This window comes from Perissodus microlepis, chromosome 20 (genome assembly GCF_051167445.1).
Source record: "Perissodus microlepis isolate ML-2025 ecotype Zambia chromosome 20, ASM5116744v1, whole genome shotgun sequence".
Classification (NCBI taxonomy): domain Eukaryota; kingdom Metazoa; phylum Chordata; class Actinopteri; order Cichliformes; family Cichlidae; genus Perissodus; species Perissodus microlepis.
Window position 1 is genome coordinate 5,054,053 of NC_140480.1, and position 213,976 is coordinate 5,268,028.

Consider the following 213,976-nt stretch of genomic DNA (forward strand, 5'->3'; position numbering starts at 1 on the left):
AATAATCAAAAACAAATAAAGATGTGTGTTTGGAGAAATATGGCTGATGGTGCTCATAAAAGCTCAGCCTGGCATGCAAAAGCGGGATGAATATTTAAAGATGGGAATGAAAGAAAATAGCTCAGGTAGAAAAAAAAAAGGCGGTTTCTAAAAAGGTCTGACCTTGGCCGGCAGAGTGGAGGAATCCTTTAGAGGGTACCTTGGCCATACTTAGCGAAAAGTAGATAATTTGTTAATGTCACGCACTTGTTGGAAATGGCAGATAAATGGATTTCAGCCATTATTTTCCGGCCTAAGTGAAGTGAAGGAGGAAACGTTGCGGAGAGGACAAACCCAGTTATGACTGATAAGTGTCTAAAAGCTAATGAAGGCTGGCTAGGCCAAGGTCAATGGCTGCTAGCGGGATGCTATGTGCTGCTCCGTTGTCCTGCTGCTTAAATATAGAGGAAATATACATTGAGCTTTTAACACCTTGAAACATAGGAGAGACTGGTATATGAAATATGGGCATGTAATGGCTTTTTAATGACGGCCTCCCAGCCCACCATTCTGGCCTGAGATTGGAAATCGGAGGTGAACCTTGATATCACTGCACTAAGTGCTTGTAATGCACCGTAACTTCTGGCCATCCTGTTGAGTGAGACAGTTCAGGCCAGGAGATAAATGCCCCTACACTGGACAGGGCCTTTTGCTGGCAGGAGGACACCGCACTCCCCGTGATCCCAGCCAGAGTTACTCATAAGTTCAAAACAGTGACAGCGCAGTAAGGGGGATTTTCAGACTGTAGCAGCTGAAGAATGAATTTATAAAAGTTTGTTCTTTTTTAGGATTATAGGTTCAATCAGAGATGTAGTTTGAGCCTTCTACATGCTTTTAATTATATACTAAATCTTGAATAATTACATGTAAAAAGACTAATTGTTGTGCCCGTTCAGCTTAGACCCACCTGGAAACCACAATGTGCACATCACTGGGTCTAGTAAAGGAGGGCAAATGTCATGTCAATACTAATAGAATATTTATCCAGTGAGGTCTGTTTATATAGTCTGCATAGGTAATGTGCTGAATACAAGCCATCTCTAACTTCACCACAGCTGGCCAGCAGTTTTTAAGGACGAGTGCTGCAACTGCACGGACACGTCTGGTGAAAGTTCAGGATTTAAGGAAGTAAGAGGAAAGATTAAAAAAAACATATTTAATGTAAAACACGACTTGTTCAAGTTTATAGTTTATAGAAGATACATTTTTTCTCTCATCCAGGTGCCCGAGCAGCACACCGTATTGCAGGGATCGAGTTGTTACAAAAGCTGCTACAGTTTGGGAATAAGCTGACCCTTGGCTGGACTCTCAGTTTTGACGCCTATAATCCAATCATCTGAGTGAATAATTACAAAATAATAACACTGGTGCAACATCATCTTGGCTCCATCCAGTATAGTGGCTTCCCTTCCGCCACTCGTGTTCTTAATGTCCTCTAAAGACCCATATTACACCCCAATTAGATGGCACTCTTGTTTCCTTACATCAAGGGCTTGACTCTACTGGCTTGTCACCCTCCCTTGGCCTAATCAATTTCATTACTCCAGTTACAGCCCCAGCCCCGGGAAAGCTGTGCCCTTAAACTTCAGCTCCTGCTTCAATCGATCAATAGCTCGAGTCCCTGCCAAGGTTCCATTTAAAGTTCATTTATTTCAAGCCATCATATAAAACAAGACAGAGCATCGATGCAGCCCCACTTTGTTTTATTTGACTGAGGATTTCCACCATGACACTCAAATCCACTCCAGTTTACTCCAAAGGCTGTTGTGGGAACGGGCACCTGGTGGGATCACGATATGACCGAGCTTATTTACTTCCTGTTTTCCGACCCCGGTGATCTGAGTCACATGTGCACTTCTGCTCCATGTGCTGTAATAAAGGGAAATAAAGACCAAAGAGCCTTTATTTCCCTTAAATGACGTGAGCCCAATTACAGTATTTTAAATTAGCAGCCCAAGCTTTGCCATTCGAATCTGCTGGAAGGAAAACAATTTAGCTGAGCACCACGAACAAACTCTGAAAGTGTAAGTGACTCTCTGTAAATAATCTGATGCATAAGCTCACAGAACTCGGTGCCTCTTCCACGCATTTTGTTTGCTGGAGTTCCCTATGGATCCTGCAAAGTTAAACATCCCATATATTCACCAGTTAATTAATCCGAGTGATTAGTGAAATATAGCTAGGTCTGTCTCCTCCATTACATACTCTATTTGTTAAGTCTATAGAGATGCCAAGCTTTGGTGTGCAATTATACAGTATACAGAATTAAGATCCTTAAATATTCATAAGGGTTATATAGCAGATGATCATGATTGTGAAACCCTGCATCTTCAGTCCTTCATTAACCAGACAACTTCATTATCATTCACAGCTTGACAAATCAGTGGCATGGTTTTGGAAATCTAATGAAGATAATTTGCTTTAGATATTGTGAATGAGGTCCCAATTTACATGAAAGTGGCCCCCAACATTGATTGAAGTGGTGTGTTTTACTTATTTTGCTTCTGGGATGCGTTGCAATGCCCCACTGTATCTCGCGGCTTACAGTCCCGCGTGCCTATTAGCTTGGCTCAGGAATTACCTCCAAATTTCAAATTAACAAAATTTCAAACAAGCAAAAATTAAGAGCTCAGGTTGCATGACAGGTGTCAGGACAAAGCTCAAGTGACTCTTGAGATTTTTGTTGATTCGGGCCAGCGGTGAGTCAAAGCTGATGGGTCAGCCGGAGCCAGACTCTCCAGACATCCAGTCACCGCCACACGAGAGTGACTTCATAAGATGTCAGAGAGCATTTCACCTGCCGTTGTCACATCTCTCCCACAACTGTGTATTCCTGTGCCACTTATGAATTATGGATGGCCGGCGGAAACAAACCTATGGTGCAGATTCAAGCCTTTTATAAACTATTTAAATGCAGTTAGTTGTCATCTTTTTTGTGAGGGGGTTTGGAGAAAGTCTTGTGCTACATGTGCTCAGTCACACACACACACATGCAAATGAAATCCTTTAAAATATTACTCTGCTGTACGGATTGATAGAAAGCCAAATTTGTCCTGGGAAAATGCAGACAAACATTCCTTTAAAATAATTACCTATACAGCTTGAAAAAAGGCCTTTGGCTCCCCTCACACCTCTGCATCCTTTAATTTAACAGATTAAGCAAGGCTAAAGGAAAGTAAAATATGCTGTTATAACTCTTAATCTGGAGCGAAGGTGGCTTCAAATTTTCTAGGCTTAAAGGTACTTATTTCATGCGCATTTGCCTTAATCTTAATATGAAAAGCTATTAAATGAGTGTAAAATTAAAGGGTTCTGTGTGAAAAATTATAGTGATGACCTCAAGCTGCATGGGGTTTTAATAACAACTCTCTGTTTCATGTTGACCAGAGTTCCACTGTGGGCTTTTTCAGAGCGCCACTTTGATGGAGGAGGCTTGATTCAGTAGCATGTTTGGGTTTAAACCAAGAAAGAAAAAAAAAAAAGCAAAGCTCTTTTGGTACAATGAGCATGTCAGCCTTGCCACACATGGCAAACCTTACAGCAGTAGGGGCTTGGCAGGGAGAGGCCCATCTCTGGGAGTGATTTCTTCCAAAGCTGGCCCAAATGAAAGCATCTTGTTTTAATCAGGGATTCTGGCTGCGATAGCTGCAGTGGGAGCAGCGAGGACTTGGCAGTTGGTTGCAGTACAGGCTGTGGCACTCGTACAAAATACACAAATATTTCCACAGTAATTATGTGTCAAGTTAAACAAGCAATTGAGGGCTCGGGCTGAATGTGTTTGGGGGGGGGGGGTGCGAGGTGCTGCTGGGAGTGGTTGAGGGTGGGGTGCTAAGCAAAAGCGCACGGTGTGTTACTTGGATGCAGAGGATCGAGTGAGACCCCCAACAGGACAAATTAGGCCAAAAGACTTTGATACGCTTCAGTTTTATTTGTTTTTTTCTGTTCCAGGAAATGCAACAGACCTCACTGTAATTGTGAATACTCAGTGGATTGAGCAATAATCATGTGGTATTGCCACTTCTCGTTCCAGTGTAGGAAGGCGCTTTCAGCTCGCAAGATACAGTTCAAAGACTGGGTGGATGGCCAAAGGGACTAAGTAATTGTGAGATCAGTGACTAGTGCTTTTTTGTGGTTCCTGGTTTATATAGGCGCATTTGTAAATCTACATTGGCACCGAAACTCTGAAATGAAATATGACCGCTGTATGACTCTGTGATCTTATTAAAGCTGCTGGAAAGGCTGGAAATTGAGTATGAGAAGCAGAATCCCTGCACACCAGCTCAAGCAAAGGCAGCAGAAAGTAGTCCTGTCTTCTCTCGTGCTTGTACAATCCTCTGGATTTGTTGTTAAATAAGGTACAGCTGAATCAAATGAGATTGAAAATGTGAGGCTTTATAGTCTTAAGATTTCAGAAAATTAGCTTAGAAAAAAAATCTAAAATCTGCCCAACAACTGCTAAAAGAGCCTGACAAACAAAGCTGCTGAACTTCATTCACCTCTGTGCGTAAGAAATAAAAATTCTCTTCTTATCTGGTTTACAGCTTTCTGAAACTAAAAGAACCTGATGCCAGCACACAGTCCTCTCTCCCTGCATACAACAGATTGGACTACATCTGCAAGCCACCTTAAGAGTCGCTCCACCTGGCTGGGGGAGTCAGTTGCAGCCATTGTGTCGCGCTGACTTCCCCGTGACCTTCCACCTTGAAGAATCTCTCTGCGCTGAGTATCACTGTACCTGATTTAAAGCTGGCTAATCCAAACAGGAAACCAAACACTTGCCATTCAGCAAAAACAGAATTCCTCTCTTTGCAGATCGACACATCCGAGCGCCATCGGAAACAGACGTTTAAAGTAAAAGGATCCCGGGAAAAATATTGGAGAGATTTCTCCTAACCGCTTCATTCTGTGACTGGAAATAAATATGCACAGACGTCACTGATTAATATGTAAAAATAGCCTTAGTGAAAATAATATATTTAAATTAGAAAAAAAGAACAAATATAAAAACTGATTGATTGACATTCAAATATTTAAATCCACATTCTTTCTTTAGGTATCCTCCAACTGTCTAACAGTTAAGTAGTCTTTGCAATTGTTGCTTTCATATGTTAAATTATTGGCCTGAATTAAAGTGGAACATATGTTACTCAGCAGCTAAACAAATAACTAGATCCTCATTAGGGAGATTTCTAAATGTAACCTCTGAAATGTTAGCAACACATTTTTTTAGCTTTGGTTTTTGTGGGCTGATCTGATGGTGAATGTGAAGTCAGGATGTTCAAAGAAAGTACGGGCCTAAATAAGGAAGAAGAAGAAGAAACTTTATTGTCCCTTATGGGAAATTTGACTTTAAAACTTAGAAGAATTTGCACAATAACACCAACACCAACAGTTCCATCATAAATCAATAAAATAAGTTAATCAATACACATTTGTTTCTTGATACAACTCCGGCAAGCATTCGAGCACACGTTGGTGTGGCTTCAGAGCTTTTACATTGCTACTGCACTATTTCCTGTTTAGGAAAGTAGAGAGTCGTGCACGCAGCTCTTTTTTTTTTAAACTTAATTTCGAGCAGACGTCTTACCTGCAGTTTAGCAATACTTATAAAGACTGTCTTCCAACAACATTATCTGCATTTCAGGCCTCATGTCTTGAGCTCCTCACAGCAGTATGGCTATGACACTCTCATTACACTCAATCCAATATAAGCCCCCTCATTTCGCTACTTACTGTATGGAAGCAGCACCCGCAAAGTGACACCACCTCTCTGAAAGAATACGCTCATTAGCAAAACCAGCTAACAGTAGATCTCCCCATGTCTATTAGTGTTACATTTACCTCTGGCGTGACAGTGATTCATCACAAATATTATCTTTGACTGGAATCCTGTCTCTGTACACTTCTATTGCTGCTGTGACAACCATTAAATCACCTGCCACGGTGCAGCCACTTTACTGATGCCACTGTTGATGCCTGGCTGACCCGTCTGGCCCCAGCAGCGCATACTTCTGCTTTATGTCACACATGGTAGCAGTTCACGACCAACAGGCGCGTATTCTGTGTGACTGAGCTTCTTATTTCAAATAAATTCTGTTTTATTTTTACTTCTTTCCCTGATTTCATGCATGCAAAAAAGGGAAGTGAAAATTGCATGCGAGTGCAGAGATGGATAAGGACACTGGAGATTCATCACAATTATCGCACATCCTATAGTGACGTTCTTTGCTCTTTGGTTTGGAACTTGTCATTTCCTGGCGTATGTTTTTCTTTACACCTAAAAAAGTGTTTTGCTTTTTTTTCTCCACTCTTCTTTTTTGTGCTGTTTTCTCAAACTGATGTGGGAATTGAGAAATAAAGCAAACAGTCGGGCTCGGATTCCATTTCTTATTTAAATGCTCACATTGTCTGCGCCAAAACTATGATTTCCCTCCTCACTCTGCCACGCACAAAGCCCATCTTCCCAGGTGCCCGCTACAGATGGCGATAAAAGGTATTTGCTTTTTGAAGGTGTTGTCTTGGGTTTTTGTTTAAATCCATTATTTAGGCTATCCTTGGTTGGATATTTATTGTTAGGAATTTGGATGAAACTTCTTGGTTCCTGGTGGCGCGAAGCATAAAAGAACGACATCCCCCTGGATTGTGCAGCTGCGCAACTGTACGAATTCAAAAAGTTTTAATGAAAAAGTGAGACAAGAATGCGAACAGTTTTTTCACGAGCAGCAGCAGCAGCAGCAGCAGACCTGTCATTCTCATTTGAGATCATTCAGTATTTCATCCTAACCTGACATGGCATCTGCTGGTTTAGCGGCCTGGCCCACTTTTAACCAAACAGAGGGAATATCTGGTAAAAGCGTTCAGGTTTTCACTGGAAAGCAGGCCTGCAGATGTGTGGCGCTCTGTGGTATAATGTCCAGATGGTTCATCTGAAAGTTGTAACATAAAATCAGAGAAGGACTTTTGACTCATCATGTTTCTTCCCTACTTCCTGTTAATGTTTACTGTAGTTACAAGAAGAAGAAGAAGAAAAAGCATTTAAATAAACTGGCATTCCTTGAAACAGACATTTGATAACCAACCAAAGCCCACGTGGACAGATTTGCCAAGTGTCTTTAATAAGGCCTTATTTAGTGGGCTAACCACCTAACCAAAATCTGAATTTAACACATATCAAGCGCTTCCAAGCTTAAAATGATTCTGTGGTTAACTCAACCGCTTGCAGATATTTTTTTTCCTCTACATAAAAAAAGAACGAAAACATTATAAAAGAAGTGCTACAAAATATTTACACAATGCATCCTTTAAGTGTCGCAGTTACAGGAACATCACAACTACTTAGTGGGGGGAAAGTCACCTGCGATGTCATCACTCCTTTTTCTGCACACGTCCATCCCCCTGCACTGCAGCATGCATGGTTTCAAACTTCAAATCCTCTTGGAAAACAAGCAAACAGGAGAAGATGGTGGTCAGGTGTCTGATGAAGCATGAGGAGTACCGAGATACGCCAGTGGGAGGCGCTTTAGCCGTGTTGTATTCAAGCCGCCTGCGTACAGGACGGAGAAGCTCTCTCCTCAACGTGAGAAAAGTTTTCTCTCTCTTTTCTTTTTTGACAGGCTCTTCTTTTAAAACTATGCAAAACTGTGACCACAGTTGCTTAAGTTGGAGACTCGTTATTTAACGCATGCGCATGGTAGAGGAAATCTGGGGCATTTCATGGAGATGTGTGTGAAGCAGAAGATGATCGGCATTTTTCCATAACTGTAAGCAACACCTCAGTGGTAAATAAATGCATCCTACAGGCACGCATATACCAATAGACGGATTTCACAAGGCCTCCACTCTTAAAAATAAATAAATAAAATATTTTATTGACAAATTGTCTTTTATGAATTTTGAATCTGTTTCCAAAGTGACACAGAAAAGCTGTTAATATTATTTAAAGAAGAACATAAGGCCGTTTTTACAAATTATTTAAGCACCAAACGGCCAAACATTGTTTATGCAATTAATAAAAGTCCGCGCAGCTGTTGACAGATGGGCTCAGGGTCAAAGTGCTGTTTCTCAGATTTCAGTTCATTTGCACGAAGACAGGCAGACGCCTCGACACACTGCGAGTCAATATCGCTGATAACAAAGGACACAATCCTTATGTGACAACGCCTTGAAGTTGGATCCCGGTGAACTCACGCAAGCAGCAGCAGCAGCAGCAATGCAAAGTGCAGCTCAGTACTGTAAGGAAAAGGGGAGCATTAGCGCTGGTACTCCTTGTCATTTAGCTGCTCAGCTTTATCACAGGGGACCTGCTGCAAATAGCGGCGAGGTGGGGGGAAAATAGCTGGATGCAAACGATCTGCTTTCCTCTTGTTGGGTATTAAACACTTTATAGAAAATTAAACCTTTCAGAGGTAGCAGTAAAAGACCCGGGTGCATCTGTCTTTTTCTCGGCTATAATAAGGCATTGGTATCCAAACAATTCTGGGATAATGCATTTAAATACAAGTCCTATTATTTTTTATTGTTATTTTGCATTTTCTCATTCCCTGCTTCGCATCTTTGGCTACCAGATGTGTCTCCACACTGAAGAATTATTTCTCCTCCCCAGAGTCAAATAAATGCAATCAATATGAGTATTGCTCTCAGGCCTTGAAATATTACATTAATGTTCCATGTGGTGACATTTTAGCTGGAATTTTCAAATACATCATGAAGGCTCAAATTAATATTTATCAGCAAGAGGCTTTTATGCTTTGCAAAACAGTATTAGCGTGAAGTCCAATAATCTTGTCCTCTAAGCAGGAAAATGGTGTCTGTATCTAGGCTTGGTCAGACGGGTTTTGGGATTTGATAAGTCAAAGGGAAGTGTCAACTAAACATTTAAGATGATTCCCCCCCCCCCGAAATTTTTTTTATTAAGCAAACATCTGGATTTCTGCTCTTGAATTAAAGCACCAATGCTGAGGCTTACTCCTGCTTTTATATTTCATATATTTATTGCCCTTCTTGTCATGTGTGAAGGTGGTGAAAGTCAGATTCATTTGACTCAAATAGGGGGGGGGGGGGTGGATTTGCCATTGATATTATTATTTATTCAGGCATGTTAAACAATTTGTCCTTCCAGTATTTGCTGATCAGAGCAGAAAAGCCTAAGAAAATTCAGAAAACATTGATTTCTCTATATGAACCTGATAAAAGGAGGAGACACAAAAATAAAACAAGCATGCCTTATATGATTTTTTTCTTAACTATATGTTTGCATCTTTTAGCTTTCTGCAGTCCATCCTGTCAATCTAACAAATTGTTATGCATCTGTGACCATAGGGAATACCGTTCTATCGTTTATAGATCTGTTTTAAATTATTCTTGTCATTGAGCCCCAAATTTATGCCACCATTGATCCGGCAAGCAAAATATGAAACGAATTGGTGTTGCTATTTGATGACCTGCAGGTCAAGGAGATTTTAACATTGGTATTATTGAGCGTGGCATCTGCCGTTTTTCACCTGGGCCGCTGCCCTCTTCACTATCCCTGCTCTCTACTGCCAAAATGAAAACAAACACCTTTTTTCACTACGAGGACTCCAGATCTGTCGCCCGCAAGGTGACAGTTGCAGGTGTAAATCTGCAAAGTGTGCGCAATAAGAATCTTTGTTTATTTTAAACCGGCCTGCACAATTTAATGTGTGTGTGTGTGTGTGTCTGTGTGGTGGGGCATTTTCATTCATTCAGTCTTTAAATCAGTTATTTTAAAGAGGACTTATTTTAATGTTTTTAAAGCTATCTCAAAGTTATAAATCTGCAGGGAAAAATAAATGTCGTTGTCTCATTTAGTCATTTTTTGGGCTGATGGAAGTCTGCTGGATCAAATCTGATCAAGCAGTCCAAGACTGAACGCTCACATGTCCGCTTCTAGACCTGCACAGTATTGTCACTGCACATCTTCTTTTCATTATATATACATAGGATTGTTGCCAGTTTATCCGTAGAGGCATTAACATGATAAAGTCCATGTTAACAGTGGATCCTGCTGTATCCTTCAGCAGCGCAAGTCTATTTTCAGTCAGATAGCCAGACTGTGGCAGAGCGTCACCACTCTGCCTCGGAGCTCCGAGCAGAATGAGCCAGGTGTTGTGGTAACAGACTTCCCCTGTGGCCCACTGATGAAGAACATCTGGAGTGCTTCTGTTCCGCCACTTCTTTCCTGTCCCCAATATGACCAGGCGATGTAGCTAACAGTGCGATGCATGTCGACACATGGCTCCAAGGTCCCTAGATAGGGTAGGAGATGCTCCGATATTCATACCTGACAGGGCTGCCCCATTGACACGCTGTGCACTCTTTCCATATGTGTGGCTGGTGTTGGGTGCAAGGGTGCTGAGCACAGTGAGGGAGTTTACAACTTTACTGGTAGCTGCTCTTTTTTAGGGTTTAAAGGGGAGCGACAGCAGTGAGAGGAGGGGAGGAGGAATAAAGGAGGTGTCCGATAGAGCAAACCGACATTTTCTCGAGTGGAAACTGACGCGAGCCGTCTTAAAGTAAAAAAATAAAGTAAAAAAGTGAAAATTGGCCCTATATTGCATTAGCTGCGAATGAGCAGTGGCCTCCGCTGATCTGACTAAAAACAAGTGGTGAGATGATGAAGAGAAAAAATAAAATTCTGTAGCAGTCACATTTTCTTTCTCCACCTATAATTAAATTGCAGCAAATACTAGTGTAGCATCACTTGCTGCACTTTTAAAACATTTCAGCCGTATCCATTATGACAGCCAACATTTACAACATGATTAACAGCGGAGAATAAAAGCCTAACTCAAACAAAGTAATCCAGTATTACAACTTTTCTTTTACAATACTGCCGGCCCCATCTGAGTACGTGGATCTTAAATCAGCGGGAGACGTCCACTGCAGTTTGCTGCCAGGTGAAATGTGGAAGCAAATTCAGCTGGACACCTGCAGTATGAGCGGTGGGAAACCTCAAATATGGAATTGGTTGCGTTTTGAACTGCTCCCCCAAACGGGGGCTTCAAAGAAATGACTCATGTTGTAACCAATTATTTATTCCCAGAAAAACCAGATGTTTTTTGAAAGTATTTATGAATTGTTTTTAACTGGGATTAGTCAGCTTTAGATGTCTCGTCTCACATTTATTTACCTGAACAATGAATGCCGGATTGTTTTTGTCCTTCTGCCCTCTAGACAGCCGAGAGCCATAAAAGAGTTAAATCTGCTGGAACCCTGCCCTGCTGGCCAATTGAATGGCAAGCACAGTGATCCAAAACACCCTCTACAGAAATAAAACAATATATAGAAATGTGCAATACTGGGATTTAATTTTCCTACCACCATCCATTTATATAATACATGAAATGAACCTCAAATTAATTTGCACCAAGCCTCTAAAGTAACAATGTAATCTCAGTGTTATAGCACAGTTGCAAATGGATTTCTGTCTCTTGTAATTTTATAAGAAGCACTCTAGGGGTCACCTTAAAAGATGTCGCTATTTTTTAAAAGCCAAAACTATCCCTCGGCCTGTCAGCAAAGGGAATCTCTGCAATGCAATCTGTTTTGAGCCATCGATTTGTCTGGTATTGCTCCTTGTCACATGGTTTGCCTGTTAGGTTTGCTGGTATTGGCAGAGATGACTAATATTATACCCAGATGTCTATAATAAAGTGTGGAGTATCTGCTTACTTGTGCGCAATCTGGTCCTTACAGCTTCCTGACCAGTGCAGAATGACTTGAACCCTGCTAAATGTTAAAGGGAACGACATTGCATTACATGGCATGGCAAGAGTGACGGAGAGAGGGCTCAGCAGAATATGATGACACTTCTATTAGTGTCTTTCTGCTGAAGAACCTGAAACCTGCTATACTGCGTTATATTTCATTTGTGGGTTTCGTTAGATGTATATATTTTAGTTAAAAAGATATTAAGCTTAAGGTCAAATCTAGGTTAAATCTGATTAATAAGCTGCATGGCTCGAGTTATTTCTAAATAAGAAAACAGGCACTGAGAGGTAATAAAATGCATATATTTCCCCATTTCTAAAAGCCACTTATCAGACACTTGTCTGGTAGCACCTGTCACATTATCAGTCACTTCAAAGCTCTCCCCTACAGCCACAATGTGTCCCCTCTTATGCTTAAAATCCGCTCAGCATTGCCAGAACTTTTCTTACGTCACTTGAGCCCACCCAGATATCTCCCCCCGGGCTGTAACTCAGTACCTAAATTTAGGCAATATATTAAGATGCTCCCCTCTGGACCCCGATTGTGACTTCTGCCTTTTTTAGGGAGCAAAGTATTTAACAGAGGCCGTCCCAGTGTGGTGCTTGGTTTTTAAATTACCACAAAGGCTGGGTGAAGGTCACTCAGAATAAACAGTGTGACATGATTTAAAGAGCGTGTTCACGACAGTCGCAGTCGAGAGCAGAGCGCTACCAGAAAACGCGGTCGAGCCACCCAGTTTTACGGTACACGCTGAAGTTCATTGAAAGAAATTACACGTCGCACACCCAAACTGTCCTGCTGATGACACATCTAAATGTGCCTCGTTGTGGAGATGAGAAGACTTGCTCCTTGAAAGCCCTGCTCGTTCTCTGATCACCTTTTTTTTAATGGCTTGTTTATTTCCTCATTTGGGAGTTTTGCAGGTTTTTCCAAGTTGCCGGCTCGTTCTTAAACAAGCATTTCCACTGACCCATGTCCTCACTCTTTGTGTGTCAGCGTTTTCTCTGAAGGAGGAATTTAGGGCTGTGAAAGTTTATAAATAAGCCTTCTATCAAGTTCCACAACAGGTGTGACCCCTGTGTCCTAAAACTGAACACTTTCAGTGGGTGCTGTTTCGTAAGGGACGAGGGGAGAGCATGCTCACTTATCATATAGAAACCACACACCACAGTGTGATAAGCTTCTTTTTTTTCTTTTAAGTTTCCCTTTCTCGACGCTCTCTCCGAATTCTGACAAAGTGTTAAGTGAGACCGGTTTTGTGTACACACAATAGCGCCTGTAGTGAAGACAGACGCGTCAAGTTGTGCTCCTGCCAGAGGAGTTTGAGGTATTCAGTGAAGCTTTCAAGGATAAACACCATATCAGGTGATATACTGTACCCAGCAGCAGTCAGCATGACACACTGAGAAGAACGCAGCTCGTCCCCGTGGTCTTTCAACAAATGCAGGAGGAGGAGGAGGACTGCAGAGCTTGTGAAGTAATTGTGAAGGACTTTTCAACACGTTAAGAAAGCACCTGTATGCTCCCTCCTCTCCCACAGCTTCTGCTCGAGGTGTAAAGACGCAAAGAAAGATAAACAAAGGCTACTGAAGAGGACCTACCAGTGTGGTGCTTGTAACATGACAATCCTAGTGCCACACTCTAGATCAGGGATGTCAAACTCATCTTACATCATGGGCCACATACGGTTCGCTTTCATCTTACGCGTGGCGGTACAGTGAAACTTCTGGTTTCTGGTACTTCTAGTAGTTCATCATAACATCTAAAGTTTTCATTCATTCACAGAAAATCAATGTTTTTTTTTGTTTTTTTTTTAAAGTGTGGCCTCTGTACGTGTTAACGCGGATTAATCCGTCATCACAATTAACGCGATTAAAATTTTTAACGCAATTAACCCATCTGGAGCTCAGAATGATTCAAGATCCCTGAAATGTCTCTGTCAACGCATTTCGGGCCGTTTGTCCAAAGTTTGTCCATTCTGTGCTCCAGATAGGTTAAATGCATTCAAAATTTTAATCGCATTAATCGTGGGGACGCATTAACGTTGACAGCCCTAACAAAAACATGTAATTTCTACTGTAGAGAGCAGACCTTTTCTGTCATTTGTTTATCTAATACTATCATTTTGGTGTAATATTAATCCCAATTGTGTGTGCGGTGGTGGTTCTGGTGGGGGGTTCAATATGAAAAGCTGTAAAACTTATGAAATACAGTTAAAAGTTCAAAATTTATGCACTCCGTCACATTTTCCAAAGCTGTCCGGTGGGCCGGATTGGAGTATTTGCCAGGCCACTTCTGGCCCCTGGGCCGTATCTTTCACACCCCTGATCTAGACCTAACCTGAATGCAAAAGGTTCATAGGAGGTGTAGGATCTTTCCACAAAATTGACATTTGTCAAGCAAGTGTTAATGCACACTTTCAAGGTGCAAGAGGAGCACAGGTGTGGCTGTTTGAAATATTCTGATTTGTTACTCAATTCATTGTTGTTCTTCTGTTGTGCTTTGAATCAAATATAAGCAGTGAAGTTGAAAAAGTGATTCTGGAAGGTGCTTTTAGATCCTGAGGGAATAATTACGGTCAATCATAAAACTTTATCACAGTGTGAGACAAACAATGTCACCGAGCCTGAGCTGATTGCTCAAATTCAGTCTAAACAAAGATGCTTGGCCATGCATGACTGATGTGCTTTAATGTCCTATTAAAACCCCTTAAGGTTTTGATTTAAATTTTCCTATCATGAGTTTACATTTCTCATTCCAGCTTAGTGTACAAAAAGGAAGGGCGGGTTGGGGGGACTTTTGTGCCTCGGAAAGACAACTGACCTGATCTTAACAGGTGAAAAATAGTGAAAAATATCTAAAACAAAGGCATGCCTCGGGATAATTTCCGACAGGGGTGATAGGGCTGTTAACACACCATTTTATTTACCACAACATCACTGGTAAGACCAGTCGAGAAATAGGAGCCGAAGGGTAATGGTGGGTAAAATGCCCTCCTCTATGTTACTCCCATGTCCTTAAATGTCCCTCCCTGTCCCCTGTCAGCTGAGAGCGGTCTCAGAATTAGGGGCAGGTGAGCCAAGAATGAGAGCCGGCCAGATTACTTTACATTATTTTAATCAATTATTCAAATGTCCCCGCTGCCTTCATGATGGCTTGACGAGGCATGCCAAATAATGATCCCTGCCCCCGACGCCCGCAAGTTAGGACGCATGATCCGCTAAATGGTAGCTCACTTACGGATACTCAGCTGAGCATGAAAAATTCACGCGCACAAGTTCACAACAACAACAAAACACTAATTTCAGCCCTGTTGATTGGACCCAACTGTGGAAAGATGACAGGTAAACCTGTGTGAGGTCAGCACCGGTGGGTCTCTGTCACCATAGTCACAGATAAGCAGCTGGAGCCAGCGGCACAGGAAGGAGGGAAGAAGACGTATAGCCAAACCAGTGCAAGAGGAACAGGTTACCCTTTGTCCCACACTGTGACTTTAAAGAGTGTCAAAAGCTAATAAATTTTTTAGAATTAGGTGCGTGTTGAGGGCAGGCCCTCTCTATCGGGCGTCTGCTCTGTTTACTCTCCCAGGGAAACAGGTGCAGCCACATGAAGGAGAATTTCATTTCAAAAATAGCATTTAGCATTTTCTTCCTCCTGGACGCCTTCTCTGAGACAAATTCTCATGTAATCATACACCGTGGTTGCTGAAAACTTCTGAAGTTGATCCGCTGAGACATATGGTGTCTTGGGAAGAGGAGGAGCAGTGGGGGCTCGAGGGATGAAAACAGGATTTAAATTTGGTTGGGTCTGTCATTATTTGCAAGGGGCACGTTTCGGTTTTAAAAGTAATAGTTTATACTAAAAGTCAGTACAAGTAAAGTCCTTTCAGGTATGAAAACACAGCGAGCCAATCAAACAATCCAAATATCCAAACATCGAGCAACCACTCATTATCTGTATTTCTAAATTACTGATTCGTAACATCTTTGATAGTTTCGTGGAACAGCTTTAGGGGGAGGGCTTGTTTATTTTCGAGGACTGCGCCGTCTCTTGAACACCCAAGTCCACCTCCCATTGCCTCTGAGCCTTTGCATCTTATTTTTTGAGGGTTGTTTTCTATTCACGTCATCGAATGCTGCCTGCAACATAATGAGAGATGTGGCAATTAATTTTCTTTTAATCAAGGTCGAAATGAAGTAAATTGGTGCAGCTTGGCAAGCCCTCATTTTCTATTTTTGCAGTGATGCAAAACAAATACGATAAAATTATGGCCCTCCTCACCTTCTGTAATTAGAAAGCATGAATGATCACAGGCAGATGATATGTACTATACAGTACCTCCGACTATGCCTCTCCCCCCAGAGATCAGATTTCAGCTCTTTTGAAACAGATGACCATGTTTTCCTCCCCTCGCCTGCCTCATTTGTCTGTTCTTTTTTCCCTCTGCCGGAGTTACAGACAGAGGGAGCAGCTCAACATGACATTGACTGCAATGTTGTTGTAATGCCTCTCAAATCTTATTAAAAACGCAGCTGTGAAAGACCTTGCTGACTCTACACATTTCCATTAACTGTGCTGTTTCAGTGTCCCTCCAAACTGATTAGGAATTTATTAGAATTAGATTTTACCTGGCCCATCCTATCATCACCATATGGTGCACTGACCAGCATTGTTTTTAGCGTAGACATGTGGACACAGCTTCTGTAATTATTTTTTAAGGAAACAGCTGTTTCCCTAGTCATCATTGCACTCTGTGAACTTTGAATACGGACCTAAATGTCGTCTCTTGCTGCAGAATTCTAGTTTGTTTTGAGAAAAGTTGAGATTGTTGTGATAGTGCAGTTCTATGGAGGACCCACACCTTAATTTCCTGTTGGAAGTGATTGAGGAAGTAGCCACCTACCCGTTATTGTTTGCTACCTAAACATGTAAATAGCGCAGATGAAGATATTATATTGCGTCCGCAAGAGAAAAAACACACGAGCGGCTCACAGAGGCATTTCAAAAAAATTCCCATAAAAACCACAAAGCTATAGGAAAGAATCGCACGTTTGCTTCAGTGCCGCTGTCTTTGAGGTCGTGCTTATCCCTAAAGTTTGACAGAAAGAGTAATTTACTGGCTCAGGCATTTCAGCTCTTGCCCTCTGCTGCTCATGTGCTGTGTACATCTGTCGCGCCAACTGTGTCTCTGCGTGGCCTCAAACACTAGGTGTACACAGTGTTGAAATGTACTGGAAAAATATATACAAAGGCTTGATCGAGCATTAGCTCTAAGTCAGCACAGTGAGGTGGGTATGGCGACAGCTGTCCAATCTTCCCCTCACCCCTCCTCCCTCACCAGCCACCATCACTTTTCAGAAAAGGCTCCCTGTTTACCATACATAGGCAGCTGCCACCACCGTTAACTTCCATAAGACAGCCACCTGCTACAGGACATTTGTACATGTCTTTATTTAATTAAGGCGAATGCCAGTTCATTGGGCCCCTCATGCAATGTGACTGAAAATAAGTCGACCTTGATCAGGCTTCTGCCGGTGGACAGTTTGGAAGCTTGTGGAGGGCACGCGTCTTCGTCATTGATCAAAGTTTTGCAGCAGAAAAAGGTGTCACCCAACTATTGCTGCAAAGTGCATTTGACTCATTAAGCATAAGCTAATCTGGCAACTGTTTGTGTAATGCTGTGCAACAGTTTTTATGCAATGCAGAGCTGTTGCACTAAAAAAAAAAAAAAAAGCTATTCACACCCATGGTTTAACTACGTTCTTGTGGTCCAATGTAATATCATTCACTGCCAGCGTGAAACTTGATGAATGTAAAACATATGACGAGCTCAAACAGAGCTCTTGACCAACTCCACTCTGCCCTTTTCTGTTTGTGGCAAAACAGCCAAACAGCTACAATGGAAATCTGCAGAAAATGCTACATTTGAACAGAAATGGAAAATTTCAAGGGTTCATCAGGTGAATAGGGAGAACATGAGCAAATCTGTGACTTTTACAAATGCTGTGTTATTGTACCAGATTTGCTTTATTCTCTCCTGCTGTGTATTTGTGTTTTCATAGTACAATTGGGAAACTCCGGGGGGTATACTGTCTGAAAATCACTGCCAGCCTTTCAAAAGAGGAGAAAATGTGCTATAGACAGTCAGATAATAACCCTCACGTACATTTTTATCAAGACAGGATATGTTTTACAGCAGTATTTATATCCTATTAATAAAAAACAAAAAAATAAACAAACTGCATGTTTGTTTTTTGCCCTTTTTGAAAGTGTAGAAATAGAAAAGTGAGATGTGGAAGGGCTTTTGGGTGGGACGATTTGTTTCTTTGCACTTACAGTCTCGTACTGAAATTGATGCAGGCCTTTGAAATGGACTGTAGTTATTTCCCAGAACAGAGTACTGAGCTCATGTTTTATGCACTTAAACTGTTTAGATCCATCACACATGACACGATACTATCAGGGAGGCATCTGATGGTCCTAAATTGATTCTGTAGCACGACAATGTCTCCAGACATACAGTGAGAATAATTAAGATCCCAAGCTCTTCAGAACAACAAGGAGTCCTACAACAGAATATGCCCCCCACAGAGCACTGATCTCAACATCATCAGTCTGGGATTACATGAAGAGACAGAGGCAATCAAGACGGACTAAACCCACGAAACTGTGAAAATTCTCCAAGGTGCCAAACACCGTGTGCAAGTCTACTTAGGAGACATTTTTTTTCTGTTTACTGCAGTTTTTATGAAGTAACTTGTATGTGTTTTCTAACCTTGGAGTGCCACATGATCAGCTTTTAATGCCGTATAATTAGTAGTACCAATGGCAAAGGAGTCAGCAGGGCAGAGGTGGGGTGGGTACGCCCTTGAGAGCGGGCCTTATGAATAAACGGCCGGCGATAAATGGACTGGATCATTACTGAATCAAGTGATCTGCAGAATAATCGATTGATTTTCTGGTCTTTCTTACTTCTTTATTATTCTGTATCACAGTATTGCAACATCAGGAGGAACCCACTGATGGATGGGGTGCCCGGGCCTCTGCAGTGACCGTGGGGGGAGTTGTTTAAGAGTGCTGTGTATATATAACCCATACCAGAGCACTGGGCATAAAACATAAAATAAACTGTGTTGCTGAGATTCTTTACTAAATTTAGAGCATATGTGTTTTTGAGTGAGTCTTCATTTCGAGGCTTTCAGTAATGAGGAACTTGGGGTAAGGCATAGAAGCCATTATTAGTCTAAAATCCTATATGCACATTATATAACAACTAAAGAGTGACATACCATAAAAGGTTAGTCTGCACGACACTGTCTATCAAATAAATTTAAAAAAAGAAGAAAGAACTCGTTCAAACTAAACACTCCCAGATGTTCGGGTTGTTGCTTTCTTTAAAGTATCTGATTAGTAAAATTATTCAGCCTAACCTCAATTTTTGGGGCGGCAGTTCACATGTTGCTCAAAATTTTAAGCATGACAGTTCTCTGAAATGAGAACGAGAGTAAATCAATTGAACAAGGCCCTTAATGTATTGGTGATACACACTGCAGTAGGTCGCGAGCTTTAAACCCTACAAAAGGTAGAGATTAAAGCGCTACCTTGTTAGTTGACTTTGCTATCGATCGTCTCAATTCTTTATTATGTACAAGAGGACACATCACAAAACTGCTAATTGGCAATAATCTGTTTGTCAATAGATCACAAGACTGCAGAATTTAGATAAGGAAAGTTTAAAATACATTATAACAGCCCCACTATTCCTATGGGCTTTGTTCCTGGAAAACCTTCAAGGAGTCTCATGCTCAGAATATTTTACAGTAAATTATTGATGTATGTGTGGTGGTAGAAAAGGTGAGAGCAGGAAAACAAACAGAGGAAGTGACTTTAGTGTCCTACCAGTAGTACGGTAAACTTTGACTCTCAAGCTGCTCCTATATAGAAGTACAAATCTGCTGAAATGATCGAGAACATGTGCGTCAACAAATCTTTGACTATATAATTCTTTAAAAAATTAACAAACCACATAAGAAGAAGAAAACACAAATATTTTAGAAATCAGTCAAAAGCTTGTTTAAAACTAACAATTATGTTTAATTGTGTAGTGTTAATAAAACTAAACGAAAACTATTAAGATTTGCAGTCTCTGTGCTCCTAAAGCTTCTGTCATGGTCCAACATGTCAAGTGTCAGTGTTCAGCATTCAACTAAATAAATAGTGTTAAGATGTTGCAGTATTGTGTTACTGCAACGTAAAACATTTAAGGCAGTCGGTTTCCTTAAACGAACAGAGTAGACACAACTGTGTTTGAATTTGTCACAAATGCTTAATCAAATCTGAATGGAAGCAAACTAAGTAAATAAAATTTAGCATCTGAGTAAAATAAATCCATTTAAGTTCATCCTACTCAGTCCTCATTCATAAATTCACTTACTTGAGTTTTTTTTTTAAATTATGAGTACTCAGTTAACAAAATTACATATGTAATAATTCAAACAGTTCCTCAAACAGTTTGAGTTTAACTAGCTCATTAGGCAAAGCAAACTGAAGAGAATTCCAAAAATTATTGGAAACCTCAGAAATTAATCAGTCATAACAGTGAACCACTAAGAAGAAATTTCCTTTTGTGCTTTACAAATTTTTCAGCCTTTTTGTAAAACAGTAAGCTGGAAAATTCATGGAGAATAACAATAATTATATTTTAATATTAAAAATATATATATTTGTAATGAATATATATGATAATAAATATGTAATGACTGTGTTCCTTGGGAAGGATTGCTTTTCTCTTTTTTTATTAAAGACACCAACAACGTACAAAGGTAATGTAAGTGGAGAAACCAACTCCAGAAGAGTTAAATAGTAACCTCAGGATTTGGTGGAGACCACCAAACCAACAGAGTTGAGATGAAGGTGAATAGTGAGACGAATATTGAAAGAGTCATATTGATGTTAACGTGGCTCTCTATCTGCACTCTGTCTGTAAATGGGCAGATGTTTGACGTTCTTCACATAAGGTAACAAAATGTATAAAATGTCAAAATGTGTTCACAGCTGATTTGCGCCAAAGTGTGAACATCCAGACCTTACAATTACAATGACCTTGCAATTTACAGTTCATTTAGCAACATGAAAGCTCCACACCTACCTTGCAGTAATCTATCAACACATTAATAAAAGGTCTAACGTAACAATGCAAGTCCTGTTTTTTCTCCGGTGCTCTGACGTTATCACGAGGTGGCGCCTCAGCTGAGATATGCAGTTAGTTTGCCTGTCAATAAGATCTTGCAAAAACTGTCAAACAATTAAGTTTTTTTAAAACTTAGTGAACTGTGAACAAAGAACAAACCCAATTTATTGAGGTGGAGATTTGAATGTCTTTCTTAAGAACTGGGCATTACCCTTGGCTGTCAACATTTAAGTATTGTCGATTGTGTTTGTTATCCATAGTAGCGAAACTAGTCACACCTTATTTCTGGTGTTACTGGATTTTCTTTCTGTTTTCTTAGCTCTGCATATGGGCTTGTAAACTTTGAGTACCACATTATTCACACAGTATTTAAGATATACTTTTAGTTGTTTGATACCACTGCAACATCTATAAACCACTGGCAATCATTTAGTCCCAGACAGGTGAGAGGGTGGTGCAGCCCTTACCTGAAGTCCATTATGGCCTTTTAGGGCTGACTGGTTAGACTGTCAGTCACAAAACAGATAAAAGATGGGGTTGTTTTTATAGCCTAAGTTGTCAAGCTAAACTAGGACAGACTTAGATAAAAATTTTAGTTTGCAGTAAATCATCTGGATTCTTTAGCTACGTAGCTAGACACTGAAAACTAGCTGTGGCTCTTAACTAAGCTAAAATATATTAGTTACAGTAAAAAAATGTGTGTTTATGTTATTATGGTGGATAAAAAAAATACACTCACTGGCCACTTTATTGGGTACACCAGGTTCAACTGCTTGTCATTGCAGATATCAAATCACCCAATGACACTGCATCATTTCAGTGCATTTAGCCATATAGGCATGACATGACATAATGAAGTTCATACTAAGCATCAAAATGTGGTAGAAAGGTCATTTTAATGACTTTGAACATGGCTTGGCTGTTGCTACAGGACAGACAAGTATTACAGAAACTGCTGATCTACTCTGCAGACCTTCCTGCACAACGTTTGGAGAGCAAAAAGAGGGGAAAAAAACTCAAACTGAAGTTCTCTGAGTGAAAATGCTGTGCTGAATCCACGGTTTAGAGAAGAATGGCCTTTAGGGGCGGCTGTAGCTCAGAAGGTAGAGCAACTGGGAGGTTGTTGGTTTGATTCCCTTGAACCCTGCAGTTGCTCCTGGTGTATTTGTGTGAAAATGTTAGATAGAAAATGCTTGAAAAAAGTGCTTGTATGAATGAATAGAGTGTATTGTATAAAGTGCTTTTAGTGCTCAAGTATGTATGAGCCTTCAAGGTGACAGGAAAGCAGCAAAACCCTAAATAACCACTTGTTACAACCAAGAGATGCAGAAGAGCATCTCTGAATGCACGGCATGTTGAATTTGCAGAAGTGACATTCTTTGCAGCTAAAAACAGGAAACATATATCTGTATTTATGTGTATATATATATATATATATATATATATATATATATATACATACATACATCCACCCATTCTCTTCCTAGCCTATCCCAGCTGTCTTGGGCGAAAGGCACCAGTCTGTTGGCTAACACAGACAGACAACCATTTGCACTCACATTCACACCTATGGGCAATATAGAATCACCACACCAATTAACCTAACCCCACTAATGGCATGTCTTTGGACTGTGGGAGGAAGCTGGAGTACCACCATCGTGCTGTCACATATATATATTAGAGATGGCACGATACCACTTTTTTGTAATAATGGATTGCATTTATATAGCGCTTTTCTAGGCACCCAAAGCACTTTACAATTCCACTATTCATTCACTCTCACATTCACACACTGGTGGAGGCAAGCTACAGTTGTAGCCACAGCTGCCCTGGGGTAGACTGACAGAGGCGAGGCTGCCATATCGCGCCATGGCCTCTGGCCATCACCAGTAGGCGGTAGGGTAAAGTGTCTTGCAACGCCCAGGACAGAGAGAGCAGGGGGATCGAACCGGCTCATCTGTAACCGGAAGGTTACAGATGAGCCGGTTCGATCCCCTGAGCCACAGTCGGACGGTTTATGTCCGATACTGATATCATAAATTTGGATATCTGCCGATACTGATATGAATCCGATGTAGTCTATTTTATAATTAATAAAACTGTTTTTTTTGTAAATATCTTGCTGCATTTTGTATACGTTCATACTCAAATTTAAAAAGACAAAACACTAAAGCTATTCTATTACACTTTTTGTATGCAAAAAATACACTGCGCCCAAAATATTTTGCAGTTCAGCAATACTAATCTTTTTATTTAAACTTTCAGCAGAATTTTTAATCTAAGTATTAAAAGTAATATTCAAAAAGCAATTTAAAATTCAATGGTTTCTTGAACATGACAATGAGTTCACTTTACTCATACAGCCTCCACAGTCAGAAGATCTCAATCCAACAGCACACCTTTGGGATCTGGTCGAACAGGCGATTCTCATCATGGGTGTACAGCTGACAAATCTGCAGCCACTTTACGTTGCTTTCATGCCAATATGGACCAAAGTCTCAGAAGAATGTTTCCAGCACCTTGTTGAATCTATGCCATGAACTAAAAAGGTGTACCAAATGAAGTGTCTGCTAAGTGTAAGTGAATGCATGTTATGTTGTAAGTTAATGCAAACAGGTTGCCAGATAAATGTTAATACCATAATATTCATGTACAAACACACACACACACACACACACTATAATTCGGATTCTTTCCCCCTCAGCTAGCTTCATATCATAAAACACTTTGGTAGCTATTTGGTATTTAAGGGCAATATTTAAATTCCAGTTCCTCTTCATTAAACGGAAAGCGCAGATTGTAGTTTTTAATTGATATATATATTTTTTTAATAACTACAATACACTGAAAGAGTTAACTGTTATCAAGTCGTCAAGGGAGACTATCCTAAACTCCAGTTCAGGTTTTCCAAGCAACACCTGCTAACCGAGAAATTCAATTAAGGGCTCCTCTTCCCACTTGGAGCCGGTCTCCAGGGCAGATCTTCCGGCCAACTCGCCCTGTAAGAAATTAGAAAATGCTACAATAAAACCTGAAAAAACTGAAAAAAAATGTGGGAACTTTAATAATGAAAGCTCTCACACCGGCCACCGTAAGCACACTCACACCTCCCCTGAGTTGGAAGTCACCGAGAGACAGCGAAGTAGCACAGGTAAGAGTTTTCCTTTTGCTCTCAACTATACAGCACACGCTCATTTCATCTCCAAAACATATCACCCCGCGCTGAAAAGGACATCAAAGTGTCCCCAGCTCCAGCGGGGACACCAACAAATAGCATTATCAAGCAGTATTTAACGTCGTAGAAGCGATACTGTAGGATAGAGAGTTGATGTGAGGACTGTAAACACGGTGCGAGCAGCAGCCTCGGTTACAGCGGCAGCGCCGACAGCAACAGCGGCAGGTCTGGAGCGACTCCACACAGTCCGACTGAACCTACTGTACCTTTGAAAAGACGGCGAGGGGTCCGGGCTTTCCTTAAAATCTGCTAGTTCACACAGCGGTCTCATTTTAAACCGTCTAAAGAAGATAAGGAAACTGCAAGCAAGCAAAAGCCAGCCCCCGTTTCAAAGTTGAGACAGAAAGGTGTAACTTTTTCCTCCCCATAAGTTTGTACTTTTTCTTTTTTTATTGCCCAGTCAAGGTGAGCTCGAGTCCTCCCTTCCTCAAAATATAAAAAGAGGACTGCGTGAAAACAGAACTGACACGCGCTATTTTCTTTATTATTTAATCAGCAGTTTTGGACGTACAAGCTATCATAGGCTGTTCCTGTTAGTTTGCACTTATCCAAAAGTGCAACAATGAGAAAAACCCCAACAAAACATAACAAAAAAGGCACAAAAGAGCGACTTCATCGCCGAAATTCCCGCTTTTAAAGTCGAGAAAAACTTAGTGAAACTCCTTGGCTGCCCCTAAACAGGTAGTAGCCTTCACACAGTATCATTTACTGTAAATAGAGGAACTGCTATAAATGCAATCAATATTCAAAGCCCGAATTGCGGAAGTTCTGCTTTTGAAGTTTGGCTGTGAATTACTTTTTTTTTTCTTTTCTGTATATTGCATGGGTATAAAGGTTAATTGGGGCCATAGTGTCTGATTTTAGTCACAACTGAAACCTGCAAAGTGCATCACCCCATCAGACCTTTTCTACTTATTAATAAGTATTGTTTAACGTTGTAAGGCTTCTTACCGATAATGTAGTTTCAGCTATTGGCAGGTCTGACACCACACACCACTAAACTATATTTGCTATGGTAAAAATAATGCAGTTCCTGCTCTCAGTGACTGCATGGGCTTTCTGACTTCCACTTACTGTCGAACAAACAATCTGTTTTAAAACACTGTGTGTGTTTGGTTAGTTGTGATCTCTACAAAACACCACTGTGATGTGAGATTTAATTTAACATGGTTTTGTAAAGGGTCACTGTTTGTTCTCTTGCGCATTTATAGATGTCTTTGCTGTGTGCTTGCCACTGTGTTTGTTATTGTTCTCAGGGATGATGAGGAGGACAGGAATAGATCACTGGCACTTTAAACCCGGAGTTCTCATATTCTCGCCGGATCTTTCTCCTTTGCTAATTATTGTGTTGTTTTCAGAGCAAATATGTCATATCCATGGCGACCAGGCAGGTTTATTGTCTCTCCCGTGCAATAGCACAAAAGTAATTAATTACCCCCCCCCCTCCCCCTTTTTTTCCTCTCTCCCTCCTGTCTTTGGTTAAACAGATCATTCAAGGAAAGCCATCTTCTATATTAAAAATGCCACTGATAGTACAACACAAGGTAAACATGAAAAGTTTTTTCTTCCCAGGTTTTTTTATCCTTTGATTGTGTGTGTGTGTGTGTGTGTGTCCCATAGATCACTAGTAGATGAAATAATTTCATCATGTGAAGAGATGCATTATGCACACAGTGTGTGCTTTTGAGGTATTTTCCATAATACCCTCATGATGCAGCAGCTGTGCAGCCTAACTGTTGCAGATGTATTCATGCATGCAGAGCAAGCACACACTTGGCACTTAAACAAGGCAAGCTTAAAAAACACATGCTTAGACATGAAATTACATAGCATTTTGCGTGTTTTGAGTACCAGTCATTAGCCGGTCTATATGCGAGTTCGCTTTACTGATGTCTCCTGTTTTATGAGCATACCAAAAATAAAAACCAACAGCAGGTGACACTACAGAGTACAGCAGTTCACCTCGGTCCATCGCAGGGCTAAGGTAAAATAGCTTTTGTACATTCTGTGCAAAGAAGAGCTGCAAAGTGATCAGCTGAAGCCGTTTCCAACTCTTCCGCCCCGTGTGCTCCCTCGGTGCCGCTCTCAAGTGTAACGGCATGTGCCTGCTGTCTGGAGGTCCATCTTTAGCTGGACACCAGCCAGCCTTCACTGTCAGGCCGGTGGCGCAGGTTCTCATCTCTCTTCGGCATTGAAGAGACACTGCAATATCCATATGTCAAACATACTGCCCTTCCTTCCCTGCTTCTCTTTCGCTCTCCTCTCTGCCAGAGAGCTAGACAGAGATGATAGTTGAGATGATAACTGTCCATTTGTGCGGTTTTAATTGCAAATTCGCTTTGTGTGCTTAGTTCAGTATTTATGGATGCGGTGGGCCTTTCGTTTCGGGTTCTCCGTCTCTAAAATGGACTTGAAATGTTGCCTGTAGTGCTGAACCCTTGGTTCACTAAAATGGTTGAGAATCTCATTAGTTAATCAGTGTGCGATGCCTCCAAGATTCTTATTGCTTGCAGCTCTATCAGTCAGTGAAATGCCTCATGTCTCATAAGTACCCATCTGCATCTGTCAAGGGGTGTGTAAAATTAAACCCATGTGTATTCCTCTTCTGTATGACCTTGGCTGTGGACCTCGGGTCTTTGATGTCAAATAAGCATCTGTAATCCCAGGCTGCATTCGACAGGCTTCAGGAGCTATTACTTTTGTTTCCCCGGCACCTAAGCTTTATCAATTGCCCACAGTGTAATGATTTTTGTATACATATTCACACTACCACAACCATAGTGTTTTCCTTGTAAAAATACACTGCCTTCAACACATACTCTTACACCGGCACAAATAGCACACATGTTTTTTTAATCATCATTATTGTTTTTATTTTAGTGCTGAGGAAATGTCCTTTTTGCATGCTTGATCAGCCAGTAGAGAAATCCAATATAATGGAGGTTCAAGGTGAATTGCATCCCGTGCATCTCCCCCCACCCCCCCCCTCCACTCGACTGAAGGAATATTCTAAAGCAAAATAAACAAATCACGCAGACAACAGTAATATAGGGTTGATTTTGAAGGCATGAAATAAGTATCGATTAAATCCTGCAGTTCATAGATGAAAATGGCCTTTTTGGTAATTTGTCCTGGCTCCTTTCAATATGATGGAGAAAGAGGGAGAGAGGCATGGACTGGGGAAAAGAGAGAGACTGCAGAAAGGGTGGAGAGCGGGAGCAGAAAGAAGAACAAGACGAGCGAACAGTGAGGAAGAGAAAGACAGAGAGAAGAAGAGCCTTCACAGAGTTGAGAAAGGGACAAGCTGCCCCTTTCCGAGCTCATTATCATTCTTAATAAGTCTTAAGGAAAGAAGGAGCATTGAGTGTAAATGCACGGTAATCCTTACACTGGCCAAGGTTAGTAGGGACGTCAGCACATGCGCACCGTTCCCAGCTGGCCACTTTGGGACAGGGAGGGGACCAGAGGAGCACAGTTAAGGATAGATGTTCAAGGAGAAAGTGAGGACGTTTAGACAGTGCATAAAGGTTAGGGCCTTTCCCCCAGCCTGTAGCTTTCCAGTACCTGCACCACCTGGCAATTAATGAGTAAACAGTTCTGCATCAGACTTAAAACAGCAGTGTTTGGGCGCTAAGACTTGGCGTAGGCTGGAATTTTCCCCAAAAAGAACAGTTAAAAGGTGACAACTAAGTTTTTATTAAAAATTCAAGTGGAATACCTTCTGCTTTGGGGTTCACGTCTATATTTGATCTCAGTGTAACTGTTGATTGCACTGCCTGCCTAATTCACTGTTCTTTGGGTATGGTCCAGAAACAGGCATTATGATGAATTAGATGAACTGGTGACCAATTAACTCATTTAACAAATTGCCAGCCACTTGTAGGGGTTGTTCAACCACACTGCTTTAATGGAAATCCAATGCAGTATTTATTTATATACTGTACCAAGTTTACAGTCCAGTGTTCTGTCACCCTATACATTATACAGTGTTAGTAATATTAAAGTATTCCTTTTCATTAATCAAATCAGTTGTGAGACATGTCTGGCACATTAATCTTAGTCCACATTAGGCCACACAAGAAGGTGATTTTTATACTCGGATTAATTAGCACAGAGAGTGTTTTCCTTACTGTTGCATTAGCAAAAAATGTGGCAAGAGCCATTACCAGAATGTAATGACATTGACAAATTGAATGAAGGACATTAAAACGTCTGAAAAGACTTTCTAAGTCACCACTGCATCTAATAAGATTAAAAAAAGCTCAACCAGTATGAACAAATGTCACTGATCTATGCAGTACATTCAGTAGTTTTTGCGCAAACATTATCATCCAGCTCAAATTGAGCACCAAACTGCAATAACTCAATCAGGCCAGCCAAGAACTGTAGACACACCTGTGAGTCATGGCGCAGGGCAAAGTAGTGCATCTAAATCGAGGCCCTAGCGTTAGCTCTGAGCGCTTGGAAAGCAGAATAAAGGGGAAAAGCAGCCGCAAGAGCAGACAACAAATTGGTAATTAAATTAAGTACTCAACGGCACTCGCCTTTCTTCATTGCTTCACTCAACAACGTAACAACAGCCTTACTGCACATGTGTAAGTGACTCAGTCTAACTTACTGGGTTTATTGTGGGAAGTGAGTCTCTCCTGCTTTGTGAGAGAAGGAGCTGCCGCTACAGAACAGTGAATCCCATGAGCCATGCAGTCTGTAGATAAGCTCATGCTGCACTATAGTAGTTACTGAAAGTCTTTCACTGAAGAGGAAGAGTTTTTGATGGGATATCATTTCTCATTTTTAAATATGGTTATTGTCAGTGCTGGTATATTGCGACAGCCCTGTCAGCTGCTTGTGATGTGACAGAATTGGTCTCTGACCATAAATGTGTAAAACTGTCATTAAAAAATGGGAACAGATTTTATTTCCTCAGCTAAAGTAACTAATCAAGAATAGTATTTGTAATGGTATTTAGGTGTCATAGGAATCTTCAGTAATTATTTTAAATTTGGATTCAGAATTGATCATCAATTCAAAAATATTTTTATGACATAATTTATAAAAACTGCATTTATAAAAAATTTAAAATTATGATCGCTCAAACTTGAAAGCATGCTGTCTGCTCCTAAACCTGGCTAAGCAGATTTTAGTCCTTAAATCTGCCAGTGATTGAAAGTGATAGTAAAAATTTAACAGAGAAAATGAAACAAATCACCAACTGAAAAGCAGAACAAAGTGCAAAACACTTGCAGTGGTGTCTTTCAGAACACGCCTTCTTTGAAGAATGACTGCAAACACAATATCCTTTCTGGCCCTGACATGTGGCCCTACCTCTTTGTTTTGTGCAGTATTTAGTATTTCATAATACTAAAACAAATTAAAAGTTACCAAACCGTCATTAACAGCACAGCGAGACAAGGTTTTGTTCCTAGCAATTTTAAGCATGCTGAGGTAATTGCATTCCTTAAAAGAACCCCCTAAATAATCTTGATTGGGGTTTGATTGATTTTGGCCTATTTTGAAATTGATTCAAATGTATTAGACAAAGATGTATAATGTCCATTCAAATCCTTATAATGCAAATTTAACTCAAATAAGCAAGAGAGACTCAAAAGAACTTAATTGAAACTGCTCTTTTAAAGATCTATAATGGTCTTTTAATAGCAGCTGTTGTAGGGCATTGCTCTGTGCTCAGAATGCTTTATCTCACTTCTGCCTTTGATAGTGTTGGTCATAATATTTTACTTAATATGCTTAAGGTTTTGGCTGGTTTTGGCTCTGTATTAGATCGGTTTTCCTCCTAATTATCTGGAACTTTGTTGGTTAAGGTGAGCAAGTGCTCCCCTACCACTGCTTCACTAATTTTTGGGGTTCCACAAGGATCAATCCTCGGTCCGTTATCATTTTCTTTCTACATTCTTCCGTTAGTTAGCATCATTCAGCCTTTTGATTACATTTCTTATCACCTTTATGCTGATGACATTAAGCTGTATATATCTTTTAAGCTTCACCAACTGGATAGGCTGTCCACTCCAGTTGATTGTTTATCCTGGATTAGTGACTGGCTTTCCAACAATTACCTTGTTTTAAATTCCAGTAAGGTTGAGACCATGATTATAGCTCCTCCTGAACTACATCCAAAAATCAGTCAAGTGCTTGCTTCCTTCTGCTCATCTGAGAAGTCCAGTGCTCCTAATCTCAGTGTGATATTTGAGTCTTCTCTGGGTCAAATGTAAAATCTGTCTCACGTTCTTGCTTCTTTCATTTATGGAAATTTCTAAATTGCGAGCCATAGTCTCCCCATCTGAAATGAAGAAAATTATTACTGCATTTTTATTGTTGCACCTAGATTACTGCCCTGTTTATGGGCTTAGATAAATTGTCTCTTTCAGGCCTCCAAGCTATACAAAATCCAGCAGCCAAACTATTAATGCATTCTAGTAAGTGAGCTCACATTACTTGTATTTATATTCTATACATTGGCTTCCAGTAGGTTTTTAGATTTGTTTTAAATGCTTTCACTTCAGCTATCGTCAGCTCACTCTGTGACTCTTTTAAAAAGCAGTTGAAAACCTTTCTGTTCAACTTTTTGTTGACATTCTTTTGTTATTACTGTTTTTGTTTGGCAATTTTTTCATCTGTTGCCTGTTAAACATCGATTTGTACTGGTGTTTGCTGTGTTTTAACTTTCTATTATAGTTTATGTTATTTCTGTTATAGTGTTTTGTGATTACTCCTAGTTTTTATTTATTGCATTTTACAATGACTATATGTCTGTGAAAAGACACCTTTACTTGCTAAAGGTCTGTATTTCTAAAATGATCATTGAGGCTCTCTAATAGGGCTGCATGACCACCACCACCTGAACAAGCAGCCTTATGTGGGTGGTAGTTTGGAGAATAACTCTTGTTTGTAAATGCTGGTTTTTATTGTTGGATTCAGCAGTTTTCTTTTTGTGAATGTGATGTTACAGGTTAAAAAACAAAACAAAAACATTTTTGGCATCTGTTAATTCTTTTTAAAAGCACAAGATTACAATTGCGATTTCCCCCCCCCCCCTTATCTTTTCATATATCCAACAGTTTACTAACAACAAATGGCGTACTTAATCAGATTTCTCGCTGAAGAAGTTCACAAAGTGTTCAGCAACTTGAGACAAGAGTGAACATCAGCTATTTATGGAAATAAACTTCTAGATTAACATGCAAAATAAAGCGTCCTTTGTCTTTGTTTATTTTCTATGTATTTTTAACTTGAAGATGCCAAACTGTTCTTTGAATGAATGTGGTTTAGTAAGAACGCAGCTGGATAGATAGTCCCTTGTAACACGTTAAGAAGTGAGTAAACTTTTAATGAAAACTACACCAGGTTTACAAGAAACCGTTGATCAGTCACAAACCCTACAGTGCTGTTTCCACAGGCTAAAGGCAGAAAAGTCACCAGCATCAGTAAGTGGGCAAATTTCACTGGCTGACTGGCCACATTGCATCCCTGTGCATGTGTGGCTGCACTGAGTGGGTATTTTTGCCCTCACAGCCAACATAGAGCACTGTTTATTTGCAGTTTATACATAAGAAACAGTTCAATAAACTGCACTTTTCCTGAATAATTGCAAGAGTTATTTGGGCACGGTCAAGTTAAGATAACAAATATTATTCACAATTGTATCATTGCATTGGCTGTTTTTATGTGGAACTGGGATTCTCGGTCTGTGTCTGTGGCCAACTTTTCGCGTTCTGCGTCACATTTAAGCAGGTCTGTTAAAACCTGGGCGCTATTTTCCCATTTCCAATTGCAAAGAAAGTGGTCAGATACTGAGTACGAATGGTTTTATCAGAAGTCGCGAAACTTTGTTATCCAGTCTCACGTGGCAGTTCCATCTGGGTCATACGATGGTTAGGCCTAGCTGACATTAGGCAAAGCATAGAGTGCCAGTCTATTACAGACACAACAATAAGCATTGGTGTCCACATTCACAACTATTTTCAATTTAAGGTCACCACTGAACCCTACATCCATGTCTTTGAAAACAGGGACCGGAAGAGCATAAAACTTAAAGAACGTCCTTAGCTAAGCAACAGGTCTGAACCCCGAATATCCTTGTCATGAGTCACTGGTGCTAACCACAAGTGTTTGTGCCAACATTGTGCAAAAGATCCCTATAGAAACTGGTATTATTTTACTTAAGGGGAAGTCCCACTGCAAAATGAGAGTTTGAGAGAGCCGTTTAGAAATCTGAGTATTACACAGTTGGAGTATGGAGCGTATAGATCACAGATATAGTTTTCTCTATAACTGTAGTACAAAGAAAACAAATCTTAACAGAGTGCAGAAGTTGTGGCTAGTTGTGTTACAAGAGCATGAAAACATGGCTGCCTGTACACAGCGTCTTGGTGACAATAATATTTCAGTTACCATTTTAGCCAGGACGTCTGCTGGCTGTGAAATCAAAGAAATCCGTTGCTTGATTTTCATGAGAAACTGCAGACAGAGAGATAACGTTGTTTCTGTGTAAAGTTATCTTCTTGACTTAGCATCAGTAAATGTAAAAGCATGGCGGGATAATGTCAAAAACAATCTTAGAATATCTATTTGACCCTGTCGGTGGAGAAAACAAGCACTTTTATCTTGTCACAGACTGCTGCAGTTGAGGATTACATCGGAGACATTGTGTTCTTGCATCACGTTGGACCAATTCTGATAATTTTTGTGCCATTAATTATTTGAAAAATGAAGCTCCTATTTAAAAATAATGACATTTTTCTTTAAGATTGTTACGTAAGGTACTCCTTATGTTCCCTGTGTATTTAAATCTTGATGATAATTCCGCAGATTTTTATGGGAATGTTTTGGCTTTAGTTGTTCAAGTAGGGGAAATAAGTGAAACAAGCACATGAAATCGGAGCTGATGGTGTAGAATGGGTGTAACCTTTTGTCCTCTTTTGTCTTGCACAGTGTAATGCCATCTCTGTGTCTTTCTGTCATGTAAAAATGATTTACAAAGAGACAGATGCTCTCAGACCTTTGCTCATGAACCTACACGTTTAGTTCTATTTTTTGCCCTTTTAAAGGTTAGGCAGTGAAACGCGCTCCCTGCAACATGTCGGCCTCTTTTGATTGCTTTGATGTTGTTTGCTCTGCTCCACAGTGTGCTGAGCTCCCCTTATAGTGGACTAAAGTCTTGAGTAAAACAACAAAACAAAAACACCATTACGTTACATAGAGAAGAAGCTTGGAGGAACATGTTTACTTTACCATTCTCCCAGTGCGTTTGCATTTTAGCTTGCAAGGTTGGCAAACTCCTCCTTTACTGCCCCCTTCCCAGGCGCCAACCCTTCGACACCCTCAAGGAAGCCTTGGGAGGCAGAGAGCCATCGCCATGGTGATGTGAACACAGATCCCCCACACACCGGTCCATTGTGACTGGCGTGCGTTAAGGTGAGAGAGAACAAAATGTCACAGCAACAGGTTTTTTTGTATGTTTTTGTTTTTGCCTCAATTCCCAGTGGAAATGCACTCAGATCCATGTAACCCGTCACACTGGATGGACTGCTGCAGGGACTGTGGGAGTTAGGCAAACAGGCTGATTGGGGAAATGAATGGATTGGTGTCAAAGTAGACCATAATAAGTGCGTTTGTTTGTTTTCCTTCCTTCTGTAATGTTTAGCATCAGGGTAAAAACGCAAAAGCAGAGCCAGGGAGGAAGTTTCATTGTTTTTTATCGGAATAAATGTGTTTGCAAATTCTCCAAATGGGCACAACCTGAAGGGAAAACTGCAGGGTTTTTAATTATATAACAATAATTTATAATAAAAACATGCAATTGAAAAGCAGAATTTTGTTTAATTAGCTTCAGTGCTGAAAAAGTTGTTTCATACCGAGGTATTTCAATTTGCCTCAAATTTTATTCAGTTTAGTAGTATTTTGAAAAATAAAACTGAATAAATTAACCTTGGGAAAAAAAAGGCTTCCCCCTCTCTCTGACTTCTATACAAACACTTTTCGCTGTGAACAAATTGAAGTCCTGCTGGGGCCTTCGCAATAAAATAAAATGGTTAAATTGCATGGGATCTGCTCCTTGGATTGAAGTGCACAGTTTTCCTGTCAGATTTGTGGTAAATATAAAAAGCAGTAAATATCAGTCTCTTGAAGACCCTTGGGATCCCGCGGTCTAACGTCCTCCACGCTTCACTGTACTTCTGCCATAATAGCAATTCTGATCACCTCATGATGCCCTTTGAGCCATCATTTTACTTTGACCTTTGACCTGTCTCGAGGATGGCTATTGGTTGCCGGCTTCAGGGAAGGAACGGTCATATAGATGATGTGTTACTGAAAATGTGGAGCAGATTTTGCCCTCAACCCTGAAGAAGATGTGGGCTGTGTACTATGACAGGTCCAGGGTTGCCCTCAGTCCCAGAGGTTGGGAGGGTGGGGTCAGGCTGAGCCAGAGGACACAAAGGTGACTTCAAACACACAACCCTAGCGTCTGGTGTAATGTCTAGGCCTGCTGCCCTCTGCTAAGGGTAATACCACCCCATGGCTCCTGTGGCATCAAATGCTAAAGTTATTGTCTTCTCTCAGAATATCCACATATGCATTACATACATACAGTAGAGCTGTTTTGTTTTGGAGTCAGGGCCAGTATGCAGTGCATACCGCAGCTCCCCCGATAACCTGTTTTATTATGCAAGAACCTGAAGTCTCATTAATATTTGTTGATATGTAGCTATAGCAGTCAGGTCTTTTCATGCCAAGTCTGTAAGATGCTGTCATCTCTGTTCCCCGAGCAGATGCAAAGGTGCAGGTCCTGAGAGATTCTTTTATGTTTGGAGACCTCTCCTTGCTCCTTTGACTGCGACCTCAACCACAGCGCAGCTCTGTCTCAATCAGCTCTCTGCTGTAATCCCACTTCAGAATTCCTCTTGGCTAAGCGAGTAAATAAATTTTTCAGCATTTATTAGAATACAGCTTGCCAGAAGGGACTCCTCTCTCCTCTCCTATTGCTGCTCCAGTAATTAGCAAATTGATTAGGAGAACTTCAACACACCTCCTTGGCTCTTATCTCCCCATTCTAGGACAATATTGCTGTGCCATGGGACAGCGTAAATATTTTAAGGGAAACCCTCAGTGATTCTCATTAAATGGCTGTGGGGCAGAGCAGCTGTCTCCTGCTGAAGGTCCCAGCCAATTTTCTAAACTATGATTAAAGAAAAGTTTTGGATTATTTAAACATGCTGTGTCCTGTGGGTTTTTGTTTTTTTTCCCAGTCCCACTGACGACCTCCGATTCCCCCACCCGTCTGTGCCAGGACTCCTCCTCTCCCTTTGGATCTATTAGTTTGAAATCGTTTGGGTGATGACTCTTTGAAAGCTGTGGTCATTCTGGGATGCCGCGTTCAAATGCAATGTAACAAAGACCTCTCTTTTATGCACAAATGCTAATTAAAATTTTTACCCCCCATCCCCGAGCTGCAGAGGGAAAGACTTGGTAGCAATTTGGCAGATAATCAAATTGCATTTTAAATGGAGCCGTTTAAAGATGACTAGGGTCTGCTCACAGGAAGACACAGTGGCGCAAATTAAGCTCGAATAAGCTGCCATGTGCACCGAGGAACAATACAAGGAAATTCATGCAACAATACCATAATGCATTTATGTTGTTAGACAACATGCAATGTTTCATTTATGTTTTCTTTAATTAGTTAGATTTGTTTTCTTAGGCAGGAATTCAGTCTTTCTTGTAATTATTGTTATTTCCCTCTTGTTCACTGACATTTTTACATAATGTGTACTTGCAATATGACCAATTGCTGCAAAAATGCTAATAGGACATGATTTGTTAATGGATGTTGTACCTAGGAAAAAAATGTTCTTAATTTTAGATTTTCAGCTTGACAGAAATGGCAAACTGGGTGGAAAATGCTGTCAACACCTATGTTTGTCTAGAAAATATGCGCTTAGAAGCTGTCCCCCCACATTTGGTATACATCATTAAGTTCTTCGTGGCCAATCAAACTGTCTGTTCTCACAGCATTCCAGTACATATTAGTGACATCTCGTTAGCAGAAAACAGAAAACTGACACAAAAAATTTGGGAAACAGGCCTGAATTGTTTATCTCTCAGAATAAGTTAAAAGTGTGATTCTCATGAAATGATAGAATCAGATCAAACGTGCGGCTCCCAAATCCTCGCTCATCCTCGCCTTTTGTGTGCCTGAAAAACTGAAGGCACCAAATGATCTGCTTAGTTTTCAACACTACTCATTTCAGAGGCCATCTTTCCTGTAAAGTTAGCCATTCATCACAAGGCCAATACAGCCATCACAGTGCTTCATATCCATAAAACCCCATTATGGACAGCACAACAAGTGATGCTTGACTTGTAAGTTTAAAGGGTTCTTAATTGGCTGTGATTTGCTGGCTGTACAGCAGTGACTGGAAGTGGCATAATGATCCTCTGTGGATGATACATTACTTTTCTGCCAAATTAATGCACCTTAATGCGGGATGTATTCATACTCCTCTCTTTTATTATTAGTCCTTTATTTATCCAGGTAAAAAATCTCATTGAGATTAAAAATCTCATTTTCAAGAGAGACCTGGCATCATGGCAACAAAAGTCAAAATACACATACCACATAAGTATATAACATTTAAAACAAATACAATATCCCATACCAACACGTGTAAAATATACAATAACAGAGTTATTGTAAAAGAGTTATTCTCTCGTTCCTTTAAGACAGACTTAAACTCCCCCAATATAACCAATTCTGATCATTTCAGTTCCTTCTGCAGATTATTCCAGGAAGCAGGGGCAGCGTATTTAAAAGCCTTTTCCCCCAATTCTGTTCTGATTTTTGGGACAATCAATTGTATGATATTGTGAGAATGAAGGCTGCATTGGTTGTGGTTTTTACACATATAAACACATAAATAAGATGGAACCAGCCTAAGGAGAGATTTATAGATAAACATCAACCAATGGGAGAGTCTGCGAATATGGAAAGATGGACATTTAGCAGCAGCATACAAAGAACAATGATGTACATGATTTCCATAGCCAGTAATAAAACGTAAAGCACAATGGTACACAGTATCCAACCTCTTTAGGTAGTGGGCAGGTGCATTCATAAAAAGCAGGTCACCATAATCCAATAAAGGTAAAAAAGTAGCATGAATCAAGTGTTTTCTCACTTGGAGGGAGAAACAGGATTGATTTCTAAAAAAGTAACTTAGTTTTAGTTTTAACTTCGACACAAGCCTTTGAATGTGAGTTTTAAATGACAAATTCTGATCTATAATGATCCCTAGATACTTATAAGATGTGACCATTTCAATTTCAGTTCCTTGAATTGTTTTAATCTTAGGAGACGTAGCTAACAACTCTTTGCCATTTGAGAATAACATGAACTTGGATTTCTCTGGATTTAACACCAACTTAAGTTAAATGGGACTGAACTACATCAAAGGCAGACTGCAGAAATTGCAGGGTTTGTGCTACTGAAGGGGATGAACAATAAATAATTGTATCATCTGCATAAAGATGAAATGCTGCATTTGACAAATTATCACAAAGGTTGTTTATGTAAAGAGAAAATAGCAATGGCCCTAATATGGAGCCCTGCGGAACTCCTTTGGATACTGGGAGAAAAGAGGAAGAAGACCCAGCAGCATGGACACACTGTTTTCTTGCTGACAAGTAATTTGAAAACCAACTAAGTATTTAAGCCTTCATCTGGGCATCATAACAAACGGACATAACAATGTCTTTGACCTGCACGCTGCAGGTTGCAAATGAGTAGATGAAATGTTGACCTCTGCCACTTTCACTAAAGTAAGTCCCTTGAGCTGTTTTACAGTGATTCGCCAATGAATTTCATGTTTTCGCTTTAGACTTGTGGTTGAAGGCCATGAAATACCAAAGCAGCTCATCTGTAAAGTTTTTTAATTCATTATTACAGCTTATTTTCAGCATTGTGGACCACTCCCAAAAAGCCCAGGGGAAACCAGAGTGCAACACAGAAAAATGACTCCCCCGCTCCCAATGAAGGACCAAAGCTAAATACCATAAGTACTTTAGGCTGTTCTCAAAAAGCAGTTCAAGATAGATAGATAGATAGATAGATAGATAGATAAGCATTTAGCAAACCACAAGTTAACCATTAACACCAGTCTGAATTTCATTTTAGGCCTAATTATAGCGATCATACATGGAGTTTTTTTCATTTTTTTAATTTATGCTTTGTTTTTTTCCTTTTGAAGATTTCCCAAAATCCACTTTGTTTTTGTAAACATGCCTGTTTTCGTGCTTAAAAAAATTAAAAGCACGCAAGAGTTGTATTGTTTTGTAAATGCCATAGAACTCCTATTGGAGCCACACAATCCCTCTCTTCTGATGTTGATTGACAAACATTGTTGCAAACTTAATGGCACAAGAGGGATTTAATTGATCAACTGAATGACTGATCATAAAACTGCAGTCAATATTTGGCTGCAGCCTTATTTCCCTCTGAGCAGCAGTGTACCAGGATGTCTGAGATGTATGGTTAGACACACAGTGATGGCAAAACACATATTTACACTTCTTCTCTCACTGAGCGTGATGATGTTGCTCCTGTTTGCCGTACAGTAAATAATATCCCACGCTGTTAAAATGAGCAGCCTTAGTGTATTTATTCAGTTGGAGCAAAGGGTATTGGTTAAAGCTGACCAACTTTTGAGTAGTTGGGATGGAAATCTCTCTAATTACTGTACTGTGTGGATTCTCTGGTCCCCGTCCCTCGGATGGTATTAAAAAGTCTCTTTTATTTATAGAAGTAAAATTTTAGCTTCAGAGACAATAGGTTCTGTTTTACGGTACAGCAGACTTTATCTTTTTAATAAAAATTCCTGACTTGGTGAAAGTTTAATTAATAAGGGACTTAAAGCTAAGGGAATGAGCAAGGGAGTTGGGTCTTTAAGGGGCTACTTATTTTTCCATCTGGGCTATCCTCCAAAAAAACTGTCAATTAGTGCGTTAAGCTGAAGAGACAAAAAACGTCATTAGTTCTTGCAAAAAGAATAATGGGTTTTAAATGTTTTGCTTCAGGGGCAGGCCAAAAGCACAGTGAGCCTTATGTATTTTCATTTACTTCCTGCAATTATCAAGGTTTGAAGGAGGGATTTATTGTTCTAAGGTACATTACTGAGAAAGCAGACACAGTTTGTTGCTTTCCTCACTAAGTGTGTGCCTTAATTGCCTGAAATAAGACAAAATTCATTTTTTTCCCCTTTATAATTTTCCCTGCTGAATTGCTGTGCTAAATAGTATTGTCACTGAGGAAAGCTGGATGTCACTGTAAAAATGTGAGAGATGGATTATTTGATAATCCACTGAGTTGGTTAAGAAAATAGGCACTTCCAAACCTTCGTGTGGCATTAAGCCAGCCGTGCTGTAGTACAGGGGCAGGCTGTTATTTGGCCTAAAATAGTCCAATCAGTTTTTGTTTTTTCAATTTGGCTCCTGTGAATAAATTCATAAACAAATGAATCAAACTCAACAACAGGTGAAGTTTAATACTTACACCTAAACAAAGTTGGGTTGATTATTTTGTTCATTGGCATCATTTATATCATCTTTTGATTTAGTTTAAAGTTAAAAGAGTGTTTCAAGACATTGTTTCAGAGTGTGTTCATTATTTTATTATTCCTTTTTTCATCTTCAAGTTCTACTTTCATCCACTAAGGTCACCTGGAATCCAGCCGGGTCCTTTTTGTAATGAACTTTCTGCCTTGCAGATGGCCATTAGAAACGTTTTTTGTTTTATATATGTAGGTAGGAAGTGTGACATTGGCGCTTAAATGAGGCTTACATAACTGGTCAAACAGCAGAGGGGTTGAGGCACTGAGCCCAAAATATGTCATTGACTTGTGCCACACACAACAGGAGATGGCTTTTGCATCACAGTGTGAGTGCTAGTAAATGATTGGTTACAGGAGATCCTCCAGTAAATTAATTGTTTCCACTTCATGGTTAAGTATGTGCTACTCTTCCAAATCGAGTGCTGGTACTTGGTTATTACACTTTAATAGCTCGCTTGCCAAACTAACGATATATTACTCCATGTGCTGGCTCAGATCAGAGAAGATGAATTGGCTATTAATTAGAGTTGCACTGAGAGGGCACAGGGGAGAGACTACTCATAGCCTTGCAATCAGTGTCAACGGGGGCCCTTTTCTGACTGGGACAGCCGGGGCAGGCCCAGGTCACCGAGTCTTATGGTGAAACCCGCTGAATCCAGTGGAAGAAGCGGCATCAAAGATGGCCATCGTGCTGTCTGCTTAAACAAAAACAAGAGAGCACGAGCAGCTGAGCAGCTGCAATTTCATCTGATCGCTTTTAGTTAGGAGTGCGGATGGAATCGCAGAGATACGTGGGAGGTGGTTTGGCTCTGTGAGGTTCCTTAACAAAAGGCTCACGTCCGAAGGACTTTGAATTAGAAAGTTATGGAGGAAATATTTGACGGGCTGAGATGATTTGTGGGGAATATTATTGTTTGGCTCACTTTTCTTGTGCAGCCTTTGAATTAGCCCTTTTATCACAATTAATTAAGCTTGCCTATAGGAGATGTTCCATCTTGAGCTCATCCACACAGGATAAATAAGTCAAAGCAGTAGGATATATGTCCTTTTATTGGCTGACTTGATCTCCGAGGCATCTGTAGTGGGGGGGAAGCTGTCTCTGTGGTGCGACTTTGTGGAAGAGTCTTTGCCATCATTCACTTTGAATGCTCCTTTTATGACTAGTTTTTTTAAAAACCTCTTTTTTTAATGCAAGGTATCAGGAGTTATGGCCTGTCCATGCAAATTAGGAAATTTTGACAGTTTGTTATTCATGACGTCGCCTTTTTAAACACTTAAAGCTAATAAATTTCACTGTGACAGGCTGCTCCAAAATTGCCACTAAATATTATTAAATATTTTAACAAGTTCCTTGTAAATATGCCTTAAATGTTTGAACGATGGGCAGGAAGAAAAATGGCTTTGCATCAACTTATTAGAGGCTATAAAAGTGGCAGTGATTTATCATGGATGTGGAACAACTCAGGCCATCTTTTTTTCTTTCTTTTTTTTTGTTTTGCTTGTTCTGTTGGCTTGCTTTGTTCTGGTGTGCACGTTAAAGAGAGTAACATCGTATTAAAAGCCTGCGCTTTTCATGAGTCGTGAAAATGTTAGAAGCAGAAACTGTTACGGCGTAGTCCTTGAAAGACAGAATGATGTATGGCAACAGCATTTTAAAGTTTTTAAAGCTTTTTATAGCCATTAGCAGTTCTACGTTTTGTGATGTGGCTGGCTCTAACAGTGTGTTTATGGAGAAATCTATCCAACGTGTTATTTCACCCACTCAGGCTTTCTAATTATTTTCTTTGATTATTCGTGTCACTGTTTAAAGAGACTAAATGTTGGCAACAGCGAAATGCTACGTCTCTGCCAGCCAAGATACCTGTCACACTTTTAAAAGAAAGAAACTAAATTCTGTCTGTTGTCTGTTTTCCAGCTTGTAGACGAACTGTATAGTAGTAATTTTCTCTGGTATTATGTGCCAGAATTGATTTGACTCTCTTTAATTATCTTTAATCTTTTAATTACAAATTCAAGCGACAAAGTTTGGTTGAATGGTTTAAAAACGGGTTGAGATGTGAGGCAGTCTCGTGGTTTGTGGTGCACCTTTCTGTTGGTTAGGGTTCAAGCTTTTGGGAGCAAATCAGGGTCATTTAGAGTAACAGGTTACAGAGGATTTGTTATTTACACTGAATATATGCAGCAGCCAGCTTTTTTCTTCATTGTTTCGCAACTTAAAGCAGATTCTTTATGTTTTAAATTTCAGCTATGATCGAGTTCAACGTTATGTTATTTATTAACTCTTCAGAAATGATTCCAGCCAGGGATCACAAAGGAAGAGAAGAACAATTTAAATCACTTGGCACTAAATTATAACACACATAAACATTTAGTGAAAACACTTCTATATTGAAAAGGGCTGACTGTGCAGTTACAGTGCTTCAGCATCATTGTTACTGGGATAAAAGAGCTACCAAAATAAAAAAAGCCTAGTTCACATTTCTATATGTGAACATCTGCTTCCGTAAGCCTTTCAGAGTTTGGCTGTTTGGTTGTGATTTGCCTTATTTTGGAACTGAAGCACCAAAGCTGTGCGCAAACTTTCGAGCTGTGTGTTATGGCTTATTGACACTGCAACAGTTTAATTGCAGATGTGAGGTAAAAAGCCGTCGCTGAGGTTTCATTGGTTGTGTGCGCTTATGTTCTCTTGCTGCCTTTGTTTTTTCTCGTGCTCCTTTTGGGATAATTAGACATAAAGAAGGCAATCACGGGTCATATAATCTACACACCACTTACTGTTCTGGTTAGGAGCCACCGCACTATTCTACAAATCTCGGTGCTGTCTGCGCACATCACTCTTGCCCGTTAGTACGACGTGACGGCTGCCATGTCAGCAACATGGCACATCTCTGTTCTCTCTCTCGCTTGAACCCTCTGTGAGTTTTCCCTTGGGTTGGCAGAAAACGAGTGCCCCCCTCCTCCATGTCTGAGTGGCTATAACCTTGCCACCAGCTTGTGTTTGCGTGTCTTTGTTTTTTCTTTCCAACTCTAAAGACTTGAACAATGATGACTCAAGCCATGCAGAGTACACCACAGGGAAAATTCAGTGGGAATAAAAATAACAAGTGGATTTTTGACTGCGGTAAGATGTGAGCATGCTGGCATTGGGCTAAAAGCCTGAGGAGATTTTGCCCCCCCCCTCGACCGTCGCACACACCACACACACACACCCAGTTCATTAGATTAGGCTGTCTCGTGTTCAGGAAGTGCTGAAAGGCACTGCAGATTGTATCTCCACAAAATGCTGTCCTTACGTCCAGAGACAGTTGCCAGTCCCAGTCTTTGAAATTCCAAAGTAGTTCTCAATCCAGTTAACGTCCGATATTGCGGTCGTGTCTTTGTGCTCCCCCTGCTGCTGAGGTTTCTTATTAGGAGGGTTAACTATGAGGATGCTGGTGTGTTGGTATTTCTGCGGTCGCTCATCTGCGCACCGCACATGAAGGTCTCTAAATTATTTACTTTCCTGACATCACCATATGGTGCTGTAACTTGTTTGTCTTGGAGCATAGAGGAGAAATGCAAGACATAGACAGATTTACTTCTTGCATGAATACATAGGAGACCCTCTTCAAACAATGCCTGTTTTTTGTTATTTCTTTTGCTGGGTGGGCTTTGTTGATGCAATTGTGTGCAACGCGCTACGAGAGTTCTCCTCTCATCTACTTGAGAGAAAAGCGATAATAAACATAATTGGGCCAAAATATGGAGATGTTTCAAAGAGAAGACCAGAGGCTGCTGACACTGGTCTGCAGCGGATGGGACAACTGAGCAAGAAGCTTGAAAGGCCTTGGAAAAATTGGGTCCTGATCTTCTTTGAAATGCCACAATTAATTGCTATGCGTTGTCCCCAATGCACGGATGATTAAATGTGCTCCTAAACTGCCCTGATTTGTGGGGGCACCTTGCCGATTTTATTTGCCACTGTTAACATTTTCATTCCTGCATTATGCATGGTGCTGTGGGGCAAGGAAGTGCTGCAAACAAATGGCCTGAGGGATCGGTGTAAACACATCGTGCCATAAGAGGGAGAAGACTAACAGTTCAGCACAGCCTCCCTCAGCCAGTCTTCACTGACAAACTAGACAGCCCCTCTGGCAGCTTTGCTGTACTCTAACAGATCAGTGTAAGTGCGACTGTGAATGTCGGTCAATTCAGATACTTAAACTTGCCGACTGAAAATTAGCTAAAGAATATGTGAAAACTGTTCAAGCAGGGCTGAGGTTTGATGCATGGGAACACGTTCTTCTGTATCTTTATTAATCGACAATGAATGCATGTCTGATAGAATATTTCTGTCTAACTAATTGAATATGATCCCTCCTCCTCCATAGGCTGAGGTCACTTTCACTAGTTAATTCTGACAGGCAAAGCAATGTGGTGCTGGTTGCTTTGTGTTAAGGGATTTTAATTCCTCATTGCAATAATCAGTGAGTGATGGAAGCCCTAGTGTTATATGAAGGCATGCCAAATGACATGTGCTCCCTTTTGAACATGAAACACTACAGAGCAGAAATATGAATTTTCACATTAGCTGCATATTAACTCACTGATTAGGATTTACTTGATGTGAGATCTTGGCTGTTAGAAGTGCAACGCTGCACACAAGGCCTGTCTGAGTTGTCAGCTGTCGTGGCATTGGACCAGAGCCTTACACTTGGCAGATCTCCACCCTCTCACCTCCGGCTGACAATGCAAATATAGGCAAACGATGTGTAGCTGCTGGACAGCACTGTATACCCTCATCCAATTCCTTATGGATAAAAAAACTTTGAGTCAGACGCTGATCACTAAAATGATCCTTTTCACTATGACAGCCTGTTGTTTTGACACTGGAGTCAGTTTTTTATATCACGTCATAAACGAGTTCATACTCTAAAGTTCCTACAAGTGTAGGGAGTTTTTTTTAACCTAGTCCCTTGTCATCAAAAAGTAACTAATGCACAAGTCAGTGGAAAGAGGGCAGATATTGTTTTTTATGGCGTGACCTTTGAGGCATTATTATTTTTTTGATGAATAACTGTTTACTCTGAAAGCGGGCATTAAACAAGTTTTTCTTAAGTTTTGCAGTCATTGTCCCTGACACAAATGGCAAAACAAAAACACCTCATCCTGTTCATGAAGCCTGTTGACAGTGGAAATAGAAAGTCTGTTTAAGTGGACTCGAGGGTAGTGTTAAATACACGGTAACCAGTTCATTAGGGTGCCTTTCGGAGCATGAAAAATGACCTTTTCCCTTGTAATCGTAGGCTGAGTTCATAGATAGTTGACTGGAACGAGAGCATACTGTATGTTGACAAGGATCACTGGAAACAATTAGCATTGCGTCTCACGAGCCAATCTGGAAGCGGCTCTGTTTTCACTTTATTCACACCTTTTGCTCCAACACCCGTCTGATTTCATTATGTGGAACAAAGGTTAGACAAATAACAAAATACATTACTATAATATTTTTTTTTAAATCACGTGCACTGAAGTTAATTTAGCTCTGTTTGCTTTGCCCTCATATTCTTTCTAGAGGGTCACAGCTGGGTTGGGTAATTTCTTGGACCAATTAAAGATTTCTTTTCAAGTTTCTCTTCTGCAAAATATTTATTTGTCAAGTACTTTGTGGCATATAATTAACTGAGCAATATAATCAGCTGTCTCTTCTCGTTCTGCTGACAGACTCCCGCTCCACCGTCTTGGACTGTAGCTGGCAGTGGTGAGCACAACAAAGACGACCATGTGATTCCTCATTCGTTGCTGGAGTGAATGAGCAATCTTGTGTTCAGTCTTGCCGCCTGCGACAGAACATTTGACACACTTGGCTGAGACATTTTGGATCTAGCAGAAGTTGCTCTTGCAAGTCAATGTAGAGCAAATGCTTATTCTTTGTTTTAGGGTATGCTAACCCACCTGCTGGGAGGTTACTATGCTAATATGGTTTATATCTTTGATGAGGCTTGACACACACACACAAGTTACACTGTAAAAACACTAATCTCTAATACACTAAAGCAAATGGCTAAAAAACTAAATGCACTTTATAGTCTCTTTAGATATTTTTGTTTCTTGCAGTTCTAGATTGCAATCATCATCAGAAATTCCCGTCTCTGTAGTGTTTTGATAAAGCAAATGTGGTTAAAAGACAGAAAATATTTAAGGTATCTGCAAATGTGATGCACATCTGTCAAACAGCCCAAGGGTGAAAACCAGCACATAAGAAGGCAACAAATGCTGATCCGGGACTTCTCTGCGGCAAAATAAAATATGGCTCAAGTTTTCATTAAGGTGCTATTGATTAGCTTTTCCTGGCAATGAATTATGGATGACATTAAATAAAAGGGAAAATATTTTTATGACTTTGCTTAGGCCATGCCAGATTCCCCCTTTGCCTCTTGTATGCTCGCCCTGACAGGCATTTTGTTTTCTCTCAAATTCTTGTGGCTTTTGTGAGACCTAGACCAAGTTAACAAAAAAAGAAAAAAAGAAGCTATTTCACTTTGATTACCTTTTCCATTTTAGATATGTGTAAAATGATTAGGATTGCAGACTTCACAAAAGGGTCAAAAATTTGTCAAATTAAAAATGTTTAAAATCTCAAACGCCTAAAGGTCTAATCAGCTCTCTCTTTGTAAAAAAAAAAACCTCATTTAAAATGTCAAAAAATAAGTAGAATTGCATAAAAACAATTCAAAGTTGCCACAGTTCCTTTACATGCTTAGTTGTTATTGAAAACAGTTATTTTTTATGAGAGTTTCTCTGCTGTTTCTGATTATTCTTGTTTTCTTGTGTTCCAAGGATGCTAACTGTACCTTCAGATAGTCATTGCTACTATGAAGTCTTTGCATAATAATTCCTGTAAAATTATTTTCTTGAAAGGATATCTTGAACTACTAAGTGAGAGGTGACAGAATGCTTTCTGATTATTGGGTCTGTAAAGAAAACAAAAGCAGAAATTATTAGAAAATCCTGTATGATTGAAAATCTTTATTTAGCTGTTACAGTGCACTCTCACAAATGTCGCTGCACTCTTAAGCTGCCTTAGGCCCGAATCCCACTAGGTATGGCTGCTTTGTGTCACACCGGCATAATCCTTCCAGTTCATCCCAGTGCACGTACAGTGAATTTCAGGAGCAGCACCGGCACTCCTTTGCACTACTAAAACTCTGTGCTGAACTTTTTTAGTTTTTTCTGTTGGAGCTGCACAAAAAGAGGTGAGGTGCTGGAAGTCAGATACAAAAAGAACATGCAGTGAATTTTCAAAATAAAACATCCTGTGCACATTCAATGCTACACTTCTAAATTAGTCTGAGCGTGCTTTAAAGCTGCACGAAGGCCAGAACAGAACTAGGGATTCATCAATTTGACATTTGTATTGGGTGATGGTCCAATCTTAATATAAAAAAAAAGAAGCTAGATTGGGTATCCTTGACAACGTGCTGATCGTTGAGCTGACCTTTTGAAATAAATTGATCTGTGTTTATTTTGTCATGTGGCAGCAGCAGCTAGCCTGAGAGCAAACATGGCATGGCGAAAGCTAGCAGGTATTTCACCTTCGCTATGCCAGCGGCTTGCTTTTTTTTTTTTTTTTAACTGTATTGAGACTAGTGGAAATGAATTAGATGATCAGCACCGGTATATTTTTGATTTTTTTTATTGTATTTATGGATCTTGGGCATGCTGTCAAATATTATATTGGTAGCAGATTGTTGGAGCCTTTCCCAACTGGATACATCCTGAGTAGATCACCAGTCTATCACAGGGCAAACACAGAGAGACAGACAACCACTCAGACTCACTCCCACAGCCAATTTAGAGTCACCGATTAACCTAGCATGCAGTGTTTGGACTGTGGGAGAAAGCTGGAGTACTCGGCTTCTCTCATGCAGACATCAGGAAGGCTTCTGGCTGACTGGTGGATTCAGACCCAGGAATTTCTGACTGTGAGGCAATGGTGCTAACTACAACACCACAGTAGATAGCAACTGAATGTTTCTCTTTCTAATAATTCTCTAAAATGATTTTTTAAAATGTCTAAATCAAACCTGATATTCCTTTAACTATAAAGAATGTTTCCTAGTTTTTTCCCAGTCTGCTGATAGCTGAAATCAAACTATGGAACTGGAAAAAAGTAGGCTTGATGGGCAAAATCAGAAAAAATGGAATTGCATCCCAAAAGTTGAACGTCACATCTAGTGTAATCCCGGGATTAACAGCAGAACTGCTCATTTACAAATACACAAACCTCTTTTACTCTTGTAAGTCATCAATTGATGAAGTCCTGCTGAGATTTATTCCACATTTCCTTTTCTCTGGACGTCTTGTCTGTGCCATAGGTATTGCAAAGTTGTTGTTTTTTTCAAGTAGCTGTCCACAAATTCTTCTGCTGAGGATATGAAGGTGTCATGGGAGTCATTTAAAATTGTAACTGCTCCCTTATTCACAAGGGGTCGCCACAAGGGGTAGCTCGACATGTTTGATTCGTCAGATTTATTATTTAAAAAAAAAAAGAAAGAAAAAAGTTTGTCTCCTTCCAGGAAAGGTTTAACTTGGTAGGTGAATGTGTAAACTACCACACTATGGAATATATTTATAAAAACAAAAGACACTTTCTCTCTGTTATAGCAATGGCAGCAGTCACATTCACAGAGCACGCACAATCTTGGTTTTAGTTTTGACCTGCTATGCATCACAGGAATGTACTAACTGTTGGTGGTGGAGACTTTTATTAGAAATAATTACATCTGCCTACAGTAAATAATAGTTGAACCTGTCTGCCCAGTTCTGTCTTCTTAAACTTCTTTCTGCTTATACATCGTCTGTTTTCTTAAATAGTAGTTAAGTTGCAGGGACAGTTTTCTTAACTGGAACTTTCTTTTCTCTTTTGTCTCCTGATTAAGCGCAGTGTGTTGAATTCTAGTATATGTGTTTAAGTATCTTGTACATTTAAGTCAAAATTTGTTCAGTTGATGTCTGCGTTATTTAAGTTATTTTGCATACAAAATCTGCAAATGAACGAAGTGATTCTTTCATAAGCAGTAGTGCTGCTCAGATATTTGTGCATCTGACCAACAGGTTTGCCCATGCAAGATTCGCAAGAGCTAGAGATCTCATGTTTTAAATGGCAAGAAAAATGGTCTGTTTAGAGGTATGTCTGAGAATGAGCATTCCATTCACATTGTATGCTTGGTTTCAGTAGACACAGCAGACAAACAAAAAAATATGTTCCCGGCATTTGCGTCACTGAAAAAAAAAGTAACTGCACCTACAGGTTTTTACAATACGGGCTGTATGAGTTCTTAGTATTTTCTCTTCCCTGAATTATTATTGAATTCACAGAAAGATATGATTTACAAAAAGAACACGAAAGGCATAACATTATGTTCCTTTTGTGAACAAATGAGTTTCTCAGGGCCAAAATCCTCATATAAACAGTGGACTGAGTGCAGTTTTAAGTCAGGTAAAAGGTAGTTCTTTATAGTTAGACTGATGAAATATATTTTGGGGGAGTTGTTTGATTCTCTACAGATCACACAGAGTAAATAAGTTGTTTTTAAATCATTCATTTACTTAATTTTGACAAATTTACATATTCATTTACTATCTGATGTTTCAGCAGTTAAGTCATTATATTATGGTTCTTCAGTTTGCTAAACAGTGTTAAAGTCAGTGATATGTAAAGCCTGTAGAAGCTGCCTTATCTATCCTCAGGGAGCTTTGCAGTCACTAGCCACTTTATTAGGTACACATAGTTATCCTTGGTCCAAGTGGGTACTAACAAGCCTTCTGAACTGCTTTAACTTCAGTGATGGAAACATTCCTCTGAGATTTTGGTCTATCTTTACGTGATATTGTCACACAATTGCTGCGGCTTTGTTGGCTTCAGCTCTATGATGCAAATCTCCTGTTTCACCACATCCCAAAGGATTGGGATCTGGTGAGTATAGAGTACAGTGAACTCAAGAGATGTATGTGCATTATCCTTTTGGAGCCAGACGATGGGCACATTGTGGTATATAAAGAGATGGACATGTTCAGCAACAATGCTCGGGTAGTATTTTTTCCAATATTCTGTTGTCTGATTTTGGTGAGCAAATTGTAGCTTCATTTTTGTGTTCTTAGCTGGCAGGAGTGTGGTCTTCTGCTGCTGTGTGCTCAGAGATGCTCTTCTGCATATCTTGGAAAGACCCTGTCTACATGCTTAAATGCTTTTGGTTATTGTCCAATTAGATATTTGCATAATGAACGCTTGAACAGATGAACTACTGTATCTACTGTGCAAGGCCCCTTTATTTTGAAACATTTAAAGCATGAGAAATCACCCAATCTCTATGTGTCTTCCGTATATACAGCGCTTAATAAATTTGTTTTAGACCACCACCCAATTTAAGGTTTATGTCACAGCTGCCCTAAATTAACAGTAATAACAGTTGACAAAATTAGAGTAAGCAAAAGCACATTATTATTTTTTGATTAAGATGCCAAGTTAGTTATTTACATGCATTCCTGAACAAAAAAAAATAATCTAAGATTTAATGGTTGAATGTCATTCTGGATTCATCTGTGATTTCATTGTGCCGCCTCAAATTAGGGTATAAAAATGTGACTTGAGCAATTCACATTCAAAAAAGTTTTTGAAAAACGTCTAAAGGATGTTTGTTTTCTTATTCTTACAGGTTGGTATAATAAATTTGTTAAGCACTGTATTCCTACTGTTGCCACAAAACATTTACCAAGAATAGGTTAAATAAAAATATATATTTTTAGCTTACCTACTTACACATCTTGCTGTAGTGATCATAGCGTTTATATATATCTGTATCTCTTCCCTAACAGGAACACCAATCTGAACATCGTCACACATACGGCAGTCATTAACTGCATTAAATGCAAAATATTTTAAAATACAATTCTAAATCCTAATTCTTTGGATTTTCCTATATGGTGTGGTGATTTCATCATCCCCCTGCGAGTGCGATGTTACGTTCTCTGCTTTTGTTTATTTCACGTGTCACATTCAGTGTGCATTGTGCACCGAATTTGTATTCTCTAAAGAATTTTGTTTGTGTGACTGCTAAATATGGAGTGAATTATTTGGAAAAGGGCTAATTGGTCTAATTTGTTAAGAAACCTGAAGCTAGTCATCAGTCACAAAACCCCCTTTTCATGCATCAAACATCCCAACAGAAAAGAGGAGAAGAGCAAAAGCCGACTGATTTAAGTGATATGTTTTTAAACAGATGGCTATTTTCCTATTAAATGCAATTTACAAGATACAATCCTTTGAAATCTGACTTTGGTAGTTCATTAACTTGCCACATAATGAGTGTCGAGAAAGGACAAGTGTGGTACGAAGCTGCAGTACGTAGTTAATAGAAAATCTTTTAGAAGTGACAGCGCTTTATAAAAGAGCTCCATGACTGCTAGCTGTTGTTCAGTGTTCAGACTGCAGGCACTTAGTGCACCAGGTGTTTTGCCCAAGATTTTTTCCACAAGACAAATGGAAAAGTGCCATATCCTTTAAACATCCCATTAATATGTCTTATAAGAGTCACCGCAACTGAGCACCAAAAGCTCAGTTTTATTACAGTTTCTTGTCTTTGTCAGGCATAGCTTCCAGTTTACGTTTTCAGGTAATTATAGCGTTGTGCACACTAGAGTGGCACAAATTAGCACTTTGGGCGAAGAATCAGTTGGCTGGATGCCCATCATTGCTTGCATGGCCTGGACATGATAAACACAGAAGCACAAATGCCTATAAAAGGCATCCAAAGTGTGACAACATTTTGAAGACGTTATTTATTTATTTTTTTTAAGTAAAACTAAAAGACTAACTGCGGGATTACCGCTTTTGATTTTAAAGACCAACATTGGGTAAAGTCCTGTTTGTATATTGAGTGAACCCTGCAGAGTCGTGTGTGAAAACAGGCCTTTATAGAGGGTCAACTTTTTTTCTCTCTGTTCTTTAAGCTCGTAAATAAATGTAGCATCGGAAAAAAAACTTTGTTGCAATAAATGAAGGGAGAGGACACCTTAAGAAGCTGAGTCTGGTCTGAGGCTTTGCCTGTGCCTAATGTGTGAGGAATAATGCACGATGTTTGATGTGGTCTGAATAGTTCTTCTATCACACATGCCATGAAAGAGAACTCATGGCTGTACTGTATACTGTATGCAATTCCTCTTTATTACACGTGGAATTTCCTCCCAGATGATTGAAGTATCAGCATATTGCTGCCATATTCCCTCCCACAAGAGCCTAGAGTTTTAATAATTTGCAGAATGAAGGGGGGTAGGGGGGTTGAGAGGCTATCAAAGTGGCTTATATTTGTTTAATCTCTGAAGGACTGCCATTCACAAAGTTTTCCAGAAAAAGACAGGAGTTCATAGTTCTCTCTAAAAAGCAGTCTCGAAAGCCGGCTAAGCTGCATCAAACCGTATAACGTAGGTAGGATGTGTACACAGTGATCGATATATGCCGAGAATTACTATATGTGCTGTGTTTACAGTATGATCATGTGGTGGAAAAATAACAATAAGTAATCTCATGTCATTCTGCTGTTCTATGCAAAGTTAATGTAATCCTCTAATGTTTAGTATAACGCATCAATCATGCAAAAATCTATTGTTGCATTAGCCTTGAAAGAACAATAATAATAAAAATGCTATAATGGTTTTAGCTTCCTTTCCATAAATCATACTTGGAGGCTGGGGAGGGGGGGCATCTTAACTTGCCATTTCAGCTCATCTGAGCAGTTGAAGTGATGCTGAATACTGATAGGATATTGAACAATAACCAGAGCTGCAGTTGGTCACTTTCAACCTGAAGTGGTATGAAATACTGCAAGACACAGTCAGTGGCTGCTTCTAACTGAAGTTGACCCAACACCTTCTGCAGTGACATAAAGCTGTTTTCTGTTCGATAGCCTCTCAACAAAGGACTGTAAATCAGGAGTAAATGCATAAAAACAGCGAGCAGCAGAAGATTTACTGTAACTCTGCGAATCCTTTTAAACAAATATTAAAATAAGGGCCAAATCAGGCGGATCATCTTTGAGCGGGTCGTGCTCTCTTCAGCTTCGAGGCGAGCCACAGTAGCTGACAGGATGGTGGAATTTACATCGTTAATAACATTTAATTAATGCCGCAGCCCTCACTCTGAAGATAGGTTATGTTGTCAGTGTAAGTCTGTGATGTATGGATAAAAATTCGAAACGAACGAGCACGTCACTGAAGCACGGCGTCCTTTACCATGATTAAACAAAACATTGAGACGCACAAGTGACTGAAAAGTGCTACAGTTGAGCAAATCTCCCGTGTCGTCATTCAAAAAGTCATGCGGCAAAGCACGTACGTATAGAGAGAATTGCTGAAGAGCACAGCTTTCAGATTTGATGAGTGGAAGTGCATTTTTACCATGTGGTTTCAACCTGGGACCTTTACAAGTGCTTGTCGGAGTAGTGCTTAGAGTGCTGCCTGAAGAGGCTTTTCGATTTCACAGAGAATACACTCTTCCCAGGAAGTGGGTGGAGAAGATAATTCTGCAAAAGAGGAAAGGGAAAGGAAAACAAAAAAAAAGAAAACTGGAGAATTAATAAACCTTTTTAGTTGGCATAATCACTCATTTTGAACTTAAACTGAGCAGAGCAACAAAACAAATCATTTTTGGGGAAAGAATACATGTATTTTAATGCCCTCAAGCAAAACTAATTAAAGACGACACCTCATTTACATAAATAAGCATTATAATTTGCATGCGTGCACAAGGGAATAGAGTCAGAAAAGAAAGCAATATTTTGCTGTCTGCTAATTTCATTTTATTCAGGATTTAAGCTTAATAAAGATTCATTTTGGAGGGGAAAGGAAAATAATCAAAGAGGGAATTTGAACTATCTCCAAAGATGCAGCAGCCTACTATTCAAAGGGCTCCTTCCGAGTCACCAGATGACTCCTAATCTGGAGTGGCACTTCCTGGCCGAGTTCCAACACCAACTCCTTGAAAGGTAAAGAAATTTTAGAGCCCAATTTATTAGTATGCAGTTCTGGCTTCGGGTGGAGAATTAATGGCGGTGACTGATAATGACTGTAATCGTGGCACAAATGGGGTGTTGAAATAGCAAACAACGGGCACAAGGCATGTAATGGGGATTTTATTAATTACCCAAGGTCCCTAGCATGAGCAGTCTCCAGGATTTACTGTGGCCGTGCCAGCCGGTCGAGAAGGGGTCGGCCAGTCTAATCTGACAATGAAAGGGTCACTACAGAGACTGCAACGTGGGCAAAAGGGAGCAACGTGGCCGGCCTCCTACACGTGCCTTAAAATGACTTTGTAATGTTATGAGAGGCACTAATATTGAAAAGATGAGAGCGGCTGTATTCATTTTGGTTTTAGAATCTTTTTGCGGATTCAGCAAATGTTTCAACAAATGCGAAAACGGATCAAAAAGGCAAGATCTAAGTCAGATAAATTGTCCCCTTTCATCAGAGTGTTTCAATTAAAGTGTATTGTAGAGGCATTCACCTGCACTGCAGTAAGCTCCCTCTGTCTCTTTGTTGACTGTAAGAACAAAAAAAATCAACATATGGTACCGCTGTCAGGTAGGATAGCCCATTTGCACATCAGCTCATCAACAAGAGAGGATTGATTAAAAGTCCTTTTTATTACTCACTGCATCCTTAATGGACGCTAGACTTTCAAAATGGAAGAAACAATTAGAGTTTTACTGCTTTGTGGGCACTACTGATTTATATAAATCACTGCACGGGTGTAAATTTTCCAATAAAACACTGTACCACTCCTAGCATACATAATCAACACGTCCATTCTTGGTACACACTCCAGACTTGAACAATCTCTTTAAATTGGTAGGACTCAAGCTCACTCAGTCAGTAGACTGTCTACTTGATGGAATTTAACTGTTTCTATATGGTTTACCATAACTACTAGTATACATTTGCAAGGCAAACAAACACAGGGAGACTGTTTACTTTGTATTTCAGTGCTGTATAAACATGAAATTAGAGTTTGCTCATTCATTTAATATGAAAACCAGCAGTTAAATCCAAGCCCGGTTAGGTGAGCGTCATTTTCTGGGGTGATGCGGTCACTGTGACACAAAACACTCACTCAGCTATTCAGGGAGTACGTTTTTGTTCTTCTGTTTTATAGCTTACTATTTTAGTGTCAACAAAGAGTATGAAAAACAAAATCAGGCAAAGAAAGTAAGGTGGGACAGCTGCATATTGCATTTATGGGAGATTACATTATTTGTAATGGTGATGTCGTTTTGCTAAAGCCACGTTGCGTGACAAAAGTGGGTAGTGCATATTTTACAATGTATTTATCTAGTACTCATGCCTAAGGGTAACATAACCACAGAAAATCTCACCTTGCAGGTTCAGATTTTTGCTTTTTTTCCTCTCTTGAAGGTACGTTTTTTTTTTGGCCTTTTTTCCAGATTAAGCTGTTAACTGTTGTCTTGTTAAATGTTAACGAGTCATCTCCACATTTTATCAAAAGGTTTCACAGTCACTTAATAGTTAACACATTTCAGCCCCTGGGATTGTTGTTTTATCACCAAAATCAAAATATGCACTTTTTCAGAACCGTCCCTCATTCACATGTTCTGACAAGGTTTTCTCAAGTTCCTTGGCTCTAGGTTGTATTTGTAGTATTATAGTGTTTTTCAGAACACCTTGATACTTAAAATCATAACAAAAACAGCTGTACAATTTGCAGGGAAATTCAATACTCTACAGAACTGGCCTGTAAATAAAGATAAGATAAGATAGATGGATAGATAGATAGATAGATGCTTTGTTGCTCCCACAAGATACATTTTTGTGTTAGTATTAACACTTCTTGTAAATGTTGATGTCATTTATTTCAAAAAATAGTTCTCTACACTTTCTTTCTTATTTTTTGGATTTGAATGTATTTGAATTTTTTGAACAATTCTGGTAAATGTTAAGTACTGTGCGTCAGTGCCTTCTCTTTTGTACTTTACTATTCATAGATGAGTCATGCCTGTAATGGAAAATACCGTACCACAAAGTACAAACCTAATTTACTTGTGAAATACCCATCTTTAAGTTCTGTTTTGTTTTTTTCTGTCAGTGTTTTTTTCTTTTTACCTCAAGTACCTGTTCCATGGGTGTGTACATTTTTTCACATCATGAGGTCATGTGTGAAAAATGTACTGAAAAACAGTCATGCCATAACAAATCAAAACCTGTTTCTACGTAATGATCCAGATATTAAAAAAAAAACCAAACAACAAAAAAAAGTGTCTCTATCTTAAACACGCACGTTGAATGTTTCTCTGAGCTTTTTGTTTGTTTTTGCTCCTCCTCTTGTCCTGCTTTTGAGTCCAGAGGGAGAGACTTTGAAACTAAAGTTGGCAGCATTCCTCGGCGGTGACACACGCTGAAGTATCACCTTATTGCTCACTTTTAGAAAACACGAAAAACACAAAGAGCTCAACCAGATGTTCGAGTTCTGCTCTTAAAAACAGAAGTGTAAACACTCGCTGAAAGAAAAAAAAAAGAACTTCCAACTGTTCATTTTTTTGACACGCTGTGCTGTTTTGTGTGCGTACAGCCTAAAAATTAAAGGCAGACCAGAAAACGAATAATTTCCCTGTTATTGCTACAACCCACTGTGATTGTGTTTCATGGTAGTCGGAAGTAGCAGACCCGTGGGTGTTGAGGAGGAGATCCCTCTGTGTTCCAGCGGTGTCTCAGACAGGCGTGTTGCCTCACCTGGTGCTGTGTTTACCTCAGATGGTAGGATTAGGAAGCAGCCATGTGGAAGATACGACTCTAATCCATCGTGCCTTTGCTTGGCACTTAGACATGGCCCTCTGCAACACTTCCGCTCTCCTAAAGTTAGAGCAACGCCCTCAAGGAATGTGAGAAATATCAGCACCGTTTCAAGACTCTTGAGCATGATGCAGCCACGTGGGGTTCAGTTTACCTCATGGAGGAGGTGGGCGTATGTATGGGTATGGGTGCTGATGATGGCAACCATCAGCCAGATAGATTCAGATTTATTGGATGGATCTGGGCATCGTTGTTTCTCTAGGCTTGTGCCTGGCCTCTACGCCAACGAGATACTTTCATTTTCCTTTTTTAATTTTTTTCCCTCATGTGCACAAAACCCTCTTTCAACGTAGAGTAGCAGATAAGCTGGTATCATGAAAGAAAATCTCTTAGTTAGATAAAATCCTGAATGTTGTCTTTTTAAACTTGCCGACATTGATTAGGCAGTGATAAAAAGCTCATAACCTGCAAGAGGGAAGGCTGACCTCTGCATGCTCACAGTCTGCTGCTGCACCCCAATCTTATATAATATAACTTACTGAGCTTCCACGTTTACAATACTGATATTTTTCTGTCTGGCTGAGTTTCTTTCTTTCTTTTTTTCTTTCTTTTTAAAGAAATTTCAGGCAAAATTTAGTTATTTTCTGCAGAGATGGTTTTAAGTATAAATTAATAAAAATAAAGTGAAGTGCAGCTGCCCATTTGTTTAAAAGCTATAATGACTTTGCACTGAATGATAAATGCAGTTGTTTAAGGCCTAAATACTGGCTTGCGATAACTTTGATATCTGATTTTCCTTTTTTTTTCACACAGTGCAAAGGACATAATCAAATCTATAAATGAATATGCATTTAATTTACATGTTAAATGTTTTATTACCATTGAAGAAAGGGCTACAGCGTTTTTCTTGTGCGTTTCAGAGGACTTGCCCTTCATATCGTGGCCAAATCACCACCCCAATCACAAATGGTGGAAAGCAAAACTCTTATTTATCCAATGTACTGATAATTAAGCTGTTCTCATTAGTTACATAATTGGAAATGTAATTAGCAATAGTAATAATTATTGCATTTAATACCTTTTCTCTTTTAGTTATCAGGCTCATTCAAGCTGGTAATTAGCAGTTGTGAGAATTCTATACTTTCGTCCTAATTCATTTTGGTCGCCAGTTATTTATAGTGTATTTTATATCAATAAATCATTACCATATCCATTTAGATTTTTCAGTAAACATACAAACACCGTGCTCACTCAAATGTTTGTTTCATGTTTTGTGTAATAACAAAGCAAAACTCTATCTGCATAGTTGCAGTTCTACTTTGCCTTAACTAAGCCTTACAGTGAGACGCCTGACAGAGCTCAGCAGCGAGGTTCCGAAAATGGAAAATCTCATTCATATTTTCCGTAAGGATTTTGATTATGAGCAGTAATGTTGTAACCATCCAAAGCAGACTTACTCTGAGCTACAGCATTGTGAAATGATGGCATGTGCTCCTGTAGAAACCACAAGTCTGTGCGATATCCACCTTGTTTTAACAAAGATGCAGTTTATTCTCTCCCCGAAGGGAGGAAGTATGCAGTTGGTTCTGTTCGTTAGCTGTCAAGCAGCCACAGTTTTCAAGATATCGTGCTCAAATTTTGTGTCGTGGTAAAACATGAGCTAATTTAATTTTGGTGAAAATCAGATCAAGGTCAAGTTCACATGAAATGTATAATTTATTTATGGATCGTCTTCAAATTTCACAACAATATACTAGGAAGTTGTAGCCTTGAGTACCGGGCTGTTTGCTCCCCATATCAAAGTTGCCCTTGAAAAAACATTTAAAGAAACCACAATGGGCATCATGTCATCTGAGTGAGCTGTACAACACACGACAACATCACAACGATTACATAAAATTTAGCAAAATCACACATGGCACGAATATGTCTTAAAATCTCAAATTTGATGCCGAAGAAGTCAGCTAATTCTGCTTCAATCACATGGCTAAAGATAATAAAATATATAATTTTACTATGTAATGCTTTAAGGTCATAGGTCAAAGTTCAGATCTCTGGGTGTTGTTATAAAAGCAAGTTGACGTCAGGATGTTGTAATAAAAACATCATAAAACATCAGTGTTTTAGAACAGCCCTTTGAGGCGAGTCATTCTCTCCGAGTGCGCTTGTTTGCAAAGTCATGGAAAGGACTAAACTAAAAACAGCGTCATCTCTGATTGGTGGACGCCGCTGTTACCATGGAAGTGTCCAAGCCCAACAAACCAATTTAAGAAACTGCCGAAGAGGTGTTTGCAGTCAGGGATGATATTTTGATTTATGCTTTACTACACAAAACACAAAATGCAAATTAGATTCGAAACTATTATTAATATTTAACACCATTATTAACCATATAAACATTATGAGAATGATAAGGTTTGATTTTCAATAAAGCTTAAAGATACTGTGGAATTTGGATACTGTGGAATTTGCAATGCATTATGGGATGAGTAATGCCTTTCAAGTAATCATGTAAACAGTCTTGCACCTTGGTCTTTTTTTCCCCTTTATTTTTTCTGCATATCAAATCTTTTTATGGTCATGATTCACTCATAGCTGGTTGTCTTGGTTCAAGCCTTTAAACTCTTTACATCAGGATTTTCGTCAATAAATGAAAATGAATGGGAAGTTCACTTCTGGAGCCAAAGCCTTTAGAAAACGGGGTACTGATGTGCTTGTTTTGTTTGACCATCATAAGAAGTTGGTTCCCCTTTATTTACCAAAACCAGCTGCATCACTGAATGCAAAACTGCTCCACAGAGAGGTTTCTACACAAAAGAGAAAAAGAAGTTGATTTTGATTTGAGAAGTTTGATTTTAAATACTGTATATTGGACATAAAAACTAAATTTTATATAAACTTTATTGTCCCATAGATTCACACATTTGAGTGACTTGGTGGTTTGAAGATATTAACCTCTACATTCAGTTTGTTATTTGCAACATTGGTAATGGCATCTTTGCTGCAATCTGCGCAAATGCTTTAAATCTCTTATTTCAAAGAAACTATATGTGATGTAAAAACGGACTATATGTGATGTAAACAGCTGTTTTATGTTTATCTACAGAAATCAGATGGCAGTAGAGTGAGCATCGGCCAGAGGCGATAACTCCTCAGCGGATTAGTCTTCAGCAGACATTATTCAACAGGAAGGTGAGTCTTTAACTTTTATTCATGCACCATTTTTATGTGGTATAGCAAATATAGGTAAAAAAAGACTGGCACTGGCTTTCCTCCCTGTCTTTGACAGATCGGCCCAGGTGATTTGTAATTCAATTGTATACCAAAAAAAAAAAGAAAAAAAAAGCAATTCGCACATTTGTCATTAGTTTTCTGTTTTCTTCAGTGGGAAACAAATTATTGGATAATTGACTTTCGCAAAACACAAAATGTGTCATGCAATGTGCGGTATTGCTGTCTTTGCTCCATGTCAAAGTTGCACCTCTGTTTCTTGGAGCAACTTAATTGTCTCAAACATGCACAGAAGCAGCACGTTCGAGTCATGATACCCCAAGGCATAGATTAATTAAGCTATGAAAACCCATGAGCAGAGAGCATTCAGCAGGTGCCTGTTTGCCTTGGTATGGGACTTGTTTTTGGCAGTGGTGCAGTGGCTCATTATAAATCTATAATTAAGTTACAATTTTATTTGCTTTTTTTTTTTAACATACTGTCATAGGGGATCAACATGGCTTAAACTCTGATTCTGTTAAGTGCACTCTTGGCTATATCACTTTTATGTCTTTATTCTTCCTCAGGAATTATGCTTTGACAAAAAAATGTGAATGAGAGGCTGAAAACGATACTGTGTGTGTCGCTTAGTGCTCGGTATCCCACGCCTCCTATAGGTGTTGATGTGATTCTTAAAATCTGCTGATTTGTTCTTAATCCAAAGCAAGCTGATTTGCCCACTCCTTTACCTCCTTGTATCTCGGCACATAAACAACCCCCCCACCCCCTCTCCCCTGCTGGCTGAAAGGATGGTCCTGAGAACCCCCCACAGTTCGACTCATCCCGTGTTGGGCATGTTGGCAGAGCTGGGTGATTGCGATGTAGCGGCTCTCCCAGGCCAACATCTGTTGTTCTGAGTCACCTGCCAACAAAGAGGGAGGGTGAGCTGCACAGTGAGGGGCCTGAAGGAGGGATGAGCAGGTCTGCGGGGGAGAATCCCTGTATCTGCAGGGTGGTCAGACTGAATGAGAGTCACCACCACGGCGGTAGTCTTTGCCAAGAGCTTCCTCAAGCTAACAATGTGGCCTGTGGAGGGACAGACTAGGCAGGAAATTGAGGTTAACGACATTGTTACGTATTAAGCAGGGGTTGGCTGCCTCCGTAGGCAAATCCTTGAATAGTCAAGCATGTTATTATTCACACGTGAAATCTATTAAAACTCACACAGTGTTTGTGGTTCAGTCAAGATATCCATTTTTAGTAATGTAAAAAAAACCCACATATTTTTGGTATTGCGTTGGAAAGCTTCTTCAGAGTTTTGAGTTTGAAAATCATAGATTCAAAATAAAAGTTTAAATTAGTTCTCATGTTTCAAGTACGATTATATCTGAGTGACCAGGAGATCACTGCGATACACTTGAATCTGAATTGAATAATACATCTACAAACTCTCTTCAAGTGAAGTGACTAGTCATCAGTTGTGACTGTTATGAGTGTTTTCACAGGTGGTAATTGTGCACTACAGCACAGGTCTGTGCTTTAGCTTTCATAGCTCAGTCCTTACAAGTGAATCTCCACACTTTCCTTCACTCTTTCCCCCACTGTGCTTTGCCCAGGGGAGAGACGCCTTCTACGTGTTGTAATAAGGGTAGCTGATATAATGAAGGTCATTGTAATCAGAGCTAATGTGCCAAGGAGTCAAGACACTGTAGCTTTATTTGCCAGCAAGGCCCGGCATTTGGTACCCATGGGGATCAGGCTGATAGTGTTATCTTTGCTAACCTGACTCTAATACAGGCCTTGCTCCGCTGTTTGTGTCAGCGTCGGAGCTGAACTTTTCCCAGTGATCCCCTCCATGTGTGGATGGGCATGGATTGGGCTCTACTCTGTTCCATCCTGGTTAAATCCCATCCCAAGGTGTTTGGCTTCTCTCAGTTCACGTTCTGCATTTAGCGAGCAGCGCTCCCTCTCTCTGACTGTTGGACTTGGGAAAACAGGCTGGGCTTCAATGGAATGTACTTGACATAGAAACATTACATTGGCATCTGTTGAGAACTGGCTCGTAAGACATGACCTCTAAATCTAATCCTGTCCCTCAGGATATGCAAATGTCCTCAGCTCAAATTTGATTTGTTTTTGACTGTTCAGGACACGGCCGTTTGTTTATAACCGTTATCTAACACAGCGGCAGGAAAAAGCCATGTTTGGTAGACAGTTTCGATATTATTTTCTTGTACAAATTTACCTTAAATGTTAGAATTGAAATTCTTCTTTCTTCACCAAGTATTCCGTAGAAAGAGCTGACCTGAAACGAGTTTTAGTTTCAACCAGGAAGTGAAAACTTTATGGTTAATACCGTGTTTAGTTGCAGTTAAGGTTATTTGTAAAACTGACTGAACCGTTAAACATGTTATGCTAAAAAGTTTTTACAACTACAGATTCACAACTGTCTTCTCCATTATTGAAAATTTTACCTCGAGGCTCTGATGTCTGATATGTGACCTGATATTTATCTAGGAAAAAATAAATACCCCATCCCTACTGGGCATCATCAGCAGAGCTTCAACATTAATTTCCATTTTTCTTATTTTTTTCATAGTCGCCTTTTAAACTTGGTGCTTTCAGTAGCAAACATCAAAGATCCTTTTTCCTATTCATCTGAGCACCTCCTGGAAAAAAAAAAAGGCTATCCATATCTAACCCCATGCAAGTCCCCTGATCCCATCATTCAAACTTCCAAGCCTCTCTTTGTGGCTTCCTAGAGGACCACGGTGAAATGATCTCTTTTGTTTCGCATCATTAGTTCCATCTGTTGTGCGAGCAGGCCTGTCTGTTCCGGAGCATGGCAACGTGATGGTCGCCAGGGGCGATTGGAGACGCTGCCGTCCCGGTGGCTTGTGGCTCAACCTCTGCCACCACCATTGCCTTGTCCCTGATCCCCATGACACCATCCCATTCGCTTCACAGTTTCTGCTTATTTATTCATACATTTGAGCAGATAATAAAAACGTAAGCTTCGTGTACATGCAGTACTAGTTTACCTTATACACGAGGCCCCTTAGGAGAAGAGTTTGGTTCAGTTGGGACGACATTCATACAATTGTTTGCAAACAACATACAGATTTGAATCTCTATACCTCAAACACTTGTCCGCTGTGTGTCAAAAACGAGCTTTAATAGGTCAGATTTGTGTGCTTATTTTCCTGCAGTCGGGAGTAAATGATGCGCCAAACAGATGTAGCATTTTCTCACAACAAGGAAATATTTTATTCATGATTTACATGAATGATAAATCTTCAGAAAGTCTTAGCGCTGATGGGCATACACAATTTAACATCTGTCTTCCTCAGAATAATTAATCGCTTACCAGAACACTCGGGACTCAGAGTTGGATTTTTCCTCTCACTTTACTTGGTCTAATTACTTCTTTAAAAGCAAAGCTTTCTCTAAAGAAGACTTGAATGATAAACACAGCAGCCGTACGCTCCGCGAAAGGAAAAGTTCAGGAAAGATGCAGGAAACGTCCTGCTGTCGCTTCTTAGTGCCGTGCCTGTAAAACCAAGCAAACCCCACCATACTTAAGACAGAGAAATGTGGCCATACATTCTAATTATAATTCGTAATTCCCAAATGAACATTTCCATAATGTCTCCCAAGTGAATTGCTCTTATCACCATAGTGTGAATGTACAGCACAAGGGCATCCGTGTGCATGTCAATGCGGAGATCGCCAGATAATTTTCAATGAAGATGGAGCCATCAAAGGTCATAGCCATCCGAATGACCTAACCTTGCAATGTAACACCTGGGTGTAAAAGTGGACTCATCCTATCTACTGGGATGGGTGTAATGTACCTCTAATGTATAAAGTGCGGAAATAAAATAAGAGTTATAGGTTGGTGGAGGAGGCTCAGTGTGGGCTAGAGAATACTGTAACTCTATAGGTTGAAATAGCTGTGTTGGTATCACCCGAGGTGACAGGCTATTGCCAAAGTGCTGTATTTGTTGGAACCATTATGAAATAAAGTGTGTGGAAAAGGGCAATATTCAGTTTGAATTGATTCTTGGAAAACTCAAGAAGTGAATATGCTTTCATTTTGATGGTATTACTATGGACAAAATGTGTTGTGTCAGTTTCACCTCGCCATTACTTAGCTCCATTAAGGCAAAACCGAGTGATTTTATTTTTGCCCAGTCTATTTTCTGTGATAAAATGAAAATCTGAAAGCTTTATTAAGTCTGAGTGACACCTAAAGCTGAGAGCCAACAGGAAAATAAGTCATGTGGGATCTAGTTTCAGTTCATTTTTGCTCAATTCCCATCTCCTGATCAAATACTGCACTTTCCAGTAGGGGCTTAATGGGAGTGTCAAGTTCACAAAGGCCCTCTCTCTCCCACTGACTCCATTACCTGATAACAGCGCTGGTTTTGGCACTTATTTGCACAGTGCAGCGCTAAGCTCGGCTTGTGCCGTGCGCATTCGAAGCAGGTTGTAATTGAAGCTGTATTGAGACCATTTTATTAATTTTTACAAATCTTCCCTGCCTGTATTTCCGAGCTACTACGGGCACTAACCCATCTCATTTTCCTTTGTGTACTCTGACTACTTGTGCTGCTCTTTTGAATGCTGCTTCTCTTTAAGCCAAACAAACATGACCACTGGTGTCTTGGGTTCAGGGCCTTTCAAACAACCTTTCAATAAAACAAGATCAGCTGTGAGACATACAGGATCTCACATGCTGGGCAGCCCCGCTGAAAATACCCTCCCTCCTGTTTCAAAGCCATCAGCTTTTGGTTCCCCCAGGAGAGCCAGCATTATCCTGCAGGGTTTATTTAAACTTGTTGGGAAGGTCTTGCCTTTTCTTTTTGATACACTAGGTTATTTGACATTTAGGCGAACCCTGTCACATTTAAAACCTGATTTTATTCGGCTTGTTGGTTCAGATTTCAAAACTTTAGTTGCCAATTTCCCGTTAAACGCAAACAGTGGCAGATTTAAGATAGGGGTCGAGTAATGCTGCGCCTGCCGCACTTGCAGCTCGTCCTATGTTTAGGCATAGGATGACTGATGATGCGACGCCTGCGACGCCTGCCATGTTGCTAGACTTAACATTTTGTGAGAGACAGTAACCTGAAAGAGAGGAGAAGCATGAGGGAAAAGGACGGAAAAAGAGCGACAAATAGGGACAGATGACACAGGCATTTACAGCTTGATAGTGCAGTCCCCGACTTGTTTTTATTGACCTTTTCTATCTACAGTAGAAGATGTGCCACTTAAATAAATGTCATTTGACCATCTTTGGTTTCAGTGTCATACGCTGACATGTGGTATTTTGATAGAATTCATCCGTTTGTGTGGATAGCGTATCCACTTCGGCTGCTGTGTTGCATCACCTTATATAGGGCTTTATTTCACTCAATGTGGGCACTTTCAGAGCATCCTTAACTGCCTCTTAAATCAACAAACTGGTCAGTCTCAGTGCGTTACTTTCTTTTGTACCACCCTAGGAGGACACTGAGACATTATTGGACCATTAAATCGCCACCCCTCCCACTCGCAACCACTTTCGGTTCTGTTTTAAGGCTTTGGAATTACGTCCAGGTGGTGGGGGGTTGCAAAAAAGACTGCTGGAAAGGCTACTTATTCTCTTAATGATGTCTTGTCCTTTTTAAAAGTCGTCATCTTCATTCACAAATGGATGACTATAGCAGAGGAGCACCCCGAGGGACTGAGGTCATCCCAACCTCCTTGTCCCAGCAAAGGAAGTTACTGTGTATGAAATGAGGCATGACAGTTTGCGTTAAAAATTAAATTTGTTGACATCGGGTGGAGGGTAGAATGTAATGGCACATAGTAATTATTATAGGGGTGGATTAGTTAGGCAGGTATTTATGATAAGTTTCCTGCCCATTAGTAGCTGCACCCAGGGAAATGGGGAATGTTTTGTTGCATGCCAAATCTAAATCTCCAACTTAATAGTGTATTTAAAATGTGACACTGTTAGTTTTCACTAAACTGCTGTAAATACAGTATCTTTTTATTCAAGTATACAAGGTTAAAGACGTTTCAAAGCTTTTGAAATTTAAGCCTTTTTTCAGTGTCTGATTTTATGACTAGAGGCTCCTTACTCTGGTGGTTTACACAACTGCTTAACACGGGAAAGATTCCCGGTTCACTCTTGGGAGGAGACACGAATGCCTTTGGGGGTGTGACAGGAAGGGCATCAGGTGTAAAAAAAATAAATAAATAAATCTGCCATATCAAACATACAGAGCTACCTGCTGCGGTGACCTCTTGTGAAGAAGAAAGTCCCTTTCATGAGTGATGCAGTGACTAAAAGTTTAGACCAAGTGTCATTATTTTTATCAAATACTTTTGAAATATTAGAAGGTTTTTACTAATGCACAGACTTTATACAAACTTGGATGAGTTTTGCTCCTTCAGGTAATTTTTCTGTCCTGTTTAGTAAATAAAAATTTAACTGGAGGAACTTGCTCTATATATTTTCTCATTTTTAGTGCTGTACCTTTTTAGAGCTATGCTTTTTTTTGTCCTTTTGTATGCACTGTAGATGTATTTAACTGTGATTTCATGGGAGTATAATAACATAAAAATAACAAATAACAAAACAAAAACAACTGGACATTCAAGATTTTCCCAAATTATCCTTGAAAGCTTCACACAAGTTTGAAAAGTAAATAAGGAGAGCACCTGAAACAATAGTACAGTTTACTGCATGTTGCCTTTTCCTTCGATCCCCGAACCTTTGGACTGCCTACAAGCTCACATCAAGCGAGCGAGGTGTAGTCGGTGATATACATGACACGCGTCTCTAAGGACCCTCTGATTTGTATAATATCCTTCAGACAAGGTCATAGCATTGCCTACATCTTTGAAGATAGAGGAAAGAGAACATGTTCCCCCCTCATTGTGCCTGTGGAATAGAACAAACGTGAGATCACGGTGTCGAGGGGCTTCCACTCTTCAAAGTTGATATGAATCAGACATGAAATGATTTAGATAAAGTGATAGTTATCTTGATTCCCGGCGCCGTCCGTTGAATAGACACGGCGACGCGCGGGGAAGCTGAATAGCTGTGTTTTAGTGTGAAATCCCGGGGAAACGTATCCATCTGGTATATGAATAATTTAGATGGCTGAAGTTGGTTCCTGTTGCTGTTTTGTTTGCGCTCAGCTTTCTCTCTCAGCTCAGCACCCCCACCATCACCCTCCCTCCTTGACATCACTCCTGAGGTTTGTTTGTGATGCTTAAAGGGAAGTTGGGCCACATGAGGAATCGAGGGGAGGAGAGACTCACTTTCCCTCTCTGCTGTGCTTTCTGTGTCTTCTTTCTTTCTTAGATCTACACAAACCTCAGATAAACAGTTAAACACCCGCTGACACACATAGCCTGTCAGTCAGCCAGGCATGTTGCATGTGGGAAACAGTCTTCAGATATCGAGACGCTTTGTTTTATATGGTAGACATTGCACACGTTTGAAACTTGTATACACTGGATTCTCTTAATTGAAATCTGATTTTTTTTTTAGTGTTCACTGAGCATCATGGTAATGAGGCTGGGTGTGACTGCAGATGGATATTTATTTGACACATATAAATGGATATTTGGTGGAAGGTCTTCCAATATGGAGCAGTGTAAAATGGATTCAAAGATCTGAATTGTCCCTGCAGCACCAAGCAAAGGCAAACACACGCGTGCCCGTACAACAATCACACGTATGCAGAATTTACGGTTTCAGCGCAGATGTACAAAATTGCAATTGTGCACATGCACTTGCATAACAAACAACAGCAACAACAAAACACGTGTTCTGGCAAAAATGTGCAAAAGTGTTTGTGGACAGATAACACACAAACATGCAAATCCACTAATATGCCAGGCCAGCTATACTAATCCAGTCCCTGTCTTTAAGGGAACCAGTCAGGCTGAGGAGGGGGGATGGGGGGGGCATTGAGGAATAGGAGGAGGGAAAGACAGAGAGAGGGAGAGAGAGAGGGAGAGGGAGGGAGGGGATGTGACAGGCCCTTGGAATCTCAACCTCTCTCTCCTGGCGCCCGCACTAATCAACCCCTGTAATTTATGCAGAAAATATGATTTATATTTAATTTCACTACACTTGCATTGTTAATTTGAGATGTAATTAACGCGTCGCCACGGCAACTAATTTCTCAATGCCGTAAATTATCACCGCCTTTTCATCAAAATTCAGTTACTTTGGCTCCTGTGTGCAGTGTTGTGATGCAATTAGGTTACCAGGGCAACCCCAAAGTGTTAATTTTCTTTTGTTATATTGCAGCGAGGCAGAAGTTTTTAAAACACAAATCATATTCACTTTTTTAGTGAACAAAGAACTTGGGACTTTTTTTTCTTTCTTTAGTTAAAAAAAAAAAGGAGGGAGGGTGGACGCGATGTTGAATGTTGGATACCGTTCTGCCATTCATGAGCACCGGTATATAACCCTGCACGCTGCTCTTCACAACACTTATATATGTACTGAGTGATTGCTGAGAATTCTTTGATATTGCGAGCAGGGGCGCTTCAAAGTTGTCCTTTGGGAAAGGGCATGTTTGTCAAAGGAAATCTATATAAATGAGAAATATGTACAAATTTAAGAGAGCTCTCTTTTCTCTCTCTTACTTTTTTTCTCATACCAATATTCTCTCTCTCACACACACACCACAGTACATTTTCAGTACTCACACTCTTTTTATTCCCCCAACAGTGACTGTGAAATGACTCAATATTTTAATCAACTGTATCTAATTTGCACTCCAACAGAAGATAGGGCCACATGTGTGCTGTTGTTGCCTTTGCTGGCAATGAGTATGCCCACCGGATGGCTCTGAGCCGCCCTGGATTGCCACGCATGGCAGTCTCTGTGGCCCACTCGGTGCGTCCGTCTCCAATCCATCCCCCCTTAGCTAGTCTTCAGTGGAAATATCAGGTCATTGGCTGCTAAGCTGTGGTTAACTGCAAAGGTAATTAAATTTGGGAGCAGGCTTTTTGAATCTTTTTAGCCTCTTCGGTAATACCAGCAGGAATTACAGCGTTTTTTCGAAGCGAGGTGCTATTTTGACACCCTGGCAGAAGGGGGCCAAGTACCAGTGACCGCACAGAGTTTACAAAAGCCAAAGTACCGATTTGCAGGAGACTCTTTAGGAAGACCAAAACCCCCCAAAAAGATGATTTAATTTTTCCAGTTTTTGAATATTACCCATTGTAAGAGAAAGACAAAGCCCTGCATGTCTGGTGTTTAAACTGTGCATAGCAAAAGTACACTTGCCTTGCTCATCACACTTGTGATAAATACTAGACGCTGTGCAGAAATCTGAAAATGCAAAATTGATTTCACTGTCTCCAAACCAGTGATTTGTAACATATTGTCATTAATGTACTGCTGTTTTTTTTTTTGTTGGGTTTGTGTACAAAAGTTAGAAGCTTGAGTATCCCTCTTCAGCCTCAAGCAGCTGACAAAGTTATTTGTCCAGTGATGTCAAACTTTGTCTAAATAACAATTAGAAGTCACAATGAGGCTGAACCGCCTAATCAAAAGCAGCATAATTAGACATCTAACCTGTCTGGCATGTCTTGCTTGATTAGAACAACATAGTCAAAATATACTTGCTATTGTCCTGGTGGGTGCAAAGTACGGCTACGAGGAAAGGTCATCAAGGAAGTTTTTATGTAACTCGCTCTGTAAAAACATTAAGTTGATTAGACTTGTTTATTTATTCAGGTCCAAAAGAGTATTTGCTTTTGTCGCATTTATTCCCATTTTGCCAGCACAAGGGGCCCTGGAAGACGAGTTACCAAGGAACACAAAATTTTAATTAGTGTATTTTAATCATTCAGGCTTTTCAAGCTAATCCACAGACCCCTGAGAATTCCCAAGATGCAGCTCTGTGCTGCTTTACCATTTATTGTTGAGTCTATTATAATTACTGTTAGCAGGTGGGGGCAGGGAGACGTTTATTATGTTTTTCCATCTTTATTATAATTACCAGAAAAAATGAAAGGATGCTGTTTCATTAAGTTTAGAGATGATGCCATTTTCCCCCTGTTTTCCCCTCAATCTCCTTCCTGCCTTTGTTTCATAAAGCTATTGTACTGGCTTTCATTCCAGGGCTTTCATACGTTGCACAGCTTTATGAGAAAAAAACAACAAAAAGAAACAGATCTTTTATTAAGAACAGAAGAGGGGGAAGATGGTCTTAAAGAACTTAATTTCTGAGACAGTTTTCCTCCCTTTTTTTCTCCTAAATGCAAGCAGTGCTCTGAGAATGAAGTTGACACATCCTCTGAAACACAAATGTTTAATCGAGTTGGACTGGGATCAGAACAGAAATGCAGAAAGTAGAATATGTTTGCCTCTCTTTCACACTTGTCAGTAATGAAAGATAAGAGGACTGCAGTAAATCTTTAAGCCCCATGCTTTTGGTGCTCTGCAGGGATTTTAGCATCATCCAGAAATATTTTATGTTTGTCTGTTTGTTTAAATATTATTTTGCCACTCCCTCTTCCTCTGCTCGAGTCCCAAATGTGTGGCAATTGTGTATCTAAAACAATCAGGCTGCTGAAGTGATGAATCAAATAAAGTGGAGTTTTCTCAATTAGAATCCTTTTTGTGTCTGTATTTATGATACTTCTTGGAGGAGTAAATAGAGAGCCAACTTCTAGCACAGCATTGTTGCTTTTTAAATGAAGAGAGGCTGATTTACGAAGTAAATGTGCCTTTTGTGCATGACAGAGGAAAGCACATCAGCCGTTTTCTGCTGGTGCCGTGTGGGTTGACTAGTTGATCAGAGCTTGTAGTATGGTTATGTTGGAGTCAACTACATCGCATAAAACTTAACGCTTGCTATCATTTCAATGTCTGTCAAGGGCACCATTTTGGCAATGATCTCATCAATTTTCTTAAGTGAGCAGATCTGAAGCCGTCACTTGGCCAGAAAGCAGTATGCCCAAGAACTGTATTTCACATTGATATGATTAGACTTCCAGTTCTGTAAATGGTTGCGGTGCTCCAAGTCTTTCTTCATAAACACCTGAAGGGCAAAACTGAATACATACAGTACCTCTGCAAACACTCTGGATTTAAAACAAACTTTAAAACGGTAATAATTCATTACCCAGCAGCAGCTATGTAATAGTCGTGTCATTACCACAAGTCATGACAAGACAGGCGTAACTCTGAAGAGGCGAATGGGCAGATTGGCTCAAGAGATAAACGTTGGGGCTTACTTTGTCAAGCACTTGAAGACTGTTTGCATCCATGGTGTAACATGTAACAGAGATCTGAAGCTCACTGCACTTGTGTAAAACAAAGCACAACTTTCATGTTGGTTGTTAGATGACTCTTCTTTCTTTTGATTTGCAAGAATTAGCTGGAAATTAATAATAAATAACGAAAGACAAAGCGATATTCTTATTTGTAGAAAAGCTGTTTTACAGGTCTTGCAGTACGTGAACCTGAACAGAGCATGTCAGATGTTCTCGTTGACAAACTGTCAGATCGGGCCAGTTTATGTGGGTGCCATGTGTAACTGGTTGTGATGTTTTATCTCTGTTCTGCCCAGTAAGAACAAGACTTGTTTTATTGTGACATGGTGATCTTTGCACTGCATGGGTCTTGCAATATGCTAATTAATTTGCAAAAAACAAAAGAACAAATGCTAACTTCTAATTGATTGTTAGCATTAGCATCCGTTGTAAGATCTAAGAGTTTGAAAAGAAGACGACTGGATTTCTTTAGGTTTTTTTCTTTTTTAATGTATAATAAAAAAAACTGTAATGACCTGGATGAGTGAGAACCTATACAGGTATACATGCTAGCTAGCTACAAACATTTAGCAGTTGCAAAACATCTGCACAGGAATGCAGTTTTACATTTGTGAAAACTAGCCAACCTCTATTTCATTTCATTTTCATTTTTCTTTTTTTAAGTGTGTGAAAATGTGAAGAAAGTTTAACCCATTATGATAGCAAAAAGCACATGACTTGTATATTGGTGTCTGCCACAAACATAGTCCAGTAAAACTTGCCACTGTTGGGAAATTACATCAAACATACTTTTAGTGTGCTACCTTTCAAACAACTGTAGTGGGGTGTTTTTTTTTTTTATCATGTTGTTTCCAGTGATGGTTTCCAGTCACATGGGCCTAGGGACCAATTGGCAACCTCCTTGCAAACTCCTGGCAACTATTAGTCGCTATGGAAAAATTGCTAGAGCATACCGGCAGTTACTGTGAAATCATCTGCTAAATCCACGCAGGCAGTCACGCAGGTCTAGAGAGCAGTCAGTGAACCTCCTGGTGATCATAGCTCACAAGGGAAAAATGTGTATTCCCCAACCAGTTGCCAATTGTTTGCCGGAGGTTGTTTGCTTTGGTTAGTTGAAATTGATTGCAAAGAAACATGCTGCACCAAAAACCTTGTGATTCTTTGATCACTAGCAGATTGCTACGTCACCTGTAGTTTGGATGGAATTGCATGGAAGTGGTAGTGAAACTGAAGAGTGCAATGCACACCAGAAACAGAGACTGTCACACTTTTCACAGTTTCACTACCACTCTGCGGTTGGCTGGCAAACTACTGTGCAGACTGTGGCTGTCTGAGCCCAAATCAATCATCAGGAGGTTTTTGGAGCAGACCCTTCTTTGCGACTGATTTCCCCTAATGACAGTCAGCAAATTCCAGCAACTGCTCGTCAATTGTTTGAAAATACAGTTTTCCCTAGCAACCAGATGTTTCCAGGGGGTCACCGTCCAGTCTCTAGGCCTGCACGACCTTAGCAACTATCTAGCTGTGCAGCTATGGTATCATTTGGCTGGGAGTCACTAACCAGAAAACAGCACCATCCTCAGTAACTTAAGCCTGTCATGAATGTATTTTCTCAGTGGTGAACTGTGACCTTTGGCTCTGACAAATTTGTTGGCTAGAGTGAGGGAGAAAACACTGCCGAGCGCTATGGGTGGATGTAAACCTGCCACTCTTCAACAAGCACAGTGTGTTTTAAAAAGTGTCCACTTAAAGTAGATTTACATTTAGAATGATAGGTGACAGCTGTACCTTCCTGACCTGACAGTTTCATCCCATTCTCATGAGCTTGGCATTTCCAGAAGGCACCAATTTCATTTTGTGGTAAAAGTCACACTGTACGGCCACTAAGCTCACCTTTTCTCACTTCTCTGGAATACTTTGAGGGTTTTTTTGGGGGGTCAGAATTGGCACACATGACCCCTTGGATGGACATAAGGATGGGGTGATCAATGCCAATGTCAGTAATCTCAAAACATATTTTGGTTATAAATCAACTATTGATTCCATGTTTATGAAAAAACACAGGGCATCATAATGTTACTTTCTGCAAGTCCAGAGTCTTCACTACATATATTTTGTGAGCCTGCTCAAACATTGATGTAAGCTGCAACTCGGCATAGATCCAAAAGTTTATTTTTAAAAAAAAAATTGTATCTATTGTGACGCCATGTAAATCTGACACTCTTGAGGTTTCGCCTTATTGACTATTATTAGCTTTTGGACTTCAAAATTATGCTCTAAGTATCTAACACCATGTCATTGCACTATTCTGGGATGTTTTGAGAGCAGAGAGTAGAGAGCAAGTGATGATCTCAAGTGGAAATTTTTATGTTTTCATGAAAAATTCCTCATCTTCTCATGAGGTGGCTTTCAGAACCCCCCCCCCCCCCCCCCCAGATATATTTCAGGACAGGTCCTTGGAAAAAATGAATAAATAGACATTTGAAGACTGAAAGAGTATCCTAATGCAATTACAGTGTCTTTGTGAAGTGTCATGATTTTGGAATTATAAAATCACTCTGGATTGGCAGCGGTAATTATGGTGGGTGAAGAAGACATTCTCTCAGGCCTGTGTTGATACAGCTTGTCACTGCCCCATCTTTTCAGTCTGTTAAAGGGTTTCGTATTTTTATAGCCTAGTGTTTTTATACAGAGCTTTGTAATTGTCAAAGAATTTAGTTATGTAATATGTGGCTTTAAATTAAAAATACATTGCATGACGTAGCATAATAATTAAATATTATACTTCTCATTATATAATGGCAAACACCTTCTACCAGAGGTGTACTAATACTGTGTTCACTAAACATAATATAGAATTACTTTATATTTATTTGCCCTTTTCTTATCTTCAAATTCTTAACTTTGATTCATAATTGATTTTGTAAGATTATATAAAATCAATCTAGATACACATTCATTCATTTATTCATTCATCTGTTGTTTCATCTCTACAGAGCAACGTTTTTGAAACCGCAATCGCAAAATATGTTTTACAGATACTTTTAAAACCCAAAATCTTCCAGTTTCCTTACTACTTTGCTAACATGTCTGATGTACAGTAACTGGGCAGTCTTTATTGGACTGCTCAGTAGCACGGCCTTGATAAGCATTGCAGAATAATAATGAGTGCATCTGTCCTTCACACACAGCCAGCCAGGTGATGTTTAGGTTTTTGTATAATAGTAGGGCAAGTGATTCCATTAGCATCCATGATGGGTCTCTTGGGGTCACTGAGGCCAGAAAACGTGGATGCCCGTTCTGCCTTTTCTAGCCTTTTATTTAAGCTTGATGTCTGTTTTACTATGATGCAATACAGAAGCTCTTTACCCAGTCTCAGCCGAAGGTCCATGCGCTTAGTTTGAATGAGGCAGGCTAACCAGGCCTGATAAAAGTGGCATTAAAACATCAGACTTTTCCCCTCACACAGCACACATCGACATCATACAAATTACTGCTCAATTTGGCTGCAATCATGCTCTTAACATGGAGCTGGTTTGGAGAGGAGCTTTTCTAATTATGGGCAATCTGTAAAAGATTGTTGTTGTGATTACAGCACAGACATATGCCCCAGTGCTGAGTACTACAAACTAGACACCAGTAAGCTAAAAGCCCAAGACCCTTTAGCTACTGACCTACTAATGAAGGTTTTTGTTGATATTTACATGGTAGTGCATCATGACTGATATTAATCATTAAAACAGCCATGGCTGTTTTCAAAAATATGTGTCCAGTTGTGGAGTTTTGACATCAAAGACAAACCAATTATATGTCACTGTGTTATAACAAACTGGAACTTCTCAACGTATGGAAAAAGGCTTGGGTGTAATTGCGAATTAAGATTGAGACATTGTGACTTTTGTTATTGTCAATAACATATCTTAATATAATGACTGCAGCATAGGTTTGCATATGCATATCTATGTGCTCTTTAATGGCCATGAACAAAACTGCATGGACATCTTCACACATACAATTATGTTTTTGAAAAGGTTATAAATCCCAGTTATTTGGATTTTTCTATATATTATGGCCAATTCACAGAATGAAGAATTTTAAGTGCCACAGGCCTGGCAAAAACCAACCTTAGGGTGTTTTTTTGCTAGTATAAACTAATATATAGAAATACCATAACACTGTGTCCAAATTTGCCACTAATTAATTATTTGTAGGTTTAACAGTAGTTAAGGCAGAAACACAAATGGTTAACAGATTTTTAAAGAGTGGAATGAAAAGTCTAGAAATGAGTTATTACCTTTTGGTCTTTTCCTGTTTTTACCAAACAGAAGTTTTGTGGTTGTGACACTGAGGCCATGTGATCTTGGTGTAGGTTGTTCATACCGTAATAGGGATTTAATTTGTGGTGAAAGATGGTGTCAGTTGCTGAACAAAATGCGTCAGTATCATAAATGTTTTCTTTGATAATCCAAAATGCTAAGGAAAAATCTTTTGTTAGTGTAGCCACTGTGGATTCACCTATTGGTTAGTGGACTAACCATAGACTCTGACCATATATAATAATTAATTATAATAATTGTTTTTGCATATGAAACCGGAGGAGTTGTACTTACATCTTATGCCATCAGCTTGTCCTAGGTCACAGTTTCCTTCCACATATGGCTTTGCAAAAACTGCATAAAAAACACTTGCAGCAACAAAAACATAATATTCCAGAAACACACTTTGCTGATCCGATCAGCTGTTTGTAACACTTCCTACGTCCATCAGCGCGAACTATCGCATGTCCGCCATGACCTGCCCGAAACTGGAAGTGACGTCATTTTGCCGAAATGTAGTTTTTTACCATCAGGACCTTATGAGCCTATACTGGTGTTTTTAAAAGTTATGTTTGACTTCATGACTTTCTGTGTCGTTTCTGGGATGCTTAGGACTCAAATTGCACTGCTGGAAATAGTTTATTTTGATGCATATGCTGTTTTTTTGCAAATTTGCATTATAATATTTATTTTCGTTTTTCCTGCAGTATATAAAAATTGGTGTATTTCAAAAATAAAACTATGAAGACACTTAAAATAAATTTCCTGTGGTGGGAAACTATTTTGTGCAACTTTTTTGTATTTACAGTTTTGAGGGATAAGCCTCTTAAATTTCTCTAACTAGAAATATATGTTAAAAAAACAAAAACGATTTTAAATTCTTTTGTAGTTTATTGTACTTTTTTGCAATTTATGTAATTACTATGCACTTAATGCATACATATTATTAAAATTTGGGCTATAATGGTTGTATTGATGTATATCAACTTGAAATGCTCCCAGAAATTGCACTACATCATGAAAAAATATAATATAAGCTCTGGCGGACTTGGTTCTATGGTAGGTTTTAAAGGGTTAAACCTGCATGCTATTAAAACACCATCAGATAGTTGTGATTGGAAAAACACTTCTGGTAAGTTTATGGGAAAGCAGCTTTCTGTGATGACTGCTGTAAACACTTTCCTGCTGAGTTTATGAACTCAGTCACTCATTTTGGGTCACACTGAGTAAAAAAATTATATGTTTTATAAATCTTCATCATACCAAAATGGAGAATTTACTGTGGTATGAAACCCTATGCTCACTTGCGTAGTTGTCAGTCACAAGTCAGTAGCCAATGAGTGTGCAATTTCAGTCAGACCCGCCTCTAACTATTATATCCAATACTTCAAAAAATGGGGCTTAACAAAAAAATGGGTGATTTCACTGAAGGTGGAACCATTCAGCTACATATGACTTTAAATATAATTTAAAGGGGTGTGATTTATAAGCGTTCATCCTGATTACAGTTGTCATGAGGGGGGATCGATTCACTATTTGAGCCAGTCTCAAGTGGACTTTCCATTAATTGCAGTTTTTAGGTACACAAGATTTAAATAATTTGCGATATTTGTTATTGTAATGGCCTTTAACTTCTTTCAGGGCACTACAAAAAGGTCAAAGCCAAAAACATTTAATGCCAGAAAATGCTTGGGATTGGATCGGACATTAAAAAATATTGTCATTGCGTTAATTTGTTTCACCAACATTTTAAAGGTAAGACAATTAAATAGAACATAGAGACGACATAAGCAAGATTAATTTAAATCCTCATTTTTAAAAAATGCGTATAGTACAAACATTACATCCAGTGTGACTGTTTTTAATTAGAAAATTAAAAAAGATGAAATTGTGAATTGACTGTTTTGTGTAACTGCCTGGCTTTTCCACGGATACTGTCTTTGTCTGTTTTCCTGCGAGCGTCCAGGTCTCTGTCTGTATTGCAGTGTTCTGTTATTAATTCAGTTTTCTGTGTCCTGATCAAGAGGGTTTGAGTAGGACACCAATGCAGCTTTCAAAAAAAGACTCTGGCTCCAGCTCGCCTTAAAAAAACTCCTCATCCACCCAAACCGCCACACGTGCCCTTTTCCTGTCTCCTTTTATTACGCAGCCATGATCCTCTTACGAAGGCTTCCTCTCCAGTGGAATACCATATGTTTCTAGTTAAGCCCAATTTCTTTTTCTCATCATTCAAGACAAGCATTTGCCAAGCCAAAAGCATTGAGAAAGCCCAACTTCTGCCATTCTTTTTCTTTTTTTCACCCGCCTGACATGTCTCAGAATATTTCAAATTGCTGAGGTTTTAAATTAATTTAAAGCCACAACAAAAGAGCTCAGCATTTTAATAGCATTGTAAGTAATTTTAAGTTAATTCAGTAACCTTTGAAATAGAGTTCAGGCAGCCACTAAATTGTGGTTGCTGTTGATGAACACAGAGGTCACACAGAGGGTTCCAGCTTATTCATCAGAGGATTACTGGGATATCATTTTTAAATTGTCTATTTATTTATTTTTATCCAATGGCACAGTGTGTCACCGAAACACTGTGGAGAACTTAAAAACATTCGCTCGTTTGGTTTTAATTATTTTTCTGGCTTCAACTTTTTCGTTTTCGCTCGTTCCGTCTTTGAATTGTTATTGTGTTTAAAATTAGGCAAATACTTTTTGGAAATCAGCAAATTTGTCTTTGTAGATTCTTTCACTGGACGGCTCCGCTGCAGGATGAGCGTTTGAGGTCAACTTTAATGTGAATTTTCTTTCTATGAGGAAAAATCTTCCAGATGACTGGAGAAATGCAGCTTAAGTAAGTGAGAACAATCTGCATTACTCAAACTGCACTTTTTAACTCCCGCTGCCAGTATATTATCTACACAGTCTTTAAAATCCCTTTTCAGCCATCACTGTTTCACAACCAGCATCAAGAAATAAGTGGCTTCCTTCATAACGCATTCAACAATATGAGAGTATGGCTGTGGTGTCAACTCCTTTTTAGTGTGAATTTTCCCCCCACATTAAATGTAAGCTGTTATAGGGCCCAGAGGAGCTCAGTAGTCTATTTTCCAATGATGTTGTCAGCCATGTGGCTTACACCCCTGAGAGGTGAAGGTAATCAGCCTTTTCATCTCCAGAGAAGAGGCAATGTCGAGGTCCTGGCTGACTCCATATTTTCCTCGCCGTCCTCGCCGTGTTTGACCAAAGCGTCCTCTTTATGGATTAAATCTTTAATACTAAACTGGAGCCATCTCCCTAACCGTGCTTTAGTGTGACACCATGTTTGATGATGATTGTTATCATTTTGATGATGAATATGTTTGTGTGTTAACAAAACAAATGGCTTATTTTTGGATTATGAGCACAAATTCTGGTTAAAGTCTGTATCCACAGGTTAAAGGTTTCACCTTTACAGTTACATTGAGATGTATCATTTTATCATCATGTGTAATATATAAATATGCCAGCGTGTTGTTATTTAAATCTCCAGCCTATTCAAGTAAATGTGTGTTCTTGCTTGTTCAAACCTGGACCCAGATTTTTTAATGCATCCTATTTAATTTTTAATTTTTATTTTTGGAAAGCTGTAATTTGTTTCAAAGTCAATATATTGAAAAATGGAGGCTCCAGTTTGTAGCGCGCCGTGCTGTACATGGCTCTAAAATGAATGAACAAACAGTAATCAGCACTTGGGGATGTGATCAAAACCCAGTTTTAAGAAAAGGAGCAAAACCCTAAAGTTCCTCATTAAAAGCTTTGAAATCACTTTTCTTCTCCGAGCTCATCCGTGTTTGCATTTCTTTTGTGTAGGTGTTGAAACAATTGCTCTCTTCTGTGCACCTCCCTAAAATAGCAGACGTACAGGGCTTGTAAGAAAATTAGTCAATTTAATTTCCTTGAGTAATGAAAATGTCATGCACCATTTAATAAAACTGCAAGAAAAAAGTCTGCGTTTCACACGCTGGAGATAGCTAGGGCCCTGTGGATTTGAAACTTTGACAGTTGGCCCTTTTGATGTTTTCTCTGAGTTTTGTTTCTTTTCTTTTTTTTTTTCTTGATGTGATTTCAAATTAATCTCAACAGCTTGGATGTAAATATGAAAATGAGACTTGTTTGGTCTTCCCCTGACAACCCAGAGCACTGCTGGCTGAGGTAACTGATATCTCTTTCCCCTTTAAACTGCAAATTATTTTACGTTTATGAGTTTGTCTCATCTTCAAGGTCAAAAATGTAATTTTTGCTCTTTCAAAGGGTTATAACCTTAAAAGAGAACCTCAATCCTTGCTGATTAATAAGAGACTCCCGCATTTGATGTTTCAACTGTGACATTTTAAACTTTAAATATTTTATATGCATACCTATGAAAAAAATGAAGATATGCATTCATGTGGAATAAACGCTATTGCAGAGAAGAAAGGCTGGGCCGGGTATCATTTTAATAGAACAGTTAGAGTGCAATGGTTTTTCTTGGTGATTTTTATTTGAGGTTTTTATGTGTGCGCAAGCTGATTTAAAGGCACACTAAATCATTGGGGATGGGGAGTAGTGGATTATGCATTTAATCAAGGAGTAGGCCTTGGGAGAGTGGCTGGCCGAGTCACTAGGGCATCAGTGAGGGGTTGGCTGTAACATGGGGTCTATCCTCTTTGTTCCTTGTTATAATGGACCATTTTTACATCGTTTGTTAGGAAAAAAATGATAGAGCGCGTGCGCTTGCTTCAGCTTTGTTCCTTTACTGGAATTATGCGACTGCTGAATGTGTTTAATATAGAATAACGGTATCATTAGGCAGTGCTTAAACTCAGGAAGCGCTCAGTACCATTTTTGTTTTTTGCACAGCATGTTTATACTTTGGTAAAAGTCTAAAAGTCAGAGTTATTGTTTACAATATGGACAGATGGACAGAGCAGAAATCACATGGTTCTGCTTGTACTGCACTGGGTAACTTCACAGCTAGGCTTGTTTGCACATGTACAAACAGCACATATAGTCTGGCACAGTGCATATATTCTTTTAGTCCATCATACAGGTCGACTGGTGAATGAAAATTGCTGCTGTTTCAGATCCGGTGACTGATTTTTCTCTGGTTAATTAAATGATTAGTCCCCTTAAGTTAGAAAAAAAAGTTTGCTGGCATTTTCAGATTTCCCGTATCACATTTTACCACTTGTTGTGACTAGGACCTCTTTATTTATTGAATTATAGTTTTAACTGGAACTAGGGACATTAAAATCTGTCCAGAAGGCCACTTTGCCTTTTGTAAAGATACTTGATTTAATTGCTGAAATATTATGATATAATTGAAAGCAATCCAGATTACATCAAAGAGTTTGGCCTGTAATTGCAATTGTAATTTTCATTAGTGATTTTTTTTCTGTACTTTTGTCAAACACATCACGGAAACAAAAAGCTTTGCAAACTGCACGGTGGACTCTGCAGTGTTTGTCTCGCTTCTGTTATTAGTCTTATCGTAGCTCCCGCAGCGTTTCCCATGAAATTAAAATTTTCCATCAGCGGTTCGGTTTTTAGACATGGGTTGACTTGTGATGTCACCTTGAATACTTTCTCGCCCTGACACTGTACATTATGGGTAAGGGTGCATGCATGTTTAAAAACTGTCTACAAAAGGATTTTTTCGCCCACTATGGTTAAGTATTTAATATGAGTGTCCTGTCAGCTTCAGACAAGTCATCGCCACTGTCTCCAAGATGTTCCCATTACCACTAGTTCTTTGAAAATTAATATGTGTGCTTAATGCTTGATGACTTGCTTTCCTACTGGCCAGCAGAGCTTAATTTATAATTGAAAAGCCACAGTGTGCTTTGTATGTCAGTGCTGTGCAACTGTCTCAGGTCTTAATCAGGATGACAGCATACAAATCAAGAGTGATTTTGGAAAGCAAAGAGAAACACTCACATTTCAGTTTTAAGTTTCATGGATGAGCTTGTGAGCTAGAAAGCACACGCTGGATATTCTTCTCATAGGTTTTATGCAGATCATTTAAGATACTGGGGCTTGTGTGTGTGTGTGCATGTATGTATGTGTGTGAGGGTGTTCAGTTGTTACTTATGCTAAGATTGCAACTTTTTTTGTCTGTTTGTTTCTTTTAAACATAGGTTTAGTCAGCAATGCAGTTGAAACTCTTTCCCACCTACCAGCGCATGCTTGACTCTTCTGCACAGTTAGATGGATAGGTGAAATATTTACCCAAAGTAGGATTTAAACAGGGACATGTTTTCTATAAGGGCATGGTTTGTTTTCTCCACCTCTTCGCTCCTGTGGGGGATTAATAGTGTCAATCACATTGACTGGCACCTCTCAAATCACACCCTTGCAGCAAAGTGGCTGATTTTGTCAGGGAGAGAATGGCGTTATCGGTAGAACCTTGTTTAGAGACTCACAAAACCGCTAAACCCGCAATTCATGGGAGATCTGTTTACAATCTGCACCGGCCATTGACTGCTAAACAGCCCGCGCAGATCCATCCTGGGCCACTCCGAGGAGGAGAGGAGCAGAGCAATTACATCCTCAAACAGCAATCTGAGGCTAGGTCGGCATGCAAACAGACATCAAGTGCACACACAAACACTGACAGATTCAGACACGAGCAATACGTTTGCTCAAGACTTTGCAGAGTCCTGTTAAGCTTTGGGTATGAATATGCTTGGCCTATCTATAGTGGCGGATGTGTACCGTGCAGTACAGTTATTTTGCTGATTTGTAGGCCCGAGTATCTAATGTTACTTTCCTTCTTCCGGAAGCAGGATAAGAAATTTGCAACGTGATACCTGAAATTTCTTCATACTTGAAATACTTTTCGGGAAAAGTGCTTGGATTAAAAGAAAGCGAACAAACAGAAACAGCATTTTTGTTTACAAAAAACTTCAAATGACCAAATGCTAAAAGGGTACCAGCATCAAGTTTGCATTAATGTGACACATTAGATACATTAATAAAGTCTGTTGGATGGAATTCCAATTTCTGTTCTCCTGTCACTTTTCTCATTCAGGCAGTTTGTAACATTTTGAATCATTTAGCACACAACGATCGAGACATTTTTGGCACTGTCGCCAGATTTCAAACAGCAAACTTTTTAACAAATATATTTGCCCAATTAGCCAGATCTGTATGTTTTCACTAAACTTGATAAAATCCCAAACAATTGCAAAACTAAGCTGAATTTCCTTCACTGAGCCTAAAACTGGAATTAAAAATATAGCAAAGAACCTAGACAGCTTCATTTCCATGTAACAGGTGATGCAGCTACTCAAAAAATCTGGATCCAAGTGCTGTCCTTTGAACTGACTCCGCGCCAGACGGGGAGGTTTGTTTGCCTTACAAAGCAACGTAGCAAGCTATAAAGATATCACCAGAAGATTAAAAGCATTAGAGGCAATGTCAGTGGATCATTTTATTTTGCCTACCTTATTGCTTGTCAGCATGTTTTTTTTTTTTTGGTTGTTAAAGGACATATGGTCTTCTAATCCAAAGTGGTTGATTGTTGTTTTTACAGCCCCGGATGTGTTTCTCGATCAGAGTGCACTAAATCATTGTTTCACCCAGTGAAATATATAAATTGCTTAGGGTTGTCCAGTGGTGTACATTCTTGTGACGTACTTTAAAAAAAAATAGAGATGCACTTATATACTTATATATAACACAGACATAATTTTTCTGTTACGTTATGTTCAAGAAATCAGTTACCGTGTGTTATACAAATGTATTTCTGGATGAGCGCTCACTGGTTTAAAAGTCCTGTATAGGACAAATTTGTCAGTTTAATATTTACTGTACATTAAAGCAATATGTAACAATAGGTGTCGTTCACGCTTTACGGTTCTTGCAATGCAACTCCTATTCTCTATAGTGCCTCTGGCATTAAAGCTTGAGGATGATGCAAACAGCTAAGTATATTGCTCCATCCATTAAAGGATTTTAATAGTTGAGTTACATTATTGATTTTATTTTACAGTGATAAATACATCACTGATTGAAGGTTTTTCCACATCAAAGATGAATTGCATGAGTCTGGCTTTTCATACAGTGGGAATCGAGATTGGATGTGTGAAAGCCATAAAGTCTGTGTATGTGACATCTGTGCTAGTACAGCCTTTTCACAGTATTGTTTTACAAAGCAGTAATGAGTAATCAGATGAAGGAACCACAGTAGCCGTAGTCTTAACACATTTTAATTTGTTGTCCAATGTACGGTGCGTCATAAAAATCAAAATACACCAAAAATGCGCCGTTTTCTACTTGAACGTACTGCACGTGTTCACAGCTCTTACATAAAAATCAAATTGATTTAGTTTATAACATTAAATGAAAAAAATAACATTAAACTCAATGCAAGTTAAAGATTATTTATGTGTTGAACGTATTTATTTATTTATTTTATGTAGACTGCAGAGGGTAAGAGATTGTTGGTTGGTTAAGCATCTCCTGTCAACATGCCAAAACAAGACACAGTGCACTGTAGAGCAATAACAAACCAATAAACAAAGAAAAATGAATATATCTAACCACGTGCATGTGAGAATTTTTATCAGAATTTTGGTATTTAGAAGATTCAGAGTGAATGATGATATGTGACAATCAGTCACAGCAATTAGTGTTACTGTTAAGAAGCCTTTTTGTTTTCTCTCACCCATACAGAATGTCACAAATAAATCCTCACTTACATTTGCATATTAATTGGATCTGAGACGTCAAGCATCTTTCATTAAGCAAAATGATCTGCATATTTGGAGACATAAAATAGTTTATTTCAATGTGGGAAAAGAAGTCATTGAAAATTGACCGCATATGGGATATAAACTTTGGCTGATCCATTAACCCTTTACCCCCTGGCAGCATATCGTACACAAAGCAAAAACAGGCTGATTAACAGTGGGGATGATGTTTCTCAGCCTCAAACAATGCTAAGTAAAGGAGCAACGAGATCATGTGTGTTATGGTTTTGGAACAGGTGAAACTTTTTTGTAACGTTGCAGTTTTTGTGTTATTGAACTGAAAAAGCAAATTTGATTTAAAAAACAAGAAAAGGAAAATTATCTGTGCTTCCTGTGACATGGAAAATATACAGAGCTCCACACAGTGACTGATTGGTTGCATTTATTGGAGGTTTATCTAGAGGTCGCACTAATACAACCACAAAATGAACATATAGAAATTCAGTCTCTGTGGTTAGATGTGAAGTTATGTCATATTAGAAATCAGAGATGCAGTCAGAAAGCGGCAGGAAATGATGGGTAAATTATCCCCATGACTTTATCATGTCAGTGGTTGCCCAGGTTCATCAAACAGTTCAAGTAGCTGGTACTGGAAGACTTCCGGTAACATTTTGTGATCGGGGAAGCTATGAAACATACCCGTGCCGAGCATTGGCAACAGCTTCGGCTAATTTGAACACTTTTGCTTTAACTTCCTAAAAGTTGTTGGTGTCCAGAGAGGGCTTACCTCGCGTGAGAAAGCAAACTCGTCAGTTTGGTTTCCTAATTTGCATGGGACTGCGTGTGCCTAAAATACTGATGCCTAGTGAATTCGGATGAAATGTCACGCAGTATTTTCCCAGAGAATAGACTGGAAATTTCTCTGGAAAGCTCTGAGGAAATTTTGAATTCAAATATGACATAAATATTAGCTTGAACTTGAGGATAAACTGATTTGACTTTGGTGGTTGAAAAATGACAAAACAGGTCACTTTTTTTTTTTTTTATCACATTTTTCTAATGTGATAAAAATTCCAGTGTTATCACATTTTACATCCAAAATCCTCTAAATGGGCAAAGTATTGGACCATTCTGTCTTACAATTTGAAGGATATTTTCAATCCCCTTGGCATAGGGCTATAAAATTAAGTACATGGAAATGCAGTCCACATTTGTGAAGGAATGGATTGTTCTGTAGAGCTCACTGAATTTGAATGTGGTCCTGTGATAGGATGCCACCATTGCAAGAAGTCAGTTTGTGAGACTTCTTCCTTCCTAGATATTCCACCATCAACTGTAAGTGGTATTTCTGCAAAGTGGAAGTGTTTAGGAACCACAGGCACTCAGCCGCGAAGTGGCAGACCACGTAAAGTTACACAGCGGGTTACTGAGGGCTGAGGCGTAGTAGTAGTGCATAACAGTCACGGCGCCTCAGAAACTGCAGAGCTCCAAACCTCCTCTGGCATCAACATCAGCACAAAAACAGTGCACTGGGAGCTTCATGCTCCTGTAGGTGAAATGCAGGGGTTGGGGGACTCCATGCCTCAAGGGCCGGTGTCCTGCAGGTTTTAGACGTGTCATTGATCCAAGAACCGCGGATTTAAATTGCTAAATTACCTCCTCACCATCCCTTGAAATTCTCCAGAAGCCTGGTAATGAGCTAATTATTTGACTCAGGTGTGTTGACCCAGGGTGATATCTAAAACCTGCAGGACACCAGCCCTTGAGACCTGGACTTCCCCACCCCTGGTGTAATGTGTAGGTGGCCCAATACTTTTGTCTATACAGCTTGAAGTCAGCACGGACACTTTTCTAGTAATTATTCTAACTGAAACAAATGGCAGTTTTGACTAGCTGGACTATGTTGCTGGGTTAGAGACGTTTGTGAAGTATTCATGCTTGTTGTCTACTTTTGTTGACACATAAAGCCACACACTATATAACTTATGAGTCTGGAAAAACATGGTTGTTAGCCATAACTTGATTCATTAGTGGACTCATACAACTTGGTATTACTGTAATTGAACTGAATTGTGCCCAGAGGTGTGTCCTGCACGCACGCACGCATGCACGCACGCACGCACGCACGCACGCATGCACACACAAACAAACAAATTGCATTAAACAGTAGAGCTCTTTCATCGTATATCATGTCACTTAGCGTCATCATGGATTCAAATCTGATATTGGAGCGACTTTATTCATTTGTAGGACATTACATGTTCTTTCTTTTGCACTGCACCGCAAAACAGAAGTGGTACAACCAGTCCGGAAAGCTGGAATGTACCACAAATGTTATAAGCAATTGCACAATGTAAAGAACCATATTTTCGAGCTCGACATTTCTGCATAAATCATACTTGCATTTGAATCAGCACTTCTGTTTTTATCTCCTTTTCGGATTAGGCCTTGAGGGACCCAACCCCGTGATTATCAAAATCCCTTGTGTCATCTGCAGTTGTCTTTCAAAGTTATTCTCAATAGCTCCGACTCTGCCCTGCTAATTACTCCAACAGCTAACTTCCCTTGAAAGCATCATTTGAACATAATGTGCTATTGTCTTAAGATTGTGTACTTCCAGTGATAAAATTCTCTTTCTCTTGGTGCACTCTGTTCTTCAAAAGTAAATAAAATCCCAGGACAATAAGAAATGCCAAACAAAGTGGACAACGGGGGGAAGGATGTTGTTTGTCTGAAATCTTTGTGTGTCAGACACAGCCATGCTTTGTTTGCTGTGTCTGTTGGCCAATCTAAAGGGAAAAGTGACATTGGTTGTTTCGATATGATTAAGACACAGAGGCTGGTAATGGAAAGGCTGCGTATCGCATGGTCTACATAGTTAGGGGCTAGACTTGTGAATAATTTGATTAGGTTGCAGGGGAATATATCTGGAGGATTATGTAAATGGCGGTGCCCCCATGCAGAATTCTTTTGAACTCTTCAGAACTCACATCTGCCGGGGTCGACAGCTAGACAGGATGGCTGCCTTCTTGTAGCCTGATTCCTCTGTGTTGGAGGAAGGTGTTTAAAGGTCATTTTTGGTACAAACAGACTTGTCCTCAAAGACCTCTCTCTTCTAAAGAACTTCAATTTATTTTTTGTTGATGCCCGTGCAATTATCATTTTCTTTGAGTCAACAATAGCTGAGCTTAGGACAATTATTGTTGTATACTAATTAGCCAGACTGTGTGCGTGTGTGTCACCGGTAACCTCTTGCATGCACAGGATATGTACACAAAGGAATAGCTTTGACCTGTTTACAATATATTTAAGGTTATATCTGCCTCTCCCTCTGTGCCGTCTGATTATGAGATTTTCCCCCAAGCCTTATTTGGTGTATTTCTGGGTGGGGATATGTTTGTGTTGTGCACTATGGCAACCAAAGTCAAGGTGACCAAGAGCATGTAGCACACATTAGATTACCAGAATAGAGACAAGTAGACAATGCAGTGAGCACAAAATGGCATTTATCTGCAGCCTTATTGTAGGGAATTTTGAGACCATCCTTTGGCTGACTGTGGATTTATTGTCTTGGTGAGTCTGACCACTGTTAGCTGTATTAAATCACAGGGACCAGTGCTTGTGCAGTGGCTTCTGTGTATGCTGTGTGGCTGGTCACAAACACCTTAACAGAAGTGAAGAAGTGGGTATTTTGGCTTTATTTGAACCACATTTCATAATAGAAAGTGTCTCTGTGAAACCTCTTTTAACATTTGAGGAGCTTTGACACCCTTATGAAAAGATAATCCTTAAATATTGTTGAAAGACTGAGCGAGTGCAATAAAGTAGGCATTTTACTTGAAAGCCGTTTGAATTTCACTCGAAGCAATTCCATTATTCTGCGCTGTAAGTGTTCTGAGCTTATTTGATCAATCGCCAGAAAAGCTGAAATGGTGTAATATTAGCAGCTGGTTGAAAATCTGGTCAGCTCAGAGCAGCACGTGTAGAGTATTTCTGGCAAATTATGCTGTGCTGCGGCTGCAAGCGAATGTTTGGGCCTTTGGAGATGAATTTGTGTTTGAGGCTGCTCTGCAGAAATCCGAGTGCCAAAACAGTAAAAACACGTTCATTTTGGCAGGCCGGGAATCTGTGGGATTTAGTCTCGCTTAAGAAAAGTGGAAAAGAAAACAATCAGGCTATTACCGTTCTTAACCTCTTGTAACTTCCGTCCACATATGAACATCTATACCGTGGAGGATATGTGAAATGTGTGGAAAGTGTGACTTTCTGCTTATGGGTGTTCACAGCCAGTTTCCTCTCTCACAAAAGCCAAAGTCCTAAAATATTGACTGAAAATAAGCCTGACAAACCTCCCACTTCCCTTCTTTCAGAATGCTCTCTTTTTTTTTTATTCCCAGGAATGTATGCAGGGCACTAAGCGGTTACTTTACCAACAGGAAGGATGATACAAGGACATACTGTAATTATGTTCAAAGATACAGAATCAGCCCAGTTTTTACTTGTAAAACTTAAGCAATCAGTTTTGGAATCTAACAGAATCCTCTTTTGTGGTTGTCATGTGCTATTGAAAGAGTCTGTTTTGCCCCGGCTTGTGACCACTTGTTGAAGGGTTTGAGAATGATTTAGGGAGGGCAGCTGGATAACAGAGATTTTATTTATCTATTCTGAGAGCCCTTTATTTTTGCGAGCAGTTCTCAGCTTGCAGTTGCTTGACTTTATGGCAGATTTTCTGAATTGTGTGGAGTGAGTATGACTAAAGGGAGGAACAGCTGTGGGGGTGAATGTGTGTACTGTAAAAAAATGTGAAGAAAATGGAAAATGCCAGAGATGTTAAACAGGGGGCAATCTAGATGTCTGGAAGTGCTGCTTAAAGTGCTAAAAGCTGATTTCCTGTGGCTCTGTTCTGGTGAAAGGAAAGAAGGGCAAAACATTTTCCAAAGATCAGGGACTTTTGCATGGGAGATGTATAGTGTTCTCAAAGTTAATGCTCTCTTAATTCAATATATTCATATTTTGACTTTATAAATGAAAGCTTTTGATCAGGTATGACCTAAAAAAATCACAAGAGTCGCTAGAAATAGGAACTTTTTCGACTACGTTTCTCACGGCTTTGTGAAACCTCTCCAGGCATCTGAATGTGTGATTGTTCTGTGCTGCTACGTGTGTGAGGATAGATACAGAGGCATTATTACCCAGGAGAGGTCATGGGTCAAGTATTAAGCAAGCTGCCTGCTTGGAGCCCTGCATCAGAGATTTCACTCTGTTGGCCCAGGAAATACTCCTGTGTCTTGTCTAAATAATCAAGGAGTCCTTCAGCGTACAGTTTTAGAAACTGATAAATAAACACAAGAGACTGAGACTAAGAGGAAGTATCACTGCGAGAAGCCCACAGTGCTAAAGTGAAGATTTTCTTCATCTTAATTACAGATCAACAAAGTGGTGTTTACAGGTCCTGGCTCTGGAACAGGAATGCCCTGTTGGTCGTGCTCTTTTACCTTTAGTCTCATTTTCTTCGTTTCATAACAATGTTGTTTGACCTTCTACATAGGAACAGTTTGTTTTTAGCCTCATTCCTCTAAAAACGCAGGAAAACAATAGAAGCGGCTTGGATAGGAAGTCACATCTCACCCTATCAAAAACAGATTAGAAACACGAGAAAAGGCCAAAAAACATGTATGCATGAAAACAGCAGCACTGCTGGTGAAAACAATGAAAGCACTCTGGATGATTTTCATTTGATTATTCTGTCCTGTTATATTTGTGTACCTGCCACCTACTTACTAATACAGTTTAGTTAGTATAGTTGATGTCAGTTTTGTGATTATTTGTAGTTTTATTAAACATAGTTTCAAAAAAAAGACCTTAAGCTCTCTCTTTTATCTGATCAAACTGCCATCATCTGAAAGTTCCTGGCTGCCTCCTGTTAGAATCTCTAAACAGGGACAAAGTTAGAGTGAGCATTATCACACAAACTCAAAATAACCCCAGAATTCAGACAGTGCCTTATTAGGTCATGAATCCACAATGGGAAGGAAGTGTACAAAAATTTATTGACAAGGCGAGTGTTTCTTTGAGTCCAGGCACAGGACAAAATAACCTAAGTTGGAGCTGCTGGCCGTGACTTCTTCTCTGAGACCAATTAAGAAGGTTTTACATAGTTTAAGATGGGTTTAGTTGAATTAGTTAAGGTAAAAATATGTGGGGCTTTGAATATGCTCGGCATACACAGACACACGTTACTGCCTCAGAGTAACTGGATAACTTATGTATCTTAATCATTTCTATATTATTCTATAGCTGTAATATCTTGGAAGTGACAAAATATTGGAAAAATGTCCTCCACACCTCTGTTACTGTCTATTTAAGAATATTATGGTTTAAGTTTGCTCTCTGGTCACATGATAGTCAACCCTCAAAACTGTTATTCCAGTTACGTATTAGTTACCGTAAGAACAAGACAGCTTAGTTTAGAAGGTAAACTACATTTACATTGTAAATGAAAACAACCGCAACCTGCCTATTTATAGATACGTTTCTAAAAGCACTTGTCTGTTCCCCAACAAGCCTCACTTGTGTTTTGTTCCCAATCCTGTCCTTGAAAAGGACAAGAAAACTGACAGTCCATGGGTGTGTGCTTGCCTGCGTGTCTGCGTTTGTGTGGCAGTTGGATAGGGTGGGGTGTATGGCGTCACAAGTGCTCCAGTTTAGGAAAAGTGACACTTTGCCTTGAAAGACTCTTCAGGTCAGCTAGATAAGGAATTTAGTGGCTTTATCACAAATGCCACTATTTAATTTAAAAGGGTGAGGCACTTAGGATCTGGCAGCAGTCTTTCAGTCTAGTGATAAATTTGCAAGAAAGTGGAAAAGATTGGAGCCTGGGAGCAGATTAGCAGGATACAAATATAGAAGTGACATTATAGTGGGTATTAGTCAGGTGCTGAACAAGTGGCTGGTTTCTGATAGCCCTGAGAACAGGGCCTGACTGCAGGCTTGTAGAGTGGGTGGGTGGGTGTGGGGGTTCTGGACACACTACAAATAATAGAGCAGTTAGTATAAATAAGGCCAGTTGTAGCGCTTCTAAACAGCTTAAAGCGCTGTAGAATATTTATAGTGCCTTATCAGTCTCAGTTTTGATAGCATCGTGTTAAATAATGAAGCTATTGCATTAAACTTTGTTGATTCTTTGTATAGCTTTTCCTGTCATCGTTCTATTTTCTTCTGGGTAACAGTTGAAATATGTAGAAGCCTTAGTCAAAACAGCAAGAAGACTTACCCTGAATTACTTGTTTTGTTAGAATAGAAACAAACACTCACACAACATAACTGCAGTTGTCATGCACAACCCTGAAATAACCGGTTAATTATATTAATTACTAATGTAGTCAAAAAGAAGTTTATTTTTAAATTACATTTAATCCTCCAATTTTCTTCATTTTGCTCATGTATAAAATGTTTTCAATTTAAACTGACCCGTAGTAATTTCAATATATGTGTTGTATGACACACACTCCTTAAATTTGGATACTTACACTGGTACATTTGCACCATGATGAATTTATTTGCATTGCTTCTAAATTTAGACAGGGTGTTTCCTGAAATCAAGCACGGCACAACACAACACGTGTAATGTTAATGTCTGATAAAATAATATGTTAGGTTGTTAGCTAGCATCAGTATTTAAGGGACGTCCACACTTGAAACGATTTGCTACTACATGGCAGCCACGAATCATAGAAAGACGGTGACATTCGACAACTTCAAATAACAACGGGCGACTCAGTTCTGGCAACTTTGAGCCGAGTGAGTGAAGTGACTTCCGGTGAGTCCCTGAATCACATATGGCAGGGGGATAAATATGGTAAAAGGTTAAGCAACCAGAGCCTGGGATGTCCACTAGCAGCCGACTAATGATAAAGTCATATGCGATGAGCACACTTGAGTGCAAATTAAAGGTACGAAACATTGTGACTTGAGGCAGGGCCAAAGAAATGCTTACATTTGAAAAGTTCTAGATAAATAATAGTTAATGTAAAATTTTAATGATACATTTTCTTTAGCTTGACCGACCTCATTTTTTCACCTAGTAAGAGTTAACAAGACATTTCTTTTTGTACTGCTCACACTTTAAAATGTCATATTTTCATTGCAAATCAAGTTATAAGCTAACCAAATATTGCTGTAATAACTCAGCAGCAACTTTTAAAAAAAATATTATGTTTTTGGTCACATATCAGTAAGCCTACATAGTTAAAAATGTATTTGATCGTCTGCACGCCTCCCACCTGAAAACACTCCTACATACACCTGCATATCTGCAGATGTGGAAAGCCACTTATTTTACTTTAATTCCACTCTTGTTCTCATTTATTTCAATACTCAATATCTCATTAATATATAACTAGAATGACCAAGTTTAACAGTGGATTGAGTCCCCATATGAGATGCTGGAGCCAGCCAATGGTTACTATTTTGCTTCATGATGAACTAAATTAAGCTAAATTATTACTTTATCATAAAATGTGTAAGTGATACTGTGTTTAATATTGATGGATTGGATTTTCTGTGGCAACATCCGTCTCTCTTTTTCTCCCCATTCTCTGGCCCTACATTTCTATCTTTGTATCCTCTATTTTTTAAACAAAACTGTCCTTTTTCCACTTGTCTGCCCTCCCCTCTTCCTCTCTCACGTTCTTTTTTTGCAACAGTTGGTGTGTGTTCATCTTGGCAGCGCTCCATAGTCTGTTTGATGTGGTTTCCAGAAGTCCTGAACTGCAGTCCCTGGCCACTCTTTCTGTCATCGGTAGACCTGCTGTCTCTTTAGCCTCCATTGACTCCTTTTAACCTCCTCCTACCTTCCTCACGTCGAAGCAGCTGCTTTCTTTCCCGCTGCACATTTCTGCATGGAAATGATCTGATTCCCATTATTTGCTTGTAAACTGCCTTTTGCTGTGGACCGCATACACAAGCAAACTCTTACTAATACAGTGTGCGCTCTAGTCAGGCATTCACAACATTGCAGAACATCTTCTAGGCTCTGTTCCAGGCACTGGAGAAAAATTAAAGAAGCCTACTATTTCCCCGTTGTAAATATAAATTAGGGAGGCCTAAATTTATGATCCGCTTTTTAAGTCATGAGCCTCCCAAGGCTTGTACTTTTTCTATCCCAATAATATGTAAAACTAGATCAAAGTTAATCAGCTCTGTTGAACCCATTTCTACCAGTGACCTCTACACACTGTAATTTGAGTGATAGAAGAAGGAGGGGAAGTAGAGACGACCAGATAGTAGCTTCAAAGAGGGCCTGTAGAGGACAGTCAGTGACCCTATATGGGTGCCTTTCCTGCATATAGCAGCACGTTTAAAGGGAAACTGATAGGCAGGTGAAATATCTGCCACTTACAGAAAAGAGGCAGTGACTGGGGAGGGCAGACAGGACAGAATGGATATGGATTGGGTCACAAGGCTGACGAGGCCATCCTAAGGAAATGAATATTCCTTGCAAAGTACACTTGGTGACTCTTGGGTCTAAGGACAAAACACAAGTGCAAAGGAAATTCATTCTTCACTTTTATTTGGCATGGAGAAGCAGTGGATCATGTTTTTAACATCGCATAACACTTTACATGCTATGTTAGGCTTTTTATAGCGATACTACTTCAAAGTGTGCTTTGCTGCGTCCTGACACTACTTATCGTAACAATGCCGAAAATCTTTCAGTTTTCAGCTGAAATACAAGGGGGGATGTATCAGCCAACTTCTCTTTTTTCTTGCTCTGAAGTGTATATGTATCCACTTTCACCCCACCAGCGGAGATGCATGTTATTACCGGGTGGACTTCCACTTTGTATCAGATGAAGGCGGTGCGGTGGAGGCACAGCTAAACATGCCCAGGGGGCTGGAGTGAGATTGGTGTCTCGTTTTCAGGGGCAAACAAACACATACAGGGAGCAGACATGGCTGTCACATCTCCCTTAGCTCCCCTGTCACCCCTGAGGGCAGTGGGCAGGGGCAACCTCTGTGCTCCGGTGATGCCTCAAAAAATCTCCACGTACTCTCGGAAAGAATACACAACCAGACGCACGCTCGCATCGTTTGCGGCGCAGACACACAGATGCGTCAGCATATGTTGCATTTGTTCTGGCTGCTGAACAAACTTTCTAAAATACAGCAAAATTAGTCTTCGGTATTCCCTGGAGATCCCCACTTTGACCTTCTAAGCTGAAAAGCAGCGTGTTTAGTCCACAAACCTGGCTCCATTTTTAACTTTCCCAGATTGATCAGTGATTGTACTGGCGCCGAGCAGCTGTATAGCTTTACATCAGCGAGGAGGAGGTTTAGCGGTTTTCAATAGTATTTCAGGATATCCTTGCTGCTGCTGCTGCAGTTTTTGGCAGACTAACAGCTGCCACCAGCATTAGTGTACAAGCAGACACTTCTTAATGTTCCCCAGCCCTGGCCTCATGTGTCACATGGACTCCATCCAGCCTAACCCACTTGCCATCCGCAGTGGCTGAACTGGTTGAAAACCGTGTGAGACCAGCAATTTGCAGCATGCCTGAAACTATCCTTTCATACCGGTTTAAAGTTAGTAACATTAATGTGACCGTGTTTTAGTGGCAAAAGGCAAACAGAGGACAGACACCTTACTAATTATGTGCGATTTATTATCGCAGATGAAAATTACTTAAGGTCTCTGGACCGAGGGAAATTAGTTACATAGCCCTGTTGCTTATAATTTGACAACACTGCCTTGAATTCACTGAGATGTAAAATTAATTCTTGCAGTTGTTTTCAATGGGACTTTCATGTTTGCTTTGCTCACAGTTAAAAATCTGAGAAAAATACAAATGATTGGGCTTGGCTCAGTAACTTCATTGTGCAGGGAAAAGAAAGCCAAACTGGACGGGGTTCAGTGGTTTTTAGGCCTTTTGAGGGTTGGTGTGTCAGGATTTATGTATTTAATTACACACTCATTCTGCTAATGTAAGTAGAGAAAAAAGGAAAAAGGATAAAAAGCTCCATCAAGCCTATAAGCTTGTAGTTTCCCTCTTACTGAAAGTTGGCCACTGCTGCTGTTTAGCTCCCCTTGAACTGGCCTAATACTTGTCTATTCCGATTAGGATTAGTATGTGTAGCATGGGCTCAGGGACCCGGGCCACGTAATCTAATAAATCAAGATAAAAAACTCTGAGATTGGTTTACAGAGGGCTCGGATTTACTATTGGCCATCTCAGAGAAACAGGGATTAGCACACCATTTGGTGCTGTACTTACACACCCCCATTCTGTGCATAGGAAGAGCGAGCAAGCAAGAGAGAGACCGAGGCGGCGGGAGGGAAAAAGACTTAGAGGGAGGGGGTGGAAGAGAAGCACTGGCTAGGGCTTTATATTGCCTAACAGACAGCAAGTTAAACTTGCAGTGACAAGGTCAGGTAAGTCCTTGTACAAAAGGCTTTGTTCCATAGGCAGATTAAAGGTCTCTCTGACAGTTTTTACACTTTTGGATCATGTTGAACATATTAGAAGTTAATCTTGTCTGTGAGGGGCAAGAAGCTCTGTGGTCACACGCATGAGGGAAAGCAGGAGAGAAGATAGAGCGTCACAAAAAATAATGAAACTTTTGCGTACATTTTCAACAGCTGATGTCTTCTTATGACCTGGGTGGTGCTTCCTAGTTCCTTATTTTCCTTCTCTAATCTCCTTATTTAGCCTCCCAAAGCCACATGTAACACATACTTACACCACTTTGTGCTGTGTTAAGATTTTTACATTTAAAAGCAAATTTTCCTATTTAGTAATAATGAAGCCGGAGAGTTTTTTTCCCCCCTGTCATCCTATCAGGTGGTATAAATGGATAAATATAGAGTTTGGGTTTCACTCTATCTGATGTGGTGAATGCATTTTTAAAAGTTCTGTCGGCATCAATAATAATAATGCATCATTAGCAACATCACGTGGAGCTGCAGCTGAGCTGGTTGACACAACACTGCATGTGCCTCTCTTTAAAACAATGAGATTATGGTTCCTGAAGTCTGGTTTCATCTAAATATTGTGTCAAAGATGAGTTTCAGAACATTTGCATCAATTTGCAAGTATTTAAAGAAGTCCAAAGGTGGGGTCTGCAGCTGTGGCAATAAAAAAAAATAGCTCAGTTTTAAAGAAAGTCAGTTTGAACTGTACTGTGAGGATTTTATCATCTGCTTCTTTAAAAGATTCAGAGAAATCTTTTTTTGCAAGGATCAAGGCCAAAAAACAGCACTGAATGCCCTTGATTTCTGCACTCTGAGATGCCATAATATTAAAAACTCACGTTTCTCTTCTGCAGTGGAAGCACTGCATGGACTCACTTCCAGGAAATCCTCAGGAACACAACCATTGTGAGCAAACACAGTTCACTCTGCATCTACAGGTGTTAATGCAAATCTGTGCCATGCAGAGAGAGAGAAACAGATAAACAAGGTCCAGACATCCTGCTACCGTCTGTGAACCTGAGCATGTTTAAGAAAGACTCAGGTTAAGTGGAAAACTTTGTCCCGCTTTAATTTTGTTCCAAATCGTGGATGCTGCCGTGTTCAAGCTAAAGACAAGAATGACCATCTTCAGTGTTATCACTGCAGAATGGTCAGATGGCATCGGGGTGAATTAACATGGTCAACTTGCACCTTTGTGATTTCACCTTTAATGCTGCACAGTACTTACAGACTTTGGCTCAGCATATTGCTGCCATACAGGTGAGTCTTTTAGAGAAGACCTTGCTTATGTTAGCAAATCACAGTCTAGATTTTGTAAAAGTCCAAGAGATAAACTGGCGTGCCTGCAGTTCAGACCTCTAGTTCAGAAAACATTATGAAATGAAGAGTACTGTAAAGAAGGACCCCTTTAAAAGTTGCTTTTAATATTATAGCAGATGGTCTCCACACTTCCTAAATGTTTATAGAGTGCTGTTAAAGAAAAGGAGATGCAGCTGCTAAAAACACAACAACAGTATAAAATATCTTTATACTAGTTTCAGTTGAACTTTAAATTAATTATTTGACATTTTATACAACAAATCCAACATGTTTGGACACTGAGTAACAGGTAACGATGAATGCGTAGTGTTTCTGATTCTGCAAAATGTAGATTTAAAAGTACAGTGTGTAGTTTCAGCGTAGGACAGCAGTTTTTTTATTTTTTATTTTAACTGATAAAAGATCTTAAGATTTAAAGAATTGTGTGTCTGTGTGCGTGAGTGTCAGTTATCTATCGGGTGTTGTTTTTTCTCCAGAAACTGAGACTAAATGACTAAAAAATATCCACCTGAAATTTGAGCTCTTTCTATTTTCTCTCTGCCTCCAGGGTTTCACATAAAGTTTTACATATCAAAAGTGGAATGTCCTTTCATCTGCTTGCATGTCTTGTTAAGCAATATCAAACACGGCAAATTCTTTCTACATCCACATATAAAGGTTGAAAAATCCTAGCAACACATCCCAGCTTGTGCAAAAGAGGCCTTTTCTTTTCTTTTCTTTTCTGTCTTTCTTTCTTTCTCGGGGAACTGTTAGCAATATCACTGGGCAATTAGCAAGGAAACGAGAGAGAATTGGAGAAGCCAATTACTTCTGCGAGTTAGCTAAAGGCCATTTTAAACTGTGTGCCCATGACATAATAATGTTTATGGTAAATATTATAGTTGGAGACAGTGAGTGCATGGCGTGAGAGGCAATGAAAAAAAAGGGCATCAATCTCAGATCGAGAATAATTTATTAAGATCTGAGATGCGGCAATTACGTGGAAAGGACCAAAAAGAAAAAAAAAAGAAGAAGCCAACTCTCCAGGAACCGCATACATGATTGCAATCTTGATTAAATCCCCCTGGATCTAATGAGTTGATTTTCTGCTGTTAATATTGCATTGGCTGATGATGGATTCGTTAAGATAATGGAACGAAGCTAAAATATAAATGACTCCCTGTCAAGGAGCAGATTTTCGTCATTTTCTGTCTGACACCTCCGCCGTGGGGATTTGGTGAGGCCTTTTTGTGTTTAGAACCATCAGGATCTGGAATACTAATTGCTCATGTGTGGACGCTTCTAATGCTTCTCCTCCTCTCTGCACCCCCTCACCACCGCTGCCAGCCCCTGCCTATCCTCTTGGTAAATATCTGCTCCACATCTCTACGCAGAAACAAAGAGAGCAGCTTCTTTTCTTCAGTGCTGATGAAAGTGTTCCTGTGCACGTTTGATATATTAAAACATATAACATGATACACCAGTTTCCACACAAGTCAGCTCATGTTCTGCGAGCAAAAACTGTTAAGTCACAGAGATATGACACAGTGCCAACAAAAACAGAAAAATTGTTTCTTATCGACCTGTGCTTTTTTAGTAATATGGCCTCGTTTGGCGCATGCAGAGCAGCTGAGCCAGTCTTTTTGTTTTTTGCTCCGTCGCCCGTCTAACGTATAGAATATTGATCACATCAGACATGAACTACAATCCTGCGTGTATAATTTTATTCCCAAATGTGGTGGGAACCTGTAATAATCTAGAGCAATGCTCGGATATGAATGTCCTGCGGTGACGAGAGCGTCATTTCCAAAGAGAAACCCCACCACAGTATTTAGAGCTACAGCGAAGCGAGCTTTCAGTCGTCTGATTCCAGGGGAAAAAAATCACACAGTTCATGTAAAAGAATCTGATATGTAGCTCAACGTAACACACCTACCAAATTCCAACCCGACTTTCTTTCATTTTCGTAATTACCATTGTCGTTGAGTTTCATGCTTTGGCCTGACCCTTCCTTTGTGGCGATTATGATATTGTTTCTTTTCTTTTTGTGTTTTTTTTTGTGCGTTAGAACAGGGAAACCCATCTGATTGGGCCATCCGCAAGATCCCTTTTCTTCTGCGTGTCACTTTTTGTGTCCTTTAACATGGTTTTACTAAAAAGTCTTTTTTAATCAATCAAGAAGCAGGCAGAAAATAGGCTTTGTCATGGCTAGGCCCAGGGTCGTGTGATGCCTGCTTTGCCTGGTGACAGGTCTTCAAAAGGGATAAAAAGGAATATTTTGGGGGCAAAACGGGGGTTTCCATGGCACCGGCACTTGTTGCACATGGATCACCATTCTTTGGTTCTGCATGAGATTGAGGTTTCAAAGGGCTGGACAACAAAAATTAGGCGAGGAGGGGACAGCGGAACTGTGTAGGTAGCTGCCCTCAAGCCCCTGACTCTGTCCTCTCCTAGGGGAAAAGGAGAATAGGAGCCAGAAGTGACAGAACAAAAAGGGGCCTACTAGGTGCTGTCAAATATGCATGAGTAAATGATCAGTTGCTCACTCTGCAGTGCGTTTAAAAACTCAGAAGGAAACACAGGCTAGAGGACATAAAGTACAGACCTATTCAGTGAGAAGTGTATTCTTGTTGCGGCTTCCACTTCATGTAATTAGAGGTTGTTTCATGTAGAATGAGGTCACGTAAACTAGTAAGTTTCTGAGTTTATGTGTGGGAAATGAAACCAGGAAACTTAGACAATGGACTGGCAGTCATTACAGCAACAAGGGTTATTATTTAAAACTGTTCTGTTGAGCTGAGTAGCTTTTCATGTGTTCCTGTTATTTAAATTGGTAATAATTGCAACATTACAGAGGGATATATCTGCTCATCTTGTGTACCATCTTTAAGTTTAGAGAAAGCTTTAGTGTATGCGGTTGTGGTTTGCCTCGTGTGCGTATACATACATATATATGCCATCGGCATATGCATGCATGAAAGCAGCTGCATAGTTCGTAGATGATTAGCTTGGAGCTCCTTGAACTTCTGTAAAAATGTTGTTCGTGCTGATTACCTTTGTGCTCCACCTTGAATTTCTCTAACAAATACACATTATTCTGACTTTGGGAAATGGCATTGCGAGGTCAAGGTTTTTTACGTGTCAGGAGTCCTTTAAGCAATTTGCAATAATTTCCATAGCATCATCACTGCCACCCCAATAACAAACAAGGTTACACACGTGTTGCTCGCACAATCACCGCCGAACATGTTTTGGTGTTGGAGGGCTTCAGCTTGTTTGCACTTGGATAAAAAGAGGTCAAAAGCTCCAGAAGCACATTTACCTGCAGGTACTGATCCAGACCGAAGACTTTTTTGGCATTTCGAAAGAGTTGCATATCCCTGCCTTGCTATAATGACAACTTATAAGGGTGAAATTTGCAATATAGGGATTGTGTAGCTGCATGCTTTTCTAATTTTTTGTGTGTTTATATATTTATTTTGCTATTTCAGGTTCTCAACAATGAGCTTCCAGTATGTTTAAAAGGTTGCTGCAGTTGGGATATGTTTCTTGATAGGATTTTATCATGCAAGGCATGCTCTGTTTCCTGATGAATATATTAAAATTATTACTGTGCAAACAGAGTTTCTAATTACTGACCTGCTTGCCATTGTACTGTGCATTCTGTATGCCCCCCTTCTTCTCCATGCCTTGTTTATTTATCTGCACCAGTGAATACAGAATAGTCTGTGCAATGTCATTTCCATCCACATGAAAATGATTTTGAAAATGCCAATCTTGCCTATTATACAGTGTAATTACTTGTCTGCTTTTTGATTTTATCATATCTTCAGCCAGTGGGAAGATACTTGGAGAGGCTAAACATCTTAGCAAAGCTTGTCAGCAGATGATTTGGAGTGGAAAAAAATATCCCAATGAAAGTGCTATCTGTCACATGTACAAAACCGATGACTGTAGTTTACTGAAGGGTTTACCCAGTGTGTGTATAGCTTCTTTTAAGACTCGGGCATCGAGTGAAGGCATGCCATTAAAGGTATGTATGTTGAAGGTGAGGTTTTTTCGGGACAGCTAATAAAAATCTTTGAGACGGTAAATTTGTGATTCTCATGAATGACGTTTTTCCCAACTACTCCCTCAACAAAAACATTCTTAAAAGGCATTTAAAATATGGGTAGATGGCACTACCTTAATGCATTCTTGCACTGTGATCAAGCATCTGTCTTTTACCTTTGTTTCCACTCAGCAGGTTTTTCAACTCACATGGCCAAAAACGATATTTTTCAAGTTCAATTTGTTTGTCGCCGCTGCACCTCCGACATGCCGTCTCACTGTTTCCTTGGACATAATGTGTAAATATCTGACCCTATGTATGCGTGTGCACTGTCACCTATGTTACCGGAGCATTTGCACTACATCCCAGAAAAGGGCAACCCTGTTGTTTACTTGTCTGCTTGCAATGTTGCACAGGGGGTTGATCAGCAGAGTTGATAGGAGCTGCAATTTAAAAAGAGGACACTGCAGCTCTGAACAAAAACAATTAAAGGAAAATGAAAGACGGCCCCCAAGGGTTAAAAATAGAAAATTATCAACATGCATGCTGGAATCCACTACCCCGCACACCACCTCGTGCACCAGCACCCACCCCCCTTCAAACTTACTGGGCCTGCATTGTTATGTATGATCAGATCTGCCAGTTCTTCCTCTAAGCTCCTTGTCACATTTTGACTTAATGAAGTGCAACTTAGAAGGGAATTGGGTTCATCATGCTAGTCGCACGATGCTCCCTTGTTGTAGCAAACAGGAGTGGCATGGGACCGAAGCGCTACAGCGCGAGTCGTTATCATTCCGGTCAGTCTGTTTAACACAAAATTAAACAAAGAACTAATTAGTGCCTCATGAATTAATAACTGCACTGTTGCCGAGAAGAAGTTGGGTTGCTGAGGGGAGATATAAAATAAGTAGGAAGATCAGGTTAGAATTATTATTACTTTTTCTGGGATGCATGGGCTCTCAAGGTTAGGAAACTTTTGAGAGGATTTAAGAGTGACTCAACTGGTTCTGCCAAAGTCAGTTTCTGCCCTGATTTAAAACTTTGTCTGCGCTTATTGATGTCATATATGAGGGTGTGTTTGTCTCCGCATGAGAAAAAGCAGCAGGTTCATGTTTTAACAATCAATGCCATTTTTCCACAATATGAATATGGAGATATCTCATCACATACTCTGGCCCCGTCAGCTGTGTTCGTTATCTAAGTAGTATTTGAATCTCTGTATCTCTGCCAACAAGTAAGCTTTGCCCCCAAGGTTTCATAGGGAAGTGATTTGTTTTATTGTTTGCTCCATAAGACTGTGTCAACTCACCTTCAGCTAAGACGTAGGAAGCTACTATTAGAATACTCCAACTTAATTTATTTCTGGCAAACGGCTGAAATATGAACAGACGTGGTTCATACACGACTGTACTCTGTACAGTTGCTCCCCATGCTTCAATGGGCTTTACAAACTATAGTCTCCTCCTTCAGTCACTGCTTTCCCCCAGCTGGGACGTGGGGCCTTGGTATCTGTGCACTATTATTCTGCATATCAAAAGGAAAGGAGTGAACAAAAAGTACCCATCTTCCTCTTGCATCATCTGGAGGCTCGTTACATTATGTCAGCCACTGGAGATTAGATTGAGCTGGGTAAATGTATGGATTTCTCGAGAACATGTATGCACGTGCATATACATCGGAATAATCAGTGCCTGGGTTTATTTATTTTTTTAATGTTTTTCCTTTGCTCTTCTTTTTAGATGAGGTGAGCTCCTGTACGCAGTGACTCCCCAGGAAGAGAAAACGAGGTAGGACAAATCCCCAACATGACTGATTACTGTCCCCACCATCTCCCCTGTTCATATCTCCAACAATATCGGGCATCTTCATTAATCCCCGTGGATCAATGTGTCTGGGGGTTGTAAAAATTGACAAATGACTTATTAGAATCCCACCGTTTTATTTTCCAACTGATTAACTCACAGCGATGTTGTACACTATACAGGCTCACTGATGTATCTGTTTTCCAAAGAGGGCCCCCTCTCTCTCTCTTTCTCCCTCTCTCTCTGTGCCTTTCTGTGATCTATACAGAACCAAATGCACTCCTAACACTGTTTGTGAGAAATCCTGTCAGGCTGACTCAAAAACTACTACAACCGAATTATGCTTTTTCCTATAAATACACCCATTTTGTTTCCTGACATAAACAGCTGTTGAGAAGAGTGTTAGCTGACTTGCTTATTTACATATAGAATATAAAAATACAACTAATAATCTATTAGAGAACTGGAACTTTGCACTGGCGGTAATAAAATCAGCATGTTATAGCGCTGCGGTTTCTCCATTTTTGCACGCTATACTCTTCTTATCTGGGGAACCGTTCTTTTATGCCTGTTTTATGTTTAGATGTTGTTGTAGCAGCATCCCACATTGTCATCTCGACGAAATAATATAATTTTTTCCACTTTATGGCATTTATTACTGTAACAGACATTAGACACAGACATCTAAGTACAGATGACATCCACCAAATTAACAAGGGTATAAAACCTTTTGTTGCTGATAAAAAAAAAAAAAAAAATCTGCCTCTGTACAATTTGACTCTCGAGAGGACACTAATGACTTGTGACTTGAAGAAACTGGGTTGCTTTTTTTTCTCTCTCCCTGAGATGAAACCTTCTGTGCTAATGATGTTAGCTGGTATGAGCACAATGCTGATGTGGGAGTCTGTCATAAGGATGCATACAACAGCCCTTGCCCCTGGCCTCCTAGTCAAGAGGGATCTAAACATTCAGAAGTGACAGTCTGGGCTGTCTCATGTCAAACCAGAGACCCCTCGCTATCACCGGGTGTGGGGGGGCGGGGGGGTTGGCATGGCCGGGAATTGAGGTGGAGGGCTACACCAACACTCCTTTGTTTCTGGTGGTGTCACTCACGCACCAGAAAGAAGACACACTCCCTGTATCAATCAGAACCTAAGATGCACACCCAGCGCGCTTCCCAGATTTCCACAAAGATTGGATAATTCATAGCAAACAGGAGGGTCAGCTGAGATTTCTCTTTACACAGGTATGCGCACTCGGGGACATCTTTAAACAAGTTCCTTTGGAAGTCGAAGCAAAGTTAAGATTCGACTGTTGTGCAGACTACTTACAGACTCCTGCCTCTGACCGCATAACAACAACATAACTGGGTACAGTTAGTTTAATTGGCTTTTGATATACGTTAATGCAACTAATCATAAAGGCCAGCTTGCTCCAACACGGGGCTGGCATGACACACACACACCACCCCGCCCCCTCCTTCTCTTTTTGGCTCCCACAGACGTAGAGGCTAGAAAGTGGAGTCCCTCTCTTAGACAGTGGGAGGAAAATTAAACTGCCAAAATTGTTTTCACTGGTTACAGGGGGTCTCGGGGGACCTCAAGGCTTTTAATTGAGCTCACTGAGCAGAAATTTGTATGGCTGCTTACAAACAACATTGATGTCTCCCTTTTACTTCTCTTTGGTCGCAGTGATAGATGAGGCAGACTGGGTGTGATTGTTAAGTAAGGTGACGATCTGCTAAATTGTTTGTTCTATATTTGTCCCCCCCCCCCCCCCCCCCCACCAGCACTTGTAGATCTTTAGAGAAAATTTATGACTGGTTTGAGAACGATAGATAATTGAAACTCAGACTCTTTGTTTGGTGTTTTGTTAGTTTTTCAGAATTTGTGTGTAGGAGGGCAATGATTCTGTAATAAACACGAGTTCATTCAGTCACAAATAAAAGTAAATAAAGCGCACAGTTCGCCGTAGGAAAGATAATTTGTCTCACTGAGAAAAAGAGCAACAACTCATGTAACTCAATTTAGTATTATTGTATCACTCAGTATAGTATAATAACAAAAAAGAGAGGCTGCCTTTTCGTTTTCTGCGCTTTTCTTTCTCCTGCACTTTTTTTTTTGTCCTTTAAAATTTTTCCAGTGTGTCAAAACAAGCAAAGGCTACATGGAAACGGCAGCCCTGTGTAAATATTTATGATGTAACATCTCCATGTGAATAGACTTTCTTCCCAATCCATCCATCATTACCGGCATATCGTGAAAGCCCACCTCCCGGTGGCGGCTTAGGGCCTTAGGAAGCTCAGACAGGAGCGGCGTGTCCCCCTCTCATTCAAAGTATTTGTTTTTCTTTTGACTTGGGGCAGCCCAGCTGTGAGGGCATTTCATGTGTCAGCCCCTCCATTTTCATTCAGCGCTGACTTCAAAGCCCATTTTGCTTCATTGTTTGTGTGACGTGGCTGCTGGACCTGAAAATGCCCAAACAGAAAAATGCGATGTAGGTCAGGTGCCCCTGGAAAAAAAAAAGTGATTCTTATGGTCAAAACATAAAGCCCTGGTTACCGCCTAACACTAGCTCCTCTGCCTGTTGTTGCTCATATTCCTCTTTATTTGTTCACAGAGGAGCTAAATGGAAGTTAAGAGTAAGAATAAAAAGGCAGTACTTCAGAGTGCTTGGCAGAAAATCAATGTTTTAAGTCTAATCCTTTTTTTTCTTTTTCTAATTTATAACATTCCACTCAGGAACAAAATGTCAAATAGCTTACTTGCTGAAGATGTTCGCTAAATTATATTTGGTTGGAGATTGCGCTGAAGTTCTGATATTTTTTGGCTTTATTTGCTCCTGCTGCTGCGAGGGAGACTAACAGAGAGACACAGAGTATCTGTTGGGGCCTGTGCGTGCACACTTCTTTACCTTGTGCAATGGTCTGAAATGTGAAACATGTCTTCATTTGGTACAAACAAAGTGGGATGAAGGATCTGCTGGAGTTTTTTCAGGCTCGACAGTCTTTAAGAATGTGAAGGTGCAGTAGATTTATGAGGTTGTGTGTTTGCAGAAGTAGGTAAGTCTACTGCCTTACCTAAGTGGATTACAAGGTTTTAGGCTTTTCTTCTTGCACAACTTATCGGCAGAAAATAGGCGTTGCAGACGTTAGCAAAATATTGCCACCCAGACTCTCATAACATTATCATTAGCCATGGAGGATTGCTGAAATGTGATTAATACATCACCATTTTGACAGAGTGAGGCTGAAAAGGTAATATGGATTATTACAACGGTTGTAGAGCTCAATACCGCCATCCAAGTTTATCCATTTATCTGCAATGATGAGACTCCTTTGTGTTGTATGGCATTGTAACATCTATCTAAATAACAAAAGATATCTCTCCCATACACAATTGTTGTGCTGTTAATATTCAGCCCATGCAACAATGCACATGGGAATGGAGTGCGGAGACAAAACTTGACTCAGAACGGGGAAAAGACCATAGAACGTTATGAGCATTACGAATCGATGCTCAAGCCTCTAGTACTGGGCACTTTTTCCTTGGCTTAGGTATCTGATTACCTTCAAACAAAAATATTGCTCCTGTATTGTTCAATTACAACTGGTTGAGTGCTGGATGATGCAATTCACTATCTGAGAGCTATTTTTTCTTTCTTTTTGTATACACTTTGTGTGTGTTTCATTTAGTTGGCCTTGGACGATACACGTTGAATAAATGCCATTTTTCTGCCGTTTCAAGTGCCTCTTTTCTCTCTGGATCCATTCAAGCTTTCAATACCTTTTCTCCCCCACTCTTCTCCTGTCTCTTTTTTCCACAAGCAGGAGGGTTTTACTTTACTCCTTTGTCATCCTAATTGATTGCATTAACCTTTTGAGTATTGAATTTCCTGTGCATCACGCCGAGCACAATGTGGAATATTATCATAATCCTTCCAAGTAATGGACACAGGGCAATCAACAATGCTTTAGGAAAAGTACATCTTTGAAAGATGGAGTGTCATATTATTTTCAGCCCAAAGACCTGGATAGAGTAAGACTTTTAAGCTTTAAGAAACTTTGTCAATAAGTGAAGTATGCTTGTTTTTAACTAGTTAAAGAGGTTAGGAGGGCTGCTGCCCGTGTTTGTTTTGCAGGAGGTAAAAATGTCTTGGCTTAATGAAAATTACCTGTGTCTAAAGACTTACACAATAGACAGTTTTTTAATGTCTCAGAAAAACATCTTAGCAAAAGAGTTTTATTTTTGCCCGCAAGAAATAGGATAAGCGGTGGGGTATGACTCGAAGACTGACATTATGTTGAAATTATCCCAAATTAACAAAATTACAAGGTTATAGTTGGGCTCACCATTATGTAAAGCACTGGGAGTTCCAAAGTTCGCCTTCCTGTTGGTGTCCTGTTGTCCAACTATATGCACAATGTTCCTAACAGAGCAATTATATGTTGGAATTGGAGGGTCACTTGGTGTGTGAACACTGACTGTTGTTTGTCATTGAGAAACAGTAATGTGGACCCAAAAATCAGAGTGACTGTCACTGTGAATGGCTTTCAGCAGTCCTGACTTTTCTTAGAAATCTCCATCTCTTATAGGCTTACTGTCTAAATCTGGAAAGAATTTAATTGTGGCATAAATAGCACGACAAATTTTGTGCTGGTTCCAGATATCTCGGAACTCGGATGTCACAACTCACTCCAGTGATAGCGTGTTTCTGACTGGGACTCACCATTACATTTAGAAACTGAATGACATGACAGTTATTGCTAACTAGCCAGGTAGCATAACAGTCAGCTTAAGTATTCAGTACATTCAATTTATTTTTAGGATTTCAAAACAATTACACATTTTTGCTGCTCTTTCTAGCCAAGTTGCTTCTATCTTCTCATCAGATTTACTGTGTCACTGTTGGCTTTCCTCAGGTAGCTCCTCTAACTATAGTGATAATGAACCAGGACGGTGTTTTACCTCAACAAAGTGTCACAAAATGTTTTTTAAGATGACACTTTGGTGCGTTGAACCAATGGCAGCTCTTTGAGTGTATGCACTGCCACAGAATGGTTTGCATAGATGATGAGTGGATGATTCTTCTGCCAAACTATAGCAAAAGTAATACAAGTGCCTATTGTTGAGCACTGCTAAGTCTTCAACTTGCTACAGTTGAAGAGAAATTAACACGTTATTGAAGGCAAATTATTCACTAATAACTCGAGAAAAACAGGCAGACATTTGGAAGAATCAGTCCAAATAGAGTTGGTTTCAAAGCATTATGGGGTCACCTTGGTTTGAAGCAGAATAAGGGAAGACAAACCAACTAATGCAAACGACCTGATGAGTGGAAGTATAGTCAAATCCTTAAATATTAATGTCAGCCTGTTAAGGAATAAGGGAGCACTTAGGTGTCCCTGATCCTTTTTGTTGTTTGTTTAGTTGGGTTTTTTTTTTGTTTCTTTGTTTTGCTTGCGTAATCGTCATGGCATTAATCACACATTGATCACAAGGCAAGCTAGCCAAGCCTCACTTAGCAGGTAGCATTAGCAAAGCTAGCTGCCTGAACCAGCGACGTCGTTCCATGATTTCATTGGCTATCGGCTGCACAGGCATTCTTTTCATTGGCCGACGCCTGACTTCAGAAGTAGAATTTCTCTCAACTTTCAGTGCAAGCAGCACAAGCAAAGTAACGCATCATTATTGTCATTATTCAGTTCAGCAATGTGTGACGTGACACCATTCAAAGTGAATGAGAAGCGAGAGCGCTGAAGCCTAAAAAGCATCCGCATGAGTCGGGCTTGTATTTAAATTCATTGTATTTAAATGAAATGGCTTCATTTAAATAAAAATTTTGTATTTACAGAACTCATTTTATTGATTTTTAAAAATATATCTTTAATTTTGATATTTAAATGTTTTATCTTTGTATTTCTATATACAAGGTGCCAGAGATATTTGAAAAAATACCATAAAAATAAATGCTAAAATATGCAATTATACAATATCAAGTTGCATTACTTAGTGATTGTTTGTTCGGGAGGTTTGTTAGACTGACAGTGAATTAAAATGAGGACCCTAACCCTGCATTAAAAAAAAAATGTAATCCTAATTTTATGTTTTCATTTTAAATTTTCATGTTGATGGGTCAGCACAGCCAAGCTTTGGTCCCAAGGTAACCCTGTGATTTAACACAGACTTTAATCTCTTTACCTGCTTTACAATAGGCTGTTTTGGTTGTGCGGTGGGGGTGTAAGTTGATTTTCCCTGTTTTCTTTTCCTTCGAACTATCCAGGGCAAATCTTTCCATATTGTGTTATTATTATCTGTCTTATCTGGCCCAGAATGATATACATAAAAATTTGGGCAGGGACAATGAGATAAATGTAAATGGACATCATTGTATTCCTTGTATGAAACTGCACCTAGGCTATTTTAATAATATTAAGGCCCCCAAGCCTAAAACCTACAGAAGACAATCCAAGGATAACAGTACAATAATTGCTTGTTAACAAGGATGGAGGTAGCCTGTTGGCCTATTGAGTTTAATCTGTTGCTTTAGCTATTTTATTTAAATGCTATGGTAAAGGAATAAAAAGTAGTTTATGTTGCAAGACCAATGTAATACCCATAACTGTCTTATAAAGGCTTAATGTCAGAAGGCTTTAGGGGAAGTGTCAGTAGAATAACACTGATCAGCCTTGAGCTTGGGAATTAGCGACAGCAAATCTTAGAGCATAACGTGACAACTGGGAGAGTTTGGAGTGCGCAGAAACTTTTGCTGAACAAGTTATTTTATGTAGCTTATTACAACGTATTGTATTTATTCTGAATATTATACCTGCAAAGGCCACCACACTTGATGGAGTGTTGCAGAACAAAAGCATGACAGTAACCTGCATTTAGTCAACAGCCGGTATTATGCTGCGTGTAGCTGAACATTAGTGGTAAGCAAAGATATAATTTTTTTCTTGCAGTGGAATGAAATGTTGTTGATCATCTACCATTCACGTCCCCCATATGTTTATCGCACAAACAGCCTAGTTGTTGTGTTGCTGACTTATACAGAGTGTTGTTTGCTTCTGTGTAAATATCAGCATAAATGCATTAAAGTAATTGATTGTTGAAAAACAGACAAAAACTGTTATCATGTTTCCCTGGTAACGGCAAGTATTATTTGGGCTGTGTTGATGAACTGAAGCAAAACACCCTGTAATTCATATCAACTCTATTATGTTTTTCAGCTCAAATAGGAAAAATCAATTGAAACAAGCTCTTATGCATGGATAGATGCTCGTTATGATCAATACTATTTTCACAGGGATGGTGCCTTTGAGCTTGATTGAGGCCAGCTTATACAAAGCTAGCCAGTGGTGCTCTGGACAAGTGTAGACACGCAGATATTCAGAGGGGATACAGTCACTATTTGGCCACATCTTTTGGTGCATCCCACCTGAGTTATATTGATCAAAACAGAATCATGTGATTGAGTGTGGATGTGGGTCAAAACATAAGTCAAGGTCAGTCAGTAGCACAAAGCATTATCCCGGTCCATCTTTTGTATTCCATCAGGCATCACTGGTATTCCACTGGGAACCTCTGTGCCCTCGGCATATGAAAACTAAAGTCCCCCCCCCAGTTCAATTATACAAACCCATGAGCTTCAGAATATTGACATATCTCTGTATTCTGAAAATGTCATGGATAACGATCAGGCTGTTCACCAGAAAATGTTTCCACAGAAACCAAGATTTTGAGTCAAGATGTAGAACGTATTGAATTTGCAAACCGGCTGTAAGGTCAGGGATACCTGCCTGCAGGTGTGTTTGATAAGCACGAGAGCTTGTTTCTTCCAAGGCTATTGTTATCGCACATCCTTAGCCTCGCACGGCGTTCGCAAAATAATACATATCTTAGTGTAAACCAGGTGTTTTGCAGAAGCTCTGATAAGTGGGTTGAGTGGTGTGTAGAGGTTACATAACAGATCTAGTTATGCTCAGTGATCACTGTTAATTTCCATTATCACCAGCCCGTTGCACAGAGATAGACTTTATCCACAGATATAACAAATTGTAAAACTTGAGAAATGTATTTCAGTTCATTGGTCAGACAGAGCTGTCTAATTGCTGACTATTGTAAAGAGGACAAGGTTGTTAAGTTTTCTGAATCAATTAGGACTTTTCAAATTTAAAAACTAAAATAAAAAAACTACACCTGACCACAGAACGTGGTCAACCGCTCGTGCAGAAAACATTTACCGCATGGAAGAAAGTGGCTTATTTCTGTCTTACCTGTTGCACTCCCGTTTGTTAATTTGTGGCGAAGATATGTGGAGAATTTCAAAGACACAGTTTATCCCAGCGTGGAAGCACTTTCTATGAGCTGCCCTTGCAAAAAGAATTGGCTTGCTTATTCACATACCTTAACCTGGCTCATTCACAAAAACATATCAACTCCCCTTCAATAAAGTGGACAATGTGGACATTATTTCTCCTGCTTGGTGTTTTGGTTGCTCTGTGTTTACGTGTTTAAAGCCTCAGTCTTGCTGTATGCAGCGACAGCTACAAACAGAATCTTAATTGATCTAATCTGGTTACTGCAAGCTATTTTCAACAGTTCCATTAGAAAACTCCCATCCTCCCCCACTCTTTCTCTCTCCCTTCACCTCCCACACTCTCTACCCCCCATCTGCCCTGACCTACATGGTTGTCACATGGCCCCGGCTCCCTGGCTTGGCATTTTATGGAAAATCTGCAGGAGATAAAGCCACAGGGTTTAAAGTGTTATCCCTGCCTGTCCTTTGAGAAGGGCTAAACACTGAATGAGGTGTTATTGCATCAATGCTGTTGGACACACACAGGCACCAAAGAGGATATCTTCCTCCCTCCTTCCCTCTCTCTCGCTCTCCCCATGTGTGTGTCTCTCCCTCTCTCTCCTCAGTTTGATTGGATTTAGTAGAGTGTCACCACTGTGACTTTGGGGGATTTCTCTTTCCCTGTCACTGTCTTCTGCATGCTTGCTTGGGTTATTTACTTAACTTGTCCAGAAAATGGACTGTGATCTGCAGCTTAACGCCAAAGCTAGGGAGAGACAAGTGCCTCGTGGTAGTTAAGATATGCTTGACAGGCACCTAGACACTCAGTTGACTCTCTGGCTTGCTTACTCCCTCGCTGGTGCTGAGGGCTTAGTTTTGCATTGTGACCGAGTCCCCTTCACACTGTTGTCTGCCTGTAAATTTTCTGCTGCCCTTGCTATTCAGCCAATTACAGCAAAAGAGCTTTAGTGATTTTTTTCTTCTTCATTTTTTTCCACCCTTCTCCCCTTCTCCTGGTGTTTTTATATATTTATTTTACAAGGGAATGACAAGCATTGCTGAAGGTTAAAAAAATGCTGAATTTCATAGTGCGTATAATGTCATCCTTTTTTATTCTGTAGCCGGACTAATCAATAAAAACCAGCTTCATCTTGTGTGGAACAAACACATACGGCGCAGGTTAATATAACTTCCTGGCCTGCTGCGTTTAAATTTTGAAGCTTTTGTGCTCCTGTCTCACCTTTAAATGAATGAAAGAACAAGGGGCAGCTTAATACAAATTTCAGTTATTTGTAAGCTTGTAAGCTTTCGCTTAATTTAAATATGAAAGATGTAAATATTCATGAATCCCAAAGGTGAAGCACATTCATAAAAATGAGCAGTTTACTTTTTGGAAAAGTGAAGATGCAAACTTAATGAAAAGTTCCTTTTGTGTGGGACTGGAATGGAAGAAACTGTTCACCTAAAGTAAGCATTTAGTTAAAGTTTAAGATTGTCAGAGGTTTTTCCCTTTTGCATATATTTTAACCATTTGTTGTCCTCCAAATATTCCTCTGCTGTGTCCCTGGCCGCCAACCTTACTACTCATAGCTATATATTCAGAAAACTGGTTCAGGAATACACACCCTTAAACCTCTCTAAACAATAATGAGGTGTACTGGATTTCAGCGCATACACCATATGTTCCTCTCAGGTAAGGTTTCTAAGTTGTTTAGTTTCTTTGGCACTAGGTCGTGCTGCAAGATAAGATGCGTGTTAAAGGCCTCTGAAAGACTATCAATGCAATGTCAAATGTAATGCGGAGCCACAAAGCAGCTGAAGAATGCATCCAGAGTGCTCTGCCATGTTGCATTCTGGTGCTAAAATGACCAGAGCAAATATCTTCCCAAAATACTGGATAAGATAAGGCAGTCGGCACAGCTTTGCATCACTGTGGTGGTTGGTTGTAGTAACGCTGGAGCTATATTTGACGGGGTGAGTGCAGACTTACAACAGTCCCTCAGTGACCAAAAAAGGAACGCCACATAGGTTTTATTGTTCTATCTCTCATAAAAACAAAACCAGAAGTTACACAAGTGATAATTGTGCATAAAAGAAGTGACACCACAAAATGCGCAGTGTTCCAAAACAAGAGAACAGAAGAATAAAAGAGTCTTTCCACCAGTGTAAAATGAGCCACGCCTAGCAGTGGGAACGGAAAGCAAAACTGCTTAATGTGACAAAATAAAGACAGAAACACTCCAAGGGAAAGTTAGAATTAGGATCCTGAAAGATTTATGCCTCCTTTTTATTTATAATTTGTTTTCTTTTCCTTATTGGAATTGAGTTGCAACTGAATATTTGATGAACACAGCCTAGAAGTAAGAATGTTATGTCAGCAAGGAAACAAAAAGTAAAGAGAAACAACCAAGAAATGTATTTTGCAAAGTTTGCACTTTGGAATAAACTAACATGCCTTTGCTTTCACAAGTGGCTTGTTAATTGACTGGTGGGTGGGGGGGAGGTTTGGGGGGGGGGGAGTTTGCTATCTGCAGGTTGTGCTGAGCCCTAGCGAGGCTAGCTGCGCCTTTCCGTATGCACCGCGCCGAGTGCTGGGTACTCTCCGTGCACAAAACACCATCTGCATTTTGCTGTTAACGCGCCTTCACATCCAAGGGAGGATTAGGAGAAAATCCCCAGGTTTTTTTCAACCAGTTGACAAATATCAGATTTGTCTCTAAAAAATTAGCTCCATCTATATCTCCCACCATATGACACACAAAAAAGATTATCTGTAATACCCAGCCAGCTTGGGTGGGGAAAAAGCAGATTAAAGTTTCAGTTTGGTCATATTTACGCAGCCTCTTCAAGTGCGAGACTGTCTGCAATCCACAGTCGACAGACCTCTTCGCAAAGAGTCCTCCCCTCGTGTGTACACCCACCCCCAAGCTTTACCTTCCAGAAACAAGATGTCTGCCTTGAAACAATTAGACATCATACTTAAATAATTCATCATTTCCCAGTGACTCTTTCTCTTCTACGTGTCCTTTAAACAGAGAGAGTGAGCTGCCAAAAGGGCTAAAGTGAATAACAGCAGCAGGTGCCTTTTCAGATGGAGCTTTGTAGTCTGCAGTGGGTGCTGAGCTGTTATTTTAGTGGTGAGGAGCAGGGGAGGGCTGGGAAATGGACCTGCTAGCTGACCCCCAGACCCCAGAGCTGTCCTGTTAGCACTCCCCCCTCCGCTCCACGTTACCAGGAGTAACTCCTGGCTTAAGTTGTTTTCACTCCTCGGACGAATCAGAGTTAAAATCTAACAACGCAACATACAGCTGTGTTTACCTGTGAAGTTTAAGAACCTTGCTTCCTAAAAATAAACTCCTTTGACCCTCAAGGAGGTCGTTTGTGTCTGCAGTGACAGATTGTAAGGCTGGGCGTGCATGATTATAACACATCAGCATGCATCAGAGGGATTTAAACATACGAGTAAGATGCTCCTCTTTAAGCCTCCACTAAGTCAGTGTGTTCTTCCTGACCATTTCATTATCAAATACATAATCGTCATCTGCCGAGGACAGAACCGAAGGCCTAAGGCCCTACCTGGTGTCCTGGATGTTGACTTCCTTGCTTCCGCTCAAGACCACTGCCCCACCCAGAGGTTGCTTTATGAACACAGGAGCCCCATAAATGAAATTAAGGTGTCAATTAGTCAATTACAGCATAATAACTCTGAGGGCAGACATTTAGAGACAAAGAGAACCTCAGCTAAGTTCATTTCCTCCAGCCCAGGAGCCTAGCGTTTGGCACACGTCACTCCCCACCCAGACTCGCTGAATAAGGGCCCCAGTGCTCTCCCTAATGTTATTTTCCCCTGGATATCTTTTTTGATCAACAATTTCCTTTCATGGGTTTGTTTTTCAGATGCAGGGGATGCACTTTTTCTCTCCCCAATTTGGCTAGGGAGAATTTTATAATTTAGTAATTAAAATCTTTGTTAGGCTTTAGAAATTGCAACTAATTGAATTTAATGGGAAGATGAATTTCAATTTTATTTGATTAGCAAGACCCCTGGCATAGGTATTTATGGAAAAAACTCTACAAAAATATGCTGTGTGGGCTAAGATGGCATAATAGAATTACAGATAATCGGATTTCACTGTCATGAATTTCACTCTAATTTCACTATAATTTTCCATTAGATAGCTGGTTTACAAATATTTGCTCATCTGCGATGGGAAAGGCTATCTGTCTAAAATGATTACCGAGCGAGCCTTCAGAAATATGTCCCTTTTTTTTCTCCTCCCTTTTAAAACCAGATTGCGAGGGATCAAAATTAGGAAGATTGCATTATGGATGTCTGCATCCGGGAGAGCAATGGGGGAGATATGATGATTACGGCCGGGGGATGAAAGCGGTGTCAAGAAAAATGTATGACTGAAAAACATAGGCCTATTCTATCTACTGAATCTCTGCTCTCAACACAGTGCCGCCAAGCAACATGCTATATCGTGATTCATGTAATATCAGCGCCCCAAATATACCTTCTACTTTATACACGTTAATTGCTTTCAAGTATGTACCTTTAATGAGATTTTCATTGCGCTTTTCCTAGCGTATGTATGTCGACGCATATACAGCTACACAGCAATTATGAAAATCAAATGAGATTCGAAGGAATCATCGTCATGAGTCATGCAAATGATGATCATCAAAATGTGGTGTGTTGCGATCATCGCTGTTGTGGCTGCATCTGCGTGTAAGTTTAATATTCCGCTCCTTCTCCGCTTAAAAAATAAATATATAATGCAATATAAACAGACGTGAGAGGGAATAATATTCCACATCATAGACAACCTCGAGGAACACTGAGGTGAACTCTTGTTGAAAAGCCCCTGCTTCAGAATTAAGCTTTTACACGTTCAATTTCCTGCCAATTTTCAACAACATGACAGTGAGTATCAGGAATAAACTTGCTTCATTGTCTGCTGAAAAACAAACTGTTTTTAATTTGTTGTGTTCAAACTTTAAGACGCAGAGTCGGAGAGGTTCACGCCGGACTGTTGCTCCTTCTGTCTCTCACACCCCCACCTGTGCACTCCACCCGTCATGACAGACCCCAATACCCCACGCCGGCTCACACCCACTCCAGCCTATTCGCTCAGTCACTTTTTTGCCCCCCGAATTGCCAGAGACAGCAAGAGGGGTTCAAAAACACAATCTGACTTTCGGCAAAGGTCAGATTTCTCACTCGGCATGTCTCTGGGCTTTGGGCACAAAAGCCGCTGAATTCACATCTTTCAACTGGGCAATAGCTTTTGTCCTGGGGAATGGAGGACTCGGAGTGGGCCCTGCACCAGACCAGCCCCTCCTGGAGCGCACGGTCAGGGGCAGCCAAACGTCTGGCCCCAGCGGCCCTTTGACTGATGTACCCCTACCATGTCACATGCATAGGAGCGCGCGCACACACGCTCACACGCATACACACTCCACCTTGCCCTCAACATTCTCCCGCATGCACCATACAATACCCTCACGCCACATCAAACGAAAAGCCCCACAGCTCCTTTTGAAAAGTAATGGTTTCGCCCCCAAAGATGGCAGCTCGAGGGTCCAGAAGGCTGTAATGCATGGACGACAGACCCTGCCTCCTGTGGACATTGTTACATGAATAGAATTCACCCTGCACTCGCCCCCTTGATATCAACTTTTTGAGATACTGTGGAAGTTTTTATTGTTATGCTCCACCTATGTGAGACAAAAAGCATCACAGCGTTAGACCCAGGCAGATGTTCTCACCACTTCAAAAATTCCTACCACATCAGTGGCATGCGTTCATTTTTAGTAACTATTATATTTTCAGGTTTCAATCTAGCAATTCACACGGGCCACAAATCCATTAACAACATATATATTTGTTTATTTGTACGGAGACTGACACAAAAGATTTTTATCCAGCAACAGAACAAAAGAGCGGTCGCCAAGTCAGGTCATGCACAACAAAAACAATTCGATTTCATTAGATCTCGGGCTAATAAAAGTAGTATTTACAGTACAAAGTTAAATCGAGGGTGGAACCTTTTGATAGAAACTCTTTTAAGGTCATTTTCCTTTATGTGGGTTAGGAAGGAGGAGACAAAGCCTTATTTTTTTCCATTATTAGCCAGGATGAGTCATCATAATTTCAGAATCAACCAAAACCAGTTTTATGTACATACTTCAGACTAACAGCACTCGGGAACTGAAGCCCAACCTATGTATTATTGTATTATGGTCCAAAGCCATAAAGTTGTTCATTTCCTCTTTTCTGTGTCCAGTAAATGCTAGTTATACAACACCTTTATTCAGAGTAAACCTGCCGTGGAAAACAGGAATATCCAGTTACCTTTGAAAGTTGAGACTTTCTTGTTATTTTGTGTCGCTCTGTAAATTCCACATTCTTGACACACCACCATGTTTACAGTATATGGGCATTATGTACAAATGGTCCCGAGGCGCTTTGCATGCTGCTGCGGAAGAAACTGCCAGGCAAATAAAGGGTTTGTCTTATAAAGTATTCATTGTCACCTGGTAACGGCCGTCGTTTATCATTTCACCTGAAATTACAATGAAAACTGATAGCTTATCAGAGGGAGGGAAGGAGAACCAGAGCGCTCTGAGTGAGAGAGACAGAGAGAAGCAAAGAAAGTATACCATGCAGGGCTGAAATGGAGAGGATTGCTATATTGTGAGGGAGTGAAAGAGTTATTCGCTTTAAGCTAAAGGGCTGGGAAATGTATTTTGTGAAATCTTTTTCTAAGCTTAACGCTTCTGTGATAGACATGAGGACAAGCATATTTACCAAATAGTAATGTGCCTGGCTTTATCCTGCCCTTTGACTATGTACACATCAAACATACAGTCTATGATTTAATAAGTGAGGACAAAATTGTGGAAATATTCTTCCACTTACTGTAGTTGTGCTTTATATATAGAACGCTAATTAAATATGTGTTTAAAAGCAGCTTTTACATGTAGTCACACTGCATTGGATTTAAATAATTAGCCTCAAAGTATAATATGTTTTAATAAACGTATACTCTTATTCTCTAGAAAGCCCTTTTTCTTTTTCTCTTTTTTTAAGTGTTGTGTGCCCCCCCTTCGCTCATTTGAATAGAGGCAGTGGAGGCTCCACCCAAGAGAGTTGAAAGGCTAGAAGACCACAAAGATGGAAAGGCCAGCCCACTGAGGGAGGGAGAAAAAAACTGCTCCGGTTCCTCTGCCATAATTTCCTATCAGCCTATTCAGACAACATCACCAACAGCTTTGTCTGTGTGTGTGTGTACGGGAGCAAAGCAAGAGAGGGAGGCAGCGCACGAGAGGCAGAGAGAGAGCGCCACAGAGAGAGAGAGACAGAGCAGGGAAGGGGGAGGCTCCATATTCTTTCACCTAACCCCCCCATCACCGTCAAACCACAGGAAGGAGGGGCCAGACCCTAAGCTGCCAATCAAATCCGCTCGTGGCAGCCGGCATTATCTCAGCAACAAACTATTGACAGATTACATGTCAAGGAGTTTAGTGCTTGATTGAAGGAAGCCTCTTTTTTTTTTTTTTAAATCTAGTTACTTTTCCGCTGTATTCCCCCCCTCCAACAACCAACATTCGAATGACTTTCTAACAGAGTTGAGTAATATTATGAAAGTTACATGTCTGAGAGGATTTAACTTCGACTTCCCTGAATATGGTGAGTACTCTTCTTCTTTTCTGTCTTTGTCAGATGTGTTTTATTAGCTGACAGTTTAAGGTGTGCCTTTATCTCTGACTAAATATACAGAGAGGGGAAGTTGTTCATGATTAAACTATGTGCCAGCTCGTACGTATACCCAAGTGTTGCGACACCATTATTTATAGCTCTTTGACAGTGCCCAAAGGTGACTGCAGTATCAAATATGATTGCCTGTTTCCTCAGCACACGCTTCATGACACTGTGTTACATTCAGTACACATGTGAGGAAAGTTCACACAGCAAGTTTCATTTTCTCTTGACAGAGTACGTCTCTCTTCTAGAGAGCAGCACAACTCCCTGTCAGCCTGTTTTTTTTTCTTCTTCTCTTGCTTATTAGTTCTTTCTTTCAGCTATAGTTTTTTTCTTTTTTTGATAAGCCACAGTTTGAGTCTGTAGAAATAAAGATATTGGTTTGGCACACACGCAGGAGCTGGCAATGCCATTAGGGTAACCTGAATGGCCTAAGGGTTTGTTGCTAAGGGGACAAAGCAAACAAACTGTTGTGTTGCTTATGTTTTCCACATGTAAAGGGAACAGCAGCAGTGTTAACACCTTGCCAGGTACTTCTAAATAGTGTACATACAGTGCACAGGCTATTTTCATGCATTAAACAGATAAATTAAAAGCATTAGAGGTGAGGTAAAACTGTAACCAAACGATCCATTCGTTTGAGTGCTTTCATACGATGATTCTGATTCATCTCCCTTTCTATACACACACACACACACCTGTGAGGCAGGGTTTTTTTTATAAAAACCTGTAGCTGCCAGGTTAACATCAGTGATTCTGTGCGTACTTTTAGAAAGATAAACTTGTCCTGTTGTAACTGGATTATACGTGTAAGCGTCACTCTCCTCACCACTTATAAGACGGGGTTTTTTTAGTGGGATTTAAAAGAAGTCCCATTTTATGGTCACATTTAGTTCTTTCTGTTTTGCGCGTGCAGTGTGTTCTCGTGTGTTTTCCATTTGCTTGCACACCAAGTGGTGTCTTCCTTTCATTGTGTGTGTGTGTGTGTGTGTGTGCGTGTGTGTGTGTGTAATAATACTCTCAGTATATTTCATTATTACCACATATACATGTTACTGCTCGGTAACTGTACAGCAAGTTCTTTTAGACTTAATCGGTCCTCTTTGATCAGTCTTATCTACCCTATTTTTAAAACGCCTTATTTTAAACTCACACGGTGTGAAAATATTTAGCAGACGTTGTGGTATTTTATTTTTTTTGAGTAGGGTATTTTTAAACTGATGTCAGTGTTGTAAATTACAGAAAGGTTACCATGAAAATATATTTATTCTTTTTTTTGTCTTTTTTAAAATATTCCCTGAAAAAAAAAAAAAACTACGCAAGTCATATTTCGAGCGAGCTTTGCACGAGGCTGTTATTTTTAATATGTTTGTCAGTTATGTCTGTTTTTATTTTCATCCTCTTCTTTTTTTTTTTTTCTTTTCTCCTTTTTCACGGCGCTGCGTTGCACTTCAGACACTTTTGGCACGACATCGACTTTGACTTGTGCATTGCAGGATTAATGTAAATTAAAGATGTTTTTTGCCTTATCAAATAAAACGCTGACAGACTGTATAGTAGACCACTGTGACCACAGGGTTTCACAAACACTCAGGAGAGGCAGACAGGAGAGAGCTCGGTTATTATGTCTGGTTATTTAAGGTGTCCTGCATTATCGTTTGAAATAACAACAAACAAGTTCAACTGTTATTGTGACACACCCTAATTTCTAACTTTTCGTCAGCTTGGAAAATGTTTTTCTCCCCTCTTATGAGTCATAATGTTGATTGCCTTCTCCCTCACTGAGTCGTCTCATTAACCCTTTGTGGCCCTCTCCATCGTTTACGGCCCTCCACAAAACTAGGATGAAATGAGGGAGAAAAAAACAAGCCCAGGTCTGAAGGCCCTCAATAACCTTTTATCACAATTTAGCAATAACCCGAATCAATTTGATGTCTTAAGCAATAAAATATGCTGTTGCACTCCTATTTCTGCAGCTCCTTGGATGACAGTAAATTTACATTTTTTAATTAAACTAGCTGGAATTTTTATTAGGGGGCCGGGCTATGCTAATGGAAATGTTGTGTACAGCAGATTAACAGAGTTTTGAAATAAATTTAACAGGGAGACATTTGGAGGGAAAAAACGCGAGTCATTGTCTTTAACCTCTTTCGTGCCGATTTCTCCTGGGGGATCCTTGTATTCTAAGGAGCCTTGTCAGGGAAGAGTGCTTCTCAGCAACGAGGTGATTAGTATCGCCTTGTCAACCGAGGAAAAACACTCGCATTCTCCACATTTATTTATTTAATAAATGTTTAAAATTATACCAAAATGTGAGATTTTTCTTATCGTTCACTTATGTTATTTGAATGTAATGAGACCTCACTCTCTGCTACTGAATTTAGAAATAGATGTGTGTTGTTTAGGGTTTTTTTTTAAACGGCATCTGTTTTGTTTTCTTCTCAATGTTAAAAATGAAGATATTTTATTTTAGCATTTTACTGTATATTTAAAAAAAACTTTAAAACAACAAACCCCTTTTATTTTTCCTTACCCTTTAATTCTTTTTAAATCTTCAAATTCATTTTCTCTATTTTACAAAGTGTCACATGCAGTAGTTAATGGCAGCGTATAGTGTTTGTGTAGTTTTATGGTCCGCTCTCGGTATTTGATTGATGTTATGCGAGGCTGTGTGCGTTATCCCTGGTTTTAGCAGAGTGGCAGGGGTAGAGAAGGGGGGGACACAGACAGCAGACAAGGGCAGGGAAGTGTGTGTGTGTATGTGTGTGTGCACGTGCACGCTGGTGTGTGTGTGTAAGGGTGGGGGGGTGAAGAAAAAGAGAGGGACAGCTGAGTCCTGATTGAGCCTGTGCCCAGTCACCAGACACAAACCACCCAACACCATAATTACCTTAACCCCCATCTTTTAATACACAAATCACACCAACTGGCCTTTTTTTTTTTTTTTTTTTTTGCCTTCACCGACAGGAAGAGGAAACATCAGAGATCAAATGATCAAATAAACTCCAGATGCACGTGGGCTGCTATGCATCTTGCCGCAGTAGCCAAAGTGTTCAGGGCTACTTGATATGGGCCAGGAGTAAGGCAAGTGGCATCACCACCCCCTTTCTTCACTCCTGTGCACTCATGCAGTGGCCAGCACCTAATTAAAACCTCAAAGCTCCCCGTCACCAATCTGGAGTAATGGCCTAATTAATACTTGGTGAAGAAATATTCCAGAATGATAAACAGGTTGCACCTTGGGTCTTCATTGCCTTTATTATCTAAAACATAACTTGCTAAGTTTTTATTGTCACGGATATTGCGTGTTTGTGAAGCTGCTGTACTCAGAATAGGAGTAGTGGAAATCCTGAAATATCCTTCGTAATTATGTTCCCTCAAAATGGAAGGCAGTCACTTATAAATTATACTGTAAATTAGAAAAGCACATAAAAGAAAAAAAAATGTTTATAATATTTCCCCCCCACACACACACATTTTTATCATCATAACCAGGAGAAAATAAATCTTTTTTCTTTTTTTTTATCTCTCAGCTGAATGTGCCGTGTCATGTATTCTGGTGCGCAGCAGAGTCAGGAGAGATGCATCCAGTAACTTTTTTCCCCCCCTAATCTTACATATGAAATTATAATTTCATGCAAAGCGAGGGAGTAGAATAATCTCTGCTTGTTGATATGCTATATAAGAGGGGAAAACGGGGAAAATGAAGAGGTAATTAGCAGAGTGCAAGACTTTGGTGCATTTGTCTGAAAGCATGGTCTCCACTGGCCATGAATGAATTTGCATGCTTCGCTTATCGGGGCGCACTTATTAGGCCAGCTGAAAGAGAGATTAAGCCGGCACAAAATGTGGTGACTAATCCTTTTAAATGTGGCAGGGGGTCTTTAAGGTGTGAAGCAGGCCGTACATAGGTTAGTGGGCATGGAATGTGGCGGACCGCAACTTCCAGCTGAATGTGTGTGAAAGCAGTCAGCAAATGTGGGGTTAACTATCTAATGACAGGGACAGTGATTGACATGGGTAATAGATTAATTGTCCCCTCACCCTCTTATCTCTGGTATAAATACACCAGGTGGGGTCAGACTGGTTTGAGATAGTAAAGGAAATACTTTGCATAGGCCAGTATCAATTGTTTTCCTTTACATATATATATATTTACCACTGAGCACAATTGTTGGCAAGTTTAGTCAGTCATACATGTATGGAAAAGCAAAGCATAGAGAATAGTAGGTGCTGAAACAAATTGGTCTTCACACCTTGCTGCTGCTTTTTAGTGTTGAGTTTATCTCTCAGTTCTCTCAGTTTCAGTTTTCTGTCACCTTTCTCTTGACAGGAATTCTGGGCCTGCCGGGATATCTCTGATTTTATTTTTGATTGGAGGAAAAGAAAAGAAAAAAACAAACAAAACAGGAACAAACATTGAACCTTTTTTTTTTTTCCTGTCACCTTCACTGCGAGCAACAAAATGTTTGCTCTGCCGGGTTACAGAGCCAATACTCCTGTCCTCAACCATAATTGACTGCAAACAGGAGCGTAGTGACGTTTAAACACTGCCCTGCTCTGTCTTTTGTGTCACCGACGCATCTTCCGCACGGTCCCTAACCCGGCACCCCTCGAATCCAGCTCCCCTTCTGCTGCGCGCGCGCGCGTGTGTTTTCATGTGACATTCTATTCACTTGGGTCAGTAGCAAGCAGCACCAGCAATAATTACTGTCTGTACATGATAAATCTGAAGCCCAGCTGTTCATTTCTGTCACAACAGAAAGAGAGGGGAAGGAGAGGGGGAGAGGAGTTCAGGAGTATGCAGTTTGCCGGATTTCTTTCTTTCTTTTTTTTTTTTTTTTGCTGGGTAACTTGATAGGATTACATGATTCTAGAGTCCACACCTGTTAAGAGGCTGTTAGCAGAACAGTTGGCAGTCCCGTAGTCACAGCTTAGCCTTTTTTCTGTCCATTCTGTATCGCCTTCAGGGGATTTCACTCTGCATGTATGACGAGAGTGTGTTTCTCCAGGCTCCTGCCTCGGGGAGGAGCGAAGAGGGGAGAACGCTCCTTGTGACACGCGAGCGGTGTATGTTTGATGTTAGAGTGCGTATCCTACGTTTGTATGTGTTTGTGTGTGTGCGCGCGCGCACGTGTGCGAGACCGGGTCGGCTGACATCTCTTTTTTCCCCTCCCTCTCCGGAGAGATGTTGCCTGCCAGCAGTCGTGCTTCCCTCTCCAACCTCAGTCGCACCGGAGCCACCTGGGCAACAATGTATATACAAGTAACACGACAGCAAACAAAGAAAAGAATTCATTTTGGTTTGTTTCTCACAAGGGTGTTGGCAGAGTCGCAAAATGCCCAAATACAGGTTAAACCAGACAATTTAAATGATGAAGGGTTAGGTTGAGACGTTTTGTACATATTTTAGGAGTGCCAAAGCCGTGCTGTCAATTAGAAATAGTTTTGGAAGGAGTGGAGAAATGAGTAATGCATAAAAATTGTTGCCTGTTTTCGCTTGTTCGGTTATTATTAAAGTGGGGAAACTGTCCGAAGCAGCACGCTCACGTATAGGGAATACAGTCAGAGGGAGAATTGTTGACAGTCATCAGACTTAGAAAATGACATTACAGTAGGGTGTTTGGTGCTTTGGTGCAACGTGTCTCACTGCCTTATTTGGCATTCAGCAGCTACCCAGCTCTTGGGCTTCGTCACTTTCTGTGGGCCCTCAGCACCTGTTCCCCCTATTGTACCGGAATTTTCTATATTTGGCCAGAAACTGGACTCTCTCAATTTGTGTGTAGATCACTGTCAGTCTGAGAGCAATAAACTCCATAATCTTCAAGGTTGTTTTCTTGTTTTCTTCTGCCGTTTCTCAGTTTTGCTTTGCTTTGTTTTTTTCAGACGACAATAGAAGAAAACATCATTCAACTCGGGAGGACTGCGAAGCGTTTCTCACCAGGGCTTTTAAATGTCATGCTGTCCCCTTGCATGTTATTGACACGTTGCGCTGCCAAAAGTGCAAATTATCTAGCCTCTCGAGCGCAGGAGAAATAAAAAAAGAGCAAAGTTAATAGATATCTTGGGCTAACTTTTAATTGTTCTGATATGTAATCGCTAAATGACAATAAAAAAAAGGAGCAGGGCCACGTTAAAAGCTTTATCTCTCCTGCTCTGTGCCCAAAGTGTCATGTCCATAACAGCACCACCTGATCTACAGAGTAAAATAACCGCTAAGGCTTATTGTTTGGACAATATTGGAGCCCCCCCTCCCTCCCCCGCCTCCCTCCCTCTTCAACACTCACCCCACCCACCCCCGCTCCCCCCGCTGCTCCTCTCCCCTCTCCCTTGATTCATTTCACCCACTGTCCTCGGCTGCTGGAAAATGGCGTTAATTTTTTTATTACCTGTTTGACTCTCCAGCCTTATTACTGTAGCCCCTTAATGTTCTCTGTAACCGTGGAAACCAGATGAATAAATGTCCGCCAAAGAAAATGAGATGATTAAACAGGTCACCCTTGCAAAACAAATTCGCTTGGTCGAGCGCAATTTGTGTACCAAGCGGCTGTCTTAACAGTTTGCTAACAAGGGGATTGTTTGCCAGACTAACTGACAGAGAAGGGAGGGGCGAGGGGGGGATGAAGATATCGGGGGAAAAGGGTATGATTGAAGAGATAATATTTTAGATCACTGTGTTATTTTGTCTCATCTCTTTATTTTTCATCAGAGTGAGAAGTCTGCAAAACGGGTGAAGTTTAACCTTCCTTTGCCGTGTATTACTTCAATATTAGAGAGACAGTCAGACGCCGCAGAAACGACTGTTTTTTTTTTCCTTCTCTGCTGTATATTTAACCAGCATTTACAAGTAAGTCTAAAGCAGCCATCCATATTATTGTCAGAGGCATTTGGTCTGTGATCATCCGCAAGTGCACCAGCAAATAGAATTCCCCTCATTTATGTGGCAACCAATCATTACTGCTAATTGTCCTTGAGGCCATCTGTATAGAATGGCTCGTCCTCAATTGGTGTTGGAATGGTACTGGTCATGGATTTACTAGTCCAATAATGATACTTAACTCCTCCATAGTCAGCGCAACCGAGTCGCAACTGCAGTGATAAACATGAAAGAGGTTTTCTTCTCAAATTAAACAGTAGCCCGAACAGCATCCTGGTACAAAGTGTTACTTAGTTTCTTTCCCATGATGCTCCCGCCCTTCCCTTCCCTTGTCCAAGTGTAATGTTCTCATATAACTTGTTTTAAGCAAAGCTCCCTGACAGCCATATGAAACGTCTGGTGTTTTCATCTGGGAAAATAAGAGAGTAGGTCGGGCAGATTTAGCCATGTAAGGATAGGGCAAACATGCAGACTTGGATTAGAATCAGGCCTGCGTTGCCATTCTGACCACAAATCATAAATGTCGGAGACATGGCGGTGGTGTTGTTTATGGAAGGATGCCACGCTGCGCCACTCAAGGGTGTTGCCTGTTTGCATTGATGCACCACCACCACTTACCGCCTCTCGCTTTAAAACAACTTCCGCGTCCCACTCAGCCCAGCCATTTTGTCCCGTTACCAAAGCAGATCCCGACTGTTCGCCGCAGCTTTAGCCTCAAGTTTAAGCAAAGGAGGGGCTGTTGCTCAAAGCGGGACTGTGGCTTCTCTAAGTCGTTTGTGCGACGGAAGATGGCGAGCTAGAAGTTTTTCCACTGACTGAGGGGGTATTTCATCCCAATACGGGGACACTATAGCTCAAAACTGAAAAGCACTTATGCATTATTGATGTTTTAATTTGTGCAAATGCCCAAGTCTTTGTTAAGTGATTATAGTGCTAGGGAGATAACAGGGGAGCTGCTTCTCTATGAAACAAGAGCTCGCTCGCTGGCCTCACTGGGAAGCCATTGGACTAAATCTAACAAGTCCACGCTCCCACTCAGCGGAGGGAGAGAGAGCGAAGCGGGGGTTGGTGAGGGAGTGACGAGAGTTGACTCAAAAATATCAACGTGTCTAAGATAAGGAAAAATTCAGCCGTTGATCTTTTGTCCTTATTTCAGCTACACCTCTCCTGTTTATGATGTTGGGTTTATAGGTCTTTTACATCCCTTATCAAAAATTATTTGATGTAAATACAATGGAACTGACCTGAAAAAGCCCCATGTGTAAATAGTCCTCGTGGCACAGTAGAAACTGACCTTGGGAGAAGAATGCAAAGTTATAATGCTTGCAAAACAAGCCAATAAAATAATACCCCGCTGAAAGAGGGGGAGTTTGGGTAAATATAAAAGAGGAGAGAAGCAATTTTCTTTTGCTGCAATGATTAACTCAGAACAAAGGTTATCAGGGATGACATTTTTTTAAACTCTGTAATTTATGTAATCACCTGCTATACTTACCTGCCAGATAATCAGTGATGGTAGGAAAGGTTGAAATTTTCCCTTTGAAACAAATGTTTGTGCATATATGCTGCGAGCCGAGCAAAAAGCATTTCCCCCCCATGTCCCTGTGGAGTCAGTCTCCAACTACATCTTAGATCATTGTCACCAGCACATAGAAACCTATGTTTCCTCTATTGTGCCATTTGGTGTCTGTGATGCTTGTCCAAACTCAGCCTCAGCCTGGCTGCTCCCACACCTGCAGCTGTTCACACAGCTTGCCTTCCTCCAGCACCTAATGCATGTATAACCTGTAAATTATGCTGTATTCATTTAGCTCAGACTGCATTAATATGGGCTCTATGAATGTCAACCCATGAGATAAGTGTCTTACTTTTGGCTTTGGTTTCTGTATTAGTCATTCTCTTTTGTTCTCCGGCTTTATTCTTGCTTTATTCTTTTGGAAAATCTGCTTGAGTGTGTGGAACCAGGCTTTGCCTTCTGCTTTGAGGTCCCTGGTGGAGGTAAAACACAAGAGCACGCGTGTGCACACGGGTACACACACACACACATACACCCGTCCACAGTAGGCTCTCAGGCTTCCCCAAGCATTTACTGCTTTATTAAGCTGTCTCATGAACCCACTACCAGAACATGAGAATACAGGAAAAAAAAAGAAAAGCCCATATTACTTAGATGATTTGATGTCATTTGTGGACTACAAAACACTAGGCTTTATTGTGTGTGCAGGGAGAAAGAGCGGGAGCAGGGAAAAAAGAAGTTGGCTTAGAAATTCAGAATTTCAATTAGGGTACGTAATCTGAACCTGCCGGCTTTGATAGAGGCTTTTTTTTTTTTTTTTTTTTACTAAGAATACAGCAGCACTTGTAAAACATTAATTAAGCAGGCTTGTTTTTTTAAAGTATGGAGTAAAGTGTGCTTTATGCAGTCCTTTTCACTGAACAAAAGGCAGTTACCTCACACAGAGGCCCGCTTCACCCAAAACCATTTGGAAAAAAGGGCAATTTGAATTGAAGAAAAACACAAAAGACAATGTTCTGAAAGAGATGATATCATATGAGAGCGCGCAGCCTTTTGCTGAAGAATAGAAATGTATCCCTGCCTCAGTGAAACCTAAGCTTGGTACAGGAAAACGAGCCCCTATTTTAATGACTTTCTACCTGACAGATGACTTTAGACTGCCTTTTGGATCACATTGCTCTGACTTTGTCTCTTACATCACCAAATCATTGATTATTAATAGTTTATATGAATTGTTAATTCGTGGTAATGTGAGTTTTTTTTCTTTTTCTTTTGACAACCGCCTTCTAAATGTAAAGAACTAAAATAGTGTCATATGCATATTTACAATTTTTTTTTCATGGTGATGGTTTGTGGCAAAGCCATAGTGCTTCTATTTGTAGAGCATGAGTCCATTTGCAATTTCAACTCTTTTTCTGGTTACTGTGGCTATGTGGAAGTGAAAGCTGACATGAATGCTCTAAACAACACTGATTAGCATTAAAGAGGATTACAGTTCATTCACACGCTTTGGTTTTATTTTCCGTGAATGTATCAAGATAAAAAACAATGCTGTATATTCCCAATAGATCATTTACTAAGTCCTGGAGCAGATAATAACCAAGGTGATTCTTTTTTTCCACCTATTATAAAAATATGGTTTTATGGTTTCTGCTTCTTGGAATTTATAATAATAAAAAGAAAAAGCAGCAGAAAAGGATAAAGTCCCTGTCCCACGTTTGCACATGGTGCTGTATATGCATTATCCGCAGACTATTGTAAATCCTCTTGCAGGGGGTGATGAGTACACATACAGATGATACATTAAAACTGCCATAACTCGCACACCCAGCAAAGCTAAAAATCAATTGGAATGGATAGTTAAGCTGGCCCCTAAAAATCAATGAGCAATTCATGTCCTTGATCACAGAGTGTCATTCCTCTCAATGTTAGAGGCCGATGAGGGCTGAACATACACACAAGTACCACAAGTACTGACATTCAGCACAAATAGGCAGAAAACATGCACACGCATTCTGTGTACTGATACAATGAAGTTTACAGTAAATTAAATGCACCCTTCAAGGACACGATCATTTTAATGTACTTTTTAAAAGCCGGTTTCAAATGTGCTCAATGTAAGACAGTGTCGTCCTTTTGAATGTTTAGGCAAACATGACTTAGTTTTGCAACTTTTTCAAACATACACTGTGATGCCATTAAATGAGGTTTGGGCCACATATCGAAAATAGCAGGGAGTCAAATATCAAAGCTCGTTTTGTTGTTTTTAACCATGCAAAATGTTGCAATCCAACGACATTGTACACCAAGCCTGGAAAATAGAGATGACCTTATAGCCATTACATGGTGGGGGCAGAGACGCACTCACGAACACACACGCACAGTCACAGTCACCGGCTTCCATGTAGGAAGAGTAGAGAGGCGATAAGGTTAGCCAAATGAAGAGGATGAAAAATCTGTTTCAAAATAGCAATTTTGCCCTTATTAATGCCATTAGTGTAACAGTCATAATGGATCAAATCAACGGATGACCGAAACAACTCCCCTGTCTCTTTGCTATGACGGGATCACGTCGAGAACAATTTAGGCATTTTGTGTTGATGAGTGAAGTTTCGAGTGCTGTAGCGTCCTGCAAACCTCCCCTGAATTATGCCCATAGTTGCCCGCTTTATCGTTTCTCCTTGTATGTCTTCCTCTTACGTCCAGTTTTAGTTTCTTTAAACACCCGTTTGTTCTTTTAATTTGGGCCACATATCAGTAGAAGTGACCCCTTTGTTGGGAACTACTGTATTTTTAACCCTGATTTAGATAATGACGCTGTGACAGTCATTTTTGCTCCTGGGCCATTTGCTGCTTTGAGGCCTCGCTTGTCACTCACACTTTGTATCCTTTCGTTACCAATTATAGCCACACTGACCAATTCAGAGGAACGCCACAATTGAAGCTGTCTCAGTGCAACACTGTATGTTCAGCTCCGAGTCTTTTTCTTGTCTTTTTGGACCCTTTTCACTATCCCCTCCCACTGGCTGTGAGTTAGCAGTTGCTTGACCTTAACAGGTGGTCCTCTTTTTTACTCTGGTAACACTGAAAGCGTCATTCAGCCTCAGATTTGGGGAGAGGGCCTTCGAAACAGTTGTCGCCTGTCAGGGGGAAGCAAAGAGTCATAAGAACCGGTGGAACAGTTGCTCGTCCCCTCGTCGAGGTGGGAAATTTTTCGGCAGCTGTCACTCGGCCTCTTTACCTCGAGTTTTTTTAGGAGGGGTATTTTTTTTCTCTCATTTCCAATAAAGCAGAAATGACTGTTTGTGGCAACTGCAGGGGGGAGGGCAGATTCCAGTGCTGTGTCCTGTCACTCAAAATCTCACTCGTGTGTGTCCTCCTCTACACGTTTCATCAGCCGCCAATCACGACACGCACGTGAGACATGTCTTCGCTTATATGGTTGGACGGTTTCAGAGGCTCTCTTTTAATGTTGGGTATCATAAAACTCTTGGTGTTTGGCCACGTAAAGGAACAAAATGATACGTTTATTTGCCTCTGTTTTCCTCTCTTCTCGACTGCACTATCCCTCTCTCTCCCTTTCCCTGTCTCCCTCGCTCCCCCCTTTCTCCGCCTCCCCCTCAATCCATCTGCATCATGTCGATCTGTCAGACTGCCAGTGTCTGTTCCAATTAGATTCCATTTAATACACGTAACCTCGATTAACACGCAATCAAGCCCAGATAAATCACGTCCTTTAAGTCCCCCCTCTGCCTCTCCTGTGTTGCTTTGCATTACTCAGTTTTTCCCAACAAGCTTGCTTTGCCACAGTTGCCGTCCCGATGTATAAAATCACACACTGACTGCACGAGCAGGTAACCTTACCAGATGTCTTCAGGGGTGACGCTCCACTTTAGAGACGAGTGATTTTTTTTTCTTTTTCTTGCGTCTCACATCTGCCGTTTCCAGTAATGTGGAGTTCCTCCTGCGTTTCCAGCAGACGCTTGTTGGTGCCCTTCTCACCCAGGAAAATGAAGGTGTCTTAATTACATCTTTGGTTAAAAAGCTACAGAAGACACCCTGGGCTTTCTCTACATTGTGGGAGGCTGTGTAGTCTATTGTCTCGGTGACCTTTTTAGCTAGCGGACAATTGGTTTGACTAGATTACAAATTAAGACACAGCACCAGGCACTTAGAAAGCAAGTCTGTTAGAGAGCAGTTCTGCTGCTGCTGGCCTGTGAAAGCCACCAGACCATACATTTTAAGAAGAAACGGCCACAAAGTCAGGCATCGCGTGTGCATTGTTCCATATCTATAAAATATAAAGTTACATTCGCTTTAATGATGCCTGCAATGCCATTGTGAGTCTTTGCCAGTGGCAGAAAGCGGGCAAAAACACACAAAAGTACTACAGAGCTAAGGATTCATGGCTGATTATAATTCTTTTAACAAAGTTAATAATTTACACTGTTTATGCTAATAGGAGAAAAGAGGACTGTTGAATTACCAAACAGCGAAAACCACTAAAAATACAAACCAAATGAAAACAACCTGGGGCACTGAAAAAGCACACACAGCACTCTTGGGGTCTTCTTTTATTAATCGCAGCTAAAAGTGCTAACATTGACATGTTTAACAGATTAGCCTCTTTAATAACTGGGCGGGTCAACATGGCTACCACTGCTGATCCACGAGGATATCCTGTTGGGAGGTAGATAGCCTGTGCGTTTCATATTCTGACCCTTGCCTCTGTGGGATTAGCCGCTGTGCTAAATGTACACTAAATTAGGAATAATAATAACTCCTTTTAATGCATGTGTAGTTTTTACGTTTTTCCTCACATTAAAAAAAAAAAGGCAGGTTGTGTGCCTGATAAGAGTTTTGTAGCTACGCTTTGTTTGAAAGTGGAATCTGTAGCAGTTAGACTTCTGGCTTTGCCTCATACAGCAGCAGCTTGTGTCATACAGGTTCAGGCTGCCGCTGTACAGCGTTAATGGTTTTAAATATCTCAATGCTAGTTAGAGCTGACAAGGCCTCTCGGTGTGCCATGTGTAAACAGGGCTTGGATTTAAAATAAATTAAGCTATGAGAAAGGCTCACGTTGATCCATTTCTTATCTCCTCCGCTACCTTGCCAGCCCTAAGCCATTGCGAGATGTGTGGACAAGTTAAGGGAGCAGCAGTACTCATTCATGCAGTTTCTTGTGTGGTACTATTACATATTTCTAACAAGCAATGCATACATGTAGCCACACACTTGGAGCTTCCTTGAAATTGTTGTTCTCGGTAGAACCAGAAAAGAAAAAAGGAAAAAGTGGTGCATGTTTTATGTAATTAGTATTGGGTGCAAACAAATTGAATATTGAATGGATCTCTGATGGGCCCGTCCTGTCTTTTCTAAACTCTGTCTGCAGCCACAACAGAGTCGCCGCTGTCTCTTTAAAAGGGGGTGACAGTTTCGACTATATGTTGAGCTATTTTCTCTTTCCCAGAGAAAAAAAAATGGGAATAACGCTGATGAGTTTTAACAGCTTCAGCCAGGCGATGGGCAAATATAATAAGTGTTTTCGTAGACGTCACCAGTGATTATCTCATCTGCGCGTTTTGGGTGAATGTAGTGGATTTAGAGGCTCGTCTCCCATTGTGCTGACATCACCCTTTAACAAACCAAATTAAATCATGGCTAAAATCATTTGAAACTCTCCCAGAGTCTGTCCCTGTCTGGGAAACTTGTAAAGGGAACACTGTGTGCATATGTATGTGTGGGTTTGAGTGTGTTTAGTCTCGGGGGATAAAGGGGGGGTGTACTGTGGAAATGGGGGCAAATTTACCCACACGCTGAATAATGGGATAAGAGGAGCTAATATTTAACAAATTCTTCAGAGAATTCAAAGGACGGCTTTTGTGGCGCGGTAACGTGCGCTCAGTGTTTCTTTTCAAGCATGGAATCGTGTACTTTATTTTCTGTATTTGATGTATTATTTTATTTAAACTCTAATGGATGTTTAAAAAAAAGCTTCAGACACTTCTCAGTTAGGAAAATTGGAGAAGCCATGCAATACGCAGCCTGAAGTCACTCATGGTATGGCTGTAATTGCATGGAAAATATGTTTTGATACAGATACCACTACACACACTGTACACACAACAGGAAAGAAAAGACAAAATGAGACCTGTATATTTTCTAAACAAATTTTGGTGGCGTGCCATCACAACAGGTGACATGCATGCCTGTCTCTTACTGTAACAGTCATCATTAGATGGCCTCTTTAAAACCCATTAGATTGCATGGCAGTGCAAGTTGCGTGCAGTCTGTTTGCAAAGAAACCACAGTATTTTTGCTGTTTAAAAAAATGGAAATATAAAAATATATTGTGATGTCATTAGCCATAAGATCGCACAGGAACACACAGAGATTCGTCAGCTGTCCCGTCTCATCACTTGCATGCCATAGTTGGCCAAGTGTGACCTTGTTAAATGAAACAAAGGTAAGAGAGAGAGAGAGAGAGAGAAAGTGAGTAACAGGAGTCAGTGTAGAAGTGGTGGCAAAGCAGGGAGGTGCATGGAGGTGATGGTGGTCGTGTGTGTGTGTGTGTGTTGAGTCGGGGTGGAAGAAAGGCCTCAACTCAGCCAACCTAGCCTGATGTGACAGGATTAGCTAAGCCCCGGTGAACATGGATGGTACTTTGAGCCTCTGTGTGTGTGTGTCGGTGTTTTTGTGCGGCAGGCAGGAAGTGTGCACAGCAGACTGGAAGCCCAGAACTGCTGCTTGCCACCAGCCGAGCCAAGACAAGACATGGGAGATCAACAGCGCGTCGGCCCATCACTGCCAGTGAGCCTTAGCCCCCATCACCCTCCCCTCCCACCAATGGTAGAGAGCCAGACCATAGAAGATGCAGCCAAAGGAGTCACAGATACATTGGGGGGAAGGGGGGGAGACACAGTGGGGGACTAGTAGGCGGGCAGCTGGGGCTAAAGTGAATGTGGGTTGGAAAATGATCCTATTAAATTGAATTAAAGAGGCAGTCTTCATTTACCCCAAGAATGATGGATTTGGATAATTAACAGTGTTAATGGGTAATGGTAAAAGAGGGCAAGGGAAAACTGGTGGTTGCAGACACAGAGCAAAGAGGCCAGGTCAGACCTGCATTGTAGGCCATTATGGATGACACCCCTTCTTCTTCTCTTCTTTTGACTTGTTCCAGCCAATGGTTACTAGTTGGGAATTATTTTAAGTTGTGAACAGTGTCTCTTCATCACCTCTTTCATTTCAAAGTGTCCCCCCCCCCCCGCACATCTTTACCTTTGTAAAAGGAAACCATTTGTGAGATAATATGAGTGCAGCAGATCAAACACTGTTGTATTGTGTGGCTTTTCACAGGGCATGCTCAGTAGCATGCACGCGAACAGACGAACAGAGGGGGGAAAAAGCGATAGGAAAGTGTCACTGATGAGCATCTAGGTTCAGTGTCGATATATTTTGTGGTAGTGTACTGCTGCAGTGAGTGCATTACACCAGTTTAATGTCCTCATCTCAGGACCTAATTATGGCAGTAGTAGCGGGTGCACGTGTGTGTGTGTGTGTGTGCACGCAGATGGTGGTGTGCTTGTGTGTCTGGGTTTTCACTTTGGTCAATGCACAAACCCTATCTGCATGTCCTTAATTCTTGATGATGTGCAGGCCTTAGGCAGTGTGTGTGTGATGGAGAGGATGCCTGTGTGCCAAGTTGAAGCAAGGCAGGGCACGGGCTCTCATCCTGGCGAACAATCCAGTTGCTTTGCTCATAGCAGCCGACTGTGTCACTAGTGTCCAGAGTCTGGTCAGTCTAGTGACACCCTGCCACAAAGGACGCAGATTTATTGGGGACCACTTAGCCTCATTTACATGGACGCTGCCTTAATAATTCAGCTTATCCCTTACGTGAAGCGTCTATTTTCCTCTGCTTTCCCGCGCTCGTGCGAGATCAAACAGTTTTCTTTTGACACGGAGTTTCGCCAGTTATAGAAGAACCTTGGGTGATGTGTACGACAGCTTACCTGAACCCTGATTAGGCAGGGAATGTCTTAAGTAGGGGGCTCAAATAATTTAATGCTACTTTTCTCCTTTCAAAAAAATTAACACCACAGTCGCATGCGTGTGTGTAACTGAGAGAGTGATAGAGTGTGTGGAAAAAAACAATCTCATCAAGCAGGAGGCCGTTTGCTTAGCAAGAGCTGACAGTCTTTGTGTATGTAAATGAAGAATTTAGACTAATGGAGTTGAACCATTTCTAATTTTGTGATGGCAAGAGGATTTTGATTGAAAGTAATTAAGCAAGCTAGCTGTAAAATTAATTAAAGCAAAAGGAGGGGGGGACTTTTATTGGATTGGATAGCGATATAGCTGCTGTCAGGCAGGGGGACAAATGGGGGTGACCTGGATTCTCTGCCCTCCCTCCTCCCACTCGGGACTTTTATGTCACTTTAATCTCCTTAGAGCGGCTGGTGTGCATTTGTTTGAAATAATCAAGGAAATATGGTCAGAAATTGTCAGCTTTCAGATCTAATTTACCTGACAGCCTCGCGAGTGCGTGTGCACGCGCAGGCATGCATGTGACAGTGGCAGGTCCCTCTTTTTTTCCTTGGCCTCTCCTCAGCTTTGTGGAAAATGCTTTTGACAGTCTTGAAGCATCTTGGTTGTCGGAGGGCGGGCGGGGGGAGATGAGAAACTTGGGTGGTTTTAAGATGGACATTTCAATGAGGCATGTTTGGCCCAGCTTAGCACCTCTGACACTGTTGTGTGCGTGCACACACACCAACATGCTTAATTGCCTCTGTAACATATTCCGACTCCATTTGGCCACTGCACCAGCGCTTCTCAGCCTGTGTTGTGTGCAGGTAGCCTAAACAAGCAGAAGCAGATTACAGCCACGACAAAGCCTGTTACAGCTACTTAACCGCTGACAAATAAGATTGACCAATCCCACACAAATAGAAATGAAACTTATTGATTGGTTAGTTTCGAAAAGTAATAATATCTAAATCATGTTTTGAGTCGCTCCTGATTTCAGAATATTTTTCCTTTGGTGTTTCAGACTGTGGTCTTTTTTTAATGTTAGGCTTATAATTGAATAGCTGTGATATTAAAAATATCAACCAACTGTGCAGTTTGTGTTGGGCTAATAACCAGTCATAAAATAGCCCCGCTAATGTTCTGCAACATTTCTATGGATTTGACCTGCATGGGGTCCGTATTACAGGTCTGCAGAGTTTCCAGTAATTCCACAGTGGATGAGATGCAACTTCCTCTTTAAGGTGCTGGTGTTTGTGGCATAGGTTCTCACTGTGGCCCTCAGTACCCCCTGAAGAGATGGTTAATTAAGATCTGGGCCCAGTGAACACTGCTGGGACTGTCACCCACCACACCACAGGCTTCCCCTGCTTCCAGCCCTCCTGTGGGAAAGCAGTGCCAGGACAGAGCGCCACCATAGAAGCCCCTAACGGGATTAGGAGCCCTCTGAAAATAGGACCTCAGTACCAAAAGCCTCTCATCCACCTTCATCTGCCCAACGGACACCCCCCCCAGTTCATCCCAGCTCCGTTTTCTCCTCCTCCCCCCCATAAGAAGGCTCCACCCTAGCTCTGTTTTATCAATTAATGTAATAAAAGGTAGAACAAAGAGCTGTCTTTCTCCCACTCTGTAATTAGAGGGGGTGATCTCTTGAGGACTGGCATTCCTTGGGCCTGAAAAACACGATTCACTCTCTCTCACACACACACACACACCCCTCCACTCTACCGCCACCACTCAAGTGGAACATGGCTCTTCGATGTATAAGAGTGATAATGTAAATGTAGTGTAGTCTGCCAGGCAAACCCGGCACAACCTATTTTGCAGTAGCTTTATCTAAGTGTGAACAAATGAATGCAACATTTGGAGGAGTGATACATTATTAACTCTAATTGATTCCTCTATAACACTATACATTCACTGTCACCTTCGCTTTGGCTCACATGAGTACGTGCGCTCCGAATCACTCCTGTCGCTGTCCCTATTCTAACATGTTACGTGTCACCACACACTGTTAACAAATGTGATAAAACCACCTGAAATGAGAATATCAGGTATGGCGTCTGCCTATGTGTGTTTTTGTCTGTTAAGGTGAGATGCGGCAGACTGCGCTGTGTGTGTGCGTCTTGCGCTCTCCTGTGCTTAACTGTGTCTAGACGGGTGTGAAAGTAAAAGAGAGAGACTTTCACAGTCACTGGAGCTTTCGATTGGAATTAGTTTTACAATATATGCAAATATCCCCCCTTGAAAAAAGGGGTCTTTAAATGACAGGTTGATATGTGATTAAACGACAATTAGAGTGCTGAAAATAAGTGTCGGCAGTAGGTCAAGCACTGGGCGGCTCAGCTAAAAGGTAGCAGACTATTGAGCAGAAAACATTCCCAGGCGGAGGCCGGGAACAAGACCCAAAACAAATTAGAGAGGTGAAGGGGGAAACGAGGGTGGCAGTGTGTTCCAATAAACCCACAACAAAAAAACAAGTTGTGTTTTTGTGCCTGAGTGACAAAAGAGAGACCGTTCACCATTAGATCTGTTTTTAGTGAGCCGTGATGGACGTGGATTTATCCCTGTACTTCAGGTGTGTACGGTGAAGAACCTGCTCTGAGTCCTAACACTGATTCAAAGGGTAAAACTTGAGCGGTGAGATGGAAACCTTTAGTCTGAGGGCTGCACCCCACACCTCTGCACTGCCCTTTAAGTTAAAGTACATAGACATGAGGGATTCTCTGTCTTTCTTTCACAAACACACACAGTCACACAAACATAGACGGAGACATAAAAGGGCTCACGCTTATTCTGGCACAGATGGCAGATGGCCCTGTCCCTATAATCCCCTTTGATGCTGCAGTGGGAAGCAGCTCCTGAACATCTATGAAGCCAAAGCCCCAACAAAACTTGAGCTTCTTTTCCTTCAACTAACCCCAATTGCCAAGGAGCTGTTAGCTGTCAGACCTGGTTAAGAGTGCCGTTACCGGGCAGAGACTGAAGGGCAGAGTTTTCGCTCACTCTGTCCCCACTCCTCTTTCTGCTTCCTGTTTGTTTTCTGCCACAGAAGGTTCATTCCACCTCCACAGCACGGCTGTGAAAGCAGGTTGACTTTGTTACTCTAAGTCACAGACTAGATGACACTTACAGCTTTCTCATTCGCAAGCTGTATATTAGGGCCACAGATGGTAGGAGGTGGGCTAAGAGGTTTAGATTTTATCAAAGGCTCACCTTACATATTGCCATTTGCTTAAAAAGGGATATTTTAAGTGCTTGTGTTCAGGTTAAATATAATTACATATAGAAATACAAAAAATGTATCACTTATTTTCTAGTAATTACATTTTAAAAGCAATTTTTATAGATAAAATAAATCTATTGGTTTAGCGTTCGCTACAAATTTGGACTCTTTAATGTTTTTTACAATTTTTACAGAGAAATAATTTTGAATTTTGTCAGTACTGTCATACTTATTATGAAGGCAGAGAGTTAAGTTAAACACCCCTGATTAAATTGAGGATCGCTCACCCCAAAGTAGGAGTAAAACAGCACTACAAAGCACTTTCCTTATTAATTTTGCACTCTAAGTAGACCTTATTGTGGTCTTGTGTCTTAACTTTCACTTAAATCATTTTCTTCACCTAATGTAGGAAACTCCATGCTCTACCCTCTAATTGGAGGACAGTAGTTTTAATGTATCCTGAGACGCAGAGGCAGCTGTGCCGATCTTGTCTGTTATTTTTTTATTTGGAAAGGACCAGATTCTAACCTAAATGGGGAAACACAAATTAGCTGCGCGATTACAGAGGGGGAAAAAACCCTGTAGTGTTCGATTATGTATTATCATTTGAGAGCTCTGACGGATAATCATCGCTGAGATTTGCTCACGTTTCCAGCAGGTCTGCTGAGATGTACGCTAGCTAATGGGATTGGGCTTTTTTTTTTTCCTCTAACCCTCTCCTGTGGCGATATGGAGCTGGCAGCTGAACTTGAACGGATGCGCATGGTGCTGAGTCGTGCACAGGACTATTTCAAGACTGAAATGCGATTGTTTTAATACTTTAATCCACCTGTCCTTGGCATTCAGGATGTTGCAGAAGTCGCCTAATTATTTCAGTGCCCTCTATCCTTCCTATTAGAAATACAGCAGAGACAGCAGCACTCTAATATTGATAAATAAGCCTATCGGTAAATGAATTTCTTCTTATAATGCTTCCGAATTTTTAAAAAAGGTTTATAGCAGAAAAAAAGTTGATAAAATAGAGAAATATACAAGTTCTCTGAGAAAAAAGGCATAGCATAATTGAAATTTTAAAAATGCATGTATGCAAAGAGGATTTGAAATACCCCAAATCATTTTAAAGAGCAAGCCATTTAACAGCCAGAATTCTCTGAATTGTTCCAGGTTCCAACAGCGATAGTATGCAAACACAAATATTTTCTTTTAATTAAAAAGGCCTCATCTCTCTGGATCCTCCCCCAAGCCCACTACCAGCTCTCAACATCCGCCTCAACCCCCCACGCCCCCCAAAGTGCTCATACACACACACAGACACACACACGCGTGCAGCAGCACAAATGCTTGTGACGCTTCATTCAAATCCAGAATCACTCATAGCCTCATACATTCAGCCAAATCAACTGAGAGCTGGTGACCCTAGCAGTGATGGCTGCCCAGGTCAATAGTAGCCCACCAAACGGGCCCACCCACACAGTCACACTCACACACACACACACACACACACACAGACACACACACACACACACACACACACACACCTGAAAAGCAGCTGTTGTTTAATTTCCAACCATCGGAACATGAGGTGGCACTAAAAGGTACGGAGCAAGGAGAGGCCTGGGGTGGTGATGTTGGTGTGTTTGGGCCGGGGGGGGGGGGTTGATAGTAATGCATGTTGATGGTTTCTGAGATACTTCATTTCAGAAACAAGGGCCTCATTAACTGTAGTCTTCATCAGGCCAGCAAGCAGCGGGCACATTAGGGGTCCACAGGAAGTTAGAGTACAGCAGGAGAGTGCATTAGGGAGGCCTGGAGAGACACACACTCTCTCTTCCCCTCAGTTTCACTTCCACCTCCAGTGCTTTTCTATATCTTAATGTACCTTTCAGAGGAATTTGGATAGAGGTCAGTAATTATGCTTTTTAAATTATTCAGTCGAGGTCCTCTGTAATTGTGCTTTTTAGAGCTCGGACATTGACAACATGGTTTACTGCACCACTTTTGGGGCACGGTCTGACCGGATGAATGAGTATGGAGTAAGAGAAGGAGTGTCTGAGTGTGTTTCACTGCTCTCACCGACAGTTCGTAGTTGATGTAGGAGTGATCTTTTGAAATGTCAATAAGTGCCAACACTGAATGAACAAAATTAATCCCTTTGCTAACGGACTTTGTCCGCACATCAAGTTCAGATCCCTTTTCAAAAATTTGGTTAGGCCTGAGCTGTGTGCGGTGGGTATGTTGTGCCACATGCAGTCAGAGACCCAGCAGACTACCAGCCGCTGTGTGGGAATGTTTAGTTACGAACACAAGCGTGTTATTTTTGTTACATCGACGAGAGAAAAGCCTAAACTGCAAGGGTAGCAGAAAAAAAAATCACCAAACTTTCTCTACAAAGCCAGCTCCGACAACGTTTGACTGCACATGATAACATCGTCCATCCACACAAGTCCTCTTTCAGCCACAGATTATTAACACATCACTGAAAGCGGCACAGAGCGTTTCATTGTTGTTACAGGGTCTAATATTTATATTTATCTAGTTGGGTGAGGCACTGACAAACATGTCACACACCTGCAGTTTTGTAGTACGTGCTACTGCAGTTTGGTGTAAGAGAAAGAGCCTGTACAGTAGAGTTTTGTTGGGGCGAGAGGAAGACTGTAATTACTGTCTGGCGATTCATCTAGTCACTGCATAAAATAGTGTTTATCCAGTCGCCCGTGTTTCTGTCGTGGCTGAGGGAGGGGAGGGTCATGTTTTGCAGAACTGAGACAGCTAGGGCAATCAGGAGAAGAATCGTGACTCCAAAACATTCAGCCTTTTCTTTCTTTTCTCTCCCTTTGTCTCCCTCACTTTCCCTCTCTCCCTCCCTCTTTCTAGTTGAGAACTGGTGCCTTAGAAAATGAGATCTGCCCCCCCCAAACTACCCCCCCACGACACACCCACACACAAATAAACATAAAAAGCTAATTTGTTAGCGCCCTCATTTCAGAGGCCTGAGCAGGAGAATATTGTTGGGAGGAAAAGTAATGCTTTGTCAAATGTTGACATGTGTTGCAAACATGAGGCCTTCAGCAGCAGTATTTCATGGAGAAGCTCAAGCACATTGTCGGCACATGAAGAGGATGCTTTGAAACAAGATTAGCCTCCAAATGCCCTCCCCATCCATACTCCTGTGCCAAATGTGTATGTGTGTGTGTGTGTGCCAGCACTAAGATGCTAAATGATCAGATCCACTGAATATTTGTGGGCCTGTTTTCTCACATAATGAGTGTGCATAACATGCTCTGTATGCCACTGTACAGCTGAAGTTGTGTGTACTCATTTGTCCTGCTGCAAAGCCCCATTGTCTGGTGCGTGGTCTACGCTTGGTTTCGTGGGGCCAGACCGTGGCTACTTCCCCTTGGCTTCGGGTCACGGTGACACCGGGCAGGTGGAGTTTAAAAAAAAAAAAAAATCCATCACCTCCACCCCCATGCAACCCCGCCCCCATAAAAATGAATAAAAATTGGAAAACAACATGCAAGGTCTGCCTAATACAGGAACACTTGCAATATGCTGATGTTTTCTTTTGCACACTGTGTTTGCTAAATTGCCTTTGACTGCGTGCATCAGTAATGAAACTTTATGTCCTTGCGGAGAGGGCAGCAAGTCCGTTCCAGTTAGGACCGGGACCATCTCTCCTGTCTGGCTTTTGTAAGATTTTTTTTCCCCTCTAATACACGTCCTTATGAATAAATGAAGCCCATGAAGTCATTTTTTCCATATTTGTGTAAATTGCTTTAAAAGCATTTTATCATGTCATAAAAAAGTGCAATTGATCTGCTGGGCTTAGCCCATTGGACAGCTGTGTGTTTTGTTAATGGCCACTTTGCTCCAAGCAGCTTATTAAAAAATTTATATAGAAATGCTAAAATTGCATAAATTATTTAGATACAGTAAGCATTTTTTTTGTTTTGGTTGGGCAGGGAGGGGCTGTTATCAGTATGGAAATTTACCATAGTATATTATCTGCTGAAATATAGTAATATATCTGCCCAGACACATATGTGTCCTCCTCACTGCACCCCCTCACATGCAGAGGCGCAGGGAAAAAAAGTATATATTTTTTGATGACTTCGTTTCAGCAACCACGGAATGTCACCCATATCCTGGTTGATTGTACTTTCGAGTTTTATGATGTTTTTCCATTGATTTGTTTCCCCGGCGCAGCTGCCGACCTCTATTGAGGGACGAACGTAATCAGCGCTGACGCAAATTAGATGGTTATTCGTTTCGAAAATTGACAGAAAAACAATAAAAAAGATGAAATGCTCCCAAATCAATAGATATAATGAAATTCAAATAATCCGAGAGATGAGGTCTCCATGGCAACTGATAATGTGGAAAAGAAAACAATTTAATAAAGGACAGACACGCTTTGAAAACAGATTGGGGAGGGAGGTGGCTGTAAAGAGGAGAGGAGAGCAGAGCAGAGGAGGTGGGGAGATGGAGGGATAGAGAGAGGGTGGTGGTGGTGGAGTGTTTGTGGCTGTAGTGGTTGCTCTATAGCTTGTTTCCCCCGGCGTGTGAAGGATCTGTGTCTGTCCCAAGGACGCCGGAATAATTAGAAAAGCTTTCAGGCCAGAAAGTGCAGATTCAGGTTTTAATACACAAAATTATTTCAGGGGCAGTGAATCGGAAAACCATTTGTTGGTGACCTTCCTGAGAGGCCTCCCCCCCCTCCCCGGTACAGGGCAAGATGGAGGCTATGTGGCAGCGCTGCCTGAGTTATGGCATATTTGTGTTTTTATAGAGGCAGGGGGAATGGAGTTGGGGAAGTTGGGAGGGGGATGTGGGGGTAAATGTGTGTGTGTGTGTGTGTTTGTGGCGGTGGGGAGGGGGTCATAGGGAGACCTTCATGTCTGTGTATGCGTATGTATGTGTGTGTGTGTGTGTGTGTGTGTGTGTGTGTGTGTGTGTGTGTGTGTGGATCTGGCAGGAGTTTGGGCAGAGGGAGAGAGAGAGCAAAGAGGAGAAGGGAGAAAGTGAAGCAGCGAGAGAAAGGGGGAAGTTGCAGATCCGGCTGTATTTACAGATCAGTTGTCAAAAGGAGCCATTTAAGGGGAATGCGCCCGTTCCTGTGCTGTGACAGGCGAAGTGGCTGTTTAAAAAGCAAAAGAAACTATGAACCAGAGAGGGAGATAGTCAAACACAGGCTTTTTTTCTGTTGAAGACAGACAGAGCAAGGGGTGGCGAGGGAACGAGTGGGTGTTAAGTGACTTCATTTGTAGTCTATTTAAGGTATGTTTTACTTGTCCTTGTGCTGCTCCTCCAACATTTAATACAGGGGCTGCGTTCTAGTTAGCACAACAAGGGAATAATGATTGAGCGCATCGTTCTTATTTCCTGTAAATACAAATGACTTTCCTTCATCTGCCTAAAAAACTGTATTTGATTTCAGTCTTGCTGTCAAGGGAGATTTGCAACTGATGCAAACAGTGATAAGAGTAAACCAAAAGCACAGCTCTGTTTCCCTCATTAGCTTATCACGACTTTAAGTATGTACACTTTCTGGTGGCTTTATTCAACATCCGTGTCCTGCTCTTTTAACATCCTATTTTCTTTATTGCCCTTTGTCAACGTTTTGAAGGAAGTCTGATTGGGCGTTGGAGGCTTGTCTGTCAAGTCATGACAATTTTTGTGTCAGTAGAAGGCTTTGTTTGACTCAAATAAAGGTGATCCACCCTCTGTTCAAATTATACCTGCGGCAGGTCCGGGATATCGCGTCTTGGGTGCAGGTACCCTTATCCTGTTCCAGGTGGCAATAAATGGAAAAACCTATTCACCTCAACCTGATAATTGCTGTTCTGATATTTTAGCTGCTAAAGATCCCGATCAAGATCAGGGCTGTTGTACAATATTAACTATCATAAAAGTTGGGCAATATTTGATAAAATTCTGGGATCAAGTTCCATCCATTGTTAATCTTCTTTCACTTTGTGTCAATTATGACTTAATAAGCGAACAACATTTGCATCGACTCTTCTGTCTACTTTAAGACAGCAATTTTATATTTGTTTTAGGTTAATATTCACTTTTAATTGAGTTGTTAACATGTTTTCGTGCACAAAAGATAATTAAAAGCTTATTTAAACTCTTAGTTATAGTTAGATCTTCGCATTTTCACCCAGGGGGATTCTGCTCTTATTCAAAGGCAAACGGAGATCTGACATTCTTCAACAGGACAGCTAATACTCTCCAGTATTGATATTGTGATGTGAAAAGTGCCCCACAAGTCGGAGAGAAACTAGAAATTCCCCACTGTACACTAGCTAAGAGACTTCAAATCTAACATGCCAGTGTCAATGAAGACTGTTTTCTTTTTTTTAAATAATAAAAAAAAAAAGATGGAATAGAGACCTGAAATATGAGAGCCGATAGCCATCTGCTATGTGTTGAATGTGTGTGTTTATGTGTGCGTGTGCGCTGCGACACACACATAGGGCACAGAGCGCATGTTATCACTGTCAACAGCAGCCGTAGCAAACAGCAGCAGTTGTTCTGTGTGTGTCTGTGTAGCGTACCAGTGAAAGTGTGTGTGCTTGTGCGTGCCCACAATCTCTCGCTCTCTCGCTCCCTCACTGGCTGCTGGCTCCGAGGGACCCACTGTAAGTCAATCTGTGCGCTCATATGCCCACGAGTGTGTTTGCGTGTCTGTGTGTGTGAGGGAGTGCGCTTCTACTGTACTACACTTCAGGAGCCAGGGCCGAGCCTAGCTCAACAGGGCTGGAAAGGGCCAAGGGCCAGCTCCCGGTGCACGCCACCCACTTCATACCTGTCTATCTCTCACACACGCACTCGCACACACAGACGCACAAACACATGCACGCAGCTAGTGCAGCCGCGCTACTCTGCAGAGGGCTCTCATTGTAGCAGTGACAGGAGGGCGCCCGTTAAGTGGCTCTCTCTTCCTGGGGCCTGTGTGTGTGTATGTGTGTGTTTTCTTCCCCCATGTGGCTACGGGGTGGAGAAGGGCGCTGAAGGACCCCTACTGGTAAAGTGGGTAAACTCGCACAGCCTCGACATCTGTGAGGAGAGAGGGGGAGGGTAAGGAGGGAGGAGAGATAGACAGCAAGAGAGGAGGACAGAGTGGGAAAGAGGAAAGGAGTGTGAAGGAGAGAGGGAGGGAGAGAGACAGAGGGGGAGAGAGAGAGAGAGCAGAGCCTTGGCAGAGAGCAGTTGTGGAGAAAATGCCTTGCTTTGTGGAGAGAATTCTTCCAGGGCAGGAGGGAGAGGTGAGACAGAGCGCAGAGGGCGGTTTGCTGCCAGGTAAGACTCACACATACCTTTCTCTCTCTCTCTCTCTTCCTCCCTCCTTTCCCCTCTCTCTCTCTCTCTCTCTCTCTCTCTCTCTCTGTCTCTTCCACTCCCCCCTCCCCACACACACACACACACGCTCACACACTCACACACAGGAGTTGAGTGCTACCTCGAGATGAACGAGTTTGCTACTATTTGCAGTTGGCATGAGTCAGGCACGCATGTGTAGTGATGTAGTGGGTGGTGTCAAAGTGTGTGCACGTCTGTGTGAGAGAGTGAGGAAATAGCAGGTGTACTGTTCATTTTCTGGAAAAAAAAAAAAAAGATTTTCGTTTCCATGTATATTTGTGCGCATTTGCGCCTATAGTGCACTAAATGTCAGTCGTGTATGTAAATTCGTCTTAACTGCATTTTTGCTCGGTCAAAAGTTTTGTCTCTGACTTTTCGTGCCAGGCCTTAGAGCACTATGAGCGTCAATGGTGGAAAGTTTGTTTAAATTAAAATAATAATTGAATTAAATAATGAACACTTTTAAGGGCTGCACATTATATTGTTTTTAATGCTTAAATTTGTGTGGTCTTTACTTGCTTTACAGGGAAATATCGTTAGACTTTATACATTGATATTTATGTATAAATAAACCTAACTAAAATTAGAAATTGTTTGAAAAGCACATAAATCCCTCTCCTCTGAAGTCAAGTGCGCCTCTTTCAGATCTGTTGTGAGGTAATTTGCGGTGTTGGTCGAGATTGATTTGGCTGTTTAGATACAGATGTTGTGATGGAGCGGTTTGTCATCGGAGGGATTTTCCACTCTGCTGATGTAAACAGTGTCTGTTGAAGAAAGGCTAAAGAGTCCTTTTTTTCCCTTGTGGAGACACGGTTCTGAGAGCAATAATCCTCCTTGTGTACAATTAGATTTTCTTCTTTTGGTTAAATAAATACTGTGTCTGTGAACATAAACACAGATTTACATGTGGCCCTGTGGGCGTCTGTCTCCCAAGCAGCACACCGCTTGAGCCCGGGCCTGATATTTCTTGTCGAGGCAGAAGTTGGCCGACTCCAACTTCACACTTGCTGTTTATTTGTTTTTATAACAAATGGAAGCAGCAGAGTGAAAGGTGAGGTCAGAATTGAATTTGGCTTGCTTTACCGTAGCGATCTGGCAACCGCTCTGCTCCAATGTACCATAGAGCTTGCTTTGGTTGTAGTGTTTGTTATTCAACTGATGTGTGCGTGTGTTTGTGTGTGTGTGGGAGCACACATATATGTCTTTGAGTAGTGGGTGGTGGTAGCAGCATTCACGAGAGAGACATTTTACTAAGCAGACATTTCCCCCTCTGTTTTCACTCTGACCTGGTAGGAGATTGATGACTGAATTGTGGAGTACATGTTAACAGTAACTGGTGATTTATGAAGATACTTAGGGTAAGTGAGGCCGCACAGGCTGGAGAGGAAGAAAAAGATATAGCCTTTTAAGTTAATGCAAAAATATTGCCTTTTTAAGTAATAATTGTTATTACTACTGCAGGGGTTTGGAGTGAGGTCTGAGTTAGACTTGGATGTGCACAAAGTGCAGTGTTAAGCTTTTCCTTTTCCGTTGGCCAGGCCCCTTCCTTTGTTTCAGGCTTTTCAAGTCTGACTCCTCAGAACAAGACAAGTTTGTCTGTGAGAAAAAAAAAATATGGCTTAGCTAGTTTGGTAGAATAGATTGAGATATATCAAATAATTAAACTGAAAAAAAAAGTCCTACTTTTTTCCCTGGGTAAACCAGAATGGAAAACTTTTCTTGGATGAACCCTTGCACTGCAACAAGTGCACTGTGTGTTTTGGCAGCTTCTCTTAGCCAAAGATCCCTCACAAAATCCGCATGCAATTTTAGAAGAATCAGATTCTTTCCCTTTCCTTGGCTCCTGAACTTGGTTGATATTATGCACACACACACACAGAATCCTCTTCTCTATTCAAATATGAGGTTCTGTCCACTTGGATGTGATCTATGGCATTTTTAAGGAATAAAGCAATTTTAGTGAATGTAGACTAGTGCTTCCCCTGAAAGAGGGATGGCTTTCATTTTTTTTCAAGGCACCTCTTAGACTGAGTGAAATGTTTCCCCCGTTCGCTCAGGGACGACTTTATTTCTTACCAGGGATTTAACACTCACTCAGTCCCCTCATAAATACAGCGTCCCTCAGCCCTTCGCTAGCCATAACTCACGCACTAACTCTCTAGCTAACTAAACTCATATAGCAGAGCCAACACTTGTTTGTCTTTTACCTCAGCCTTTCTCCCTCTTACTCTTCCTCTCTGTCTCTTTTCCTCCTCTGTGCTGATTTATACGTGACACAATCGTCTCTGACTACCATCTCACCAAGCTCCTGCACTGATCTCCTTGGCCCACTGGTGGAGTGGGGTTTTAGAAGAAAAGTGCATTTGAATATGAGCTACCCTAATCTCCTCCAGGCTATTTAGAGTCAGCCTAATGCTCCAAGAATGAGTGGGAACAACACAGGGGAAAACGCGGACATCCCTCTCAGCGTGTCACAACACAGCTCAGGTCTCCGAAGAACAAAACAAGTATTTTGATTGGCTGATGAAAATCTCTCTCTGCGAAGCAAAGAGCATAAAATTCCAGATAAAATATCTCGGGGCACCTGTTGAAGCTTCACTCTTAAAAAATGTCTTTCTGCCTTTAAGGCACCTACATGTCGAACTTATCTTATCCTAGTGGTGCAGCTAGAAGAGCCGCCGCCACTAATAAAAAAAAAAGTTATCAAAGGCCACACTGCTTGAACATACTCCTCCTATCCTCCAGGTTTTATGTAGGTTTGGGGTAATCTTGGTGATAAACAGATAACCAAGCAGGCAAACAAGCAAACAGCAGCCATCACATACAACGCTGGCATAGAGCAGCTGATAAACTTTTAAGCCATTTAACTTTGAACAGATGAAAGTGCTCAGGTGGGATATTACAGTATGGTGGAAGCCTTTAGTGATCTGGTGCCGACTGGCATTTTGGGAGGAGACGATCTTTCTGGCGTGGTTCCCGTATTGGTTGTTAACAGCCTGCTGGTACCTTCTGTTCTCTCTGTTCAGTCCCACTGGCTCAACACTGACAAGTCCTCAAGCATCTGAAGACCCTCTGAAGTCAAAATCGCCCATTTTGATGTCTCGTGGCAGCACCCCGCGTTTTGTTGTATTTGCCTCTGAAAACAGAGGCCCTGCTTGGAGGAATTACCCTCAGCAGTCGCTGGTGTCAGGCAGGGGAGGAGGGTATCATTCCTATTTCCCTCCGTCTCCCCGTTCTCCTCGCTGTCCTTCCTCCCTTTTTGATCTCACCATCAAATCTTCCCCAGTTTTTATGAGTGACGTTTACCCGAGAGCAGCTTGGGAAATGGCTGGCTGAAGAAGACGTTTGAGAAAATGTGCCTGAGCAAGCTATCACCTTTGATAAAGCCATAGTTCCAGTGGGAGAGGAAGAAGAAAGCTATAGCGCGAGAGCATTGTTGGTAATGAAAAATGCCATGAAAGAGGGAACATCTCTCTGATCCCAGCCTGTTACACCAACAATGTATAGTACAACAGATACTGCAGTGGTACATCAAGCAATTTCTCCGTTGCTGTACCACAATGAGCGTTTGCCCCAGCTGACTGATCTGAATCTGGGGTAGCACACTGCGCCTTTATTGCACATCAGCTGGGCATAATCTCATAATACGGCGCTCACACATACACGCGGGGAGTCACACTGGTACTGCCATCAACAGTGGCATACCTTCAGCTGTGTCATCAGTTGGCAAAAAGCTGGCAAGGCACTTGAGTGCGCTGCATAAAGAGAAAGAAATGATGGGGAAGTGGAGGGTAGGTGGAGGCGCAGAGAGAAAGAAATGTTAGCTTTAGTAATTACTACCTCCACAGAGAAGCAGTGGAGAGGACAGTGAGGCAAGCAAGCGCATGAAGGAGGCCCCGTGTGCAGATAATGAAGGGGTATCATTGTAGCTCTGACAGTGTTAATCTTAGAGCGCTCCACAGTGTGTCTGTGTGTGCGCCTATCAGGTTGTGTGTATGCCCTATGCAGCATATGTAGACACTGCTGGGGTGTATGGAGGTCGTGCTACGGCGCTGTTGACTCTCATCCTACCAGCGAGGCCATCCGGCCCACCTGACAGATTATCCAACCACTGACAGTCGCCGCCTCGCGCAGCTTCTGGAAGCCGATCCCGGAACTCCGCAGCTTCTCGTGTATCCATCGCCGGGGTAGCCTCCCAGCACCCGAACGCCTGAACGCCTGAACTTTTTCTTTGCAGGGAAATGATTAAGAAACGAGGAAATGGGGGAAGAGTTGTCCAACTTTCTTTGTGCCCGGCTTTCTCTGTTTTCCTTTCCCCCCCCTCCTTCCCATTTGAAGTTGTGATACACTCATTTAAGCCTCATCGCTCACACACACGAGAAAGTGTTATGAATATGTATCAACACAGCATATGGCAGCAGTAGCACTGGGACTAGGTGTGTCCAGAAGGTAGAGTGCTGCCGATGCATTATTCTCCATTCAAATTACCACAGTAAGAATGCAGCAGAGAGCTGGGAGGTTTTCACTCCGTCTTTAGACGGGGCAGGAGACAAACCTGGATCGTGCGAAACAGCAGGAACGGAAAAGCTGTGATGAGCACAGTAGTTGGCCATCTGAGTTTCCTTGATTTGTTAGATTTTTTCGGCAGGTTCAAACCCGGCACACTCGCTGACACGAGTGTGATTAAAAGCGATATTTCTGACACATTAGGATGCGCGCAGGAAGTAACCTCCTCTAAAGCGTTCATTATTAGATGCATGACAGACCTGAATATTTATAAAATAGGTTTTAATAATTAATAGCAGCAATCTGCTCCTGTAATTCATCAGATTTGCACTTCAACAGAGTATCCGTTTTCACTTTAAAATAATAATAAGAGGAATATTAATGTTGCAGAAATGTAAAGCGGGCAGCTGGTTGCAGCGCAAATAGGCAAGCGCTCCGTGTTGGCTTCCTTTAAACTGTCACTTTTCAAATAAAATTACACTTTAAGCCATCAACACTGCATCATTTTAAAGCCTTCGCTTGTTTGTGCTTGACAATTTACTGAGTGGCTTCTCACAAATGTGGCAAGTCATGAAGATAAAGACGCAGGAAACGAAGTGGGTTTGGTGTAGAATGCAAAAGTAGTTGCTGTGGTTTTATCAAAAGCAAATTTATTTGTTTGAGTCAACTTAGCGGCACTTCCTTTTGTATACTGAGACCCAAAATAGACAGCATTCTTTTTTCCTGTAAAGCAGCTTTGCTTCTTTCATTTTTATTTTTTTTCCCCTTATTGTGAGTGTTGTTTTATCACACCTTCAAATTCAGTCATAGCACACTCCTCCCTCCACCGAACTCCCAGAAACACAAATGTTCCTGTTTTAAGTGAAAACTGCCACATTTATTTCTGCCTCAAGTTCGTGTTGAACTTTTTCAGTAAACCATGCTGTTTTTCCCTGCTGTCACGACTGACACAGTGGAGTATTTATTAAACCCACCGTGGATCAGTTTTTCCTCAGCTCGTTGAAATGTCAGTGTGCATTTTTCTGTTTTTTTGGACTGTGTGGCATCTCAGTGCAAATGATGTGACCTGCAGCCACGACACATACAGGAGCAGGAGGAGGGCTCAGAGCGCAATGCCCTGCTGTTTACAAACCTGCAAACAGGCATGCAGCACACCAGCACACATTTAATATTGGTTACAACAGTTTTACTTAACATATACAGTATGTTTACAGTGGCTTGTGCACCGAACCACACTTTCCCAACCACACACGGTACAAATAAACGCTTTGAAATGTCTTGTATGATCACAAAACCCTGTAGTCACATTTATGCTGCTTGTCAGAAAAGTAGAGCATAGCAGTTGTGGCAGGAGATTCGCAGTCACATGGGATGGAAAAAAAAACAACAAAAATGCAAATTCCTGCAAGCAGGAAGATTCGTTCTCATCACTTCCTCCCTTAAACTGAGAAACAGTGTATTTTGATCAAAATGCAATTGTGCTTCCTTGAATTATTTGAAATGCAAAACTGTGAAAAGTGGTAAAAACTTAAGAGTGTAAAAAGGCCGAATTGTTGTTTTTTTAGACCGGCTGCAAAAGCTGCCCACGATGACATTTTAACAGGCACCTGTGATTCATTCTGCTGCGTAGAAAGTCCAATAGACAAAACTCTGTCAGGCAGAGCAAATGTTTTAATGGTAGCTGGGGATCGATGTTGTCAGCGCAGGCATCCTGTCTGGAAATACGTCTTTCTTTTCTTTTTTTCTTTTTTTGTTGTTGCTGTTTTTTCTTTCTTGGGTTAATGTCACCTCCTTCTTTCTTTTTCGAGGAGAGGAGAAAAAAAGGACAAAGAGGGGGTGGAAGAGGGAAGGAGGTGGGACGAGAGTGGGGTTCGGCAGGATCTGAGGCGAGCGGTGTGAACCGGGCCGAATTTAGGAGAATTGATGAAAAACATTGACTCGTGCTCTCATTCGCAAGACCTCCGTAGCTGAAAAACAAATTTGAAACATAACCTTGGAAATCAATTAAGAAGTCCCTGAGAGCCGGGGGAAGAAAAAAAAAGAAAGAGGAGGGAAAGGTCCACCCTTCTCACCCCCCACCTCCTTGTCTTTTCCTTTCCTCCACTTAACAGGAACTTGGGTCTGCCCATCAGAACGCTGCCGTGTGTGAGGAGGCTTTGTCAGCAGGGGCCTTATTTAATTTTTTTTTTTTACGGCACAGGGCCTTATATGCTGTCAAAATGTCTTAAGAGTCTTATTAAAGAAATGCCACAGCTCATTTCCTTGTAATGCAATTCATATGCTGGTGAAAGGGGGCATGTCTAAAGATCTAAACAGCTTTGCTTTTTAGGCTTCACATTAGGGGTTATCTGTGAGGGCTTGTCATTGATTGACATTATCTGGCCTGACAGGGCCTCATATCAAGGTTAACCTCATGGACAAAAGTGCCACCCGCATGGACACACAAACACACTCTCTCACCCACACTCGTAGTCAAATAAGGCACGCTCTCCTCGACTTCCTGTCGAGACTGGTGCTACGTACATGCGCTGGCTTTGTCGGCGTGTGCATGCCAGGTGGAGATTTCCAGAATTAATTGATAACTAATGGAGCAGCGTGTGCTGAGTTTACCCTGGAGGATTGACACTGGATGTGTACGCGCGCCTGCGTGTGTGTCCTGTGGAGAAACAGAGGGTGGTAGGTGATTGTAAGAGGGTGTCGAAGACTTACTTAGCGGCGTACTTTTAGATTCTGGTAAATGAAATACGGCCCCAAAGATAATAATGTGGAGTGACATGCGTCAGTCCAGGGGCAGCTGACCTCTTAGGCGAGCAGATCGTTTACTTCACTGCTGAAGAACGAGCGCAACTAACACTGCGTGAGTGTAATACACGCGCTCGGCACACATCTCCCCTGCTCCCTCCCAACAAGCCACAAAGGCAAAGAGAGATCCCCGTGACCAAAATACAACTGAAGCAGTTAATCTGTACAGATATTAGCTCAAGGGCCCTCGAGAGGTGCACCGCTGAGCCCCTTCTGCACTGTACTACCCACACTGCCTTGCTCCCTCACCAAGAACAGCAACCGTGAGGGAGGGACACAGGGGTCGTCTGCTCATTTACCATGGCGGTTGGCTTATCAAATTGCACTCCCGGTGTCTTGAAGCTGAACAAGAGCTCCAAAACAAAGCTTCAAGAATAAATTTCCCTTGTTTCAGTCCGCGGAAGCACGGGGCCATGTGCAATTGGGTATTTTTAAAGCCTTTTTTATTATTTATTTCTTTCTTTTTTTTGCCTCCTGCAACACACTTGCAAATTAAGTCATCATCTGGTGCCAGCTGTGAGTCCAGATTTGATGTACAATTTTAACAAGTTGGCCGTGTGTCCCATGAATTACCCTAAGCAGCAAACTGAATAAAAGTTGGCTGTTTTGGTACGCAGCTGTCAGAATGACTCTTGTCACTCATGTCAGATTGTTTTTTTTTCTCTCCCTTAGACCATTTTAGCTTGCTTGTCCTCTATTCTGGAAAATCCCATAATTACCCTGTTTGTGATGAAGCTGGAGGGCGTATTTGTCCTTAGATCTCAACTTTCCTGCCTGATTGCCCTCAAGTTCAGAGTCTTTCGTCCTCCGTCTATGCTCGTAATATACATTGTTTTCCTCAGCCATTGTCCCGTGCATTCAGCGAGTGTGTGACTGGGGCCGTTTGTGTCCGCCTTTGTCCTGCAGTGTCTTGTTTGTGTTTTACGGCGGTGTGACGGGAGCGTGGCACTTGGCTGAGGGCTTGTGTTAACAGCCTGTGGACTGAACTGAAGTGAAATAGTCCAAACAGGTCCTTCAAGGTCAGCAGCCTCAGAAAGACAGCAGACAATGTACAAGGTCAAATTCTAGACTAAAAGCAATAAGTGCTTTATTGATAAAAAAAAAAAAAAAAAGCAAAAAAAAAAAAAACAAGCAGGCAGATGTGCAACCAACTGATTAATAATAAAATAGATCTGCGAGAGAGAGAGAGGGGCAGGGGGAGGGCAGGGTGGAGAAGAAGAAAGCTACCTCCTGACTTTATGTCAGTGTGTCTTTGCACTGTATGAATGTGTCTGCCGGCCTGCGTGTACAGTAGCTTTGGCAGCAAAAACATTGATCTTGTACTAAACCTAAAAAAAAAAATCCAATAGAAATCCAGTGGTTTATAAAAAGAACAAAATGTGACACATTGGTGCTGATGGCAGTTTCCCGTGTGCAGCCTCTCTCTTCATGCCTGAATCATTTCCTATCATTACTGCAGTTTGTGTGATCTGAATAGTACAGTGTGAAAGTACTGTTTCAAAAAAGATCACAAGCAACTCACTTCTCCTGTTTTGACAGTAATCTACATATCATATATATCTCATCAGTATCATGTTTTATGACAGAGACAACGTTCACCACAGGTTCCTTTTTTCCTTTCAGTCACTTTATGAACAATGTGCCTTTTGTATCGTGCCTACTGCGCTATTATCTTTTTATGAAAATAAGCAGAAGGTATTGGACTGTCGTCATCTTTTATGTGCCTTCATCGGTCGTTCACTTGCACTCTCTGTGTGTGTTTTTTTTTCCTCTCCCTCTCTCTCGTCCCCAACCTGGCAAACCTGCCAAGTAAGGAGAGCTCCAAAGTGGATCAGGCAGTGGCAGATTTAGATTTGAGGTGGGGAATGCTAAGTCCCAGTCCCAGCCAAACCTGTTTCCTTAGGAAGACTCTGAGGGACAGAAGGGCTGGGAGATTTCCATATGCTCTGCCACCCCCCTCCACATAACCTGCAGTAGCCCCCACACCCACCCTGCTTGCTCCTTGGTAATATAAAGCCTCCTTTACAGCCCCTTTTGTAAATCTCTACTCTGCATAAACTCCTCAGATGTGCCCACCCCAAACCCCCATCTATCAACTAGTTGGCAATGGCATTGTTTTTAATCATCAGAACCTCAAAATTATTATTATCGCTTCTGATGCGGCAATTAAAACTTCAGGTCAGAGGCACAACGAGCGGTGATCAGCAGCCGAGCTGAGAAGTTTTAATTAGACGATCAGAACCATTAATGCACAAAAAAAGGTGTGCGCTGGGAAATTAACGGGAACGTCTTAATCAGGGTTAGCGACTCCGAAGAGGAGTCAAGTGAACAGAGAGCAAAAAACAAATCATTTCCGCACCACTGGGACAAAACTCAATTAAATATGCATGTGGAAAAATGGAAATTTCTCAGCATCGGCTGCACCGACTGTTAGAAAACTGTGGCAAAATCTCACAGCGGGGTCGGCGACCTGCTTATTGTTATTCTTCTGTAATAAAAATGAGAGAAGGGCCAGATGCTGGGGTCTGGGTGCAATGGCGTAGTTGTCCATCAGTGACTTTCCGCTTGACTTCCTTGCGGCTGCCGCAGCCTCCCTACCATACAGCGGGGCTGGGTGGAGGGGGGGGGGGGGGGGTTGGAGGGGGAAGAGAGTAGAAGAGGAAAACATTCTCTTCCTGCAAGCCGTAAATTTACAAAAATAAAAACATGGTAATTTTCAAGACTGTCTGCGCGTGTTTGTGTGTGGCTCAGTGATTTCCCTGAAACACACATGCACGCACACTCGCGCATACATCTCCCTTGAGAGCCAGAGACATGAAAGGTTCACTGAGCTACACCCTGGGAGCTGCAGCCTTGTCGATTAATCTGCCATAGGTTCATGAAGTTATAACTAGACTTTTTCCTTTTTTTTCTTTCTTTTTTTTTTTGAAGAGCTAATGCACCTCTCTGTTGCATATTGTAAAATAATCCTGAGTTGAATAGACATCTTCCAGACCCTGTTTGTATTAATTAACTTGAGATATTGCGGAGGGGTGGGGGGGTTGTCCCTGTGTCAGTCATGTTGAAACTCAGCAGGAATCTACAACAGGCCCTGTATCTGTGTTTGATTAGTTGAAGAGATAAGCTTCAGTTTAAACAGGTAATATCTACCTCTCTTATATACAGACCCCTCCTGTGTGCCTGCTCCATACAAACTGAAACGCTGCGGGGAGCTGGGTTGTTTATGGGGGGGTGGAGGGGTTAGCTGCTCTCTGAATTAACAATAAAGTCGAGTTATTCAATTCTCTATATGCTACACTTGTGGCTTTACATCCTCTGTAATATGACTATACACGTATTTTGGAACGAAAGCTGCCCACTCTTTCCTTTTTTGTGTCACGAAGAGGTAAAGCCGTGACCCCGCGCAGTCACGACCATTGTTAACTCCCACACCCTTTTACCCGTAGCAGCCTTGATTACAGTCTGTGCACGTTCACACAAATAATGCACTTCCAACAGCGTTATTAGGATTTGAAACACCACTTGATTGGGCATGATATCATTCTGGCACACAAACAGACACTCTGCATCAAAAAACCAACAAGACCTGTGGGGCTCGGAGCAGAGGAGGAGTTATTCTGTCAGCGCGGAGGGCTAGACTCTCACACAAGCTGTGTCATCCACCTCTGAGAAGAAGCAGGACCCAGCAGAACTTGCGCTTATGCACCACTGCGCTTATTTTTGACTGAAGATGAAAAAGAACCTGACCTTGTCGAAATGTATTCAAAATAGCTTCTTGACTTTTTCCTCAGGTTTTGGCCTTATACAGACACTGCATGGCGCTCCTTTGCGGTCCTGCACTGTTTCCAGTAAAAATAATGTCACCGCTAACATAAGCAGTTGGGAAAAATTAGTTTCAGCTGTTGTGTTCGAATTCAGACCTGCCTATTTTTTCCCCCAACTCCCAGTGCTTACCGAGGTGTCTCCTTCCTTGACAATTAGCACACCAGGCTAAAACAGACTGTAAATAATGTCCAGTGCATGTGACAGTGTTGTTTTTCTTTCTGATATTCATTAATAAGGCAGAACGCTCACTGGACTCTCAGGGAGGTTGGGGGAGTTGGTCCCAGAGGGAAAAGTTATTCTTTCATGTAAGTCCCCACAGATTTTATCTCATTGTACGGCATCATGCACACAAACGACTTGAGGTAAACAGCTTAGCGTTACCATAGTGATCCTTATTGTAAGCAATAGCAAAAAAAAACCCACAGCACAAATAATAGTTCAGACTACTTCCATAAAGCACTGAATCGCAGCATGTTCTTCCTCGGAGGGAAACTCAGAATATTTAATTTGTTTTAAATCACGCCCTACCTTTAAAAGAAAACACTGAATATGTGCTTAAGATGTCTGATAATTCAGTTTAATGGCTCGCTTAGATACTGAATCAGTAGCACTCGGTGCGCCAGTCATTCTCCTCATTGTTAACACAAAATCATACATAAATAGGCGCTAATGGAAAGAAACAACTGTGTAGGGGTCATTTCCTACAAGGAGCTCAAAATGGCAATACACAGGAAATCGGTAGTTAAAGCATGAAATACTGAACACAGTAAATAGAAAGAATGACCTCCACAGCAACACCCAAATGACCTCAATCTTCCTTTGGAGAGTATTTCTGAAAAAAAAGAAAGAAAAACTTTAAAATTTATGTCTTCCACTTCCTAATAGTTTTTCCAGCTGATCCCCCCCCCCCCCCACCTTCTCAAAGTTGCTGTCTTCTTAAAGGTGACCCTTTCACCCCCCGCCTGCAATTGTCTGACACTAAATTTGTACTGTAATGTGCCTGTGATATACGGGCCCCTCAAAACTACATAATTCCTGAAGTCATTGTTTCAGAGAGGAAGCCCGCAATGTAAATACTGTAACTGAGAAAGCATGTGTGGGTAGCACGGGGGTGCATTGTCTGGCGACGGGGGTGATCTGTAAACTCCCTCAAATTGCATATCCTCTAATGATTCCACAGCTTTGCAAAAGAAAATGAAAACAGGATTTTATGTTGCACCGATGTGATTTACATAATGCAGGCAATGGCTCACACATGATTGTGCTTGGCTTTATGGCTGAGGGAAAATGAAGAGGCTCGTACTCACTGATACAGAAAGTGAATCGAGTCTTTAAGATAGAACTTTGTTACCTCTGATATCGCGCATTTTTCTCCACTGAAACAGTGTATTCGTAAGTCAATATTGTGCATTATCTTAACAACAGTGTGGCTGAGTTAAGATTCAATACGCCATCACGCAAGAAGAAAGATCTCTGATGTGGTTCGGTCTTTAACTGTTTTTCGCTGAGCTGCAACACGCAGCACAACCCCTGATTATTGTACCACCCTCTTTTTTTATATATATATATCATAAATGCTCTTTAGTCACTGTCACCTCAGACTTTAAAAAAAAAAAAACCTCTTTGCAAATTGTCCAGAAATTGCTGCTGGGTGAATGAACTTTTGCTTGCTCTGGAAATAACGCGAAAGGTAACAGAGTGCAGTTTCTGCCCTAAAAAGGTAGCTCTGGATATGGAATGCCACATGCAGCTGTTCCTGCCTCATCACAGGACATGTTATAAAGATAGCCCCACTTGGGTTGAAATAATGCCACCCATTCCTGCCTCAAAGCACATACTATGATGTGCTATTGTTCAGAGAGGCCACACCGGGGAGAAAAATAAAACGCTGAGACTCATTTAGATGTATAATTTCTTCTGAAGTAAAGATGTGCAAGATACAGAGACGGCGTTTTACGCGCGCCGTTTTTCTTTTAGGAAAGAGAAAACAGGACAGTCGCTGAATCTAATCTCACTTAATAACCGGTAAGAGATCAGGGCTCTGAAAAGGCCAAAAGTGCTCAGCATTTTCACTCCACATCCTGACAGCTTTAATGCTATACAGCCCCCCCACTCAGTGGCAGGGCCACAGCCTCTTGAGGTGAGAGTGAAGATAACATTTCACAGTGTCTCTATAGCGCTGTCATGTGCTGGATTATGTAGCCGTGTATTTGCAGCTTGTACTACTGTAGGGGGTCTGATATCTATCAGCCTATGGTTTCAGCTGCTTAAGCTTGTTTTTCTCTCTTTTTTTTTTTTTCCAACCACATCGTGCTAAACTCTGAGCTGACCAAAGAACTGTGACTTAGAAAGATATGTACAGTATCTCTGGGTGTCCTTCCAGGCTCGAGCTGTTATTGTTAAGTGCTTTTTATGTTATTAATAGCAGCAGTCCCTGTTGTATATGTCTGTTTATTTTTCCATTGTGATCTTCAAAATCAGTACAAGTTAGTGACAGGAAAAAGCAGGTTCGAACGATGTTTCCGGTGACACTGAAAGCACGCCTGCTGCCGTTCGTTCAGAGAAAAGTAATATTACTCGAGCTGTAACGCAGATAGTTGTGGTATTGAGCAACTTCGCTAATCTTCTATTTGTCTTCTTCTCGTTTCCATCAGCTGAAAGGAGTTTATGCACTGAAACGACCTCAGGAAAACCCAAGATGGCCGCCAAAAGAAAAGGTGGCCTAAAACTCAACGCTATCTGTGCCAAGCTGAGCCGCCAGGTGGTGTTCGACAGCAGCTCCCAGAATGCAGAGGGAGACCAGAGTGTAGCAGACAACAGCGAGCGCGGTAGCTCCCACTACGATGACAACGAGACCAACTTCCCCGAGAGCCTGAGCCTAAATCAGAGCCTAGAGGAGGACCAGAAGCGACGCGAGGCCATTGAGAAGTGGGTCAACGGCGAGTACAGCGATGAGCCCCCAGCTCCTGACGACGATCAGGAGCAAGAACTCAAAGTCAGCAATGACGAAGATGGCCCTCCTGAGGGCGTGTACATGGTACAGCCCAAAGGCTGCAGCGATGAGGAAGACAATGGAGAGGAGGCCGAGCCTGCGGCGGGGTCTCAAGATGGCAGTTACCCTGAAGACAAAGAAGCTGAAGACAGGCCTTCAAAAGATGACGCCTACATGCCGCCGAGTGAGGCCCAAAATCGCCAAGCACCATTCTCCTCTCCAGGTATATTTTCACTGTGTCCTTTAAGCATCCTCTTTCACACGTCGTCTTCTAAATTACCCTTTCACACACGGTACATCTCAAAGCAACACTACCTTTGGCCTTCAAAGGCTTAGACAGAGGAGAGGTGACATTGCCACATCCACATAAGCTTAAGCGTGTCCATTATTGGAAAGGGAAACTCTAGAGTTACATTATGAATAGTCAGTGACATTATTACTCTAAAGAGAGATTCAGCTGGCGGGCCAGAGGGGGGAAAAACATGAACTTAACTGTACGAAGAAATTCATAACTGGAGTAGGCTTACAACGTAAGGCATTTAGGCGTTTATGCATTCTCCCAGCAGCTGAGGGCTAAGAGCGCATGGCAGGGCCAGGATAAGCTTCATATTACACCCAGGATTACATATTGAGTCTTTGATTTTTTTCCCTAAGCTCACTAAACTTAGCCACTGCTTCAAGCTCCTCTATTACATGGAGGAGTTTGGCTTTTTTTTTTGTCAAATCCAAGAGATCAGTTGTCAAATAAGTCAGAAATGGGGAAGTTATATTGCAGCCACATATCACACTTAAGTGCAGTATTTTAATACCTTCCCACAAACAACAGTGGCTTCAGCAGTGTATTCATTTAATAAATTTCTCAATACTGTGTGCTCTTGTAAATGACTCACAGTAAACCCTGTTTAATATTGACATGATGTTCCCTCGGTATAATTCACTGATTATCAAATAGATAAAGCTGGCAGAGACTTCACACTCTCCCCTGGAATGAGGTTGAGTGCATGTGTTAACGCCACAAACAATCTTTTAAAGAAAGTGCTGTTTGGTGTCATACACTTTGTGACCCTTGAAACTTGACACACACACACACATTCGGAAACGGTGGCCTTGTAATAGCAGAAGTTGAAAACACGGAGCTGTAAAAAAGATGAAAAAACAGAGCTCGGTTATATGAATAGATAAAGCATTCTTCACAGACGCCCGTAGAGGGGGGGGGGGGGGGGGGGAAGAAGGGGGGAAAAAAGCAATTTGCAGGTGAGACCGGTTGTTGCGGTGCACAAACAAGTCTCGTTTTGTGCGTGCTCACCTCACTTTAACAGTTTTTGTGCTTTCATCTAGGTTTAAGTATGTACCTCAGAGTCGTGTACACATGCTCCTTTTTGTCTTCATTTCTTTTTGTTTTCACCCACTGTACAGCCGTGGCTCTGGCCACACACACACACACACTCATTCAGAATTGGGGGCAGGGGCTTCTCAGAAAATGAAGCAGGTTTCATTTCAGAGGCAAATGAAAAAAGGCTTTGTGGTTTTAATTAGTCATTTTGTTTATTTCACGGCCATAAAAAAGCAGGTCTGTAAATATGCATTACTGTTGTATAGAAGGCCTGCACCTTTCCCTTCACCGGCTCTCTTACTATTTTAAATCTCACAACAAAGCCGATGTTTGAAGACTGCGGGGAGAGCATTCTGCATCAGTTGCAAATCTTGTCTTTAGAGTTTTTTTTCTTTTTTTTCTGAGTTGCTCTTTGTTGATTGTAACTAGGGCATCTATATTGCCATGTTTCTGCTCAGCTCACAATTAAAACACCCCCCCCCCTTCTCTCTCTCTCCCTCTCTCTTTCTCTCTTTCTCTCTCTCCGTTTCCCTCTCTCTCGCCACTGTCTTTCAAAGGCTGATATGGAGTGCACATAATTATGCATATAAACATAGTGGCTTAATTATCTCTCACAACATCAGTGACAATGTAATTAACAAACATTGCAAGATCAATGAGAGAAACTGCGACCTTCAAAACATTTAACTCCTCACATTGAGGCATCGTGCGGATTTCCTATCAGTGCAAAACCCCAGAATACTTTTCCTAGATAATTTAGATGTCGCATTAGAGCCCTCATAAGCCAGTCAATGGAAAAAAAAAAGTCAATGAATAAAAACTTTGAAAGCAATGACAGAGATGCTCGTAGCGATGGATCAAACAGGCTTGACCATGACTTCCATTTGCAATTCTGGGTTCACTGTAAAAGGTTATTGTTCATTTCAAGCTATTTCAAAGTCCTCTCTATTTACTGCCTGTTAATTAACTAACCCAACAGTGAGGAAGTTTGAAGCCTCATAGTTTTTCGTGCATGCATGCGCATGTGTGTGTGTGTGTGTGTGTGTGTGAGAGAGAGAGACAAATTACTCCAAACAAATGCACATAATGTAATTTATTCAAAGCTGCTTTTTTTTAGCTTAACAGTGTCCATTTAGACAAAACACACTTAAACTCTATGGCATGAACATAAATAGCTCTATTTAAATTATTGTACCTTATGAAAAAGCATGCTTTTCAACATGTTTGCAGATGAAACAGAAAACACTTGTTTTTCAACCTTGTGGCTTACACTATATATTTGTTGTTCGAAACTGACACCGTTCAGAAGGTATCCAGGCTCTAGATTAGTCCATATATAGCTACTAGCATGCATCTTTATCATCAGCAACACCTCTGCCTCTCAGTCCTGCGAGCACTGAAGCTATGCCACACTGATGGCCATGTTTGGTCGGCAAAAGGAGATATAATGCCCATCTGCTATCATATCTGGGAGGGAAAATGCAGCCTAATTGCCTCAAATATAGACAAGGCAGGTCTGTGTCATGTGTTGGCTTTTGTTTGCTTGAAGTGTCAAGATTAGAAACCACTTCTTTGTGGATTTTCCCAGTCCAACAAGCAAGTGCGGACAGAAATGTCAGGCGTGTTAGCGAACAGTGAAATGGATGAAGGTGAAAGAGAGAGGGGGGAGAGTATTTTATTTTTCTTTTAATTTAACGGGGGGGCTGGAACATCTCAATCTCGATTCAACCCATACACAGTTTCCCACTCGGTGTCACATGACACGATTAAGAGGCAGCCAGATAGTGTTTGAGTAGAAACCTCATTTACATGGTGTTTTAGAAGGGTTATCTCCTGTCGGTCCCCGTCATAATCCCTTCAAGTCCAATCATTTGCCTTTCATTGATAACACGTCACGTGGCTGCGCTGATGAACAAAGAGTCTCGGCTAATTTTTTTTTGGGGGGGGGGGGGAGAAGTGGCGATAATACCATGAGGAAATATGAAAATAGGGACGTGGCGCTCTCATGACGGAAACTACTCTCTTTGCAGTAGTTACAGGTATCCTCCAAAAGGAATGGTGCAGGCCTGAACCTCTTTATCTGAGGTGTTATGTAATATATATTTAACTCAGAAAATTACAGTAACGTGCTATTTTTGATTGTCATTCTTCAGTCACGGAAGAAGTGGCTTATACTGGTGTGGGTGGCTCTGCCCTAACTTTAGAGCCAAATGGATATGCTGTGACCTGAGACGCTCTCATAAATGAAGTAGCAGTAAAATCCAACAAGTGCTAATTTAGTATATATTGAAATCCCATTTTAATATTTTTAAAGGACTCTTCACTCAGATGTGTTGAACACCTTATTTAAGAACTCAAAAGTATAGAAGAAGCTGTTGTCCTGTGCAGTGAATCTGTGTATACAGCATGTTTTTCTGCGGTTTGAGTACATGTGAAAACATGGTAGATTTGATAAAACGATCTGAGGCAAACATGTAGGCATTTCCTCACAAATACCTGATCTATTTCTCTTAAATTTTTCATGCCCCTTCGATCTGTTCGGATACTCTTTCATACTGAGCAGAGGAACAGCCCCAACACAGTGAATGGAAATTTGGGGATTATTTTACATGCTGCGCAAGAGATGTGAAAAGCAGGGCACGGCGACTGATTTAGCAATAACTGAGAAATACGAGACAAGAGCAGAAATATTTGTGTATTAATTACCTCGGCGATAGGTGATATTACCTCTCGCCAGCTCGTGTGTGCTCTGCTGATGAAAACAGCAATAAAATGTTTTTTTAAAAAAAGACTTTGGACCCTGTCCCTGTGACTGTGCCAAGCTTGAGTTAAGAAGGCCAAAGGTTTTACATGGCTCAGTTGACATTATCATCTGCATTACTAGCATATCGGTGTTCTGGCCTCCTGTGTAATATGCAAACTGGCACAGCAGCATTTTTTTTTAAGTTGGATCTACAAACACAAGTGTTTCCTCCTTCTCCCGTTTTTCTTTTGATTTCTGTCTCACTCGCCTTCTCGCTGCGCCATTTCCTCCCTATCCATGCTCCTCTATTTTAAGGCAGAGCTCGGTCCGTCACTGCTTTCAGGCCATATCATCTTTGCCTTTTCCCCACTCTCTGACCCCATGCGTTAACTTGGATGAAAGTTAATGGGGCAGAATTAATCTCCACATAATGCAATTAAACTATACATCAACTATATTTCGCCCGTGTCCTTGGGGAAGTTGTCCAATTTAATGGACTCTTAAAATAAAAGTGATGTTTCAGTTTGCAAATGTGTTTTCATTTCTGAAGTTGACTTCAGTAAGACTGTTATTTTAAAATATGTTATTCCAAGTTTCATAAGGGGATGATATGAAATGCTTATAATATGAGGCTACTAATAGTGAGAATGAGTCATCAGATAAAAATTCAGGGTTAAATGCACTCATAATAAATGCACATTTCTAAGAAGTTATAAACAGATTTCTGTATATTTTGTTTAATATTTTGGATGACTTTCAGTATTTAAGTATCTTGTATGCATGATATATATACATGCTTTTTATACCTAATTTTCTAGTTCATTTTTATATCAGGAGCACAGTGATTTTAGAAAATTTGATTTCTCTGTGAGTCTGTCCTTTGGTACAGTCCCCTGCAAAATTCTGCAGGACTGGCTTATAGTGCAACCAAAACAGGAAGAGCATTGCCTCAGACTGCTTGTTTGTAGACACATAAATACACGAACATTTACAGATGCTGTAGGTTGCAGTGCAGAAGCACTTTTCCTGTTGTCAAATTTGCTATCGTTTGAAATAACCAGAAAAATAACATCCAGCTATTTTAAACATTTATTGTAAAGGAACACATGCACTCACAGTAGATGCAGTCATATTAATTTAGTCCTTTTGCATGACCACAATAGAGCATTATTGTTGACAGAATGTTGTTTCATTAGTTTGCATGACATAATATATTTTGCTCTTTTCCAGATTAATTCATTTGTAACTAGCAAACTTGATGAAAAAATACATTAACACATGTTTTAGCGAGCATCAGTAAGTATGAAGGGAGAGGGAATCATTTCATAGACTGATTGAGTGACCTGAATTAGACTACTGATTAAGATGTCTTGAGCAATGGGTTGACTTGTGATTAATTTCTCTGCTCGACAGATCAGTACACATTAAATATATGCTAATGGAAAAACTTTAATTATCGGAATTATACATATTACATAGGAGATCTTTTCTTGTTGTCTTTGTGCAGGAGAAGCGTCTGCCCTGCGAGACTATGCAGCCAACACCATGAATGAATTTCTGGGAATGTTTGGTTATGATGACCAGCAGGTAAGGGATGAGCTGACCAAGAAGATCAGCTTTGAAAAGCTCAAAGCTGCTACCTCAGACCCCTCATCCCTCAGCAGCGAGGAGGCCTCACGGCGTGCCCGCTTCTCCAAGTACGAAGAGTACATTCGCAAGCTAAAAGCTGGAGAGACCCTACCTTGGCCCATACACGCTTCCCCGCCTAAACCAGACGACCTCAACTCAAAACTGGCTCAAGATAAGAGCGCTACCATGCTCCAGACCTCTGGTTGTCTACCAGGAGCCGAGGCACAGATTTACCCCTCCAGCATGGACCACAAACAGCCAGTAGCACCTCAGCTGGGTAATTCTCAGCCAGCTAATCCCTCTCACATGCAGAACATGGCCCGAGCGTCCAAGTATGACTTCTTTATTCAGAAGCTGAAGATGGGCGAGAGTTTACAGCAGCAGAATGGTAATGCTTACAAGAGACCCTCAAAGTATGACCTGGAGAACATCAAGTTTCTGCTCCCCTTCAAACCCGGTGAGGGCAACCCTGACATGGGCGGTTCCATCGCCTTTAAGACTGGCAAAGTGGGTCGCCCTTCAAAATATGACATCAGAACAATTCCGAAGCTAATGCCAGGAAACCCCGAGGCCTCACTGGTGCCCAGTGTCCTTCCTACGCCACCGGGGAACCCTGCAGCTCCCGGTGTCCCCGCTGTAGGCGCACCTGGAGCCAGCATAGCGCCAGGGCTTACAGTGGACCAGGCGGGCCACATAAGTTTCAATGCCTCTGACTACCTGAAGTCCAGCTTTTCCAAGACTGATTCCATCACCACTGGCACTGTGTCCTCTGTTAAGTGAGTGTCCTCAAACTTTATAATTTCTAGAAGCTGTAAAAAGAATTTGCAGAAAATGTTTATGATTCACATGATGAGATTTGTGTTTCACAGGGGAACTAAGGCAACAAATTGTATATTTCTATTTGGGAGCCTTGAGCAACACAACAGAGGACCTTCTGCACCCAATTAATTCTACAACTTTATGTCCTTAGTTAACAAAAGATGATAAAATATACAGAGTGTTGGATAAGAAATGATAGTAGTTACACACTTGCATCTGATTTACAGTCTCCCAATTCCCTGGGAATTTGTTAAATGTGACTAAAATATTGTTTGACATATTGCATGTGTTATTTTGCACCAAAACAATCCATAACTCTGCTGAAATCTGCTAAAAACTTACATAGCCTGCCGCTGAATTTATCATTTTAAGTTTGCTGGTGGATACCGCCTTGTCTGCCTTGTACACTCTGAGTCTCTCTCAGTGGAACCCCTTTGGAGCTAATGTGAGGCTCACATACACTTAACTGCTACTGTGAGTCAGTTAGCCTCACGCAAAGGTAATTGCTACCTTCACAGCAGCCAACGGGAATGTAGTGTGAAATGGCGCATAGCGCCCAATAGATCCACGACATGATGAGTTGCGAAGGCGCATGAACTGTTTACTCGCTGTAGCACTCCGTGGAGACTGATTTAGCACAGTCATCGCAAAGTGACTGACTTCCTTCGTTTGGCTAGGGTGTAACAACTCTCCCTTTAATTACTTTGGAGCCATGACTAACCTCCCAGCGAGTCACAGGGGCCGACTCAACATTGCCTGACGAGTGCACTTTAAAGGAACCAAACGAGGGGTTTGGGGAGCTAACCTACAGTCGTGTGCTCTACCAGTAGGAAACAGCTCCCAGAGTCTGTTTGATTGGTTTTGACCTTGTCTCTAGTTAGTCAAGACCTATCAAAGACACTGTTCAAGAGCCCTCAGGCACCCCTCCCTCAGGTTTTGGCCTTTGTCAGGTTAGGGCTCAGTGAAGCTGCAGTCGTGGCTAACTGACCCAGTCTGGTGCTTGTATACAGGGAGGCGATGGGGTACTAGGGAAAATGTCTGGCAGTGTATCTTCCCCTCTGGGCCAGATTAACCTCAGGTCATCCCTGTGTGGAGCTGCTCACATGGAGCTAAATGCCACTTGCTGCGAGGGAGCAAACAGGACCAATACTGTGTTATGACTGTTATTATACAGGCATTACTGCTGCCAGCTTGATAAAGGGAATCAAAACCAACACAGGTGACAAAAAAGGACCGTTCCTTGATTTCCCGCTTTAAAATTAATTCATTTGACTCGAAACCGACGCAGCGAACTTGATCCTGCGCAGTTAAATCCTCGGTGTTGCCTTACATATTTGTTTGTGTCCAGGCTGATCGGAGACGACTTGACATCAACATTAGAGCCCGAGCCCCTAGAGAGTATCCGAAAAGGCGTTTTCAGAGCTTTTTCTCCACGTGCCCATTATCCCGTTTTGCATATGAGCACTCACCAAAATACCCCCATAAAAGATTAATGTCCTTTTGCTCCTGCATTTTGCCTTTCATTGGTCGGAAGACCATGCATCAAAGTGTGTGTGCTTCCATCCTTGATTCATACTTCGCACGAAAACGCTGTTATGCCACAGGAAAATGTATATTGATAGTCCAAAGTTTGGGAGCGGCTTGTAAGTAAATATTGTGTCAGTTTGTTTTTATTAACAACAGGCAGCCCAACCTCACCATTAATCCTGTCTCCTTTGTGTTTGCTCTTGCATTAGGAATGGTCTGCCACCCGATAAACCCGCCAGTGACGACATCAACCTCTACCAGAAATATATTGCCAGGTATGCAAATCCCTCAATGTGCTGCACCAATGAAAAAAACGCACTGAAAACAGAGGCAACGCTTTTTTTTTATTATCCACCTATGGTGCATTTTATTCAGTGGTATGAGAATGTCTGTGTGCAGTAAATTAATTAAGAAAAGACTCAAATTTATGTGCTGAGTGGAATCTGAAGGATGAGGGGGTAATGAAAGAGAAATGGCTTGATGATAGCTTACTGGAACTGGCTGAATAAATGCTCACAGTGTGTAAAGCACTAAAACATTAAGAAGAACATAATCCTCGTGCAACTTTGTATTATTAGCTGCGACTGACGTTGAGAGGATATGAGATGAGGCCGCGTTCTTCTCGAGGTTCTGCAGTTTATTGTTGAAAACGCGAGGAAGCGACTGATCTAAAAACTCGGTCATTCACACCAAGAGAGACAAAAGCATCAGGGGAAGGGGGCGGGAGGGTGGGTATCTTATGTTTCAGTGGACACGGAACAATGTCCTCCCAATCTGGATTCATCTTGAGCCGACACTAGAAAGGTGATTATCGCTTGTTTGTTTATTCCGTTTAAAAAGAAAGAAAAACAGCATTTGAAAAGCCAAAGTGGCTTTGGCGTTAATGATTACTTCTCCAAGCCATAACATGAAGGGCACAAATCAAAGCCTTGGCACTGACAGACACGCACATACACACATCCTCTTCTGCGCGCACACATGCACACACACACACACACACACACACACACACACACACACACACACACACACACACACACACACACACACACAAAACCCCTTCCTTGGACTGATTACATTTTGCAAGAAGATTTAATTAAGGAATTTTTAATGAGGCTTCTGCTGGCACTGCCAAGAACTGTTTTGATATTTGCGCTGCATAATGCATAAAATTTGTCTAAACATCTCGGCAGTTGATGCACGGGGAGGTTGCAGATAAGCCCAGATACAGTTTCAATTTCCGTGTTGGGGTTGAGAAAAAAAAGGGAAAGCAAAGAAGAGGAGGGAGGAAAGAAAAAAAAATGGAAAAGGAGGGCTCATAAAAAGGGCAAATGTAGTACCGAGAGGGGAGGTAGAAGCAGGGGAGTGTCCTCTTTAGAGCCAAGGCTAATGAGTGCACAGTAACACTAAAAAGCAGCTTTGTAAATGTGTTTGTATCCACGTGTGTCGCGAAAGGGAGGAGGGGGGAGTAAAAAAAAAAGTTCATCTCTCCACCACGCTACAGTTTGATGATTTAAAGAGCTTTCGTGGTAGTGTTTAGTTGCAGTTTTCACTCTTTAAATGCTTTCATGCACCAACCATTGCCTCGGCACTTTGATCTGTGTATCTCTATTGTAACTGGAGATGCGCTGCAATCTCTGTATCGTGGCGATATTAATATTTAATCTGCTGCTGAATAGCAGAGGCCCATTAGGCCCCCTGACGCGGCAAGTGGGAATTGTCCAGAGGCAAAGTGATACAGCTGGGCACTGAGCAGAGGGGTGGGCCATAGTCTCAGGGGGATGAGGGGGGGGGGGCTTTGTGTGTTCATCGGTGTGAGCGTGCATGTGCGTGTGTGTGAAAGATATAGTATAGAAAAACATTTATAGTTTGGCCATATGTTGCCTAGTTTGTCTTCTGGTTCTGCTTTGAGCTCTTTTAAAAGAGCCATCAGACCTTTCCAAAAGCCGCTGTCTTTCCCCGTCACTGTTTTCCAGCCTCACACGCACGCACGCGCTGCCAACTTAAAAACAGTAGTGGATATGCCGTTCAATTAACTTAATGAACTCAGCAAAGTGATCTGTAAATGCAGCTCTGGGATAATCCTAACAAGGAAAAAACAGAGAGAGAGATGGAAAAAATATTACTTAGCCTCCTTTTCCCCCTCTCCTCTGCACTAACAGATGGAGTTCTTGGCAGAGGCAGCGCAAATGTTTATTTGTGTGTTTTCACTGGTAATTGGAGGATTTTAACAGTCATCATCGTCAGGCTTATAATCACCACCGTAAAAGTGGCTGTACTGTGGCAAGTAGCTGCCTTTTCTTTCTCTTTTTTTTCAATGTAGAACCAGACTAATATCTGGTTTCTGCACTCCAGATAAAAGAAAGCGAAAGGGTTTTGAAGAGGGCAAAGTAGACAAAGCCTTTCCTGCTCCTCAGGGTACCTGACCCTTTACCTTGCAGAGCAAGAGTGTGGTTAACCTGAAAGAACTGTGCATTGATTTGACAAGCTTTCTCACAGCAATGAGAAATAAAGTAGTCATGGGGCTCTTGGTGATTGAGCGGCTGTGTGTATGTCTGTGAAGGAAAAGGCTTTCGGTGTAATAAGGGTCTCTTACGGCTGCTTTAGAAATAAATGGAGATAATTTGGCTGAAATTGGTGTGACAGACGGGTAAATTGTTGCAAGCAGAAGTCAGTTTGAAGGTTTGAGCTGCGTTACCTTGAAGGTGAAATTGCGACATGAGCCTTTGAAAGCTTCACCGCCTGTGTTATTTGGTTCTGTTTCAGGTGTTTTATAATAATTTCTTCATTAATTATTCTTGATTCGCTGCCGATCTTTCTTTCTTTTTCTTTTTTTTTTTTGAATTAAACCGACCTCTTTGGAAGCTTCAGCTTTTTCCTCCTGATGTGTCCCCAGGTTTTGTTGTCACTGCTTCGTGTGGCTCTTAAAATGTATCCTGTAATTTGGTTTCAGGTTCTCTGGAAGTCAACACTGTGGACACGTGCACTGTGCCTACCAGTACAGAGAGCATTATCACTGTATGGACCCTGACTGTAACTACCAGGTGAGCGTGAGTACCTAATCTCTTATACACATTAAACATTGCTCAAGCATTCACAGCTATTCACAGCTTAGAAAAGGTCATTTTGTTCATGGGGCCACCATCACTGGTCGAAACCAACTAGTGATGGTAAACTGCACTGACTATCATAGCACTCTTAGATAGGCTAAAGACACGCTGGTCTCCAGTTTACCAAACAGCCTATGGGTATTTGTAGCTATCCGGTTTTCAGGCATCTTCGGGCACAGTTGGCCTTTTATTACAAAGGTTAATTGTAAGTATCCTTAAATATGGCCCCTTTTTTAAAAATCTACTTGTTCTTTGTTTTTCCTTTTCTGAAGACACTGCCACCGTAAGGGGCCTGGCTTTAATCCACTTTCACGGTATTAATCTTGCCCTGGTCCCATGAGGTGTCATGTATGGCACAGGAAGGAGAAAAAAAACAACACAAGGCAGATCACGATACAGGCCTCGTGTTTGCTGTAGCATATGGCCCAAAAGAGTTAGACAAACACGGGTAGATTTGTCAAAAGATGTAGAAAAAAATCCACGCACAGCTAGAGCTGTGTGTATTTTCCTTCCTTTCTTAACAAGTTTCTGAATTAAGCCATCTTCAGATGTAATCTACAGTCTGCTCCCGATCAAGAGAGATTACAGCTTGATAAATATTGTTTATGTGGTGAAAAGCATTACAGATCTAAGCTTTCATTTTCTGCTTGAACCCCACTTCACAGTCTGATGAGACACATTCTTGGAGGAATACAAAGGAAAATCATTTCATGTCATTATTTAGAGTGTTAGTTCAGGTTATCATGGCAATTTCCACGGTCAGGTCCACATTTCTCTGTTGCTACTGCGTCGCATGGAAACACAGATATGCTTTGGAAGCCAGTTCCTAGGATGTCAATACTGAAAAAAACAGGCAGGCAGTGATGAGCAGCCCCCTTTCAAAGCGATAACTCATGAAATGTTACATGACACACACTCCTGGAATATTATCCCACTGCCAGCCTCTGGGCGATTGGCTGAGTCTTAACATTCTCCTTTCATGGGCTTGTACATGGGAGAGAGTGTGCATCTTGCCACACTAGTGGGAATCCTAAAATAAATGTAGCAAGTGGCTCCCAACCTTCATCACCACTCAACTGAAAATGAGATCTTTTTCCCAGTCAGCTCTCTCCATGGCCTATTTTGGACGGCTTGATGGATCGAATGTACCATGACCACAGTTCAACCTGTCATCGTTAGATAACAGAAAAGTGCAGGCCTGAGATCTGTAAAAAATAAAAATAAAAAATTAGCAAAAAGAGAAAATCTGAGACAATCATCAGCCAGATTACAAAAAAATGTAATTTAGGTGTGTCAGAAATCTGCAGCGGGAAAACACCAACAACAGGGGACTGAACGGCTGTGAGATCTCGGCTTTTTACTTGTGTGCAAGTGGAACACATGACACAAAGCAATTACCCTACTTTGTACAGCAATTAGTTGCTCTTTAGAGTCGTTCTTTCTGATGTTTTTCCCTCAACTGGAGATAAATATGGATAGAAGACAGAACTGTCTCATTGATTTAAGCTTCTCCTGTTACAGTTTCTGTAACATCAGCTTAAACCCAATTACAGCAGATTTGGTTGCTGCAGGTCTCCGTGGAGTGACTTTTCTGTTTTACCCCCTTCCAGACTCCTGAGTATGGGAGGGACTTTTTCCTTTTTCTTTATAAGAAAAAAAAAAATTTATTTAGTAATTTTACAAGGCGGGTGTCTTTGCATATTCATTTATATTTACAGGCGAAACCTGCACCAAAAGTGAGTGTTAATGCTTTAATTAAAAAGGGAATCATATCTCAGCGAATTGAAAGGGAAACTGTTTTTTGGTTCACTTGTTTGTTTGTTTGTTTTTATTGTCTTCTGTTTTCCCCTGTGCACGTCTGAGAAACCATCTGCATGGAACAGAATTTTTCCAGACACAAAAACATCAGAACTGTTATCTTGCATGTCAATTGATTCATCTTAATTTCTAAAAAAAAAAAAAAAAAAAAGTGTTGGAAGGCAGGAAAAAAAAACAGAAACAAAGAGTGTATGGGGAACATACTTTACGTTCCATGTGGAAGCATCTGCATTCAGAGAGTCCCGGGGCCTTTAAGCGCTGCATTTGGATAGAGCGCAACTTTGAGATATGCAAAGTAAATTAATAACCACAGAATGCATCATGTTTAAAGACGTCCTGTCCCTCTATATTGCCGTGCGCACATCCCTCCCCAACTGCCAATTGGCTCCTGCATGTTGCAGCTGCTGCTTCTACAGAGATAAAGTGACTTGTTGCTGATTCTGTGACTGGTTTAAATAAACACCAACCTGTTGCCGTACACCCCCACCCCCCTCTCCTTTTTGCAGAGGTTTACCAGTAAGCAGGATGTAATCAGGCACTACAACATGCACAAGAAGAGGGACAACTCCTTGCAGCATGGCTTCATGCGCTTCAGCCCTCTGGACGACTGCAGCGTCTACTACCATGGCTGCCACCTCAATGGAAAAAGCACCCATTACCACTGCATGCAGGTACACTACACAGACTCGCGTCTCCTCTTCCACCTACACACATACCCACAAAATGAACCCACGAAAGCACATGCACAAACACGGAAACAAATATGCAATTATGGTTCCACATGTTTAAGCATTACATATGGAGCAAAACAACCACTGCTCACTCTGTTAAAGAGCACCAAATATAGATAAATGCAGGTAAATTTACAATTCGTAATTCAAATTATATTGCAGAGACACCACATGCTGTCCATAAAAGAGTGTAAAAGGCACAGTTTAAAAGCACTGGTTTTGTCCAGTGCCTTTAAACAGCCTTTTAGGAGCAGTGACATCATTTTGTTTAAAACAGGTTAAGTCAGGCAAAAATGAGCAACTCTATATAAATTATGGCCAACTTTGGAAAATCAGGCCACTTGCAATACGCATGACTTCAGGGTGTTTCAGAGTCACTCGGCTTACCTACATATTTGTGAAGTGGAAACTCACTTTTTCCATTTATACCAGAGTGTCTTCGTAGAGCAGTTTGCGAAACGTGTCCTCGGCCAAATAAAAGAAAACTGAAAAAAAAGGGTGAATACGAGTGAGGCTGCTTGTGCTTTCCCCATCTTTTTACTCGCTCACTCCTTAATTGGCATGGCTAAAGTTCAGTTAGGTGTTTATATAAACTATACATTTTTCATCTTTTAGTACCAAGCAGCCAGTTGAAGATTATTCCCCCTCTGGATTTGTTTAATTTTTTTCTACATCTGCTTATTTTCAATGTCATTGTGCCGAGAGCTTCTCACGAGCAGGGCAGCGGTGCAGCGCAGGATGGCTTGAGATATATTCTTTTTTAAACCCCTGCAACAGCGTAATTGTTATTAGGACATTTCAGCCCTTGTTTTAACAGTCCCTGAGAACCTGCAGATGTTGGCATCGGCTCTCTTGATTTAAGGGGGAAAAGAACCGAGAGGAATTTTTTTCATTGTTTGACTCAATATGGAGAAGTTGCCCGGTTTGCGCGGGTGAAAAGTGCCACAGATGATATACAATTGCTGCTTTTAATTCAAACATTACCTGTTTTTTCCCCCCCTTTGTTGGCTCTGAGGGCTCATGTGTACCAGAGCATTTTAAACTAAAGACTTAAGACAGTCATCTTACTCCTGTCTACCCCCTCCACTACTGAAATCTGTTCTCAGAGTTACAGTAAGTTTGTGGCAACTCACCGTTACTCTCCAAATATGAATTTCCTTTTCTAAAAAGCTGCTTTGCCAGGAAGGTACTGTACTCTCAGCAGCCTTCTGCAGCCACTGTCTCTTTCAGTCACCTCCTTTTTTTTTACTTTCCAATTGTCACAATGGCAAGATTGTTTCCAATTCACAGGTTTGAGATGAAACTTGTAATGCTCTGGTGTTGCCACAAATTAAATCTTGAATGTGAGAAAACATCCATCTTCTACCCATTTCTAGGCCACTAGCATTTTCTTAACCACAATGAGATCCCTCCTCTACATCTAGTACAGTATATCTGATCTTTTATAGCATTTTACAAACCATTCTTGCAAACTGAAACTCATGCATGCTTTGGGCCCAGATCTTGTTTTCGATTACCGTGCTCTGACTCTGCTTTTGCAGGTGGGCTGCAGCAAGGTGTACACCAGCACCTCCGATGTCATGACCCATGAAAACTTCCATAAAAAGAACGCCCAGCTGATCAACGATGGCTTCCAGAGGTTTCGCGCGACTGAGGACTGTGGCACGGTCGGATGTCAGTTCTACGGGCAGAAGACGACACACTTCCACTGCAGGTGGATAGACCTAATGTGGTTTCTCCTCAAGATTTTTTTTTTTAATGTATTAAAACCGAATTTGGCAAATATTGTTTAAAAAAAAAAAAAGATTCATAAATTAAAAGGGATCAACTTAAATTTTATAGCATTGTGACTTGCATGTGACAAAAATCATTAGAGCACTTTGAATAAAAAAAATAAAATTAATAATTATAAAAATGTACTATTATTATTTCATTATCGCCTCCCAAAATTTAAACCTCCACCAGGTTGGAGGTGGTGATGTGTCACTGAACCGCACCAGTTATTATTCCACTTCACTGTAAAGTATTTCAATCACGTGGATCCCCTCCATGAATCCACACCTGATCACATTATCCCGTTTGCTTTTCAGGCGCCCGGGCTGCACCTTCACCTTCAAGAACAAGTGTGACATTGAGAAGCACAAGAGCTACCACATCAAGGACGATGCTTATGCCAAAGATGGCTTCAAGAAGTTCTATAAGTATGAGGAATGCAAGTACGAGGGCTGTGTCTACAGCAAAGCCACCAACCACTTCCATTGTATCCGCTCCGGCTGCGGCTTCACCTTTACCTCCACCAGCCAGATGACCTCCCACAAGCGCAAGCACGAACGTAGACACATTCGCTCTTCTGGTGTCATGGGCCTCTCTTCCACCTTCCTGGCACCAAAGGATGAGCCCGAGGAATCCAGCAACGACGATCTAATGGACTTCTCGGCCATTAGCAGCAAGAACTCCAGCCTGAGTGCCTCACCCACGACCCAGCAGTCCACTACTGTACCACACCTCTTGAGCACGCCCACCACTGCTGTCTCCTCCTCATCCACATCGGGCCACGCCCTCAAGCTGACCCCCTCGCTGCCCAGTGCGGGCCAGCGTATGTCCACCCTGCTGTCTCAGACCTTGCCCAGCAACATACCGGTGGCCCTTGCTCTTTCCAACAGCACCTTGGCCACCTCCAACCCGTTCTTCCCCCTTATGTCCAGGCTGCCTCTCCAGCCACCTCCTCAAGCTGCTGGCCTGATATCCGCTGTGTCTTCAGGGGCCCACTCCATGCCCACCGACTCACTCACCCAAGGCTGCTCCACAGTCGGGGCGGATGGAGCCATGCCATCTACCCCAACCTCCTTTGCCACCTCCTCCATTATGGAGAAGATCTCTGCAAGCAAGGGTCTGATTTCACCCATGATGGCCAGACTGGCGGCTGCTGCACTCAAGCCATCCGGCAGCCCAGACACAGGTCAGTGAGTGAACAGCCAAGTTTATCTCATATATTAATGATGGATAACATAATGTGAATATAAAAAATTCAAAAGAAAACTTTAGAGCTACATCCAAATCCACATGTTTATGATAAGCTGCATGCTTTTTCGCTCTTTGTGGACAGAGCAAAGAGAGAGCACTCAGAGGTCATCTCTCTAACTAGCCTAGAGCGGTGAGAAGGGCAGAAAACCCTCTGCTTTCAAGCTTAAAGGGACATTCCGGAGGCATGGTCCTCTGCTCTCGGCTTGTTATTGTGTTGATCGTTTGTTAGATACCCACAATCCATTTGGAGATAAATGCGCTGACAGGGGAGAGTAGAGCCTGTAAAAGTCTCTTATGATGTTCAGAGTGGGGGCTCCTGGGGGTTGTGTTGAACATGTTTCCTCATCATTGGTCTCTTATCTCTGTCTGCGCCCGTTCCAAGCAAATGGAGGTGGAATGAAATTAAGTTCAGAAATTGCGAGAACAAAAAAAAAATAAAAATTTTTTCGTATCCTCTATGAAAACTGATAAAAAGAAAAAACAGAAATCACTCAGGCAGAAATGACTCAATGCAGCAGAGCTAAGAAACAGGCTTTTCTTTTTTCTTTTTTTTTCACCGATGCAAGAACTCAGTCACAGATGCAGTCATCGGCAACGACGCACACTTTTTGAATTTCTGGAAACCTTCTGTTTCCACAAAAACATGTCACCCATAAATTTCAGAGGTAATTGGCTTGTCCATGTTTATCACATTGCTCTAAACAAAGCCTCTGAATGAAAATGAAGTTAAAGTCTTCAATTGATAATGCACTGCAAGCGCATGGTCTCGCATTCAGTTGCAGTGCATCCTCCTGCGCTCAGCCTGAGCAGGTGGGGTACGGATTGTAAATGGGACTGCTCCGGATGTTGGGACTGGGAAGGATTACAATTCCTGGTGGTACTCCTGGAGCAGGACAGGCCCTGGGAGAGAGCTGGGGCAGCTGCTCCGAGGAGCCGAGCTGAGCCCGGGCTGTCAGACTGAGCTCCACCTCTGGGCTTCCAGCAGGTAGTCTGGGCCTCCACAGATGGTGCCATCACCACCCCTCTCGATGGCTCACTTAGTTACAGCGAAGATCTCTTTACTGAAAAACAAGTTATTTTAAATAAGCTCTCCTATTTTAATCGCGCACATTTTCATAAAAGTTTTAGCGCAGACACAGGATGGGGGGTTTGCTGTGTGGTTTTGTTTCTCATATTTGCTTCATAAAATGTGTGAACAGGACATTTGGGGCTAAAATGAGGAGGAAGTGGTTTGTGCTTCTCTGTCAAAAAGGTGTGAGAAAAGTCACTGTGTTTGTGGCTATTTTTCTCAGTGTTTATTTTTTCTTTGGGTTGTGAAACTTCGCCTCTTTTGCGGTGAATTGTGCATTTTTCCTGTTTCTGCCTTCAGTATTTTCTCAGCTTTTCTTTTCTTTTTTCTTTTTTCTTTTTTTTTCATTAATGTTCCGCTCTAATTTACCCCTAAGTGTTTTTCCCAGAGATTCAAGCATCTGAAGGGTTTACTAATTAGACACACAGTACAAATGATCTTTCACAAGCTCTGTATCTTATCCGGAGTAATTACATGGTGGTACATTATTCCTGGATAATTTCCAGAAAGAAGCTGCTTTGAGTCAAACTCATTTGTTCTCTCTCTGCTCGCAAAGTGCATGCAAAAAAATAAATAAATTTAAAACAATCACGATGTGCTTTGCAGTGAGATTGTTTTGTACTGTGATCTACCTTGAGCAGTCAGCTTATCTTCTGATTGTATTAAAAATATACTTTACTCAGCGTGGCGATCATGTGTGGATCATGCAGTGAGTGGCTGCTCTTGATATAATGTGCTCTCATTTTGTCTGAGAGATGATTTAATTGTCAATGACAAGGCAGGATTTGTCTGGCTAGTTAATTTTGGGTATACTCTTATCAAGTTGGGGGGGGGGGGGGGGCGGGGAAGGAAAGCTGGACAGAGACTTGGTAAGCATTCAGTGACCTCAAACAAGCCGCAAAATTGTTTGACTACTGTTTTCCTTTAGCCCCACCCATGCCCCACCCCCAGCCCCTCCAACCTCAGCCATTGTCAAACTGAACTGACACTGACACTTCCCCATCTCCCAGCTTTCAGCTGACAAGGCCCAAGACTGGCTTTTCCACTTGTATTCTGCCTGATATGTCTCTGGGTCATCTTGTAGCGGAGGGAGGTGGTGGTGTGGGCGGGGAGGGAACTCTGGTTGGTTTCCCCTCTTACGTTGGCTGGTCTTGTTTTCTCTGTAGCAAGTAAAAGGAGAGGATCCCCATCAGGCTCAGGGCCAAGGGCACACACTTGGTTGCCCATGACCTTGCCTGTCACAATCCCTCAACACCAGCCCTAATTTTTAAACAACAGATTTCTCACCAAACCAGTCGTGGCTGCTGGTGCACTCCAGTTTTAGTGTCTCAGAGGCTACGCTGGGGCTCCCACCCCCTCCCACTCACATATATATTTTAAAATAAACGACCACTTATTGTCAACCAAAAGCTCTGCTTTCCCTGTATAGCCCCGGGATAAATTAATATTTCAATCCCGCGGGATTGGGAAAGGGGGGGCCAGAATTCACCTTCCTGTCAGCGTTTTTACCTCAGGTCATCCCCTGGTGTTTATTTATTTCAATTCAGCGCTCCTGTCCTCACTCACAGCATTCACTGAATACCTATTTGGAGGCGAATGTGATCGAGGGGTCACGCTATTTGAACCAATCTGATTGGCTGTCAGCTCCAATCTGACCGACATAGCACCCGTGTTCCTTGTGGGTACGCTCAGTGGCACTGGCTGCCGCCCGTTGTCAGGCCAACAAGGAGCCTGGGAAGGTGGGAAGGGAGGGGGTGGCCAATCTGAGACTGCCACTTTCCCTCAGCATTAGCATCTCACTTAATGACCAGTTAAGAGGCAGCCTGGCAAATGAGTTGTGACAAGTGCTGCAGAAAAAGGAGTCTTTTTCCCCATATCTCCCGCCTCTCAATCACCATTTAAAAGGCTTGACGGCCTGACATAATTTCGCAATAATTATCACTCGGAGTATTCTTTTCGGGCCAGGACAGGAGTCAGATTGGATCTTGTCATAGAGTAATAATGCTGACCAACAATAACTTTGTTGTCTCTTCTCTCATCTGCATCTCTGACTTGATCCTCAGGGAATGGGCAGCCGGCATCAGCCAGCCAGTTCAATCTGGTTCAAGTGAAGCAGGAGCCAGTGGACGCCAACTGCGGGGCTTCCCAAGACTCCACACAGGAGCACAGCCTGGACCTGAGCAAGAAAGACCAGAGGTACAGATGGTAAACTGATGGTTAATTCAAAGTGAAGGATGGTTAATTAGTGTTTCTTTAACCAATTCAGCCTTATTATTGGCAAAATAAACCCCCACAAAAAAGAACATCCAGCTTCTCTGAATGATAGATGATGTCTACTAGTTTGGCAGCTCTGGTTATATACAAAATATTTAATTTATATAAATGTGCATACAATTAGAAAATCCTCCACATATTTCTCCATTTATTTATTTTTCGTGTGAGTGAGAGAGAGGGATGTTTACATAAACCTTCAACTCCAATCTTCCCTCCAACCCACACCAGATCTTATTTCTTAAGAAGACAGCATTTTTCTTCTTCATTATACAGGCACACCTTGCGTGATAAATAGTAATATTTACTGTTCTCATGCAAATCTTGACTAAACATTGTTCATTTTCCTTGTTCCAGTAATGAATCAAACGGACACCCTGTACCAGGGAATACATCTCTTTTATCCTCGCTTATGAATAAGGTAAGATCCATCCATCAAACGCCTTTCATCCCAAGACAAATTAGCGGGACACGAAGGGGCCTGTTTGTTTTTTAATGTTTCACGGCTAATAAGATGAGTTTGTATCATTTAAATTTTCCAGCCATTTTTCATAGAGTGTAATTTTCGCTGCACCTCTCACAAATTAATACAATGAAGCAGTAGCTGGGTGCCATGCCAGATATATAGAGATGTTTGTTTTTTGATGAGCTGTTTTGAACTCGCCGTCCAATTTTTCCTCCTCCTTTATACGTTTTCTTCCCCCTGCCTCACTCTACATTTATTCATAGGGTTTATAAATTATTTGATTAAAAAGTCAGCGCAGGAAAAAAAAAAGAAAAGCAGGAAGGCGCTGCCCTCATTTTTTAACAAGTCTAAATGTTAGCGTATGGAAATTTAAATCTGTATGGGTTTTTTTTGTGAAGATTAAAATGGACATTGTCTTAGTCATATATCTTATCTGACTCGTACAAATATGCCAGGTGGTTTCCATCATGTTGATGATGTCATGGCAGATCAGCCACCATTTATTTACTCTCTCCAACTGATCATGACTTCCTCCACTCCTTACCCCCCTGCAAGCTTCGCCGCCTCCGTGCACCTAAGTGCACGTCGTGGTTTTAACCTTTCTCGAGGACACCTTACCTTAACATTTGCAGTCATTGCGCCCAAACGACGGAGACGAGCTGCTGTCTAGCAACTCAACTGTTGTCGTGTCAGCTCTTTGTTGGTTTGCTGCAAGCCACCACATTACATAAAAGGGTTAACAGTAGCTCCCAGAGGATGCTTGGCAAACACGCTTGGCCTGCACTCAAGCAAAAGCCCGGATGTTTGTAAATCTGGCTGCCCTTTTTAGCTTCGCCAAACCATGCATGTGTGTGTGTGTGTGTAAGAGAGAGAAAGAGAGAGAGAGAGAGAAAGAGAATTCATTCTCATACTCTCACTAACATACGAAAGTGCCCAGCTAACCCAGCGCCTGGTGGTTTTTGTGCTGTTTTTTTTGTAGATGTCACAGGTGAACCCTGCCCTCTTCAATGCAATGAACCTGAAGACAGAGCTAGAGGCAGGTGAGGGTGGTGACACCTCGGAGGCAGCACAGTATCTCAGTAAAGTGCTGAAGAGGCCCCTGGCAGAAAAAGCCACCGAGATCTGGAGGACATACCTCCGCAGGTATAAAAAACAACAACAACAACACACATACACAGGAAGCGCGTAGAGACACTGGATTCATTATGAGAGTGAGAAAACAGTCAGAGTGTTAAAAAGTAGCGCACGTCCTTGGAAGGTCTTTCCTGTAAATACTATTCCTCACATACTGTATCAGTGGAAACCCCCCCTCCAAAAAAAATAAATAAATAAAAAAAAATAGAGAACACGTTCTTGCAGGAATTGGAAATGACAGTGCGCTGGTTACAGTATGACGGACCGCAGACATTTACCGTCAGGTGAAGAGTTGAGCCAGGTGTCCTCATAGGTTGCGTTTTCCTTAAGCAGCAGTAAATTTACAGTCTTTCTTATCTGTCTCTGTTAAGGTTTGACACGGATGACTTCTGTGAAGCTCAGTGTGACTTCCTTCACAAAGTTCACTTTCACTGCTTGGTAGAGGACTGCGGTGCCCTCTTCAGCACTGTGGATGGGGCTATAAAACATGCTAAGTGAGTGTCACGCTACCCTCGCTCTCTGCATTTTAGTTTTTGGCTTTTATTGATCGGTATAAAAAAGAGCTTCCATCTTGTTTTTCAGCTTCCACCTCCGAGCCACCTTGAAAGTGAAGTCGGAGCCTTCGTTCGGTGAGGGCAAGGACTCCGGTGAGGGCGCCCAGCTGCAGCCCGTTGCCCCCGTCTCTATGGCCAACAACCCCTCCATGGATGTTGCACACCTCTCCTCCTCTGGCGGATACAGCTCTCCTCCCCCCTCCCTGCTGGCCTGGAAGCAGCTGACGGGCAGCATCCCTCAGATGCCAGCATCAATGCCCAACCTCCCATCCAGTTCCCCTCTAGCCACCACCTCTCTGGAGAATGCTAAGCCACAAGTCAAACCTGGTTTCCTGCAGTTCCAAGAAAAGTATGTGGAAACCTCTGGGTTTCGTGCACAGCGCCCTGCTTTTCTTCTTACTTTCCACAAGTTGATTAAACGATATATTCTCTGTTTTTTTCCTCCCCATGCAGTGATCCATGTTTGGCTACTGACTGTAAATACTCCAATAAGTTCCACTTCCACTGCTTGTTTGGAAATTGCAAGTATGTGTGCAAGACCTCTGGAAAGGCAGAATCCCATTGCTTGGACCACATCAACCCGAACAACAACCTGGTCAACGTCCGCGACCAGTTTTCCTACTACTCTCTTCAGTGTCTCTGTCCCAACCAGGTGAGTGTGGCTTGATAACTCAGCCAGGAGCTGAATCACCTACTGTCATCTCCCAGAGGTTTCTAAGCATGAAGTATGCTATCTATTAGACCAGTATTTGAGGTTATTTGACTCAAGGCTTTCACAACCACTGCTCGCCGTCTTCCATCTCTGCTGAGAAAGACAGTCGACTCACCCCAGTAATGCCTGTTTATATGTCAATGATGTCATTTTGACTGCCGCATTCTCCTCTCAGAAAAGGCCAATTTAGCTGATATTACCCAATAAATCATTGTCACTTGCACAGTAAACAAGGCTGTCTGGAATAGGGCAAAAATCAGGGGAATGCTTCGCAAATGAAACCTAAATGGCAGCCCCTGCCTGCTCTCATGAGCCCGTATTTGGAAAACCGTTTAAATGAATTCATTAATGTGTTGAAAATCACCCCTCTCACAAAAAGCCCCCCCCCCCCCCCCCCTTAGTCTGCATCTCCTGAACTGAGAAGATCTTATTTGGCCCGGTCCTTTGGGATCTGGGCCTTGCAAACAGATGGTGGTGTACAGACATGTTAGAGCGGAGGGGTGTTTGTGGGATGCCTGGAAATGCAAAGTAATTGTACCAAACAACCGGAGAGGAAAAGACTGCGAGGTGTTGATTATGTTTTTTTTCTTCTTCTTTTTTGCGAAGGAACTGTGTGTAGTCTTCGCTTAAACTTTGCACACAAAGAAGGATCAAATAAAAATTAATCAGCTCCTCTGGCTTTCAAACATTCACGACATTTGAGTCATGAAATTGGAAATTATGTGTCTCCACTGCAGCACTGCGAGTTCAGAATGAGGGGCCACTATCACTGTCTGCGGCCTGGCTGCTTCTTTGTCACTAACATCACCACCAAGCTGCCGTGGCACATCAAGAAGCATGAGAAGGCAGAGCGTCGCGCCGCTAATGGCTTCAAATATTTCACCAAGAGGGAGGAGTGCGGGAGGCTGGGTAAGGAAAAAACACTGGAAAAGAAAAAAACTTCTGATCCTGTAAAAGTTTTGTGTCTCGCTGTCTCTCTCTTTGCCTCGCATCAAGCTGTGTCAACCTGAGCGGCTTTTAAAAAATACTTTGCCAGGAGAGATCTGAGGATTAAAGGTGTTACGTTGAGAAAGATGTAGCCTAATTTGTGTTGTCTGTTGCAAGAGGATATTCCCCGTGTTTACAAAGGGAGAGAGACCAGTGTTGGCAAACACAGTGTCATGCATTGCGAGAGGTTTAAGAAGCATGAAACAAGTCTGCCTCGTAGGTTTTTGGCGCATTTTGCATATTCACAATGGCACCTCGAGTCCCAGATGTAGCCTTGCCCGTGCTATATGAGCAATAATGTCAAAGAGGGCAATCACATCCAGGTTGTTTTCTTCTTTCTTTTGCCCCTGTCAGAAATGAGCAATTAGGTTTGTGTTTGTTAATTATCTGGCTTGTCTGGTTTAGCCTGTTTGTGTTGTGAAGCTGCGCCTCACAGCCACCGCTGCCATCACACAGAAATGAATTAAAAGTGATCTGTTTTTTTCAGGCGGTTACACAAGCTTTTCAGAGCGCAGAAACAAAGCAAACAAAACCAGGCCCTAAACAGCTGTTTTTTGTCCCCAGCCTGATCTGCCAAGTGTATTGTTTGGGCTGGAGGGGAAAAAAAACAGAAAGGATTACCACTGCTAGCTCTTCAGTTATAAAGAATTGATGGGTTGCCAGTATCCATGGCAGCAACATTAAACTGAGCACCGCTGCTGATGTTACCTGGTTTCTGTCTCACAAAAGGCCCTCCCGTGTCACGGGGGGTTACTGTTATTTGCTCAACTTTGCGTGTTTAAAGCGTTGTGTGTGCAAAAGCTATTTGATGACACAGACATGTTTTTTTTCTCTTAAAGTGGGTGCCATGGTTACTGACATGCTAGCACCTGCCCAGCATGTTACTCTTTCAATTATTTCTGCCTGCTTTTATATAATGGTATTTGATTAACAGGCACAAAACGGCACATTCATTTAATTTGAAATCATAAAGCAATTAGAGCTAGACCGGTTAAAACACTGGAAAAGAGCAGAAGAATATAGAACAGACGATACCACAGCGGAGAACAAAAGGGGGAAAAATGACAATGGAGATACTTTGAAAAATGAATTTAATATGGCAATAATTGTATATTTACTTTGGTTTGCAGGGGTGTGTGCATTATTGGCCCACAGAAAATGAGAATTTATTTATGTAAATTCCTAATTGAATAAAGCATGTCAGTGTAATAAAAGAGCTCCACAGGTTTAGTGCACAGAAGCCTTGACTTGCTCAGTATGACACCCGAGTGATCTAATATTCCTCCTACATGTACACTCCGAAACACTTTGAAACCCGATCCCTCTTTTGTCACAGCTATATCATGAAATTAAAAAAAACCCTAAAAATATTTCACTTGGTGTTTGATGTATCGCGACGCCGTCACACTTATAATATTGCGTGTGGCGCGGGGAGCCTTTTTTTGGACGCCGCACTGGGAGCCAAAGATAAATTAAGCTCTTACTTTATTCTTTTTTTATCCTGCAGGTTGTAAGTATAACCAAGTCAACAGCCACTTCCACTGCATCCGCGAGGGTTGCCAGTTCTCCTTCCTCCTCAAACACCAGATGACCTCACACGCACGCAAGCACATGAGGCGGATGCTGGGGAAGAACTTTGACAGAGTCCCATCCCAGGTACAAGCACGCCAACGGCGACACGTGATACATTTTGAAAAGCGGTATTATAAAAATACAGGCTAAACATCTCAACGGTCTGAAGCCTGTGTTGAATAATTTACTCAAACAGATTTTAACAAAGCACACACCCTTTTCCTGGGAGATTAAATAGTGAATAGACGTTCCCTTAACTACTACTATATTACATATTGTTGTTTGTGCTCATTTACACTGTAAAAAAGAGGAAGGGCTAGATATTGTTCAGCATTTGGGAAACTCATTTCTATTTTTTTTTAATAACACTGCATATCAGATCACCGCGCTTACCTAAACACAGCATTGCACTACCAACTGGGCATATTATTATATCGGTCTTTCTTTTTTCACTATACATTCAGATATATACGGCACAGATCTTTTTTTCCTCCCATATTCACTTTGTTGTTCTGCTGATCTGCAGTTCTGCTTTTATTATTCTGCTAATTTCCCTCATGGGATTGATAAAGCATTTGTCTGTCTGTGTGTCTGTGTTTTTCATCTAAATTTTATGTTCTCAGAAACACACCATTGTTTGTGGTTTTTGCTGAAAGAAGATGAAAAAAAAGCTCCCCATCCATTAAGGACTGCTCTTAAAATCTCCCAATATCATAAAATGAAGAGAAAAATAGGGATAATAATAGTTAAAGAAGTGTAAAAACAAATGTTAAGCAGCGGAAGTCCTTTCTCGTTTCGATTTTGTCTTTCTTTCGTTCTTTTTAAGGTCACGAATAACAACAGCTGTTAGCATACTGGTGGTTACGCCGTCTTTGTAACTTGTGTACCTGGTTTGGTCGGTTTTATCGGGGTTTTTTCGTTGTATATCGTTGTATTTCTTTTTTAACATTCAGTTTCCTTTTTCTGAGTCATATTCAAGGAAAGACTAACAAAGACGTGATGTTCTGTAAAAAAGAGAGTACCGCTCATATCCTGTCATACCAGTCAATAACAAATCACTCATGGCATTCTTTTGATGAAGTTTCTTTTACACGCAATTTCCTCAGTTAACCTCTGCAGTAGGTGTGGGATAGAGCCTTTGTGGATATAAATGTGGATTTTCTAGTTCTGTTTAAGCTGTTTTTTTGTTTTGTCCTTCATATAATGACAAAAGTATGAAGTTCGTTCTTTCAAAAAATACTTCTGACGTCTTGAAATGCTTGGTTGGATGCCAAGCGCCAACACCTGCGCTGATGACTCTTTATAACCCAAGATGTTTGTTTCGTAAGTCTTTGTGTGATCATTGTTTTAAGCTTTTTTTTATTTTGTTTTGTTCTCTAGATGATGTCACTCGGCCGCAGGGCGGATGAGATGCAGCAGCAGGCATCGGGTATGGTGCACGGGTCCATAACGATCCAGCCTGGCATCAGCTCCAACTTCTCCAACATCACGGATGAGAATGATGACTACATGGACTACATGGGTGGAGGAGGCAGCCCCTTGGGCCTCTCCTCCGAATCCTCCAACCAGGACCGAAGCTGCACCAGCACACCTGTGGGCAACGACAGCTCTCCGGCAGGTAAGCCCACGTGACTCAGACTCTGACACGTCAGCATGTACGGCCTTTAGCACAGTTTAGTCCACAGGTGTTGTTCACAAAGGTTTTCTACTCGTTGAACATCACGTTTCACTCAGCCCACACGTCACCCAGAAAGCCAGCAACTCGTCATCTCATGCATCCTCCAATCACAACTCTGACTTGCAATCAATAGACACATTAGTTATAATATATGTGGTTGATGACTATGCTATATTCTTATGTTGGGCGCTGCGGACAAGACAGTTTCCAGTTTGCCCGGTCATCCTCATAAAACCTCCATTTTGTACATCAGTGGTTTGAGATATTGCACTGTATGTAGCTTATTACATTTTCCTCTGGCCAGAGATCATCCCTGTGGCTTTATGTCTACTTTAGCACTTTTAGTGGTTGGAGTTTTGGGAGAAAGGAAATGAGAAACAGCCTCTTTTTCCTCAAACTTATTGAATAAACGGGTTCTCCTCTGTATTTTTTCCTAAATCTTAGCCTGTCTCTGATTTTCACATTTCTCCATGTGTTGCCAGAAATATCCACTACTCTCATCGTTGTTGTTTTGGCTGGGTTACTTTGTCTTGAATGGGCCTCATTTTGTATCATTCTCTTATCTTTTATCTTTCCCTTTTTGCCTCCCATCCCTCTGTGTGTGCGTGTGTGTGTGTGTGTGTGTGTGTGTGTGCGTGTGTGTGCGCGATTTGGACCCCGTGTTTGTCTCTGTTCCCGTCTGTGTGTGTTTTCTCCCTCTTGCCTGTCCTTCACCCTCTCTGGTCAACCTGTCTCTCCAGGACAAGGCTGCCCCACCACCACTTCTGCTCCTACCACCCCTGCTGACACTAGCGCTACCCAGAATGCACCTCCTTCCTTCTCTCCTCCTCCTCCACCACGACCACCGCCACCTCCTCTTCCTCCTCCTCCTTCTGCTCTTCAGCCTGGCCTGCAGTCCCAGGCCCCATCCCTCTCTCCTGCTCTCCTCCGACCCCCTCTCCCCTCACTCCCATACCTCCTCTCTCCATCCTGTCTGTCATACTCTCTGCTCAGCGCCTCTCTGGGAGCCACTCGGAGTGTTGTCATGCCAACCAACACACCAGCTTTCAGCCCCATCATTGCCACTCCGTCTCCGGTTAAAAATGACGTCCCTATAGTGCAGGATGCTGCAGGTACTTATCCCCGGCGCAAACCAACACTGCAGCTGTCATTCTCAATTACTGAGTCCTGTGCAGCATTTAACTGTGTGATCCAGCCTTTCTCACTCTGCACTGTTGTTATGAAAAGACTGAAAAAAAAGAAAGCATGCAAAAAAGAGAACATTTGTGTTGAAATGCTGAAACTTGCATGCTTACTGTGTGGGTACAGTAACAGGAAAAAAAAAGTCTGCAATCACTTGACTTGCACCTTTGTGCGTAATTTCCCTTTTAGTATCACTAGGATTTAGCGAGAGACAGCAGTAAATTTGGCACCTGTTCTGTGAACCCTGGGCTCTGTTTAGCTTCCATTAACAAGGCTGCATCAGCAAGCTCTTATTTAATCTTGCCCCAAGTTTTATCGAGGCCCACTGCTTCCTGTCTTGCAGAACAGGGAGCACATCATTAGCAGTAACCCCAGGGTGTTGCAAAAAGGTGGGTGCCCCTCATAAAACAAACATGGCGATAAGAGGGTTGGTTAAAACTCCCAGCTCCGCCTTTCTTTGGAGGCCCGAGACACCCTGTAAAAGTGTCATGTCTTACAGTCAATCTATCATCCCCCCCCTCCTCCTTCTTTAATCATTCTGGAAATTAAGGATTAAAAAAATAGCGGCTAGCTGTGCTTACTCAGCTGTGAACAACTTCTGGCTGAGCGGGGTCGGACATTAGGGTTTTAACCAGGACAGTCACTTGTTTGTAAGTCTGTGGACTTTATTATTTTTTTTAGGATTATTTTTGTTAATGTCCTTATTTCTTGTTTTTAGGCAACACCATCTCCATTCCCACGGCCACTGGTGCAAAGAAGCGCTTCTGGATCATCGAGGACATGTCCCCGTTTGGCAAGCGCCGAAAGACCGCATCGTCACGTAAGATGCTGGACGAGGGGATGATGCTGGACGGATTCCGGCGCTACGACCTCTACGAGAACTGCAAGGACTCCAGCTGCCAGTTTTCTCTAAAGGTCACCCACTACCACTGCACTCGTGAGAACTGTGGCTACAAGTTCTGTGGCCGCACCCACATGTACAAGCACGCCCAGCACCACGACCGCGTAGACAACCTGGTCCTGGACGACTTCAAGCGCTTCAAGTCTTCGCTCAGCTGCAACTTTCCTGACTGCCAGTTTTCAGGCAACAGCACCCACTTCCACTGTCTGCGCTGTGGTTTCCGCTGCACCGACAGCACCAAGGTGACGGCCCACCGCAAGCACCACGGCAAGCAAGACGTGATCAGCGCTGCTGGCTTCTGCCAGTTCAGCTCCAGCGTGGACTGCGAGGTTCCTGACTGCAAGTATAAGCTCAAGTGCTCACACTTCCACTGCACCTTCCCCGAGTGTAAGCACACAGTGGTTGGCATGTCCCAGATGGATTCCCACAAGAGAAAGCACGAGAAACAGGAGCGAGGCGAGATTCCGTCTGTGTCGCCGAAGCAGGAAGCGGCGCACCACCTGGGAGGAAATGTGGCGGCAGTCCCTCCATCCTCCATGGGTCTGTCTACTTCCTCACCCGGTGGCCTCCACAGTTTGTCCCACAACATCATCACCAGTACTCCCTCCATGATCTACCAGACAGGCGGCATTGCTTCTGACTATAACCACTCATACCCGCCATCCTCCATCAACTTAGACAGCTCCCTCAACCTGGGCACAGACACCAGCAGCTCACTGTTTTTCCTGAAGAACGCTGCCGGTCTGGGCCTCAGCGATTCCCTGGACCTCAGCAAGAAGATCCACCACGACGCAGCGCGATCAGCCCACAACCTCTCAACCCAGCTGGGCCTGCCGGCAGCTCAGGACGACACCACGGGAACATCCGGGGAGGCCGAAGATGACATGTCACCAGAGGAGGAGGTGCAGGCGGAGGAAGAGGACGAAGAAGAAGAGGAGGAGGATGAGGAGGAAGAGGAGGCAGAGGATGATCTCAACACTGACTCAAACGATGATTCAATGGCAGAGCCTGACGGCGAAAAAGACAATGGCCAGAGTTTCGATGCTTCCGTTAACCACACTGATGCTTCCCAACTGGAAAAGCAAGAAGATGCTGACCCATAAAAAACAAAAACAAAAAAAACACACAAAAAAACAAACTGAGTTTAAGAACTGCAGAAAAATTCTGTGTACTATGATTAAACGAAAAATGAAAGTGGCCTCATTTATCATGTCGAGAGACTTCGGACAACGACAAAAAACAACGAGAGCGTGGCGAGAATGATGGCCCGAAACGATTTATTATGATGTTTACAAGATGACCAACATTATTAATTCAATTATGCATTAAAGGAAAAAAAAGATTACGAATGGAGACACACAGAGTTAGGGCCCTGTTTCACACATGGGACAGCAATGTAAAGCATTTTACTACACATCAGTCTTTTTGTGTGCGTGCATGTTTGACTTTAATTTATTTTCATTTTTTCACTTTTTTTGTGTGTGGACAAAAAAGAAAAAAAAAACACGTTAGAAAAACAAATCTCTCTATATAACTATATATGTAAGTGTGTGTGTGTGCGTGCGTGCGCGTGTGTGTGAAAGATAATATACAAAGGAAATTGCTGGCACAGGCGACATGAACTGCAGAGCCGTGGATACATAGAAAAAGGGACATGAATCACTAAGGGAAAAGGATGTGTTTCAAACATTTGATCTTTTTTCTGTATTATTTTATTATTAATTATTATTATTATTATTAGACACTGAGAGAAAGGGGTTACATTTTGCTTGTTCCCATCTCTTTGGTATTGTTTTTTCTCCTTTGTTCTCAATGATACGTGGACTCGACCAGTAGCTGTCGGTCTCAGCTGCAGTCAGGCGTCCTTTCAAGCCGCCAACCTCGACAGTTCTCTCTGACATTCTGCTAGAAGTGTTTTCAACTAGCACCGACTCCAAGCTTAACCCTTTGTAATTTTTAGCCCCAATGTGGAGGAATCAAGTTTGTGCGTGGGTAGTGCACTTTTCTATTAGCTGACCATGATGATAAGATATACTTAGATAAGTCATAAGTATATTTAAAAAAATATTTTTGTTACCATTTGCATCTTTGCATTAAAAAAGATTGTCCTTTTTGTTGTGTTGTTATAGTCAGAAGCATATCGATCTGTAAGCCGGAGAGGTCTTGATTAACGCCCGGCAAGTCACGCGGGGGATGTTTGGTTGTTGGAGGGGCGGGTGGGGGCTTCAAGACTGACCAGAGGAAACGATGAGGCACTCAGATGCAGCAGCAGGAGGGGTTGGGGTAGGGGTGGGGGTGGGATATAGAGGAAGTGTCAGGGAGTGTGTTTTATGTTGAAACTGTACAGACCGAAAATGTCTCACAAAAAAAAGACGAGAAAAAAAAACGGCATTTTTGTTTTCCATTCACTATGGCTGTGGTTGAGCTCCTGTTGTAATGGTTTTTATTTAATATTTATGTGACCTTCCAAATGAGAAATTTTTAGAGTGTTATTGCACTTTTTAGGTTCATTTTTACCATCTGGGGAATGAAAAAAAAGGAAAAAAAATAATGATATATATCTTTTAACAGGGAATTTGCTTTAAAGATGTTGTTTTAGTTCACTTTTTTTTTTTTTTTTGCTTTGATGCACAAATAGATGTTAGTGTGACAAAGAACTGTTGTTCTGTGGTTTATTTAAAGATTGGTTTTTATTTTTTGCTTCTTCTGTAATTGGACAGTACAACGATTTTAAAAAAAGGAAGAAAAACAACGACAATATAAAAAAAAGGAAGGAAACGCGGTGCGTCGGGAAAACGGCGCTCCTGTATGAAACACTAATACGGACTGTGATTTCAATTAATTCTTAAGGAGTTCATAGCAATGCTCACTTACTGTAGTACTAAATTATAAACCTGTCTAAACCACCCTCTGGTTTTTATTGAGCGAATATGTACGACTGAGGAGTGGACACACTGATCATGAATTATCTCCTGAGCTTAGCATTGGATAGAAATGATCACAATATAGGGATAAATAATGTGTGTAGATGATATTCCTCCAGATATTGTTTTGAGAAGAAGAAGAAGAAGAAAAAATAAGGTTGTACAGTATTTTCCTCTGTAAAAAATGACTATATATGAACAAAATGCTCTTTGATGAACAGCTTCCTTTAAAAAGAAAACGGTAAAAAAGGAGAAATGAATAATAAAAAGTTAAAAATTCAAATAGCCTCATCATAGTTTGCTTGTGTGCGTGACCTCTCTTAATTAGAAGTTGTTCATATTATAGCGGCGGCGGGATGCCGTTACATGCCGTATATTTTATTTCTTTTCTCTCAAACTAAAAATACACTGATTTGAATTCATTCATGGATGTTTCTCTCTTATTTATTGATTCATTTGATTCATTGTCATTTTTCTGTGCATGATCTCTTCCCCCCCCCCCCACTCACACACACACAAACACACCCACCCCCACCCCCCCCCAATCCCTCTCATTAACTGAAAATCTTGGTTTGTATTTACTTTGCTGTGGGCGCAGACTGAACTGTCTCCCGGGACTCTGTTGCAGAGCAGAGGCATTTACTACGTTTGTTTTGTTTTCTCTTCATTTGCTGAGATAACTGCAGGGGCTGGGAGATGTTGTGTACTTGAATTCAGTTTAGTGTGTGTGCAGGTTTGTGTGTGGGTGTGAAATTTTGTTAAAAAAGAAAAAAAAGTAAGAAAATAAAGACGCTGTAATTATTATGACGCATGATCGGTAATGATTCAGCCTGAGGTCGTTTTTAGTCACATGTAGGGGGAAAGCTGCTGCTGCTGGACAACAGCAGGGCAAAAGCAGCACTCCTTTTTTCCCCTCTGTGTCAGTGATACTACTGAAGTGTGTGTGTGTGTGTGTGTGTGTGTGTCTGTGTGTCTCCTACTGAGAGAGACTGATAAGCCGTGGCTGTTCTGTCCCACCTACTCAAACCTGCAGTTCAATCCATAACCTCATTTTCCTGCTTGTTCCTCTATAAACTCAACTTTTTTTTCACCAAAATAGATGAAAACGCACAAACACACACATAAAAAGACAAAAAAAAAACCATCTGCATTCATGCAGGTAGAGGAATCAACAATATTTGTTGTCGGAGTTGTTCATTCTTCACATTCTGGTGTGAGAACAGGATCAGAGCGAGGACCATTACTGAGATTTAGAGGTCTGCTACTGCTAACAAGATGGCTCTCTGTGTCTTGCTCACTGGTAACAGGGCACATTTATTATTATTACTTTTTTTTTTCTCTCTTTAAGCCATGTGCTGGTGTCTCCTCCCAATATTTCATGTCACCCAGTGGCCAGTGTGCTGACTCTGTCCCCTCGTCTACAGCTGTTCCTGTCCTTACTCCTTCTCTTCCTTGTGATGTTTTTTTTTTTTTTAATAAAAAAAGAGAAAAAAAAAGCACGGGTAAAGGCATCACCATCTGTCTGCCAGCTGGTATCCTGTATATAATCTACCAGGGAAAAAAAAAGGAAAAAAGAATAAACATGAAAATTATATTACACAAAAACCAGACGGAAACGACCTCCAAATCCTGCATAGGCTGCTGCTGAAACGACAGATCGTTTTACTGTTTTAATTAACAGAGTAAAAAGGATGGTATAAAAAATGTGTGTGTGTGTGTGGGGGGTAAACAGAGATGTATTTCCACTGCTGGAAAAATGTAATATGAAAGCAGCCTTCTTACTGCAGAGTAGTGGATAAACAGAGCAACAATTTAGACTTTGTAAAATATATTGCACTTTTGGACTAAAAGCCATCTCCCGTTAGCGTTCAATTTGGCTCGATTTATGAGACGTTTTATATGAAAAGTAGACAATGAAGCAATTTTTTAAAAAGTCTCTACTTCAATTTGTTGCCCTTAGCGCTACTATTCATTCTCGTCGTGTTGCTTATTTCCACTTGGATACAGTGCTGTTCATCTTCATTGTTCTATATTATGTTTTTGCATGTCTTATGCAAACATTGAGCTTTTCACTCAGTGAAATAAAAAAAACCATACTGAATAACTTTAGGCCTGTTTCCGGTGTCAGTGTGTTTTTGAATTTTAAAACATGTGTATGACACATCTTTGAGCAGATTCATACCTTCTGCTTTCACACAAAACAACCTCGAGTTTTATGTTTTATAAGCCTCAACTGTGTGTTTGTGTGTGTGTTATTGTGCCAGGCAACACTGACAAGCATTTGGTTGATATGCCAGGAACAGGTTGAGTGAGTGTATGTGTGTGTGTGAGCAGCGTGGAGAGGCAACAGTTGAGGCTGGGAACATACACGACAGGTGTGCACTGCATATGTGGTCACATGATGCCTATAAGGCAGATTAGGGCCCAAACAGATGAAGCGCTGCTTAATGGCAGCTTTTATTAAGTTCACAAAGCATGGGGGGTGGGAGGGGGGTTGAGCAGAGGAAAAGCAGGTGGCTGGGCCTGTGCACTCGTAAGATGAAGACAGATATTGTACAGTGTAGTCTGAAGAGGGTAGCCACTGTGGAAGGATTTATGGAGATTTGTCTATCCTGGACTTACTGCCTGCCTGTTCCCCAATCCTGCAGCAATAGACAACGAGGGAGAGCTGGGAGAGAAAAAGACTAGCTAGCAGCTAGCCATGAAACCAAAGTGGGTGAACATGCATAATGAGAATAAAGTATAATAATAATAATGGTCAGCCACTGTAACCACACAGAAGGCTCAGAAAGCAAGAAAAAATGTGCAGCATGTTAAATATCAGTCCCAGGAAATTCACAAACTAAGTTAACATTTGAGAACATCCATGCACTTCAGAGAAATGCCAGCTGATTAGGGCAACTAACAGATAACACAACCTACTGTATATACACATTCCTGGCACTTCATTAGGGACACCTGTAGCTCATTAAAACAAATAGCTAATCCGCCAGTCACATGGCTGAAACTCATTTAGTGCATGCAAAAAAAAGGCATGTAGCCACAATTAAAGCTTAACAGAAAGTGTGGTCACATGAACACGTGCGGTGTAGTGAAGAGTAAATATTGTGCATGTTCAAGTGCATTTACAAAATTAGCCTAAAACGTCAAAAGAGCAGGAACTTATAGTGTGAGATATAGATTCGTACTTTTTTAGGTGCAGCTGGAAAAAAAAAAGGTGTTGATGTGCATAATCGTGTGTGTTCTCACTTTGAGTGTACTGCACTGAGGTAAAGTAAAGGTGTGAAATCCACAGAAAACTTTAGATCAGTAAGGCCAGCGAAGGCACACGAGATTGGTTGTTTTGAGTGTTTGCACTGTATGCACTTTGTGCGACGACTGCTGACATGAAAGAGCATCCACAGCGCCATGTGTTACGACCTCAGACGTCGGTACAGTGAGAGGTATCCACAGTACATTTCAGTTAAGTCCACATCCCTTGGCCAAAACTGCCTCCAGGCACATGTCACTGAAACAAACAGTGCTCCTGGTCTGCTCTGCCTGTCTCCACCTTTGTTGCTTCCTGTTACTGTAAGGCCACATATGAGTTACTGGAAACTGGCAAATGTTGATTTATTGGAGTGGAAAAATAAAGAAGAATTAAGCCATCATTATCAGGATTTTAATTTTAACAAAGGATAACATGGATCAACTAGACAGTCCTAACGATTAACTTATTATTGCTGACTAAACTCTGGAGTTCAACTTCTTTCCATTTTAGCCTTTATTTGCTTCGATTTTTTGACTCTAACTGTCCTATTTTGGTTGTGACTCCAGGATCATTTCTGGCTCAACATGGCATCATGTACTACTGAACACCAAGAAACTGGTGGAGACCAAAACAGAACATAAATTCTGCTCCTGTAGAAACCACAAGTTACTAGCCACGTTTTTCACATTGTACTTACAATGTTGTGGAGAAGAACTACTCTGCCCACAATCAGAAATTGAAACCAACCAAGCAGTGATTGTAGTCAGAAAGCAATAACACGGCTAAACTTCACTAAACACACTACATACTACAAAAGATATTTAAACCTATTGTTATACCAGAACACACGGTAATGAAAAAGATTGATATAAATATTAACTAATTCAATCTGTGATTATCTTGAATCGTGAATTTGGGGTGTATTATGGAATATATATATATGAGTGTGTGTGTGTGTGTGTGTGTGTGTGTGTGTGTGTGTGTGCTCGCGCGCGCGTGTGTGTATTAAAAAATTCCCAATTAAGTCTTTTGTATGACCGTGATTCATTTCAATCCTGGTTAGCTTGGTTCAAAGCTAAAAACTCTTAATCGAAGGATTTTTTCATAACGTCAAGAGTGGAAATGAATCATTTTGAGAACCACAGCCTATAAAAAAAGCGGGGGATCACTGTTGAGCTCTATAGGGTATGGTTTAGAGTAGTCAAATCCAGCCCTCGCTTATCTCAGCTCGAGGCTTTGAGTCAAGACCAGCTAACCAGCGGCTGACGTCATGGATGGATGGTGACTACATCCATTTTGTTCACACACAATCAATAGTATAAATAGGTAGCTGTGTATTTGTTTCCACTGTGTGCAGTTGGGAAAAGAAAATCAGGTGAAGTAGTTTTGATGACCATTTTATTCGTGGTCACTTGCTAGTTAGCATGCCCGCTACCTAGCTTGCTGATGCTAGTGCTTCTGGGCATCCTTAACAAGTAAAACCTTTCATCTTGGTCTTTTAAAAAAACAAAAAAACAGGAACATGTTGTTGGGGTTTTCTGTAGATTAGCTTACTTAGCCATGTACTTGCTTCTGCGGTTTAAAAATTTCCTTGTGACGTTAAGCGAGAAAACACAAAAAAGTTGATTTGCCATGGGAGCTTGTTGTTTGAACGTAATAGTAATAGTGAAGTAACAAATACGTCTTCACTCATTCTTTAAAACCAATCTGGTTGAACCACAGAAAACTACTTCACGTGGTAATGAGTACTTACAAAATCTTTTCTTCACCTGAGTTGATTTATAACACAAAAGAAAAAATTCACATGAACAACCACACTAAGATGGTTTTAATTTAAAATAAAGACCTAACAATATCTTAGAGCAGCGGTCTCCAACCTTTTTTGCGCCACGGACCGGTTTATGCCCGACAATATTTTCACGGACCGGCCTTTAAGGTGTCGCGGATAAATACAACAAAATGAAACTAGTACCGGTACCGAAAAAACAGAAGATTTATTCATAACACACGTGAAAAGACCAAGGAAAACCGAGTTAACGATAAAAACGATAACAAAATAACGCTGAAAACCGATAAAAACCCTGAAAACCAAAAATTTCAGACCTGAGCCTCAACTCTCGCGGCCCGGTACCAAACGACTCACGGACCGGTCCGAGGCCCGGGGGTTGGGGACCGCTGTCTTAGAGAGTAACTCAACAATTCCAGGTAGCGAATTTTGTTACATTCAGCTGGTTAACATAATTCAGACAATGGACCTTGGGAGATTACGATCCTGGAAGAGTACATCTACTCAGAACTGGCACACAGGACCTTGAGAACACCCAAAGTGCAAAAGAGGAGAACTGACTCAGTGATAGTCACTCAAGTGGTATATTTAATACAAACTTTTCGGCAGTGTAATTACACTGAGAAGCATAACTGTCAGTATAGTCTTTTATATCACGTGACAGATGATGTCAATGCAACATAGGTAGAGAGAAGCTGCAGTAGAGTATCATGGTCTTTATATGTAGATGGAGTAGCACGGTTTGTTCTCACATATTTGTGCAGTTTGAAGTCCAGTGGCACCATCTTTTTTTCTTCAGAGCCAGACTACACAATACTCAGGTCTGAAATATATGGTCATCATGTCAGTATAGTTGTAAATTCTTCCTGTGACTTGGCTGAGACACATATCAGGCAACAATATTGATCTACCAGTCATAGATCCAGTCTATCACCACTTATGTGACACGGGATCAGCGGGGAGGAGCTATGAGTTGACACCTGGAAAAAAAAACAACATAAGTGCATATGAAGCAGTATGCTAAGATTTTCTGCCTCCCGTGAGCGTGTTGTTGCTGAAACACCTTTAAAAACCTGCAAAGAAATACACAAAATTATACACCACACAAGGCACACTGGAGCAAGTCTTTCATGAGAGCTTAACAGCAGACGGATTTAGACTGTGACATACTTTCAGCTACACCAGTTGACGTCTGCCTTAAATGTAGCAAGAAAAGTTATTATAAGCAAATCCTGAAGCTGCAAAATTGAGCTCTGGCCACAAATAGAGAAACATTTTGCATAAAATGAATGACCCGTCTTGAGTCACATTGTGTCATAAGAGCAGCTTCCTGTTGATAGGGCCCACAGGTATATAATATATTGCGTGTCGTGTATGTATGACATGTCTGCTCCTCTCATTTTACTACTTCATTGGCCCATTTATAGTTTATGTTTTGGGATGAGATGTTTCCGTCATCTCTTTCAGCGCTGTGCCCCGGTTAGACCTCTCTTTAAATCCGCTGCCCTTTGCAATAGATGTTCATTTATCTATTTTTGCATGTGTATGAGCTTATTTTGGAAAGACCCAAGTCACATTGCAGAAAAGGGGGCTGTGTGAAAAACACTGCTTTGCCATTGGTAGCAGCTGTTGCTGCTGAGACACCTCTGAGGAAATGGAGAATTGGACACACACTCATCCAATTTACCATTAACAAGACCTTATTGGATGCATGGCCTTAGAAACATGTGGCTTTGCCTTATGTGGCTCTGTTTAGATATGCTGCTGTTGCTCTTGAATGTTGGGTCTGTGATATTATTGGCATCAAAAGTTAGATTAATGCAGAAATCTCAAGTCTATCATTCAGCTTCAAGAATAATGTGCAAGAAGAAAAACATTAAATGTGTTGTCATCACCTGACGGCAGCTCCTCTTGTATTTTCAAACCCCTTATCCCTTCAGTGTCTTGTGGCATAGATTCAGAAAATAAAGCTGCTGGAAACATTGGTTTATATTGACATGATAGCAGCACATTGTGCATGCATGGTGCCAATTTCCCGTTCCACCACATCCCGAAGGTGCTCCACTGGATTGAGACCTGTTTGAGTACAGCGAACTCATTGTCTTGCTTAAAAAAACAATCTGAGATTAATAGAGGTTTATGAAATGATACTTTCTGCTGGAAGCAGCCCTCAGAAGATGGGTTCGCAGATGTAGATGGTCACAAAAGGATGGACAGGAGCAACATTCAGGTAGGTGTTGTGTTTAAACAATGCTAACCCCTAAAAGCGTGCCATGAAAATATCCTCAACATCTTCACACCCGCACCACCAGCCTGAAACACAGATACAAGGCTGGGTGGATCCATGCTTTCATGTTGTTTATGCCAAATTCTGTTACAGCACAAAGTCAAGACTCACATTTTTCCGATCTTCTGTTGTCTTAATTTGGTGAGCCCGTGCAAATTGTAGCCTTAGTTTCCTTTACTAGCTAACATGAGTAGCACTTGGTGTGGTCTTCTGCTGTTGTTGCTTATCAGCTTCAAAGATCAGCATGTTTTCAGAGATGCTCTTCTGTATAGCTTGTTTGTAACAAGTGGTTATTTGAATAACTGTTGCCTCAAACCAGTCTGGCCATGCTCCTCTGACTTTTGCCATTTTCTCCCACTCACTGGATATTTTCTCTTTTTCAGATATTCTCTTTTGTGTGGGAAAATCCCAGTGTATCAGTTCATCAGTGCAGCTGTTTCTGGCACCAACAATCTCACGTTCAAAGTCACCTTTATTCCCTATTCTGCTCGGTTTAAACTTTAGCACGTTGTCTTGACCATGCCTGCACGACTGGACGCATTCAGTTGCTGTTGTGTGATTGGTTGATTTGATATTTGCCTTAATGTGCAGTTCAGTATTGAGTATCCAGTGGTTGAGACCATAGAAAGAAACAACTGCCCACAAGATTTGAGTTGATTTTTGTATTTTTTTGGTAATTATTATTTAACAGGTCATATTATCTGGAATGAGACTGCTGCTATTTTCATATGTATTTTTTGGCACTTACCATCCATCTGCGCCATTATGTTCAAAAGAAAGCAAACATTTTTACAGCTGATATCTCCATCAAAACGATCTAGATCAGGGGTAGGCAACCTTTTTGATGACGAGTGCCATCTAAAATTTCCTCAGAAGTCAATGTGCCATATAATTGCATTAGCAATAAATTTAATAACGCTGTATATCAACAGTTGCTGCGCTGAGCGGAGAGCTCCTGAAGCATTTGAAGTGTTGGAATGTGGAAATTTGAACATCGCTTGAAAAAACTGACAGCTATCAACGTCCCTCTCACCAGTAGGCTAAGTGATTTTTAGCCAATTACAAGTTGAATCTGATAGTTGGGGTTGTTAGCTAAGATGCTGTCATTAAGAAGCGGCACAACTAATGTGTCAATGCGAGCTAATTTGCGATGTGCACCGCTGGCCCGGCCATTTATTTTTTAATGCACCCTCTCAGATTAGTTCACTGCGTGTCGTGCCCAGGAATGGACTGGGACAAAAAACCGGCCCGGACATTTTGACAAGAGACCGGCCCACCAGGTATTATAGGAAAAGCCATAAAGCCTTTGAATGAAAACAAACGCTGTTGTGACAGTGACGTACAGTCTTGTTGGTATATGTAGGATTTCTATACGTTGTACATCAGATAAAAACTTTGGTTGTAAGATTCAGATAATTATTTAATAACAGCGAGACATTTTAAATGAGAATAAGAAAGTATTTCTTTGTGCCCCCCTCTCCCTGTTAATGCCCTGCCTGGCCCCCTGGTAAAACTTTGCTAGACCCGCCCCTGCACAGTTACCAGCTGTCAGCTATGTAAAAAAGGATCTTGGTGTTATTTGTCTCTCAGAAACAGTTCATAACTTCCCTTCAACTCATTCATGTCACCTAAAAGGTAAACCTGTTTCTCCATCACCTGTTCAGCTCTGATGATTCAGTAAGGACGTCTCCTGGTTTCATCTTCATGTTTCCCTCTCACCAGATAACCAAACTGACATCATGACCAGCAGCTTTTACAGCTGTGGCTCCAGCAAACATCAGCTGATACTAGAAAGTAATATTAAATACATTCTAACAACAGCTGATCAAGCTTAAACGTGCTGCTGTTGTTTAGCGCGACATCTGGCGGCTTCCTCTTTCTGGCGGCTTCCTCTTTCTGGCGCAAAGTTGGCGATAAACAAACAAGAGAGATCAGCTGATCAATGATCAGTTTCATGATTGAATGAGAGAAGAAGAGGCAGCTGCAGCGTAAAGACGCAGAATAAATCCAGCTTTGTGTCTTTTTCCATTCTAGCTGAAGTACGGGACAAATCGCATTCCTTTTCAGCTCAACACAAAACTCGCAATATTTTCTCTGAATACGGGACGATTCCGTTTTTTATGGCACGGTTGGCAACTTTACTAACCAACCTTGTGAATAAAATAAAGTTCACTATCAGTAACATCATAGCACCCACCCAGCTGTATAGAAACTCTGTCATGCTAGCTAGCACGCAGTACGATTTATTGTAACTGACTGTAAAAACTCAGCAGAACGAAAATAAACTCCACCTAAACTTGGTTTATATCTGACCCAGACAGACTGCAGGTCATAACTTCTTACCTGAAGTTCAGTTCACCTGACACTCGGACCGGCGGCTGCCTCGGGTCTCTCCTCCTGTCTCCCCTTTCCCTCATCCACCTGGCCTCTTGTGGCAGCTCCGCCATATCCGCCACCAAACAACTGAGTTATTTTTACACATCGGCCAATCCACCATCTTTCATTGTTTATATGGTTACTAAAAAAAAAATCATCGGCCCATAAAAACGAAAAATCAGCAGCGATGGCCAGTCCAGCTATGGTCGTGCCATCAGTTAACCCTTCGCGTGCCACAGGTTGCCGACCCCTGATCTAGATGGACAAACAAGCTGGCGCAAAACACGTAGCTTTGATTTTGTGATTTTCTGCTGATCTGTCCCTTTAAGAGTAAGACTTCAAGAAGAGAACTGTAGCCAAGAGTGAAGTTTCCATGAGTACAGAAGAATCACTATTAAAGGCATTCATAGGAAAGTCTGACTTGTAACATGAGATAGTTTCAAACATCAAACACCAAAGCTGTTCTACAAAGATCTGCAAAAATCAAGCGATTTCCATCCGTTTTATATTTTCCACATTTACAGCCAACCACACAAAGAGAACTAGGATGTTTTTAAGCTCTTCAACATAGCAACCACTAGTCAAACAAGCGTTGACTTCATCTCCCTACTCCATGATTTCATGCACTAACAAATATATAATTATCTTTTAAAGATCCTCTCCAGCACGCAGCTCTTATGTACTTCCCTATATGCTCAGCAGATCTGAATTATCGCTCCTCTTGCACAACACCTATGTGTTTTTGTTTCTGGTCTGCTAACATTTTTTTTCCACTTTTTTTTTTCCATAAACAGATCTCACATTCTTCTGAGGGCGGAGTATCTAGAAAAACGTCATCTTTAAACACTTTTTGTGTGTGCGAGGACCTACAGATAACAAACTATTCTTTTCTCACAGTTTTGATGGAACATTCAGTTAGTAAAAACAAACAAATGGTGGTATGTTATTAACATCAAACACCAGAAAAACTGGATTCAAGTTTGGCCAGTTCACACAGAAAGTGGAACAAACTGCCTGGAAACTGCTGATTCGATCTTCATGGTCATGAAGCAGATAATTTTTCTTCTTTTTTTTCTCTGAAAAGCTTCATTCCTTTTAGTTTCTCTTATTGAGGGCGTGTCACAGGCAGGAATTCAGTGTTTTGTCTAAGAGCTTTTGAATAGAAAAATAAAAGTAGATGGAAACTTCATTGGCGATAGATAAATGTTGCATATTAGCCGAGCTTTTGTTAGCCTTTAAATGAAGTTTCTCCAAAAATGTTTGCGTTTATGCATTTTGATGAGTCAGAGCCAGGTGCTTCCACCAGTGATGCATTTTACATGCTGAAAATTATTCATTTATTTATTTTTAAATAGCTGAAGCGTTCATGTCTTCGATTGTAAGTTCAGATGTGACCGTCATGGTCAGAATTAAACGTGGTCACAGCGCTTAGCTGGGAACAAAAGCACTTCCCATATTTCTGTGAGCTCTATTTGAAGTGAACACATTTTCACAAAGGGAGTTGGGGGCGGGGGGGTTGTGGAGGGTGGAGTGATGGTGTAACGTTACATGGGACATGTTATTTGGTAAACATGCAGTTGTCATCTTACAAACACAAACAGAATCCAGTGGAAAGATTAGCGTTGAGGCCCTTTAAACAGCTTGTGAAAAACGAGCCTCCTGTCAGCCCTGTTACATAAATGTTTACTAAGAAATACCAAACATTGTGTTCTATTTGTTTTACTTTGCCTCAAGTTTGCCCATCGCCACAGATTAGTCATCCGCAGAGTTAAACACAACTTTGCCAGCAGAGCAAACAACTAGTAGCAGACAGCGACCAGAAACAAGTGCGTAAAACAGTTGATCCGGGCTGGCTCACCGCCACGCGGCCATTACCCTTCAAGTTGTTCGCTTCAGAATTGGACCAGAGGTCTCCGGAGTTGAGTGGGAGCCTTTCATCACTCTATAATTCTGATCCAAAAGGAGAGAGCTCACAGCAAAAAAAAGAAAAGTCAAATGGACCGGCGCTCTCTCTCTCTCTCAGAAGCTAGAGCAATTCTCATTCCACTTCATTTGCCACAGCGAAGCGCTGCTAACTGGCAACCGAGGCCTGCTGCTGCTGCTTTCTTGGCAAATGGAGAAGTTCTTAAGTGCTAAGCTGTAAATTTAGTTAATTTGACGTGAGTCCGAGGGGAACGGGATCATTTTCTTTCAGGGAAAAAGCCTGGCATATTGGCTGACAATAAGCTGGAATGGTCCAACATGGTGTTTCTGCTCAGCGATGACGGCTGGAACACAGAACAGACAGCGTTCGACAGAGCTGTAAAACCGTTTGAGTCTGGCACCGGCACAGTGTGACTCATTTTTATGTTAATAATGTGAAAGCCTTTCAGCGGTAATTTCAGCAGAAAGAAAATGATGATGAAAGCGGCTTAAAGTGGTTTGTCTGTTTGTACATACAAGAGCGTTAGAAGTTATTGGGCGTGCATGTGCACCTGCATCGTTTTCGCCTTAATAATTGCTCTCGCTGCGAGCCGCTCAGTCTGAAACGATGTGAAGAAAACGGACAAAGTCATGTGGTCGCACGATGCAGGAAGCGTCGCTCGTTTCTCACTTTCGAAAATGAGCAGTTGTAGGTCAAGCTGGAAAAAAAAAACCCCAACAAAAAAAAGATGAAGTTTTGGTCAGAGATGTGGAACCAAAACAGAAAATGTGTTTGTGTGTGAGAACTGGTTGAACTGCTGTAGTAATCTCCGACTTAAAGGAGAGCAGAAAAGGTTGAAATAAAACTATGATGAGAAAATCCAGCGGCCTCCGTGTATGAATTACAGTCAATGGCAATAACTTTTGGTCTAAATCCTTCACAATGCCGAATAAACGGACAGTCTTTTAAAAAGCAGTCATCGCTTTTCTTTTTCTTCTTTTGTTTTAACTGCAGGGAAGAAGCAACAACACCGCTGCGCTCAACATTTCCCTCATTCAGCATAAACATAAGACCAAAACTGAAAGACTTGCAGCATGCTGGCAGTAGGCCGCAGATGGTGAATGATTGCCAAAAGATGTGTTAGTGTAGTTAGGCTTAGTTAATGTATAATATCCCTCTCAGACACAGGACTGAACATTAGTTTTGTTTGCCCTATTTTGACTACCTGACTGCATCTTAAGTTCCGTGACCTTCTTTGGGGGCTTTTTTTTAAGCCTATTTGCTATGAAAACAGGGGAAATGTACCATTAAGGTCACTTCTCTCATGTGGTCCACACTGGCTGGTTGCGGGGTCACGCTAAACTTGAAATAGCTCGGTTGAGCAGATATGTGACAACTGTTGCGTGTGGTGGAATCTGTTTTTAAAGATTTAAACAAGACTCGGTGGGTTTCAGTGGGTTCGAGTTTGAGAGTTTCATGCCGTGTCTGGCCGGTGACACTGTAGCACAAGTGTTGGGGGGGATTTAAAATTAACGTGTCACAATCAGCTTTATTTCTGTTGAATGACTCTTGAATATCAGCAGCCCCGTATGAACATCACCAGAGCCTTTAAAAAGACCGGTTTCAGTATCACAGCTGCGACCTTCATAAAACAGAGCTGGGCAACAGGTGGGCATCATGTGTGTGCTAATCTTCCACATTATGGTTGTTGATAACAGACGCTGCTCAGCACAGCTCAGTTAAAACTCAGTAATTTAATATGGAATACATCAGCAACGTGATATTTGCAGCATGGAAGAAGCAAAGGTTGGGAAGATTCTGCTGATGCTAATAATAGAAAACGTCCATCATTCACTTTGGGTTTCTGTTACCAGAAGAATTCGGAGTACCGCAGACCCTCCAAAACAAGACATTGGGTGTCCACTGAGGGATTTTGGGATTATTTTTTTTTACTCGCTCTCCTCCCCTCTAAGGGCATGGAAATGTGGATTGTATTTCGCTGTGACAATCCATGCCAATTTTGGAGGACAAGGTCGATGAATGTACGGCCTTCCCCCTTTTTCGCAGACCCCATTTACTCATTACTACTCACACGTGTCTGGTGGGTGAACGCTTAGGGCTCTGGAAAACTCTGGAAGTGATTCAGCGCATACAGCTTGAAAGCTATAGGACATGATCTTATGAATCGTAAGTGTAGACTTTTGAAAGTTCTGCTTTTAATAGTACACACTAGCCTTCAAGAGAGTAGAAAAATAAAGTCTATTTTAAAGTATTTACAGTAAACAGAAAAAAAACTGTGTAACAAAAGGGACAAAACTGATGATTCATTCAGTCCTGTTGTTGTGTGTTATCTAACCTGACTGAAAAGCTTCAGCTACCCTCGTTTCTTTTCTTTATAGGTTGTGTTTACTCATATGCAAGACGCAGTAAATTCCCGGCAACTTCTGTGGTAATTAGGTGGAGTAGTTACATTAGCCAGATTTTCTTTGTGTGGTTGGCCACCGCTGCACGCTACAATTGTTGCGACCAAGTGCAATGCATTTGTGATCGTGTTGCTTACCACTCGCCATTCACAGTCAGTTTCCATCTTTGTGGGTTAAGACGGCAATAAAACGGTGATGGGGTCAAGTGGACAGCTACATGCAATCATAATATGATGATTAACTGTGATAAATCGACGAGAAATCCGACTTGTTTCATGTACATACCCACAATTTCACTTTTTAATTCAGCCAGAGCCTCACAGATTTCCATCCATCCATCCATTAAGAAGGCTAGTTGTTGAAAGCAACCTTGCCTTTACAACTAGAACACAACCAGCTGGCATCCAGTTAAGTCCCCTACTGCAAAGATATGTGTCCCAGACAAGTTGCACTCTTTGGTGCAGGCTCACCTTAGCTGTAGCCTACTTTGCATGCTAATTAGCATTGTGTTGCTAATTAGCATAAACATATTATGTTTAGCATGATGAAGATACAAAAATGGCCTACATGGTTTCGCATATTTCGCCCAACTTCGATTGCAGTTTTCCAAAACGCATATTCCCCGACTGGTTGGTAAGTAATTCCTGGAGGTTGTTGCCTGTTGCGAGCTTAAATCAGTTGCACCAAAAACCTCCTTGTTATTGCTTTGATTGCTAACAAATTTCCATGGTCACAACTACAGGTGACCGGTGCAAACTACTAGAGTTCGGGACCATGTAGGCATGTTCCCTTCTAGTGTCTAAAGCAGTGGTGGGGAGGTTTCTTCTAACCAGTCAAAGTATAAACATTTTTTCCTCATAACTGGTGGTTGCAAGGTAGTCTTGGAGCAGTTTTAAGACCTCTGTGAATATGGCAGACAAGTTAGCACCAAGTGGTTAGTAGTCACCTGACTGCAGAACTTTAATAGGCATGAACAAGTCTTAATTAAAATACTTGAATGTTCTTCAACAGGCTGTTCTTACACTTACCCACCTAACAAATCACATAATTTGTCAAAGTTGCATTTAAAATGTCTGAAAGCAGCAGATTGCTACCCCCAGCGGGCTGTGTCAGCACAATCACAGTGGCTATGCATCTTTACAAAAGTCTTTAAATGGTAGAAAATCCAAACAGGTGAGTTGCAAAAAGCAAAAATTCCCCCCGTACTGAAATTACTTAGAGAGAGCAAAGCCATATTTTTTTTTTACCAGATTGTAAACCTGTTAATTTTATAGCTGAAGATGGGAATTCCATCATGGGATTTTATGGGGATGGACTCACTTTTTGGAGTTAGCTTCAAGTAGCCATTCAAGGAACTGCAGTTTTTGGCATTTCCTTATTGGTTTAAAATTTCAGCCTTGAAGGCTGCTGCTTGTGAAAAATATGTGAAATACGCTATAAGCTCATTTTCCCATCAATGAAAGCTAGTAAAGCTAATGAGCATTCATCACTCAAACTCACCACTTTGAGCTCTTTCAAGGCTTAAAGTTATGCATTCTTGGAGTCCAGGGCTGCTTTAAGTAACAGTTTGGTGCTGTTTTGACTTGTTTAGTGTTTTACTAAAAGGTTTCACTGTTCTTTCTATTTGCATCTTTTTTTGTTGTTGTCAGATTTAATAGACTGGATCATGTGCGGCGTTAGGTTTAACTGATAACTCCCTGGTTTTTGTCTAAACATGGTCATAAACACATGATTTTTTTTTTAAAAAAACACTAACTAGAGGGTTTCAAAACTTTACGCACCAATAAGCAAGGTCACGGTGGCTTCGTCCCTCTGTTGCAAGCACTCTGTGGTCTTTCGCTGCAGCTTTACAGATTAACCACAGTCAGTGTTTAAATGCTAAGAGAAATTCTGTATAAAGTTAAATAGCTGTCTAACAGAACGCAAGGCCCATTGTGATTGCAAAAACTGTAAGCCAGTGCTGAACTCTCCCCCTTCATTTTCTTTTTCGTTCCACATCTCCCCCCTCTTTCCCCTGCCTGGTCACTAGCATGCTTCAGGTGTTCCACAGTCAGGCCCTGTGATTAGTCTAATTTGCACAAACGCTAGCAAGCGTAGCACCTGTTGCCCCTGCGCCGCCTCCAGCCGCGGTCCCTCAGCCGGCTGACAGGCTTTCCCTTGGATAATCCAATCTCTCTACGAGTGCAGGACAAGGGCATTTGTTTTTTCTACCTCTTGTCTCCCCTCATGTTCTCATGGCCACCACGCTCCCGATGGCTCATTATTGGACCATTCATAAATACTGCCAGCCAGTACCCACCTCCCTGTTCTTTTAACAGCTTGCTGCTGTTTTCCCTCATTGCTCCTTACCAGCGCCTTCCTTTACCTGTCAGTGAAGTGACTAAAGCTTTCCTTCAGGTTCAAAAGAGGCCCCACAACCTTATACATGACAGCCCTCCAGTATCCACGTACTCCATTTGGATTTGAAACAGCGCCAGGAGAAAATCAAGTGACACGGGCCACACAAAGTGGGAGGGTGGGAGGCAGGGAATGTGATCCCACTTGATTGTTGAGAGTTTATATAGCGAGTGATGACAAAGTGCTTTATGACTTTGCGGTGTTCGCTGGGCTCTGCGATTGAAGCCTTATACAGGCAAAGCCCCCTGGTGACCTTGGCTTGTCAAATGTTCTCATTTTCACCAGGAAGGAGCCAGTGTTCAGCGGCCTCTCAGAGCTGGTAAGCTGCTTTTAGAGGGGCAGCCACAGAAAGCTTTTGGAGGTGACCTATGCTTCCTCACATTTATTGCTGAAGCACGTTTGAGGAATTGTATCATTCATAGAAAAACCACTAACCTATAAGCAAATGTATATTATAAAATACAAACAGTACAGCCAGCAGCTCAGAGAATCTGAACTTACTCCAGAGCTTTGAGGTGAATGCTAACATGCTCACGCTGGTAAAGTTTTATCATGTTTCCTTTTTAGTTTAGCACAGTAGCATGTGATCCCTCATGAACAGGCAATAAACATAATGCATGATGATGATGGGAATCTGGAAAAGTTGCCACATGTATTTGTTGAAACAGCAACTATTACACAAGTAGACATTTTTAAACCAATGCCGCCTTACAGGAAAAGTCCGAACATCATTGAAGTCCAGTTTGTAATGAGGGGGAACATGAACGTATGTATCAAATCTTATGTTAATCCACTGAACAGGTTTTAAGACCAATCCATATTATAGAATATTATCTAATGTTTATAGAAGCTTGAATCTGACACTTCATTCTGATATAATTTGAAATTTTAAATGTAGAGATACCTACTGTCACTTGAAATTTCAAGTTATGAAGTCCAAGTTTTAGAGATACATAACTAACCCAAGTATTTGACTTACGGATGGCAAACAGTTAAAAAAAAAATCATCAGGGTTCGTTTGCATGATCAACAGTGCTTCAACATGCAGATCAAAGGAGCCAGGGATCAAACCACCAACCTTCTGATAGGTAGAAAATATAAGTCTAATATACTCCTTTTATATTTTGTGTGTATATATGAAGATATCTAAATAATGTTCTCCTTACAAATTGGTATAGAGCCTGAAAGTCCAGTCTGAGCCCATTCCAAATTTGGACTTCAGTCTGGGTCAAAGCACTAGACCAATCAGACGGATCAATTTGATGAACTTTGATGAAAACATCTTGAAATAATTAGGGTACATCAGATGCCGTAAACACCAGCGGAAACATGGATTTCTGTGGAGAAAATGGACATTTCCAGGTGATAAGTCAACCAGTTTTGTTTTCAAAGGTCTGATAACGCATCGCGTACTGCTGTAGATTGCTCCCAGATACATACAGCGTTCACGCTATCTCACAGGGAAGAGGAACTGTCAGGTTTTCATCCTCTTCGGGAATTGTCCGTGACCTTTCCTATGCAAATCACAGAATGCTTCCCGTTGGAGGCAGATGTTTGGAAACTGGGTGGAGCTTGATGCTTGAAGAACTGGATCTGTGTTGCTAGGATGTAAATTACCCCAAATCACTGTGATGCAAAAACAAAAACTGAGCCAGGATCAACACTCAGGTTGTCAAAGAGTTTTAAATGAGTGGAGATGATGTGCGCACGTGTGTGTGCGATGCTGACAGAGCCACGGTAGCCCTCTGCTGCTGCAATGGGCTAACAGCCCTTGCATTGATCCAAGGAGACACTCAGCCCTCTAACCTGCTGAGTGCTCAGTTCCAGTGAACAATGGAGTTCAGAGCACGTCGATACACTATCCTATTGAGTGCTCTCTGTTTAGCAGCAAGATTGATGAGGTTAAGGCTCCCAACCGGGGAGCCAAATGGTGTCAAAACCAAGGTGTTGCTTTGGACAACCAATCCTTCACAGCTCTACCACACTGAGAGGCTCTGGTTAGTGGCTAATATGCTATCCCTAACCAGGGAATACATTTAAACAGTCACAAGGTTTCTGAAAGGGAATGCAAATTGTTTCGGATGTTGTTGAAGCTGTTATAATGCAGATGAGAATATGAGGGTAGGATAGATGGTGCTTTCTTGCCTGGAATGCACTGCAAAATCCCCAAGACACAAAATGATGTACAAGCGGATTTATTACTGTAGGTCCCTATAAATCTAAGGTTGGCCTGAACTCCAGGGAGAGGTTAATGGATTACAAAGGGATGTGGTATCAAGCCTCGGAGAAGTTTATACACCTCATCAATATGTGAAATGCTATTGATCATTTAGACTATGATAAATTAAATTCATACACTCGATAACGTATGGCAATAAGCAGAATGCCTTATGTAGGTGGAAAAATGCTTTTTTCAGCCCATCCACAGAAAACTACACATTGAGAAAATAAACTGTGGCAGTGATTTGATCTGTGATGTCAGCGCTTAGAAGGCCACATATTCATCAGCAGCCTGAGCTGTACATTTAAAGGAAATGAAGGTTCACTGAATTGTTTCCAAAGATTGCCTAAAAGTTTACTACAGAAAGATATGACAATAAGCTAAAATGACTTTAGGAAACACAACAACTCAACTCAACAACTGACATTCATACACAGCTAAAAAAAAAAAAAAAAAAAAAAAAAAAAAAGCTGTAAAATCCAGTCCGGCTTCATCCGTTTGAAATATGGCGCCAAGTAGAAGCAGTGAGTCCAATACTTTTCTGCTGTGAAAGTGATAAATATCGGATTGCCTTCAATTAAAGGGGAACTCCATGAAAGTCTGTAAAGGAGTACTTCTGCAAATGTGCAAAAGGAAGGAAAGGTTTTATAAAATCTTTGAAGCTCCAGAGGAAGCAGCATGAAATGTGATGATAGCACAGCAAGTCAAGTCTACATTAGCCACTACTTACACACTCTTAATGCCAGCTATGGTGTCTGCTGATGATTTGCAGTGTAGGTAATGTAGGCACCAGGTTTTGACAAGGAATAACAACATATGGAAAACCTCTTGGTTTAATCTGACAGCGTAAAGCTGAGCGCGCAGATCTGCTAAAATAAACCTTTATGGTTTTAGATAACAGAACTCGCCTCCTCCGGTGTTACCTCAGGTCATCCCTGGCATTTTGTGGCCCGTTTTTGCTCTGATCTTGAAATCCTCTCAAGACTTACTGTGTGGTAACAAACTCTGCGGTCATCACGCAGCAACCTCCAGGACTGAAAAAAGTGCCAAAATCTGCAGTTCCTTGAGTCTGGCTCCAAAAGTGAGTCAAGCCATGTGTTAAAATGCCCAACTTAACAGCGGAAATAAAACTGCTTGCATCCAGATCCAAAAATATTTTCTCTACAGCAAATTTCCTCCATCATGACAACTGTACATGGGGTCATTTTTCATAACAAGTTTTAAAGTTACAGGCGTGGCCACTTTGACTGACTTTCACTGCTGCAGACTTCTTTGTCGTGTTTGTGCTCTTTTTATAACCTCTGATTACAAAAAACCATGATGGTGATGGCAATAATAAAAAACAAAAACAAAAAAAGGGGCTTTAAAAAACAATGAGCATCATCACAGTGGGTTTTTCCATCTTTCACATACAGCCTAGTCTCGGAAAAGGAAATTAGACTTTTTGTAGAACACCCAGACCATTATGAATAATCAAAATTTACTATTATCAATATATTGCCAAACTGGTTGCAATATTAGTTTATATTGTTAGAAAGGGGATTCTGAAACCCTTGACCTCCAGGTGGGGGACATGCCATACCACCCACAATGGAGGGCTGGTTTTGGCCAGTAGTGGTGGCGAACTCAGTCGACCCCTCTGAACTGGGCTCTGAACTTTTTTGCACCATTTGATGTCACCGAGATTGGGCAAGTATCAATATAGGTGGTTGGAGTGCTTTGCTGTTTGTTTTTAACAATGTGTATAATAAGTTAAAGGATTTTCTGCTTTTTATATTTATTGGCTGTGTGTTTGGTAAGCAGAGATGGGCAGTAACGCGTTACTGTAATCCGATTACTTTTTTTCAAGTAACGAGTAAAGTAAGGGATTACTATTGCAAAAACGGTAATTAGATTACCGTTACTTTCACGTAGGAACGCTGCGTTACTGCGTCACTAAAACCGTGATTTTTTTGCGAGAATGTCTCATGACAGTGACGTAAGCAAGTGCGATGTTCGTGACAACAGCTGTGTGCAGATCAACAGTGGATAATATATCGAGTGCGGGAGAGAGTATGAGCGTGCAGCGTTTAAAGCGTGGAAGTACTGACCTTACTTTAAGTTTGATTCCATAAAAAGTGACAAAAACATTAGTGTCAGTTGTGCATGGGAAGAAAACTTCTTTTTACAGCGAAAAAAACCCCTAAACTTCCAAGCAAGCACCTAGTGCGCTACGACATAATGGGAAACTCACAGAGAAACTCGCGGATTCTTCCACTGACCGCTGCGGCACACCTGCACCAGGGTAAACCTCCGCCTAGCCTGCTCCTGCTTTACAGGTGAAAATAGAGCAAAAGGGCCGCTGAGTCTTTGACTTTATTTATTTTCTGCTGTGTTTTACTTGCATCTATTTGAAAGAGTGAGTGTAAACACAAAAAAACAATTATTTTATGTGCTGGAATGTGCAGAAAATAGGTTTAAATATTAAACAAATTTCTTCCAGTCAGAGAATGTTGCATATAATTAAATTTTTGCTTGATGCATAAAGTTAAAAGATTAAAACTAATAAAACAAGTTTTAAAAATAGACTTTTCCATTTGATTACATTTTGTATGATGGATTATGCAGAAAAAGTAGAATTGGGCTGAAAGATCTATCGCTTTATCACCTATTCAGGTTGTAAATCGTGTTTTTAAAAAGTAACTAAGTAATTAATTACTTTTGAAAATAAGTAATCAGTAAAGTAACGGGATTACTTTTTGGGGGAAGTAACCAGTAATTAGTTACTGATTACTTTTTTCAAGTAACTTGACCAACACTGTTGGTAAGTAAGTAAAAAAAAAGTTTTTGACTAAAAAATGATAGCAAAATAAAAGTGTCATATTCACTGAATTGAAAACTGAGTAATAAACCAGGGCACACAATACTGAAAACCATAGGAAAGGCACTAATGACTCATCTGTAGAAATAAACAAACCTTCACCTATTTAATGTATAGCCGCGTCCACTCATTTCTGGAGAGAAAGCTGAAAAAAAGTCCCTGCTATGTCATGCTTTCTGAAAATTAACTAGAGTAGAGGAATATGTACTTACAGTATACATGCTTGACTGGTGCTGGAGTTAAACAGATTACAGCTGGTTATGAAAGGAAACCACACCC

At 41.2% G+C, this 213,976-nt stretch overlaps 1 protein-coding gene across 9 annotated transcripts; it reads left to right on the forward strand.

Annotated features, from left to right (window-relative positions):
• Window positions 1–23,911: 23,911 nt before the first annotated feature.
• On the forward strand, window positions 23,912–194,303 carry casz1 (castor zinc finger 1). 9 transcript variants are annotated; one of them, XM_084918122.1, is made up of 23 exons: window positions 23,912–24,110; window positions 25,682–25,738; window positions 45,518–45,554; window positions 59,760–59,845; window positions 102,742–102,789; window positions 159,673–160,233; window positions 165,594–166,491; window positions 168,271–168,336; window positions 171,015–171,111; window positions 173,496–173,660; window positions 175,262–175,434; window positions 175,811–176,679; window positions 179,877–180,009; window positions 180,442–180,505; window positions 181,530–181,693; window positions 182,056–182,178; window positions 182,267–182,587; window positions 182,692–182,890; window positions 183,688–183,859; window positions 185,445–185,593; window positions 186,890–187,127; window positions 187,928–188,299; window positions 189,088–194,303. In XM_084918122.1, exons 6-23 carry the CDS (start codon window positions 159,717–159,719, stop codon window positions 190,371–190,373), a joined length of 6,006 nt encoding a protein of 2,001 aa, XP_084774248.1. In that variant the 5' UTR covers window positions 23,912–24,110; window positions 25,682–25,738; window positions 45,518–45,554; window positions 59,760–59,845; window positions 102,742–102,789; window positions 159,673–159,716; the 3' UTR covers window positions 190,374–194,303. The 9 variants fall into 9 exon arrangements, with proteins under 9 accessions (XP_084774248.1, XP_084774247.1, XP_084774250.1 ...); XM_084918121.1 differs by lacking the exon at window positions 45,518–45,554; XM_084918124.1 differs by lacking the exon at window positions 25,682–25,738.
• Window positions 194,304–213,976: the final 19,673 nt, after the last annotated feature.

Bases quoted from the DNA above. Each gene is read 5' to 3' on its own strand.
- casz1 (XM_084918117.1), top strand. From the start codon at position 145,747: ATGCCTTGCTTTGTGGAGAGAATTCTTCCAGGGCAGGAGGGAGAGGTG. The intron at 168,337-171,014 runs GTATGCAAATCC...ATTTGGTTTCAG, and splicing joins TACCAGAAATATATTGCCAG to GTTCTCTGGAAGTCAACACT. The intron at 180,010-180,441 runs GTACAGATGGTA...TCCTTGTTCCAG, and splicing joins CTGAGCAAGAAAGACCAGAG to TAATGAATCAAACGGACACC.